At 40.1% G+C, this 288,358-nt stretch overlaps 1 protein-coding gene and 1 long non-coding RNA gene across 15 annotated transcripts; both read right to left on the bottom strand.

Annotated features, from left to right (window-relative positions):
- Window positions 1-48,817: 48,817 nt before the first annotated feature.
- Window positions 48,818-106,193, bottom strand: LOC130157753 (uncharacterized). 7 transcript variants are annotated; one of them, XR_008825018.1, is made up of 8 exons: window positions 105,877-106,193; window positions 79,106-79,301; window positions 76,266-76,363; window positions 72,564-72,630; window positions 66,107-72,414; window positions 62,128-65,219; window positions 57,567-62,088; window positions 48,818-50,454 (listed from the first exon to the last, which is right to left on the bottom strand). It is a non-coding gene; the product is annotated as an uncharacterized LOC130157753 (long non-coding RNA). The 7 variants fall into 7 exon arrangements; XR_008825017.1 differs by having other exon boundaries at window positions 66,432-72,414; XR_008825015.1 differs by having other exon boundaries at window positions 62,128-67,378; window positions 69,226-72,414.
- Window positions 106,194-118,490: 12,297 nt separating this feature from the next.
- LRFN2 (leucine rich repeat and fibronectin type III domain containing 2) lies at window positions 118,491-279,390 on the bottom strand. Of its 8 annotated transcripts, XR_008825002.1 has the most exons (7): window positions 279,220-279,390; window positions 278,062-278,144; window positions 277,339-277,545; window positions 158,457-159,849; window positions 154,441-154,488; window positions 150,381-150,460; window positions 121,217-121,231 (listed from the first exon to the last, which is right to left on the bottom strand). XR_008825002.1 is itself a non-coding variant. In XM_056357653.1 (6 exons), the coding sequence occupies exons 4-6, from the start codon at window positions 159,827-159,829 to the stop codon at window positions 121,227-121,229; spliced, it is 1,458 nt and encodes a 485-aa protein (XP_056213628.1). In that variant the 5' UTR covers window positions 159,830-159,849; window positions 277,339-277,545; window positions 278,062-278,144; window positions 279,220-279,390; the 3' UTR covers window positions 121,118-121,226. The 8 variants fall into 8 exon arrangements, 7 of the variants coding, with proteins under 7 accessions (XP_056213623.1, XP_056213625.1, XP_056213626.1 ...); XM_056357653.1 differs by lacking the exon at window positions 154,441-154,488 and having other exon boundaries at window positions 121,118-121,231; XM_056357654.1 differs by lacking the exon at window positions 150,381-150,460 and having other exon boundaries at window positions 121,123-121,231.
- Window positions 279,391-288,358: the final 8,968 nt, after the last annotated feature.

The following is a 288,358-nucleotide window of genomic DNA, read 5'->3' as shown; positions in this document are numbered from 1 at the left end:
TGATGGTCTCTGATGTCAGTGGCTAAAAGTGCAGGGCTGGCTGTTCATGTGGTGTGCTGGGTTGGGCACCAAAAATATCCATGTTCCCACTGTAGCTCTGGATTTTCTGGGAGATGTTCAGCAGATCACTTGACCTTCTTCTGGTTCACATTTGCCATGTTGGTTGTATTGGCTGATTAACTAGCCAATTCTCATAGTGTTGTTTGAAAATGTAATATATTACTTTACTGTCACTGCCTATTGCTATAGGAATTCACGGAATCATTTTTGTGATAGCTTTTTCTTTGACCCATCACATTTTCATTCCTTTATCTGATTAGAAAATTAAGATAAACAGATGCCTTTTGCTTGTATCTGTACAATAAGCCTGAATTTATAAATCTTATTGCATCAGTAATGATCCTCCTTAGTAATACGGTAGCTGACTAGGCTGAAATGCTGAAAGAAATCACAATGCAAACAGAAATGTGTGTTAATATGCTTATTAGCAGACAATTATTAGAAACATTACTTGCTTGAAATGATGATAGGTCCTTGCCTAGGAATGAAACTGGACACTTCCTTTCAGATGAGAGATTTCAGCTTAGCACTGCTATAAACACTAACTAAAACCAATCTTGGCTAATACAAAAACCAGAATTACAGTTTTGTAATGTTTTATTTTTATGTGATTTTTTCGCCTGTTTGTAAAATGCAGCCACATAGCATCTATGGTAACTAGAGAAGGTTAGAGAGGAGTCTATGTAAAGTTTTGGTTTTTCTACACAGATATTGTAATGCTTTCTTCTAGCATTACAGAACAAACCACTCATCTACATCAAGACCTGTATTCTGAATACAAAAGAAGAATAATTAAGATTATCAATAATCTCTTGTGGAAGTGTAACAATAAAAGTAAACAAGAAAAAAAAAAAAACCCAAACCAAAAGAAACAACAAAACAAAAGAAGCACACACACGCAAACACCAAAGGGGGAATAGTGTTCTTTCCTTGGAGCAACCCCTTTAAGGCAGCTGGGGCAGTCAGACACTAACTTCTGGGCAGTATTTCCAGGCTATCTTACTGTGAAAGGTCTTCCATCTCTCATCAGGCACTAATGGAGAGACAACATTTCTCTTAACCTAGGGTAAGTCTTTTTTTAACAGAAAACATGCCATTGTTATATGATCAGATCTGTCTTGCTGTATAATAAATCACAGGTACTTAGAAATCAAATATTTCCAGGCAAATGCAATATTAAGGAAAGGTAATCTGTGAAGCCCAGTGCTGTGCTGCTGCTGCTGTAATGCAAAGTGTCTGAGAACCGCAGCATGCCTGTTCCTATACAAGATACACACATTCCTAAATGTGCCAGTGGTGTTTGAGGGCTTTGTCTCATACAGAAAAAGTAGTCTTACTGGTTTTGTTTCAGGCCTATAATTCACCAACACCGAAGTTTCCTATCTCTCACAAATCTATAAGCACAATTTTAATGTTATTATATTTTTCTACTTGGAAGTTTATTCCAAGACATTTGCTCTAAATACTTTAGCTTTGTTGGCATTTGGATCTTTCTTCATTCTGACTTTTTTGTTGACTGTGCCCTGCAAGAACATTCCATGCTCCACATTTTTTCAAATTTTGTTTGTAAGGTCATACTCTTATCATTGTCATCAACAATGCTGAACTGCTCTGGAACAGGGCTAGAAAAGTTTGTGGTGAAAGGACATCAGAGTCGGTGTCATGGACTTGCATGTGTATGCAAACTCCTTTGAGGTATAGTAAAGTACTGATGTCTTTAGAGGTAAATGCTACCTTCACTTAAAATAACAAGTTTTTTAACTTAAACCCATGTTGAACCAACTGAAGTCATGGCTTTAGTGTGGGCATTTATACAGGTGTGGTTCTTGCTGCAGCGTATGGTGTGATGTAGAGATGTTCTTACCAGAAAACAAACAAACAAACAAACAAACAAAAAAAAAAAACCCTGAACAATGCAAACTTTTCACAAGTCCAATGCTGTTAATGAAGCATTAATCTGTGTGTACCATAGATACTTCCTATAACTTAGAACTTTAGCAAGTATTTATGAAGGTAACTTTCTGAAATCTATGTGCTTATTTTGATTTATACTAGGCTGGGGCTATGCATCTCTTCTGATATCTGCAAGCAATTTTTGGAGACTGTTTATTGTAACGGATGTATTTCCAAGGGTGTGAAGATCTTAAGAAATATATGTTAGTTTAGTATAGCTCACCTTTGAATATATGAGCAAATAAATGAATATGTCATGTAAGGAGACAGTTAACTATTTTTAAAGAAACGTAGGTATAAAATTTCACAGGAGAAGGTTGTCACCAGAATATAGGTACTTCCCTGATCCTGGTCTTGCTAAAGCTTCTTTAACTGATGTTGTCAAGAAACTGTAGTGGAACTGAAAACCAATAACAGCAAAGTTGTTGGGGGCACTCTCACTGATTATATAGATTTCCCTGAATGACACACTTAACCTCCGCATCCCTTGGTTCTCAGGAGGCTGTTGTGGAATCCTGTCACTCAAGGTAGCTTTGCAATGTAAAAAATCGGCAATCACTGCTGGATATCATAAACTTACCATCAAAAGCAATTTTTCTACTGCAGATTACATGCAAATATTTGATAAGTGTTTGACGGTGCCTGCTGGGTTAATAAATACAGCATACTGTATAGCTGTGATAGCTGTGAATTGTCTTAAGCAAGCGAGGAAAAAAAAAAAAAAGGGTTGTCCCTACCTCCCCATTACTATTTACAACTTGTGCATTTAAGTAAGTCTGGCATGTTTTACATTAATTAGAAAGCATGGGAGATGCAAATGGAGTTGTTATCACATTGTTCCCAGGGGTGCATGCTTTGCTCACAAGTTGAGCAAAAGGTCCAAAGTGTATGGGCTGCAGAAGTCTTGTCTATCGAACAGCAAGATCTGCAGGTGGTTAGAGGGAAGGCAGCCAGAATGCGGAGTTCTGACTTTTAACTCTGCCACTGCTATTTTGTATCATCTTGTAAAAGTACTTTCACCACTCTTAACCTTTTGTGATGGGAAAGTAACGCTACCAAAAAAAAATGTGCTAGTATTTTTCTAAAGCCATGTATTTAATGATCTTTCCCTCAGTTTCCTATCAGTGAAATGATATTTCAGTGATAGAATATTATATATCAGTGAAAGAATATTAAATACAAAACAAATAAAGCATAGCTCAGAGTTTCTGCTAAATGACAAATTCAGCATCTCTGTTAATATGGGCTCTGATATTATCTGAGTTTTCATTAAAATGCCTCAAATTTTACATCCAGATGAGGAGGTGTAATTGGTGTTGTCATTGAATTACAGCAGCACGGTGTCTATCAAACAGTGTAAACTATTTTGCCAAGAAAAATAAATTTACCGTGGGAGAAACTAGGCAGGAATTGTTCTTTACATTAGGGTCCTGCTTTTTCACTGTCTGCACATCATGATGTAGATAGCTTTAATTGCACAACTCCTTGTCCTTCAGAATCCTCTGAGAATTCTGGCAGGAATCCATGTCTCAGTCAATACTGAAATTAAATTAATGGTTATTGTCACCCCTCATTAAAGCTGCAGACTTACTACTGACATCAGAACCACATAGGAAACAAATATTTTTTCATATAATATCTAGGCTTTAATAGTCTTGGTCAGCCATTAAATGAATGGCTAATCTCTGAAGATGTTATATTTTATTCATGCCTCTACATTTTTTTTTTTTTCTTTTTACACCATTCTGGTTGGTGTGGAGTAAGCTAAAATTAAGCACAAGTTCCAATTGCACCTTTTAAGATCCCTTTACGTGTTCAGGACAGAATGAGTCCAAGCATAAATGAAACAGCTTTTTTACCCTTACCTGCATGGGGAATCCAACTGATGCCCATGGAATCAATGGGCAGAGTCTCATCACCTTCAGCAATAGCTCTATCAATGCCTATGCATGCACTGAGAGTGGAAGGGGAAACAAATGCATGCTTCTAGTTTTTTAGAATATGAGGCATTTAGATGCTTTGAACTATGGCTTGGCGTCCTTTGAAATACAGGTTGGGTTTTGTGACTTTAAAAAATTTCACTGTTTTTCATGTCATCAAAGTGTCTTAACTTTTTTTTTTTTTTTTTTTTTTTTTTTTTTTTCCAATTCTTACTCCTGGTACCCAAAAACAGTTCCATTATGCAAGCTGGGACAAGGGGACACTGGGCCACTTTGGAAGTTGAGTTGCAGTCAAAGTTGAGATATAAAACCAAACTTCACAATTCTGATTGCTAGAAAACCACAACTGGATTTTTCTTGCAACAGTAGATGTAGATGGCCATCTTAGTCCAGTTCAAACGCAGACCATTACGTCTGGTCTACCAAATCTTCTCTGTGTGTGTCTGGCAGCCTTTGTTACCTCCTGAGCCCAAAAATGACTGTTTGGGATTTGACTTTGGTTACTGGCAGGAAAGAAATGCTTCATTACAGTGTGAAAGGTGACAGTAGCATATATAGAGATTATAGCTACTCTTGTAATTGACAAGATATGAATCAATTTCTTTACTGACAATTAGTGTGACTGGCAAAGCGTTCTTATGAGAGGTTGAACACTCCCTTGCCCCTATGATAAGGGGCAGAAAAGCTAATGTGTTTTATAGCTGCTGGAGTCTGTCTGCTTTAGCTTTATTCCATACCAATCAGGTAGGCATTTTTTCTCTCCTGTAATTGCAAGTAGTAACAACGAGGACTATAACATGTTCTGGAGTACACAGGCAAGAATGAGTCTGAGCAGACAAAAAACTCACCAGATGAACTTTAATGTTTACAGAAGAAATGAAGGGTAATTTTCATCTGAGATGAAAGTAAGTGTCTGAAAAAAATAAAACACAGTAAAACAGCACTCCTGTCTGCCATGCCTGTGAACTCCTTCCACACTGGGAGGGGGGTGAAGGGAATGTCACCTATTATGTAATTACAAAAACACTTGTGAAACAAAGATGATGATGACATTCCCCTGAAGAGTTATCATCTCCTGCCTTAAATGACTTGTAGAAAGTAAATTCCAGTGAGACACAGTAAGTCCAATTAAGATAAAACATAATTTGTACCTTTTCCTAGATCTGGAGTAGCAATTTTGATGTAGTGCAGGTGATAACTACAAGCCTAGCTGGATGGGGCAAGACTGTGAAAGCAACAAACAACTGTCTCCATGAACCTACAAGCCTTTTATTCATTCACCTAGGGCTTGCCAGCCTAGCTCTTTGGTAGGCTGGCTATGAATGACTGCATCTGTTATGTGTGTTTCTCTTTAGGTATAGTTATTAGCAACAGTCTGACAATCAACTGGGAGTTTTATGTGCCACTCTGAGGGTGTCCTGGGAACATGTATAGGGCACTAGAAGATGAAAACAGAGCAATGGGGAGGGAAACGATAGTGTTGCTTGTAGCATGTTCCTTATTTGCTGTTGTTGACCTTGCACCAATGAGGCAAAGGCTACTCTGATAGCCTGTCTGTTGGTGGCCCTAAGAGAGGTACTTGGAGGTGACCAGGAAATGTTCTGCTGGGGACACAATCTGAAGCCATGCCAGGCTTTTTAAATCTCCTTTCTAGACCAATTGAAAGTGCTATTGCCCTTGATCCCAACCAGTATGGCCTGAATGTCGCAGAAAGACCCTGGCTGGAGTTTCCTAAGCCATCCATTATTACTTTCTTGGGAGTTTATACCAGCATGATGGTTTTGTAGGAATTCTCTGGCCAGTAATGCAAGGATAAGTATTTCCTTTCCTATTCCCCACTCTCTTTTTTGCTCCTTCTTTCATTAATTATCTTCCTCATTTTGCACACACTGAATTCTCCTGGAAGTTCAGAGGGGAGAAGAGTGCAAGGGAGATGGGACAGCTAAGCTCTTCTAAGCTACTCAGGAAACTCTTATTTGACTACAAATACACCTGTACCATGGAGGATCTATACTTATAGCAAGTGTCCTTGCTGGTTAACTGAAGAATTGCCAGGTAATGTCATTTTTGCATCAGTAGATCTGTTTTTACAGCACTGACTGGTATTCCTTTCCTTTCTGACTGCTCACGTTCTCTCCTAAGGCAAATAAAAGTGTGCAGAACATCCCCCATTGCAGCTGAATTAGGGGCAAAGGCAGGGTGAATGATTTTTGATAATTTCTCTGATGTATTTAATTCTGGAAGGAGAAGTTTGTTCAACACCCAAATGAAAAAAAAAATCCTCTGTGCATGTAAAATTGAACGAGCGTGATCATTCTCTTTATCATTTTTATCTTATCCTCTTTTTAAGGTGGCTGACTCTACACCTTCAGGAGTAGCTGTCAAATATGAGGGTGTTATTCATTCTTTCATATTTGTTGGTACCTTAGCCCATCTTCTGATGTTTCATACTGGGTTAGTTAGAGAATAGCATTTGCGGTACAGACAGCTTCTATTTAGCACCTGCTTTTCCCATGAGATATTCCTTTTGCTGATAGACTGATTAGAAATGTTACCTTGTTTGTAGATCTTGGCCCACTTGATGGTGACTATGAACAAGTTTCAGGTGGCAGAAAGCATCTTGGTTGCTCTAGAATGCCAAGACCTTGAGCACAAGGAATGACTAACTCAAGGAAGGTTCTGCTCTCCTCGTTGTGGTATCTTAGAGCCTCAAGTGATCACAGAGTATAAGGTATGAACATGGGAAATAAAATAAGTTTACAAGGTTACAAAGGACAATAAAAACCTTTACATGTAGTTAACTAATAACAGTCTCTCTCTCCCATCCTCATGAATGGAAGATTATATTTTTCATTTTACTCTAGTTCTCTAGGCTTTCTGATTGTCCAGTATGGACCTGATGCTGTGATTCAGCTGTGAGAGACAATGCAAACTCCATTGATTTACTGAGGGTAAGGAACAGAATGTCTACCTGTTTTGAGCCTGACACCTAGCCCACTCAAACATGTGAGTGAATTCTTCATAATGTTTAGGGATGCAGAACATCATTCCAAGATTACGGGAGTTATTTTCCAGACAAGAGGAAGTTAATGAATAAGACAAGGTAAAAATTAAACATCAGAAGTGCTTTAGTAGGCTGTGGGTAATAGCCACATAAGGCATTGATTCAGAATGTCAGAAATAATCTCTAAAGAGCTTTAATGATGCTAAAAGCAAGAGAAATTCCTGCTTATCTTATCAGTAAGATGACAGCTTGCACATAACACTGACCAAACATAACTGAATCAGCTGGAGAACAGATTTCTGAATGATTGTTCCTAGGTGTGTTTTCCTTGGAGGTTTCCCTTCCAGAGATCAACTTCAGCCCTGTTTAGCTTTTAGGGGGATGTGGCTATTGTGTGAAGCGGTAGCACTCCAGTCTGGAGTACAGCTCATCTTCTGTCTTTCTACAGCCACATATTTTAAACACCTTTTATGAGATTTGTCATTCCTTTTCACTGGGTTTTATCAGCAGTCATTAACAAAACAAGTATGTGCTAGTAGCTTCTAATGGGTCCCAGAGGAAGCTTTAAAGGAGGAACTTAAACCTAGAAAAAAAGATAAAATCCAGGGCAATGTTCAGTCATTGCATGTGCTAGGGTTGTTTGACTATTCTGCTTAGTCTGGAAGACATACATGGGAGCCTTTTACTATGTCTCCGTGTATTATGTGTAGATGTGACCTTTATTTTTTAAACATATGTAGATTAATTCTCTTTTTTTTTTTTTTTTTTTTTTTTTTTTTTTTTTTTTTTTTATCTCTGCAAAAATGTTATGTCCTGCTAAGGACACCAGCAAGTTAGATTAATGTGTGGAAGTGAACAAAATAAGAGGAGGGAGCAAAAGCAATTTACTCACCGTGCTGTCCACGTTTTTACTGGAGACATATTTATTAGGACATATGGATACAATCATGTGAGTTAGCATGATACCTGGGCAAGGTACCTAAAGTTCCAGCCACTGTCTGTGTAAAGCTGCAAAAAGCTGGTGCCCAGATGATCTTTCCTAGACCGATACTGGTGCAGGGAGAAGCAGCCTCAGAACTGTGCGGGATCACAGCTCTGCATGTCCCGGCACCCTGTGCCATCCACATACTGAAAGCAGCCACTTTTGCTGTTTTAAGGAAAAGATCCCACTTCCACTCTCTGCCTTCCTCTGTCTATCATTCCTTCTCAGTCTGCTTCCTACCTTGGGCTGTGTTCAACTTTGCTTGCTGCATGTCTTTTGTTTTTCTTGCATTACGACTCCACCCTTCCCTTTCACTGTGCCTCCCTCCTCCCCGGTGCGAGACTCCTTTCTCTGCACAGACCTATTCCTGACAGGCCTGGCTGCCGACGAGCCTGGAAAAGGTTCTTCAGCTGGCTACAAACTATTAGACTCCGCATGTGATGCTACCTGTGATATACTGGAGGCTTTGATAACTGACCTGATACCCTAAACTTTGAAAGGAATAGTAAAGAATGATTACACAAATGTTTTTTTGAATTCTATAATATTGCTTTAGTGAGAGATGGAAATTTTCATGCTTAACGATTGCATGAGTATTGCTGTTTCAATACTGGTAGAGGATGAGGTGGAGAATGATGAATGTTAAAGAGGAAAAAATTGACTCTCACCCACATTCTCCCTTTTTAGGACAAGCACCTTAGGGGAAAAAAAAAAGGTGATTAATTTTCAGTTTACCTTTTCTTTAGCGTAACAAACTTCCATTTGAGGTTTAATTGGATCTGTTCTAGGATGCAACAAAAAGTTAGTGGAAGATAAAAGGGGCATAGCAAGAAAAAATATTCAAAGTGAATAATTTAAGATCACATCCATAATTAATGGCATTTGGAAAGCTTCCTCTAGTGCTCTAATCATATCTCAAAATGTGCTAATTAGAGCAGTTTGGTACAAAACAGAGTATGCAGGTGTTGAACAGCTTCTTCTGTTCTTTTTTAAGAAATGTCTTGGCAACTGGTTCTCCTGGCATTAGTGTTCACATTTAATAAATGTCTCCCCATTTAACATATATTTGACAGCTGAAGAGCATGCATATAAATATTACCTTGTTAAAATAGGTTTGATCAAGAACGCAGAACAAAATCGGATATTTTTAGTACAGAAACTTAAGCTTGTAGTAAACAGTGGGGCGTCCTATAACATCCATTGGGGGTGTAAAGTTGAAAGTGAAAAAGATAAAAAATAATCAGTTATTCTCGCCTGGAAACGGCAATCTACATTCATGTACTTCAAAATAATGTTACCTAAAAGTAGTTCTGATACTTCAGCAAAGCTAATCCTTTGCTTACTGCTTGGACTGTATTTGTTACTATCTTTTGGCTGGGCAGGATTTTGCTGGTCACTTCCTCATTTGTCTTGGAAATCAATGATGGCAACTGATATCACAGTTCCCTCTCTCTAACCCCTCTCCAAAACTAATCAATATGATCCAGAAGAAATGAGCTGTGCCTTCAGGTCTGTTTGTATACATTTGTGCATACATTACTGCTCTGCCATAATGAACCAGCAAATGCTGAGGAGATGCTTAATGCAGAAGTGACTCTGAACCCTCCTGACAGCTCTGCATTCCTGGAACAGGAGCTGGCGGTGTGGGGCCGCAGTGGCCAGCAAGCAGGTAAGGGTACTGTCAAATAAACAAGTAAATCAAACTGAAGACCTCAGATTGTCTTTAAAATGCATGTATCATGACTCTGCAGGATTTGTTTTATATGATCATTCTAATACAATGTTTCACTTTGCTGAGGTTCTACAAAATTTAGCAGAATGAAACATAGTTCTGTAACCATGTATTGTTAATAACTGTTATAATTTCCTTTAAGGTTAGTTAACCTAGCTGAGAGCAGAGCTTCTTTCTATCACATGCTGCACATTCATTTTAAGATACTTTATTGGAGAGTGTACATTCTGAAATATTAATCTTGCACAATCTAACACATGAGCTTAAACCTAAGGTGTGTTTTCAAGAGACTCAGCAGCATCTAGCTCCTTTTTTCCCAGGCAGTCAGCAGACTTACTGCCATCTATGAATTGGCTCTTCTTCTATGCTATGTTCTCCTTTTTCCTACCCATTAGCATTCAACACTTTTCTTTCTCTTTTGCAGTTAGATGAATTATTCCCTGAGAACAATTCATTTGACAGTGAAATTTGCCCTTTTTGCATTTGTTATTTCTCCATGAGCACATCACAATTTGCGTTAATTAGTTTATTATTTGAAATTGTTTGATGAATAGTTTGTTCCAACCCATTTCACATATGTAGCTAATATTAATTTGAGTGTTTCATCCCAGTGATTTACCATTCAAACTGTGTCCTATTGTATTGTGTGGTGATTGTTTCTGCTCCTGCTCTGGATGACATAACTAGAGTCAATCAAAAAGGTTCATGGAAAGTTTTCAAAGAAAAGTTTAGTTCTGTTCTCTTACTATTTTCCACATCCTCCCCCCACCACCCCCCCACCATCCCCCGAGAAAACACTCCATACTTTCAGTTATGTATTGTGCTCTTTCTTTTTCTGTTTCAAAACTGCAAAAACATGACAAAACAGGGATTTTAAAAAGTCTCTTTTTTGTACTCCCTGTTCAAGGAGATGGAGTAAAATAAACTGGGGTTTTATTTTATCCATTAATAAAACATTTTCTCAGTTGGGGACAGTTTTTAATCCAAAGATGCTCTTTGCAATAGATTATTTTTTTTTGACCAGTCCAAGTTATAAATTTTATAAACAGCTTCTGCTTTCCTATGAATTATGATTCACCGGTACAAACAATATCTTGTCATATTAAGTAAAATTCTGATGAAATTAGAATTTTCTTCCAATACCTCCATTTGAGGAAAAAAAAAATGACAGCATCCGAAAAACTGCAAATATGGGCACCAGAAAGAGTAGAATAAGATTTCAAAATTCACAAGCATGATCACAAACCCTTTCTTTCTGCTCAGTGTAGAGTTCTGATCTCTTGATCTAAACTTCTAGTAAACCTTGTTGTATAATGACCTTATTTACTTCTCCCAAAAAAGGTATCATCTCTCTGTACAGATCCAGTCTGAAAAACACCTTAGGATGAACAACAATCTATAGTGTTCCATATATACCTGTGAATATCTACTACCCCAAAAGAAGCAGAAAGCTATAATCAGTCATATATTAGAAATCAGAGTAATAATGAAATCCTTCCCATTCTAATGTTAATAAGGCATGTTGAAAAACAATTTGAGTAGTTTCTCAAAAGAAGGAAAAGAACAGGTAAAGAACTCCCTTAGACATGGATTATTTTTTTAAATAATTTGAAAATATTGGGATGTTTCATATATAATCTTATGCATTATAATTTTAATTACTTAAAGGGTTCAGCAAGTTTGCCTAGGAAATCATAAAGCAACCACTTATAGCAAAATCAGGGAAAGGTAGTGATGGGACACAAACGGGAAAGCAGAAAGGAATGGCAGTATAATTAATGCCATCAGTATGCTTTTATAGAAGATAGATCCTGTTAAGCAAAGAGTGTCATTTTTGAGATCTTTGATGCGTTCAGTGAACATATGCCTGTCACATAATATATCCAAGGCCCTTTTGAGACAGGTGATATACTTGCACAATGTTCGAATGAGAAAGTTACTACTAAACAAAACCAAGAGAGCCCTCAGAAGCAGGCTGGTGTCTGAGTGAGTGTAACTGCAAATGTTCCAGTCACAGCCCCATGGATTGGTTTCTGGACAGATGTTGCCAGTGTTTATTTTTGACCCAGTCTAATCTAGGAGGACTACACCTGTAAATAACATATTTGTAAAATTTCTGATGACACAGAATTAGTTGAATGAATAATAATGATAAATTGCATATGGGGTACAGAGGCTGTTCTGGATCACTTGAAGAAGCGAACAAGCACATAAACACAAATGTTTTTGTGTGGTCACCTTACGAGGTTATATTTTCAGGCATGTAGAAGGTGTGTCAGTTTTAGAAAACTGGGACTTTCCGTTAAATCAGTAACTGAAGAGCACCAGAGTGGTGAAAAAAGTGAACATGGGTGGGCAATGTGATGTAGCTAAGGCTCAATACTACTTATGAAGAATTAGTTGGGAAGTATTGCATATTAACAAGGGACTACCATTTTTACAGTTGTCGTGGCATGAAGAGGGACTTGCATGTTTCTTTTTAGCTATTTCAATTGCTTAAGTGAGAGTTATAACTGTCATGAGTCATGAACCTCTGGCACTAATGATACACTTTTGTTTTGAGTTCTAATAGTCATCCTTCAAAAGAAAAACCCCAACCTGATAAAGAATTGAAAAGGATTCAGAAAAGAATAATAGTAAAACATTTTTTTCCTAGGGAGAAACCAAGAAAATTTAATCTGTTTAGTGCATCAAAGAGAAAATTAAGAGGGTGATAATGGGAAGAGATAGCTTATTGTGGGTGGTATTTCTGTCAGAAAGATGAATCCATGAGATTCAGGAGCTGGAAACTAGACTAAGGTAAATTCAAAGAGAGTAATTAATCAGTGGAACAACTTTCCTCCAGTTATGATGGATTCTCTGTCACTGGCAGCTTTTAAATCAAGTCTTAGTGTCTGTATAAAAGATATCTTAATGATCAAAATAAGACAAAATTCTAAAGAAGAAATCATTTATGTGAGATTTTTGGCTCACTGTGTAAAGGAGGAGAGGAAAAAAGATCTCTAGTCTTAAAATCTATCCATGAAACTTTCTTTTGTAGTTTACATGTTATCAATATTTAAGCATTTCAAATCATTCTGAGATGTGTATACAAAAGACACTGTATGTCTTACCAGAGGGAATTAAATATTAACCTGAAAGCACAGTAAATATAATTATAATCAAATTGGCAAATGAAAGCAAAACAAAGCTATTGACTTCCAGGTATACCAATTCTGTTTCTCATGGCTGGGACAAAAACCATATTTCTGCTGCAAACATATACAGATTAAATATATTGGAGGTTTTCTCAGAAAATGATCGATATGGTCATGTATCTGAAGTGCTTTACCACCAGAGCTCCACATTAAGCAATTGAACAGCAAGTCTTTCTGGAGCATCAACTAGCCAAAGAACCTGAATGATGACAGCCACAATCTAAAGAATTTTGTTGGTATATGCGATATTGTCCGGGAGCTGTGGGCCATGTGGAAGTCTTTTCTTGTTGGTAGTGAGGCAGGCAACGTTGCTTGGCTAAATGCACTCTGTCTTTACGGTGGGTATTTCTGTGCTGAAATGCCACAGCAGGGTATTGTTGTATTGAGAAGAACCTACAGTCACTTCTGATAAAAAGTAATGGCTCAACACTGTGTGCGGCTTTATTGTAAAGCCTTTTGGTTTATGCATTTTTTTCCTGGTTTGGAGTTTAGCATTTTAGCATCCTTCTGAAACTGCACATTGCATTTGTTAGAAAGGCTGGTAGAAAGCAAGAAGTCCAGTGGCCAAGCAATGGTGTACTTCTGGGTGGCTGGAAAATACCCAGGGTCATTCCTCTGGACCTCTGTTTTGTAAATCAGAGGAGAAACCTGTCCACGTTCAGAAAAAGAGAATAGGCAAGACTAGCTGTGCCAGCAGACAGTGGGGCTGCTTGTTTCATTGCCATTTGTCAGACCTGTCAGAACCAGCTGTGACTATGCTTTTTAAGAAATAGAGGAAAAAAAAAAAAAAAGGTAGAGGTGGTGGTGTGTGTTTCCATTTAACAGGGCTTTCTGTAACATTACTGTGCATGTCACTGGTGATGTCTGTAAATAATGCACCCTGAGGGATGGTATGAAATTTAGTTAGGAAATCATCTAATGATTGGCCATTAATCTGTGGCATTGGCTTACCTTTTGGGTGCATAGAAATGGGCTGGAAACAAGCAGCTAAATAAGTGGATCAAAGTGATAGAAGATAACTGCTTCCCATGGAAAAAAAAAAAAAAAAAATTCTGCTTTTACTCGGTTTCTGTCCTGACTATGTGTCTACAGCTGTGATGCTCTTTTTTCTTCATTGCTCCTTTAATTAAAAGAAACCTCCCTGCCTCTCTGGGGCACGTCCCTGAGGAGAGATTGTTTTTGTATGAGAAGCATATCTGCTCTTTTATCATCTTCAAAACCCAGAGTTTGTTTTCACTGTGTTTGTCAATCAGCTTGAAAAAGATTTTTTTGCTCTTAGTGCACCGGAAACAAATACAAAGACAAGACAGAAAGCTCCAGGCAGTTCTACCGTGGGGGAATGTGATGCTGATGTAAAGCTGCAGCAGAAGTATGCCTTAATTAGATGTTAATGAATAGACAGGTGCGTATAAGTGAGCAGCTCTGAGGGTGTGGAAGGAAGCAGAAACATGGGGCAGTAAAAAGACTTTAGTATTGCCTGAGTAAAGGTTCGTTTAAACATTCCTCTGTCTGCTGCTGTTTCTTGTATCCAGACTGGATTTTCCCATCACTGTGTGGCAGCAAATCATTTTGTTTCTTGCCAATACAGGGAGGGGAACTGAACTGCATGCTCTCCTTCCCTCAGCCATGCTTTGAATTGCTTCAGTTCTCCAGCTCCAGGAGAGACTTATCAAACCTGAAGTGGCAGAGATCCGTGCAGCAAAATTTTTAACAAATCTTAGGTGTCAGAATTATGGAGGAAGTTAAGGGGGCAGCTGGAGAAAATAGAAGGTGCTCTGGACTTGGAAGGATCAGGTAAAGAGTACAGGCAGACATGAGGGGCAAAAACAAGATGCAGAGGCAGGCAGAAGAAGGAATTATTTCAGGCACTGACATCACAAATGGCCTTTGACCAAACAGGTAAATTAGTGTGCAGAATGGCTAATCAAAGCCAGCATAAACACCCGAGACTAAAAATACCTGTGAAGTAGGGAGGCATGTATAAAAGAAACCAAATACTGTCAGATCAAAACTCTAGAGACACAAACAGCACAGTAATAATAGTGATGATAGATTTAAACACTCACTATGCTGCTCATTCAGAGGAAAACATATTATTCAGTGCATATAAATCTCCTTGGATGTATTTTTGGTGGTGGTTTAATATCTAAAATCAGGGCATTTTCCTTGTCTGTCCTCAGTGCGGCGTTACAAATCTTATTTATGGATTAAAAGCAGCTCTAGACTCCGCGGTTTTCCCAACAAAAGGTTTTTCTCTCCTGGAGTTCATGCAGCTGATGAAGATCACAGATCTGGTGTATGGTATAGCTCCAAATTCCTGTAGAAACTGTCACTTCCCAAGGCCAAGGCAGTGAGAGCAGTCTGGGAGGAGAGGTTCAGTGGAGGAATGGAGATGTGGCTGAGGACACAAAGCTTTTCTTCATAGAGCACTGGGGGTCAGAGGCTCTGTTTTGGGAGGTTTTGTTTTCATTTTTGTCAGATGTGCAATAGGATGTGTTGTGTGCATCCTTCACAGGCTGCAGCAATGGACCTCACTGGCGATGAAGGGATCCAGAGACTGAAGTCCAGTCTCAGATGGGGATTGCAGGCGGAGGTGGCTGCTGATCCTGTACTTCTAGTGATGCATGCTGGTGAAGGAAGAGTATTCTTTGCTTATTAATTTATTTGGAAATATATTTGGATTAAGTTCTGTGGAAATACATCCTAATGTGGACTCTTAAGTACTTGGACTGATAAGCGGACCAGACTGTCTTTCTATTTGTTCGCCAGTCTTGCTTGCATGCCTATCTATCTATTTATCTGCCTTTTGATCTGTTTATCTACATTTTTAGTCTCCCAGTGGCACAGACAGACAGTCTCTTCTGCTAAACAGGGACTCCCTTTCTTAACATCCTGTCTGTTTGAAGCCAGTACAACTTCAGTATGACAAAGAAGTTTTACTCCTTGTAATAAAATAATCTTTTTTTTTTTTTTTTTTTTTTTTTTTTTTTTTTTTTTTTTTACCTTTACAGTGCATGAAAGTCTCAGTGCCCTTTGTGAAACCCATTACCTGCAACAACAGACTTCCCCCTGCCCCTTCTACTGGATTAGCACCTACCCATAGTACTGGTACCACCTTGCTAATTTTGGAGCACAGGGTACCCCTACATATTCTGAGACCAACTTTTAGACTTTCATGTAGCAGAGGGAGCTCCTGGGCCTTGTGCCTGGAAAGGATAGAGTGGGCAAATACAGTGCAGAATATTTGTGCCTGGTATTGGGCTCAGAGAGGTCAGGAAGGCTGGGGAGAATCAAGAACTGGCTGGTAAAACAGGGCTACACTCTGTTGCCAGACACTGTGGCATTGATGCACACTCGGCTTCCTCAGCACTGCCTGGATCCCCGTGCAAAGCCTTGTTTGTGTCCCGAATCTCACGAACACTGGCTTGCTGCAGGACTGGCTCAGTGTGGGAACTGAAGGGCAGTGTCAGGTGGTGGGAGGGCTAAGGATATGTGGAAGATACTGGTTTGCAGTCATAACATGGAGCTGCACAGGATTTCGAGGCACATTGGTTTTTTACTGAAGTAAAATAGATATAGTAGGTTTATGATCTTGGACATGATAAATATGTCACAGTAAATACATTGCATACAAGAAGAATATAGCTGGTATATGTAGCTAAAGTTTTTCATAACACTCACGTTGTATATCTTACAATGCCTAACATTGTTCATGTAGAACAGCATAAGAATTACTACCGAGTCACAAAGTTGCTACAGCCTGCATTGCTGCGTTACTACCTTCTTCTTTGTAAACGCGACCTTCCTTTTGGAAAAAGTATCTCTTTTGTGCTTGCTACTGAGCATGTTTGCTACTGATTTCTACTTAGTATCAAACCCTGACAGTTCACAGAAGTGATTTGGTAACGGGCAGGCATTCCAACATCTTGGCTACTGCCAAGCGAGCTGAGTCATCCACATTTATTAATCCTGTAGATTCTGTTGTAACATTCATTTTTCAACAATAAGAAAAAAAAAATAATAATGTAATCTCCTGTACAGATGCCTGGCAGGTAATGTGTAGCAAAAAGCCACTGTTTGAAACAAGATTTTCCCGTCTCCTTCCATCCCCAGGTCCTTTATCAAATGTGTAGGCAAGAAACCAAGAGATAAGTATCAAATTAATTGATTGCCATATCATTTCTCCTCCTCCCTTCTCTCCAGAATTTGTAGAGCTGATCCATGCCTAATGCTAAGGAGACACTGTGTTATTTTCCTGTGGTAGAAGCAGGGTGAATACTGTAAAACTAATGCATTTTATCTGTAGGGGAAATAAAATCTGTAATGATTTAAAGAATCTGCCAGAGAAAAAGAACAAGCTGGGATCCTTCTAGGAATCTCATCTTCAGCCAGGAGCATTTGTGTTCTATTTAAAAATGCAAAAGGAGCATTGACATCTAGTGTTTGTTCCAGTATTTTACTAAAGAGATTTAATGGTCCACAATTCAATTTGAAGTGAAAGTATCCCCCAAATGACTCTTTATAAAGTCTTTTTGAGACCAAAGTCAATATCTATGGGCCTTTGGAGATGCAGCAATTGATTACCTGTCCAAGTCAATAAGCATTAAAACCCAAAGAGATTCAGAAGACATTTCACTGTTACAAAACCTCACCCCTGATACCACTTATGTACATTGACTGGTCCATGGTGAAGTTCAGTATATAAATAAAACATCTTGTTCTGAGACCTAATTGAAGTTTTGTAACATCCAGAAAACTGTAAGTTAACACCTTTGGCTGTAGTGCCGGTATGCCTGGATTTGTACCTTTAGTGCATGTCTCAGTGTGTGATGGGCATAAAGCAGATCAGATTTTGGAGTCACCTATTCCTTTGTCTGCTAACACTGTTATCCTTCGTTTCCTGGTTTGTAGAATAACATCACTTTGTCTCCTCAAAGAGGAGCTCTGCCAGCAGTATGTAAGAATCACTTAATCCCTTCTCAAATGAAGTCAATTGAGCAATTGCTCTGTGACTCTGAAAGGCAGGAACTGTTTAAGAGAGCCAACAGTTTGTTACCGAAAAGGAGAAAGAACAGAGTGTCCAACTGTAGCTGCATATGACAAACTGTGAGTGACAGAAGCTGGTGCTCGGTAGGGGAAGGAGTTGATTCAGTCTTTTGGAAAACAGAAACACTTCTCTCAGGAAATTGCTAACTTTATGAATTTAGGATCTATGTTTTACACTTTACCTGAAACACATCTTTTATCAACACTAAGTTAGGGGAGGGGATTGTTGCAATAACTGAAATGGAAGTGGGAATTTTCTTGGAAATCTGATGTTGTCACTTTCGCTTCCTTTTCTGCTGAATCTTATGGCCAAGTCCTAATGATTAAGCAAGATTTCACTGGAGGGGAACTCATTAGGTATTCCAATTATGAAACTCAATTCAAGGTCTACTGTACCTAACCTGAATGTACCTACCATTCCCGAGAGGTCTTTGACTAACTGTCATCTCCTAAAATCCCTCCGGGGATGGAGATTCCACAGTCCTGGATGACAACACTTTTAAGTACCACTGATGTCCAAGCAACATTTCCCTATCATGATCCCTTCTAGAATTTCATACATGCAATGTGTATGAACTGTGTGGCACATGCCAATGAATGTCCTGCCCATAGAATGTCCTGGCCATAAAGTGTGTGAGCTGCACTGTTGCTCAAAGCACGCTTTAAAAGTCCCGTGTTTCAGAGAAGTATCAGGCTTTCTGCACAGTACTGACCCATACTCAACTGCTTCTTGTTTCTGCTTAGCTCTTAGCAATAATAAGAAATTATTATTTAGTAGTTCAATTATTTATTAATATTTAAACATATATCTTTATAAATGAATGTACTATTAAAATATCTCATTATAATAATTATAATGATAAGATAATAATCAAACTGCTCTTGTTTTTTTGAGATCTAGCTGAGTTTTGTTTGTTTCTATAAAAAGAGTAACGTATATGAGGAAATAAATGTTGTGGTGGCTAACTTCAATAGAAGGACATTTTGCATTTTGTTTTAGTGGGGAAAAAAAGAGATAACTTGGTAGTGTACCAGTGTGTGAGTTTGAAAATCTTATCAAGTGTGTAGCTGAGATCCTGCCCATCTTTTTAAAAGGTAACAAGGATAATCTGGGCTACAGGCTAGCTGGCCTCCCTTCAGCCTCCAAAAGGTTGTAGACCACATCTTGATAGAAGCTGTTTCCAGGCACACAAAGTACTAAAAGGTAATTTGAAGAAGCCAACATGGATTTGCCAGGAACAAATTGTGCCTTCCATGATGGAATGACTGATGTTGTGGATGAAGGGAGAGATATTTCTGTTGTTTGTGAGCACATGCCATTTAGCATAGCTTTCTACACACTGTTCCATAGCATCCTAGTAGGATGATAGCAGCTGAATTGAAGTGATATTGACTAGGGGGTAGACAACAAGGCAGGTGATGGGTTACAATTTAGAAATGTATACAAAATGCACATGAAATTATCAAATAAATATGACATACTGTCTTTCTCAGAAGCGGTTGCTAACATCTGTCCTTTCCTTCCTGTCTACCACAGCAGACAAATGTAATTTAAAGACAACTAAAGGCTTTGCTTTATTGGAAGAATCACTTTATTCTTCTTACTCTCTTTCATACTAATAATATATGTTGATTTTATTCTTCAATATGTGATATTCCTATGGTGGTTTTTCACATTTCTTCTGTTCACAGAAATATTTATTGCTTTTCTTTTTAGTTACTTTTTGATAAGGTAATCAAGAAATGTGTCATAATTGGACTTACAATGTGTCCTGAGATATTAAACAGCAGCAGCAATCCAGCTACAGAAATCCCTTTTTTATGAAGATAAAAGCATAGGCAAAGATTTTTTTTTAAATTGCTTTAATTAAATACATGAATTTTAAAAATACTGAAAACAAAGGGTAATGAAAAGAAAATGCAGTGTTTCAGAAATATATTTGGAGTATTTTATTTCTTCTAGGATTATTGTTTCTTATCTTTCCCAGAGAGTTAGTGCATGAATTCTGTTGTATTCCAGAATGGGTTCCACCTGGAGGCTGACAGAGCTGAGCCGCTTTTTCCTGCTGGTTACTCCTGTTTTTTTAAACCAACAAAACCTCAACAGTCCTGGTCCATTTTTACATAAATCCTGATTTGGTGAGTATTTAATTGATTCAGTCGAATAATTTAAAGTCGAATGAACTTTAAACATAGCCATAATCTCACTGATACTTCTGGATTATTCATAGGCCTATAAGAGATATAAATACAATTAAGGACATAGCTAAATCAGATGTGTACTCTGCCACAAATCTGCTCTTTCAGTTATGAAAACTTTGGGAATTCCCATGTGACGGAAATACTTAAAGTTAGTGTAGAGACATAGATCTATGCAGACCTGTTGGAATTTTACTGGTTTGGCAATAGTTTCAGACTTCCACTAGGCAAAGGAAGGAGGCTGACCATCTCTAAAGTCTTTGGTTGTTCATAACTACTTCTTAGAGTCCACAGAAAAGTGTACTTTTTACTTTTTTTACTTCAGTTTTGATAGTTATCTAGCACAAAATAGTGATATTTTTTTTTTGAGGTTAGAAATAATTGCAAAAATATTTTTACTTATTTAGTGTTTTGGTGTGGAACAGAGAGTGCTCATTATCAAATCAGGCCCTCTGCCTTATAATCCGATGACATTTTATCTTCCCTAGACACTGTCAGAATTTGTAATATGTAAGTGTACACCATGGGGAAATAGCAAGTGGCAACAAAAATGAAATGAGATTTACTTTGGGAAATGTTTCAAACCCAGATTCTCCCATCTGAACTGATGTCTCAAACAGTTTGATGAACATCTATTGAGAAACAAAAACTCTTAATTCATTGTCTGACCACCAAGAGAAAGGTGTTTTGTTCTTTCCTGGGGATTTTTGTGGGGTTTTTTGTTTTTTTTTTGTTGGGTTTTTTTTGTCCAGAAGAAGGAATGCTGACTACATATCATGACATTTATGGCTTATCAGTCAAATGTTTGTGTTTGGGAAGGACCTGGAGAGAGCAATATTAAGTGATTTCAAAGGGCAAAAGAAACATACAGATATGAGGTGTGACACAGCATTAAATCTGCCTGGGATTGAGGGTAGCTGATCAGAGAATTTCACACAATGCTCTCTTTTCTGAATCTGAATCAAGAAAGTCAATGAAGCTAAAATCAGTAGATAATTTTTGACCTCTGGAGATGAAAAGGACTCAAGAAATAGTCATATTTTCCAGACAGATATTACCAGCCCTCGACCCAGGAAATAAAAAGATTAACTAAGAGAAATGATAGAGCCAAATGTGCCTGCTAGGTGACAGCTGTGTAACTGAATGCTCCCAGCCAAATCCTTTCTTTGTTTTGGACAAAACGTGAGGTTTTTGACTATTTGGAATTTCTGGAAGCTTGATGCTGAAGAGGCATAGGAGATCTGACAGAAAGGTGGATTTCTGCAATGGTGAAAGGCCGTACAGGTGGCCCTTAGATATCATCTAGTTTTGCAGTCTCACAGACACTGTTGCTCCTACAGAGAGAGGCTGTGTGTATACAGTAGGTCTAGTGGCCTAGGTTGAGTAGACAGCTCATTTAATGTCCTTTCCATGTAAGTTTTTGGGTATGGGAAATCCCAAACTAACATATGATGTGCCAGGCTGAGGCAGACACCAAACTCAGTGCCTTGAAGGAAAATCTGAGATGAGATGGAGTGGAGGAGGGAACAGACTTGGGCATGCAGGACTGACAACCCTGAAGTCCAATGTTCTCTCTTAAACCACTGCACAGGCAGCAGAAATGGCTCTTCCTCCCGCCGTGCTTTTAAAAGCTCTGAATGTGCATACACAGATCAGTCATGAGCTGAAGAGAGGAGCCTGAAGGATAAAGGGGGTGTCGGTGCACTTAGACACTTGTATCTTTGCTATTGCTGCCAGCAGAAATGGAAGAGTTGGAACTGCTCATATGTGATTTTTTTAAAAAACTGCTTTTACCTGTTTTAGAACCTTTGAGAGAAATACATCCAAGCTATTCCTGCGCACCTCATGAAACTTCAGAATTTTTTTTTGGTCTCCTCCAGCCCTCCCAGGAATTATTTGTCCATGTTTTTACTGATCTCAGACACAAAGAGTCTGATTTGACCAGTGATACACAAGGAAATTTGCAATAGAGCAGACAGTAAAACCCAGCATCTATATCCCACACCACCCTGCTTCCCTGTAAACAGCTGTTTCTTAGTGAATGAATTAAGAGGCAGAGTCCTGTTTAGCAGCCATAAAGCTGCCAATTTAAACCAATGAACTACTGGGGCAAATCTCCACCTGCCTTTTTGATCCCAGACACCCCAAACTCTAGGAAATAAAATGAAAAAAAACCTCCACAATTACATCCGCTGATAGTGAGAGATAATTCTCCAAAAAGATGCAGTTCACTCTAAGTCTTGGACAGAAAATTTCTCTGCTTGGCAGAGGACTTGCTCTTCACCATAAACCCTGTTTGCTACTGTCATAAAGGTGTCACACACAAGATCAGGGTGAGAATGAGCTGAATTTCCTCTCCCTGATCTCCTAACATAGTCAATGTGACGAAGGTTAATTAAAACTGCTGTCACTTGACTGAGGTCAATACACAATAGCTTCTCCAGTTAATGCTACAGACAGCTGATAAAGAAAGCATAGGTCGGTCGGAGGGTTAGTAATCCATATTTGCTAGGGGTACACTTTACTTCTGGGAGAAGAAAGTAAAAAAAAAAAAGAAGAAGAAAAGAACAAACAACCACCAAACTAAACCCCAGACCAATAAAAGAGAGCTGCTGTGAAGTGCAAGTCTGTGACAATGATTGGAAAAGCTCTGTGTATCTCCCAGCTGAACTGCAGGGTGACTAGTGGGGAGCTCAGATAAGGTTTGTTTGTGCAGTAGCCCAGTCCTCTGAGCATTGGGATCTTGTTCAAAGAAGCACACAAATATTCCACTCCTTATTAACAGCAAATGTCCAGGAAGGGAAGGTGGCACTTTGTAGCAAAATGCCAGAGCTGGAAAAGAGATGGGGAAATTACAGCTAATGCAAGCGAAATATCAAACTCTGACAGTTGTTTGCCACAGGGAGAGAGCTGCTAATTCAAATCAGTGCAGATCATTTTGCCTCAACACTGACCTGTTGATGTTTAAGAAGAACAAACTCCATTCACTAGAAGATGAAATATCAGATTACATCTTGATATGAAGATTATTGCAGCGTTATCAAGATCAGTTTCTACATTAACACATGCTGCTGGCCAATGTTTGCACAATAGTCAGTCTTCTCTCTCCCCAGCTTAACAGCTTCAAGCCTCTCTCATTCTTAGTCCTCCTCACAATTCCTACTTAGATATATAACACACAATTCTGGGAAGCGTTTTGAAATACAAAATTAAACCTAAGTTATGCAAATCAATGAAAATGAAAGACACTTATAGTTTTGCAAAGCTAGCCATTAAGGCGCTTTTTTTGTGTTGTGGTTTTTGGTTCAGCCCCTCACCCCTCCCCCAGCAATCTTTGAAACTCTGTGCAGAAGTTTCAATTAGTAGGGGTTCAAGGGCTTTCAGGCAAACAAATTGTTAGGAAGGAACACTGAATGGGGTTTCCTTCTTCTTCCTCCTGTCACACCCCACAAGACAGACCTTTTCAGAATTGCAGCAACATGGGTCTCCATCTGCATATTTGTCAGCTCTGAAATGAAACAAGTGGTGGTGGTGAATGGTCCTGTGTCCACTGCTATAGAGCCCCAGGAGAGGAATGGTGCTGTTCTGCTCTCTGCAGGATGTAGCTACCTTTCACTGACCTGAGCGAGAGAATGAGACCCTGGGAGTTTTGTAAAAGTCAGAAGTATTCTTCTATGATGGCAACTTCTGAAAGAAGAAAAAGCTGGATGTCCTCACAAGAATGTCAGAAACAGTTTGCATGTCTCCAAGTGGTGTTAAAGACTAGTTTTTATTGAATTTTCTTTCCTCTATGTATGCTTGTTCTCTTGTGCTCTTTCTCTCTCTGAGGGAATCAATGCAGACTTCTAACAGGTGAACTTTGAAACAGAAATCACAAAATTATTTCCTACGGTACTTCAGAAAGATTTTTTGAAAAAAGGAACATGTACAGAGAAATGACAAGTCACGGTTGTCTAAAGCCTTAGGGGTTTGATGGTTCAGTCTAGTTTGTATATGAAAAATTTTCACAAACGTATGGTTAGAGAACCACATGTTTAAGACTGCAAGAAAGTCTGCACACAGTTGCCCACATGCCAAGTAAATACCTGGTTGCATAATCAGTTTGGGAAAAAAGTCAAGCCATAAATTTATCTTAACAATGTTACTGATTCAGAATGGGACCTGACTTACAGGTCTAGAAGTTTTTTTCTACCCCTGTTCCCACAATCTGTGGTTTATTTGAAAATCTGGCTATATTTATATGATGTCCTTTTCACTGTGAAGTGTGAGTGTTTCATAGTAGCACATCAGACTTTTTCAGTTCCAGTTCATCCTTCTAAATCTCCACTCACACCTGCTGAATTTGCCCTCAGTTGTCGTCTTTCTTCTATTCCTTCACAGTCCAGCTAAATACTTTTTTCATCCTCTGTCAGCTCCTCAGTTTACCATTGTTCTGATGTCAGCGTGCCTCGGTCCCCCACCCTTTACAGCCATGCATAGAGCTTTTCTTTTATGAAATATGTTAATAGTCTTTCTCATCCCCTCTTCTTCCTGAGGCCAGATCTGGGTGTTCATTGTAAATTAGATCTGTTAAAGCTGGGCATTAGTGCTCTGTCAGATCACCAGCTGCTGGCCAGAAAGCAACTTCTCCTGGACTCCTGGGTTTGAAGGCTTTGGGAGGACTATTGTTTATTGCAATATATTATATTCTAATACACATTTTTTTTCCTAGTTCTCTTTTCTGCCTCTGGTCACTGGGTATTTATTTACATGGAAAAGAAATAAGATCCTGGATCCTCTCTGCTGTCTGCCTCACAAAAACATCTCTGTTAAATTCCCTTGACAATCCAAACTGTCCCGTGTGGTCATTGTCAGAAGTACTCAAGCTTGCTTTTAAATCTGCAAAGTGAAAATGTGGAAAGTATTTATTACTTTTTTATTTTTAAGTTACCATCTTTGAGCTGGTATCTAGTTTTAAACCTTGGTGGGTTGACCTTGTCTGGGCATCAGGTGCCCACCAAACAGCTCTGTCACTCCCTTCCTCAGAAGAACAGAGCAGGAAAAAATTAGGTGAAAAAAACCTAGACTTGTGGGCCAAGATGAAGGCAGTTTAAAGAAGCAATAGCAAAAGTCTCATGTGTGGAAGTGAAGGAAAACAAAAGACGTTATTCTCCCCTTTCCATCACAAGTGCTGTTCAGCCATTTCCCAGGAGGCAGGGCTCCAGTACACGTAGAGGTTGCTCTAGAAGACAAGGGTCAAAAGTAGCAAATTCCTCCCCCCTTCCTCATCCTTTCTCCTAGATTTTATTGCTGAGAAGATGTCACGTGGTATGGAATACCCCTTTGGTCACTTCGGGACAGCTGCCCTGGCTATGTCCCCTCCCAAGACCTTGCCCACCGCCAGCCCGGTGGTGCGGAAGGGAGGGTGGGAGAGGCAGCCTTGATGCTGTGCGGGAGCTGCTCAGCAGCAGCCAAACCACCGGTGGGTGATCACCACCTTTCTGCCCACCAGTACACAGCACAGCACCGGGGGGGCTGCTGTGGGGCTCAGCCAGACCTAACACAAAACCTCACCTCTTTTGCATACATAGAAAACTTGTTCTTCCACTGAAAACTCATGTACTTGGTGCACTGTAGAATTCCAGTTGTGTAGGTATTCCAAATTTGATTGGAAAATATCAATTATTTGATCAATCTGCAAAATACCCTACTAACATCCAGGTGACCTGGGTTCAAATTTTGCCTTGGCAACAGATTTCTGTTCGTGGCTTTGCGTGGCTCCCTTACTTTACTCTGTCAACTTCCACCTCTCTGCTAGAAGCAGTATTATTGCCGAAGTTTCACTACTTCGCAGTACTTCCCAGGAAGTGAACTTCCCAGGACATTGTAAATGAAAACAAGTCTTTGAGGTATTTCTGAGAGGAGGGACTATCTAATTAGGCAGATAGATGTAGTTAATAATGATTTGGAGACACAAGCAATGGCATACTGACACTTCTAGCAGTCTCATTGCCTGTTACCTGCTGTAGCGCATAAAAAAAGATTAAAGTCCCACAGTGAGCCACGGAGAGTCTGTGCTTCTTTATCCTGCTCATTTCTGGGAGTCATCCTCCTCATTACTGCTTGATTTAAAAGAAAAATTGACACATATGATGGTTGGTTTAGATAAAGGTATGCTAATCACTGACTGTTTCGAGTTTATAAAGGCTACTGCATTGTTAGAAATTTCATCCCTAGTATGTGGCTTTGGAAGCCAAGATGAATTAATTGCAGGTGGAATACAGATGCGCTAATGAAAGAAAAACACAGATTTAGGGAGTAAGGAACAAATTACGAAGGGTTTGGGGTTTTGATTTTTTTTTTTTTTCCAGTGGAAGATGAGGTCATTGTTAACAGCAAGATGGCTCACAGAGATAGCTGCCTGCAGGAATAGATTGGGGGTTTATCAGGCTGCCAAGCTGTATCATTGAGGATTTTTGAAGTGAGAAGAATGTGTGAGATGCTTGTCCAAATGCTGAGTGAGAAAGCAAGCCCTTGATGAATAAAGCCAGTGTAATTTTTACTGAAATAAATCTAGCTCTGGGTAGAAGCTGGAACTTCAGTTTTTGCCTATGAAAACTGTTCTCCTGTCCTGTTTTTTTGATGAGGCCTAGAGCAAAAGCATCTAAAAATAGTAGAGCAAGTTGAGGGAAAAAAGGAAAACAAACCCTTCCAGTGTGGAACTTCTAACATGTCTTGTTTTTCTCTCTTCTTTAAGACAGGAATGTTTCCTTAAGCTGTATTAGTCTCATTGTCAGCACAAATCAAATGTTACTATTTTTGTGATTAATACTATAAAGATCTATTAAGAAACAAATTAAAATGACAAATCTTTATCAGTCTCACATATAAAAATTACTGCATGCAGATGCTATTGTGTGCGTATATGTACATATAATACTACCATTCTTGAGCAGATTTGCAGTGTTCATTGTGTGGAAAAGCTAACACACAAGTATTATTTACATTTATTAAACTCTCTTCACAGAGATGAGAAAGTTCTCATCTCATCCTTGACAGAGAGAAGCTCTTTACTCAATCAGCTTCACTGGTTTTATGCTGAAATTCCACAGGCCAGTTGGATTCTCAGTAGGCAGCAGCCTGACCTGCTCCATCAGATCCCCAGGGCACTGTCAAACTGACGGCTGTTGCTGAGTTTCTCAAACATACAAAAAGCTGCTCCTGGAGATTATTTGGAATTACGCAGGCTGCACTGTCTAATCCCTGTCTGATGTCAGAAGGAGCTGCTCTTCCAAGGTGCACCCCTTACCTTTACCTTGGGGCCAGGAGCTGTTCTGCTGTAGATGATAGGGATGCTCAGCCGACACTTCTAAATCCCCACTTTAAAAAGGCAACATTACCCAGTAATTGCACCCTGGGTTCTCTTCCCAGTTTCTGATGTCTGTTGTGGCCTTCTCCATTTCACCTCCATACGCCTTTCTGTTTAGCTGCTTTTAAACAGGCATAAAGATAGTGACTGTCTCTGTAAAACACATTGAGTGCTACAGATGAAAAATGTCTTGTGATCTAAGTAGTTATTTTGCAATTGGTTGCTTTTTGTTTCATATTTTGGTCTTGAGTAGGTGAGTATGATTTCTGATTTTCTCTTTTCAGCTTCCTTTTTGTTGCAGAGAGGCTGTCTTACTAATAAATCTTTTCCCATCGTTTAAGAAATGGGAATGAATAAGGGTGTTACTGCACCTGAGACTGAGTACACATTTGGATGTGCACATGTTTGAAAAAAAGCTGTGAATGCTACTGCACCGGCAGACCTGAAGCAGCAAGCTTTTAGCCTGTTCCACAAAATAAATCAACTTCAAGAAAGAGAGATAGATATATTAGGTTAAGATGACAAAGCTTAACGTTCTGCATGTGTGCACCTGTAAATACATCCGCACATGGAACTGCTCAGAAGCCAACTTTATAACTGTACAAGCTGTGCTTACATTGCTCTCAGGAAGAAGGGAAATCTTCATGACCTTCAACACTTTAATCTTAATTTATGCTATGATTACCTGTTTTAGTATTAGTACTGAGGCCTTAATTTTAATGTAATTTAGAATATTTTTCAAAAATGTGGTGGCTTTTGGTCACATTTACATAGTGTTCAAAATATCTACATTGCAGGAAAAAAAGACAAAAATTTGCTGAAAAGACAGGCTGCTAAATCAGTCACTTCAACAACTACAAAATGATAAAATTGAAGTTTCCTCTATAATCTTAATAGCTGTCCTTTGAATTATCTCTGTCCAATGGACTTTAGGCTGTCACATCTTCGGTACTATATATCTTCTACCTCAAGCTTCCAGTCTGAAACTCTTCTTCTGGCTCTTTCTCCCAGGCTTTTTCATCACATGAATGTGAGCTACAGCTGCCTGCTGAACCCTCCATTCCTAGCACCATGCCCTGCCCCTTTCCATGGTACCCAGGTCTCTTCCTTTTGTTTTTTTTTTTGCCAGGCAGTTCTGCCCTCTGTAACATGGCAAAGCTTGTGGGTGCCCTTGGGAGTACTGGGGTTACATGTGGGGAAAGTCCAGCTCACCATCACTTTGTTGTCAGGCTGTAGTGAGTCTCTGTTGATCTATGTCATGCTAGGATTTCCAAAGGAGTGTAATTTATCCAGTGCCAGATGGGTTTTCTTGGGAGTGACAAAAAGTGAAATCTGCATACTTGAATTAATCCAAATCAAGAGGTAGGAATGGAAGTCATTTGGAAGCTCATGAGAAATCTGCAACATATTTTAATCCGTGTTTTGGAAGCATTCTTGGCTGAAATAATTAACCTGTAACCTGCAGTCAACATAGAAAAGTTCAGACCACAGTGAAAGCTAAAAATTACTGTCCAAAACCTGGAAATTTTTTATTGGGAAACTGTTAAATTTTGACATTCTGTCTTCTATCCCACTGCAATTAAGTGTTTCCACTCTAAAGTTCAGATCAAAAGTAAATTCTAAAATATTTCATTTCAGAAATCTTCAGTTGACCTTATTGAAGGCTTCAGTTTGGTATCATCCAACTTGTTCATTTCCACTTTATCGTTGAGACTTTTGTGTATTTCTATGACTCTTGACACTGACCCATCTCACTGAAGGGAAGATGTGTTAGCTTTCTTATGCTCACAGCAGGAGCTGATATCCCGCTAGAAGCCTTATTGTTGCCCTTTGTGTCCCTTATCAAATTAAAAATCTGTGTGGGCTTTGGCTTTCCTGATGTCATCCATCCCTGCATGCTCGGATGGCCTCTATTCCTGGACTCTGCTTCCACCTCCTGTACCTTCACCTTTTATGTTTCAGTTTAGTCAGGAGCTCCTTGCTCATCCATGCAGGTGTTCTGCCACCTTCGCTTCATTTCCTGCTCATCAGAATGGACCGTTCTTGAGCTTGGAGGAGGCGATCCTGAAGATCAACCAGCTCTCCTGAACCTCTTTTCTCTCCAGGACAGTTACCCATGGTATTCCTCCAAGCAGCACCCTGAATAGGCCAAAGCCTGCATTCTTGAGGAAAACCAGCATATAACTGGATTTTTGCTATTAACACTGTTTTTACTTGCAAAGTCTTGTCTGGAATTCATTTTTTTACACTTTATTAAGAAATATATTTCCCTATTTTTAAAAATGATTGTTCATTATATTGGGGAAATAATTTGGTTTTGCATGTCATTATAATTCTAAAGGTAAGTTTGGCAAGCTAAATTTGCAGGTGTTAGATTATATGGTTTATGTGAAAAGAAGCAGTAATTTTCCATCATATATGGGTTCAGAAATATTTCTGTTTATCTAGAAGCCCTTTTCAACTTATAAAATATTTCAGTTAAATTTTATTGTCTGGATCTGTTAGCTACATCTTTTTCTTCATGTAAATATATGTCTTTGGCTTCCAAGAAAGGAAGTCCAATGCAACTATCAGATTCAGATGGGAGGATTCTTTAACAAACACCTGAGCCAGTTGCTTTTTGCTTTTTTTTTTGTTGTTGTTTTGCTTTGTTTTTCTTTTTTGAGCCTTGCTAAACTTGGAAGCATGGGGAACAAGTTCAGTGGGATTTTGGATTAAAAAATTTTATCATCATGCTATGGCTGACATCTTTCCCAGTGTCACTTGTTTTTTGCAGAAAGATTATGCCTGATATGGAATTTCCTGCAGAAGTCAAACAGAAAATCAGGCTGCAATGTAAGTGAGAAAAGGTAAGAAAGTTCAAATAAACAAAGGGAAGTAGAGACAGGCATGAAGCCAGGCAAGAAAGAGCATTGAAATACCACAAAACCTGTGTATTCAGGTGGCCAAGGATAACTAAATAAACTAATAAGAATGTACTATCCATGGGCTATTTTTCTTGCTAAAATTGCTGCAGTTACTTTAATATTCCCCCCTTTAGGTTGCTGAAATGACAATTAAATTTTTGGTTCTGATGCTGAAGATTATGAAGAAAAGAAATATGTCAGAAATGAGGGCAGGAGGGAAGCAAACAGAGCAAGAAAAATACTCATTATGACAGGAAATATTTGAAAAAAAAAGCAGAGTCAGTAATTCTGGAGATATTAAATCTATATATTTGGGGCACTTCTGCTTATACAGTTTTTGTTACATTGTTATTCCCTGCTTTTTCTTAAGTAACATATTTAACATGACAAATAGAATTTAGACATATTTATAAAATGCTCTTCTGTTATGGGGTTTTATTCCTCCTTGAAAAATTGTAGGAGATCTTGGGCCCAGAAGAAGGGGTACTGTTCAGTAGTGGAATTTCCTAAATTGTCCTTATTGGAGAGCCAGGAAACACACTGACATACTGTTATTTCACTGGGCCACCACACAGGATGAATAACTGGGTTTATGATATATGACTGCAGTCTTAGCCATGGATGCTAATGCCTATAGAGCCCTCTGTACAGCAGCCAGAACTTAGCAGCACCGAACCTTTCACAAAGGTGACACAAAGGAAGAAGCTTGGTTTCAGGCTGGGTACTGTTCACTTGGATACAAAGAAATGCCACATTTCAGTCCTCAGCTGCCATCCCATGCCCTAGGCCATTGCTCTTCCCCAGATGTTCACTCTCTCCCTGCTGCAAACTCTCCGAAATGATCAGTCTGTAACTTAAGCTGCAAAAACCTGAGCATTTGTTCCACTTTGTCTGAACAAACAGTGTATTCAGATGTATGGTATTCATCTGTTGATTGTGGAAATCCTCCTGGTGCCTAGATTTCCCCCTTCAGCCCTTATAACTATAAAAGAATAATGTGCCTGGTTTATGTGAGACCTTATCATTAATCAGCTGGGTCTATGGTCATGGATCTAATACTGATGTTCCAAACCAGTGCAATCTTTCACCATCACCTATTTCCTGATAATCTCTGGATGATAATGCATATTTCTTTTTTTGTTTCCAAGAGCTGTGTTGTTTTATTTACTCTTTTCCATTTTGTGATGTATACTTGGCCAAAGTCAGTATCACTAATCAGGAGACGACTGGATGTTTGCCATTTGTTTGTCTGTAGAATTGTCTCTTCCCTGCTTAATATATTCAGCAGCACATTTCTTATATGGCATTATTTGTTCCACAGATACAGCGGTTTATGCAGGTGTCTTGGAATTGTGTTTCGCTTTGATTTATTAACTAAGTGCAAAGGTTCTGTCCTTTTATTGCTGTCTTTATTCATACAAGTCTCGGCATGTTTCAGCAATTCCAGCTACAGCTCATTGAGGTCTGGTTTTTTTTACTCTTATTTGTTTCACTTAATTACTTTCACAATAACTATTTTTAGTTTTTCAACATTCATTTTTACTGAGGTAGTTTACTCTTTATGTGGTTTTATATACCAGTTGGTCTCTCAAGTGCAGTTTCCCAGCTGTGTGCATTTAATTTGTTCTCGAGTAATTACAGGAGACCTTCACAAAAGGAATGAAAATGTAAACATGTGGGTGGCATGTGTGTGGCATCCGAATGATGTGAGTGAGTAGAATATAGCTGTAAGAGTGGTGGGCAATGCAGATGAACATCTGTATATGGATACCCACTTTCAGATCTTACCTGGTGCTATGAACTCTTGGTCCTGTATCATAACAAGAAATTGGACTAAAGGCTCCCTTGAGAGTCACTGTAAGCCTGCTTTTCCTTATTGTTAATAATGTAAGAGAAACACATTGTTCTATTCTTGTCTCAAAAAGATGGTTTCAAAACTTGCTTTTCTAATGGGCATATAAAATGGATTCTGTTGGTTCTTAGATCCATCATTGTTACTTTTGAGTTCCCTAAACTTCCTAATTTTTCCTGTGGCAAAGAGAATAAAAGAACTAAAGAACCAATTAATGATAGTCACAGCTAGCCAAAGCCCAGAATTGTTTTCCCACAGCTCCCTTGAAATGCCGGTAATGACAGTACACTTAGAGATTGTGTAGGTTTTGTTTGTTAATGTCACTAAAGCGCTTCAAGAATCCTGTGCAGGGAATGACAGATACGATATCCGAAGGCAGATAGAAAACATTTGTGCCTTAGCAACATGATTTGGATCTGGTTTCTGAGCTCAGCTTATTCCAGTAAAGTTCAGGGTGTTCATGGCCAGGCATTGATTCAGGTTTGTCTTTCTCATCAAAAGAATTCCAGGGAAATATCACTTACAATGCATGGGCCTCACTTCTGTGAACCCACAGTCACTGCAAACTTTGGTGAATCAGAATAGCGATGAACCCTTAGACAATGCTTTTGCGTGTGTGTGTTTATTTATATAGTATATGTATTTTGTGTATACTTATAAAGAGCAGCAACATATTGCCTTAAGAACATGCAATTCCAGGTAGCCAAGCACACAATTCTTATCAGTTCAACTGCTGGTTTGAACCTGCATCCCACTAAACACTATTCATATATTAATCTTACCTTTTTAGAGGAATATTTCCCATGTATTTATATGTAGCTTCCATGATCTGTTAGATATTTTTCAAATATGAAATCTGTGCCCCCAAGGAATGTCCAGCATAAAGGATGAAACTGTCCCTGAGCAGAGCCTGGTGGCTGCCCCAAGCCCCGAGTCTTTAAGAAGCAGGATGACTCGGGTGCTGTGCTGAGCCAGGCAGAGAGCACTGAACCTGTTGTATGTAAATGGCATCGTTTCAATATCTGCTTATCAGCTTTCTGGTAAAATAGGAAAAAAAGTGTGTTGCTTTTATCACCTGTATGTGTGTGTGAAGTTAGTAACATTTGCAATTGATAAAAATATTTTCCACAGTTTTCTAGTGGTAGGACAAACTGCTAATTATGCCTAGAAGCCTCTTACACAGTGTACAAGGCAAAGAGAAAACTGGAATGATCAGACAAAGAAGCTGCTAGAAAAGGATTTCTGCAGGTGATTAACCTAATGAGCTCCAGGATTTTCATATAGACTGTCAACTTCTGGTGTTAGTACCTAAAGCTCATGAGTCTGATTCTTGCAGTTCTGCTTCTGCCTCTCATATGTGTGGTTTTGTTTTTTTAATGTTACACAGCACTTTTGCATCTTTTTTTTGGACTTGGCTTGCTTCTTCTCCAAATGACAGTAGTATTTACTTACCTTACAGAGTTACTGTGAACCTTAACTAAGCATCCCCTGAGCAGCATGGAGAGGGTTGGACAAAAGCTGCTGTCGAGGTAACAGCAATTTTCTGGGACTGAAGAGTGTCAAGCACTGTGGAGTATTTCATATCCCACCTTTTGCCTGCCACTGTGTCAGACACAGGGATGAGATACTTGCTCTGTAGATTAAGAGGTAGCTAGTAAAACTAGACACATTTTCAGACTCTTTTTTGATAAATAGGAACCTTGCAAAATTCATTTGGAGAGGTTGAAACTACACGTGCGTTTGGCTCTAGCTGGAAGACTCAAACATCATTAAAAAAAATTAAGGAGAAAGAGCCCATTCAAAATATGGCAAACACATTTCCCTTAGCCCTTTTCCCAACTGAACTGTTTTCCCTTGTAAATGGCAACTTATTTTATTAAAAAAAAAAAAGAAAAAAAAGCATGCTTTGACTTTTCAGTCTGAAACATTTTTCATTTTAACATTAACATGGTATCAAGTCAAAACTATCAGGTTTATGTCTGTATGGGCTGTAAATGTGTGTCATACCTTTGTGAATTCAGAGCATGAGAGAGGCTTTACCCTAAGATTTATATATCTTTTCCAGCAGGTGGAAATATAAACAACCTCACAAGGGGCTAACCCATTTGTTAGTGCTCTAGATGAACCCCAGATAATCAGCAGTTGGAAGGAAGCTAAAGCAGTGGTTACATGACCACATTAATCTTCTGCAGCTCCAAAAGCAGCAGGCTCAGCCTCATCCTGGTCCTTACCCCCATCCCTGTTGCCAGTGCTGAGTATCATTACCACCTTTTCTCCTGTGCCTCAGACGGCATTGTGGAGCCCCATGGTGATCAGGGTGAGGAACAGTTCCACTGACCTCTGGTTTTGACTTACAGGTTTGGCTTTCACCTGAATCCATTACTCAGTTTGGTTTTCCATCTGGCTGGATGAAGGGAGGAGGCTGGATTAGGTGGGCAGTAACCACATTCTCCTTTTCAGGAAAAGTCTGGATCAGTGGTGGTCTAAAGGGTTGGTATAACCATCGTATAAAAATACTTCCTGATCAAGTTTTACATCAAAGACACTCAGGGAAAAAGCAGGGAGTTTCATATGAGTGGAAGCCCACAGTGGATTTGGGATATAAAATTAAACATGTGTCTATAAAAGTAATCTTATTCTTTTTTTCCTTTTTGCCTAAATATGACTTGTATAAAGGGTAACTTCAAGGAGATTTATGAAGAGCAAGGTGTCCTCCCCTTTGGGTGTCATAATTCATAAATAACATCCTATCCCCTTGCAATCTCTGTGAGATAAATCAGGATTTGGTGAGATGGGGGGTTCTGCATAGAGGACACATCCCTAGTGCTTAGCATTGACCACAGTTCCTGCTGGCGTATAAACCAACAGTGGAAAAAGTACATGAATGCTGAGGATCTCTAACGAATATGTAACACCCACATTAAAAATAGAATCTTCAAAATATTATTGACTAATGCATATTTATAATAATATACTTGTATGTAGAACTTTATAACGTTATGCACTTTGATGGTTAATTTTTCTTTTAAAAATAAATAAATAAATGGGTTTTCAAGTGGGTTGGAAAATATGAAAATGGCAGATTTTAGCTGAGTATAGTGTTTCAGGTTTAAACCAAAATTAAATACTTCAGAAATAAGCTGTGCCATATCATTCCTTTTAGCTTAATTGCCAAAGTATATGATCTTGAGGAAAACAACCAAAGTGATAAGGACCCTGAGCAATCACCCGAGGGTTTTTTGCCAAGTTATGTTCTATTCAGGGCAGATCAGCAGTCTTTTCACAATCTTGCAAAGTCACATTGATACTGGAGAAAATAATAAAAAAATCCCACTTTGTTTTATGGAAAATTGTAACTGGGAGGATTTAGTGTTATTTAGGATCAGTAGCAAAGCAAGGGAACAAAGTAATTATATGCTTAGTTGAAGACAGATTTAAATTCATATGTCCTTTATCTTGAGCCTTGCAAAGCTTATTTTATTCAAACTTTTTATTTTTTTTGCTTGTTAGTTGCAGGTCTTTTGATCCCACTGTGGCAGAAGAGTTGTTTGTCCTAGAGTGAGAACCAGGTGTAGAAAGAGGAAAGAAAAAATGGAAGCAATATGTGAATGATTCCATAAAATTTAATGGAGATACCAAGATACATCAAAAGAAGACAGAAAATATGGAGAAAGTTAGTCACTGCATACGTTAGATAATGAAAAATCACAAACATCTTTTACCTTCACCCTTCTGAAAAAGATAAATTGGGTTCCAAATGATGAGTATGTTTGCCACTATTTGGTAACCATTTTAGAAGCCAACAAGTAAGAATAACTGTATTATGTATTGGGGGTGTGTGAAAACTGAATGATTTGAAATGTTTCTAGTTTAAAACTAGATTTTCAAAGGACCTCAAGCTTAACTAAGCCTTCAGTTCACACTGCTTTTGATAGTACAATGGCATTTTTGAGGCACACATCAAGTGTCTTTAGTAGCTATGGCCTATGAGGTGCGCTTTTCTTGTGGACTCTGCTCCATGGTAGGGTTTTTTACACAGAACCACTTCCCATAGGGATGCTGGGAGGCATTCTGTCTTAGCGGTGTGATTATGGCTTACACAGCAAATTGTTCTTATTGGGGTTCCTGGTTGCACTGGGAATGAAACAGGCAATGTTTAGCATCATTTGAAGGATGCAGAACATTTTCTTATCTCCATCCATACAGGCAGGTGTCCTGTGTGTGGAGTAAACCAAACTCTCTTTCTGTCTGCTTATCACCCCACCACCACCCCCAGGCTCCCGAGATGGTGTGTTTACCATACCATCCCACAATGTTCCCAAATACCAGGCGGCAGATCTACCTTTCTGTAGCCTGGGTAGCCACAGAATGCTAAAGGCAAAAAATGCAGGAAAGCATACAATATGATGTCTGGATGCCCTCCTCATCCCTTCTTATTGCCTGAGCAACGATGTAAGAGCAAAGCACACTGTAGCACCAGTAACTCAGGTAATTCTTTTCATAAGGCTTGAGCACATGAATAAGATTACATTACTCATGTAATAATACCGAAGTCAGTGAGGCTATCAAGGAAACAGGTTCATTGAGATGCATCAGTTTTGCAAGACTAGCTCCAGAAAGCAAAAATATGGATAGACATGGATATTCTCAACTGGAAGGAACCAGAAACTCTGGAGTAATATGAATTAAAGTAACTTCTGCCCTAGCAATCAGCTAGCCAGGCATCACTACTAACACAGAATAGAGAACTCTCATAAAGAAATAATATCTAAGAGAGAAAGAAACTCTGAAACAAAGCTGCTGCATGGTCTTTGCAAAGAAAGGGTTTCCTGGCAGCTGCTCTCTCTCTGGCTCCATTAGGGAATGTATAATTGATGTAATAAGAATAATCTATTTGTTTGCATCTTAGGTTTAATGAGTGGTGCTGTGTAATAAAGACAAGAAAAGCAAGCCACCAAACCCCAGGCTGCTGCAGGGGATGCCTCCTGCACAGCTGCTGGTGGAGCTGCAGCCTGCCTGGAGCAACAGGGCACTGTGAGAGCAGGATTCTATCAGTGGGCATGTCAGGCTTCACATGGCAATATGGCTCTCTTTTCATCCAATTATAGACAGTACACTCATCAGGGCTATGGATGTTTGAAGACAGAGCTGGTATTTTGGCTGATTCAGGGACCAAATTGTTCTCTACTTACACTTCCATTCCGGTCAGGTCATCTGAGTTATTCTGCACTGGCAGTGATATAAGGGGGATGGGACTCAGAGTCTGTGAGTGATGGTTTTGGAGTATTCCTCCTGTATTAACTTCTGAACACCCTCATGCTTGTGAGCAGCCTTACGCAAGCTTGCTCCAGCAGTACAGGCAACAAGCATAAATCGTCCTCTTTGCCAGTGTAGTACTTTTGTTTGAGGTTCTCAAAGAGCTCTGTAAAGCTTAGTAAGTTTCACAACTTTCAGTATTACCCTTCTTAATGTCTGAGAAAGCTGGGAGTAAAAAAACATAAGACAGCATCCTCAGAGGTATCTTCAGCGGCCCTTGCTTCCCAGCCTGCGATGCATGCAAGGTGGATGTTCTGAGGTGCCGAGTCCTTAATCATCTCAATGGGATTCAAGAGCTCTCAGGCTGCTGCACAAACAGATGAACAAGTTATTTGTAGCCACTTCAAGGTGGTACCCTCAAGTTGCTTGCTCTTGCTTTTGTGGTTGAGGTTTCTTGAAGGGAAAGGTTGAGAGCATGTTGAGTCAACAGAACAAGCTGGAAACGCATAGGTTTAACCTGAGTACTGGTAACACAAGAAGTAATACACATCCCTGCAAGCTTTTTTCTAACCAAACTGCTGGAAAAGCAACAGTGAGACAGAAGCTGTTCTCAAGCCAAAGGCACAGATCCTGCTGGGGGTGGTGTGGGTCACTACGATGTCCTGTTAAATGGAAAATATTTCCAGGGCTGCTGCAATATCTATGCTTGGTTCAGCAGAGCTATTCATTCCTCTGGTCCGGGCTCTGACCTGGCTCCCAATTCCTAGCCCTGCCTTAAAAATTACTTCTGGCCAGATACTTCTGTGAACAGCAATTTGTTTTAGTAATGCAGTTTCATTTCCATACCCCCATGACCGAGTTTTTAATCTCTTTTATGGCAAATTAGCCTCACCCTCTACCCTCCATATACTGGAAAATCCTAATATTCTGGTAGTTTTTATTGATGCACCACATCTGGCCATTGTAATCACGTGCCCTGGTCACCATACCAGTTTTTTTAAAAAACATTTTAAAAAATTCCTGGTATAGTACTTGGTCTATTGTATTTAAGGGTATATTCTCACTGCAGGACTAAACCATCCACAGCTTGTGCTTTTCTGATATTTGGATCTCATTGTGCCAGTGGATAATATGTGATCTGATACTCACAGATCCTGCTAAGTTGTAGAGTCTATGTGCTTTAGTCACTTTATAGACATGGGTTTCATATCAGTCTGGACTTAGTTTGGGTGGGGTTTCTGTCTTTTTTTTAAACTTTTATTGATTTATTTAATTGCTCCTTTGCCTCATCTATAAAAGGTCATAATCTTCCGTTATTATTGTTTAAGATTGAATGTGAAAACATATTTTATCTTCTTCATGGGAGAAATACAATTGCTATACATGACTTTGCTTTCACTAAATGGTTCCAAACTATTGGTATTAGGAAGAGGTTAAGTGGAAGTCAAACTAACTGCTGAAAACCAACTTTGCTTTAGGGCAATATTGTTATAGCTGGAATGAATGGGCATCTTCATACAGTCATGATGCCCACTGAGACTGAGACCATTTGCAAGGAGCTAAATGAAAATTACTTGCTCTGCTGTCAGACTGTGCTGATGTTGCCAGAACCATTTGCCTTCATCTGTCAGCTAACTGGATTTATCAAGTTCAGCTAAAAAGACATGCAGTCATTTTTGCTGTGTTATGTCTGCGCAATATTTTACCTGTCTAAGACTCTGCTGTCTAAGGCAGGGCACTGCAAGTGAATCAACTGAGTATTTTGTAGATATAGAGGAGTCATAGGATTTCATGATTTGATGCTGACTGGGTTCTCTCTCTTTCTCTGCCTATTTGATACATACTGGGTTACTTGCTGGGGTATGTGTCTTATCTCTGGTGGTAGCTACCAGCAATTAGCTTTCCCCTCACTGAGATCACTGACCCTAGAAATGGAGCAGTGCAATTCACTGAGCGGGGGAAAATGATTTTGCTGACAGCCATTTTTGGTTGTGATAACGACAGACCAGGCGGAGATGCCCCATTCCAGTTCCAAGGTAATTTGCTTCGGGCCTTATAGCTTGCTGAGTTTTTCAAATGTCAAAGGAAAGTGAAGAATAAAGCTGTGTTAGTCTCCAAAAGCATGAAGTTATTTGGGTTGTTAGCATTACTAATGCTGTGAGCTGTTAGTGAGGTAGAGACGTGCATTTGTGACTTCTGCAGTGTTTCATCTGATTCAATCTGCATCTCTTACAGCATTCCACTCTTAGGAATTTCTGCGTGACTGTGGAAGATTAAAACACCTCTTCCTTGATAAAAGGTGTTATGAAAACATGTGCTAGTGCAATGCCAAGAGTAAGTGCTTCTCCGTGATCAGAGCTTCTCCATGCAAGGGACTCCTTGCCCAAGGGTATCACAGGTAGAAACAATTTACACAGGCTCAGTAGAAGATGGGAGAGGAACTTGGTGGAGATATTAATTGGTGGTTGCTAAATAAAGAAATCACAAAATGCACAGGAAATCCATAGACAAGTATTAGAGTAGAAAGTATCATCCTTGCTTTTCCTGGTCTCGCTTTTCCTGGGTTTCTGCTAGGGAACAGTGTTGAGGGCAGAATACTGGGTTAAACGTGTTCTGAAGCCAGAATATACTCATGTTCCTTCCAGCTCCCACCATAGCCTGTCCTGCTCAATACCCCAGTCTTGCTCCGTCTGGTCTAGGTTTTAGGATTCTGCAACTTTTCCAGTATAGGAGTTTCCTAAGCCAGCCACTGTATTTAGCATTTCTGGTAACCTGTAATGTTTAATTTCAGCTGTTCCAAGCACCGTACAAGGAGAGCCTTGAATGTTCACTGGGACATGCCATATCAATTTTATATCACGCTTTGTTTAGCAGAGGTACCTTTCTTTTCCTTTCTACTCGTTTCAGTCCTTCTTATCAACATGACACTGTTTGAGGCTTTATCCATCCATGTAGTGTCTGGTTAACAGCCTTTTTTTTTTTTTTTTTCTTTTTTCCCCCTTTGTTTTGGGAATTCTCTAAGAACTTGCTGTTGCTACTTCATAAATTGAACAAAAAACGCCATTATTTTCCCCATAGTTATGACTTCTGAATTGTGTTTCGAATCAGTAGATAACTCATATATATTTTAAAAGCTTTTGAGAAAAAAAAATACAGTGAATCATTCTGTCATCAAAATACATCTGATCAGTTTTGGCATTGTAAATCACTGATCTTTATTCACATTGCAAACATACTGCTAGAGCTGCAATGCTAGAAATTAATATTCTAGACAGAATTTGTACAGGAGTGTAGGATTACAGATGTTACATGTTAAGATTGAAGCACACCAGCAACTTACAAGGAGTTTAAGGCTGGTATATTCAATGGTCTTAAGAACCGGGCACTGAGACAGCCCACAGAAGTGACTGGGCTGTCTTGATGCTATGGGGATACAGAGTCTGACAGTTTTATTTATCTGAACAATCATTTTTACTGAATGTGACTATTTTATATCAAAGCAATTCTCAGCATGGGTAAGAAGGCAGAACGATGTCTCTGTCCTGGCCTGGAATGCGCAGCCATAACATTGGTGAATATTTGGACTGTGCAAGTAATGACACCAATGTCAGTAGCTCTTCAAAATGAATGAGGTTGTACAGATGAGTTCTTAGACTCATCACAGCCTGCCACTATTATGTTCCGCTCACACCCTCTATACTTAAAACATCACCTTTGCATGTAGCCTACTGTGTCCATCAAGGTAGTGAGTTGAAGCAAATACGGCTGAAGCCAAAGGGCTAGAAGAGAGAAATCTGAGAGAAAAAACATTTTAAGACATAGAAGGTTAGTTCTGTATCCTGAAGAGGTCGTGGTAACATTATGAGTCCCACTTAAATGGTTTTAAGTGGGACTTTTCTTGATAAAAGATTTCTTGAAACCTTTTTTAGAGGTTCAAGGTCTAAAATCCCCTTTGCAGCACACTGTTGTGTGTTTTCTGAGAAATCAGTGTTTGGCTGTACAGTGCCTCTCCTGTCACCTCCAGATTGGGCCTTCACACTCATCTCACACACATATTTGTATCTGCCATCTTTGATTTTCACATGTGCAACAATTTTGCTTGCCTACACAGTCCTTTATTTCTAAAGGTTTGTTGCTGAGCCACGTTACTGGGTGCGGAGGCTCCTTAAAAATACCCTGGGTGAAGTGCCTGTTCCTGCACCATGGGGCAGTATAGGGGAAAGGGAAGAGTGCAGCTGAGATGCTGGGGAAGAAGGATTTGTTGTAGCTTAAGTTGGTAACTATAAATGCATATACACCATTTTTATTTCTTATATATATAATTTATACATAAAGCATTGCATTCAGTTTTCCACTTAGAGAGAAAAAAGGGAAAGGAAAAAAAGCTATACATGAGATGGCACAAGAAAGAGGGGAAGAAATAAATTTGAAATAATGAATTACAGATGTGGTTGGGTTTTGTAAAACACTTTGTATTTAGGTTGCTGTTGGAAGACAGAAATCATTGCCCAGAACAATAAATAGCTGGCATCTGCTTTACATTCTAATTAAAATTTCAAACATGCAGCTGGGATACATGTTCTCTGTAACCAACTGGCTGTGGTGTTTCAAGAGCTCTCTGATGAGATGAAAGCTGCAAGGATGTAAAGGATTTCATCTGAGTTATACCACCACCAGCCTGTCCTATCAGCCAGTCGTTGGTATGATCAATTATTTGTGTGGCGGTACCACATTAAGGCCCTAATTTTAATAGGAGCTCTGTAGGTATTACTGACTACACGAGACAGTTCGTTTCCCAGAGTTTACAGCTGAATGTACACTCAGAAAAAAACATGAGAGAGGAAATGAGCACAAGGAGTTAAAATGAGCTGAGACAATGATGTTTTCCACGCTAGTCAGAGAGATATGAATGCAATCCAGAATATTAAATTCAGAGTCCTATGCCTTAGGTACAAGAGAACAGAATACATGTCGGTGCACAGTGCTTGGCTATGATACCGTTAATCTTGTGAAAGTGTTTTCAGAAGCAGTGATGACCTGAAAGACAACAGGGAAACCGCAAGAATGGTCCCTGGTCCCTGAGAAACTTCAGAATTATATCCATCGTGTACATGCATAAACTGTTTTTCTCAGCACTGATTTTTGTTCTTGCCTGGGAAGGTCTAGGTTGAAGCAGAGAGATTTACCTGGCTTATGCAACAATGGAAATAGGCAATAAGGCTCATTCGCCACAAGAAGGGCTAGTATTAAACAGCATGTGTTGAAAATAAACATTTTAAAATCAGTAGGTTAAGATAATTTCTGCAAGAGTAGTAAACAAGCTATGGAGTTTTGTAAACAGCTTATGTTAATATCTAATATCTCTTGAAAAAGAAAAAAAAAAAGACTAAAATGCTGGAGGACTGCCATTTATATGATTTAGATATGTTAAAAGGGAAAAAGGAGATAGATGGGTGAACAGTAGATCACCTAGGCTGATTCAGTGATGGCTAAGTTAATGGAACAATTATTTTGGGACTTTATTAATGAAGCATCATAAAACAAAAACGTAAATAATACCAGGCCACTTAGTTTTGTGGAAAGTAGGCCTTGTCAAACAAATCTTTATTCTTTTAGAAGAATTACAAAATTGCAAGTCAGGTTAGTGAAAATCACTTTATTGATACAATGGATTTGTTTGATTTCTGCAGGGAATTTGATTTAGTGCTACATAGTATCTTGAGAGAAAAAAAAATGGAATGAACAGGGCACACTGTGACCTGAAAAATGGAATGAACAGTGGATTAAAACTCTCACTAGCAGAGCTGAAAACACAATAGTTAATAGAGATTATCACCAAGCAAAAACTTCACTAGTAAAATAATTTATAGGTACAACTCTACTCCTTTTGGTTGATTGTTTTGGTATATTTTCCTGGCAAAATTCATCATCGGCATAGACCCTTCAGAATGACAAAATTCTAAGGATGCTGTTAAATCTCATAATTTTTCTGAATTACTCTGACATGATGCAGAAGGTGAGATTCAATTCATTTAACAGAGAAATTAAAAAATCAGGTGCTATTTCAAGTATCCTAAGGAACTGGATTCAGCTGCTTGGGACTGGTAGATATGGCACAGAACATACAAGAAACCCAAACCTTTTAGAAGAGCGCCTGGGACCACGTGGGATGTGTCCTAGCAATCTGAACAGGATTACACACCCATGTTTAGGCAAGCAAATCCTACCACAACTAATGTCTGTCAGCTGGAGGTTTCTCTCCCCAGCCACGGCTCCTACTTACAGTTTGATACAGGGCTTGCAGTCTAACAGGAGAAGGTCACTAGCACCTAGGGATGCCCAAGGTGGACTCTTGAAATTTTCAGTGCACCCTGTGATTACTGCTTGCTAGTAAGAGAATACTCAGTGTTTGCCAGCCCCTTTGAAATCACTTTTAGCTACAAAGCCTTTACACTTAAAGAAGAGCCCCAAAGAATAGGGCTGGAAAAACTCTTCCCATGTGAACTTCAAGAAGTTTATTCTATGCAGTTTAGCAAAGCAAAGATTGAAGAATTACGTGACTATTTTTTTGAGGTCCTTAGACATGGAAAGCTTTGATAATGTGAAGATTTGCAGGTTTTCAGGCAGAGATATATTGAAATCCAATTTGCTGGAAGTCATAGAAATTCAAGCTCGAAATAAAACACATTTTTGAACACTAAGGTTAATTAAGCATTGGAAGATTTTCCATGGTGGAGGTGACAGATTTGCCACTGCATAGAGTCTTTCAGGAAAAGCTTTGGTTTTGGGCACCTTTTAGTCCAGTCTCTAGGAAAAAAATGCCATGGCCTCTGCACAGAAATTTTCAAACTAGGTGATTATAGTGGTCCTTTCCGACAACAGAGCACATGAATTTATAAACAAAAGGAAGTGGGCCCTAATCTTCCAAGAAAGTCTATTACTGAAAAATTTGTCCCATCTAAGAAATGAGAAATATTTGAAACCACTACAACAAAATCCTTCCTTGGAGGAATGTATGACTATTCTCTCAGCCCACATTTCTTGAGATTGCCTCAGTAGCTGTCAACATGGTATACTGCTCCTCCTTTTGATAAGCATAAACTTGGAAAAAATTAAGGTCATTTGAATAACAATCTTAGGTAATGGAGTAAACACCTTTGCCCCTGTATTCGACTGCATGCTCAAGCACCAGTTTTTACTGACTGTTGATTTCTTCCCTTGTGCATTCTTATCCTTGTCAACATCACTGTTCAGCAAATGCATTTCCCCCTCTTCCACAATTAATCTCCCATAATTATCTTCTTTCCCAGGCATTTCTGCTGTTTCCAGAAATGCAAAAATGTAGCCAAACATTTCAGTGTTCCCTCATTCTTGAATAACAAAGAGGAAATGCGTTTCACCCCAGCTGTGAAGAATATCCGTGCTTTAAGGGCATGGGTCTGAGAGAGACATCAGTTGTAAAGAAGGGAGCCTAGCAGGAAAACCTGGATGGATGCCTCTGAGAAGTAATAGGTATGATTTACTATCAAAAGTGCAGTAGGAGTTAGTGCTAGACATACTAAAAACATGAAAATACTAAAATCGAAAGGATTTCTGTGTTGAACTACAATTCTTGTTTATCATTTTATCTTTATCAGTTGACTTGTTCTTGCTTCTTGGCCAGTAAGAAGACAACAGAGGTTTAAGATACACACCTGTGTCTAGATTTGTATTTCAGATCCAGGTTTGTATTTCAGGTTCTTCCCAGTGGTACAGACATTCAGCTGTGACAGTACAGTTCACTGTGTTGTATCACAAGGATGATTTATGACTGAAAGCTAGATTTAAATTCAGATCTCATGTTATTTCTGCAGAAAATATGAACCACTTCTGATTTTGCATTTTAAATATCTTCCATCTCACCACATGCATTTGATTGAAAACTGGATTTTATGAATATATGTATAGAATTTCTTTAAACGTGTTGAAGTAAATTGACAGTGGAGGGCTGGAGAACCTGCTAAGTAGACAATGGACAGTACAACAGATTGATAAAAAGAGTAATTCTGTGAATTACACTGTTTAGTTTTGATGTAAGAACAGATTGATTCAGTTTAAGGGAAATGGTTCTTCATTGTGATCACAGAAGTGTGTTTCTGGAGTAGCATCAAGGTTTTAGTTGCTTTTAGGTTGAGCTACTGCATCTATGAATGCTTGCTGCACTGTTTTCCTTTTAGGTCCTTCATCGGGATTTGTTAGCTCTGTACTGGCCTGGTGATCCTCATGCTCTAAAAAGAGTGCTTCACTAAAAGAGGCTTCTTTTCCACAACTTTGTATATGATGTTAGCCAGCTGCTCATCACCAGTACTTGTCTTTGCAACTTTGAATCCTGGCTAGCTGTCTTGAAGCAGGGATTTGTACACTGCTTAGCTGTGTGTCCTATGTCTTATTTTCAAACCTTTTTCCCATCAACAGCTCTTAACTAGCCCTGTGGCACCTCACTTAGAAAATGGATATTAGGAAAACTTTTAACATCACTGAGGCTGCCCAGTGGAAACAGAGAGGAGAGATAACCTGAAACTGATTCTCAGGCTGCATAGTATCAGGGTTTACATTACTTAGCGCATGAAATCTTAAATCACAGACCTCAGTCAAACTGCCCAATATTCACAGCTTTGTGGGGCAGTGAATATAGGAGAGGAACATCGGTACACACTTTGATTTCTTATGATGAATGCCTCTTTACAGGAATAAATGGGTGAACCAGGTAGTAGATGTGTATGGTATGTATGGGTAGAAAGCTAAAAGAATGTTAGGAATCAATGGATGACTAGCTAGATGGATGTATACTGCTGCACATACTGAGATAGTGTGCTGACTACAAAACTATTTCAGGAGAAACTGGGAAGTTTCTCATACAGTGATCTGAAGTTCTGCCCTTTGTGTCAGCTTAACAAAAACAAAATAAAAAAAGGAGATATCTCAATTAAAGGCCACAGCAGCTTTAAAGGAAATGTGCTGATTTCAGTAAAAGCAGCTGAAATACTCTCTACCATGTGGAGGAGGGTTTTGGCATGAATCCTGCAGCCTGTGGGAAGAGAGTGCCGTCAAACTTTGCACCTCCACAGAAAGATAAAATAAAGTGTAGTTTAAGCATTTAAAAAACACACTACTCTTCTTATTTTTCACATTTAAAGAGGTGCTGACAGGTATGGAGCATCACAGAGAAAAGTCTTACCAGCACAATCAGTGCTAAGTGGTTGTGCTTTTTATTTACATTTCCTTCATTCTCTTCTTTCTTTTCCTTGCAAAAGACTAAATTGATTACCAAATTTTTTTTCTGATAAGCTCCATCTTTCGCTACAAAATCGAGATAGGAGTTCATGCCTTGATTTTAAAATATTTTTTTGCTGCAACTGTGGAGTCATCACTCTTCTTTGGTAAGACTTTCAATTTTTACTTTAATGAAATATGTCTTGTTATATCAGAGGTGAAGAAAAATCAGTCCTAATTTTAGCCAGGTACGTTGAGCCCAACAGATGAAAAATATGAGCTTTGAACAGACTTGTGAATTCCCCTGAAAACTTTCTAACTTACATATTCTCTGTCACATTCAAATTTTAGAGTACAATTTCAGCCTTCTTCACTGAATTATGTACTTTAAATCATTTGAATTGGTTCATCTTTAATAAGCATCATTATTTCTACTACATGCCTAGGAAACTAAATTCTTTTGAACATAAAAAGGTACCTTTTAGTGTTTTCAGATAATTCAATCCTGGTAAAGGTTTCACAAAATCACAGAGTGGTTGAGGTTGGAAGGCACCTCTGGAGGTCATCTTGTCCAACCCACCTCCTCAAACAGGGCTACCTAAAGCAGGTTGGCCAGGACCATCTCCAAATGGCTTTTGAATATCTCCAGAGATGGAGACATCACCACCTCCCAGGGTAACCTGTGCCAGTGCCTGATCACCCTCACAGTCAAAGTGAGTTTCCTGATGTTCAAAGGGAACCTCCTGAGTTTCAGTTTGTGCCTGTTGCCTGGGCACCACTGAGGCTCTCTCTTCTTTGCACCCTCACTTCAGGTATTTATATACATTGATAAGATCTCCTCAAGAGCCTTCTTGTCTCAGGCTGAGCAGTCCTAGCTCTCTCAGTCTCTCCTCACAGAGGAGATGCTCCAGGCCCTTAATTGTCTTTGTGACTGTTTGCTGGACAGCAGTTTGGACCCCTCCACAACAGACTTGGCTCTTTCTGCTGCACATAGTCTTTCATCATTACCTCAGCAGGCCTTGCCCCCCCATTTCCCACTCTCCCTCTTATGCTATGTTCCACATCACACGTGCTTGATATCATGGTATAAAACCCATGCATTTGGTATGCCATAATGTTTCAGGCACTTTGGATTGATAAATCACAGATGCAAATAGAATTATCCCAAAGGTGTACACACAGAGGACTCATGAATATATGGGGCTCATAGTAGGTGAAAAAATAAGCTGAGGTTTCTCCAAAAGCTGGCCATGCTGTGCAGTAAGGATAAGAGCCAGTCTACAGTACTATGCCTGGCTGCTCAGGATAGCTCCCTGAGACAGGTGCCTTTAGCGATGTAGGCATAGCTTGAATGGAAAAAGTAGTCCTCAGGGATGTTAAATCAGAGCATGACCTTTCAGCAGATGGCAGATTTTTATAGCTGAGCTCTGTGTCACACAGGAGTAGAAAAACTCGGCTATTGCTTGTGCTGAGAACTGCTAAAGCTTCACCATCAGCGAGCCCCTCTGTGGCAGAGTAAGTGAAGGCCAGATTTCCGTACTGTGTCAGCTCTGGGACAAGGTCACAGTTCCATTTCTGTGCCACTGAATTTCCCATGGTGCAGCAACAATATTTGGAGGTCCTACATAAATACAGGCAGTAGAAGGTTGAAAGAAACTTGCAGATGCTGAAGTGGACATTAAAATATAAATAGCAAGAGAGAGCGGTTTGTGTAAGATGAGGCTGAAAAATATATATGATGATTATAGAAACTGATGTAATGAAACATGACAGGGTGGGGCCCCAGGGCTGAAATAAACTAGATTCCACTCTTTAAACTACATTATTCAGGAGCAAAGATATGGAAAATGGGAAAAGTAATGCAGTAATAAAAATGTTTTGGAAAGTGAGACAGGGTGAACTAACAGTCTTTTACCCCACATGAATTTCCTGCCAGGATCTTTGAATATGAGTTTTATCTTGGCCTTGTTTATTTCAAACTTGTTTAAATTTTGAAAGGATTTGTGGTTTCTTTTTTTTTTTTCTTTTTTTTTTTTTCTTTTAACTGAGTAGAATATGTAAATAACCCCAACAAAGAAGAAATTATCATCAGCTGAATCATATATGGAGAACTTGTATTACAATGTGATCTGAGTGCTTGCATTCCCTTCAAGCCCCTTTGCAATCCACCCATGGATAAGTGTGTACCTTCATGCACAATCATGCAGACATGTTTCTGCTTAGATGTTTCAGCAGACACAGCAGCAGTCTGAGAGCAAGGAAAGCAATGCAGAGGTCTGCCCTCGCATGGGACAAGGACATGTGCCCTACTGACCAGGGCTTACCACCAACATCGGCAAGGGTCCAGTCCCTCCACCTCACTGCTCCTTCTGCTTTGCTCTATAAACTTATGCTTTTGTGATCACAGATGTGTTATATTTATGACAGATCTGCTTATAAGCATGGCTGTGTTTATTATACGGCCCAAATTTGCTGCCATGGAAAGGACTTAAAAGCTGGTCTGGCCTACAGCCCGGTAATGAGTTGCATCAATCAGTTTCAATAACACTCTGGAATCAAATACACGGCTCTCAGCATGCAGGGCCAGCATTAGTGTGTTTATACACCCATGAAAGAGGTACAGGCCTTTTTATTTTATTGACTGGGAAACTGAGTCAAAAGACATCAGCAGCCTGATTCTGTTGCCATGGAAGTTATTAGCAAAAATCCCTTTTACAGTCACAGAAATGAAAGGTTGGGTGAGAATTGATACATCTCAGTAGAAATGCCAAATCTGTTGGCTCCCAAGCTTTTACAATTAAGCCTATCTTTTGTTTCATTCCCTGTTAGGCACCAATGGTCTATCATGTTCAGTACTTTCTCTTGCACATCTGTGATGCTTCAGAAGCAAGTGACTCTTTTATCTGTAATGAACTGATAAAGATTTGCAATCCTGTATATTGGAGGAAAGGAGGTAGAAGTGGTCTTCTTTAGTGAACAGGATTTACTCTGGAGGAAGAATTTAGGTTAACTTAGTATAGGCAGGCATTATTTGACACATATTACTGATGATAGAGATATTAAACTTCTAAAATCTGTCTTCTCTAAATTCTAAAAAGATGGTGTATTGGATATATATTCAGTTACTGATATTCAGCACAAAAGGTCAGACAGCACTGTGTGGAAAAAAATGTGCCTTCCTTGGATTAGCAGTACTGTTCTTTAATTTATTGAAATCACACATGAATCAAAAATTATAGGTAAAATTAAAGGAGTGAGAAGTCATCATTCTGCAGTAGCCCTCTTCATCAACAAGTTGCCATCTGAACATAAAAGGACTCTGCTGTGTCAGAGCAGATTAAACCCTTTGCTCTTTTTCCTCTTTTGTTCCAAGTACAGTGCCGGTACTGTGCATCCAGCTGTTTGAACAGAGAGGATTAACCTTCTCCTGGGGCCAGTTACACAGCCCAGCTATCTGCTGTCACTGCAGAGCTGCCAAGGAGCCCAGCCAGGGACACATGTGGCAGGGTCCTGCTGTAATAAGCATCCATGTTTCAGCTGAGGGCTCCTGCTGGTTCCCAAGATGTGGGTTTGGGTAGCACACACCAGCTGTTCTGCTCTCGTGATGATTTCTGGCTGCTGAGGCTCAAGGCTGGTCACTCCGCCCTGGCAGCCCAGATGAGGAAGCCACAGATCCAGGTGTGTTGAGGTCAGGTTGTCTTTCACGGGGCTCTGTGCATCAGCCTCACTATGGGTCAAAAGATGAACATGTGAACGCTGCTACCTGGGGCTCTACCAAAATTCTGAGCATTGCTGAGGCCCTGGATCTTCAGTCTCTGTTCCTAACTATGGGATCTTTCAGGTTGGTGCTCTAATGGGCCTCAAACACCAGTGGTTTGAGCCCCAGCTTATACATGATGATTATCCCCACCACACTTCCTATGTCAGTGGTAGAAACACGGCAATGATAAAGGAAGAGTGATTGCAGTCACTGCTGTAATCTTTGTATGTCTGATCAAAATTCACTTGCTCTTCCTATTTGTACAAGGCACTGAAATATAGTAACACAGAACATCTGAACAAATGTTTACTAGACTAGCCACCGGTAAATGTGCAAGCAAGAAATTTTGAACTGTTCGGGGAGCCAGCCTCACCTGACAAATACATGGACAGGAGGTGGACATTTCTGGAGGTTTACTGCCTGGGGGAACCTCCCAAATCCATAAAGAGTGTTTGGTTGAAAAATCAAGGAGAGGCAGTGAACAACGTTTTCCTTTCTCACTGTCCCTGCAGCGGTGCACCCCAGGACCAGAGGTCATAAGTTGTCACAAAAATCAGTGTAGTTTTCATTCTGTTGGCTGCAGATGGACATTTTTTAGTCAAACATTTATTCTTTGACTTTTCTTTTGAGTGCTGAGGGAGGATGGAGAGTGGGGAGAAGGGCAAGGGAAATAATGCACTGAAAAATGTCTATTTAATTGTGGGAAGAAGTCCTTGAAAATTAAAAGGCAGTATTGAAAGTGGTCGATTTTAGGAAAATGACCTTGTTACTTTGGAAATATTTCCCAGCTACATTTCATATTGTATCAGGATATGGTGAAGCATGACTACAATACAAGTTTGCAAATAATACCTTGAACTGCAGCCACACCTGTAATGGTGAATGCTAACACATTTTGAAGGGGGTGTTAAACTTTAAACCTATTTGTAACCATTAGAGAGCCAACTGAAACATAACAGAAGACTGCTCCCAAATCTGCTTGCAGTGAGCTGCTTCTGTAGCTTCCCCAGAAGACTCTGTCAGGTGGAAGTTTTGGGTCTGACTGAGTTGTTCTTGTTTTCTTAATTATGGCAATGATTGCAAAAATCACTTTAAATAAGAAATCAGGAGTCACCTGCATGCTTATATTTGTGTTTTTCCATGTGCACTTGCTGACCCAGATCTCTATTTTTTCAGTGCTTTTCCCATGCATAGTAATAACAGGATGCTCATGTTCATTTCTGACATGTTTGAAAACTGGAAGATGCTGGTCCATGGTAATCTAAGCATAATGGAGCTGTCAAGCATGGTTTGCAGTCATTTCTCTTAACACTGTAAGAAAGAATGCCCCACTGAGAATACGGGGATTGTACGTATCAGCGCCCATAAAATATGCTGATTATTTTCCCACTGAAGAAGAGAAGTGCTAGTAAAAAAAAAGAGATTCTTTATTAGAATCTGCACCAGAGGATTTTAAAGGGATTCTGTCTCAGTTACCCTGCAATCATAAATTAAGACTATGGATACCATGAAATATTCAATCAATCTGTTGACCAAAGGTTATTGATATGTAGGGCGAGGATTACTGTTATTTCTTTAGAGCTGAAAGCTGTTATATATCTAGTGATGACAGCAGTTACATAAAAAGAAAAGGCAAAGAGGAAAAAAAAAAAAAGAGATGAAGGCAAACCAAAACAGATACGACCAATCTTTCGAAACTGATGGGAATATTGTCTTTCCAATACTTGAATTATGCATTATGAACACTTCATCTGATGCATTTAGCCCACACTCCCATTTTTAATTTCTGAATCATGGCAAAACAGTCTCATATTTCACATTATTCGCAGATAACCTAAAACCACAATATTAAAGTTTTGCTAGAAGCTCCTAAACTTCTGGATCTTTACACCGCTACTAACTCTACTATCAACATATGCATCCAGAATGAAGAAAAGGACTTTTTCTTAATGTGCCAGGCATCCAAGCAGTCAAATTCACTAAGGGTTATCTCACATGCAACTACTGGCTTGTGGAACATGACTGAGGAAGCACTTTCACAAAAAACACTTGCCCATGGTTCTGTTAGACTGGCTGTGAACTGCAACAGTTAGACAGCCACCCGCCTTTCTGGCCTTGCTGCAGCCTATTGCCTCAACTGTTTCATTACCTATATAAAATTTTGATAACAGAAAAATAGTCCCAGCTGTTACAAAAGTGTTCTCCCTGGTTTGAAAATGGAATGTTTTTGTATAAAAACCAGGTACATCCTGCTGCCAGGCTCTGGTTCAGAAGTAAAGAATCATGCCAGTGGCACAGATGGGGCTGGACAAATTCAGAATGTACATGGATGGTTATTTGTAACTTAGTATGGTTTAATGCCAATATCATATGAATAGGTACACGGATCAGAATAGAATTATCACTTCCCACATTTGTGAGGTCTGACACCACATTTTTAAAATCTAGCCTAAAATAATGCTGATTGAATTTTTGATGTGGAGCTCCCAATTACTTGCCTAGAATATGATTGCCACGTTATCATTTCACTTTCTTCTTCTTAAGGTGCTTTGCTCTACATCAGATGAGTACCAAGTACATAACGCTTATCTGAAAACGTGGCATTTGAAAAAGAATGGACTTAATGTTCAACATGACTAGAGTTCTGGGCAGTTTCTGAGTGAACCAATTATCGTGGTAGAATCCTTCTCACAGTATTTGTGCTTCTTCTGGGTTACAGTAGAAACCAGAAGTTCTCAGAGGTGGGGGGGAAATATCCATACATCATTGTGACTGACCATGCTGACAGTGCTGATTGAATCTATCAGGACTTGAGTAGGGAAAGTACCCAGACATAGAAGGCAACAGAATATAATTGTATACCTTGAGTTTTGTTTGGATTTACGTGCTCTGCTGAGCTGTACATTTGCTGTACAAATGGAGTTCCTATCTCTCTTGTCCTTGTGTTGTACTCGGTAGGATTCCAGACAAGGGCCTATCGATTATGTTTTAAAATCACCATGATATTATGAAGAGCAAATAATAAGACAGAGTTATAATCATAATTAAAAACCTATTTTTTTCCTTGAAGTACTTTAGTTTAAATTCAGTTGAGCTACACAGAGCTCAGTTGGGCCTATTATTTCCTATTAGATTTTCTGGCAGAGCTAGGATGTCATACAAACACTTGAAAACTGAAAAGAACACAATTACTACATGCCAGTTCTGTGTTCTAGAGACAATTGGGCCAATCATTCTGAGTCAAGCCTGTAACTAAGCACAGTAAAAGCAAAAGAACTGCAATGAAAACCTAGCAGTTAATTTACTATGTAGAAGTAAAAAGCAGCCAAGCTTATAAGTCTTCCTCAAATTTACTATCAAACAAAAATGACATGTACTGTACTGGAACGAACTGGAAGTACAAGAGCTCTATCAGGTCAACACTGCAAGACTTGCAGAGGACATGTGTGTTGAACAGGTATTTGAGGGTAGACACCAGCAGAAATCCTCTCTGTATACACACATTTTTTGTACATTATGCATGTGTTTGTTTACAATGCATGTATATACATGTACCTATACACATATATACAAGTGTTTATATAGGTGCATATTCTGAGTTCTTTGTCTTCGAGCATTTTATACCTTGCTGACTTACTCCAATGAATTCACAAGCTCTGAGAGCAGAAGCAGGGCAGGAAGAAGCAAATTTATTACAATGCTCTCTGATTTCTGTGCAGTTTCTTGTGGCTGTGAATACAGTCATCAGAACAAAAGTCTGCCTGAATTCATGACACGTGTTGCTGCTGACTGCAGCAAAAACCAACCCTTGAGTGACTGCCAGCAAGACTAAGCATGGGATGAGCTTCCTGCCTGTACCTAAAAGGTTTTCATTATCAAATGTCTTCATTTAATTAAAACAAGGGGGGGAGAGCAAAAGGTCTAACTAATAAAGTAGCTGCATCCCCCTGTGCTTCCAGCAAGCCCAGCTGCTCACACAGACAAGCATAAATTCCAAACCAATTTTTCATTAACAAAATTTTCCATTCCAGCTCCACTGATGTAGAGGTTTCCACTTTCAGGCCCCTTACTGTGTTGCAGAGCTTATTATTAGTTATTATTCATCTGTCCTCAATTCAGTGATCGGATCAGTCTGTTGCTGCTTTAGGAGGCAGAGATTCTAGCCAAGCTTACTGAGAGAAAAATATACAGCAGGCAAACAGAACCATTGCATGAAGTGCTTTTCCTGTGGGCTGCCAACCTCACCCTGACATCCTGCAGATCAGGAATAATTTTCAATCAAAAAAGACAGGCCCATTGCAGATGAAGCCCGAGACATACAGAATGCAAAGTCACACCGTCCTCATCCTTAGCTGAGCTGATCCTGAACACTTTTCAAAGACACAGGTGACTGCAAAGTACAAAGTACCACCCCATCAGAATTTCCACTAACATTCTTCATAATTTTTCCTCTCACAGTGCAAGCAGCTAAGAAGGTGTGAACAGGAATATTTAGTTCTCAGCAAGGCAGAGGGGAACTGTCCCAGCAACCATTACTTGCTGGTATGGAAAGGCTAGACTGCTGGCAACACTGAAAACGAAGAAAGAAAGAGAGACACATGTGTCAGTCTTGCATATATACTGATTCCAGCCAGGTGTGCTTTACAGTGAATAAGAAACCTCACTCCTCAAGCAGGTAATCTCTGCTCAGCTTTTCAGGGCTTGAACAAGCTTAGGTCCATGTGTCTGCTGTTTCTGCTACAAGGAATGCCCTTTGCAGAAATAAAAAGGAGAAGGCTGAGGTGGAAATTGTCACAGAAGTGTGATGCACAACTGCTTTTAGGAGGAAGTTTCCTGAGGTTCTGCCTGGCCTTGGGAACAGGGTCGTGTCTGCTCCCCTTCATCTCTCCTTCCTGGAGAGCTGTTCAAAACACCCCACGTGAAACAGTGTGACTTCCAAGGCAGCCAGCTGGGAAGCTGGGCTGCAGTCTGAAACAGGAGCCAGATGCAGGTGACATGCAGATAGAAGGTCCTATCTTGTGTAGTCTGGCTGATCTGGCAGTGCCCATGCAAAGTGTGGAAGCGCGCCCCTGCCTGAACCGCCTCTAGCTGTACATTTTGTGATCCAGAAGCGCAAAGACCTAACAACAGCAGAACCATACCCTCAGTCTACATCTGGGTAAAACCAGACAGAATAGATAGATGAGTAAAAGTATACTCAGGTCACTAAACATGATTAGATTAATGAGGTGCAAACACAGTTTTATACTTCTGAATGCCTAAAACATGCCTAGTTAAATGTCTGTATGCTAAACACTACGCCTTTTCCAGGTACTTGCTGAGCGCAGAGATTTGGACTAAATATCAAAAGTAAAAATAATCAGGGGTAACCTGCAGGCCTGACAGAGCAAGTAATGGACATAATCAGTCTGCATTTTTTGGCTTCACCAAGAGCCACTCAAACTAGACAAGGACATCCATTTGAGAACATTAATAAGTTTTGACGTGTCAGCCACAGATCGGTGATCACAACCGTGCTGATCCATGTTGGCTCACACATCATCATTAATCTACCCTACTGTTTATTTATTGGATTATAAAATAACTTATAAACTTAAATGACTTGTATTCCCACATCTTGAAAAACTGTCCACTTCTGGTCCTTTCAGCTGGAAAGGGTATTTATCAAAGCCAGGAATTGTTCAAAGAAGGACAGCAGGAATGACTGAAGGGATGGCATGGCTGCACTAACGGAAAACACTGACATTTGAGCCTGGAAATAGTGAGCACAAGCCTCCAGAACAACCCCTCATCATATTTGACAATACATACCCATGTCTCAGTTCTACTGGAAGCCTTAGCACTTGGCTTAGCATCCCTCACTTTAAATGTAAAAAGAAACTTACACTGAAGTTCAAATGTGTGGCCTGAAATGCCTTGTTATGAGGAACTGAGCAGAAAAACCCAGGCAAAAACTCCTGTATGTGGGAGGTAGATATGAAAGTAATTCTCTGCTGTTTTCAGCCAAGGGAGAGCTGGGTACCTGCTACTTTGCAAACCCACAGATTTCTGAGATTATCCTTTGATGAGCAGACGTTTTCTTTAAATAGCATGCTGGAAATTAACAGTTCTCAGAAAACTCTTTTGACAAAGTCCCTGATAAAGTTTCTTTCTTAACCCTTGAGCTGCTGACTTGGAGTGATTAATATAGTGATAGGAAAGGGAGGGCCTGATATAATGATTTCCCCTATGGTTAGTAACCTCACGTGGCAATGTAAGAGTGGGAGATAGTATGCTTGTGATGTGGGAGACAGTGGATAAATTTTGAGCTCAGAGGCATCTTGCTATAGCTATTTTCTCTGTTCCAAGGCAAATTTCAGGATGTTTTAAATTTTTTGCTGTCCTGAATTATGACAAGTGCAACATATGCCTGTGAAAGAAAATTCAGGACAAAATCTTGTTTTTATTCAGTCCTGCTCACAATGAATTCATTTAAATGTTGAAACAAAAAGGAGTATTCAGTTATGTAGTTCACAAAATCTCACATAATTTGACAAGTTTGTTTTCACTACCTGTTTTAAAATCTTAAATTCTTCAGAAAGAACCTTTTCTGGAAAACAAGTATTAATATTTCCCTATGAAAAGGGAAAATTGTTTCATTGAAAATGATGTGCTACAATGGAGAAGAGGCTAAAATTCCAATTTTTGAATGAAAGCATTTCATATTCTTGCAAACCAAAGCACAGTCATCACTTCCACTGTAAGAGGCAAGACCTCTACATGTTAATCAGCGTAATCCCATATCTTTCAATGAAGCAGTGTGAATAATGTTGACAGCAAATCACAGCCCTGGTATTTAAAGCAGAATTTCCTGCCACAAGTAGATCAGACCTTGGCTCTATCAACATATTTTCTGTGTCTCCTTACACTTTTTCCGCATCAGCCATTGCTATACATCTTAGTCCTGAACTGTAATCACCATGGATTTCATCACAACATAGGTGCTGCTGATTCTTCTCAATGTGTTGCATAACAATATTTATCACTTTCTTTAATCAAAATGCAGTTTAGACTTTAAAAAAAATTCCACGGGCACTTACCCTGCCTGATGAAGATCCATACCTCATCTTCCGTAGAGTAGTGTTTTCACAATGTTTTTCATTCACAAATAAATACAACCTAGGCTAAGCTTTGTTCCTTTATTCCTTTTATTTCCTCCTGTTTTATTTGTTTGCTCACTTGCATGACTGTGGGTGAGAGCACCTTTGTTTTTTATCTTTAATTTTTCCTCTGTGATCATCTCATGGACCACTTTCCAATGTCCATGTCTCACAGACTGCCACCACTCCATAACCTCCAAGACAAGAGTCACTGATGTGTAACACTGCAGTGCTGTTATTTTTACCCCTGAGGACTGTATTTTCTGTGTTTTCATCAGGTTTTTCTTCATAAAAGTAAATCATCTAAGTCCAAGGTCTTTTGCCAGTGTTGTTTCACTGAGTTTTGGAGGATTTTACTGGCATAAATGGGAGCAGAACACTGTCTCTAATTGAGAGAGACAGGCAAGTCTATCTGTTCTCATAGAAAGGCAAACTGATGAAAAGCTGCCATCAAATAATGTGTACTGTCCAAAGTCTGGGCTGTGTCAATAATATCTGCTCTTCCAAAGCTGTTTCCTTTATTATTCTCTCCCATGTTCAACCACATACATTGTCAGTAGAAAAATGCTAGAATAGCATTCAGTATAAGAGAAAAATACAAAGGAATACCTTCTTGTAGCACAGTCATAGCATATTGCTAAGAACAGAAGGACCAGACTTCCTAAACGGGCTCTGCAGATGTCTTTGGCAGCTGCATTGCCAGAAGCTCTGAGGACCTGTTGGGTTTGCAGGCTTCAAGACAACCCTGGTGCGTATGTTCCTCAGGGCTTAGGCTGTGGAGGTGGAAGAGAGCAGAGGGGAGGGCAGTCATTTGCTTAGCTACATTTCAGCCCAGGTGCCGAAGGCTGTACTATGCTACCCTGCTCCCTGGATAATCTGTTCCTCAACATAAACATAGAAACTGAGGACTTCTAAAAGCCTTGGGAATTCATCTCTTGTTTTGGTATTTACAAGGACTCTGGCTGAATCCAGAGCCTTGGTTTCTCTGTGTAAGTGACGGATATGGATCTGGCTCCATTCCTCACACTATTGCATCTCAGCTCAGCTCCTGGGCTCTCTTGTGCTAGATTTTATGTTCTTTAATATCTCGTGTTTTGGCAATCACTATCCGTTGATATTTTCCCACCATATTCCCCAACAAGAAGCTTTCTTCAGGTTATTTTCTGTGCCTCTTAAATGTAAGCACTGGGATGGGGAAATTCAGTTTGCAATAGGTGTACGTTGGGGAGGTCTGGGACAGTCACAGCCAGCATCTGAAATAAAAAGAAACTCTGATGGAGAAAACTAGGCAAAAAATGGAAAACAAAAATTCTATGCACACTGTATGTAACACCAGTTGTACTGCAGCTGCAATTATCCTCAAGAGTACATTAAAAAGCTTGGGACATTGAATTACAAATACATAATTCAGGCCATTCTTGTAAGTGGGCCTCACTGTAATATTATGCATATTAATTCTCTCAAGTCTCATCACAGCTCCAGTTTATTGAAAATAGCTTGCTCTCTAGAAGCATAACTAGATGATATTTCTGTAGAAATATTTATTCCAAGATGTATGTCTTTATTATATAGAGACAATCAAACAAAGACAGCATTTACTGAATTCACTAATTAAACTAGTAGAAGCAAAGGCTTTGTCTTTTCCACTGAAATCAGAGTCCTGGGAGCAGGACCTTTACTTGTTACTTATTACTTACCTGTCCAATGTCACAGTTGCTAGCAGCAATGTGTGCATCGCTGCTTCTCTCTTCTTACTCAAAAAGAGTCATTCATTAAACAGAATATATTGAAAATACACCGCAGATAGATGGTGCTGAGGTGTGCCTTTGTCAACAGCTTTTTAAAATGTGCATTGTTAGGGCCTCAAAGACCCGCTATGCTGAACTTTGCTATGGTACCTAAAGAAAAGTGTGAACCGTTGTTTCCATCTCCAGGAAAGAAAGAACATGGGAATGCAAGGTAATGATGTTCTTGAAGGCAGGGACACAGTGATGGTCAATTTGGCCTTCAGCCCAGGCTTCAGCTGCCCCTTTACACCAGTCAGGGCAGAGCCAATAAGAGTCAATCAGTTCCAGCTGTATCCTCCGCTAGACCTCTTGTACATTATCTTTCAAAGTAACATAGAGAAAAATTATCATCTATTGTAATGTACCTTTGTTTGAATGAAGAGGACTGAGGAAAATTAATTTGTCAGGGTACTGAAGATAGAACAGAGAAACTTTAGGCAGTGAGTTTTGTTTCAATTAATAGCACAAACTCAACTCAGTAATATGAGACACCGCCTAAGCTCCTTTCTTCGCCTGCTGAGCTTCTTTGAGCTCCCAAATGAGCCAGGTTTAGAGGAAAAGACACAATCGAAGTATTTTTTTTTATAAAGTATTTTTTTTTATTTATTGCTTTAATATCTCTGCTAAGTATTTCACACTGTAAAAATTTAGAAAACCTTAGAAGATTTTGTTGTGAAGATCTTATTCTTTGGATGACAGACATGACAAACAAATGCAGAGCTGGTTTACTTTCCTGTCATGTGTGTAACCTCCCATTTTTCTCTTAGGCTTTTACCTATCCAACACAATAGACCTCCTTTTGAAGGCTGAATTTTTTATTACAAAGGACTGTACAAACTGAACAATAAATTATCTAAAGCACAGTGCATGCAATTGCAAAGCACCATTGCCAGCTATTTTGCAGTAAGCTAAGAAGGTCAAAGATGTTAAAGATTTATCTCAAGCTCACTTGAAATCTGTATCCTTTGTTTGCAAGAGTTTCAGCTCTTTAGCTCTAATTATGCAGCTCTTTACTTTTAAAATGCTTCATTATTTTCTTCGTATACACCACTTTGTGCTGTATTAAACACAAGGAAGCAGAGTTACACAGCAAAACTACAGTGACTAGTTTTAGTCTTGAGATACTTACATATTCAAGGAGAATAAACTAATTATTTTCATCCTATCTGTAAATCTCTAGCTGTCTACCTGTCTGTCCATTTATCTGCTTGTCCATGTATCTCAGTTTCAGGTTGGACAAAATTTTTAATTAATTTCAAAATGGAATATACCATTTTTTTGGAAAATTACAGAGTAAGAATTTAGGAAAGTTATCTGTGTCTGCATGATTCACTGAAGTCAGTGTGAATTGGCAGATAATTTGGATACATCATAAGCTTCAGTATTTATAAATTAGCATACATATTGCAAGAACACAACTAATCTAAAAAACAAACAAAATGCATGCAGCTCTAATAAGAGGAAAAAAATTAAGTATTCCATTCTTACACTTCCACGGACAGCCCCGCTTGGTAATCTGAAATTCATGCCCCATGTTGCCTGATTAGTCCAGTTTAATATGATATTACAGTGATTTTGACATATCTTTTTCTCAGGTTAGTCACAGAAAACCAATAAAGCAAGTGAGTCCTTTACATGCTAAGAGCATTCCAGCTGCACCAAACAGAGCAGTCTCTTTTCATGAGATACATCTCTGTGCTTCATTAATTTTGTTAACAAACATGCATGTCTGTGGGGGAAAAGAGAGAGACTGAAAGAGAGTCAAGCAAATGGAAAGAGGAAAAAATGTTGCCATAGAATCTTAACACATCAAAGCTTTCAGGAAAAAGTCACATTGCTTTAGACTATCTAGGTTGTGTTGGGTTTTGGTTTTTTTTTCCTTTTCTGGTTCTAAAATTAGACACATTCATTTCAAAGGAGCCATCTGGCCAATCCTAAGGAAAGCGAGAGAGACCAGACCTGACATTCTCTGAAGCTCAGTCAACCTGAGGAAAAAAAAAAGTAATTTATCTTCTTTTTCCTTGTCTTTCTGATTTGAGGAACTAAATAAAGCAAAATGAGACAAGAGAAGCTCCTATTGTGAAGCATAATAGAGAATATCATTGCAGCTTTTCCCTAGATGATTCAAGGAACTTGTCCTACCAGCATCTATCTGCATTTATTTTATAACATAAAGGCAGCCAAGAGGTTAAATGTTTGATATAAGGATGTGATTCAGCAGGCTACCTCCATTCAGAAAAAAATACTGAAGAGCTTAAACTCTGCTGTGCTATTGGTTTCTCTGCTAGGTTTATACTCTTCTGAGCAGGAATCCTGGAGCCCAGTACTGACTTTATTTTTCAGATGTCCTAGCCAAGTACAGGAATGGCTTAACCGTAGCTATCTTAAGGATAAAGGAACAGTGAGGTAATTTATCCTGTGTATTTCTGATGTGGACAGATTTTAGCATATTTTTGTACCAGGGCAATCTTTTTGCCCTCTTAGAGCAAAAAGGCATAATATTTTCATATTCACTCTTCCCTTTCCTGTTAAAGAGTAACTCTGTGGTGAGTGTCCTTAAGTTCAGTGAACAACCTGTGGAATAAAATAACACTCCAATGGAGTCAAAGAAGGCAAACCAAACCCTCTAGAAGGAGGGAACTAAAGGGTGGAACAGAGGATGACAGGCAGCTACTCTACTGCAGAAAGCAATATGTAGGCTGGATATAGGAGACCATTTGTAGATGGGAGACCTGTCCAACTTCCATAGCTCCAGAAAGGGCAAGCAGGGAAGTTTTTTGCTAGGATTTTTTATAGCCAATTGGTCCAGCTTCTTGAGAACAGAGTTTACAGTGCTTGAGGGAAGGGATAAAATCAGAAAGCACAGAAAGTACCCCAATTGCTTTTTGTCCATTCAGTACTGGTGCTCATCAAATGGTAAATTGGTTGGTTTAGCTGGCATTGTGAAGTGTAGAATTACCTTTACTACCTAACCACAAAGGTAGCTATTGGTTAGGGACTTGTCAAGTCCTTACGTAAAACAAACCATATTAATTTCCTTAACTTCAGTAGCATTTCCACAGTTCTTCCCTGCACTGCAAGCTCTGTGTTTGCTTGTTTGTATTTTTCTCCATTTCTCTTTCTTTGGCCTCTCAATTGTTGATATTTTTCATTGAATCCTTCAAAACTTTAAATATTCCCTTTAAATCTCCCTACATATATTTCAAGCAGCTCCCTTCCAGCACAAATTATCTTCATTACCTCTGAATCCAGCCAGGCCCCTGATCCCTGCCCTTTAAAGTATCATTCCTGAACCACCAGTTTTGTTGAAATGCTTCAGTGAGCTGTGTATTATACTGTACAAAACTTATAAAATAAAATGTTCTTGGTTATCCTGTCTCCCTGGTTTAAGACACCAAACACTCTGTTTGCACTCAAGTTCACAGGAGACATCTGCCTCATGCAATGTCTAACCTAAATAAGTTTAACTGTGCTCATCCTAGCTTCTGAACTGCTTGTGCTGGCTCCTCCATTTCTTTCTCCACAGAGCAGCTGGCTGCTGGGCTTAGGTACCATCAAAGACTTTGATTTTTGTGTTGTGTCAATGTACAATATTTCCTGCTTATCCAAGATTAATTTAATCTGCCATCATGCTGCCTAGATCTCCAATGACTTTAAGTACAGCAGGGGAATTCCAGAATCCTCTGAAGGCTATTAGCTGAAATAACCTTCTATCAATTTTCAATAACTTTCTGTTGACTTCTTTTGCTAGCTTAGTAATGCATTAAAAATCACTGGTCCCAATATTGACCTTCAGGGCACTTCTGTATCGACCATCTTTCAAGCTCAGAAACATTCATTTTATGGGTTCTTAGAATTTAACATACTACCTAATTTCCAACATTATCTAGCCTTCTTAGTCTATTGATATTATCTTTATTTTAAATCTATACCAGTATTTCCTGTACAGATGATCATCCTAATTGCTGAAATGTCCTGAGCTAGTTTTATCTATGTGTAGTTTTTAACCAGTTAAAGAAAAAACAGTAAAACTCATGGTAGTGCAAAATTACTATCATTATGAGTAAGATTACTTTTTTTTTTTTTTTTTTTGCTATGTTCAGTGGTTTGAATTGTAAGATCACAAAATATTTTAAGAAGGAAGTAAAATCTTAAACATTCCAATTCACTGATGTGGAAACTAGTACATGTTGTACCTAAAACAGCATAGTTAGTGGCAGAACTCAGGCCTTCCAAATTCTAGTTGTCTCCCCACTGATGTGTGCTGCTTCTCTTGCTGGCATGTCACCAGTTTCCCTGTTACAGAACCTCAGCTGATGTAAGGTATGATTTCTCATGCTTTCATACAATCACTTTGCATTGGGGAGTGCCGAAAGACAGTGCAAAGACATGGTGTGGTGTGCACAAAGAAAAGGTAACTCACTCATGTGTTGGCTTAGAAGGCACTCAGCTACTGTTTATGGTGAGGCTGAGCGGGCGGGAAACACCAGAAATAATAGGAGATGAAAGAAGTGGATATTTTTTTTTTTTTTTTTTTTTTTAATAATCACAATGAAGTAATTTTATGTAGCTATGGGTAAGAGTTTGATTTGGTATAAGTGTGAAAGAAAGTGAAATTAGCTGGATGGTTAGCGTGGATTTGGAAATGAATGAATGACCTCTGGAAGTAAAATTGCAATTCACACAAAATGAACACTTCCATTTTCTTGTTTCAAAAGGTTTCTCATGATAGAATGTTTTGCAGAGAACAATTGTATTCAAGAAAATCCATACGTCTTCGAGAAAAAAAAAAGGTGTGTAGAAAATGGGTGAAAGAGGAGAGAAAAAAAAGAGTTTATAGGAATTAAACACATTTAGCTGTATAAAAAGCAGCACATATAAGATCCTGTTCCAATTTCTAGACCCATCAGATAGCTCACCAGGGCCATTTAGAGTCCCACACACGTACTTTTATCACCACAGCTGGAGGAGAAGTGATTGGTACTAACTAGAGGCCATGTGGCATCCATTTAGGCAGTTCCGATCCCAGGAGAGAAAATGGTTTCTGTTCAGTGATCAGTGTTTTTTCCCAATGATGTACAAACGGATCCTTCATTTGATTCTTAGGTGAAAATTGTATTCCAAACTACTAATTAATTCTGTAAGATGTTTTTGGTTTGTTTAATTGTTCCCACCTCCTCCTGTCAGCTGAGATTGCAGGGTCAGAACTGTGATAGTTTCCCAGGGATGAGGGTGAGGCTCATTATTTTGGGAAGCGGCCAGGATCCATGGTGGCTAATAGAGAGACAGGATCACTCTAATGGTTTTTAAAGCCTAATTATGGAGACAGGTATCACAAGATCTCCTGTTTACCTTGCTTTTTGTATTTTCATGCAAAATGACTCAAACTATTGCATACCTACACAGTTTCTTTGGAGCTCAGTAAGGAAAACATGGAGGTAGGAGGCTGTCTGGGATGTCTAGAACTCACTTGTCCCACTCCCTGAACTGTTTGACCTTGTAAGAATGGTAAGTTTAGCCCATTTCTAAAGCAATGAGATGTTAGGACTCTGGGCTGAGACTGCTTTTTAGAGTAGATTTGCATAGTAATATACGTGATGGTCACAGTGTCTGGTTTTGATGCAGAATCAGAAGTGTGGTTAATTTGACATCGCTTAGGAGACCTGTTCCACCAAGCAGAGAGGATATGCATTAGCGTGAAGCTGTAGGGTGGATCAGTGTTAAAGACATACCTAAAACTCCTGCATGTTGCTGGTCTGACTCTGAACCACTGCACAGCTTCCCATATTTTCATTTTTCTTCCTACCTGAAAGAAAGAGGTAAGGAGAGGAAGACAAGTGAAGACTGTTAAAAGATAATTGCATGAAACCTCATCATTAGTCTCAGATTCCTTTCTAGGCAAAGGCACAGCTCAATTTTAATCCTAACCTTTCCAGCAGCTACTTTCTCCTGTACTTGCAAATCACCTGAGAATTTCTTGCTCTCAATCTAAACAATGTGCATCCACCAAGTGAACTGGTAGTTAGAGAAAGACATTCCAGTGCTGCCCACGTTATTAAAGGAAAATGTCACCACAAACCACCTAACACATTCCTTGAATTACAAAAGCTAAGTGTACACAGCATCTATAATAAATGAACCATTTCCTGTGCAAATTCTAGGAAATCCAAGAGAGATTAGCCTGAATAATGGAGTTAAAATCAAGCTAATTTGTTTGTGAGAGTATTGGCAAATCAAAAATCTCCTCCACGGCTTTGTTAGGGAGAGGGGAGGAGAAAGTCTGTGTGTTAGGCTCAGAGGCAATCAATGTAAATTTGTTTTTACCAATATACTTGGCTCTACTGAACAAAATGAGCTATATTCCCATCTGTGTGGCTGAAACTGGACAAAGTCCAATGCAACCAAAGGTCTACAAAAAAAATGGTTTGGATCTGTGGAAGTATAAGATGAGAAAGAGGAAGGAGGTCTGTGAACAGCTCTGGACCTGAATGGGGGTACACCGAAAATAGAGGGAGGAGCAGGATCCACAGTGCTGCTTTACTTTTGTCTGATGTGTGCCTGACAACATAGGAAATGATGCTCAAAATGTGAGAAAAAACTTGTCCTCATTTTGGATTTTTTAACTCTGTGTAAAATGTTAATGTCTACCCACAGCTCCTTTTCTTTTGTTACCCATTCTATGCCCTTTCTTACCTCTGCCTTCCTTTCAGACATTCTCACAAATGCCTCTTATTCTTTTCAGCCACACTTTACAACATCCGTCTCTTCATGCTTTCTGCACCTACTCCGTGTTTCCCATGACCAGTCCCACTTGTTCCCATCTCTCCCCTCTGCTGTCCTTGCTTCCCTCCCCTTTCCCTTCATCGCAGATTTGAGTGAAAAGCAAAACAGCTGAATTCTTCATTCCTAGGAACTGCCTTGTAGCTTTTCTGTTGACTTCAGTAGTTGTAAGTGGAAGCCATTTGATGAGATGATAGACACAGAATTCAGAAAACCTATGATTTTTCATCCTTCTTACCTACTAAAATGTCCCTTAGTGTATCTTCAGCTTCATACGCAGGTAATAGGGTTTTCCACTTAAAATTTTTAATTGGCTTGGAAAAGTTTAATCTTCAAATTAAAATTCTGAAACAACATACAGCTTTCCTTTTATTTCAACTGAAAATATCTTATTTGCTAAGGTATTCAGTGTTAAAAAGCTGAAAAGCAAGGGTGTAATAAAGAATTAGACAACTGGGAGAAGACTCATCTGACCGTTAGTAGGTGTCTCTGCTGGATCTCCATTTGAGATAGTCTCTGTAGTCTCATACCATAGTCAGCAGAGAGAGAGGGTAATTTTAAGATCATTATTCATCTTAAAGTAGATATTTAAAATAGGTCAGATGAATCACACGTTAAATGTATCTATTTCTCTCCATTGACTATAAAGGAAACCTTGGGTGACTAGTTCTGAGGTTGACGCCTACACTATAGATGTCTCAAGTTAGGTAAAACGAATGCCACCCTAACTGTCATCTTAAACACCCATTGTAACACGTTCCTTTTTTAAAACTGAAATTCCAAAGCAGAACAACATTTTAAGAAAAAATGAAAAATATTTCAGCTTGATACTTCCTATAAAAAGATCAATTTTTGTGTTGGATTTTGTATTTCCCTTGAAAAAGTTTCAGTCTTGATAAAAGTCCTTTTTTTAAAATAAAGAAAGCTTTTTAAATGAAAAATGTGACCTGACTCTCCCTGGCACATAAATAGCGGAGGGAGTGTTCCACCCCACTTGTCCTTGGGTGCTGGTGTTAATACAGCTTCATTGGGGCCAATTTGTGTCAGAAGTGGTAGTAATTTCATGACCAAGCCATTAGGAGCTGGGCTAAGAACTGCCAATCAATTTCACATGGATTCAGTTCTGTTGTCAGGTGGCAATAACTTCTGGTCACTGTTGAACTGGACTGGATTTGCACCAGTGGCCTAGAAGAGAAAAAAGAAATTTATTACCAGTTCTTTAATCCACCCAGTTCAGCAAAATAGCCTTGTATCAAAATGTATCATTTATTTCCTTATACCTGCCTGGCAGGAGTGTAACTATAACAAACCACCTCAAACAGCAGTAGGATGTAGTAATATAGAGCAATTTAAGCATAATGGAGCTCAGAGCTTTCTAGTACTGTGAGACGACAGGTTTTGGAGGGCAAGATGTAAGGTGAGGAACAATTGCTTGTCTTATCCCCAGCCAGCAGTCACTGTCTATAAACATCCCACCTATTCATGTTTGCTAGGTCACGGGGGATTTTCAGAGTGCTTTGAAACCTGCATTAAAACTGTCTTAGACTTTGAAAAGGCCTAAGGTAATTTTCTTCTGCCTGCTGTGACTTTCTTTTTGAAGTCCGGAAACTGCATGACTGATAGATGGACAATTTCTGAATTTCAGCTTACATCCTTCATCTTGGCCAGTAACAAACCTGAGATACGTATCCTGGTGTGGGGAGCAATTGTAGCTCTATGCATCAGTCTACGTGCTCCTTTTACATTTGTCCATTCAACACCTCTGCCATTTGTCTTTCCCAAGTCAGACTGAATGAGTAGAGAGAAATCAATGTCTCTTTGTAACCTCTGAATATTTTTTCCCAGCTGAGTACTTCCCTAAAAAGTGGTTAAGTTGAACAGCAGGGAAGTCAAGATTTGTTGTCACTAAGGTCAATAGCAAATTCTCCATTGGATCAGTCATTCATTTTCTGTCACTTCACTTAGTACCAGCCCAGGTATTTTCTTCATTCATCTCTTTCATATGTTTTTTTCTCAACCTTTTTTCTCTGATTTAAATTTTGCTTGCAGTCTTTTATGATTAAATGGTAGTTCCAAACCCAGCTTAGTTTTGGCAGATTCTGTATTTTTGCTTAGAATGGTCCAATCTCTCCAGTGAGCAACTAATAATAATAAGCTTGAACTCTCTTCCTGCCTAGAGCAGGAAAAATGCACTCAGCTCCGGTAGAACACCTAAATGTGTGAAACACAGCAAAAGGTGCAACACACCAGGATTTTTAGTCCTGGGGAAGCCAATTCAACCTTAAGTTTTGGAGAAGGTACTCATGGATGCCTAACAAGTGTAGTTTAAAACTTCAGAGACTTCTGAGTCACTTCATTTCTGTATATTTCAGTTCCTCCAGAAAAGTTGACACTAACACAGTAGGATTTTCTTTGATGGCTACATTTTGTCTGGATAGTAAAAGAGACTGGCTATTTCTTTGTGGTTTTTGGATGCCCTATTGCAGTTCACTCAGTCAGGTTGTCTGATGCCCTAAGTTCAGACACCTTCTTCAAATCTGAAGGCACATATTTGAGGAGTGAAATACTGGCTTTACTTTTTCTTATTTTGGATGTTTGAGATGCAGCTTAAAATGGCCAGAAGAGTACAGTGTGAAAGGCTTCAGAGGGTAACTTTTGTGAGGAGGCAGATGACCATCCCACTCACCGACACACCCAAGATTAGCAATGTATAGAGGTGTGAACTGCTTTCAGTCCCTTTGAAAAACAGGTTCACCACCCCATGCTGTTGTTTCACATTTGGAAGAGGGCTCACAAAGAACCAAAGTGCATTCTGAGTCCATCTTACAGAAGTATACGGATCAGAGCAGATACCTGTTAATCTTTATGAGAAGTATCTTGTTCTTAGATCCTGAGTGACTGGGGATGGCTATAGGAACACATTTCAGGAAGCTCTGCATACTATCAAGTGTTTTCAACAGCACCTTGTTCCCTGTCATGCAAAACATTCAGGATCCCACCTTCCAAAATTAGCAGGAGTTGCTAGCCCATACCTAGATGCCTTTTGCAGAAAAGCATCAGGTGTCAGTTATTCTTTCCACAGCTCCTGATGTTCACAGGCATTTTAATTTCTCCCTTCCTTGTTTATTTCCTGTTGTTGACATTTTTCAGTCCTTGAGTTCTGGTAGGTGGGATGATCTTCAGGGGTGAAGATGATATTGCAAGAAACCAGCTGGTCTTGCTGACAGCCACATTGGTTTTTGTCCTCCTTTTTCTATGAAAGGTTAGTGGTTCTACGTAGTCCCTTATTTTATTTATTTCCGTAGTTTATTTATTTACTTTTGGCTCTGAGCTGTTCTTGAAATTAGACTCATTGAAACAACATAATGTGCAGACTGTCTGCTGACTGTGTCAGATCAAGCTTTATAATATTTTATGGGTATTGAAAGAGCATACACACTGCCAGTAATAAGTATGCACTGCCCTTGGGCCCAGCTCCTGCTATGTATTACAAATCTCAGAAATGTGGTCATTACTTTGTCTTAGCTGCAAAATTACTTTATTGAATTGCAGTTAAGGTATCCTGTTATGTGCTTTTGTTTGGTTATATTTTTTTTTAAGAGTTTTTCCACATTCCCTTTTCTCCTCCATTTCTGGAAACATATTAATGCCATTTGATCCCTGTAATGCTCCGTAGCTCAATTTTCAACCCAGCTTCACAATCTGTTTCATACCATATGAAAATGAAAAGTAGTGCTTGCCCAACTATGTTTTATCATTTTTGCCAGTATCTGGGTTAATACATCATTCATGAACCAATTTTTTCCATCATGTTTGTAATTTGCAGCTTTTCATAATTTAATGTGAATAAACCATTTGTAGCCCATGGGTGGTTTGCAGTGCATTTGTTGAATCACATATTGTATGATTGACCACACAGTGCATTGTTGTAACATTGTTTTCACTCCATTATTGGCTGTTCCTTTGGGGTTAAACTGAAACTTCCTAGTTCAAAGATGATTAGTCTCCCAATAAGAAATACTAACTCCATTTTTTTACAACTCGTGTCTTGCATTTATGGCAAAAATATCAAGAGCATTTGGGATCTGAATACTGCTATTTCATATGGTTATGACCAGTATCAGCAAATGTGATACAAGGTGAAAAACAAAGCAAAACAAAAAGAACCCTCAACAAACACTTAGGCAACAGTTTATGGGAATGTTTTCAATACTCTTTCTCACACCCAGGTTTTGTCCATGGAGTTGATATGTAAAGATTCTCTTGTCTACATATGTCTGGTGAAACTCTTTTAAATAGAAGATAAGCCCAAACCTGTTCTCATGCACTGAGATGTAAGTGATGGAAAGGTCTGTATGTATACTTTATGAATATCATCTATAAAGAGAGACACTGATGCAAGCCTTCACTTGAAAAGGAATCCTTTCAGAATGGTAAACCCTATTTTGAGAACTTTCTGGCATTGTGTTTTGGGTATGACATCTTATTTCAATAATTATTCTAGGTTATTACTCCGTCCTCTATATGGCTGGTATATATATGGCTTTTTAATGGTATCTTTAAAAAGATGGATTCCCGTAATAAAACTGAGTTGGAATACTGAGGTAGCACTCAGTAATTTTTCCAAATCAACAATTTGTTTCTATATTTGACCTAAAGGAGTTATAGCTTAATTATGATCCAAATAATCCATCTTTCAATAGGCAAACTGCTTTTTATTTTATTATGTGACAAACAAAATAAATAAAGGGAAAAAATTTCCTACTGTTAGAATAGAAAAGGTTGAATTTCAAAACACAGTAGAAAGAGATAGAAGGAATCTTGAGAACACATATCACCCATGCTTTTGCTCTGGTGACATAAACTGTAATTATCTGGGGCAAGTTTGTCCTTCTTGTTCTTAAAAACATCTCATAGTGGAGATTCTATACTAACTTTGGTGATTCCTGAGCTTTACTGTAGAGGAATGAAGCTGGGTTAATTAGCATTGATAATATACTGCTGTGGGCTGGCTTCAGGGGCGGGTGTTTGTCCGATGTAGATAAGGTGCAGCTGTGGCTGGTTCTGGTAAGGGGTTGGGCAGCTAGTGAAGAAGGAGCAGCCAAGGGAGAGAGGAAAAAGCAAGAGAAAGAGTGTGCCCTGGATGAGGTGAGTAGGAGAAGGCAGTAGAGGGACTGGCATGAAGAGTGTGCTGGTAAAAGACCTTGTTTGTAGCTTGATAGTTTGGAGAGTGCTGTGACACTTTACTACTAGAAAGCTTTTTTCAGTGTTTTACCTGAATCTCCTCTATTGCATTTTAAGTCCCTTTACTTCTTGTCTTAATCTCATGGACAAGGGAGAGCGATAATACCCTTTGTATTTGGAGCATCCACCTGCATGTTAGCAGGCTGTTTCCATATTTCCTTTCATTGTTCCCTCATCTAGACAATCTTTCAATCTTTTCTTATAGGTTATTATTTCTAGACCTCCGACAATTCCTGTTGCTTTCTCTATCTCTCTCCAGTGTGCCTGTATCTCTTAAATGGTATCCTATAACTATAATCCATGTTTGTTTTCACAACTTCTTTTTTGAGCTTTTAAAATTGACATGTCTGTTTCTTAATTACTGGAGCACAAGAGAGCTGCTACTAATAATGTATTTTTTATATTACTATAGTGGTAAATATTTATTTTCTATGGCACTGTTGAATTTGTGGATCTTCAGAGTTTTCTGGATTATAAACTTGTTGTCTGAAACAAAATCCAAATAAATCAGAAGAGAGATTTTCACTGAGTTAATGAACAGGACTTTGATTATGGTATAATTTATGTCAAGTTTAGACTAGCATGACACTAGTAACATCATGGAAGCTTTTCAGTGGTGTGAAATGAACCTGAACTACTCTTAATTTTAGGAACATCTCACCTGCTGTCCCACAGCACCCAGCAGTGAAAGATGCTTGTGTCGGGCAGTGTAAGAGGGAGAGCCTATGTATAATTTAGCCACTGAGTGGGCTGGTGGCTAAGCCGCTGAGTGGGTTGGATTAGTGGCAGAAATTTATCTTTTATATGAAGGGAAAAAAAAGGAATCAAGAAAATGTTTTGTATAGGAAATCATACAAGTTCTTTCCATTCTCTGCTGCGTTTGAAATCTGCATCTCTAGCTCTCTGCTGGTGCATCTTGGTTTTTTTTCCTAGCTATCACTTTGACAGTGGCTTTTGAACAGTCCAGGGTCATAGTCCTGAAATGAAAAGAAGAGCTTGTTTTAGGCTCTCTTGCCATTATAATCTGTACATAGTCCTTCTAACAAGGCATAAACATTATCTGTAGATTGTAATGGAAGTCTGCTGTGCTGCTGTACTTTGACCTCTTTTTTTAATTTATACTCACATGACTATGGATTCCAATTTGTTTGCAATTCTGTTCCCCTTCCCCAGTGTTCATGGGCCCTTGCTAGCTATTAAAGCAAGAAGGGAGCATAGAGTCAGTCAGTTAAATGCCTAGTGCTTTAGTTAAATGGTATTTGTATTGTACTCAGTAAAACACATTTCTTGGAGTGAGCTGTACTACAGACTCTTGATGTAGGTCCCACTTGCCCAGGTTACGATACAAAGCTCATGGCCTCTTCAGCTGTGGGGTGGAAAGAGAGGAACTGCCTGGGAGCATTGTTAATAATATGTGTGGAAATCTAGTGAATAAATGGAGTACTGAACACAGTTTATAAGGCATACCACACTGTGTCCTCCTGCTCACCAGCAACAGACTCTCTCGGCCAGCTCTGTTCTTTGCTGCATTGTGTTTCCCAGAGGCTGCTCTCAACCCAGGTTTCCTCTTTTAAATAAATCAAAATGGTATTAATTGTTCATGTTTCAGGTTGCTGAAAGGGGCTTATTCCTAAAGCACATGGTGAGAAAAAATGAAATCATACGTCATGACCTTGTCAGATTAGGCACAGCATCTTCATCAGAAATGCACAGGAGGTATTTCTCCACTCTAACATACGACTGCTTTGGAGGGCAGGTCACTCAAACTTAGGTGTGCTATCCTGGGCTAACTACGATGCTCAATATGATACAGTCAGGCCTACCATCTGTGCCTTTTCTTCAGCTCTGGCAGTATGGTGGTGAAGTGTTATGGCTCCAATTCTGTAAAATTATTACAAATTCTAACATGAAACTGAAAACATTTCTCCAGGAAATAAGGAGTGCTGTTTGGCTTCTCATGAGGCTAATTCACTCTTCTTCTGTTGTGGGTAAGTGGGGATCTAGTGATCCAAGTGGAGGTGTCACAAACCCCTGCAACAGCGGTTACTTAACAAATGCAGTTTTATTTTCCTTTCTGATCCACTAACTACCTGCGGGCAGAGCTGGTAAAAAAAGAGGCCATTTTGAATATGTTCTCATTTGCTGACTTTCAAAGAAGTCTTTACCAGCTTCCCCCAGTGAATGCCAACATGGCTCTGGGTAGAGTGGTTGTTATTATGTGGGACCCTGGAGAATGCTGGAGGTCAGGGACAGAGCCAGGGGTTTACTTTAAACCCCTTTACTTCTTGCCCAGATGATAATCATTGTGCTGGGGTGTCTCTCAGAGGCATAAAATACTACGTGTACAACCTCGTGCACTCACACCCACACATTCTTCCTCCTCCTGTTTTGATACATTTGCCTGGATGATGGATAATCCCTTTCCTGTAACCCCACATTGCCTTTCAGTTGGACATAGTATTGCTTAATTATAACACATAAATAAATAAAATCCCTTTCTACAGCGTTTGTTTAGAAGGGGAGGTTTCTCCGGTCTCCACGGCTCCTTTATCGTATGCAATGGAGTTACAATGTTCATATGTTTACAAAGCTTTCTCATTAGTAATTATTTTACTCTCCTACCAGAGGGACTGCAAATGCCTTTCTCTTCTTAGGCTCATGCTTAATCTGCTCTTTGTTACCCACATTAGAGCTGACCCAAAGCTCCTGTCTTAAAATGACTTGGGCATGACTTACATGTGTATCAGCTTCACAAATCCAGCATGGAGGAACTGTGTACCTTTCATGGTTTTTTTTTTTTTTTTGGTTTTGTTTTGTTTTTTTTATAACCACCTTTATTTAGTGTGAACTACATATTTTGCATAGATATAAGAATTAGACTTATATTTTTACACCTTAGAGTCACTTCATCTCCAAGACTCTGTGAGTCAAAAAGTGATTTCTCCACCTCCATTTGAAGGAAAGAGCAAAACAAGCAGCATGGTTTCCCCTCTAGATGAAACAAAATTGAGTGCTTTGTTAATGCATTGGTACCTAGACAGTCTAATAGTTATGGTGAACTGCGTAGTGAACATCATGTACTTGATGGTTTAACTCAAATTCTCAAAAGTCCTAATCTAATGTCCCATTCTTCTTCTCAGCAGTAAATAGGAAAATTCACACAGAGCTGGACTGTTAACCACTGTACAGCACCTTTACATTTCTTTTCTCAGTAAAAGGCTCTTGAAATGCACATAAACACAATTTAAGACAATTTTATTGTCTATGTATGCTCCCAAAGAGATATTAAGGGGTATTAGTATTCATTAATCGTTACATTCAGACCTACTGACTTGAATGATAGTAGGTCTGAGGTTCCTTCCCAAGGAAATGTATTTTTCCTAGTTTTCCCTACTTTTCTGTAAAGTTTGTGAAAAGGGTTTTCTCCCCAGGAGCCTTAATACTTTTTGCTTCCAACCAGAACAAGTTTGTTGTTATTTTTCAGTTCTGCCTCTTTGTCCTGCTAAAAGACAAGGGTCAGAATACTGCAATAGATAATAGAAGAGGGACCACCCTTTGGGCAAGGAAGACCTATTTCAAATGAAAAAGCCTTTGAGAAATATAATTCTGAAATTAGGAAGCTGACTGTGTTATCTAATAGCTCTTTGCCCTCTTCCCTAGTTTGCATGAAGAGAAAGAGAGCAACCAAGCTTTGGTCTATATTTTCATTGGTTTTTGTGGTGTTTTTTTTTTTTTTTTTTTTTACCTTTAAAGACCATTTATTTGGAATGTGAAACCCAGTTTCATTTGCGTTTTTTTTTTTTCTTCTCCAGATGGATCCATCTAACATACTGACAGCCTGTAATTTTATGCAACCAGTGATAGGTAATAAGCTTTAGGTGTTTCTTGCATGAAATAGGATATTTGTTAGAACTAAATGGTCTTGGCTGCAGGCAACAACCACGTGAAGGACAGGACAGTCATCTTTCAAACAATGTGTTGAATAAAATAAAATAGAGCTTCAACAGGAGTGAAAACAACCACCATAATTTCTCTGATTTGTCACAAATTTAGTGTTCTGTGCACACTCCAGGTGAGCGCTACAGATGTAGCCTTGAGAACAAGTAAAATTTTCTATCCATCAATATATCAGTGTTCATTGGACTTCTGATGGCTTTGGACCACTATTCCACCTTCTCTTGCCTCCAGAGTTTTCCTGGGTAGCACTTCCTTGGATATGCAACAAAGCAGTAGTCATCACAAAATGGAAATGCTAGGAAGCTGAGCTAAAAGGCAGCATTTACGATATCCCAGAAGCTGCAAACAAACTAAAACGTTTGAATTCTGGATTTAACCCATGCTTTACCATGATGATAGTCAGCACATAGTTACCACAAGTGCAAGAAATTCAATTCCTTCGGAACATGATTTATTGCCTATAGTTTACCAAGCCAAGGTGTCAGGGTATCAGAGCAATTTGTTACATGTATTTACTTTTTTTTTCTTTCTTTTTTTTTTTTTTTTTTTCTTTTCATGGTACTTCTACTTGGCTATTGTGTGGGTGGCAGGAACACTTCATTCAATACTTCCCTTTTCAGTATTGTGCCACTGGGCTTTTTTCATCTGTCAACATTTTATCTGTTCCCTTTGCACTCATCTTTCACAAAAGCTGTTCATTTCATCATAGCCCATGCACTGAGATGTTTCTCTTTGATAAAGCTGGGGAGATGTATAAATAATTTCATTAATGCCTTGTCGTTCTTGAGGAGAATCACAACAGAACATCCATAGGCCAAGCTAGAAACAGGAGAGTTGATCCCAAGTTGCCAGGTGACTTTGGAGTATTTACCTTAGAGCCCATCTTTCCTCCAGTGGAGTGAGTAGGTGATGGTATAGTCCTACTCAATGAGAGTAAGAGAAATGCTTGAAGAGATTCTCCCATTCCCCCTGTGATGAACAGATTATAGTGTAAGTCTACATCGGCTTGAATCTTACCAACAACTCAGTGGGTAGCTGTATTTTTATGAATTTCAGTGCTTTGGGATAAGTAGTAGTGTGGACAAATAAGATAGTAACTGCTAGACATGCAAGTTCTCCAGTCCAAACAGCTTTATTGCTAACAACTCATCATTTGCAACAGACATCAAGGGTGCATCATTAGGCAGTGTCATCATTTGACAGTGACACTAATCCTAAAATTTAATTAGTTGTTACAAATCACCATTTCATTCAGATGCCTCTTCAGTGCAATTGCACAAAATGACAACTTTTCTTTAGACCTTGGCAAAATAAGAAGGTGTGGCAAGGTAGTAATTAAAGAAGAAAGTACAAAGGATCATGTTAATGGTAAAAAGCACCATTAGTACTATGATTATTGAAACTTGTAGGTGTTTCAAGGAAAGAGAATAGAGGAAGAGAGAGAGGTAGACTGGAGGAGGCTGAGTTAATTTGTTCCTTGGCTCCAAAGTAGATTTTGGTTCCTGAGATGCAGTACTATTCACTAGCTAACAAAGAAAACCTTGGCTGATAATACTTCCTATGCCATGTGGTAGGTACATATGCTGCTTCTCACTTGGACAGCGTCAGATGCCCACTCTTGTGCTGCTTGCTCTGTAGTAATTTTGGACAGGGGTAAGTGTACACACATGGACAAACACCCATTTGTACATGTGTAGACTATATATCTTTCTGAGAAATTGACAAAATATGAAGCCACAAGGTGTGGGAACTGTATTTGTCTACCAATGTTTTCACTCCTCTGGTGGTGCTTCTGAGAGGTCCTTTGCTGAACTATAGCAAAACATACAGAAGAATATTTTAAGCCATTTAACTGACCTGCTAAATAGGAGCCCAGATGCTTAAAGAAATTGGGGAGGACTATAAAAGTTACCAACTGTACTATTCTGTGATTCTGACCACATTAATTAAAATTGCTTTCATGGCCCTCATCCAAACTCCAATACTCAAATCCCAAATCAGTGACTGATTAGAAGAAAAATTCTATTGCATACTTCTTGCCATGGCTAAGCATAGATGCTCTTTTAAAAAGCAAGTTAGATGGATGTTCATTTGAGATAATAATCAACTAGATGTCTGAATATTTTAAAGGGACATTAGGTTTTGGATGCCCAGCCTGAAAAGTAATAATGGGCACTCATTTTCCATAAGGTTCTGAGCCTGCCTTTTGAAAACCAATCTTCTGAAAGTGCCTCACGTGGATCTTGTAAAGCAAACAAACACAAGTCCCCAGACATTGTTTAAAACTCTGGGCACCCCAAGTTCATAATTAGAAAAACAATGAGTTGTCTTGGAAAATAAATTCAGAGGCTCAAAATTAAAATGAAATCCAATGATAGATATCACAGATGTAGACACCAAGATCCACACCACGGCCTCTCTACTGGAGACTGCCACAGCTAGACTTGCATAAATATATTTGAAAGCCCAGACACAGCCTGTCTTTTGTTGCATGGGTTTATGTGCTGATAAACTTACTGTGTCAGCGGTAGAAGTGGCAGTTCTACCTAATAGGGGCCAATGATTTAAAAAATCCACCAGCTGACAAAGTCTTCAGCTGCTATATTGTACCAGGTTTCTTCCCTCTCACTGAAAGTGTATCTGTGATAAAGCAGGTAAAGCTTACCTCGCAAGCTGTAAATTAAGGTTTTTGGAAAGACTAAGAGAACAAAACAGTAAAGAACTGAAGTAGGGAAGTATCTGCAAAACACTGGCATCTAGGTATTGTACTGCGACATGATAGGATCCTCATCTGCTTGCCATTTGTAATAAAAAAAAATGGACAGTGGAGTGTCAGAGTACCTTGCAGGTACATTTGCCTTTTCTAAAATAAAGCTGAAGCTAGTAAGCAGATTTACTCAGAGCTGCAATGTCTTGGATTACCTAGAACTGGTTTGGCTCCCTCCCTTCTTTCTGCACTAGATAAGTTGTGAAGATAATGATTTACAAATTAAAATATGCTTTCATTAATAGATATTCAACAAATGAGTATGGAGGGCCAGCCACACAGGATGTTATTTTGTCCATGAAGAATGATGCACTTTATAATTAGTTTCATTTACATGTGTTCAGTGGCCACTGCACAAGTAATTTGTTATCCCTATCTCCAGAAATAATCCTCAAATAACTACCTGTATATATGCAACACTGATGAAAATGGAATAACATGATGTCAATGCTGGAGAACATAATAAATTATTCCATCCCCTGGAAAGTCATCAACCTAGATAAGGAAATTGCAAAGGCTGATAGGCCATTGTAATTATTTTCTTCTTTGTAATTAAATGTCTAGGCTAGTCAGACATTCAAGGAACTGAAAGGTTTTATAAGACAGGTTTTTAATTCTTGACAACTAAAGCTATGTCCTAAACCATTCCTGTGCTGTCAGTGGAAAAGAACGTGTTGATGAAACTGGAGGCTGTTGTGCCCCATGCAGAGCTTGGGACACTGGAGAGCTCCCGCTGTTTTCATCATGTTACCATGGGCAGATACAGGAAACTAAATCGAGATTTAAAAAAAAAAATCAACCTTTAAAGAAATGAAACTCACTATTACATTGCACTAAAACTACAGGAAGTTTACCTTTTTCTCACACACACACGCATATATCTGACTTCCCTCTGTTCTACATCTTTCCTCCTCCAGAAAACCCCTCCATAGAAAAGTACTTACCCAGCCCACGGGGCTTTGACTGTGTTTGTCATTTGGACCACAGAAGTCTTGGAGGAATTTTCAAACCCTGCTGAAGCCACTGGAGGTACAGCACTGTGGCACAGGATTAGCCTTCTGAGGATAGGCATTGTTATTTGTTGTATGCTTTACAGTCTGAAACAAAACGACCCACTTCTCAGCTGGTATTTAAACATTACTGGAGTAAAAGGGAACAACAACAACAACAATAAAATGTTTTCATAAACCAGCACCAGTTACTTTTATTCATTTATTTTCTTGCCATGGCAGTGAATCAAACTTCTATTATTTGCATATCCCAAGAAGTCTTTTTCTGAAGCTGGGAAGACTGCCATTATCAATGATTTCCTGGGATTGTTTTTTTGTTTGGACATAAACCTATTGGGTTACGACTCCCTAACAAGAGATTTGTTCTGTTCTTGTAAAGATGGAATCCAGGGAAATCCAGACAGAGAGGAAGATTTCAAATCCCTCAAGATACTTTAAGTAGGATTTGGTGCCGGTTTAAAAATATTGTTGAATTCAGTACACTATCAAAAATTGCCATCAGGGTGTAAATGGAGAAATCTGGTCAAATGGAAAAAAAAAAAAGGATGGCTGAAAGCTCAGGATTCTCCCAGCTTGTATAAGAAATGTCAGAAGGAAGAGGGCATTGGATAAATAATTTTAAATATGACTGAAAATATGCATGAAGACAAAGAGAAGATAGTTCATGGGAATGAGAGTTTGGAATTAGAAACCGAATTTGAGAGGAAAGTAAACTCAAAGAGTTGAATGCTTTCAAGTGAAGGGGAGTAGATCATCTCCAGCCCAGAAGCCTGAAAGAACTGTCAAATGAGAAATCTTCATTCAGGAAGGAAAGATTTTAAATGTGCACTTCAAGTTGGCAATGGTACAAAACTAGAAAGAAGAAAATGCAATGCCTTTATGTAGAAAGAGAAGTGTCCTGGGAAGCAAGAAATCCTGGTATATTAAGAAATGGAAGTATATTAAAAATTTAAAAAGAAAGAAGAGTCGTTGAAGAGACTGTGAAATAAGATATTACAAGGGTTTATTAAATGTAGATACTGCTAGGATAATCTGGTTTCTTTCTGTGATTTTTTTCCCCCCTATACAAAGGAAACACACCTGATCTTATCTAGACAGAATTACACAAGTGATCTCAGTTATGCAGCTGTGTGAGGAATAACTAGTTCTGTGCAGGAAGGTGTAGGTTAGCACAAAACATGAAATTGTTAAGAAGGTGGCTGAAGTCAGGCCAGAAAAAAGGGTCCTACTGTTAGAATAAGGATTGTTGGGCTTTAAAGCAGTGACTGGTGGATTTTCTCAAAAAGTAGTCTTAGAGGCCATCTGATATGTTGTTTTTGTGAATGATCCTGATCCTGGAACAGAAAAAAAGAGGAAACCATGACACAAACACAAGAAATGGCAGCTAGAGAAATCAGCTTTGGAATATTACACATGAAGAATTAGATGTCAAAAGATTCAGGGTATAGGAAAGGGGAAGAATGAGCTACTGTTTAAGTTTAACATCATGCACCAGGGGACAAGCAACCAGAATTTCTGAAGTGCCCTGGGATCTCGCTGCCCAGAGAAGAAAGAGAAGGAATACTATCTGAATGTATCTGTTGGTTCCAAAATGACTGTGAGCCACTGATATGATGCCATCATTAAAAAGTCAGATGTTCTCTTTGGATGTATCAGGAGACATATGGGACTGTTAATAGCAAAGTCATAGGGAGGTGTTGTTTGGAATACTGAGAGTGACTCTCACCACCTGCAAGGAAGATTAATTCATATGAGAGCAAAGAAAAAGGAAGACCGATAAAATGATTAAGAAAACAGATATCCAGTTGTGAAAGAAGAGTAAATGAGTGTAGGCTGTTCAGCCTAGCAAAACACAAGCTAAGGAGTCAGATGATTGCTACCTAGGAATAAAACAGAAGGATAAACATCAGTGAAGGAAGAGAGCTATTTAAACTACAGGACAGTGTTGACAAAAGGAAAAGATAGATATTAATTTCCCACAATTAGATATATGCCAGATGTGGGAAACTTTCCAATCATGTCAGTAATGATGTTCTATAGCACTGACAATTCTGAAAAGTTATAGTCAAGAAAGATTAAATCAACCTGAAACAGGTGCAAAAAAGAGCTACTAGATGAATAACAGAATGATGAATTTATTGCTCAGGAGGCACTAGAAGAAAACATACCTTACACAGCCTAACAAAATAAAGATGGAACAGAATGTTTCTGTTCTTTACAAATATTCCAAGGAAATAAAGATCAGGGAAGAAGAGGAGCCATTTCAAGCTAAAAGAAAACGCTGGTATGAGAATAAATAGATATGAACTGTCTATGAATAAATTTAATCTACAAATTAGAAAAGTGTTCCTAAAGGTCAAAGTAGCAGTCACAACAGCAGGAAAATGAGTGAAATTATTGGTGAAATGTAGTGAAATTTTGGGGTGACACAAAAATTACTCCTGTTTGCTAGTTATAAGAGGTTAGTACTTCTGATAGCATGGAGTCAGTGACCTAGGTGACCTAAATGGACATCTTAGATGAAAAAATTTTCAGTTAAGTTCAGCCACAAAGTTCAATCAGAAGAAAGAGGCATTAATTTGACATACATTGCATTTTCTTGATCTCCACTTGCCATAAGTTCCTATTTTCATTTCTGTCCCATATACAATTAGTAAAGAATCATAAGACTCTCCAGACTCAGCTGGAGAACAGACAGGGTTTTCTACATAGGTCAGGTATGTAGGTCTTACACAAACTGCATAAGTCCATCAGATCTACTAAAAACTACACTGAAGGTCCAAAGCAAATGGTTTTCCTTACTTTTCTGACTCCAGAGAAGGCAATAAATTTTAGGTCACTTTTACTTCTCTCTGTGCATCATCTACTTTGGCTTAAAAAATGGTTAGAGAAGAGGTGGAAGGAGGATAAGTGCGGAATCCAGTTTGTTTTGCCACTGTCTGCTCTTCCAATGTTTTTTGACACAAAATGTTGCAACAGAATTAGCTAACTCTTAGTTTTTGATGCCAACATAATATCCACAGTCTAACTGCAAACCTTCTAATGTTCACAAATAACTATGGATCTCTCTTTTTACATTGTTGCCATATTTGCATGGCAAAAGCTTTTCGTATATCAGTTCTAATCCAGCACAGAGTTCAATGCTGAGATAAGATAAACACATAGGAGCAGGGTGTTTCCATTCATTTCTTGGATCTCTCTGGAAATATTCCTAAAGTTACCTTTTTCTGAGATTTCCAGACCATTGTGAGTCAGCTCAAGCTATAAATACATAAAGACTTTCTTGTGGTGTTTAGACACCTTATCTTTGTGGAAGCCAGCACAAAGCATTAAAAATAACTGTGAAGAGAGAGAAACAAAAGGTTTCAATGTTTTAAAATGCAATATTTTGATGGCATGTTGAGTTTTCAGGTAGACATTCGTGCAGATCTCATTCTTGTTACTGCTTTTCTCTTTACAGGCACAGTGGATATGATGATAAATTTCTCTTTCGGTTGTTTCCAATTACTATACTTTATTTACCTTAAGAATCAAGGGGAAAAGGCTGCTTCATGAAAACGCACAGCTCTGCTCGATGTGTAGAAAGAGACTTGAGGAGACAATCAAATGATGTCAGTGGCAGGATGATTCACTAGGATCCAGAGTTTTTGAAAGGTCAGGCAACAGCCTGATTTATTTCCCTTTTCTTGAGTGATAAAACAGAGTGAATAAACTGAATAGAAAACAACTGCTTTAATTGCTATACAGGGACACAATTGTTCACTGGGGCCATACCTGGGGCATATTTTTTTCTTCTGATTGGTCTTTTCCTGTGCTTTTTCCCTTCTCTGGTTCATTTTTCAGCAACAGTAGGAAATTAAAATCACCCCATTCAAATCACTTGCTTTTTTCCCCTGTGAATTCCCAGAAATTTCTGTTCTTTCTCTTTTCTTTGTTTCAACAGGGCTTTTGATTGCTTTTCTAGTACTTTGTTGTATATGGGGATATAGTCCCAAATATACCTTATAACTTTACCCTAAAAAAACCAAGAACCCAAGCAATCATTTCACCTATTCTCATATTCAGTAATTTTTGGAATGTCAAGTACTGTCCAGGCATGTTTGGTGCAGTTTTCCCTAAGCTATGGGCAGGAATAGAAGGACGGTATCCATCCTACCTTCTACCTAAGCTCTAAATCCCACAGGGGTTTCTTTTGTTTGTGGATTTGGGTTTTTTCCCCCACAAACTTGAATCTGTTTTTTATGCTACTTTTTGTCTTCACATTATTTCAGGGTGTTTCTCTCAAAACATCAGGCAAACTTAGTGTTCTTTGCTCTGAGCAGTCTAAACTGGTTGTCTGGTTATCACTAGAGCACTGGAAGAAGTCAGAATCAAGCTTTACATATCCTTTCAGTCAGGGATACACTGAACATGAGCTGTTTGTATCCAGATTAGGCTTGAGTTGGAGTTGTGGGTAGGTGGCTGGATCATGTCAGGGTTTCAAGTTTAACAGAAATGGTTTGATGTTGATTCATCCAGTCAAATATTTCCTCACAGAAAGAGAATAGTAAATTTTTGTAAAGTGATTTCTACCATCTCCTTCCCCAGACTATTCTGAAAATAGTTTGTCCCATAGCATTTTTATTGTATGTCTGAAGAATAAAAAATGCATCCCCTTCAACTGTTCAGCCTAGTTACCCTGAATAGTGAATGGAAAGGTTGAAGCCACAGCTGTCAAAACTAATTTTGATACTAGGATATTGTGTAAGTAGCAACATGGTAGAACCCTACACCGTTTCTGGTTTTATGACTTTCTCTGGAGAGCCTAGTGAATTTGGTCATGTTCACTACAGTCCACAGCCTTGCAACAGAAATAAAATATATGGGATTTACGATGTAATGTGCTACAAAATTGCTCCTAACCTTTTCTTGCAGGAAATAAATGAGACTGGACTGAAACAAAAATTGCATTCATCATTGGATTAAAATCTTTCACAGCCCAGGTAATCCAAATGACTTTATGAATTACTATCACTGGGACTAAATTTTGGAGGAAGGATAATGAGAAGTTAAAAAAAGTGAGAGTAAAAAAGAGAAAATCAATGGTAAATATAATGCTTACACAACAAATAATTCATGTTATCATTAATTTTATCAATTATTAAATCAACACTTAGAGACGGTTGTGTTTTGAAAAAAAAATTCTGCTCTGTGATTCAAAATCTCCTTTTTTTCAAACTCCTGAGTGACTTTGGTCTGGCACTTATACCTGTTTTGCCTTTGTCTACATTGCTTTACTGAGATATCAAGACTTCAGAGGATGGACTGGCTGTTTTACCAATATGTATTTCTTACATATCACTAGGACACCTAGTTAGAATTTTAGGAAAGGAAAAGATAAAAAAATATACGACGACACAGAGAAAAATATTTAGTGGGATGAGGAACAGGGTTCTGAACCTGTGGAGATCAATCCTGTCCTGCAAGTCTGACAGTATTTCCTGCTCTTCACAGTACTAAAAATTGTACCAAGGGAAAAAATTATGAAAAAAACAGACATTTAGGAAAGATATGGAAGCTGTAATCCCCAAGCATAAACACTGGCCTTGATTCATATGCATTGATATCTTCTCTCTTCTAATGCAACGTAATTATTTTGCAAAGCAGGTACATTTATATTCCTTTCATGCTTACAAACTGTATATATAATATCCTTTACATTACAGACATTTCTTTTTCTTCCCAAAATCTTTCACCTCTCATGAAAAGCTATTTTGCCTCCACACCAAAGAGGCAATTTCATCTATTGGCATATTTATAACTCAAGAACCACAGCCATCAGATACTGAGAACCCTAGCTGATTGGTAGCCAACCTTGGTATGATTTTGGCTATAAGCACATGGTGCCTAGCAAGTCTTAGTTTTTATGTGAAACTTAAGCCATGTCTTCAACCTCTTTGGTACCCAATGATTCACGTCTTTTCATCCAGCGCTACACAGCCTCTCAGCTACTGATTCAAAAGCAAGCAGGAGTTAGGCTAATTCTTTATATTTAGTTAGTGTCTTAAGTCTTCAGCCTTAAGTGAATTAATACTGTCATTGATAATGGGAATGGACTCACTTCAGGAATCACTGCAGGACTGCATCCTAATCAGAAAAAAATAAGACTGAAGCAGATGGTCTAGGTTATAGTGATGCTACTGCCACTAACTTGCTGGGGGAAAGTCACAAAATTTTCTCATGCTTCAGTTTTCTATTTGCAACATACCAGGTTTTCCTCCAAGTGTACTTAGAGATTAACCATTTATGAAAAGATGGCTATCACAGATTGTTTTATTATTTACAGTGTCTTTTATTTTTAATAATCATCCTCAGCTAGGAGAGTCTCTCCAGATGCCATGAAAATAATTAAAGAGCACAATACAATAAAGATAAAAACTTCTTTAATTATTTTTTAATAGGGCTTTGGTTGGATTACAGAATGTCACTGAAGTAATAATAACAGGCAAGAAAAGATTTGTTTCTCTCTTTGATTTTCCAAAGCCAATGATCTGTAACTGCCTCTTAGCTGTTACACAATCGTGTCTCTAGGTATGCATTTAATACTTTAAATATGCCCCTGATTATATGAAAGCTTGATTATTCCAACACCTTTCAGGTTCTGTATGATAATCAAGGCTGTGTTGGAAGGACCTGATCTAATGCCAGCTGATGTCAAAGTAAAGCACAGCACTAAATACTGCAGGCAATATTATAGGTCTTCTAAGTCAGTGTGTCCTGAAGGGAAGCTGTGCAGCTCCAAATTGGACAGTAGTGGGTCTCTCACAGTTTTTCTTTGATGTTTTCCATTACATTGCAAAGAAGAATTTCTTAACTTTTATGGCTGCAGTGAGCTATTCAGAAAATTTAAAGTGGTGTAATCGGCCTCATGACAGAAACAGTATGTTGAAACTTCCCCTTAGCTCATCCCCACTGTTTAACCTCTCAATAATAACCTTGTCTCCTCATGGTTCACCTGTCATATGGTCTGCAGGACAGAATCATAGACCAGTTTGGGTTGGAAGGGACCTTAAAGACCATCTAGTTCCAACCCCCGAGCCATGGGCAGGGACACCTGCACTTGTGGAAGTTAACACAGGTACTTAGACACCAAGGTGACTGATAACCTGAGAGATTCCTTAAAATTTCTCTGCATAGGGAAATATATAAATAGGCAAGTGTTAGAAAACTAGATAAATCAGTAGATAAACAGTGGATGAATAGGTAAATAGGCGAACAGCAGTAAAGATTTATTATGTTATCCTTATTTCCCTGCCAATGTAAAATAGTTTTTTTAGTATTCTTGCTAATGTTTCTGCTCTTCATAGTTTAAAATGCCAAGCAGTAGGACCTGGATGACAATTGTCATCAAGCGCTATGTGTAACATCAGTGGTTACAAAGTTTCTTCTTCTCATTTCCTTCAACCTTCTAGACCAGTTGCTCCAGAAAAGAAATGTCATAATAACCAATGTCCCCTCTTCCTCCTCTTTTCTCCTAGATTTTATTGCTGAGAAGATGTCACGTGGTATGGAATACCCCTTTGGTCACTTCGGGACAGCTGCCCTGGCTATGTCCCCTCCCAAGACCTTGCCCACCGCCAGCCCGGTGGTGCGGAAGGGAGGGTGGGAGAGGCAGCCTTGATGCTGTGCGAGCGCTGCTCTGCAGCAGCCAAACCACCAGTGTGTGATCACCACCTTTCTGCCCACCAGTACACAGCACAGCACTGGGGGGGCTGCTGTGGGGAAAATTAACTCCAGCTCAGCCATAGCCAATACAAATAACTTAGTCCTCTGACCTGAATTAGACATCTGCTTTAGTGCAAGTTGAATGACATCCTAGGAGTGCCCTTTTATAACCATTGAATATAAAGGTAGGGTAGTTAGTGAAATGGTCACGCTGTAGACATATGCAGTCAAATGAGGTAAGTACTATCCTCATATGCTCCAACTTTTGGCAGGACTTCTAGGAAAACTCAAAGTTTTAGTAAACCTGGATGGAAAACAAGGGCCATGGTACCTAACCCAACAATGATAAACACTAAGATGTCTTATTTCTGGAATTATTTGTTTTTCAGATATGATTTTGTAGCTGAGATCCTGTTTCAGGATCCTTTATCCCCCTCCTCCATAATAAACGCCTTAAGTTAGTCATTAATGTTCTAGGTGATTTTGGAAAAGTCATCTATTCCATTCTCTTCCTTTAAAATGGGGATAATACTTTCCTCTCATTGTACTGCCTGAGGTTGAAGTCCATCCATCAGTATGAGGCATCAAACAGTGCAGGGTGAAAGTGGTGTCATTAGCTTTGTTCCACATCTTGTGCTTCAGTACAATCTTAGACACAATTTCTAATCACATCTGCAACAAATTGATTTAAGCTGTAAGCACTTTGAAATACTTTATACTGTAAATGGAAATCTTTCCATAGTTCTGAGCTCTAAAAGCTAGTTGCATCAAAAATTCTATTTGAAGTGGGTATTTTTCCTCAAATAATGCCAATCTGACATTGCTTCTTATTATTTCACATCAAAAGGCTCATCTTTATCTGAGGCCTTTGCTCCAGTTCCTTATTTTCTCCCCTTGTTCCTCTGTCCCTGCATACATTTTAAAGTCTAATTTAAGTTCCCAATACCATACTAAATGTTATCTGTTCCTCTAGATCCTTATTTAACTGTTCTTGTCTTAATTTCATCTCTTGCAATTGTAACTCATTATTCAGGTTATTTCTCACAAGATTGATTTGAGTATTAGGGGATCATTTACTTTTCCATTATAGCAGCCACTTCAGGTTATAAATTCTGACTGTAAGGAGAAAATGTGCCAGAAAACTGTTAAGTTTTGTCAGCATTTGTGTGAAACAGGACTGGGCTTGTACTGCAGAGACTTTCATGACTGATACATTTTCTATCTTTGTATTTTCTGTGGATAATTCAGTCATTGCATCTCCTGCATGTTGAAGTATGGAGGAAAACACTTGATTTTTATTGTCATTTTCCAATGTGAATTGAGGATATGCCTGAAGTGAGAAGATCTTTCAATCTCCTGCCTGTGTTGACAGCTGCTACTTGGGGGAGCAGATGGTTCAGGTGATTGCTAGCTATGGCTTATGTTGCTGTTGTTGGGAACAATTATGGCTTCATTTTCTGTGTGTTGCATCTTTAAACTTCCAAGTGTTTGCTGAGGACTGCTGCCATTTTGTGTTCATTTCAGACAGCGTCTGTTGCAGAAGAATCTTTGCTATCCAGCATGGGGACTTTCGTTCTTCCTTTTTGTTTGGCTCTCCCTTCATCCAGATTAAATTACTGACAGAATGAAGCACGAACTGATTTTTGTGCATGTAACAGGAATGTCTGTGGAGAGTCCCAAGCTGGGTTTCTGGCTTGAAACTAGCTTGGATTCATAGTAGCAAACAATAAAGCTCCTTCCCAGCCTGGAGATGCGGACTCAGAAAATCATGATCGAAGTTGCTTCCCTGCCCACAATATGTCTTACTGGTTATTTTAGGTAACTCTTCAAGCAACATGTTGAATGTTGTTTGTCTGATGCTCAATCTTCCAGGTCAGTCATTCTACTAAGCACTAGCAGAAGGGGTTTGCAGGGGGGTGGTCTGATATTAGCATTGGATTTCAGCAGAGAGTCCCCAGATAAATGAAAGGAGCCAACTTTGACTCTATGTTTATTAACATTGTAGCTGTTACTTGACTAGCCCTTCTCCACTGAACTCAGGATAGCTTCATCAATTTTTGTTACCAAGGTAACACAAGCTTTGGCCTAGCCACTACAGGGGTAATGGACTTGCAGCAGTTTTGCAGCAGCGCTTACCTATCTGAGCTGTGACTAGAAAATTTGTTTTTAAAGTCAGGGCCTCCCTCATTGTAAGAGCCCTTCACAATGTCCAGAGCAGTCCCCTCTATCTGCCAGGCCCCTTGGGGTACTGCCAGCCCTGCTTGCCCTTGCCTTGTCCCCCAGGGCTCCCCCAGCCTTTCCCAGGGCCCAGGACCCCATGCCAACCCCCCGGGACAGCCTGCGCCTGCCCCAGTCACACCCAGCAGGGCCAGGCCGTCTCCCCACAGCCCTGCTCTGCCCAGGCGTGGGCCGCCCCAAGCCAGGCCCACCCCCCAGCCTGGCCTTGGCCTGCCCCATCCCTAGGGAGGTGCCTGATGCCTAGGGCCGGTGTCCCACCGGCTGCCCTGCTCCCTCCTTGCCAGCCCCGGGATCCCCCGCAGCTGCCTCACCCCTGCCCACCCGCACGGCGCCATGGCACTGCCCGCTCCATTGCAAAGCTGCTCACTGCATGTGTCAGCCTCACTCACATCCCCTGACAGTGAGGTTTTAGTGCTGGTTTTATATGAGTGATTGCTGGGGAACAGCTGGCACTCATAAAATGAAACACAGAAGATCTTGTTAATGACTTGTCACCATTTTTCTCCCTTGCTTTATGGGACAGGGGAAAGCAAACAGCTACTGGGGTCTGCACAGAAGGGGCCTGCAGCCGTCCCTGGCTTCCAGACACCAAAATTACATTGATTGACTGCAGTGCCTTAAATTGAAACTGCAAAGAGTGCCTTTACACTGTGGATGCATGTAGAAAGCCACTGGGTAAGAAACATGACATATCTGGAGGGGAATGGCAAAGCAGTAGAAAGAGTTTGCTGACTTGCCTCTCTTGTCAATTATTTACCAGGCCTAACCCTGCTCCAAGCAACTCTCATCTGTGCAGCCCTCGAAATGCCAACGGCAGCACTGCCAATGCTACAAGGCTCGGACTGGTGTTGGCACTGGGGGAAAAATACTTTAAGGTGTCCCCGAAGCAGACAAGGCCTAAACACAGGGGTTTCCGAAGCTGCAGGTCGTCTTGTTTGCTACTAATCTACTGTTTTCTCAGAGGAAGTTCCCATCTATACTAAGCCTCCCCGATGTACTGGAAATGTCAACTGCTTTAAAATACAAACTGAACATGATTCTCAGATTGAAAGTCCTTTATTCCTATGTCATGTAAAAGGAAGAGAAGGAAGTACCCGCAGGCAGCTGTGGATAAAAAGGCTGAGTTGGGGTAGGAGTGCTTCAGGTTTAATAGGCATGTTTTGGTGGCTTTTGAGCAATTTGTGTAAAAACCTAAACATACTCTCATTCCAATCTGAATATTAAGGGATTGTACAATTGCTGGATTGGCATCTCTAGGGAACAGAACTCTATTTTTCCAGCAAGTAGGGAAAAGGAGACTGCAGAGATTGCTTGCTCGGCTCACCAGCAGTAGACTTCAGCGCTGCAACACACACCACTGCCTTGAATCAAAAGTGTAGCTAGTCCCTAATTGGGGAGGGACAGGAGCATTTGGAGCATCTCTTCAAATCAGTTATTCAAGCCAGTAGAGAAAAAAAGGGAGGTGTGTTATGCCATTTCCTCTCTCTGCCATCAAATACTCTCTTTAGAGATTTATCTGTCTTTGATCATTGGAAAATCTTCCTAAATTAGTGATGTAGGGGAGAAAACCTCTGGCCTGAACTTAGAAGTGCAGTTTATGTCCTAATTTGCCCATTCAAAACCTAATGGGAGACAAATGCTTAGAGGCATTAAGTACCTAAATACATTTGTAGATCTGAGCTCTTCTTCCTTTTATTAGTACACTGACTCTTTATAGTTATCTAGTTTAATAAGAAAAACAGGTTTTACATGGAATTTTATAAAACTAATATATTGTTTCAATACTAGATTGGAACAGCACCTGAGGAGCCATACTGTTCTCTTGGGTGTAAAGAGGCATTCAGGCAGCTACTTAAAACCGTATCATGTGCTCAGTTCAGAGCTGTTCCAAGCTATCAGCTGCATCTGCATTTGTATGTACAGCATATGGTATTTAACTTTTACATCTGAATTGTTGCAGTGATGTTATTGAGATGAGTTCCTGAGATTGTTTCCACCCTGTGGCAAATGAGGGATATGCAGGTTTCTGAGCATAACTCCATTCCAGATTCAGAGATGTCTTCTGTTAAACCAGTCTATTACTCAGCAATTATCTTTTACACTCCCATTTGTACTGAGCCATAAGCTAATAAATGCATGAGCCTTTTTTGGTGCAACTAATGCACTGATGATCCAGGAAAATAAAGCACCTTTTAAACTAAGAATGTTCAAGTAAACTGACCCATTAAATCTATGCATGCTAAGCTTTGTCAGAAAGCCAAATGGACCCATTCAATGCCTGGTCAGTTGAGATGGACATTTAAGAAAATACCTAATCTGTTCACCATGAGTGGGATTTAGCTACCCAAATAGGGATGTCTGATACTGTTTTAGATGTCCAGCTGCATCCAAATCAACTGCACAACTGAAGGGCATGGGAGGCAAAATAGGCTCACTTTACCTTCCAGTTGACAGTCTGGAAAGGCGTGGCATCCCATAGGTCTCACATGTCAGCCCCATATGAATACTTCTTATGTAGCTGGGCTTTCAAAACAGTTACTCATGTCTGTTGTCTGAACCTCGAACTTTGGGAAATACCATTGCTGCACAGGAAAGGAAAGAAAATACATTTCTAAGATACCAGCTCTACCAATGCTCCCTAAATTACTCATTTTCTTTCTAGCCCCATGAACAGTGAATAAATGTCAAATCTTTAATGAGGGCAGAGCAGGGAAGGGTCAGTGATGTGCATGATACTTGCCATTTCAGAATAATTGCCTAAAAGTGGAGAGTTACTTTCCAAAAACCTTGTGTCAGGTGCTGAAGGTCAGGAGAAGACTGGAATGTAAATCGTCTCTCAGAGCTTCACAGTTGTTGGCTACAGAGAGAGATTCTTAATCCCTGAGACATCTGATTCTCTCCATCTACCACAGAGACAGCACCATTGTCATGTGTGGGGGAAAGCCAGGCAGCTGGTTCAGCATTAGCTCTACAGCACCTGACTTCTAGGTTTTTAACTGCTTGATTCCAAATTTCATGTTTGTTGAAATATTATTGAGTTATATAGTGAATATACATATACAGTATCTACCTGTAGTGTATATATTGTGGTTTTATATATACAGTGTGTATCTATAAATAATACGCTTACATATTGTGTATATGAAAAGAAAAAGAGAGAGAGAGCTATATAGCAACAATTGCGTATATATTAATGATGATGTAATGGGTTACAGCCTACTTTGATTTGCTTTGTTGATGTATTCAATTTTTAGCATGTGAGACAAAGCAACTGTAATTTTCTTAGATTCCAAAAAGCTTGTAAGTCAGAAAACAAGGCTTTGGAAGTCAAGACACCATCTTAAGTGCATCTGTCTCTAAAACTCAGACCAGATTTCTACCTCCTGCTGAGTGTACCATCCCTGATAGAAGGGCTTCTTTTTAGCATCAAGCTCATTATTTCTTCATAGTGTTTACATGTTCAGAATTGTTCTTTCCACTTTCCATTTCTAGACAGTCCTGAGTGGGAACTTTGACAAGACAGGCTCTTCTCAGATGGTCTTCAAGGTCTTCATCTGATCTCAGAGCTTCATGTTAGCTTGTCTGAGTTGGCTGGAGTGCTTTCCAAAATGGTGCATAATTCTCTGAAGTTCATATATTTTGGTCTGTCTGTAAACTTACATTGCAATCAACACTGCAATATTAGAGTTCTGAGCCACCAACAGCTAACGGTCAGGGCAATAAATTGTCATACTATGACTTTATTATTGATTTTAGTAAAAACATGCGATACTGTGTAAACCAAACAATACTGGTCTACACAGGACACAAAAACGTTATTCTGCTTCTGCATGTAAAGCATTAGTTACATCTTATTGAAATGTCCTATCTGTAGGATTATCCTTGATTTAAAAGTGATGAGATGGAAAACAAACAAGCAATGCAAACGTCCAATAGGAAAATTGTGTTAGTGAAGTGTATGATGGTTTATTAGTGCTATTACGGTCTCTAGCAGAACCTAACCTTTGCTTTTATAACTTTAAAAGACATAGTCCTGTGTTTAAAAACTAAGATGTGCTGGCCACCTCTTATTTGCAGTCCCTCAATTATTTACTTTGCAATAGCCTTGAGAATATCAACACACTTGAAGTCTACAGTGATACAACCAAGGACAACCATTGGTCCCATTTTTTGGAAGTATCCATGGACAGTAGCTTCTAGTTGTGAGTAAGGGGCCCGTGATGTGGATCAAGATAAGTGCAAAGAAGTCTACAAAGCTTCTATCAATCTTTTTGTTTGGAGGAAATATTTCTATCATGGCTTTTCAATGCACGGAATAAAACATTTTCACCAGCTTAGTCCAAAAGGCATTAGAGTGCTAAATCAGGTGGTGAGGCTGGGGTTCCATCTGGTTAACCAGATTTGTTTCTCTAACAGCAAGGCTAGATGTAGGAACCACTAAACTGAAACCTGTGACAGGTTTGACTGTATGTATGTATTTGTATGTCTTAGGGTTGGGTTTTTTTGCTTTGTTTTGTGGTATCGTGGAGGTTTTTTAGCAGACCAGAGTAGATCAGCTCTGATGCTTCCTTTTGTCCTTAAAAACTCTCTGCTTCTTCCTTCCTGTCTTTTTGGAAGATATTGGTAATGTTTGCCTTTCTTAAGTAATTAGACACCACCCTCAGCTGCTATAACTCTTCAAAGATTATAGAGCATGACCTGGCACCACCAGTTCCTTCAGAACCCTGATGATGTTCACTAGTTACAAAACAGAAGAACCCTGTTAAAAGTAACAGTGTCTGTGATTGGATGCTCCAATTTAGAGATATCTCTTGGATGTTGTGTATCTTTACTCCAAGCTTGTGGGGACCTATGATTGGCACTTCAATGTTTTCTCAGAATGTAAAACTCAGTAAATGGATGTTGAAATAAACCAGATATTAATATTTGAATGAAAGAAATTGAAGTGTTGTGTGACTTGCAAACCTCACAGAAGTAATGTCAATGCACTTGAAATGGTGCATTGCCCACAGCAAACCCTGGCCTGGTTTTAAGATATATCGGGATGTGCATTGAAGAGAACTACTAAGGGAACGATTACTTGAGTCCTCAGCCCAGGGCCTGTGACAAGGGTTAATTAAAATTAAGGAGGCAGATTTTACTTATCTGGGAGACAGCTATTCAGTGTGACTATATTAAAATACACTAATGTGACCACAAGTGTTCTCAATGTGCTAAAAATACTAGTCAGTGGTCTAGATCAAAGTGTGGTCAAAAGCAAGAAACTGGCTGGTATTCAGAACATCCCATTTTGTGCATATCATAAGTGAGATAAACCTGATCTTAGAAGAACTGGCCTCAGTTTTGTTCCAGATGTATATCTTTCACACACACCCCACCCACCCCCCTCCCCAGACCTGTTGAGATTTTTCACTTAACTTTCTTAGTTAAATCTGAATATTAACTGGAACAAGTCCAGGCCACCTGTGACACCATGGGAAGTTATTGGGGCTGTGTTCACTTGTCATCTGTATTACTTTGTGTTTCTCAGCACTCCATTTTCCTATCTGTGAAATGAAAGTAATACTTGCATAGCTTCTAAGGTGTTTGATGCTATGCAGGCAAAAAGTGCAGTGCTGTCAAATGTTGTGACTGTACAGTAATTTTTATGCTTGTGGAACAATGACTACATAAAAATTTAGAACCTTGCCATCACTATACAAGATAATAGGTATGAAGCACAATGAATATCAACCACTTGTTTGGCTGCCTGATAGAACCCTTGCTAATTTAGCAGTTCAGATAATCTAATATCTAAATATTCCCCTTTGGGCAGATACCAAGCATGTTTTGTCTATTGCTTTTTTGCAGAAATTAACACTGGACTGTTAAAATAATTGATTTCTAATGAAATCTGATTGAATTTATGTTGATTGTTTTTCTTATTTTTTACAAAGAATGAAGGAGTAAGCACGTGTTCTACTGTCTTCTAGTATTGTTTCTTATGCTCATAGTTTAAACCCTTTGTCAGAAAGATTGACTGGTCAGGAGAATGATGAAAGGAAAGGACTGAAAGATTACCTTGTAATAAATTCTTGAACTAAGAAGGTTTCATTCTTAGCAGTACTCAGTGAATCAATTGCACCTTTTTTCTTTACCTGAAAAATAAGGCTAACCAGTATTTTACTATCTTACAAGTATATTGGGAAAATTAAATAATTATTAGTTTTTCAAAAGCTCTATGATTTTTTTTTAGTTAGAACACTTCAAATTGCAAAGCTCTGTATTCTCATAATCATTATTTATGGTGAAGGGATTCTTAAATTTTAGATATCCTGTTGCTACGTGTCTTTTCTAGTTTTGGTTGTCTCTAAATTTCCTGAACATATAGGGGCAGGTCTGTGCAAGTTGTATGAATACCTATAGTTCTGTTGTGATGTAAATAAAACCCCGGTATTGTGATATAAGACGTGACCACTTCCATGTATTTTGCACTTTTGCATTTCTAGAAGCTTGTTATCTACTGGAGGAGACGACATTTTATGTTCATTTTAGATGTAGCATGTTACATGTTACAGAGGAGAGGCATGTGCTGTGCCTTTGCATAAGGTATTTGTTTTCTTGTCTCCTTTTTTTTTATTATTATTATTGTTGGTTTATCCCGTAAGAGTCATTCAGGGTACGAAAATAAAAATACAGTTCTTTGTTTATGGCAAACACAGCATTAATCTGTATCTTTCTCCTTTGTATTTTCTTTCTGATCTTCCAGTAAGCAGAGCAATTTCCTTGCTAATTCATTGAAGGCTGCTTTTGTGAGTCTGTCTGAACACCCAGTAGAATAGGAAAATTTGCAAACATAAAAATGCAGAAGTGTTTCCTACACTAGCAATTTAGAAAGATAAAGTAGGCATCTCCAGCAGAAAGGTTACATCATGTGTAAGAATGTAACAGAGGCTGAGCAAGGATCCTCTTGCTGCTCAGAGGGGGAATTGAGGGCAAGGTCACACATGCCCTTTTGGCTGGATCCTTCCTCCACATTAAAACCTTTCCTTCTTCCCTTCAATTCTTGTAGTTCTCTGATGAATTATTGGGTGCTAATTTTTATCCTTTTCTAGTCAGTGACTATTTCTATGGCTGGCTTTTGCTGATCTTCATGGTTTTGCCTTACGGGAGTAGGTGAGTCAACAGGAATCTGTTCATCTGGTGTACCTGCGAGTGAGGAGAACGACTGAGCAAGCTGCCATCATGGGGCAGAGACTCATCATACAAGCTGATACTGAGGCCTCAGTACAGCATGACCCAAGTCGTGGTACCTGACCCTGCAACATGCAAATCATCCACCAAGAGGCACGAGTTTGCGCTGCTTTTTCTACCACTTAACACCTATGTACTAACAGCAAAAGGCAGTAACCTTACAGATGAATCAGGATTCTCTATTACCATACTGTAGGTGTAGAGGCAAATTCTGCTTAATTTGGTACCCGTGTCCTCATATACTTGCAGACACTTCTTATTCACCTGCTCTTTTGGTGGTTTCTCTGCAGGTTTATTTTTCCTTTTGCTCCAGGCACTGATGATTGATTCATAAAGCACAGAGCTGTGCTTTGCAAGGTCAGCATCAGCAATGTTATTACTGTGTGCATAGTTTATAACCCAAATAAACTTATTTTAAACATTAAACACAGAAGGATACAAAGTCTGTTAATTGGAAACCCCCATGTCTCTCTCCTTTCTTTTTTTTTTTTTTTTTTTAATGTATTACTAAAATGCAAGCGTTCTTTCTTGTATAAACTGAGAGGCAAATTTTATTTGCATTGTGCCTTCACTAATGGTTTATGACCAGTTAAGCTGAGTCATGACTGATAATGCATGTTTTTTGTAGGAGTTAAGATCTTCTCACGCTCAGAGGCCAGCAGAAGAATTTGGGAAAACATGGTTGAAGATCCAGAACGTTTGTGAAGTAACATGGAAGAAAAGCTGTTCTGGAAATGTGTCAGCTTGGTTCTCAGTAATGGGTTGGTTTTTAACTCTCTGTGAACAGGGTTTAACTGGCACAGTACATGTCATGCAATCTACTCAAACATCAGGGGACTCACCTGTGCCATTGAATTTGGTCTCCCTCACTGGACTAAGTAGAATATCTTATTCTGTAAAGTGTCCAAGAATTTAATTATCCATTCAAGGTCAGAATAATTTGATTCAGTTATGATTTCCTGACCTGTTAACCAATGGCCACTTCTCTCTCCTCTGTCTAAGGGTATTCTAGGGAGAAAATCTGAAATGTTCAGGGGAAGAATAACACACCTTTGCCACTTAGCTTCTAAAGGAAGACAGTAGATCTGGTGATCTTAGTCTGTACTGGGTGAGAAGGAAGATGCTTATTCCGGTGAGCCAAAGGATTGCACTTAGCAGCATAATCCACAAGGCGACCAGACAACCTGCTCAGATTTCTCATGGAAATTAGAAAGTCCTGATAGATCCCTATCTCCATGACATATATAAATAGCCTTTTCTGAATTATGTATTCCATGTTTTGCCTTGGACATGTTGAAAAAGAGAAGTGTGTGTAAGCACAATAAAGAAGGGGAAGGAAACTTGACAAGAAAGTAGGGAATGAAGCAAAGACTGCATTATCAGAATAAAAAGAATAACACAGTAAAACCCAAGATGTGTATATGTGAAGATGCAAATTCGTATCTGAATGTCTAAAGCAGGTGATTAAACAGGAGCATGAAGTGAACAAAGTGCAAGTGAGAAAGTCAAAAGGTTATGCAGAGTAAGTTTTAAAGAGCTGTTTCAATATTTTTATATTATACCAACTCTTTCTGCACAAAATATTGTTTCATTAAATCTGATTTCAGCTCAATGATTTGATTTTTAAGTATGGGAATGAAAATGACAATTTTTTTTTCAGGTTTCATTTTACTTTAAACAAATAGCAAGTGTTGTAAAAATACACGTATTCAATTTTGAGGGAAACAAAATATGACACTTTTTTCAATTTAATTGAAAATACAAACATTTGTTGTTTGGAAACTTTGGAAGCCAGATCGCAGTATTTTGCAAAATTGTAGAACACACTGTGTTTGGTACGATGGGTTGGTTTTTTTCTCCAACTTGAAAGAAAAGTAATTCTGCAATATATATTTCTCCAGCCAAAATACATTTATTTTAAAATGCACAGTGCCTCAGCTACCACAATCACTGCGAGGCTGAGCACTTTCCACTCGCTGCTCTGCAACCTGTCTTTGCTCAAAGCTCACTGTAACTGTTCACCTGGGCTTCTGTGGCTGGGCTTTCCTGTGTTGCCAGGGTAGTATTTTTTCCCTTTCTGTTTCATTCTGTTAGTCTCACAAGGTTTACCTCATGGCTTTGTACCTGCAAACCCACGTACTGATCATATATATGGTTATTATGGAATGCAATTTCCATTGGCATGCAGAATCACCCTTCCTACCCTTTTTCTACAGGGCATCTTATAGCTTTTAGTTTATATTAGGGAAACCCAAAACTTAGAGCATAGCAAAGTAAACCGTGGTTATCTAGATACTCGGACAGGATTATCCAATGAAACACATGCACAAAAGTGTCATCCATGTGCAATGCCTGTGCCCAGCTAAGTGTGCTACAGTCAGTATAAAGAGAATCGTGAATGGGAACATCCCATAGGAACTGTAGCAGATCCTGATGGAAAGTACAAAGTCCTGGGGGACAAGGATGTCAATGGCTAACATCGCTATCATAACCTGCTGTACTGGAGAGACTGCAGAGGGGGGTGTTCATCTGGCAATGACTCCTAGCCGGTCACAGGGACAGCTTTTCCTTTTCCTTTCCTTTACTTTCTTTTTAACTTGTCTTGCCTTGCCTTCCCTTTTCCCTTGCCTTCCCTTTCTTTTCCCTTGCCTTCCCTTCCCTTCCTTTCTCCTTCCCTCTCTCTCTTTTCCCATTGTTTTTAATAACTTTGGTAACTTTGAAGTTGGTGTAACTTCATTTCCAGCCCACTAATAAAGACTGCATTAAGCCTCTCTCAATATCCTTCATGCAACATATTTTGGACAACTGTAGTATTCAGTATAGGTTGACTGTTGGTAAATGTGATTTGTTGTAAGGCCCACTTACTCTGAGCAAGACAAACACACCTCTCCCAAGCTCTTCCTCACTTGAACAAAAAAAGAGTTTTCTTCTTGCAGGGTATCAAAAGAACCCAAAAATTTATCTATGTCCTTATGTGGGTTCTGTCTCATGCATTTCTGTTGTTTTCTCCCTACACAGAGTGAATTTCAACTTGAGAGGATTGGGCAAACCTGCACAGTCACAGTATCGATTGCCAAGATTGCCAGGAAAGATCAAAGCTGAAACAGAAAGCCAAAAACGCAAGATGTTTCTCACACTCCCCTCATCACTGTTTGCTTGCTCACCTATGTACATTTCTACAATACCTTCAGGTTTAAACACCTTTTGCATAAAGTACTCCATCCAGGTCCTCTGACAGTGTTAATATACTCCTTGGCTAATACTGACTAATATATAACTGGTTAAAGGCAATGGAAAGAGTATGGTAGTTGTTGACTAGAGTCATGTTTTGCGTTATGTGCAAATGGATTTCACTTGGTTTATGGTGACCACCTAAAGAGTTTATGTGACCTATTTATGGGAAACTGCATCACCCTAATTCTGTGAAAGACACCCCTACGTACTGCTGGTGGAGTGGAAAGGATTGATCAACATCTTGAAGTGCATCCATCTCTCTGCACAAAGGCTGCAGAGGGAGCCTAAATGACTAATATGTCTGCTAGGCACTTAATTTTTAAATGGCTAAAAGTAGATAAGATGAATCCTGACCTAAGTGCTCTGCTCCTCTTTGTTGTCTGCTTCTTCCAACAGCGCTCCTGCTCTTGCCTTATCTAAAGAGCATGTAGCAGCACCATGTCCTGGCAAAGCACTTGCTTTTGCTTTCCTTGAAATCAGTGGCAGTTTTTGATTGCTTTACATAACTGCAGAATAAAGCCTAATAACCCTTCTTTTTGATAAAAATGCAAGTATTAAATAGCAAAGACAGACTGTTATCCCAGCAGCAGAGCACATTAAAGGACAGCCCTTCGATCTCCCTGTGCTTCTTCGGGCTGCCCAATTCTCTCCCCACCCCAGCTGGTGCAGGAGATCACACAGAGTAATTATGCACATTTGTTTATTTCCACTTCTTAATCTAACCAAAAATTGATCACTCTTAAAAAGTAGTTACCACCCCGGGGATGGAAATGGAGCTGCATTTTCCTCCTGATTGGGTACACCTCATTAGGTTGACAACAGCCTTCGGCTGAACTCCCTGCCAGGGTAATTGGTAGTGACAGTAGTATTGTTTTGCCACATAGCACTCACCATTGGCAGGAGCAGCCAGATCAGAGAAACATGCAGGAGGAGGTGAATCAAAAAGATTACAGAGATGTCACGAGATTAGTAATTAAGTAAGACCTCCAGAAAGGCGCGTCTTAATTTTATTAAGAGCTGTTGAGGACAATTATCTGTTTTAAGTAAGAGATGACTGAGCATATAATTATGAATTGCCAGTTAACAGAATTAGCAGCAGACCACAGAAACTTCCAATACTGGCTGCAAACAGAGCTCAATGGAAGAGACAAACTGATCTTCCTTTTATTTTCCTCCTGCTCCAGCGCCTGGAGCCGCCCCTGCCCCTGCCCTGGCCTGGGGGCTGCAGGGCTGGTGCTCTAACATAAGCTCACCCCTTTCTCTGGCTGCAGGTGGTTGTGCAGGTTTTTTTCCCCTTCTGAAATAGGTTATCCCAGAAGCACTACCAGTGTCACTGCTGGGCTCAGCCTTGGCCACTGGCAGGTCCGTCTTGGAGCCGGCTGGCATCGGCTCCATCGGACGTGAGGGAAGCTTCTAGGAGCTTCTTACAGAAGTCCCCCCTCTAGCACCACCACTACCAAAGCTTTGCCATACAAATCCAATACATGGTGACTTCAGCCAGCCCTGTTAGACCTGTTAAACAGAGTCTATAGTGAAACCAAAGCGTGTTGTATTTAGCTTACAATGACACAGCTACTGTGAAACCACTACTCAAGCTGTCAGAGGTGATACGGCAAGGCTGGATGGACATTGCTCTGATCCAGTCTGATGTCTGCTGTACTGCGTAGGCAATCCCATTTGACCTTACTTGTGCCACTTACATATGAACTTGGTGCCATGTGGGCAATTAAAAGACCACAACAGGCCAAGTGTTCGCTTATTTCCATAAACAGGGGAGATTTTCTCAAAAAAATGTGTTGTTTAATTTACAAGCAGAGGTGTCAGGTGTGATCAGAATCCAGGAATATTTTGATCATATTTTCCGGGATTATTCTAAAAATTTGGCTTTAATGTGGTAACAGATTTTTCTCCAAATTTATAAATTAATAGTTAACAATTATATTGCAGTAATGCGTTGTACCACTACAAGAGCCCTTACAGAAGTAAAACAGAAGACAATGGCTGTCACAAGGATCATAAAATCTGAATATCATAGACGTAAAAGATTTGCCTGCACAACTTTTTACTACTTTAATTATATTAGATACAGAGCTGTTCAAACAATGTGTGGACCAGCCAAAACATATGCTAAATATATTGTTTCTATTATGCTTTGCAGCGTAAACAAACCACATAGCACAGCATGCTGTCTGCCAAAAGCTGTCATGTGGCTAATACAGTCTTGAGGGACATATAAAAATAGAGCTTTTGGAAGTATGGTATTTTTTATGTCAAAGATAATAGGATTGAAACAAATAAGATTGATTAGCCATATATAAGTCTTTATTAATATTCCATAGGAAGTGGATTTCTTGTTTATGAAAATTTAATACTAAAAAAAAACCCCCACCATTCCTTTCCAACTGGAATACTAGTAATAAATATATATTACTTTATTTTTTGTTCTTGAATTTTATTTTGTTTCATTTAATAAAAGGAAAAACCCCACACCTTAAATGGAAAACTATGACTTTTATTTCTGAAAAGGAGCTGAAATGTTCTGTTCTGACAGTTCTGTAACATTTTCCTGAAAAATTGTGTAAATAACTCAGGAGGAATGGCCTACTCACATATATTATTTTTTAATTTTATTAATCAGTAATTTCTGACAAGAAGTGTCAAAAATATCCTCTCAGTTCTAGTCAATACCTTTCAGTTCTAGTCAATATATTGTATATAATCTATGATAATTCCATTATCTTTAATTGCTTGTATTTTTTCTACTGTAAAAGAGCTCAGTATCATGTCTCTCAAAATTTCCTTGAAACTGTGTAAATCATTTAACCTTCCTGACATAACAGTGACATATCTTCTCTGATAAAAGTGTATTTTTGCCCAAAATCTGGAACGAAAAGGCATTTCTACTTCTTTTTTTTTTATGACATTTTCTGAATCTTTAGTCCTTTGGTCTGTTGTGTTTCTGTTGTCTTTTTTTTTATTTTCATTTGTTCCAACCTTGCTCCATTCTCCTGCATGGCACCAGCTTCCCTGTTCCTCCTCCTTTGTTCCCAAACATTAGAAATGCAAGGAGAGCCTTAACTTTAAAATAATTGAACTGTAGGTACAAGTAACATGGAAAAGTGCCCTCTACGTATTATTTGAGGATGCATGTACAGGGCTTGACTTTTGTTGGAATGGTACATTTCAGTCTCTAAACTAAACATGGGGACCAACATGTTTATTAGATAAGCATTGCTTGACTCTTCCCTTATGTTTTACAGTGTGCTTCGTTCACAAGGAAAAGGGGACACCTTTAAGGCAGAGTGAGCAGCTGTTTTGCAAAGGAACAAGCAAAGATTATCTCTACTAAAGGGGCATTATATAGATGTAAAAGACATAAGTAAGTACATCTACTGCCTCACAAATTCGAGTGCTGGGCAGCCATGGTGAATAAAGACAGCTAGTTTCAGGACAGTCTCTCAGAGAGCAATACGTATGTAGAAACCAATCAAAATAGTGATGAACTGGACAAAAAGGACCGGCTCCTGACACTTTAACAACAGGCTTCTCTACAGTTTTTTTTTTGTTGTTGTTGTTGTTGCTGTCATGCCAAGGTAACCACCTAGGGAAGTCAAGAAGGAAACAGAGATTTGTCTCCTTCAGAGATGTGATGGGAATCGTGCTTAAGGACATATTGCCATAGATTTGCCCATTTCCCTTATGTGTCTTCCTCTCTGTAAAGCAACTATGAATCCAGTGCTATTCGTACTGATTGCTTTGCCTGCCTGTGTCTCCCTGACTTCAGAAAATCCTGCATGGAGCTTTTGGTACGTGCCCTGATTTTTTTTTTTCTTTGTGCTGGGGTTATCAAAAGAAAGACTGCCTGCCAAAGTGTCATATCTCATTTAAGGGGTGTTTCTGTTACCTGACTTTAGAAGCTGTTCTTGTTAACTGCCTTTCCCTAGCATGTGAGAAAGGCAGCTCTTTCTTCTAAGCCATATTTCACATGGGATAAACCTATGTCACACAAACAGCAAAAAGGGATTTGCCTATGCTGTGTCTTTAATCCAATCTAATTCAGAGCAGATGGCTCTGAGAGCTGTGCACCGGGGCACCTGCAGTACAAGCCCATCCCTCCCCATGCCAGCACCTGCTCTCCATCAGCAGGGAGGTCCTCAGCTACCCATGCAACCAGGGGGTGGGAGGCTCATCTGCTTTGTCCCCCACTTTGCAAGACTCATAAGCGTCTTTTCATATGCCTGCCTTATCTTATTATTTGTAATCTTCTGGAAGAGGTTAGTTAACCTTAAACCTTTTTCTGTCCCTTAAAAACCTGTGACCTGGAGGATGCGGAGGAGGAATGCTATCCAGTTAGTGGCTTAGGGTGCACTGAGGCTGGAGCACTCAGCAAGGCAAGGACCTGCAGGTGCCACATGTGACACTCAGCTGAGAGGCAAAATCAAATCAATGGTGAGAAGCAATGGGTTAATTTACTGTTTTCCTTTTTCAGAATTAGATTAAGCACAACACGCTTGGAAAATACCCAGTGGTGGGTTTCCCTAGCAGGCCCTGACAAGGAGTGACTGCCCTAGTGGGTCTCCTGAAATCTCTAGTTTCAGTATCCTATAGCTGGCTGTCAACTCTGCCAGATGCTGTAATAGACAAAGTCAACAGGCTGCACATAAACTAAACTTTATTCTGGAGAAAGGATGCGGTTTCCATCTGACCTAGTCTGGTACACAGAGTGGATGACCTTAAGTTTTCAAAAATAATGAGCAAGACTCACTCCAACTTAATCACAAGATATCACGGTGCCAAAATGATAAATTTGGCATCTGAAATATCTTCTGATTTTCAAATTTAGTCAAGAGGTTTTTTGCTTCAGTCAAGGAGGGCTAAAAACTTATTTTTTTAATGGAAGCTGACAATCTGTCAGAAGAATAAGTATAGGACCTTTATGAAACACACCAAATATAGCAGCATCGTGATAAAAATCACTGACACTGGATCCATTTTTTGCCCTGAAACATGCAGAGTGACAGTCCTTAGAAATTTTATGCCAGCAAGAGTAGCTGCAGATCCTATCGTTATTTACCTAAATGAAACATATAATCCTTTTACTGAAACATTTACAGCTAGAAATAAGCCCTAATAACTTAGTGGATTCAGCCCAAGTACTTATTCTGTCCCTATCTGAACAGCTCATAAAATTAAATATGCTAAGAATTTCAAGGTCACTGCCTGTTAGCAGTAATTAAGGTAGTCTCTCTTTTTCATGAAGAACTGATTTCTTTCTTTTTTTTTTTTTTTTAACACATTGTTCTGCTCTTGGTTATGCATGTGGTCGGTCAATGCTAAAAGATTATGGGATGATTGTGTTCAAAGACACCAGATTTGAATATGAAATCAGGATAATTTGTGATTTAGGTCATTAATTGTTCAGAGTAAGGTCATCTATTCCACAAAATTTAAGTGTGCTTATGTCTGTCTTAGAGGGAAAAAAAATATCTCTTGATCCAGTTGAACAGAAATGTTAACAGTGGCCAAAGGCTAGGGAAGGCAAGACAGGTTTTTTTAAGTGTCCTATTTCTATAGCAATGAGGATGTGAAAAATGAGATCAGGAGACAAATACACATGAAGAATGAGATGTCTAAAGTGTTAGACACATTGTGGATCACTTCCTGAATTTGGAGATTTGAAAAGCAAAATCAATAATCTAGATCATTTTGTAAATTTTATTATCTTCACAGTTAGAGGGGCAAAGGCGCAAAGGGGCAAAGGCGCAGGCAAAGGCAAAGATTCAAATTCCTGGAAACTCAGCAAATCCACCTTTCTTTATGCTAGGGAGCCAGCCCCCACCGCTCCACTGTGAGGTAATATTCAAGTTATTGTATTAGACAAACCTACTTTGCTTTGCTTGATTCAGAGATCAAAGCAAGGAGTACAATTCTTTGGTGTTTAATACATAAATCCCTCCCACTTAGAGGCATCCAGTTAGAAGAATATATTGCCCATATATATGTCTAAGTACACATAAATTTAAGAGATTACACTTCCCTCACATGGCAGATGGAATGAAGAGCAGAATATCACATTAAAAGGTATATCTAAGAAAAGGAGAAACAACTTTGAATTAAATATTTGGATTAAATATTCAAATTACAGTGCACCAGGTGGAGATGAATTTAGAGATCCAGCACTGATGCAGTGGATTTATTGCTATTGAGTTTAATTTTTCTCTTCTGCCCCACAGTGTGGAAGTGAAGAAACTAATGGGAAAAATCACATAAACAAAGCCTGACACAGACAGACTTACCTGTACCTCTGTAAAATTCTCTTTAAAGCTGAAAAGAATGTAACATGGGTAGGTGCTTCATGGCTGCATAGCAGGAAAGCTATTAGGGAGCAGCCGTCCTAAAAGGCACTCCTGATTCTCAAGTCACTCCATTCCCATTGAACTCCCCAATCCCTTTTTTCAGCATCTTGGACAGGCAGTGGAGGGAGCTGCAGTGAGGAGCCTGCCAGGAGCCCTGCCAACTGCAGGTGTGTGATGACATGTGGTAACAGGGGTGTGTGAGATGTGAAGGTGAAGACACCTGTGCAAAGTACCACTGCTGCACCCATGAGTCAACAAGCTCGCTTCTCCTGCCCCACCTCTTGTTTTCCTGTCTCAGACTGATCTGACTCACACTGGTCATGCAGCAAAAGTAGGATTCTGATCCCTGAAGGTTTTTATATACTCTGTCACCATGGAACCGAAGAAGGAAAAGATACCTAAAGGGCTGTTGGAGTAGCGTCTGAAGTTCTTGTCTCTTTGCATGCATCTAGTGGGAATGAAGTGTATGTGTAATAAAGAAGTAGTGATGAATACAGTCCCTGATATTAAGGAAGGATCAGTGCAATCAAACAGACAGCTGTTAGTGCAGTGTGTCTGCATTCAGCCTCTCACCTCTCACACTGTCCCCTTCTGTGACCATGGCCATTTTACTTTTCTTTGGTGCAGAAAAATGAAAATTCCATGGAAATACTTTAAAAGACTGGCACTGGAGACTGACAGAATTATTATATATGTGTGTGTGTGTGTGTGTGTGTGTGTAGATACATCCATATGAATGCACACATTAGTTTTATTTATCAGAGTTGGTTTTATTCCAGACATTCCAAGTATATGCATAGTCAAAGAAAGCAAACAAAAACCTGTACATATGTAAAAAACCTGTAAAACCTACATAAAGCATATCCTAAAATGAAAGTAGTGGTTTGAAATCTCCCTTGGAACTAAGAGAATATTTGCACTGTCAGTTTTTGAATCAATACAGACCTCTGTGGTCTGTGAGGTTTCAGTCTTAGAGAATATATAGTCTTATAAACATACCTACCAGAGGTAAGAAACATAATAAATTGAAACAGAAAATTGGTATGTGTATGAAAGAAAAGGGAAGAGAGATCAACGAAGAGGTGATGGCATATTTCATTTCTGCCAGTTCTTACTGTAAGCTTAAGGAAATACCCAAATCATAGAATTATATAATTATAGAATGATTTAATTTGGAAAAGACCTTTGAGATTACCAAGTCATCCAACCATTAATCCAGGACTGCCTAGTCCACCACTAAACCATGTCCCTGAGCACCACATCTATGTGTTTTTTAAACACCTCCAGGGATGGTGATTCCACCACCTCCCAGGGCAGCCTGTTCCAATGCTTCACCACCCTTCCAGTGAAGAATTTTCTTCCTACTATCCCATCTAAACCTCTCCTGGTGCAACTTGAGGCTGTTTCCTCTTGTCCTCTTGCTTGTTACCTGGGAGAAAGGACCGACCTCCCTGCCCACAGCCCCTGCCAGGAGCTGCAGAGAGCGATAAGGTCCCCCCTGAGCCGCCCCCTCTCCAGGCCACCCCCCCCAGGTCCCTCAGCCGCCCCCCGTGAGCCTGGTGCTCCAGCCCCGTCCCCAGCCCCTGCCCGGCTCTGGACACGCTCCAGCCCCTCAGCGTCCCCCCTGCAGTGAGGGGCCCAAACCCAGCCCAGGGTGCGAGGTGCGGCCTCACCAGGGCCGAGCACGGGGACGGTCACTGCCCTGGCCCTGCTGGCCACACAGTCTGTGACACCAGCCCGGAGCTGGTGGCCTTACACTGCTGGCAATCACCTGGAGTCTTCCTGTTGCTACCAGTGATCAGAAGACTGTAAATCCTGTCTTCAGACAACATCGGAACCCTAGAACAGCCAGGCAGGAGTGGAGACAGTGCCATTTAACTTTTGCTTTGGTGCCTGAGATTTATATACTCTGTAGGCCATTGTTTGTTTGATGTGCTGAATGCATATAATATATGAAGACTACTGAAGAAATATATTTTCATAGAAGTTAAAGATCTTATACCACACAGTGGTCTGCAAAAAAACAAGCCTCCTTTTTGCCTGCCTCCTATTCCTGCGACATCAAGATATTTCCACCTGCTCTCCAGGTTTTCTGCCAAGTACCGCATTGCTAGGCATTGGCACACTGCTATCGTGGTGGCAGAGACCCCCAAGAATCCAGGAGAACTGTAAAAAAAATGCAGATTATCTCCCAGAAACCTGGATGACCTCGTTCTGGGACTGGGAAGGGTCCTAACAAAATTTGTGGAGTTTGAATTCACTTAAAAGTCTCCCATTTGAGTTATGTTTGTCTAAGTGTTGTAGATTGTCTGTAGTGATTTTTGAAACACTGGGACTAGATGTCTCATGCAGCTTAAGAAGTCAAAATGCTGTGAATAGGAGACCAGGTCAATATACATGTAGTAGTTTGGTTTTGTCTGCTTACTGGAGCAAATTAGTTTTCCTAGGTCAGCAAATTTGTTCATAGATTCCCTAGTCCAGATTCTTCATTTGGGATAAATTGGCAGAAGTGTCTTTGAGATTATGCCTGTATATACAAACTAAGAAGTGGCCCTGATGCCTCTAGCATTTCTTCGCTATGTTTTAAGAGAACCCTGCCTTTGAGGGAGATGATAATACAGCCAGAAAAAAGTATGAGTAAAGTAAAACTTGAAAACAGACCAATCTGGATGTTTTTATAAAGTCTTGCAGACTTCTCTCCACAATCCATTAAGTCCTAATTGCCACACTAATGTTATTTTATATTGTAAGTGCAGCTCCTGAGTCCTGATATTATGGCACCCAGTGGAATTAAAGCAGGCACTTAGCTTTACCACCTTCTCTGCTGTAACCTTTTGAATCTGTGATTATTATTCTGTCAACGCATGCTTGTTCATTATTACTTAAAGGTGTCATCTCTTCCACCAGGATGACATGCTGCTGTGTAAATTAGGGCCATAACTAACCTGGTTCACTGCTGAAGCAAGCGCCTTTCTTCTGACAAGCCGTGAATTAAGCGCTTCTTTCCTCCCAACGGAAGGAGCCTCTCTCCTTCATTCCTAATAAGGGCAATGCTGAGGTGGATTTAAAAGGTTCTTTTCTATTAAAGGGGTTTGATCTCTGATAATCTTCCATGATCTGGAGACTAGGAGCAAACTGAGCATTAGGCCTGGATTGCAAATCCACTCTTAGCCTTTTTTTTTTAATTATTATTCATTTATTTCAAAACTTATTTAAATACAGTACCTTCCTTTTCCCTTCCATAAGGGACGTTAAGGAAATACCTTTCCAATTAGGATTCAAATTTGATTAATTGTTACTAGCTAATCCCAGTTCTGGTAATTGCATTCCTCTCTGAGGAATTTCACAACCTTTTTAGAAATGGTACAGTGCTGGGTTGCAAACTGCATGCTATAACTCTGTGTTAGCTGCACAGCTGATTTTCTTGCTCTGGCTGCATATGGAGTAGATGGGAGCACATGTATACAGAGTAGTCCAGGAAACATCATCATTTCCATTTAAACTCACCATTAAAGCTCTTAGACTTACATTTTGCAAATAAATCATCTAATGAATTTGATTTGTTTTGTTCTTGTTGTGTTTTCATTCATGAATTGCTTGTGACCTACCCTAATGTTAGCAAATCTTAGTCTCATTTGCACATAATTTTGGAGAAAGACATTTTATTTTAGGATTTGTGATTATATTGCTAATTTCAGCTCTTTCATTCCCTATATAGCTATTTGTGGTAGATCAAATGTTATTACATCTAGTCCCTTGCTGGGTGAAAATAACTTTTTCTATGGTCAAGTAATGAAGAAGACATGATGAACAGCAAATAATGAACGGAGAATACTTGTACTCATACGGGAATACTATATGCTAATACAGGCAGTGGTAGAAGGACCATTCCCCGTGCAGTCATATGAATGAAAAATAATTGACATCAATATTTATGAGTTGAAGATAACATGCGATAAAGAAACCACACTGGTACCAAGCACATTTTGAGTCTGGCTGGGTTTTCACCAACAGAGGTGGTAGAGAGTGCCTCATTCCCTCATCAGCTGCTTTGTACCAGGTAAAAAGCAGCAAACAAAACAGCCAAGGGAGACTCTTAGCAGTTCGGGAGAAGACTGTTCCCCAGCTGTTTTGGGAAGGGCTGCTAAACAAATCCTGCTGAGGATGACAAAAAAGCAGACAAAAATTTCAATCTGTAGAACTGCTATAATTTATACAGATCTCTAGCACTGGCTAGGTTATGCTGGGGGTTACGTGGCAGGTTAAGACCAGAAGAGTGCAGATGCACCTCTGTTCAGCACATTTGGGCTTGAAGTTTTGTGCAGAAAGCATATGTGAATATTTCTGTGAAGAGTTATTTCATATTTAGCTCTAATTGTCCTGCTCCAGTTTGTGCTTGGGATATAAATCCAAAATAAATCCGTTCTTGAAAGACTGGAGATTTACCCTGGTGGACTTTGGAGGATATGTGGTCTGATGTACAGGATTTCATTCTGAGCATTCATATGGCCCATCTATACCCACCACAAGTAGTACAGATAATAGGAACATGCCACACTATACCCTTTATATGTGTGGGGATGAAGTTATATAGAGATATAAAATAAATAGATACATCAATTAGCTCATTAAACAGATAAAGCAGATTCTCAAAAATATCCAGGAGACAATGCGGCATCTGAAGGGTATGAGATCCTCTCCTCACTAAAATGCAACCCAGGTCACTTGTCCTAGAGATTAATTCTGAAGCTCTTTACCAGGTATCATCCATATTAAAGCCAGATACAATTTAAACATAGTGGCATTAACAGTAAAACTAACATACCCGACATAGCAATATCTTGTAACTGTTTGAAAACAGGGTCACCAGTTTGATATTCCAAAGGCCTATATGCTTTTTTTCCTGCTAGAACAATGACAAACCAATGGGTCTGTTCAGTTGCTGTATTTATGGCCAATTAGTTTGTTCTGTAGTTGTTCTGATGGAATCATCCTGAAATGGCCATCTCCAAACTACTAATCAGGAGTAAAAAGGTAACAAGGTCCCCAATATTGTACTGTGTTCATGCCACCTACTGGGAGAACACTGAAGGATGACAGATTTCCTTTTAGGAAATTCAGGTTCTCAGTTTGTGAGTGATGAAGAGGCTCAGTTCATCTGATCATCTTGTTACACTGAATATTTCAAACAACTGTAATTGTAATCATCAGTCGCTGTAGTAAACAGCAAAGTTGCAGCAGGGTAACTGAGAAAGGAGTACGGCCAGAAAGTGCATCAGCCGTATCCAGCCTGCCCATTCCTCTGTGCTGTGCAATTACCTCATAGCACAGATGGGCTGGGGTGTATGGTAGGTAAAAAATAACCTCTTGCCTGAAATCAAATGATAAATCAGTGAAGAAAGGGAATGGAAGAGGAATGAAACTTGGCACTGGAAGGCCAGGCTAGAGGTGTGCAGTCCTCCCCTCTCAAATAAACCCAAGCTGTCATAGGTTGATCTAGATGGCAGAAAAGGGGTTCTCCTTCCGGGCTGAGGTCCTGGAGGGATCTGTAACCTGCATTCCACAAGGAGGGAAAGGTTCCTTAACCTCATTCCAGATCATGCTTGCTGGTCTTTGTGGAGGAAGTTCAACTCCAGTGGCTCTGACCCTCAGCCTCTGGGTGGCCAAGGCTGGCAGCACCACAGTGATTTGGACACCCAGGGGCATGCAGATAACTGTAGCCAGAAATTGCAGCCAAAACTGTATTGGTTTCATCTGTATTCATGACTTCTAACCAATGCTAACCATTAGCCAACACTCAGCATATTATGGGCAGTTACATTTCAATCATTTGAATCTGTAGTCATTTTGGTAGTGTTTGTGTAGCAGCCCGACCACATAGCAAGCTGAGGCTCTCTGGCAGCTGTTAAAAACATTTGTACTAATGGCCCCAGGACTGTCTGCATTTTCATGCACATACTGAGCTTTGCATTGGCCTCACAACCTGATTTTAAAGGTCCACAATTCCACTGGGGTTTCTTCAACAGAAAGCCATCATCTTACGGCTTGTACTAAGCATGAAGACAGTATCTCCTACTGACTTTAAATCTAGGAACATCAGTTTCTTAGGATCAAGTTGGTGCTATACTGAGTATTACCTGCCTCATCTCCAAATGTTACTCCACAACCTGGTACTTTACAACGGTCTCTTGGAAGATGGGATCTTTTTTCTATACAAATTTTGCATTATATGCATATCCAGAAGGGTATTTGAATGGAAGAGGGAATATCTGATCTTTTGTTTCTCAAAACCATGTGAGAAAGGTACTTTTTCAGGTGATGCTGGGGTTTTTTTACATTATGACACAGCTTCATATTTGCTAACATTGTTATTAGTTTTAATGTTGTTGCTGTTGCTGTGCACTTTGATCTGTGTTTAGTGACAGTGAGACACACAGGAGGTACACTCTGCCCTTCCTGCAAATGAGGGATGTTCTCATCATCTCTGTAAATACTCACCTGTCCATTTCCAATCTTCTCAGGCAAACCAGTCTCAGATGACAAGGACTGTCTTTTAAGTCAGGCATGACAGGCTCAGAGGCAGAAACTCCAAAACAGGAGTCATCATTCAGAGCTCGTTCCTGTCCCAGGTTTAGCTCTAAGTTGTGCATTAATTTTCAGGGTGGGAATTTCAGAAGAAATTATTTACTTCCATATGGAGACTAGAATAAGGACTGCCAGCCCACGAGGCTTTGGGACAGACCCCTCTGAAGTTTTCCTGAAGGTACTTTCTCTGAAGTGTTGAACACTACCACAGGATACTAAAATAAGAAAGATTTATTGGACTAGCCAGGTCTGACATGTACCTACATCACCATGCCTCCTCTCCATGTTGTCACTGGTGCAGCAAAACCCTCCTGCGGATCCTGCTTCACCTGCCCCAGCCTCTGTGTGTGACACCAGTTCCACCAGTGACCAGCACACAACTCTACTGCAGCAACACTTGGATCGCGTCAGTCCAACGAGTGACATTTTTCTGTCTACGGTACATCAATTTGTGAGCCTTATTATTTGAAGTTTCACATCTCTGAATCCTGTTCAAAGGAAGGAAAGTTCACACATCCACTCCCTGGATTTCTGTGTAAGACTTATTATTGCAGGGTAAAAAGTAGACATTTCACCATATGCAGCCCTGCCTATGCCTTCTCAGATCCCACATTTCGTACTGGTGTACCAATAACACTGGCAAAGAGAACTTACTTCCCTAAAACAACAGAATTTCTATTTTCCTGGAGAGACACCTGTCCTTTGATTTCACTCATAAATGGTACAGGTGGTAATTAACTGTTCAGTGTTAATATATTGCTACATTGTTCATTGCAGGGAAGAAAATAGGAGTATTAATACTTTTAAAATAAATTAGTCCCACAGAAGGAACTTGGAAAATGTCACAAAAGGCATCCATTCAATTTCTCATTGCATGAAAAACATTATGGGCAAACATAGCTGAGCAACTTTAAACATAAATTGATGTCCACCTCTGTAACTGTACAGGTAACTAATAGAGCATTCTCCTCTCCTATTTCCAAACTAAGATTTATGGATTTTAAAGTCATGATTTACTTTATTCTAGTACAGCCCATTGATTTTTAGTGTTTTTGTTTCCCACCCATTTCTCTAGCCTACGGTCCAGGCTCCTCATATGATTGACTGTAACATGTGATGCTGCCCTCTCCCCAAAGGAACCTCCAACTAAGAAACTGAATCACAGCATTGTCAGCGCATTTAAGAGCACAAACAGGGGCAGCGAATGCAGAACAGTAGCTCCCTGCAGCTGCTTGCCTCCCTGCCAGACATGAGTCCTCAATGACAGGACACTTACCTGCAGCATGTGATGAAGAATCAGGTGAATAAATATCCTGACTTAGGAGTTGAGCCTTTGCTGTGGTCATATGAAATAAATTAATCCTTTCACCTCCAGTTATGTTCGTATGAAGCAATGAGCTCTCCCAGCTGGGATGAGATGCAGATTATCAACTGATCTGCTTCCCAGAAGGAAGAGGTGTGTTCTCTCTTTCTCCCATTAGTATTTAATAAAAAATATAAATGTTCCTTTATTACCAAGCTAGGAGATCTGTGCATTGCAAACCATATAATCAAAGAGCACAGCATGTACATGTGTGCATGTGTCTGCATGCACATGTATGCACAAATACAAATGCCCACATTTGCTGTTATATCTATATCTGGATATATATTTATATCTCTGACATTTGCCATCTGTTGGGAGTGTAATACCGGGAATAAGCATCTGGCACTCTTTTGTATAGTAAGGCCTTTTGACAGCTAATGCTCGGGAATGCTGTACCTTTGGGGATTAAGGAGTAATTAATTAGAACAAGGAAAACATACTGTAGAACATAAAATTCCTATATTGAAAGCAAGCGTTTCAAGGTACTCTTTGATGTAGTTTTCATCTGGCCTACAGCCTAAAATCAAACAATGTAATGTTTTTTGGAGGGATCCCCTTGTTATGTTTAGGGGAATTTAAAGGTGAAACATGTAAAGTGTTAATAACATCATTTGTTAATTCCACATCCAGAATAGTCCAGGTATTGAATTACAAACACTGAATACAGTGGGGAAAGAGTCATTGAGGAAAGGTTTCAGAGAAATAGGCTGCAAAGGGTGGAAGGGGGTGTTGTGGGTTATCCATGGGTTCATGGGTACAAAGCATTGCAAACAGATGTGACATTCAAGGTATTCAAAGACTAAAATGTTTTCTTGGTTTTCAGGTGGAATAATTCATTGGCCTCCATGTTAGAAAGTACTTAAATCATTGCTGCATTTATTGCAGTCACTCAGAGACCTCCAACGGGTCTTTTTGGTCACCTGTCTACGCAACTCTTTGCTGAGTGAAGAGTGAGAATAAAACAAGCAGAGATTTTTGGAATATTATTTTCTTCTGTTTCCAGAGCAGATCAATCCCACAGTGTGGGATATAAATAGGTTTAACAAAGAAAAAGCTGCCACCTATTCAGCCTTGCGTTAAGCAGGGCAGAGGTACATTCATTGCTTTGGTGTTATGCATTGCTTTTTGAGTGAGTTAATCCAAACTGTAACCCAGTCCTGGGTGTAGTTTGGAAACACATAAAAGGTTATCTTCCTCTAAGGATATGGGGAAAGCAAATTTGTTGCAGTTCTCTACAGCTGGGAAATGCAGAAAAGACATTTGAAAACAGAAATAAATTCCAATTCATGAAATCTCTAAAAAGGGGTATAAATCGTAAGCAAATAGTATCGTCTGCTTTGCTATGCATACGTAGACGTACACAGGCACACACACTTTTATTTCCATTTCATACAACTATTTGGTTCCTAGCAAACATCAAGTGAAATCTACATCATCACTAATTTCAGAAATCTCCATTTCATCATCTTGTCTAATAAGCTCCAGAATGATATTTTAGGGATTTGGGCTGGGTTTTTTTAGCAGGACTGCGTGCAGAATTTCACAGTGGACTCATATCCTGTTCTTTCAAGTAAATGGCATGTATTTTTAGGAAATAAGTTTATTCCACTGTTATAAAACATGTCAAAAAATAACTTACAGTGGTTATGTACCCATATGCAGTTGTTTTTAATTATGCCCACAGGCTTCACTTAAATTCTCTAGCACCTTTAATTTTCTAGGCTTCTCTTTCAGAAGGCTTTTGTTTATCTCTGTTGTCCTCCTTAGTATCTGCTCTACCCAACGCTTGCACCTAAAGCACAGTTGGTGCAACCGTGTGTCACACTACTACACGTTCATTTGTGTACCACCACTGTTACTTCAGGCCTGTATAAATTTCTCGGTGTAGGGTTGTGAGACCAAGGGAACAGGCCATTGGAGCTAGCTCAGCCCTTCGGTGATGTATGAAAATATTTATTACATCCAGATAAGTGTCTATCTATATATAATTTCACCAGCCACTGACATGCAGTCGCACTCAGAAGTGGAGCAAGGAAAAATCCCTCCCACACAGCAGTACTACAGAACAATAATCAAATCCAGAGATACTGGTGAGGTGCACACATGAAAATGGAGACAAAACGAAGCAAGGCAGATACTGGTCACACAGGGGAGATGGGGGGGACAGGACCCTGGGGTCACACTTGTGCATTAGCAATTAGGGGATGGATTCAGGATGTAACCCAAAACACAGAGCTGTGTTCAGCAGCTCTTGAAGTAGTACATCAGTAGGAAAAGGGTATCTAGGGAAAATATGTGTGAGCTAATGATTGAGGTGGGTGTCCTGATAACAAAGGACACAGAGCAGGTGGAGTTACTGAATATCATCTTTGCTTTAGCTTGCACTGCCAAGGGAAGCTTTCAGGAATCCCAGACCTTGGCGGAAAGAAAGGAAGTCTGGAGAAAGGAATATTTTCCCTGGGTTGAGGAGGATCGGGTTAAAGATCACTTAAGCCTGGCACCCACAGATCCATGGGCCCCAACAGGGTGCACCCCCAAATCCTGAGGGAGATGGCAGCCAGCCATTCTCCATCATCCTTGAAAAATCCCAGAGAACAGGAGAAAAGCCAATGACACTGTAGCTTTCAAAAAGGGCAAGAAAGAGGACCCAGACAACTACAGGCCAGTCAGACTCACCTCCCTACATCGGTGCTGCAACACAAGTAAAGCTACAACAAGGCTTTACTGTCAGTCAGAGTCTACTGGCTGTGCTGTTTCACCTTCCTCCAGAGGCTGAAGTACACTGCTGCTCCTACATCCAGCCATACCTCTCTCAAACTCCTCAGGGCTATTTAACCACTTAGCGGGAACAAGCTCCAGCTGCACATCGTCCATGTCAATCAACCCACTGCCCCTGAGGCAAGGCCACAGCCGCATATATCAATGCTAATCAACCCACTGCCTGCATTCCTCTACACATGGGGAGGGCTGTGAAGATGATGAGGGGACAGGAGCATCCCCCTTACAAGGAAAGGCTGGGAGAGATGGGCCTGTTTAGCCTCAAGGAGACAAGACTGAGAGGGGATCTTATCAATACATACAAGTATCTTAAGGGTGAATGTCAAGAAGATGGGGCCAGTCTCTTTACAATGGTGCCCAGTGATGGGACAAGGGGCAATGGGCACAAACTGCAGCACGTGAAGCTTCATCTCAATATGAGGCAGAACCTTTTTACCTTGAGGGTGACAGAGCACTGGCACAGGCTGCCCAGAGAGGCTGTGGAGCCTCCTTCTCTGAAGACATTCAAAACCCACCTGGATGTGAGTCTGTTCAACCTGCTGTAGGCAAACCTGCTTTAGCAGAGGTGTTGGACTAGATGATCTCCAGAGGTCCCTTCCAGCCCTAACTGTTCTGTGATTCTGTAGTAAGGGGGAAGCCACAGGATAATTTCAGAGGTCTGCTTGGCCGGCTGTATAAGCAGGGCAGTGTTTGGTGGCACTTGAAGGATGATCACAACCCAGCAGGTACCCAGGCACTAGCACCACCACACTGGGCTGGCTCCATCCCTCTCTCAGGGCTGGCCACTTGCTGGCTCAGTGTGGGGCTCCCTGCCTCACCTATGAGTCACTGAGTCCTTTTCTTCCCAAATGCTGTGAGCTTGTTTCATTTTGCTCAGTATTTGCAAATTTGCTGATGGGGATTGAGCCTCATTCATTAAAGCTAAATGAATTAAAATCATAATTAACAGTAAAATATGCAGCTGTTAGGTTGTGGACTTTATTACCTGGGTTCTTTGGCAACTATCCACTATTTTAAAACAGCATCTGTTGGCTTACTTCCTCTAATCCTGTGTGAGAAAGTGAGAGATATGTTTTCCTTTTTAAAAAAGAAAATACTACAGGATATTGCTTTTGAAAATTCACAGCTGCATATGCTACTAATATTGATGATGAACTCAATAGCCAAATTAAAAACAACCTATATGTCATGTTCAGAGTGAAGCATGAACATAATAAAAAAGTCCAAATGCACCACAGTGTAACATGGAAAAGAAAGCAATATCTCTAAAAGTCTTCAGTACAACAAAAATATAAATGTTATTAAGGGTTAATATGAAGATGCCATCTGGACAGTTGGATGGTGTAGATTCTGGCACTAGAGGTGTCATTCCTCTTGGAAAGCATGAGAAAACCAGTGACTGTGAAAGATGTTGCAAACAAACTTTGACTAGATCTCTTTTGAGTATTTAATGTTGGCAGTGAGCAATAATCTGAGCAGAAACCTACAAAGTCAGGTCCTAAGCCTAAAAAGGCTTCCTCTTATTTCTGCAAATTTTGGATCAGGTTTTAAAACACATTACTGATATAGATCTGTATAAATGTAACCACAGAAAAAGAGGTGAAATGCCTGTTTCAGAAGATCTTTTCTCATGCGTTCCAAAAAGTATGTATTTCTTCATTCCTACCTTATACCTAAAATCCTGAAGTCAGAGATAGTTTGAGGGAAAGAGAAGGCAAACATTTGTATTTTCAAGATGATTTAAAAAATAATTACAGCTCCTTACTTAGGTTTCAAAGCAGACCACAGAACAACAAATAAATGAAAAGCAGGTACTTTTCCCCAAGAATGTTTTTTACTGTACATTTTGTAGCAAAAAAAAAAAAAAAGAAAAAGAAAATAAAGGAAAAAATATTCTGATCACAGGGATGTCATTTTCTAAAACTCCAAGTAGGAAACGTGACAAATACAAGATCAAGTACACAGCCATGTCACAATATATCTCTGCACCTTTAAAAAAAAATATACATAGGTTTTTCATGTGTTATTTTCTCTGTGCCTTGCAACCTTTCTCCACGTCTTTTACAAAATCATAGTAACAGTGTGCAATTTCAGAATGGTTCCCAGCAGCTGATCATTGGGAGCCAACAAATAAACAAACAAAGGAAAGGACAGTTGCAGTAGCCATCAGAATGCTGGAAATCACAATAAAGTTGTTAAGGACAATGAAGTCAGCTTGGTGGCCCATGAGCATTTCCACAACCACAGCAATGCTCCCCAAAAATGAGTCTAAGAATCAGTTTAGAAGCCCTGAAGAGCTCCTGTTCCTAGCAAGTACCTTAGTGAGGGTGAGAGACAGGGGGGCAGGAGTACGCCAGGGACTGGGGAAGGGCTATCTGTAATGCAGGGAACCCACCAGAGATGCCCTGCTCTAGACACCCAAATTTAACTCGGTTTCCATGGCTAGTTGGGAACTTATCCAACCCCTCAAAATACACAAAACCTTACATTTCCTGTGCTGCTGCTGATACAGTTAAGCCATGTCATGGCGACTGCACAGACAGCACTTTTGTCACAATAGGGTGAAAGTCTGTGTTTTCTTTGTCAGTTGAACGTAGTGACAGTGTGACATTTGTCAGAAGCCATTGGTATTCATAATGTGGAGAGTTCACGGGAGCTACCTTTGTTTTCCCTTTCTTTTTCCTTTAATAGGAAACCTTGATTACTACTTTTCCGATCTTTGATAGCAACACCCGTACAGATATCATTAGCTGCTGTAATCTGCCTTTGACAAGGGCAGGCTATGAAGAAGATGGAAGAAAGAGGATGATTTTTTTATTAGCCCCTAGATTTAGTTTTTCCTAGTATATAAAGGGTCGTATTGGAGGTGGGTTATACAGTACATCAGAAATTTGACCTTTGTACATATCCTCCTTTTCATCTGAGGTATTAGATGAGACTGAAAACACAACCAAAAAATGCATGGAAACATACTTTCTGCTGTGGGCACAAAACAACTTAAAAGCAGTAACGAGGCAAAACAGAACAGAAGCCATTAAATCCCAACCAAAAGCCCACTCGATAACAGGTATTGTTTTCCCAGTTGTCACGTTACCACCATGAGATTATGCTGAACAATTTGCTCTAATCTGTCCCTGTGGATGCCCTGCCTGCACTTTTCAGAAAGTCACTTGCAATGACAACCAGATATATCCTAGCACCAATCTTATATCCACAGAAGTGTATTTCCATGGCTAAAAGAAAAGAAAGAGTTGCCCTTTAAAAAAAAAACAACGAACAAACAACAAATCCTATAAAATTATATTTGTGCTGTTAACCCCCTTTTCATACTCCCTGTTTAATCTTGTGTGGTCGTTCACCAAGAGTCTGAGTAAGTTTTGGAAAGCAGTGCTAAATACAACTAGTAAATTCCTTGAAACATTCAGGCATGGTTTAGTTGGGGCCAGACAAGAATGGTGCCATACGTGCCTATTCACATTTCATCACCTTTCTTCCCTTTTAGTATCCCTGTTACTTATTTGTTTACCTATCTTTTTGGCCAGTACAACTGAAAATGTTTCCTCCCCTCTCTTCCTAAATGCGTGGCCCTGCAGCAAACCAACACTTTATATCATAAGGGTAGAAGAGGAGCAGGGAGACACTGATATTTACACTGTGCTTTCCATTACCCACTCTGAGCTCCCAAAAGTCCCTTTTGCCCCTGTTAGGTCATTGTCATCATACTGCAAAAGCATGCCGTTCACCGAGAGGCTCCTCTTTGTCCAAATGTTTGTTATCTTTTTTGGGTAGGTGCAACACTGAGATGTGGCGAAGTCCCCCATGTCAAAAGAATGGCTACGTTTAGTTTTGCCCTCCAGAGGCAACGTGAGGAGGCTGCGAAATTTTGACTCTGGCTGGCCCAGCAATGGCTCTTTGTCCGAGTGGCGGGCCACCGTGGAAGTTCTGGAGTCTGTCATCTCCTCCTTTTTCTGACATTTCAGTTCCAGGGAGGCAAAAGCTCCCATTAGCCGGTCAATGTTGTGTTTTGACCTGGAAGGAGGCCTCCACTTACTGGACAATGTGCCCTGTTCACTTTGGAGGCTATAGTCATCACAGTCACGGCTGTTTGCGGAGCTGGAGGAAGAGGAGATGCTGCTCCGCGCAGACTGACAGTTAAACTCCATAAGTTCATTTCTCACCACCACTTTGGGGTTGACCTGGGGCAAGACTCCATTCTGAACTGGTTGTGCTCCATTTGTCTGTGAGTAGACATTGCTGACGTTAGACATCTTTCCTTGGGAATTGTTGCAGACCTTATAACGGACCATGAGTATTACAATGAATACCAGCAGGGTTGCTACAATGATGCCTCCAATGATGAGAATCATGGTCCCACCCAGGAACTGACTGTGCATCGACTGGCACTGAGGGTAGTCTTCTTTGGTGAAGAACTGGGCACATCCCACAATATTGGTGGCAGTAAGGGTCGTGGCCGTGTCATCCCACATTGCCAGGACACAGAGGTCATAGCCTGTTCCGGAAACAAGGTTGTTTACAACAAAGGCTTTGTTTGTAGCTGGAATCATCCTTCAAACAAAAAAGGAGAAAAAAAAAGAAAAAAATTGGTTATTCTTGACAGTAAGGAAAAAGAGAGGAGAACAGACATAAGAACAGTGTGGTGTTTACTGTTCTGGGTACTGGCAGAGAGAAGTTAGAGCCATAAAATTCAAACAAGCATTCAAGCTTCCCAGCTCCTGCAGGTCCAACATCCCAGCATTCAGGCACACACAAGTTTTGAGGGCCATCTCTCAAGTGTGAAATAAAGGGAATAAGAAAAAGCAGACCAAACTAGTCTGGAGTTTTTTTCTCCTCACTTGCATCTGTCCTAATCTTAAATATATTCAAACCTGAACAAATAACTCAGAATAAAAATATGTGCCTACAAAGAGCAGTTTTTTCTGCGTGTGCAAATGACCCTTGCGCTTGCTGAGTCTGAACCTGGCAGCTGCCACATTGCTTCACGGGTGCCTGAACATTCACTGTCTAACATCAGCAGGCTGCTTACTTTGTGAAGACAAGGGGCTACATTCAGTTCTCTCATTTCCTGAGAATGCAAGGCAGGCAACCACTTCTCTCTCTTTCTCCACTCTCCCACCTACTTTCCCCATCCTCCTACTCCCCACTGTGGAAAATATCTCCCTAGAAATGCAGCTATCATCTTCTTTGCCAGAAATTTCTTCTTGCAACCACCTTTCTCTGTGTGAGTGAGAAAGAAATACTGGCATTGGCAGTATGGGCTGTGGAAGTGTGAGGAGAGGTAGGAAGATGCAGGGATGGAAACAAGAAGGATTCTTTAAAATATGTAACTCTACTCCAGCAGAAATCCACTTTCAAAAACCAATTACCTAGGCCCAAGCTGAGCTCCAGTTTGGTCATTTATGGATATTATTCCTTGCTGCCATAAAACTTAAGCAGTCATTTGAACTCATGCAATAGAGCATCACTAGCATTAAAAATTAGCAAATGAGAATGCACATGGCCTAGCCCCTCTTCAAACTGGTGAAAATTGCAGCACATCGGCGGAATACAGTGGAGAATCCCCGATTCAGTGCCTGGTGGGTAGCCAAGAATAAAACCAAAGAGATACCCCATGCATATTTCTTTTTACTTCCACATAACAGACTTGAGTGAGAGAAAAAAGCTGAAATTAAAACCAGCCCGTTCTGACTTAGAGCTGCAATTCTTTAGCATCAGCAACGAGGAAGCCCTGCAGGCACTAACACCACACAGCAAGCTGGTGTGACTGTAATTGGGACGGTAAGGGCTGGCCAGAGGTAAAAGGCATACTCCTTGTGAGAGTGCCAGGCTCTCTCAGCCTCAAATCACCATCACAGCTAGCATTAACTGCGGCCCTGCAGAGGCCCTTCTGTGCAGTGGGAGGGAACAGGCCTGCACAGAGAAGCAGCAACGTCAAGGCACTGCAAAGATGAGCTTCTGATCATCTTTGCATTTACGCATTCACGCCACTTACACAACCCTTCAGTCTGGCCACAGGTGAGGATGTGGCTCCTTTTTAAAAAGCAAACAAAACCACCAAAAACTCTGTAAGGAAAAGAAATATTCATGAGAGACACCTGGAATATAAACATCACCTGGCACATTTACACAATGCTATATTTGAGATGCTGTGATTCTATTATCATCCTAATGGAGACGTTTTGCACAGACATAGATGAGCTATTCAGAATGAGCTGAGAGGTCATAAAGCAGCCCTCCTGGAAAATTCCAGATACAGTTGCTAAAAGAGTCAAAATGGTTGGTCTTAAGCAATTTCTAATTGTTTTCCTGTCCCTGTGGCTCTGGGAACAACACACCACAGCGGCTGGGGCAATGCCTGCACTCTGTTCAGTTGTTCAAGGAGTTTTATATGCACACACCAAGGATGATATATGGAATAACAGAATACTACTGATCTTCAAATGTAGGATCTTCAAACTCTTGAACACTTTCACCAGTTGTTTCATACCTCCTTCTGTATCACCTAGTGCTATCTATACTCCACTTTCCACCATCACTCACAGCCATGTGCTTAAAAAATTCTGCAGTGCATAAGTCATTCAGAAATTATTTTGCTGTGAAACCTCATTACAAACAAGTAGCACTGTTAGCAGAAAGAATAGTCAGCCCTATAAAGTGGATCTGAACTTGTGTCATAACTCTCAAAAAACAGAGCTATAGCACCATCTGTAAGAGCGGTTCATTTTGCTTTGCACTGATGAAACAGAGACCTCTATATAGTCTCCAAGCGAACAGCAAACAACTGGGTTTACATAGTATATAGCTCTGTACGTATCTTATGTATTTGGAAATACATTCCTTCAGCCCAACACACTATGCCAATTTATACAGAGTGAACACTGATTAACTTCAATCATTTACAACTTGTTTTCTTCAAATATGATTACACTTAAGCTTCCAGGGAAATGCTACTGCCTGGAATATCTCACAGACTGGCAGGTAGTGCTAGTGACATAAAATGTAAAGCCAGTCTATTTTTAAATGTACAGCAGTGAGGCCATAACCACTCCTAAAGCTCTGCCAGGTTAACTGTATTGAAACTTGCCATAAAAGCTCATCTTAGCCTTTAGAAGAAACTGAGTCATTTCTAAACTCAATCAGTCCTGGAAGCTACAGCTGTGATAATATTGGGACTAATAATAGCTTTATAAAAGATCACAGTTGCAATCCCAATTACGGAAAAAGCAATCAACTCTCCATATACATCTAAAATGAAGAATTTTGGATGTTTCCATAAATAAACTTCAAATGTTCTTGTAAAGTATTCAAATTAATGTTATTGTTAAAGAACAGCTGAGCATAGGAATAAGCACCCAATTTCAAGAGTACTAGGAGTTAAGTAATTAATCTCAGACTCAGTTTTCTAGCTTGCAGGGAAGATGATCTTGTTTTCACGAAGTTGCCAAATTGTAAGAGTATTTTGGCATTCCTCCGTGCTTTAGTTCACCCTCCCCAAACACACTGCCAGTCAGCTATGATGGATGACATCTCTTAGCGTTGCCTGCACCTAAAATCGATGAAGACACATTTTCACTCTGGGCTATTGATGACTTTTTGATTGTCCCCAACACGGGTAGCTACAAGATGCCACTTCAATCTTTGCTTTGCTGCCTAACAGGGGCAGTATCTTCATGGCTGCTTTGTATGTCCAGCACCCTCAGTTATGGACCAGCATGCCCTGTCATTGGAGCTCAATAGCTAGGAGTTGCCACAAATCTGAAAGGGGCCATTTAAACTGTGTCTAGTCAGAGATCCTGCAAGGCTTTGTTCAGTCAATTCATTAGCTTAACACAGAAAGTTGGTTTCAGGTAGAAAGAATCTATAGCATGGTTCACTGGAGATCAAACACAGCTTTTGAAAGTTGTTAGCTTTTGAAACTCAGAAGATCCTAGTGCTCACTTGTTAGCCCTCAGATAGCAAACATACAGCAGTATCTTGAGGCAAGAGCCTAATAGTGTCCACCTGCTCTTCAGCCTGCACCTGATCACACAGGGCAGTGTGATCTTGTAGAAATGCTTCTTATCACGGAAAAGGAATAGAGATCTGAGTTTGATACTATAAGGAAAAAAAAGACTAACAGTTGACTAACTACAAGATGAGATCAACTAGCAAAACATTTGCTTATTTTTAAACTGATGATAGGCTATGATAGGTTTTAATGTTTACAGTTAAAGGAGCCTGGGAACAGTGAGGACTGGGAAAGCAAACAAATACTCAAATATGTTAACACTGTAAGTGTAAATGTCATCCCAGCTAGAACAACAAGAAATCTGAAAATCTTCTTATGGAAATTTCACTGTCCAGACACATAAAAAGCAGCAATTTCTGTCTTTCTCCTCTGGTTTATTTTCTTTGGGGTAGAAAGAGCAGGCAAATCTCCTTAACATTAGTCCCAGGATTTTATTACCTGATTCTTAAGCTAGTTTCTGAATCCTATCTGAAGGTCAAATGCCCCAAGGAAAACTATTCATATAAGAACATGGTTCTGACCTCTCTACAAATCTTGCCTCTAAGGAATGAAATGAGCATAGAAGTCTTACAACTGACCTTCTTAATTTAAAAAAAAAACACCTCTTCTCTTGCCCTTTGGCACAACAGCATCACTTATTGGAAGAGGAGGAGACCTATGGCCAGGATTAGGGCATGGCATAAGCATCTGAAATAGAACAGCAATAGACAGATGCTCCTATGAGAGTTTATGTGTGATGAAGGGCTATGAAGCTGAGATGAAAGTTTCCAGGGCTTTTGCAAATAATACATCCCCTTCAATCCATGGAGATTTAGGTCTCATTTTGTGAAAGCACCAAAATAAGACCATGAGACTCTTTTTTTAAAAACAATGGAAGGATAGTGCTAGCACCCTTCTTTGAAGTCAACTTTATTTTCTACCATCTCCACTAAAAAGTCCTTGTGATGTCCTTGTCGACACAACATACGGAAAGCAAGCAATTTTGTAATTAATTATTCACTTCAGTGTGTGGTGATATTAAGAAAATTAGAAAATAAATTACTTAGAAATGCAGGAGAAAAAGGGTTGCTGCAGACTTTACTCATAATCCCAGATGCAAGTGAGCACTGAAGCTTGCAGGGAGTGAACTGTGATGAGAATTTAGGAGATGTGATTTTTATTCTCTATTTTATCAGTTACACTGATATCAGGCTCTACTTTATCAGTAACTCTCAGTTCCTGAGAAATCATTTTGCTGTACTGTAAGTCTCCTCATTTATAAAATGGGGATAATGCCAGCAATCTCTTTTCAAAAGAGGCCTGTAGTGTATGGAAGGAAATTAGTAGATATTATGATTACACTGCAATATACAAATGGGTTCTTTTCTTCTTTGTAGCACTGGGGATTAGGAGGAGTGAACTGCTGGTTAATACTGTGGTTATGCAAAACAGACAAATTAGAAAAAAGACAGATTAGGTTAATTGTCTAGGCAATTCTGTTCCTTTTTTCCACCGAAAGAGGGGTATGATACCATCTAGTTTTAGCCTGAAACTGCTTTAATCACAGAACTTGCAGGGAACTGTCAAGCATTCAATTCCTTTGGGAAGGCACTTGCAACTCCCAAAACTCAGTTTTATACTGACCTGCTAGACTGTGTTGCTTTTCTCATGGACCTTTTTTTTGTACTATTCGGGGCCATATGCCATCTGTATTGCAATATGATTTCTCCTTTTGAAGTAAATGCTAGGAGTTTAAAATGGAAAGTCATGCTAATTTATTAAATGCTTGTATCTCAGGAAAAAGAAAAAAAAAAGAAAAAAAAAGCACCTAATTGCCTGAGTGTGAATTTTCTGTGCCTAAACTGCTCAACCCAAACTCTTCCTGTAAGATTCTTTGTCTACATGCCATGTCCCAGGGCAGACACCTCACAAGAAATGGTCCATGACTCCGCTGCTAAATCTATATATCAAAACCAGCTCTTGGAATATTATCTCCTGAACCATGCTGGAAAAAGCATCAAGGAACTGTACCAAGATGTTAGCAGTATAGGTGATGGGGTTCTGGGTCATGGGAATGTTTCTGGGCTCTCATTAATTTGTCAGCACAGCTGTAGCCTGGACATTATGAAGCAACTGCTCAATGGTTGTGCTGAATTGTCACCATGCACTATAGTTTGTCATGAAGAGGGGAAAAGGAAAACAAAGAGAGGTGCCAGGGTGAAATAGCTAGTGTCCTGTAAAATCATATTCCAGTTAGTTAGCACACTAACTTTCCTGTCTAGTAATGCCTTAGTATGAAACAAACTTCCTCTTTCACAAAGTTGAATTCACAGAAGTGCAAAATATTACTCTGATTGCTCTCAGAACTAGAAACTGATCCAGAAAAGGTTAACACTTGAATTTTCACTTACGAAAATCTCAAGCCAAAAATGCTCATTTATTTCATCAATATTTTTTTTCCCTATTTTAAAATCTTTGGGTTTTTTCCTTTGTTCCAATTTCACAGGTAATTCTAAAACAATGATGAATCCAGCTAATCTTCTTTAAAAGTATTGTAAAAAGGTCTGATAGAGTCCTACTTCTCAGGTGAAGTGTCCACCTTCATCCCCATGGGATTAAAGTAGGATGGTAGAGAAAGGGGAAAGGGAAAGTATCAATGGTGACACATGGAAGGAAGACTTGTTAAAGAGCATGTAAAAAGAGGGGGTAATTGGAGGGTGGAGTTCATTGCCTGGTGGATGTAGTTCAACAGTACACAGACCTTGCTTCTTACCCAACAGAGATAGTAATGAGGTGTTATTTCATTAAGGACAGGTAAGGAAAAAAAAAGGAGGAGAAGGTTGAAGTGAGAGAGAATGCAAGAAGAAAAGAGGATAATGAACATTGGTGGCTCTGACAGTGCTAGGGCATTAGAAAATGATAGAAAGACAAAGCAGCCTTTGGCAGGGCATGATCAGGCATGTGGCTACCATCAAAATGATGGAAGAAGTCCAGGTGGTCACTGAATGGGGACCAAGATCACAAAACCAGCTCAAACATAGGTGAAGGTCTTTCAGCAAAAACAAGACAATTAGAAAGATAATGAAGTGAATCAAGGCAGCAGAAAGTGTTCAGATAGTGGACAGATATTAAGGAGGCTGGAGAAAAAGGCAAAAAAAGATCGGAGGGAGAATAGAAAGATCTAAATTGAAGTGAAAATGTCACACATGATGTATTGCCTGGGAGCAAAAGGATGTAATTGACAAATTTGGACTGCACACTTGGCATTCTTCTCTGCTGCCAACTTTTGTAATTTCCTTGAAAGTTTTATGGTGTATCCTGGTGTCATTTTTTGCTGTGTTTTTATCCCAAAAGCCCCAGTTTCTGCAATCATGGAATGAAAGTAGAATCTAAAATGATATTAAAAATAAAGTAAGCTAACAATGGAGATTAATTTCTGACCCTTCAAACTTCTAAAAAAGCCCTTGACTATATAACTTCAGATCATCCTAAAGCCTCAGGAATCAAAAAACAAATACAAAGTACCAAGTATATTACTGTGCGATATCTCAGTCTTTTGCCACCTGATTCAAGGTTTTTTAATCTAAGAATCTGAGAAAGACTGAGACCTACTGTGACCCTCATCTCAAAAAAATGACAGTTGTATTTCTGGTGTCCTGGGAAAAAAGATAGTTGTTAGTATTATCAACAGGGTGTAATTCCTCTGTCAGTCATGCCAACATAAGGAAATGTCAGATAATACCAGGAGGTAGCCAGACTTGCTCAGTAAACACTAACTCAACCCAGCATGAATAATTTCCTGCATTTTTTATTTTATTAGTTTTTGGGGGGTTTATGACATACAATCATAATTTTGCCTTCAGATGGAACATTTATTATTAAACACAAATCCCTTCCTGCTTTTCTGAATCTTGTCTCCTCATCACTCATGCATCTAGCTGCCCTTCAGAGAATCTGTCTTGTCAAGTGAAACACATAGTACATATAATTTCATTATTATTTCCTAATTTGCTTATGCTTTTTTCTGCTCATTTGGAAAAGTGGGATGGGAGGTGGGGAAGAGAAAACAGAGCCAAAAGCAATTGATATGTCTGTCACAAGATAGTGAGTGAGGGAGATACTGATAATGAATATATCCCCTGTGCTACAGGAGAAAGGAAAAAAATAACCCAGACATTAAACTACTAGCTCAGAGAATATAAATTCCTCGTGATATCTGATAGGCTGCTGAACGATGTCCCCTGGGGATGCACTGAAGTCATTCAGCAGGTGACAGAACAAAGCATAGGCTTCTGGGGGATGTTATTGCACAAGGCTGAGGAAAGGGAACCATGGTACCAGGTATTCTGCTCCCCTCCATTACCCATTGCTCTAAGAAAAAAACGCTCCTCTCTCTATTATTGCCAGCCAGATTCTTGCAAACAATAGGGAACTACAGGCAGGCAGAGCTGGTGAGGCACTTCTAGATGAATGACGACCACCAGAAACATCCCGTAATGCCCTGAATCAATGAAGGTGGTCAGTTCAGGTGTCCAGGTGCAAGCTACTGCTCCGAGATAACCTCATTTTGGTTAATGTTGGTATGACAACACAAAATTAGACTCTGATTCCCTGATCTATGCTACAATTTCTTTCACAGGGAAATGACAGCAGCAGGCATTTAGTGCCCTGATTGTTAAGTTTTATCTTTAAAAGGAGTGCAGACCAACTCTAGGAACTTTTGACAGCACGAAAGATAAATGCAGTGACACCCAAGCAATTCAGCTACAGACTGAACACCTTTCACCTCAATATGCCTGAGACAGTAACTGCCTTAGAAAAAAATCCTTACTCTAATTCAAATCCAACTAAAATATATTTAAACTCATTAGCAGAGTAATTGAAAGCCCACACAATATTTCTGTTAGTAAATGTGAAGCTGAAGTATTTATGGAAACAATGAATAGCCACACTAATAACTTCACCCTGTATCATGCTAATGTAGAGTTAGAAAGCTATCACAATTCACAGCAATGTTTCAAAAAGCCAGACAGTAAATTTGAGTTTAAACAAAAAATACCTGAAGTCACTAAATTATACTACTTGTAGTTGCAACCACATGTTACAATTACTCCATTTCTAAAGATGGGAAGAGATAAAAGTTATCCATGAAAGGTGTGTTCAAGTTATGAAGTGTGGGACCTGGGACACTCTTTTCCCAGGTTTTTATGGACAAATGGCCCATACATTTGGCTGAAGTGCCATGCTTATTCTCCCTGACTCAAGTAATTTCGAACTCTTATAGGCAGAGGTGCACAGTTACACCAGAAAAGGTCATCCTGCCATACCAACAGAGGTTCCCAGAAGAGAAGCAACATTAGAAGTAATAAGCACATTTAGAAGCTCAGAGGAAATTAATTTGCAAGAGGGGTTCTGCTATTTTACTGGCAGAACACAGCTGTGAGATTCAGCTATGTGCTGTCCTTTCTTGAGAGTTACAAGTGGGGCTTTCCATTTATTTCCAGGCAGTGAAATCTGTGCAAATTATAATGATAGGATCAAAGAGAGCTGACTGGGATCCAATAGTGCTTAACAGCTGGCCATCCCGTTTTTCTGTAAGAGCACATGTGAGCTGAGGTCAAGAGGAGGATCTTCAGTGACTTACTAGCAGTTTTTCATGCTTACTACTCAGAGCACTTATGCTAGATTGCAACTCACACATCCTGAAGAAACTCTGTGTTCTATTACACAGGCTAATTTTATCTCCAGAAGGTTGTGCTGGAATGACAAAAACTCCAGGCACTGCTTGAAGTTATGGTCACCCGTGTTTTGTAATTGAGTGGCCAAAGCAGGCTCCAGCATGTTGTTTCAGACTCTTCTGTCACAAATGGATGGGAGAAGTGTGGTGCCAGCTAACAGCTGACAGGGCTATTCTAACTATTCCAACCAAAAGAAAGAATCTTATTGAGTGAATAGCAGGTCTTACATCCACAGAAACTGTGCATCCACTGATAAATCAGTCTGTGTAAAAAATGTTTCAACATCAGTTTAAGACACAATTTATGCTGTATTAAAAAGTTTAATCACCTATCATGTAATTGTTCCCCTGCCTCAGTGACTGAACTTGTTATGGATAGTTTCAAGAGATTGCGAAATGTTATCTACCAGGCTCTCAAGCATCTTTCTCACGAAAGGTGAGAAGGTGAAAAAATGAGTTTAATTCCCATTGGAGGGGAAGGGAGAACTGCATTTGCCAATTCACCAAAAATGAGCTAAAGAAGTATCAGCTCACCAGAGATACAGCTAGAGTATATCTATATTCAGAAAAAAGCATAAGCACAATTTAGAAACATGAAAAGGTGTTTATTTGGAGAGATTTTTACCATCACAAGCAGGTTGAAAGGCAAGCAGGAAAACTGTAAGATTGAGGACCCAACCCTCCAGCCTCTCACCAAACAATGGAAATACCTTTTTTACTATCTAAAATGCATGTAGAATCGCTTGCTTCTTGTAAATTAAGAAAACTTAATGAAAAACACTAAGGGAAAGTTTGAATAATACACTTTTAGTATCAACCATCAAGCTTTTAGATTCTGAGTTAGAAGATGGAGAAAATCTTTTGCAACAAAATTCTCTGTGAAATGTGCACAACAATGCACAAGTTAAAAAGAACCAGGATGATTCAGGGTGAGTTTTGCAATAACATTGTGGAAAAAAATGTTTTTTTCAATTGCAGAATGAGAACATGGGCTACAAAAATCACTAATGGTCAAAAGCATTATCTCCTAGGGGGAAAAGGAAAAACAGGAAAAAGAAAAAGCAGCAGATAGGTAATAAAGGAATTTCCTAAAGCAGAGCTTTGACATTTTGCCACTTCCTGTGCATTGCACACAAAGCAAAGGAATAGGAAGGCTAGAAGGACTAGATAGGCTAGAAAGACATGGAGATGTTGAAAGTCAAGAGTGCTTTACGAAAGGCCAGAACACAGTTACATCCTTTCAGTTTGTGATACCAAAATTAAATAAAAGCATTTCTCAGCAACCAGACATACATGTTTGTTTCAAAGCTGAGCCTGGACCAAAACCACACTGTGTGAAGTATGACAAATACATTACTGAAAAGGAAGGTAAAATCCATGCACTAAGAAAACAAGTTTAAATTCATATTGACCCCAGGAGGAAGAAAAGGAGAAGTCTATGATAGATTCCAATTGTAGTATGATATTATTGCCTGGAAGGAGCTTAGGCAAGTGCTACAGCTTTCTAGAACATGAACAAAGTGTAATAAAAAAGCAGTCTACTAGTTCCTTACATGTTGCAAATGAGACCCAGAAAACTGAAAGAAGCTGATATGACTCATCTGATAGACTAATGGCATGACCCAAAAACTGAACATAAGCAGTCCAGAACCCCAGGCTGTGCATCCCTGCAGTGAACACATCGCAAAGAGGAAAGCATGAGCAGTGTGTGTTGATTTTCTTCTGCTAGGTACTAACCATATGCTTTGCAAATACCTTTTTGGCCCTCCTCATGTTACTTTTCATGCATGGAAAGTACACAGCAGGTTTGTAAGTACTTGGAAAGGAGTTAAACCCTACTTTTAAACAAGGTTATGTATTAAATGAGATTACAAATGTAAGACTGCTCGAATTTGGTGTATTATTTTATTTCAGAGACCCACAACTGATCTGTTTAGTTTTGATGGTGTATTAAGAAGAGACTAGAATTTCTCCTCGTATTTCAATTCTCCAGTTGATTAAAGTTTTACTTGGCTCCTGAGATTTACCCATTTACAGCTTAAGTTACACAGTTTTGCTGAATATAGTTTTAGGATCAAATAGACTTACACAATGAGCAGCTGATCAGCAGATACTAAGCTTTCACATGAAGACAGATTGGCCAGGTTTGTTACTTCTTTACCATGATTAATTATTAGTCATCATACCTGAAGGTTTTTGCAGTCGTGGATATTTCATTGTCCACCAGTAAACAGAAGCTTCTACATGTTATAGGCATCCCAACGAGGTCATTGCAGATAACAGAAAACAACTTGTGAAAGATTTCATTGAAAAATTCTATAAGTACTGTGGAATCACATGTGTAAGAGCACCCTGAACTGCTGAAAATTAAATGAAAGTATGGATTGTTCTTTATCTTTGCTTGAAAAACTTTCAAAGCAGTGGGTAATGAAGGGAGAGGCTAACAGATTGCTCTGCTCTGCAGAGTTTTAAGTGTAAAGCCTGTATAACTCTCTCTTCTTCACCCTGGAAAATCTTTTCTGAGCTTTTCTGCTGTAACTCCAGATAGCATAAGTAAGCAGGACATGCAAAAATGACCCTGAGAGTTAAAAAGGAGAACATGGAATAAAATGCAAATCAAATACACAATGATACTAAACCCACAATTTTTGCTTGCTTGCACAATACAAAATCATTTGTCACCTTTACTATCAGACAAAGGAATGCTGTCCTCAGCCTGTCAAAATGAGGAGCAGCAGAAATTTGCCAAAAGTTCATTGATATTTAGGAGCAAAAAAATATGAGCTGAACATTGATTCATAACATCAAGCAGCATCAAAACCTCAGTGTGACCCCTCTGAACAGACTAAGGAGTAAAAAGCCAGACTATCATTTCTAGAAAGGAGGGTAAAATAAATACTCTAAAACCAAAAATCATTACATAGAAATATAAGATTTCAGGCTTCTTGGAGAGCACAGCCAGCACTGCATTCTAGGGTATGTTAGTTCTAGTTAGAATGTTTTCCCATACCTATATTTACCATGTCAGTTATCAATAAGAACATTTGACTCAACATCTCTAATAGCCAATGTAATCCTTCAGAAGAAACTTAAGCATATCCTTCCTTAACCACTGTATGGCCTGGGAAAGTTCCTTACACCTGCAGTCAAGAAAGAGCAAAATCTGTTGAACTCAGTAAAGCGTGGTCCCTTCTTTTCTAAATAAATGATCACTCCAGAAGTGCTGGAGTGCAGCTCACAGTGTATGAGTAAGGGAATAAAGTAGACAAGCATTTTACACCCTCATGAAGTCCCGTAAAGCTGTGTTCCACTAGCAGAACTGCTGATTTCAGCTTCTCTGCAGTGGGCTGGGCTGGAAGGAGTCCTAAACTTGCCTCTGCACCACTTGATACGCAGCTGCTGGGCTCCAAGTTCCCTTCTTTAAACCACGATTGAGTCCCCTTTCTAGGTCATGCAAAGACAATGCTGTCCACATGACGTGGAATTTGGGTAGGCACAACCATCAGTCTGTGCCAGGACTTCAGCAAGGTACAGTGTCCATCCTTCTGCTTGAGGAGAGAATGAGGGCTAGACGAGCATCTTGAGTAATGAGGTGACCTTTCCTATTGCTGGGGAAGTCAGTCAGCTTTGGAGAGAAGGGATTTATATATTTCTTTTAAGTTGAATTTCCTTACTTACTTCTCTGCCTCACCAAAATGACAGAAGGAGGGAGAGTCACCAGCAGAAGAAATGAAGCTGCAAACCTGCTGAACAGTAACTGACAAAACAGGAGGGGAGGGTGTGGCCCGTACCCAGGTGTCCGTAAGAGGAATCCCCACATCTCCACCAAAAGATGTAGCAAAAGAAGCAAACTGGGAATGGTCTAACAAGAGCTGTCTTTTGTCCCTGAAGTCTGCTTGGGAGATGCTTTTGTTTCCACAGTTCCTGGAGACACTGCAAGCAGAACACACCCTTGTTTCTCTCCTTATGCTTTTCCCAACAGACTGTAAAGGTAAGAAAAATCCTGTGTCCAAGCCCCTTAAGGGCTTTTTATCCACTTTAAGATTCAGGATTGCTTTCAGAAGAGACATTTAGGGTGTTGTCCTTTCCTGGCCACGTGCACATTGTCTTTGCAGGTGTGCATTTGTACTATCCCACCACGTTCAGTGCAAATCTTTTTCCTAGACCTGACTGGGGGAATACTAGCTCCCCTGTGACAGTGCCACAGATTGTTACTTGGTAGTTGGGAAGTGCTGCATTTAGGGATGAAGTGGAGATAGTTGTGGCACTGCAGAAAACTTCTACGAGCTGCTGCCTTTTACATAACTTGGAGAAGTTACTATCTAATGTTCCTCGTAGGCAGATTAAAATTAACTTAGCCAACAGAAACTACAGACAGAGCCAAATGATTCCCCATAACACATGTTTTTCTCTCTTCCATATTAGCCTGACTATAAGCCACAAGTTAAAGATTAATCCGGACCTAAATTCATGTGACTAGGCATCTAATGAAGGTATAACTGACTCACGGTGATTAAATTTCAATGAAATATTGAAGAATGTTTAATTGGTTTAAACACCTAAGTGGTAGAAAAAAGTTTATCCTGCCATGACTAAACTTCATAACTATGTTTCAGAAAATTAGCTGGATTTTAATGACCATGCTGGCAACTTTTTTCAGTGCTATAGAAAAGGTGAATGGACCGATCTGTTTTTGTAACCACCTGTTCTATTTCTCACTCCATAGTGTAAATACGTGGTGGTCTGCCACAGGTTTCACCTAGGTCTTTTTTTCCTCAGGTGCACTCGGCGTTTGTATGCAGATACTGGCCTCTTTATTCTCAAGTGTCCCAGAAATTTCCTAGACATATTTCTGAATCCACTGCTATGTGGATTTCTTTTTTTTATTTTTTTTTTTTACCTTGGTATGAAATGAATCACTCCACCCTCCCTCCAGCATGAAGACAAATGTGATTGCTTCTCCTGAACATATGGTACAGCCTAAAAAAAGGGTTATCTTGTAGGAGTGTATCTGTATGGATCACTTATCACACAGTCCCCAACAGAGGATTTAGAGATGGCATCGCTTTTTCTTTCTCAAACTGCTCATGTTCAGGGTTTTTCTGTCCACTGCTTTCCAACATGTTCCTGATTCCTCAAGAGAGGAAAGCCCACTCCCATTACAACTGGCCTTTTGCATATTGCTCAGCAAACTTGGGTTTGCTCTGCTGACGGGGACTGGTTGTATAAGATGCAAAAGCAAACGCACCGAAGTTATCCTCCTGAAGTTATCCTCCTTTCTGTGTTCGTCATTTTTGTGTGACATTATGCCACAGTTTTTTTGTCTCTGAAGAGAGCAACCTGTAATCACATGAAAACACAGATTTTCAAAATTACCAATTTCTGTGCTGCTCTCAGTTTGAGAAAGTTGTTGGCATAATATTTTATCCCAAAGCAATCTTTTCAGACTACAAGGTGTATCCCCCTCAAGAACCTATAGACATCTTCAGGGAGACCCATGTGATGAAAGCAAAGGGTCATTATTTCACAGGAACTCACTACTATTTTAGACAAATACTTTGAGGACTTCAGAATGCTTTAACCAATATGCAAAAGTATCTAACTAGAATAGTCTCTAATGGAAATGCTTTATAAAACTCAAGAGACAGCTACCTTGAGTTGAAGAAACACTTGGCTCTATTCTTGGTTATAAGACAGTCCTATACAGGTGGAGTTGCCTCTGTACATGCCTTTCATGTTTCTGTGCATTGGCTAAAAAAGATTTAAGGCTTGCTAGAGCAAATGGCTACTGCAGCTGCCTGCACAAAAGTTTACTAAGGCATGACAAAAGTGTACCTAGCTAGGAAACCTGACTGAAATGCAAACCCCTTACCTAAGCAGAAATTGTAAGTTTGATGATGGCTGGTGTCAGTAATACGTACTTTTAAGGATGGGAGGAAGAAAATTTTAGCACGGACGCAGGATGACTCAGATAAAGGTGAATAGTATACAGGGCAGTACGGCCATGAAAGATGATTGCAAAAATCCAAATACATCAGCTGTTTTCATCTTGGTTTAAATTAGAGTAGATTCATGAGGATGAGCACAGTGGTTGTAGGGAGCCTTTTGGTACCAAGATTGCTCACCCAGCCACAAGCACACTATGCCTTAACATTTCCCTCAGTGAGTATCAACACTTGTTTTACACTCCACTTGTGCTCACTAACCCTGGCCAGCCCTGCACTACTGCACTGAGTCTGTGATTATTTCTTAAGAGAAACCTGATACTGCAATGTCTCAGCCGCAGCCCTGCTGGCATTTCGGTACTTGAGACCTCGACACAGGCATATCAATAACACCAGCAGAGGCAGCAAAGGAGAAGACACTGATGAATGACTCTGGTAACCACTAACCATCCCAGACCACAATACACCCAAAAAGACAGATCTAGGCCAAAGCTCTTCCACAATAACAGCACACAGAAGGGAGGCTGAAAAGCAGAGATGTGTCTGCAGTGCTCAAAATATCCATGGATACAATAGTCCAATGGATTGCTAACAAAGAGCATCCCTACAGTCAAGCAAGAAGGAAGTAAACATTTTCATATTTTTCCCTCTCAGTTGCAGCCCAGTACAAAGTATCATGATATGTTTTTTTCAGTTTATTCACAAGTACAAGTGTTTCTTGCAAGCTGGATCTTGCTGAGATAAAATCCATTGAAAAAGTTCCAGAGGAAAAAGATAGGAGACACTTAACAGATCATAGCTTAATAGCTTACCAAGGGAAGAAGCAATGGTAGAGAGAGACTCTGATCCTGCCATGTGCTTTCTGCACCTGTGGACATTGCTTAAGGTTTAGTAGGATCATTCCTACCAGAGTTCCAGAGGAGGAGTTTCTGAAATGATCAGTACCTGTTGTTTCCATCCACCTCACTTTCAGGACTGTAAGGGGAGGGCTGGTACCTGGAGACAAGCACTGACTGAAAGCTTGACAGCCTTCCACCATGTCAGTTAAACAGATTTTTCTTAGTTCTCAAAGAAGATGAGGACACATAATACCTATTTTTGATACAGCCTAAGGAGATCCACAGCATACGGCTGCTGTGACATGACTGCCAGTTAAAGTAATGAGTATTCACACTCACAAAACTTAATGCAATTGAAATCTTAATGCATTCAATTGTAGCAGTATTGTACACAGAAATGTTCAGTTTTATTGAACCTGCTGACTTTATCAGAAGGCCCTGACTGACAGTTTGACTGCTTGTACATTCTTGCCTTTGTAGGGGGCTGGTTCCCAAATGTTAAGAATGGTACGGGTAGTCGTGATCATCTAGTCTGACCTTCTGGACAGCAGAGTCCTGCATAGGCTGAGTTTATCCAGGGATTCTTCCACTGAGCACCAGCACAGCTGTTTACAGAACATATGGTCTTAAGGATTTCTCAGGGGATGAGGAGTTGGTGACTTCACCTCCTCCCACTGGTTCATAACGCAAGGTTTAAAATGATACAGCCCGTTTCCAGTTTGCATGTATAGGTCTTCACTTCAGCCTCAGAAATATAATGAGTGGTTTACACATCTGCATATAAAGACAAACAAATAAGCAAACAGCAGACTTTGAGGCAGGATGGAGACAAAGTAAGCCTATTTAAAGCTGTTGTGAATTATTAAAGTTGTGGTTTGGATTTGGTGGGGGTTTTTTGTTGGGTTTGGTTTTTTTTTTTTTTTGAGAGTTAAAGAACGATATGAGCTTCTATACTTGGGGGAGGAGGTGGGAATGTAAACTTGGGGTTGCAGAGATCTGGAATATAAAAAATACTGTCATGGTGATGGATGTTCTCCTATTGGCCAAGATGCCTGGCTACATAGTCAATAGCTCCTCATAAAATTGTTGAGGGGTAGGCTTGAGAAAGCTCAGGTGGCCACACATGATCTGCCCAAGGCCACGATAAACAGGAAGACAAGTATCCAGAGTTTATTTATGGGAAAAGGCTTAGGACAACTGGTTGAAATTGAAGGGGATGCAAAGACACCATGGAAAAAGGAAGACTATAACATTTCAAGTGTAAAAGGAAAAAGAAGGTAGTCCCAGGTATTTAAAGCCAGCTCTAGAGTGTCCAGAGATAGGTTATTTGGTTTGTTTCCAGCTGCTTCCACTTGAAACGTGCCTGTGACTGTGAGGTACTTCTGTGTGTTATTATTACTATTAAAAGAGACATAAGAAAAAAACCCCAAACATTTAGTAGCTTTTTCTGAAGGTCACAGGACCACACAAACACAGAAGAATGTAAAAACAGTGCCTTTTCAGCTTAGCGTGTTAGCTACAGTTTCTACAGTACTACTCAGTTCTAAGGTGCCTCTACTATCACTTTGATCATCAGAAAGTCTGTGAGGGAAGCCAGTATCATTCAGCTGAAGGGTTTTGTGCAGCAGATCTTTAATGCTTTCATGACAAGCCATTTTCAAAACTTTTGTTGTTTAGATGAAATAAAGGTGACCTTTATCCTTTACTTTGCTCCATTCAAGGTCAACAGCAGTTCTGTGATCTACTGACAATGGCATATGATGCCCATGGAGGATATCCCATTGCTGCCAATGATTAATAGTTGCATTTCACTCTCCTCAGGGCCATAACTCACTCAAAACTTTGGCATTTGAGAATGATGGAACATCCCTGGAACAGATAAATTCATAAATCCTTTCAAACCAACAAAAAAAATTGCCAGCTCTCTAGGAGTTTCTTTACCGGTCAGGCTATAGTTTTCAGATTAATACGTGCATGTAACATGACAGGGGGAAAACCAGATCACTGATAGGAGAAATAGGAGAAGTAATTTAAGGCTGGTTATTGTAACTTTCTATACTCTGTTCACTGGCGTTCACTTTGCAGGAAGGAAATGTCAAGAGAGGCAGACATCGCTTATTGTCCACAGTATCTGCATCTGTGGCAGTCATTTCACTTGCAGTTGTTGAAGCACACGTCTTATCCCAGAAGCAGCCGCATAATAACATCACGAACCAGCCTTCAAAAGGACTGCCTGTGGGAGTAGTGGATCAGTCACATCATTTGGAGATATATCTGCTGATTTTAGCCACCAGAAGTTTTTTTATTTCTGATAGCTCTGTAGAACAAACTCATGTGTCAAAGAGAGCTGGACTAGTTTAGGCTAGTGCCTTGTCTCATAGGCTCAGCCACTAAAAGCTCTGTCTTCCTGGCTGGCCAGAGCTCAAAATCTGCTACTACGGAGAGATGGTCTTGCCCCCATCCTGGCAACATGGGGGAGCACCCTGCTGCCTGGGGCTGTTGTGAGTCCAGCTCATGGGTCTGTCTGAGGCGTGAGCCCCAGGGAAAGGGAGAGCGGCTGTCACCCTGCTCTGACTGTGCACTGGAGCTGTGAGAGGAGGAAGGGCAACCCTCCCTGATCTGCCTCTGCAGTCACTGTCTAAACTAGATGCTGGAGCTAGGTGGTACGGAAACCTCTCCCAGGGAGGCAGGCAGGCTGTTTGTGTAGGTTGTCAACTACATTCAACTTTTTCATAAACAAAACAGAAGGCATGTGAGATTGCCAAAATGCTAACTGTAAGAATTTGCAGCTACACACCGTAAAGTTCTGCTTTAAAGTTCAAGAGCTTTGCTGGACTCATAACAGAAAAGTGTCCCATAGTTCTCAGAAGCTATGGTTTATTTAAAAGAAAAATTAAAATACAAAAAAAAAAAAAGGAAAAGAAAATGAAATAGTTTTATTTGCATCTTTTCTTTTTAACAGGTGTTCACAGGTTCAAGAAAAGAATAAAATAGCCTTTTCAGCTATCCATTTTCAAAAGCAGAATTTAGGAAGCTCTGTTTTACTGCTTGTTTTTCAGTGAAAACCTTTTAAATTTTAATGGAATAGAATTTTTTTTCCTACATACTTCTCTTACACGTTATATAATTTCACTTTCATTTTAGGGGAAAAAGATCTACAATTTTATGAGTTGTTCTACCTATAGATATTTAGAATAAGCAATGGCCTAATTAAGAAAAGCTTCAGTATTTCTTTGAATAGTCAGCCTCTGCAAAGTTTTAGTGCCTATCCAAATCTGACTGAACAGCAGTGAAATTTCCATGGCTTCTGAGGGTGCAAAATAGGACTGGAACCCACAGAAAAGGCTGTTCTGCTTCCATTCCTGGCCCGTTCTAGAGCAAAAGAAAGCACCTCATGTTACCCCTGCGCTGGCATAGAGAAAATACCGAATTTTTAGAGAACAGTGGGTGTCAATCCATCCTTGGAAGCAATATTGTATTTCTTATCTCTGAGTCCTCATGGCCGGCTTCTTTCACCTGTGATTATCTCAAGTGTAGTTGCCATTATGTATATGATAGATACCTGTATCAGGAACATCCTATGCTGACTGACAAAACTGTGGCCTAAGTATATATACACCCACCTGTGCTCAGTAAAATAGTGGTTAGCATAAAAGGTATCTCAAAATAGTAGGGAGAGAAGAGAGAGCACAAGCATAAACAGCCAGTCACATCATAAAACACACTCCCAAATCTAGCAGAAAGCTTTAAACAAAAAAAATTCTCTGCACAGAAAAATCAAAAGTCGTAGCTCTCGTAATTACACTACTTAGCAAAAAGTCTCACAAAATGTCCAGCTTGACAAATCTGAATAGAAAATAAGAAATCTCAGTCTGGTGACTGGTTAAATCACAAGAGGAGAAAGAGGTTCGAGTCCTGAAAAGTGCTCTGTTCTGACTTAGCAGCCCTTGATTTGTAGAAAAATCCATAGGGGAACAAAATGAAAAGAAATTTGGATTGCATTAAGCAAAATTACATGTAATTCATATTTGGGAATGGAAAAGGAGAGGAAAGATAAAGGATTTTTTTCACTCAAATTGATCCCTCTGCCTTCATCTACTTTTTTATGACTTCATGTCACTCTTTCCATATTATATCTTCCTTCTTCATTCCTCTGTCTTTAGCTAAACATTGTGCAGCTCTCTTGCCTTTTTGAACTGTCATTAAAACAACATGTAAGGGATCACTGCAGATAAACAACAGTGTGTGTCACCTGGTAAGTTGTGCTGTTACTACAAGGAAAAAGACAAAACATTATGCACTCAAAATTGAGCAAAACATTGGAAAATGTAAGAGGAGCTTATTGTTTCACCTAAGTAAGTGCAGACCTTAGCGGGGAGGGTGCAGCTGGAACAGACAAGTGTGATATCTATTGCTAGTGTCCAAGAACAACTGAAAAACATGATAACTCCCTGGAAATGAAGGAGGTTTTTGGTTTTTCGGCTCCTGCAGCTGCGGCTGCATAAGGCAGAGCTGTTCGGTTTCTATCTGGCAGGGGGATTAATTACTCACACCAAATCATCCCCTCCCTGAGGGAGCTCGTGTAAAGTGCACAAGTACTTTGCTTTAGTTGGATGTGTCTTGGACCACATGTTCAAAGCTCTTACAGGCAGGAACACTAGATGCATCTAGCAAAACCTTGGTATTCTGATGGCAAAGGTGGTCAGATACCTCAAATGGAACACTTTTTTAGTGTCAAAGCAGGGGGTTCTGCTAGATCCAGTTTTTTCTTGTCTCTTGTCAGGAAAATTAAAATGAAAGCTATACCTGTGGGAAGCTACAATGCTCTTCCTCTCCTTGGCACCTGCGAGGGTACTCTGCTTCCAGCCCTTGCTTTGCTCCTCTACCACGTCCTCTACTCCTTTCCCACTCCCCCACAGACAGCTGCCCCTTCTCCTTGTACACCCAGACCACCCCTTTGCCACTTCAGGGGCAGAAAGCAGGGACAACACGGAGGGAAGGAAGACTACTGTGGTGAGGAGAGAGAGAGCAAAGTGGATGTGATTAATTTAGGGAGCTCTGCTTCCAGGAGTAGAATAACTCCCCAGGGCACATGATGTATGATGGGGATGGGTCTCTCACTCCCAAAGCTGTAACATCCACAAAAAGATTGATAGCAATATTTCCACATTTCCAAATGAGATACTCTTATTAAAGTTTTCTTTCCATAAGCAAACAAAGCAATGGTTACGGAGAATTTTCAGCCTGATTCTTGACAGAAACAGATGTTGCAATATTGGAAATTCCCATGGGACAGATATTCCAGGGTTGTTCCATTTTAAACAGGGCTACAAAATAAAACCGAGTTGATATATGCTTTGCTTCTTCATAGCCATTTCAGAGGCAGGTGGTTGGAGGGTGTGCTAGACAGATGTTGCACGTTGCTGCAACGACTGTGAGACCAACTAGGGTGGATCTTTTTTTGTTTTTAATTACTTTTTAAATCTTCACCTTGTTCAATGTAAGGAGCAACTGGTTACTTTGTGGTTCTCTCCCATTATATGGCAGATTAAGATTTGCTCTGGGTAAACTGAGGCACTAGCTTCAAATTTTCCACAAGATAACAACTCTTGTTTGGGAACTAGTAAATGTGACCTGATTTGAAAAGCAGCCTGCAGCTCTTTTGAGTATATGCCACCTTGTCATCAACAAGTTTAATCAGGGTTAATATAAAGAAATGAAAATGGCAGAAGCCAGGAAATTACTTGCAGACCATGTCCTCGGGGACTTTCTCTAAACTGGAAGAACAACTCTGCTTCTATGTTTTTTCCTAGACTCCCTTTGCTACCCTGAAAACATGAAAAGCTTCTGGACTGAAATCATGTAAAAAGCGGTAGAAAACAGGTTTTAACCTGGTGCAGACATACACAGTTTCACTAACTGATGGACATAAAGCTCAGTGAGCACGTTAATCCAATATTAACTGGGGAAGACCAGCAAACTGTCAGTAGGTGGGTCCCCATGACTACAAAAGCTAGAAACTTCTCAGTCCCTTGCAGCTGTAAGGTTACAGCTTGGCCACCTTCAGCTAAAGTGCAGTCCTCACTAAGTTCATACTGCATGTAGGTTCCCAAAGGTTTTATCAAAGGCCTGGCCCTGTCACTGTGACTAGCCACAGCCAAGGGGTGCCAAGAAAGAAGAAAGAGAAAAATCGTCTGCAGCGCAATCCCACATACGCACAATGAAAACAGTGAGGCAGCAAAAAGCCTTCCTAAGGCTTTGTTCAACACTGCCTTTGATAGTTGAACAACATCTGGTGACTCTAGGTGTACAGCTGTGAAATAACAAGGAATGGAGAAGTGTGATCAGCCATCACCACTACAAGGATGTATGGATTTGGAGAGGAAGTTGTAGGACTTTGCTGGAGTTAGGAACCACCTGAAAAATTACAATTTCACATTGGAGCAATATAGACCCTACCACTATGTGTGCTAATCAGGCCAAGGAGCAGCTCTCTTTGCTATTCTTCGTTGTCTTTGGGGTTTACAAGAAAGACCAGACAGCTTTGATTCCATTCACCTGTAACTTCTAGGTCAGCAACTCAGTGAGCACCTAAACCTTTGCCTGCAGTACAGCCAGCAACAGGAGCAAGATTTATATACTGATAAACTAAGCCTGCTAAGGAAAAAGAGGGGGTTTTTTTGTTTGTTTGGAAATGTAAAGGCCAAAATCAAAAAGCCTTATACTTGCTAGATAAAATGTGTACTTTAAAGGTGTTAATATCAAGGTTAATTTTTTTTTCTGAAGTAAAGATATATAATTATTATTATTATTTTCTACTCTAAAACCAAGATATCAATTAAATTTTGCAGGAATTTTCATGTCAGTGTGCTGCTCCCAGAGATATGCCACCTCTGACCTCCAAAATGCTATTCTTCTCACTCCATTTGGATAACCCTCATATACATAAATCCCAGTGAAACCAGTTATGAACGCCTGTGCTACCACACAATGAAATACAACAGAAATTCTAGAAGAAAACTCAGATGGAAGGTGCTTAAGAACAACTAAATAAAAGGATTTACTCTGAAAAATACTCCAGCTCTGGCATGATTATCTAATTAAGCCACAGCCAATATAATTATCTACCACGAGAGACTAGATGGGGAAAACAAAGAGAAAAGGTGAAACAAACAACAATATTGTGTTTTAGTGGGGAAAAACCCAAACTGCTAAAACCTTGTATGCTTCCATTATGCAGAGTTTGTATAGCACAAGGTCTCGCCACCTCTTCATCACACTCCAGCTTGGTGTTGTACGAAGGTGCAGTACTGAGCCCTGGAATGTGACTGCTGCAGCCCCTCAAACTTTTGTTAACACTCTACACAGGTGTGAATCCTGCTCCCAATGTTTATTTCACCTTTCCCCTTGAAAACAGTCCTTCACCTCATAAAAGGTGTTAGTGTTCCCAGACAAAGAGAACAGAATTTAAACTATCAGCCATACATATAGCCTTGTGTCCTCAATGTGGCTCATCTCCCTAAGCAAATCATAAAAGAGCCAAGCATCTATCAGAAGTAATTCTGCATTGTTTTTCTAGCAGAGGGATTGCAGCATCACTAGTGCCACTGAGGGTGCAGGCTGTTTGCTTGACATTATGCAGAGAAGATGGGGCTGTCACTGCCCTCTGCTCAGCCAACAGCCTGTGACAGCAGCCACCCTGGGTGCTACAAGGCCTGGATGGGAGAAGCCAGGTTCTGAAGGTGAGTCCTTCCAGGCATCACCTGAAGGTAGCTGTTCCTCCTCCTGCCTGCCCAGGAAGCAAGGGACTGTCATGTCATAAACTGAAAGAGCAACCAGAGGAGGCTGCAGGGATCAAGAGGTGGAAGGGAGAAGCAGGGGTGCTCTAGGCTTTATTGCCTGCTCAGTTTACATGAAGACCTGGCTGGCTCCCTTTTAGGGATGAAAAAGAAGAGGCACAGGGAGACAGGACAGTTTCAAGCCAATTGTCTTCATTTATCCTCCCCTCTCCCATTGCCACACCTCAGCAGCGCTGTCACATTCCTCCCCATAGCACTTCCAGTCCATGAACCTCTGCAGGCAGCAGAGAGAAAAGTGGGTACCAGGCTAGCGACCCATCTTTGCCCCAGAGTAACCAAGCTGAAATTCTGCCTCTACGTACTCGCATTAGCAAGATTCAGGTTCACTTGAATGCTGCCATCCCAGCTTGGCAGTATAACATGTGGGGATGCTCAGCCGTCACTACTGTGTGTCTTTCTCATTCTGAAGAAGAGGCGCAGGCGTCCCCCACCCTCCCAGCACTGGCAGAAGGACTGATTCATCAAGCCTGACTCTCTGAGGCAATCTGCCAGACGACAAAGCTGCTGGTGGGGTGCCTTGATGCTGTCAGCTGCCCATATGTCTATTGGGCAGCTACTGCCTGTGCAGTCCCTACTCTGAGAAAAATTCAGAGCACGTTTTGGAATATCTACATCAGAACCAATTCCACAGTTCAATCCGATTAAATAAACAAGTAGATAATTTTTAAAAAGTTCTGGGTTGAGCAAACAGCTCTTTTATTTGTTTTCTTGTCAAAATGAAGTAAATTATGAGGTAGTAAATATATTGCATAATTTAAACATAGGCAAATTCAAAGTGATGCGAGGGGAAGGGGAGGGAGCACAGATGGGCAAATTCAGCACAAATTCACACCTAGTGCTGGCTGTCTCAAACTGTTCATCTCTGCAAATAAACTAATCTGTAAACCTGGAGCAGCTGAACAGAAGGGGGTTATGGTATAGCTCACCTTGCTGTCTACAGGGATTTTTCAGCCACCCTAAAGCATGGCTCTAGCCTCTAGTGGATGAGCTCTTTCCCATCCGAGGATGCCAGGCTAAGTGTCTCTCTCTCTCGTCCAGCACCAGCGCATCCCTCTCTGTTGCTCTGGCACACTGGTGATTTTGCTTGCACACTACAGTGCCCTGCACCAAAGGCTGAATCCAATTCCTGTTTCCTTTCCAGGCAGCAACACTTTGTGGGATTCTTGTCTAATGCTCTGGGACCTAATAAATCCTTCTGTGACTGAGACATCAGTGCTGTGGCAACAGAGCAGATCAGCCTGCTGGCTGGGCTGCCTTTGCTATGAAAATCAGAACATTTCATTTTAAACATAGAAATATCTTAGTGGCATAGTTTCAAGGTTTCTTTAGATTGCAGTACTAGCTTGTTATCCCCAGCTAGGACTGGATTTCATTTGTGCTTGGCCCTATTACAGTTTATTATGGATTACAGGGTACATGTCTGTACTGCCTTCATATTAGATATGTTTGGGGAAAAAGTATAATATGACAATGAAGTAACCCATATCATGTTCTCAAAGACATCTATTACCTCACATTTTCTTTCTTTTCCATTGAAAATCTGAGCTACATTTCCTCTGTGCCCTTTTAAGAACAAAGAAAGGATAATTTACTTCCTTGTAGTACAAGCTTTCATTGAAAACCTACAAGTACAACACTCAAAAAATTACATAGAGCATGAACCTGATTTCTGCCTCAAGTTTTAAGTTCCTCAGCTTGTCTGAAATCCTCCTCTTTCATCCTTCCCTGACCAGAGCATTAACACAGACTACTCACAATCAACGCCTCAATTAAAGCCTCAAAAAGGGTTTAAATAAGAAAAAAATGTTGCATTCACCTTGTACCGGATCACTTGAAAAGAATGATTTTTGCTCATTCTGAGTACATATATTTTGCTCAGAAAATCTGCCTATTATAGGCAAATCCAAAAATAACCAGGCTTAGTTAATGAAGTTAACTTCAAGTTAATGAAGACTTTATCATATGGTTTATTTAGTCCAATGTATTCTTCTTTTCTATTTTTCTAGTACTGTGTCTCTTTCAGTTCTATGTTTTTCAAATTATGAGTGTTAAATCATTTCTCTGAGGAAACAAGCTGTATCACTACTATCCTATGTTGGGGTTAACCAGTGCAATCATTGTACAAAAAAGTACAGTTTTTCTAAAAACATCCTAAGCATACAAGCAGAAAGCCTGGTATGAAAGAGAGAGGGTATAATAGGACATTCAGGACAAGAAATTAGATAGGTGAGTCTACAGCTATGGCAGTGAAATAAGGCACTAAGTTTTGGCTGTGTTTGTAACTTTTGAATTATTCTGCCCTGCCATCCTCTTTGTCCTGCCTTATGTATTTGATAGATAAAATAGTCCTACAGAAAAAAAAAAATTAAAAATTGAATATAATTTCTTGCACAACCCCCAAAACAATACCCGCAGCCAGAACTCAGCTGGTCAGCACTGGAGGGGCGAGGAGTATCGGGAACCTGCTGCAGTAGGAGCGGGTATTCTCCTCCAAGTCCCTCCGACCAAAGTTCTAAACCAAAGACAGCTTTGAAATGGGTGAAAAATCTTCCTGTGACTTCAGAGGGGAGAAGTATGGGGTAGGGTGTCAAAAGGCTGGGGAGGCAGGAGCTGTCAAGGCACCCTGTTTCACCTACCCACAGCCTGGAGCCTGCGCGTGAGAAAGTGGGAGCTAAGTTAAGCAGGATGATCTCAAACCGGCAAGGCAGATTTTAGGAACTCAGTATGTTTTAGGAATACAATATGCTTTTAAGCTTTCTTTTTTTTTTATTTATAGCTCTCTTGCAAAATACCTGTGGATAAAAATAAATCATCCTCTCTTTCAAGCACATAGTTTTCAGCCACTGCTTTTACTACAGGGTCACCACCCTTGAAGGAGATTTCTTAGTAGTATGGAGACTACCTGGATTGCTGGTGTCCCACTTAAAATAAAGAGTGAAGTGAGGGGAGGGAGGAAGTTCTCAGATACAGATTTAGAAAGGCTAGGTGTAGCTGTCATGCTCTGTGGTCACTGATAATTTTTTGATGCCTCCTAAAACGGACCCAGATGTCAGCAGGTATAACCCAAAATGTGAAAGGGATTAGAATGGATCTCTGTCAGCACATAGAACTCTACAAATCATGACTGGAGAGACAAGGAGTATTGGGGACCTGTTGCAGGTGCCAGCTGAAGAAGTGAAAACTCGGACATCAAGTGGAGCACCTTGGATACTTAAATGTGCATTACATATACAAACAAGCCTCATTGTTTTCACTGTTCCTTTAAGGAGACGACACACCTCTGCGGTACAGGGACATGCTTACAGGACAGCTCTGGTCTGAGTTTGGTACTGCTGAAGATGCCTTTACCAGGTCAAAAAGATTTATAACCTGTATTTAACAACAACATCAAGAATGATATATTTTATCCCCAAATCATGACATTATGAGGGGAAATTATCAGATTTGAAATGTGAGGAAGGCTTTATCACATTGGAAGCTAAATCAGCACTACTCCCAACAGTGATTCTGTAGGCATGTTATTTCTTCCACTTGCTTACCAAATTACATTGAGCAAACTATTTAACCTCCTTCTTCCTCCATCTGCCTCTTTAGGAAATCATGGCAATCCCTAAAATGCAAGATTGTCAGGCTGAACCAAAGCCCATCAGTCAATGGTGCTACTTTCTGAACGTTTTAAGCCAAGGCTTCTGCTAAGCATTTGATCAGGTAACATCTGTAACTATCAGTGCTTTTATTACTTTCCATGACTATGAATGACACGGGAGGTTGTCACTGTTAAGCAATCAGCAAGTGGAAACAGGGATTTTTTTTGCACAGAGCAGCACATGAACTGCTATAAATCTGCCCTAGATTTGAAACAGGAAAGACAGTGATAACTGTGCAGCTGTGTGCTGGCTTCTTAATATTCAGGAATGGTATGAATCTAAATATGTTAAAACTTTTCATTTAGAGATCAAATTGTTGACTCACCTGAAGCTCAATCAAAATCTTATTTCAATAGTTAGTTTTGGCATCAGATGTGTAGCTCATTATAGCAATGACTGGTGGGGACAACTGGCATTTGGGTTCAGAGCAGCTAAGAGAGAGGATGTGGCAGATGTTATGGGCAAGCATTGGCTCATCCTGAATTCCCCTCAAGTAAAAATGCTGAGCCTTTGATGAGCTAAATAAATAATTAGCAGCAGAGATAAAAACAGGAGTACTGCTGTCTTATGCTGAAAACCAGTTCTGATTTCCTTTCCACCCTGTGCAACACCCCTGGCTGTGGTGGGGTTGCTTCCAACAGCACAAGAAGGGCTGAGATGGGAATCAGGATCTTTGCTTTTCTATTTGGCTCCTGAGGCTGAGCTCAAGGGTATAGCTGTAGCATACAACATCACCACATACCTCAGTAAATGTTATTTTACTGTTTATAAACTTTGAAGGGAAATGGGAATTCCTTCAAGCTGGGGAAAGGTGCTGTCCTGCCCTGCCTTGCTTGCCCTTCTCTGCTCTTCTGGGGCACTGCAGTGTGGGCAGCAGTAAGGCAAGCGCCCTTGCACATGCCCTCACGTATGTCTCACATACGTAAAGGGACATATCTCCTGTAGGGATAAGTGGTCCTTTAGTATTTTGCCTTTCTGTGGAGTTATCGAGCAAGAAAATATTGGTCTGGTTAGCATTTGAATGGTCTGCCTCTGCTGAATGTGAACTGGATTGCCTCTGACCAACAGACTTGTCATCAGTTTCTATACAGTCATCAGGTGCGTGATAGTTTCTCACAGCAATCTAGGATTACTTTAGTGACAGTACTAAGATGTACATCTACTTTTCTTTCATTTTTTCTTATTTTCATATTTTTATTATATTTAGAATATATAATATTGTATTAAATATAGATTCATATTATATATTTTATTATGGTATTTTATATTTCTATTTTTCACTTAATTTTCTGGCAATACATGTAATTTCTCTCATTTTCACCTCATTTTCTTTCTTATCCTTCAAAGATTTCTCGTATTGCAAGGAGAGGGAAGAAAAAAACAAACACAAGCAAGCAAACAAACAAAAATCATTTCTAAAAAGAACCCAACTTTGTTCCTGTACTTGTCCCAGCAGGAGAGAAAAAAATGAAAAGAAAAGGCTAGATGAAATTAATTTCAGTAGATGCAAATAAAACCCCACAGCTCCAGAATACATGCTTCTGTGAAGCACCTTCTTCATTATGTCTGATGCTTTTCAGCAAGCCTGCACTTGCTGAGGGTCCTCTAGAACAGTCAATGCGCACAGCTGCTGCAAACCACTCTCAAATGACCTGAAGTACCAAATGTCCATGTCAAACTTACCCCTGCTCTGCTTCCATAATTTTGCTTCCCTTTGGGACTGTGGCTTCGTCTTTTTATTTTTATACAGTTCCTGTCTCAACCTGTCAAATGCAAATTATTAATACATGATGATTAATGTCTTCATGTGATGTCCTTCTTCCCAATGGTTGTTTTATTCAGTGTTTAAATATATAAATGCTTTGACCAAATCAAGGTTTGTATCCTGGATACAATGCAACTCAAACAGCTCAGCTCATGCATTGAGGCCGAGGAGGGAATTTTATGCCAACCGTGAGACATGGGCGAAGGTCAGTACCTAGCGAGGTTGGAGACAGGTGGAACTGAAAAAGGGGCAGATGTGTGTCAGGCATTTACCTGCAAGTCTTCATTTGTATGAACCCACTGTCCACATCATGAATAAGGACAGATGTTTGGGCCTTTCAGAATAAACTAATCCTCTGTCTTTTCTAAAATAACCAGAGCTGTGAATTTCTAACTTTCCTCAGAGAGCAAATAATGTGATCATGCTTTACAACAGCATTAGGCTGTTGAGACTATTTGCCCTAACTGCAACAGGGAAGAGCTTCATCTGTTTTCACTCTAGCTGGTAGACCTCCACACAACAGGCTCTCATTGCAAGGACCATTAGCGGTCTAGACAGTGGCACCCTCTCAGATACATGACCTGGTGTTCAACGTGGCACTGATGTTTGAGAGAACATCCTTACACAACTTAGATATTTCTGAAGTTTGCAGCATCTTAGTCATAAAGCATTTTCTTATTGGCATGCAATGGACTAGAGGAGTGCATGGGTATATTTATCCCACTATGCTGTGGGAAATTCAAACTCAGTTAATTACTTCCTACCTACGTTAAAGTACCCATAAGTGCAAATGCTGAAGTTATTTTTTGCTCATAAAATAGAGTTGCACTACCACCTGACTGCCAAACTGTAGCTAATATTTAACTGAGAAGTGACAGGATAGCAGTGGTTGGTGGAGTCATCTCTGTTCAGCCAGTCTGTAAAGCACTTGCGGTAAAAGGAGCTGTGTAAATGTAAATCATTATTATATTGTTTAAGTAATCAAATCCATGGCACCATTGTTTAAATAGACTGGAGATGTGGAGCCATTTATTCATATTTTAATGCTCAGACTGCCTGCTGCATAAAATATATATGGAAAAAATAAGCTTTCAGAAATATATAAAATACTTTTTTTTTTCCCCATTGCTGAATTTATAGGCTAGGGAGACTATAGTGCTACAGTAATTCTTAATTTGTACAGTTGTTTTTATCACTCTTAGTACGAAATACCACAACATAAAACAGACCTAAATCTCTCATAAATCTAATGGCAGTGTTGCAATTCAGATGCACATTTTTAAGTGGCTGCATCATTGCTTTAAGTCAAAACACAGCCAGCAGGCTCAGTATGACCTGGGAAGTTCTACAGAATACTTGCGGTTTTATTCATCTTTTGAAATACTTGTGAATTTATTTATTATACTAGTGCCTGATGGCCAAAACTGAGATCTGGTCCCACATCATGCAGGGTGCCCTATACATAAAAAAGACACAGCCTCTGTCCCCAGATGCTTTACGTGAATGCATGCATTGCAGTTATGTAATGCTCCATCTTAATCCTTCATGACCATCCCTGTTGCTGGAGACCACACAATGATTTCACAGCAACAGTCTCCCAGTTCACCTATGTGGGCTCCTGGTTCCACAATATTTTCTAATGTGTTTATCCCTATGAGGCAAGGCAGTGTTACCACCCTAGGTTACAGATGGGAGACTGAGGCCTAAAGACACTACTTTCCACATTTTTATATTTCAGTTCAATTCCTTACTCAAAATGAATTAAGTAAGCCAGTGCCTAAGTTGCACTGATCTTAAGTCTGATGCTTTTAAACATCTAAAGCACTTTGTCTAGACTGAGAAAAATGTACTCTTAACATTCCCAGGAGCAGGTAGGATTTCTATGATAGGTTCCCTAGTGTTTGCTCCTTTAACCCCGAGTCTGACAGGCATTGCTGTGCAAACCTCTCGTCTTCTTCCATCCCTTTCTTTGCCGGACATCGGTTACTCTTCCTGCATGTTTTTGCTTCAAATACGTGACTTTTAGTTCTGCATTTTGTAACAAGCTTCTGGTTTTGTCTAAAAGTGATGGGTATAACACACGCTTACTGCCATTGATGTGTGTTTAAGGGCGGTTTATATCACAGAAAAGAATGAAAGAATGGAAAAGTTGCTGCATTAAAACCCACATATGTGTCTAAGCATACTCAAATTGGCTCTGGCCTTTGCAAATTGTATTGTGCTTTACTAGAGGGACAGTTGCAAATATCTTTTTTTCAGTGGTTAACTCACAGTGTCAAAGGAATTGCCTACCACCAAATGGCATTCGGGATTACAGAATCACAGAATAGTTGAAGTTATAAGAAACCTCCAGAGGTCATCTTGCCCAAGTCCCCTGCACAAGCAGGGCCACCTAGACCCAGTTGCCCAGGATCCTGTCCAGAAGGCTTTTGAGTATCTCTAAGAATGGAGACTCTACCACCTCTCTGGGCCATCTGTGCCAGTGCTCAGTCACCATCACAGTAAAAAAGTATTGCCTAATGCTCAGATGGAACCTCCTGTGCACTTTCAAATGGTGCTTCTTGTCCTGGCACTGGGCACCACTGAAAAAAAGCCTGATGCTGTCTTCTTGCAGCCTCCCTTCTGATACTTGTACATATTGATAAGTTCCGACCTGAGTTTTCCCTTCTCCAGGCTGAACAGTCACAGATCTCAGCCTTTTCTCTTATGTGAGATGCTCCAGTTCCTTAACCATCTTAGTTAGTGGCTCTTTGCTGGGCTTTCTCCATTATGTCTGTGTCTCTCTTGTACTAAGGAGCCAGAACTGCACACAATACTTCAGGTGTGGACTCACCAGTGCTGAGTAGAGGGGACCTTCCTCGACCTTCTGGCAACATTCCTCCTAAGCGCAGCCCAGGATACCTTTAATCTTCTCTGTGACAAGGGCACCTTGCTGGCTCACATTTGATCTCACCCCCAGGTCCTTTTCTGCAAAGCTACTTTCTAACCAGCTAGCCCCAGCATATCTCACTGGGGCAGGACTTAGGATTTCCTTTTGTTGAACATCGTGGGGTTCCTCTCAGCCCATTTCTCCACCATGCTGAGGTCCCTCTGGATGACAGCATGACACTGGTCTATCAGCCACTCCTCACAGTTTTGTGTCATCAGCAAAATTGCTGGGAGTACACTATGCCATCCTATGGGTCATTGATGAAGATACTAAATAGGATCAGATGTTAAATAGGTTGTGAATCAGTATTGACTCTCATATTTCTAGCTATTTCCAACTAGACTTCAGGCCACTGATCACAACCCTCCTGGCTGAACCATTTGGCAAGTTTTAAATCCACCTCACTGCTCATCCAGCCCATATTTCATCAGCTTCTCTACAAGGACCTTATGAGACAGTGTCAAAAGTCTTAATGAAGATAAGGTAGTCATCTAATGCTCTCACCTTGTCTACCAACCTAGTTATATAATCATAAAAGGTTATCAGGTTTTTCAAGCATGACTTTGTGAACCCATGCCGATGACTCCCAATCACCTTCTTGTCCAACATGTTCCTAGAAATGCTTCCCAGGATCAGTTGCTCTGTTGTTTTTGCATGGATTGTGGTGAGGCTGAACAGCCTGTAGTTCTCAGGGTCTTCCTTCTTGCCTGGTTTAAGATACAAGTAATATTTGCTTTCCTCCAGTCCTCAGGTATCTTTTCCAAGTCCTATGATTGTTCAGAGTTAATAGCCTTGCACTGATTCCTCAACACTCATGGGTGCATCCCATCAGTGCCCACATATATCTAGTTTGCTGATCAGAGCAACATGAACCATAGATATGTGTGTCAGTCAAAGGACCTTATTATGTGACAGCAGTTTAAAAAAAAATTACTTGCAGTTCTCTGAGAAATTGTAAATTTCACTTTAAAAGGGCCTGCTCTTAAAACCTGTGTATATGACCAGAAGACATAGATACATAGGAATTTGTTATCTTCTGTCTGTGGTACCTGCTGGCCATGATGTGGCTTCACAACATTTCCAACAATTTCCATTTTCTTCATCCAAGGTAGCATGGGTTCAAACAGCACAAAGATGAATTGGGCAATTAAGGAGAGTGAAAAGGAAGGAACAGTTAGAATGAGTAAGCAACATAAATCAGAAAAGAGGAAAAAATACTAAACAAGAAAAAAAAAAAAACCAAACAAGAAAAGCAAGTAAAAAATCCACCCAAACAAAAACCACCAAAAAGCAAAATAAGGTTTCCTCTCACTCTGCTTAGAAAGAGAGGAATCCTGGTCCTGTTCCAGGTGAAACAATACCATTATCTTGACAGCAGGACTAGTAAAACCAGTGCAAGGACAGGTCAGAGAGAGAGAAAGAGCTCATTGGGAGCACACATAGATCAGTACAACAACGGTGTTCACCCATATGTGACACACCGCTCCAGCACAGGGCCCTGTTGTAGGATCTTTTTCAGTATGAGCACAGGCCAACGCACAGGAAGGAAGTTCTGAGATACCACTAAAAGTTAAGTGTGTGATCCATTAAAGAGGGAAAGTTCCCTTCTACCAATGATGTGGAAAAGGCAGCATAGCATGTCACCTCTGAGCAGCCTCAAGTTACTGTTCTGGTGCCAATGTTAGCGGCAGCTGTTGTCTTTGCAAGTTGACATTGACCAACCTGCCTCTTCTGAGACGTTTGCACAAGCTGTGACCCCTTTCCCTCCAGTTCCTCCTTCTTACTCTGGGAAGCCATGTAGAACAGAGCGCTGATACGGGATCACGCTTATTCGTTTGGTATCAGAAACATACATCCTGAATCTACTGAAAGAGATAAAAACCTGCTGCTAGCTCCAGCAATGGCCCTGAGACATCAAATACAAGGGACGTTCAGATGGGGGAAGCAGACGAGCAGTGCTCCTCCTGCTAATCCCCATTGTGATGGCCCTGATGTAGGCAGAGACAAACCTCAAATTCTGACATCATTTCAGCTCCAAGAAATCAGGAGGCCCAACAGACAACACTTGCCACTATGTCTCACACCTTTGAGTTTTCATGGGGCCATTGCACCCTGATATGGTCCCCTTTGCACCCCCTGTGGCTCCTGCAAATGGAAGACCACAGCTGACATGGAAGCAGGAATGGGACTGGTGTCCTGGGTAATGATCAGGAGAGATGTTAATATCAATGAGGAGGGAAGAACTTGTGTTTTCACTCTTTCACTATGAATACAATGTTCATGAAAAATTCTTAGCAGGGAATGCAGCAAACGTTTGTCTTTTGTGCATGTTTCTTGCTGGTGAAGCAGGACTCCTTCAAACTGAGCACAGCCAGTGTGCCTCAGTCCTGGCATACCAGTGTATCTTAACATATATTAAGTGCCCATCATTTTAGCAGCCAAGCAGTATCACATCCCATTTAGCACATACATAGCATTTTATAGAGCAGAGCGTTGTAGAAATCCTTTTCCCTTAGGTTTTTCTACACGCTCATTGCAGTGATATGCATCTGACCAATTAAAGCAAAACAGCTTTAGTTAATTAACTCTAAGGGACCGAGTGGTTCCCTGACTGAAAGTCGTAAGAGCCAGTTTTGATATTATGATTGTCACTGATTAACTCTCAGATGCTGGACAATTCACTTCATCTTTCTATGCTTCATTTTTCCCCAGTGCAAAATGTAGAGAAATAAAATTTGTTTTCTTTGGTGAAGTGCTTTTGAGAGCTGTGAATAAAAAAAGCTATGCATCATCAATGAATCCTCAAAAAGGCCCGATGGGAGATTTATGGAAATAGCACTGTCCTCACTGTGCTTCTGGAAAACTATTCCACAACCAACGAAAGTAACAGAGGGCCAAAACCTCAGTGAAAGGAGGCAGTGAAGACAGGATAAGAATTTAGGGTTGCCTGATACCTTGACAGACACTTGTTGCTTCAGACCAGGCTGGCAAGACAGCATCTTTCTCTCATTTCTGCCCATGGTACCCAATTCTCACCCCTCCAGCTACTAGGTTGCATGTCTTCACTTCTGCATTGTTTGTTTTATTTATCCTGGCCATCCTCATCATCACCAAATGGACACATCCAACCACTTCCAACACATGACAACTGCTTCAAGCTTCTCTTTCTGGTGCAGGGATATTCTGGTTCACAGGGCCAAATTCACTGTACAGTGTCATATGACTACATGCATCCTTCAGAGTATTTTTTCAGACTTCCAGTGGGCTCAAGGTCTTAAATACTTCTGAGTTTTTGCCAAAAGCTGTGACTCAGTAAAAACTGAGTCATGTTTCATTCTATTCCTAACACTCCATCATTACTTAGTTTTATCTTATCCTTTCATTCTACCTAACTCCACATAGTTGCAAGTCCCAAAGCTAACACACCAGTTCCACCATACATTAGCCAGAGCACGGCAAACAATTTCCACCTGCTAAATGATTTGACTGTTGCAACATATTTTTATAATTGAGGAATGGAAGAGAACAGAACCAAATTTCCTCAGATTATTTCAGTATTTGAATAAATAAGCTTTTAAAAATATGTTCTTTGGATTTGCTACTCAATATTTCTACTTTTGGCAAAGAGTGAGTAAGTTTGGAGGAGCTAAATAAATCACTTTAATATTTCTGTTCTACAACTGATTGAGATAAAATTATTGCTGTCACAAAATTTTGTCCATGTCAGTTCAGTTCTGAAAAAAATCTAACATTTCATTGTAGGAGAAGGGTGAGTGAAAAGCATCACCTGAACATTTACTACCTTGCTTTTTAACTTTCTCAGGGTAAAGAAAGCTACATTAAGGTGAAGGAGAAAATAGCATGGTCTGTTCTGGGATCTGGAGACTGAGTACAACTATTTGTGTAGTGCCTCGGCTCTCGCTGCAGGCAGTAGGAGAAGGACAGAGCAGTCTGCAGGCCAGCAGATAAATACCCCAACCCTACTGAGGAAATCAATGGCTTTGAGTACCTTTTGGCAAGAGTTTGTATTCCAAGTAGAGTCAAAACCTAAATCCCATTATTTCTCTATCAGATCTAGTTTTTCTTCACTGACTTCAGGGTGCTTGTAAAGCTACAGGACTTTATGTGTTTGGTTTTACTTGGCCACAAGATTCTGACTTCTGCTGGTAGCTCAAATACAGCCAAAGAGGTGTCAGCTCAATGCATCTGATATTGCTGCCTTTGCAATAAAAAGGCCAGAAAGGGTGGTTTCATCACTAGCCTGAGCACACCATGCCAATCATTCTTCCAAGACAGAAGGAAGAAGCAGTAACACCATTTTCCTGTACCCATTTTTAATCCCTAAAATTTATTGCTTCTTCACTGCAAGAGCGACTCTTGCTTTAAACCATTAAAAGTTGGAGGAGCTGTAGAACTGGAGGAGCATAATGAACATTCAGTGCTTGCTTTTAAAATTATCTCTACCTCTTCTTGCATTTAATATGGTATAAAACATAAATGCTCCAAAGTTGTCAGCCATTACAGTTGTGTAAAACAGATGTTAGTGAAATAAGAAATGAGCTTTCATACAGGTGAAAAATCTCTTGCTAACAACCCTGGATCTTGAATCGCAGAATAATTAGAGCCTGTGTTATGGGTAGACAGCACAAGCTTCCTCCCACGTTGCTTCCTCTCTCAGTGGTATGTTTCAATCCCACCTACAGGAGGTGGAAAGGGAAACTTCTGACTTCTAGCCTGTCAAGTTTTTCTTTCTTTGTTAAGCCTAGTAAGGAGGCTACCAACTGCAGTACTAGTTTTTCTAAATTGGAAAATTTACTGAAGACAGCTGTTGTTAAGAGAATGGATACTACAGAGATTTGTAATGTATGACTTAGACAGAAAACAATGAACCGATCAACAGATAAACTGACAGACACAATGCAGATTTATCAGACACTGCTAATGCTACTTGGTGCCAGTTCTACCTCCGTTCAAAGTCAAATTAGTGACCTAAGAGTAAAAGACCTCATATCCTGCTTTCCATATCTCTGCCATCATCAGAGGACCAAACAGCAATTGCATTTACCTGTAGATCAGGACTTCATCATCCGAGCAATTATACTGCAGCTGATACATTTTTACCCGAGGGGCTGACTTGCTCACTGTCCACTTGACCAAAGCTGAGGTAGTGGTCACGTCTGACACCAGGACAGCCCTTTCTGGTGGTCCTTTTGTTTCCCCACGATTAGACTTGCTGGAGCTGGTGATGTCCGAGAGCCTGGATTTTGGTGGGGCTGCTCGGCCTGTGCCATTGCTGAGGTGGGGGAGCTGAACAATTGAGAGCTCAATTGTTGCAGTGGACTCTCCGGCAGCATTGGCTGCTATGCATGTGAAAGTCCCGTAATCCTTGGAGGTGGTGATGAGGATATCTAAGGTGCCATTGTCATAGACAGCTGTCCTCGAAGAGTTTCCGATGAGACGGTCATCAGGGGCCACCCAGTGAATAATGGGGGTGGGATCCCCGATGGCTTTGCATTTCAGTGTGGCAGTTTGCCCTTCTAAAACCAGCAACTTGTGAGTATGTTGTGTAATAAGAGGAGGCTCGCAAACAAATTCTTCCTCCCTTACATACCAGAAGTACCTTCCCTTTAGACCTGGAGGAGAAGCACAAGTTTCCATATCGTCATCTCTGTCAAGTCGCCTCAACCACAGTAGTTCACAGTTGCAATGCAGCGGGTTGCCCCCAAAGCTGAGAGACAAAGGAGGAGAAAACGGGGTAACAGCTAATGGAATTACTTGAGATCTGGCAAATATAGGGTCGGGGGGAAGCTTCTGAAGTCTGTTGGATGTTAGATCTAGCCTAGCCAATTTCTGAAGATCTGCAAACGTCCCTTCTGTAATATAATCTATCAGGTTATGATCTAAACTCAGCTGGTGCAAGTTTATCATTTTCCTTATAGATTCCCAGGGAATGCTTCGGAGGTTATTGTAGGAAAGGTCTAAGTCTTCCAATGTCAGCAAAAAGTCCTCAAAGGCTTCATCAGAGATGCTGCTTAGCTGGTTGTTGTTTAAAATCAAATGCTGAAGGTTAATTAAGCCTCTCAAGATATCCTCTCCAATGTCAGGCAGCCTGTTGCTGTCCAGATGTAAAGACCGAAGGCTCTCCAAGTCAGTGAAAGAGTAGGGCTGGATGTAACTGATGGTGTTTCTGGACAAAGTAAGATCAACAAGTCCAGACATATTGGCAAAATCCTGTCGGCTGATGTTAATAATGAAGTTGCCCCCAAGTCGGAGTTCAACTGTCCTTCGATCTATGTCTAGTGGTACAAACAGGAGACCCTTGGAGGGACACAAAGTCCCCAGTGACTCAGACAGGTTCTGACAGACACAGTATTTGGGACAAGCGTTGACCATGACAGCCGTTCCAAACACCAAGATGCTGCAGAGCAATTTTTCCATGGTAAATCATGCAACAGTACCTGCAAGAAACAAAAAGAGTTACAAGGAACATCAGCAGTTATGATATAACACTTTTCCTCTTATGTTTTACCTAACATCTACCTCCAGAGAGACTTCACAGTGCCTCCACTCAGGAGTGACACCTAAAGTGATCAGCACTCTGGGATGGGAAGGTTATGTGTTAGAGCAACATGTTTCTGCACATAATGCATTTCTTTCTAACAAAAAAAAAAAAAAAAAAAGTGGTTTTCATTCGAAATCTGAATAGGATACGAATCGTTCATGCTTGTGCCTGGTAATAGTCTTGTGACTACCTATTTTCTAGCTACGCTTTTAAAATTTTTATTGGGTAGCTGGTAGAGGACAACGCCTGCTGTCAGACTGCATGGCTTACTTGAAACCCTGAAAGATTTCATTTGGAATAGTGCCTGCTTCTTTGAGGGTAGAAGCTGTCATACAGTAATTACATACTGCTGCATAATAATGTGGAATTAGTCTTAGGGTTGAAAGAGCTGATTTTATGGATAAAAATAACTGCATATTTACCCTTCAGTAATGTGGTTAGTAATGTCCATGTAATTATCTGGCCAGTCCTGGGGCAAGTCAGTTCACTTGCCCACCCATAATAAAATTCATGATAAGCAGCACGGGAAGCAGAAATCATTTGCATAATTGTCACCTGGATTCACCTTGCAGTCAGCCAACCTATGGGAAGGATGGCATCATCTAGCTCCAAAGAGAAGGGATGCAGGGAAAACCTGTGCCACCTTAGGCTCCTGGTAAGCTTTCTGATGACCTCATGCTCTCACACTTCAAACCTTTATGTGGCAGCAACAGCGAAGCTCGCACCTGCACCCACAGCCATCCCTTGCATCCTGCCCATTTCTCTTCGCACCATTATAACCCCTTTTTATAAATCTTTTCCAGCTTAAGTTGCAAGTCTTTAAAGAATTTCCAGGCTGACTCAGAGGGCCAGTTGTGGCTGGGGGAAGTTGCAGTCCTGCTTCAGATTTGGGTATATCTTCTTACATAGGTTTGCTGACATTTTTCCTACATGTGCAGGACATAGGTAAACTTGTTTTCTTTCTATCTCTCCCTTGCCCAGATCCTACTACTAAGGAGGGCTGACAAATGGGCAGATCATTCATTTCTAAGCCTCGTTCTTCCTCTGAAGGAAGGGACAGGTTGACAAAGAGCTGTATTTTTCTGAGAGTTTTTTTGCCAAGACAGTGCATTCTAGTCTTCAAGCTCGTCACTTGTCACGGTAGCTACAGGCGTAATTCAGGCTATAACTTCCAACATGGCCATTTTGCCTCTATTTAACCTATATCACCCCACTATATAACCTTGCATCCCTGTCCTCAGTCCTTGGTATATGCCATACCCCTTCTCAGTCATGCAGGTGCTCATACATTTGGTATTATTTTTTTTTTTTTGGCATTTGTGTTTCAAGAGCAGTTATGGCACAATAAGAGATGAGACAAATCAATTGCCCCTCCAGTGCCTAAACAGTGGATGGCAGTCAGTCACCTGTGCCTAAGCTGCTTCTCTTACTGCTGTACATGATGGGATAATACAGTGTCTCACAATGACTCCAATAATCAGCCCTACAAGGCTACTCAAACTTTAGCAAACATGTGACACCAGAAACACATTTCACAGAACAGTCACATCGCAGTTACTTACACTTCATCATACAACTGAAATTACCATTATGTGGATATTTTATAATAAAGAAATTCTAGAAGTTAGTTCTTAATCCCCCAGTAACACACAACAAACACAAAAGAAAATCTATTACGTTGGTACTTTTTTGCTTTAACTCTTTAAAGGGGTCTTGCTCCACTTCCCTGTGAAAGGAATGAAAACTGGGGCCCTATATTTTGGTCTCTGTCCAACGGTGGCCAATTCCTCTCCTGGGTAAGGTGATTTGGTTTCTCATCTATAGAATATGTGAAATGACTCAGAAAGAAGGATCTGTAGAAATGCAAGATGTTATGAATGCTGAACTATGTATAGTGTGTTCTTTGCGGCAAGGTTTTCTGTATGGTGTGATGTTAGTAATTATATACTGTTATTATATTTCATAGCAGAGGAAAGGACTGAAGCATCTGTGTTTGCTGAACTCTGCAAACAAGATGGAAGTGAGATACTTTTAGAAAGGATGGCTTGAGAAGAGTAATCTTACCTTCAATAGTAAATAAAAGGCTACTGAACAAAATGTTTGGAGATTAGCAAGTACGTTATTGATGCAAATCCATGGCATACTTAGCAAAGAGCTATAAATATCCCTTACATTATTATCAATTGGTAGTTTACTAACAGGCAATTGGCTTTTTGAATCTTAATTATAATTGTGTTCTGCAGCTTTAATTTAGTGTATTACCCTACCAGCTGAAATGATAAACAAAAAGCAGTTTAAAAGGGGGAGAAATAGATACAGTTAATTAGTAATAAGCCCTTTCATAGCTTCTCCCTCATCTACATTCCCACCCTCTGAATATCTATTCAAAAATGTGAATGCACACTTACGAGAGCAGTGTCTCCTTTAAGTGTCCCAATTCTCTAACCACATTTTTTCCGGATGCTGTTAAATATCACAGTGCTTTGGGGAGATGGTTGACTCTAAGCATCAGAGTGAAAAGCATTTGTAAAAAAAAATGGGGGGAGGAACAGAAGTTAATTACAGAAAATAGGGACTGCAACACCGAGAGGAGGCTGTGAAGCAGGAGGTCTAAATGGCAAAGTAAACCCTGATGGGGAAACCATCTGTGGATGGCTTGAAAGCGCATCATCTGCCTGTATGTGCTTGCATGAGTGCGTGAAAAAGGCACAGAGAGTGCAGTGTGTGCTTTTACCAGCAGGAGGACAAAACAGTGACAACCGTACTAGGATGGAAATATCATGGCTGCCGTCAGTCCAGTTGTTGAATGCATTCAAAACTATTCATGCAAATATTGGTTGTCTGCAGAGTAAATTTCTAGCCTTTGTGATCTTTTGCCACCATCAGTATTTCAGGCTTCTGAGCCTTGGGCTTCTCGACAATGTAATCCTGAAGTGACCCGTTCAAGACACAGCAAATAGGGTACAAATGCAAAGGTCTACCTATAGGGCACTGGTGAGAACAGAAGTGGACAGGGCTTCTTAAGCAGTGGATGTCCATAGGGCAGCTGGTTTTCCTTTTTCTCTCAAGACAGAAAAAGTATCTGGGCCACAGATGAGGTAAGAATTCTTGAGTCTGCACAATTATGGATAGTATCTTCTAAAATCCAGACTCTCGCACAAAGCTGTGGTAATTGCTAGTTGCCAAGTGGATCAATGCACAATAAAACTTGTTTTTATTTCAATTCCGGTAACTTTCATGTAAGACAGAAAGAAAATTAAATGTCAAGTTTAGGGTCTGTTTTTGCTGACCAGTTTGCTTACCTTGTTCCCAAAATCTCTTCTGACCTGCAATACCAAGCATTTTATGGGTTGCTAATAGTAGCCCTGTGATAAGCTCACCATTCTGATTTACATTTTAAAGGTATCTATCAGCCAGATAAAGCAGATTTCTCACAGCAAGTCAGTAAATCTGGCCGAGTTCCTGTCTCAGCCCAAGATGAAAAACAGCCCCTTTAGTCCTGTTATAACATGGATTGGTATGAATTAATATGTGTAGGAGTCATAAACCTTGGTGTTTTGTATTCAAATTTTCCTCATAAAGATACAACTTCTGAGATTTGGCATCTCATTTCAGCAATGTCTCTGAGGCATTTTTTAATTCTATATTCATTGAGCGTTGCATATAAATTCCAATAACCTTTGTGTATCACAGCACCAAGTAAAAGCTAACTGCCAGACAAATAAGCTATAGCTGCAGCATACAAGCTGGGAAAAAAAGAAAGACAAAAAAAAAAAGAGGAAAGGTGGATGGATAGCAGCTCTGACTATTGTCTCCAAGTGCCCTGAGACCCAGCTTCCAGGGACTGTATGGGTGAGTTAATATACTTTTCTTTGCCTTTGTAGGTGCTGCAGAGGAATTGGATTTTCTTTTCTGGAGATGCCCTTTTCCTTAACCTTCTCTTATGTCTGTTTTCAGTGAACCTCTGTGATAGGAAATCTAGCCCCCAGCTGCAGATCTTGAAGGACTGCGGTAATGAGTGAAGTTTCATGCATATTATCTGAAGGGGTTTAATCTACAATGTGTAAAATGGGATGGGACTATGTCAGGACAAAAATTAGTCCTTAATCCCTTGCATTTCCAAAAACTGTGTGGAAAAGGTAGGTCTCGTGTTATCCCTGGTCCATGGCCGGTGGTTTATGCCTGACTCACCAAGCAATGACAATGGCCGTAAGGAAAGCAAATATCTCTGCATCTGAATCTGTCCTCAGTACTACATACGTAGGAACACGGGTTGGGTGTTAAGCCACTGCTAGCTTGGTGAGCATCTGTGGGGCTGTTCGGGAGTTTAAAGTCAGTTATGTACCTATGTGCTTACAGGCTCAAAGCCAGGTTAACTAACATTACTTCTGTTTAGCTTTTGTCTTTCATGCTTGCCTAAGCTTCTGCACTCATCGGGGGTACAGCTGCTTGTGATCCGGTGTGCATATGTACAGAGCAACTTAGATTTTGACTAGGCTTTTCTAGAAGCTGGTTTTATTGAGAAGAATTAATAGCTCTAACATGAAGTGCTTGCTTTCTGCAACCACCTTATATTTTATAAACCACAGAGGGGGAACATTTACAAGCACACATTTCTCCAGCTATGTGTGGCTGTTGTTAGTAAGGTCCACCCGTATTAATGTGACTGATACTGCTTCCACAGTAACAGAAAAAAAGAACGAACTCTGGGTGAAGTGTAACAAATTCATTGCCCTTTGTACAACTTTTTCTTCAATACTGCAGCCATAGCAAGGTTGCAACCAAAAATATTTTACTACCCCTGTACCGTCATGAGGGTCACTTATGCCATTTGCTTTGTTTGAGTGCTCTGCTCTTGTTTTCACCTTTCCAAGCAGCTGAGGTTCTGTCCTACCTGCTCTGTGCTCCCCAGCCCTGGAAGCAGTCCTAGGCTGGAGGTATTCAGGAAGAGCTAAGCTAAAGAGGTGTATGCCTCTAAATGAAACTGACTCACAGGATGGTCTTAAATGTAAGAAAAGTTATGGTTGCAGTATTTAAAGAATTGGTTGTAACAGGATTCAGAACAGAGGTAAAGATAATCCATAAAAGGCAATTTTCAAGAGGGCTCACTCTGTGAAGGCTGATTTAATCCATCCAACGGATCCCCCAGGAAATAACCCGGTATCTTCCTAGGCAGGGCAGTCTCACACAGGAAGATATTGTTCTCTTTCAGTCTTTCATTGCCAAAACTTGTGTTTATTTGTGTGCACGTGGGGAAGTTTTTCTTTATTTTTCATAATGTTCTCCCTGATCTTTCCCTGACACTAGTCATATAATTTATTTTTTTAAGTACCAACTTTACCTAGTTCCTTTACCATTCCCAAGACTGAAGCAATGTATTTATCAAAAACCCAAATTATCAATGTAGCTAGTCAGGTGCAGAGCTAAGTCAGCTTTATTTTACTTATAACCTGAACATCCTTGTATGACCAGGCTATGAGCATGGTGGAACACACAACTTTATACATCACAAACATCTATTCACTATGGGATTTTGGTAAGGGAAACTCTGACCTCACAGCAGCTTTTTTGCTGAGGTATAGGGCTATAACACTGATAGTGTCTGGCCTAATGCCCCACAGCTTTAATGCAGACAAATGTTTTCATCCTTTCATGTCTCCTAGTTTACTAAGGCATCTCATTTCCTCCATTAAAAGCAGTACTTTCCATACACTCTAAAGGAACAAATCGATACATTAATGTTCCAGCACAGTTAACCCCTGCAAGTAGTCACTTCTTCACATTTCAGGTTACTTAGGCCAAAAAAAGAACCTTGGACACTTCTATGAAGGTTTAACATCCATAATACTTGAAAGACAAAAGTAACCCCAAATCTTACCAGACAAATTTCAGAAACAGCTGAAACTTTCAGCACCTTGCTTCTGTTTGACATAGTTAAACTACTAGCAAGTGCTGCTTATGTGAGGTCTTGGAATCCACGGTACAAATCCCCTTCCTAGAGTCACTTTCTTGCAGTATATAGTCATCACCTGGAAAGGGCATTGCGAGCACTAATGTAAAAATCTATGTGCTCACATATGCGTGTGTAGATGAGGAATTTCACTTTTCACGGTTGTTTTGATCCAGGAAAGTCATAATATATTTGTAATTTCTCTGCCAAAGATACGGCCCCCTGGCTGCTGGACAGTATGTGTGTCTAACAGCCTTAGTGACCCTAAAGCACTTACATCCTGGGATGTGCTTATACCTTAGTTCCTAGGAAATGCAGCAAGAGGAAACCAGGTATAAGTCTATTAGATCCCACCTCGCTTTTACTAGCACTTTGCTGAAATGGAGACATCATTATAAGCCATGTGGTTTTAAGAAATGTGCAAAATTAGTCGAGCTTTAGAGATTAATTTTGTGAGAAAATAAAACTTAGTGAACACATTCTGTGTACTTCTGAGCATCTGCCTGTCTGGCACTTCCCCACGATACATTTGGGACATTTTCATCACTTCAGATAAAATTTGAAGTGCAAAAGCCTCAGAAATATTTACTACTGACACATTTCAAGAATATAGAGTAAGTGTCATGAAAGCAGAGGAGAGAGCCTTCATTACCTTTATCAGATTTCTACAAAGGAAATAATGCATTGTGAGTCCACCTCTTATTTGGTATCAAAGAATCCACGTGGAAGAGAGATGTCATTAATATCCTGGCTACTGAAAAGGCTTTAACCTGAGTTCAGCCCTTTTAGGCAAGAGGCAGTCCACTCTGCTGTTAAGGTGCTCTGAGCTGTGCAGGTTCTCCAGTGTCTGCTAAGCAGTAAGCTCGCGCTGCAGTCCTAGTATAATTCAGGAGCACATCAGTCAGGGACACATCTCCTTTGGAAGCCAGAATTTCTACTAGTTTCACAAGAAAAGGGCATTCCAGACAGCACAGGGATGTAGATGCTGATGAGGATGCAGACCTGGGAAACTCTTCAGGGAACCTGGATGCCCTATTCCAGTTCACTTCAGTGGGCCTTGAAGGTCCATGTTCCTGAGATGTTTTTTAAAGAACCTGTGCTAGATAGTAACATCATTCTGTGAAAATAACTACACTGCTGTTAGAATGGGGGCTACTGTTTCTGCAAACGCACTGTGCAAATCTGAGTATCATTTAGTGATCTAGTCAAAAAACAAGAGTTTCCACCCAACGGGCCACTGCTCCATTATAACTAATCTCTACACCCTGACTGATCTGGCATCATGCCGCTTGAAGCTTGAACTGAAAAGCCTTCATGCAGACAGAGAACAGGGCAAAAGAAACATGCACTTAAAATTCCACTTAGCAATTGGCCTGAATTTCTGGTGCTGGAGAAGATGGAAATTTTTACTCTAGAACGATGTTTACCTTCAATGCCAAGGTCAGTTTCATTTGTATCTATCCTGAAAATCATGGTTCAATTTTTAATTCCAGAATGCTGATCGTAGTAACTAAATTAATTCAGTCCTGTAGCACGAATCCAATAGGCATGTTTGATTTACTCATTCATTAAAGATCATGCTACTTTGGGCAAATACCTACACAGAGCACATAATTTCAAAAAGAAAACTTTACATCTCAGAAACACTGGAAATATTTTGAAAGCTTCATTTAATACCTCTCCTAAAGTGGTCTTGTGATACCTGAACAATCTCACAAACAGGTTTTGTCAACACAGACTGATACATATCAGTGGGTAAAACTTCTGGCCAGCTAGGAAAAATTATCTAGTTGTAGGCAGAACTTGTGAGTGTCACATTATAACCTTAATAATCACAGCCAGATTTTGTTAACTAGTGTGATTTTACCTGTGAAAAATAGATCCAGTTCCATTATTCTACCTTCACTGATCGGAAAGCACAGGCTTTAACCATTTAATTTGTTGGGACAAAGAAACTGCTAAGCTACTTGCATGTTTTTTGAATATGCACAAAATTTAAACATGCAGACAGTTACTTGTAAGCATACAAAAACAAACTGAAGGGAAATAGGCCATTTAGAAAACCCAACTGTAGATGTTTGGTAAACAGACAAATTTAGGTAACACCACTTGATACGTGCATCTATATTTACTTCAGCTGCATGCAATGTCACTTCTCTTCAGGAGCAAGACACTGCCCCCGAATTGCCTGAGCCGACCGACGAGAAGCTGCGGGTGGAGGGTGAGAGAAACCCCAATGTGGCTGAGCAGTTACCTGGTGGCTCCTGGCCAGGGGAAGAAATAATCCATTTCCCTAGGCATGGGGGGGTGTTGCATCAACAACAGGTCTGTGTGGCCTGTTTCCTAGAGCTTTCCAGTGCAGCCACATCTGTGGAGAATGGCAATTTCCTAATGAGAGTGACACAGGAAATGCAGAAAGGCATTTTCAACATCACTCATTAGAAATGCCTTGGGTTGGTTTGTTTTTTTCCCCTAGAACATTTGCAGGTCCATTTTTTTGTGTGTGTGTTTTTGTTTTGTTCATTTAATGCCCCCCAACATTTATTTTTGGTCCCTGTTTTAATGCTGTGTTCCAGTCTCCACCAGATTTCATCTACGAACTCCTGAGTCAGCTAAGCTGAACCCCTTTGCTGTTTTTACCCATCCAGTTCATTTATTTATCTGGTTCTTTACAGCAGTTCTGCATTTTGCTTTATCAGCAGAATAGAGAAGTTACCAGTTATTCTGTCTCTTGCTTATTTTGAACACATAAGGAAGCTGCAAAGGTACTAAGGAGCAGCTGTCTCACCGATATTGCCTATGGTATGAAACATAAATGTCCATCAACAGACCCTGTTGCTTTCTGCAAATACAACTGGAGGCCTGTTCTCATCATCTGAATCCAAATTCCCCTTGGTTCTGAGCCATAACAGCAAATCCTCGGGTAGCTTTTTATCCCTAGCTTACTTTAATTCTTATAAAAGCCTTTATGTATTCTTATTTCCTTCCACATCAAACGAAAAGGGGGATAACTAAAATTAGGATTCTCTTCTTTATCTGAGCTTATAACCATTTTATTTTTTTTTTTATTGATCCTGCATTTAGCCCTAGAGAAAAACCCTGTCCAATATTCTTTGGGAAGTATTCTTTTCACAATACAGACTGCAGTTTTCCCTTCATGTACAACCTACATGCAAAGAGGCACTGGTAGGAAAAACAAGGCATACATACCAAAAAATCTTCTTCTGATGTTTCTCATAAAATAAATTGGGCACAGAAAGTCACATGCAAAGATTTGGAGATGCTTTGAAACATGTGCAAGGCAAATTGAAGTCTGCACTAAAACAAACAAACAAACAAAAAATAAATTTGTGCTGAATGTCCCAGAATAGGATTCCTACGTATGTTAGCATGGACATTTGGTAGCAGAGGTCCCCCGTTATGAGGAATATAACCCCGATGTTTTGCATTGTGGTTGGCTCATGGTTTGGTAAGAAATTAGGAGTCGTCTGAGAAGGAAACATGAGACCCCTGCTAGGCTGCTGCATGACACAACAATTCATCAGCCTAGTCAACATTTTGCTATATTTTCTTGCTTTTCAGTGAGTTTGGACAGAGCTAGATTTGTCAGTTAAGTTTCCCTTTCCAGTCATTCTCACTTTCCATTTCCCATGCAGGAGAATAATTCATATTTCTCTGGAGGGCTTTAACACTCCCATTATTTCTACTGTGTGAACAGGGGATTCTCAAAGTTGTAGACTGTGTCACACCTGGTTATACAGCTACATATTACCAAACTGCTGTGTCACTGAACAGGAAAGAGAGGCATGGCCTTTTGATAGTAAACACCTTTTCCTTCATATGAGGTTCTTGCACTCTACGGAAGAGACTACTGCTACCTCGTTTTTACAAGTAAGAAAGAAGAGGCACAATCTGCCTCAAATATCTTGCCCAAGATCATTCACCAAGTCCCTCCTGGAAACCCCAGCTCTCCCAGCTCTCATACCTTCTCTTTTGCATGGTGATGTTTCCACATGTAGGGCACGTCATACAATTTGCTGATACAAGTCTAGTGTCATGGATAGTGTTTGTGTAATTATATTGAAAGGAGAGGCTGCGGTGCCTGCATCTCTGGGGAAGAAATCTGGCCTTTAACACTAACTGCTGGGTGACTTTACCACTGTTCTGATACGTAGCCTTGGATGAGTTTCACTTAACTTTTCTTTCTCCTCTGTAAGATAAATATACCTACTGACTTCTACTTACTGTTTGTAAGGTACCTGAGGACCGTCTCTGTGTGTAAAGACAGTTTATGGGGAAGTTTGCTGTCATGGCACAGGAAAGGGGGATCATAAAGAGGCAGCTTTGTAGCCTTTTCCCTGGCCCAGTCATGGGTTCATTATCATCCCCAGGCTGGCAGTCAACAGCAGTCAGATGCCTGTGTATGGCTGACGTGACTCCAGTCCCCAGTGCCCTGTCAGCTGCCCCGAGTACCTGCAGCACAGAAGCCTCTGAAAGAAGCCTTGCCATTTTCCTGATATCTCACATTCTTCTCCTTCAATGACTTAACCGCAGCTCAGAGTCTCAGCTTTCATCAGTAATGAGTTCATGTACAGTGGAGTACATTTCTAACTCTCCTGGCTGTGGAGAAAACTCGACTAGTGCACAGGGAAACAGCACCACAAAAGCAAATGGAAGGCAAACAAAAAGCACCCCCAGCCTATTACATCATAAATAACAGTAGTACAGGTGTATCATTTCAGTCGTGCTGATGAGGCTGAAGGTTTTGAATATGAAGCCATACAAGGCACTGCTATTTTCTGCCAAACTCTGACTGGTCTGCAGAGACTTGTCCCAGGAAAGACAGAAAGTCTTCCAGGTAAAGCTAGAGGGAGGTGAGTAGAAGGCAAGATGAGGATAGCTGCTTTTCTGCTACACTTGCTATGTTTATTTATAAGGAAACAAAAGCCTTCAGTCCCCAGGGCATCTCCACATAGCACCTTTCACTGGCACTAAGTCAGCAAAAAAGAATAACCCTCTTAAAATTAAAATTAAGGGAAAATATGCTATAAAATAAAACATATAAACCCCAAATATTTCAAATATATATTCTGCTTCACTTTGCAGTTTCTGCTCACCAAGTACTCACAGAATGACAGTCTTATCAGATAAGAGTGGCCAGCTGCTATATGCTGCATTTAAATTTATATTGCAAACAACAGGCTCCATTACCCATGGATTTTCTTGTTGCATTCCTAATATTGTCTTTCTGCATGCTTTATTGTTCCTCATTTCCTTACACGCTCTTCGCTTTCTAGTGTGTGCCAACACATCCTGGTATTTGTTTCAAGCATTTTGGCTTCTTTACTTACATGCCTTTGACTAAATTTCCTTTTTTATACCTCTAAACACTTTCTGCTTATCAAACACCATCTCTAAAGCTGCTGCCTCATACACTCTTTGCTGTTGCTTTCTCCCTTTCTGTTGACCCCCCCTTCTCCTTCATCCCCTAATCATTTGATCATTGCAGTTCTTTGATGTGCGAGTCTTCCAGTTCAAGCCCAATTTAATTATGTTTTTCAGAAGACTGACCTCAATGGTCCCAATTTGTTCAAGACATTTCCTTCATTGATCCAGGGCCAGATCCCTGTACTGCCTGTTCTAAACTAGATTCCTGATATTAGAAGCAGCCATGTTTTAGCTCTCAAGGTCAGTTTGCATATATCAGCAGTTAATTGCACAGATTTATTTGCAGTGGATACAATAGACTCTTCCCTGCCCTTAGGTCTAGGTGCATTAACACAAAATCAAGGGGAAACAATTAGAGGTATTCTCATACTACAGCAGATGTACATGCTTCGCTGTTCATAAGCATCCTCAAAGAATAGATTGCATTTTTCAGTCAATTGCAACACATCCCAAAGGTCTGTACATTTAATTTCTGCTGGGCTGTTATGAAAACAACATCCAACACTACTGGACTTTCCCTTCTTAAATTTTCCTCCTGTTATCCACTGTTAAGGAAATAATCAGAAAGATGTTTCAGGCTTTGAGGTGGAAAGTCAAATGTATGGTTTCAAGAAAGAATAGTCCTCTAGAACATTTACAAAGCAAAACACACTTTCTTGATGGCATTCAGAGTGGGTAGAAGCTAGCTCTGTTTTAAAATACTGGTGAGATATATATAAAGAGCTCCCCTATATAAGCAAACAAACAGTTGCATTCCTCAGTAGAGAAGTACAAGATTCCTATCTGCAGTGGAAAAAGTTACAGGAAACTGAAATACAATTTTGTATCCTGGGGGGGGGGGAAACTGCAATATTCCAGGCAAGAAAAGGGGAAAAAATGTCCATGGCGATTGCTGCTATTCATTGCTTATGTAGGGTCCGTGGTTAGTGGAGATTCAGAAGGACTAAGAGCTCAGTGGCAGCTGCACAGTGATGGCACTGTGCCAATGAGCTATGTGTATGCAATGAGCATGAGGTGTGGCAAAGATCTCTCTGAATTAGACTGAGCTAATTAAATACCGCTCTGTGCTTGACAAGATCTACAGATGCCTCAATCCACTTTGTCCAGTTCTACCCAAGGATGATATCAAACCTAAGTAGACCAGCACGAACACATTATCCTTGCTGCCAAAAGCTAACAGCCTGAATGAGGTCAGCACAACCATTATGCTTGACCCTGACTGAAGTGTGTCAAGAAATCAAGCCTCAGGATAAAAGCGGATCTGCTTCAGGACCCCAAAGCAGAAGGCTAAAACTGGGATGTGATATCTGCTAGTGTGAAAGAAGAGGTGCGGGCCTTCTGGACTTTAAAGTGAGAGGTGCTGAAATCCAGAGAGATATTGACAGTTCCTCCTTCCTCACCCTGACCATCACAAGATGTTACTTTTCATGCTGATGGAAGATTTTTTTGCTTATGTTGAGTTTGTAATTTTAAATACAGGAGAAAAGTACCCTCACCTCCCTTATGCTATTTGTATATTTCTAACTACATGGTGTGAGAAATCACAGAAATTCCAGGATATGGATGTTCATATAAAAGAAGAGATTAACACAATCAGATAATCATGATTCAGAAATAAATAAAAAAATAACTCTTGGATTATCTGTCCTACTATCTCACAGTTCCCACTGATTTTCCCACATATGTTTAAATGACCAAGAAGCACATCTCTTACCTCAACCAAGTGACTCACAACGTAACACCTTTCAGTCTCAGAAATATTTTATAACACCCAGGCCAACCTGGTTTCCTGATTAAACTTATCTGCCCAGCACACACCCGACTCATTCTCGCACTTCGGAGTTCACTCACAGCAAGGTCTGCAAACACACGCACATCCTTGTAACAACTACTCAAAATGGGAAGAGAGAGTGTCCATCCTGTGGGGATTGGTTCCTGCTTGATATTTTCCCACTCCTGCTGCCTCCTGCTTGTTGGCTCATGAGGGATGCTTTGTCTGACTGAATTCTGGAGACTGATCTGTCCTCTCCTTTTTCTGGACTAAGTTCCAGCCTCTGTTCTCAAAACCTGTGGGAGATTTGCACAAGTGAAATGTGAGTAAGAATTTCAAGACGTTGACCTCTGAGTTGCAGACTTCTTGAAAAAGGCACCAAAAAATGGCAAACAACCTGTCCAAGGTACATCATCCTGTCAGCTGGGAGCTGCGTCACAAGAACATCTCAGTTCTCCAGTACAGAAGGACTCAGCGGTGCCTGCTGACAATAATAATTGGGATGATGAATACGTCATCTGTGGTAGGCCCTCTGCAGGGTGTCATTGCCAGGACATCAGTGAGTGTTTGACGCTTATTTGCTCAAAGAATCATCACAAATCTCTGAGTTGGCAGGAGAGCCCTCCTGTGCAGTGAAACCTCCTGCAAAAGTATTTCTTGATTTCATTCAGACAATCTTGTTTACTTTCTCTCTTTTCAATAGCTTGATTTTTCTTGGATATCTGACATGCACTGGAGTATACTCCTGCTCCCTTTCCTTTTCACCAGTAGCGAGGATGGATGCACTGTGGGTGTGCTGGATGCCAAGGAGTCTCTCATTACCTTGGTAACAGCAGTTACTAAAGTGGAGCAAATAAAAGTGAAACAATGCAGACTGAGCTAAGGGTTACGGCACTTGATCTCCTTTGCTGATAATTTAGTCTGTAACCTCTGTTTCCCTACTGTCCCCTCTGTGCTTTTTTTTTCTCCAACAACTGAAGAGGAAAATTATGTTGCCCAGTATACAGTACTGAGACTCAAAAAATAATGTTCAATGTAAGGCATTACTAACACTTTGGTGGGAACTAGGAAAAAAGCGCAATAGAGGGTGTTAAATACATGCTGGAGTTCACATGATTAATTCCATGCAAGCCACAGTTTTGCTGATGATCACCACAAGCACAGTGAACAGAAGCAGGCAGCAGACACAGCAGTTAGTGCACAGAGTGAGACCAGAAACTCCACTGGGGGCTTTGCAATGGTGGTGACATGTGGCAGGGCACAGTCCCCAGAACCCACTTGAGCAACTAACCGTAGTACACCAGAGACCTCACCTCAGGCCAGGCTCCAAAGGGAGGATGCAGCTGTGCACACCTGGGACTACAGAGGTGTGCATGGGACCTCATGGTGGGACTGGGACTAAATGGGCTCTTTGCCCACAGGTGTATGCTGCTGAAGGGTCTGTGTCACCAAGTAAGAGAAATTATGAGAAAGAGATCAACTGGATCTTCTCCAAGACTCTGCAGGTACAACAGCCTGAATCCCCAGCTGTGTTGACTGAAAGCCAGCCATCTGGAAAACAGTTTTGCAGACAAGGACCTGTAAGTCCCGGTGGATACCAAGTTGAACATGAGTCTGAAATGTTCCTTCTTGGCAAAGAACACCAACAACCTTCTTGGCTGCATTAGGCCATGTGATACCAGCAAGTTGAGGGAGATGTTCCTTCCCCTCTACTCAGCACTGGTGAGACACTTGTGGAGTGCTGGGTCCTGCCCTGGGCTCCCGAGAGCAAAAGACACATGGAAATTCTGGAGTGAGTTCAGAGAAAGGCCACAGAGATGATTAAGGGACTGGAGCATCTTTATTATGAGGAAAGGCTGAGAGAGCTGCAAATGTTCAGCCTGGAGAAGGCTCAGGGGTGATCTTATCAATGTGTACAAATACCTGATGAGATGGGATAAAGAAGATGGAGCCAGAGTCTTATCAGTGGTATCCAATGACAGGACAAGAAGAAATAGGCACAAACTGAAATCAGTAAATTTCATTTAAAAATAAGAAAAAACTTTTTTACCAGGAGCATCGTTGAACACCAGAATGGGTTTGCCAGAGAAGTTAGGGAGTCTCCATCCTAGGATATGTTCAAAACCTGACTAAATGATTTCCAGAGGTGCCTTCCAAACTCAGGTATTCTGTGGTGTAAACTGGTTGCATATTTTTATGCTACTTATAAAGGGCATTCCTGATATCAGTGCGGAGCCAGAACAGCTTCTGCCTTTGTGCTGTCTGCAACATTACCTCTCTCACACACAACTTTGAACATAACAGGAGATGAGTAACTAAACCAGTGAATGCTACAATAATGAAGTCTATTCATAAGGAAATTAATTTCTAGTGAAGATGATTCTGTAAAACTGGCTTTTATTACAGCAAATACCTCTCTCTCCAGAACACAAGCTAACAATTTCCCCCACCCACCACACTTTGTAGTCCTGGCTCAAGTACCAGGCAGAGCTGAGAGTCAGCTTTCATGGATCAATATTCCAGACACAAAGGGGGGTCAGATTGCACTGGCTGATAAACTATGGTAAAGCCATTGCTACAAATCAATCCTTTGTTAAAATGACGAAGGATGATTGCAACAAAATGATGGTTGGGGAGGCAACGGTCCTAAATGCCTTTCAATGTTATTGCCCAGTTTGGAAATCACGTTAAATTACACGAACTTTTTTTTTAAAAAATATTAAAATTCTCTTTTTTTTTTCAGTTTAGGTAAATTGTGGCAGAAAATGAAGTCATCATCTCACTTTTTCCTAAGCCTATCATAGGAGTGGGAGTGCAATGGGAGGGTGGCAGGGAGGGGAAGAAAGGAGGTTTGTGCTCATCACTCCAAGGAGGGAAAGTGAGAACAGTGATAAAATAGGCTGTTTATAGGCAGAGATAAACGAAGGGCAAGCAGTTCCAGTCTCCCTGGCTTGTCCTGACTTCCCATCTTTCCTGGTTGATGGTTCAGTGCAGGTGCTTCATTGCAGTAATGTGCCTTGCCACATGTGAATTTTCTCTGTCTAGAGGTGAAGACTAAAGATCATTTGGAATAATTCATATTAATGTCTTCCATCTTTCCAGAGAAAGTGCTGAATATAAAATGCCAATGAATACAATATAAGGAATTTCAACATATAAAGAAAACTTGCATCTTGAGAGATATAGATGCATGTCTGGCATGATGCAAAGAGCCACAGAATACAGGGATGACATGTTCAGAAAACAGACTAAACCTAACCAGATACATGGAAATACTTCCCTCAGGTATCATATCTTCCATTTGACCACAGCTCATGCTGAAGAACATGGTCAGACACTGCAATGAAAAACTATAGAGGAGAGCCACAGGGGAAACCTGCTGAAAAGTGCACTCTAAATCAGCAATGGACTTGTAGGAATACCTGTGAATTGCTTTACTACTCTCCAGCACATGAGGCCCTGAGAAAAAAACAAGTTTTGTTGCTACCTCTGGAACTGGGTACATCATTGCTGCAGTGACATACAAGCCCTAAATATTCACAGAATGTTTCATCTCAGGTACAGAAAGCTCGTATCTCTGTGTCAAAGCCATCTTACAGCCAAAATAATTCCTCTGTCAAACTGTTCATAACCTGACAACCACAGCTATTTTGTTGATGCATGAAGGAAACCTAACTTCTCTTAATAAAGTGTCTATTGCTTAGGAGCCTTTGGTTTCTAGGAATTTACCATCCTTTAAATCCAGTAAGTGTCAGTTACTTCTTTACCAATACGATTCAGGAAGCGTCTGGAAACTGCTTCCCATATGATGCAATATACTGAAACACTACAAGCATCTCAGGGTTCAGATACACTCACACAATGCAGCTGCTTATCGAAATGCAAGCAAATGATTAATCAAAGCACAAAAACCTGGGGAAAGATGCAAAATGTCCCATCTCATTTCAGGTGCCTAATTCACTGTTTTCTAGCATTTCCAGACCACTATGCTTATACTGGTTCCTTGTAAGAAGCTGTCAATTCTTGAAGAGATTGCTGGCATGGAGAGAATATTCTTTAATGACAGGGCTGACTTTACCAAGCTGCCTTCCACTCTCTTTGTACAGAAATGAGCTGAATGAGAAGTTTAACAGAGCAAACATAGAGAAAACGCAAAGAACTGGAGACCCCTTGACTCTGGTTGTACCTCAATCACAGGTGTGCTGTAACTAGAATCAGTTAAAGTCTTCAGCATTTAACCCCTTATCATTCTACATTTAAAATAATCAGTAAAAAAATAACACGTACCGGTTATAACAGTTTAACAAAGTTTGGTCATCAGAATTAAGGTCAGATGAGATTTCCCATCTTAGTCTCCCAATCATACATGAAGTTGAAAACAGTTTTTTATTTCTGTAGTGTAAAAGGAAGGTAAAAGTTAACTATGTGGCTTTAAGAGGTTGGTTTGAAGTGGTCACATATTAATAGAACATAGAAGAATTATATGAGACTTGTAATTTTGCCTGTGGGGTTTTTCACCCTCTCATAATAGTAATTGTTTAAAATTATACTACTTCAAGAACTGATTTATTTCAGGAGATTCCTGGTATTAGGAATCCAGGAGTGATGAGATATGTATTTGGTCCTTCATAGCCACTAAAATACCCAATTTTTTGAGGTTTTCATGGAAATTTCCATGGCTGGAAATTGGAAGAAAGGCAGGAGACTGGGGATTGCTGCCAGTGGCACAGCTGGACACTTGGAGCTTCACCTTGCCATCACATCGCGCACTGGCTGCTGAAAACTGCAGTCAGAGCATATTTCGCTAAGAAGACAGCACATCATTGGTACATAGTCTTTAAATTACAGAGTATAATTTCGCAGATGGATCCAGGGACGTTTTAACAGAACTATTATTATTTTTTTTAAGTAGGACAGATTGGAATAAAAAACCAAAACAAAAATGAAATATATATAGCAATGACTAACTGTCTACAAATAGTTGAAACATCTGACTGTTAAAGATGAAAAAGAATTGTTTAACACATTGCAGAGGTATATAAATCATCAGAATTTAGTGTGTATAAAACAGCTGAAGATGAATAGGAAAGATGATCTTGTCACACAGAGGGAATTAAATTAACTGCTTTGTCACAGACAACTGCTATTTGTCCTTTGGAAAGTCTCTTAATATTCTTCTCTGTGAATTCTCTCCTTACAATGAAAGCAATGACTTTCACTTACTGTTTTTTAGTCCTGTCACCATATTTGAAAGCAGTTTGGGCTGATTTTTTTTTTCTGTGCATTCACATAATATATGGAAATTATATACCCAATTGCTTTGGGGGCCTCTCAGCACTGCCCTAATTAAATAATTATACTAGTACAAAAAATGTTAAATGTCATATTCTACCTATTCAAATTATATTATGTACTTAGTTCTATAATGTATATAATAAATTACTGTTTTCAAAGGATAATTTAATCTGAATATTAGCAGCCTCATTAAAGGCAAAGGCTACAATTTCAAAGAAACTTAGTGGTTTAGGAACTGCAGACATGTTTCCAAAAACAACTAAGGCACCTACAGGCTCTGGGTATCATTGAGAACCATTGGGAATCTCACTTTTGGGGAACTAAGTAATTTATGACATTTTTATTTAGGTATGAAACACAGTTAAGGACTTCTGAAATTTTGATCCCAGAATTCTTGACTGTGAAATAGCCTCCCAGGAAAGCAATGGGGGTTGCATTGCTAAAAAAACATATTTAAATGGTCTGGACACAGCACTGAAAATTTATCACAAGGAAAATCCTGGACCAATGAACAGAGACCCTATGCTATATGAAGGATAAGACACTATAAATCTAACAGATCTTCTTCTGAAGATCTTTCTCTTCAGTAAGTCTTTTGTAAAGCAATATTTTTTTCCTAATGGCAAAACTAACTGAAGAACCTTTTTTCAGTACAGCCTTACACTCACTCTGTTAATTCACTGGAGGATAAAGCTCCTTTATTAATATACTTTACACTCTCTCACACATATCAAATAATATGTCAAAAGGTAAGAAAGGAAAGCAAAGAACTTGGGTGACATTTGTTGACATTTCCAACACAGAGGAAACAAACAAGGTATGCCATTGCTGAATGTTAAAAAGACCGTGGAGAGTGAGTTTCCCCTCATCAATACGGCCCTCGGGGCACTTTTAACACAGTCTGATATCGTGTTCCGTAGCAGGAGGCATTCCTGCCACACTAGGAGACAGGGATGGCTCCTTTCAGCTCTTTGAAGACCTCAGTAAAAAGGTCACCAGATCTTTTTCTTTAATTTACATTTTTAAAAGATCAAGGTCACTTTTAAAAGAGAATAATCCTAACATTATAGAATCAAGATGCTCAGCCTGCATCTTAACAAAACATCAGCTCCAAACAGAAAGCAAAATCAAAATACAAACATTTTCATTTTTTTATTTAAAATTTAAAAAGAGATCGAAGGTTCTTTATTTTTCTTCTTTCGTTTTCTGAAATCATGTTAAGATCCCTTTAGAGGCTGCAACCGAGAAACATCAAAAACCTTAATGTGGCCTGGGGGTGGCTCACTACAAAGCCATGTGCTAATAATACCTTACATTTATAGCTCTTTTCATCCAGAAGAACTGGATCCCCAGGCAGTGTAGATGCTGTGTGTGCCAGTATAATATCTTTGAGTCCTGTCACTGACATGTGGTTGTTCCTGTGGGGACCCAACACCCAGCCCCCCAGATGCCCTGTATCTTTGGAGCTGGGAGAGCACCCTGTGTTACAGAAACTGTATGGAGAACTGCAGTAGAGGAAAAAGCAAAGAGATGAGCTGGAACTTGCTAGAAGATGGAAGCTGTGAGCCCTACCCTTACAGAAGGTGTCTTGGGCTCACCTACAGCCACACTGCTGCAAGAGGCACCCAGGAACCTTTTGGAGACTGGCTCTGCCCTGATGCTTTGGGGGCTCCAGCCTGACAGCACCCCTCCTGACATGGCACCCCTCTCCCTGCAAGGCTTCCCGTGTGAGGAGGAACAAGCCTCTGACCAGATCTGATCAACAATCTCAAAACAATAGCACAAGCCACATAATTCATGTGGAAAATCAAAATTGCTTTTTTTTTGTAACAAATATGAACCTCGTGTTTCCATTATCTTAGCTTTACAGAGCACCAGCTCATCGGGCAGGAAAAGCTGATACGATGAAATCTAATAATAAAACACCAGGATTACACTGAATTCATTTTTACCACCTGCTAACTTTTGAATTTGTATTAACTTAATGTTTGGCATTTTACAGGTAAATGTCTTTCACTGTACACATTTTAAAAATGGTGAAGGAAAATGTGATGTACTAATGTATCTCAGGTAAAAGATAAACACATTTTCTCTATATGTAGGAAGCTGCCCTTATATCTATGTCCAAATACTGAACTGCTCTGCAGTGATGCACATCAGCACGACCAAATAAAAAGTCAACAGAGCAGTGCTGATTTACATCTGATGTGTCTATTTCTAGAGCTTTACTACAACAGTAATAAAATAATGATTAATAATGATCACAGCTCGTATTATTTAGTGGCAGTAATCATGGAATATCTCAAAGCATTTGTAAGCTATTTGCACAGGGAATTGCAACCACAGTTATGTACAGACATACAAGAATCACATCTGTTATTTAAACATTCCATTGTATATCTTATAGGCCTAAGATCAAACACTGATTTAATCCTGTCAGCTTTACCACCTACACTTTCATGCTATGATTTTTCAAGTGTTTATCTATCATAACAATCCCTATATTTAAGATCATAGAAGCAATGCCCTTTTTCAGCCTTTATGAAAATAATATTACCATCACTGGTACTGCTTTTATTAAAACTTTTCCTCATTTATCACTGTACTATGGCTCATGCAAATGTTTGAATTGCTCATTTTTAGGTTTAACAAACACTATCTACAACCCATAGCTTTATATTTTGGATATTAAAAAAAAAGAGAGAATTTAAACTGCTGAAAAAAAATTGTCAAGCATACTTTCCTGTCATCTTCCCAAGTAAGCTGGAATGCTGGCACTCATTCTATAGCTCTAGTGTCATTTACATTTTTAATAAAGTAGCTTATTTACTGAAGTATACTCTTCCCCTTGCAGTTCTATGTCTAGTTGTACAAATCCTGTGTGTGCCAGATTTCACAGGTGAACATTCCTTTTCTGTGTATGTTCATAACCTGAAACTTCTAGTCCATTTGCCTCAACAGGTATAGATCCCTGCCCCCTAACTACGCACTGCAGAATTCAGTCCAAAATTCAGCCTTATGCAAAGTCCAAGGAAACTTTCAACTAATGAAGGCAACCAACTCGCAGCTAGGTGGTGTGGAGAAAATAGGGCATGACTGTCACTCACCATTAATGCTATTTACCAGCGTCTCTATCGCTGCACAGCAGAATACCTCACAAAGCCTCCCTCTTAGGTGGAGCCAGCTAAGTCTGTAACTCTCTGTGAGCACTGGATGACAAAATGCACCCAAAAGACAAGCCGTTGCCAGGTTTGGTTCCTGCAGTTACTTTGATCAATTCTATTTGATATGGGCTTTCACGTCCATAAGCCACCTAGCATGAAAGCACATAATCTCAGATATGACTTTATAGCTTTTTAAAGAAAGGAGGACATGGTAAATACAGAGAGGTGTGAGCTGTAACTGACTCCTTTTGAACCTGCACTCACTGCGAGAGCTTTGCTGGCTTATTTCAGGGTTTGGCAGCGGTCTCTGACATGGACAGTGCCACGTTTCTAGTGGTCATGGTGGGGACAAGGGGACAGGAAAACACCCTGTCCTCTCCCCAGACAAACTGGACATTGTCACCACACTTATCAGTACGTTAGGACCAACATTGCTCCCTGTTATTGCTGTCTGGCAGCAGGGCAGACACCAGTCCCACGGCAGTGTCTCACAGTAGCTGCCATCTCTCCGCAGCTCTAATCTCCAGCACACCAGATATCTGTCTAAAATGCATCGCCTCCCCAGGTTCTCACTTTTGTAAATTGTCTCTTCATTCCTCCCCTAATAGACCTGCAGCTACATTTTCATTTGTCCTTATACGTCACCAGTATTGATTCTGACTGACTGATGTATTTTAACTTCTCAAAAATTAATATTTGTGGTTTGGTTTCATATTAATGAACAACAGGCCATTAATGATGCTGTTGTTATTCTTATTATTTATTAATTTATTCATTCATTTATTAATTAATTTATTTATTTTATGAGTTTTCACCTTATGCAAAGATTGGTCAGCTCTGTTCCTGCAGTTTTAAATAGCAAGTAACTGTCTGAGGGGAAGAACCATGACACTTTTAATGAAAATAATCATTTGTTTATCAGTTTTCAGTAGTTGGGTGAAAGGTTTTCCATTACATTTTATTCCGAATCCAACTTCTGGTGTGGTTTTGTTTAAATCTCTGGTTTCTCTTTCTCTTTTTTCTCCCCACCCATCCTATTTTCAAGTGCCAATAATGGGGAGTGTTGCTAATGCAGATGGAAGACTGGAATTCATGTTCAGAACAAAAATATTCTCTCATCTTTCCCCCAGCTCATTCACTCAAATCAACTGCATATCTAGAAACTAAACAATTTGGTTTATTATTATCACCAGGTGAAACTCCACTTGGCTTTAATTTATGCAACTCCATCTAACTCCTGGGACATTTTTGAGGAAGTCAGGTTGAGCATATGGTACATCTAAGGTCACTCTCAGGTGTCAGTGGAATGAGATGGGCTTTTCATCATACTTCAAAACTGAATTATCATCTGGAGGTGTTTATCTTCATCCTCTGACAACAGACATAGGCTCAAATGACTACTATGCTTCCAGAAGTTAGACAGGGTGAATCCAGACCTGACTGTTTTGTCCAAGTACAGGGAAGTAAAAGGCGAACAGGCATCTCCCCAGGATATACATGTTTTGTTTTATTCTTGCAACAGCAACACTAATGTTGGCTTTCTAACTGCCTCACCTTCCATCCTAAAAAGCTGCATGTCCATATGCCAGTTCTAAGTGCAGAAGTTGAAATGAATTTTAATTTGATGGGTTTATACCATTGCCTGCAGCTTTACTAGGAGTGGCTTTCTGCTTCAGGGATCTTAGTGAGCAGAGAAAGCAGCTGCAGGACAGTGTTCTAGTACAAAAACAGCTTTGCAGAACTTCCTTCTGTAGCTCCCTGAATATAATTGACTGACCTTGAGAAAAGAAGCGGGAGGTGTGTATATTTGACTTAAGTACTAAGAGGTAGGAACTGGCCAGTAACTCCTTCAAGAGTCCACTGAAAAGCAACAGAAATTCAACATCAGAAGAGCTCTGACCTTTACATTTAAGTCTCCTGAAGTTGCTAGGGAAAAGAACTGTGGGTTCTCTATAATGTTAGCCCACAGTACTGTCCACTTCAGATGCAAAGGGATCCTCTATCCCCTACTGGAGATAAAACAAGTAGAAAAAGGCCAAATCCTTCACAAATGACTCTACTCTTCCCAAGAGGATGAGCAAATGTCAGCCAGCTGCCCTGAAGTACAATCTTTATCCATTAAAATAAATGTTAGTACATTATCACTTAAGTGTAGTATGGGATGAGGTACGGAATTTGTTCCAGCAGTGAGGTTTATAATCTTTGGGCTAGATTCATTCAAGTAGCTCTGGAGGTCTCAAATTATCTATTCCACTGATCTGCAGGAATTAATATACCTTTGAAGGGATTTAGTTCCAGGGACATTACCTGCAAGAAGCAAATCAGGTTTTCTGTAGTAAATATTTTGCTAGTGAAAGCCTGACAATCTGAACAGTACTTCATAAAAACTTTGTGAATTGTTGATTAAATACATTTCCTGGTCATTTTTGGGTATTATTCACTTCTAGTCACACTGCACAGTTTTGAGATTGCATGTACAGGAGTAGAGGCTGCAGGTAAATTCTGGGACTCCTTGGATTAAATATATTTATTCATAGTTACTCACACAACGAGAATCTAGGAGAGCTGTAATGATAACACTCAACAAAGAGTGAAACAGATTTCATTTTCTTCTTCTTTCCCCTCCTGACACTACATTTCACAAGATGGTTATGCTCCTCTCCCAACAGCATTGTCAAAACACTGTTACGTGCAGCACAATGACATAATGACATATGCAAGGTTAATTTCCACTGTAACCTTAAGCCAAACCTTTTTAAAACCCACACAGAATTTGAGGGAACCAGAATCAGTGCTTTACGTTAGCCAAAAAGCCCTCAAAAAACAGACAACCCCCGCTATTCTTTACTTTGCCACTGCCTGATAACAAACAGCAGATTGTCTCCTGTACAAGCATTGTCACCCAGAGGTCAATTCAATCATTAAGACCCAGTAGACAGGAGCTCAACATGTTGCTCAGTGAGTTTAAGATGTCTAGGACCTCCTTAGGGACACTCCTAAAAATTAAGCCAGGTAATAAACAGAACCATCATTTGCTACCTAAATTCAGTGTAGTGCTGTCAATACTTTCTTGAAATGATGGCTGAACAAGTGGATTTATTTCAGAGTGGACGACAGCCAGTGCTCTTTCTATCAGACCTTTATATTAGAACTTGGCATTAGACCCTGCTTTAAAGTACTTAAAGAAAAAGCAAAGAGGAAAATATATATGTTCATTTTTCCACCCTTCTTCACTTTGTTTCCCACTATAATGGAGAAGCTGTGCTTGCAGCAATCAGGTGTAAAGAGAGGGCTATTCTTCAAGCTGTAAATTGGTATGTTATTTTACTCTGAAAGTAAACTAAGTCCAGCTGTTGTTTCTAAGCATGAGGGAAAAGAGCAAGCGCTGCAATGTTTACATGGTAAAATTTCCCCTATGAGTTTGGTGCATTGGCATGTGATGAGCCAGTTGCCTGCTAGTAAACCAAAACAATCAATCAAAAATCTGGTTAAAACAAGTCTGTTGTGTTACAGCTTTTACTAGTTGTCTCGGCCAATATCGTACTGCTTGAAGTTGCAGTGCTTATACCTGGGACCGAAGTACCCTCTGCCTTTCTGCAAAATACTATACCTAATGTGCAACATTGCTGGTACTGTAATGCTGGCTCCTTTCCTGCAGCCTCCTCTCCTGCCACCCCAAAGCCATGTCAGTGCTGTAACCCAGTATCTGGGGCTTTTGCATTTAATCAGAGCTCTGTGTGTTGCATTTGGAATGTGACCTCCTGCCTTGGATTCCCTTTGCATACTTTCCATTGTACAGCATCAAAATGTAAAATAATTTGGAGGCTGATGAAATGTACTATAAGTATTAGGAAGTGAAGGAAATTCTTGCTACCCTGCCCACACACCTCTATTTCATGTTATTGTCTATAAGCCAAGATAAGACTTAGAATCATAGAATCATAAAATGGTTTAGGTTGAAGGGGACCATTAAAGGTCATCTGGTCCAAGCCCCCTGTGGTGAGCAGGGACATCTTCAACTAGATCAGGCTGGTCAGAGTCCCATCCAGTCTGGCATTCCATGGTAAATGCACCTCTCTGGGTAACCTGTTCTGATTTGTACTTTCTAGAGTCAGCCCGTAGGCACCTTACAAGTGATCCTACTAAGTAAAACAGCATAAAAGACTTAATGTATTTTTTAAATCCATCAATGCAAAAAGGAATATGACAGCCGCCTACATGGACTCGAAGAGTAAAGGTAAGAGAACTTGTAATAAGAGGTCCAAGTGAAGAGAGTAAGATGAACAAGAAATTTCATTAAAATTCTAAAATGAAATTATAAATTATGGAAGTCTTCTTAGGAAAAGGGAAGAGGTCTGTCATACGTAACAAGGAAAAATAGGTTTTCACTGACTAGTCAGAAATGGTCCTGCTCTAACAAGGGATGGAGAAGATGATTTACCAGTGACAAATTTTTCAGCTTCTGCTTCTGTAGTTCCACTGCCCAGGTACTGGATTACATTTTGAACATGAGGAATCCCACAAAGCATGTGCTGTGTTCATACTCACACACAGCCAAGTGGATTATGGATTAAAACCTTTCTTAAGTAAGATTTCTGATGTGATTTTTTAAAGATATTTCTATTATTAAAACTAAGATGATGAGAGAAACAGATGAGTTTTGATCTTTAATACTAAAAGGCTTTTTCAGAAGTGCATAAACTTTGATTCTTTATTTTTCTGCTTTCATTTTATGCTCAGCCTTCCTTTGCTTTTTAGCTCATAATTCCCCCCAATGCTTTCAGGACTTTTTATTTTATGAAATGTCCATTCTTGAAATCCCTGGGAATCCTTTAAACTTTGATGTCTCTGAATACCTAAACACTCACTCTCAGCAGGCTGTAGAAGATCCTAAGCTTCCCAACTCGAACAGGAAGGACCAATGTAAAACAAGGGAACATTAGCTGCGTGGTTCTGATGCACCAAAACAACCCTTTAAATTTTAATACAGACATTGAAACATGCACTTTGTATAAAGTTAAAACTTTTTCAAAGTAAAAAATTCACCAAACTAAGAAAAGACAAGAACAAGATTATTTTTCGTGGCAGGTGAAAAAAAACACCTGAGAAAGGAACGTATTGCAGTAAGTTAAGTGAACCCTATCAATCAACTTATTCAGCATAGGTTTTCTAAGTAAATTTTTCCTGTTCCCCAGCTAAGATGTGAGATTTACCCCCTGTGAAGCAGAAGTCGCCTTCTGTTACTTGAGCAGGAATAGCTCAGACAAAGCAAATCTTTGGTACCACCTACATCAACTTAGGCCAAGAAAGGTGAATATTGCTTCTGTGTATCATTATTACAAATGCTAATTATTATATTGCATGCTGGGGGTAGGAATGATGTCATAGAACCATAGAATAGTTTGAGTTGGAAGGGATCATTAAAGACTATCTAGTCCAAGCCCCCTGCATTGAGCAGGGACATCTTCAACTAGATCAGTTTGCTCAGAGCCTCGTCCAACCTAGCCTTCAATATTTCCAGGGATGTGGTGCCTACCACCTCTGGGCAACATATTCCAGTGTTTCACCACCCTCATTGTGAAAAATTTCTTATTAAATCTAGTTGAAATCTACTGTCTTATATTTTATAACCATTACCCCTTGTCCTAGCAAAACAAACCCTGCTAAAAATTCTGTCTCATCTTTCTTACAGGACCCCTTTAAGCACTGGAAGGCTGCAGTAAGGTCTCCCTGGAGCCTTCTCCAGGCTGAACAACCCCAGCTCTCTCAGCTTTTTTTCATAGGAGAGGTGGCCCATCCCTCTGATCATTTTCGTGGCCCTCCTCTGGACGCACTCCAAGAGGTCCATGTCTTTCCTGTGCTGAGGGCTCCAGAATGTCACCTAATTTTAATTGCCTAAAAGTAAAGCCTCTGGTTTAGAGCTGATTATCTAAGCTATTTTTACAGGCAAAGAGCAAACAAGCATCTCCAATAGATAATTCAGCTCATGTTAGAGTAAAAAAGAGAATGGATGAGGCTTTGTGGGAAGAAACTGCAACAATCAGCTTACAGCAGATGTTTAACATGTTGATATCTAGCTACAGTAAGGCTGGCTGGACTGAATAGTTTTTCTGTGAGATGCTGCCTTCATTCACATTAGTATCACTTCCAAGTCAAAAGCAGCCAATAAAGTAACAAATACCAAAGTTCTAGGTTAAGAAAAACATAAAATTAAATAGAAAATATATATTTAGTCTGGAAAGGCAGAATGGAAGTTATTTTGAACATATCTTTCACCTTTCCATATGAACAACATGATAAAAAAATCAGTCTAGTAAAGATATACATATGTATGGCTTTTATTACTTACTCATTTCACTTGAAAAAGAGGACATTTCTGGCCTTGATGGCTACTCCCCTATCCCCTGGGTGTCTCACATATATACGGGGAAATAAAAGAAATAACTGAAAGCAAGGAATCTGCTCAGAGCACTTGGAAACTAGCAGCCCTTACCAGCAATTCCAGAAAGGTCAAGACTTTCAGAAATGAGCTTTTTATTTGCTAATACTACTGGTTTAGTAGAGTCTGTTCATCGTACTTAGTGGGGTGAAGGCATGTGATGTGATGTGATCATTTACAACTGAAAGAGGAAATCATTCTGGTGGACCTGAGAGTGAGCCATCAGGATGCTTTGGCTATGGATCTTTCAGGAGGCAGCAATCACAGCTGAGTAATGATGCTGTCAAATGGATATTTGGCAGCTTACAGGCCATAAATTGAAGGATTCTCATTGTCATTCATAGAGCTCCAGACAAATTTCTCATACCAATGAAGAATTGTCCATCCGCACTAGTGGGCTTTGGAGAGGCCTGATTCCAACTTATGCACTCAATGCACACAGAAAAATCACCAATAAAATTGACTACCCTGAAGGCAGTCTCAATAGCAAATAAAGAAACTAAAAAAGACTGTAAGTAAGCGGTCTCATCTCCCTGGAAGTTTTCAGGGAGAGCGAGAATATATTGTTGCTGTTCATACAGTACCTGCCCTTTGCTAAACAAAAGGACTCCAGACTCAAGGGCTGCCAATCTGCCACAGTTCAGCAGTACTAAAATTGTCTTCAAGAAGTTAACGTGCTGATGATTTCTAGCTTCATAGCTCAATTACATTTCTTTAATGTTGTATCATAAATGGTGAAGATCTGACCTGCACAACTGTTACTCCTCCCCTGAGACACACCAGCATCACTTGGCTGCCCATTCATGCTGTTGTCTGTTTCCTGTCCAGAGCCATAAACTTCAGTATGACATAAAATGCCAATATCACCAGCCATGAAGCTGTGAGAGGCAGTTTGCTCAGCATGCCATGTGGGAAGAGCTTCTTTACTGTTCTTCAAGACAGCCCACAGGAACCACCTACTTGCTGTTACTGACCTTGAGTTTGATCTATATGGATATTGTCAATCTTGTTAATGTGTTTCTAATAGGAGGTGGAGAAGTTGCTTTCTCAAACTCTTCCAAGAGAGCTCTTGATTCACTCTGAGCGTGGGGACTGAGCCTCATGACTACAGCACAGTGCAAAAAAACTGGCCCAAAGCCTCTGGGAGGTGTTTTGACAAAATGTCTCATTAACAGAACATGCTGATTCGTCACAGCTGAAATCCCTGGTGGAAACACTGGGAAAAGGTTGCCAGTCAGATTTCTGAGGTTCTGGGAATTACTGGTCAGTTGTAAGAAAAGAAAAGGAGAAACCCAGACTGATCTTCTGGGAGAAGATTCCATCCGACAGTTGTCCTGATCTCCTGTACCACTGGGCTTAGGCATTCAGAAAACTCATTTCAAAACACTAGAAGCTGTTTCAGAATTAAATTCTAGTTGGTATTCTTCCATTCTCGCCTGCCTTTCCCCCTGACCTTAGGGAAATAATTTAATTCCACCTGCATCAGTTTTCCCTAAAAATAAAAAAGTGATGACTGTTTGTCAGAACCACCTTTAAGTGACAACATAATTTTTAGCTGATCAGTGTTTTCCAAGAGAATTGAAACCTGTAAAGAAAGATGCCAACCCCTGATAAGCACACCAAGAGAGACAGAAGAAAAATGTCAGAGTCATAGTAGCTTTCCCTCAGTGGAAAGTTCCTGGTGTTACACAACCAAATATTTTCCTGTCAGCATTTATCGCTATTTGAATCATTTGCATTGTGTTTTCACAGCTAAGCTCTTTAAAAATAAGCTAAACATCTCCTGTGAACAGTGTTTTCATGGAATTTCAAAGTGCCTAAGAGCATAGTCTGGCACACTGGTTCCAGATACACACCGTTGCAGTGTGCAAAGATAGTGAAAGATAATAAAGAAATAGGGGGGGTAATAGCCATACTTTGTGCTGAATGGCAAAAATATTTTTTCAAATTTGAGTGTTACAACTGAAAGTTTCTCTGGGGGGGCGGGGGGGGGGGGGTGGCTGGCGGTGGGGAGCTGTTTCTTTGTGCTATGGTCACTAGGAACATAAGAACAGCTACACTGGTTCACACCTGATGTCCATATAGTTCATCTTCTCTGCAGGGCTGTTCACCAGCAGATGCTTAAGATAGCCATATATATTTCTCTCACATTTCTCCCATTTTGTTGTATCTTTTTTATTGGATATTCCTCCCAGTAAAGATGAAAACCTATGCTTTTCCAAAATACTCATAAACAGGCCTTTTGCCAAACCACCAAACCAGCAGGATTTACCAAAACAACATACATGCAAAAGTGTGTTTCAGAATGAGTGAATATGAACGACTCCGTGCAAGACACTAACCTATCACCTTCATTGTCAGTGTAAGAATTTTTGAGTACAATTCTTATGCTTTATTACCTTACATGAAAATTCCTATTATTAGTGAGAAATGTTCAACAGCCTTTGGCAGCATTGATTTTTAATTACTATGAATAGTGTTACAGCTCCAATGAGTTGGATTAGCAAAATCCCATTCCATAAAAAGTGGAACTTCAGGTGGAAGCCCTTTCTGAAGCTATGAATATTCTCCATGTTTCCTCTTCCTCCTGTCTTGTGCTTTGGATGTGGCGTTCCCACAGCATTGCTTGGTTCCCCAGGCTGCTAATCAAAACTAAGAGTAGATCTTGATACTGGTAACACTTGTAAGGCCACTTCAGCAAAGAGGAATCAGACTGGTTTTACTTAGCTGCCAGCAGATGCACAGTACAGCAGCATGGCTATATGCTGCCTGTTCCAAAGAACTAACACAAAGTGAGTATCTCCTTGCTTTCAAGCATCCCTGGGCATCATTTCTATAAGTAGATGGCAAAGATGCGAAGGACTCCTCTGCCATGTTCTCTGCCCTTTCTTTTACCCCCCAATACTGGTGTGAGGTAGCTATGTGACAGTGTGCACATATCTTACCCAACAATTGATAGATTACATGTTCAGCCTCCAGAGGAGACAAAATAACACAACACCACTTAGCAAGAATCCCTGGCATCATTCTTCCAAAGGCATTTAGATCAGAGCCAGGTTCAGAATGTGAAGATGCTGTAAGTTTTGCAACACTGCTGAAAGGCAAAAGAATACAAAGAGTTTCCCCATCCTTATTTAACCTGTCTGTAGCGCTCCTTAATGTGTTAGGAGTTTGGTGTGTGCTTTGGGATAGTCACAGAGCACATTCCCTTGCAGTGGAACTGTTTTCACTTCAGGTTTTCTGTCAAACAATAATGTTCCCTTACCCAGGTTCTGAGAGACAGTTTTGCCCTATTGATTGCATGCATTTACATGAGCAACAAGCAACCTGCCAACACACTTGGCAAGCTTTTTTTTTTCTTTTTACTCTTTAATTATTCTAGATTATTATTTTTTAAATAGTTTACAAAAGAGTTTTGGGGAAAACAAAACAAGTAAAATATCAAGGCAAAGTGCTTCACATCAGGAGAGACAGAAGCAATTAGTCTGAAGTCTGTGAAAAACAATTATGTTGAATTTATCACACAAACTGCAAGATGTTCTTTATTACTGCCCAGTAAGTACACACACTGAAAATTTTGACCCTATTCACTCTTTCCACATTGCCATAGCTAAAAAAAAAAATAATAAAATCAGATGATCAGAGCAATAGAGACTATCCAAACCAGACATGATTAGCATATGGTTGAGATTTAATAAACTTTTAGGCATCTTGAATTAAGATGCAGCACTTCCAGACATGTGGAAATGGGCTGCATTTTCTTTTAGAAAGACATAAGAGGAAAAGCTAATATTCTGCTTTTCTACAGCAGTTCTCTGAGTGCACTTCATGTGGGTAAGTCCTCACACATTCCCAAGTTTTCAGTGGTTTTGGGTTTCATTGTGGAAAATACAACACAGCAGAGGACACCACCACGCCACAAAATACGTCATGCTTTAATATGAGGTCATCATAACTCTCATGAGATTTGTGTCTCTTCTTTTCTTTGCTATTCGTCTTCCCAGTGTGTTCACTGGTTGCTCTGAACCATCCTTTCCCCTCCCAGCCCTAGTTTGCCTTCGGTAACTAGACTGAAAACTCTGCAGCATTGGCTCTCTTTCTGCATGTGAACCAGAACACAGGCAACAGACCTTCAGTTGCAATCATGAGCTCTCAGTACTGCTGATAAATAGTACAGATTCAATTCCACAGACCAGACATTTATTCTAATCTCAGCTACCCACCTGTGCAGATGCAAAACTACTCAAAAGAAACCCCCTGGTGTCAGCCTGATAAAGTACAACAAATACTCTGTCCAGCAATTACTTTGGAGAGGGTTAGTTGCCTTGCAGATGCTTCTGGGCCTGACTGTTTTCTTTCTTACACTAGTGATTTTTTCCTTGTGAAAGAAAATCCTTCTAACATTATTTTCTCTTTCTTTTTTTTTTTTTTTCCTAGCAAGCTTGTTTTGAAGCATCTCAGTACCAAATCCTTGTAAGCAAACTGAATACCCAGTATAATCCAAGGTTTATGCAAAGGCAGGCAATGACAGTAGTAGCTAAACCTCACTCCATCAAAGGAAATCTATCAAGGGCACCCTCTTCTTGTGTTATTACTAAAAATTACAACGCATAGCCAAGAAAACAAGCCATGCTACAGGAGGCTGACTTACAGCACTCTGAGGGTGGAACACTTTTCTGGCTTATCCTGCTTCTGGCTTTAAACATCTGGTACCAACAGAAAGAAATTTCGTCTTTTCTCCCTGTTAATTGTGAAGTATCTGACTGATTGCTTATGACTGACATGAGTCTGACAGCAGGAAATGGTGACACAGGGGGAGTTCGATGGGTTAAGAAGAATGAGACAAGAAAATCAATGATGTGATTCTTTATTTAAATGCGTGTGCATACTGATTGAGGAATGTCAGCCTTAAAGTTGTCAGAAGGGCTTGATATAGGAATTGCTAAGCACCGCTATTACTGTCAGCCTTTGCATCACCATAGCTGTTCTGAGCCCTAGACACAAACCAGCTTCTCACTGGATGAATGGAGCACAGGGAAGCAGCCCAATGAGCCTGTTCCTCAGCTGCCTGAAATCACCTTTTCACCACGGTAATGCAGCTGCACAGTATTCTCAGGATGACCCACATGCAGCAGAGATGTTCTTTGGGAAGCCCTGTGTCAGCTATGCTGTCTCTTAACCTCCACAACCAGGCACTACACAGGAGATGCTCTGAGACAAGCTGATGATGAGAACACACACGTCTGGGGTGATCCCGTGGGTTTGTGTTTCTGGTATCCTAAGGACAGTTAGCTTCTCTCGGAGCTGGAGGTCATAGAATCATAGAATTGTTTAGGTTGTAAAAGACTGTAAAATCCTCAAGTCTAACTGTAAACCTAACTGCCAGGTCCACCACTAAACCATTTCCCCAGACACGATGCCTACACGTCTTTTACATACTTCCAGTGATGGCATGCACAATGTGCTCCCCCCTGGTCCTTACGCTGCTGGTGATGGCATCAGAGGGATAAACCAGGGGCCACAGCAGGCTTTTTAAACAGGACTCCAACAGACAAGGCCCCAAGTGAAAGGTTTGTTTGAGACAGATGTCCTATGGCTGAGGTTTATTGGGAATTAGTTCTGTTTCAAGATGAAAAGCAAAGCCATGAATAGAAGCTGATGAAAGTAACTGCTCCGACTTTGAAACACCTATCATTGAACTGAAAAGAGGAAAGTGAGATTGATTGAGAACCCAAAGTGCAGCAGAGCAGTCCACTTCCAGACCCAGCAGACAGAAGGGCAAAAGTAAACAAGTAGCCTGAAAGGTTGCCATTATTCTGGCAAAGTGAATTAGATGTTAAAATGTCAATTCATTTTTCATAGTCCAAAATATTATTTATAGCATAGATAAAAATTTCTAATTTCCAATAAACAGTCCTGAAATGAATATTTTGTACTGAATCCTGCCTAAATTGCTCAAGCATATCATCGTATCGAAGTCATTAGAACTGTACAAATGAGTAATGGCAGCAAGAGCCGGCCTTTTATTGGCATGAGTTTGAAATGGCTGCCTTACTCAAGCACGCCTATAAAACACTCTTGCCACACTATCATGTATCCCATTTACTCCCCATTTAAAAGAGAGGGGAAAAGGTTATTTTAAAAATACTTTAGAGTAATAAAATCTTTATTGCTGCAATTTTTTGTATCTCTTATGCCTGTGAAGCCAGTTGATTTAGGTATGTCCACAGTTCTGGGAGTAATAGAAAGTCAGTACTTATGCATTTTGTATACCTCTAAATATTGCTTGAGCTGGAGTGCCTACAAATCATAGGGGGTGGGGTGGGTGGGGGATGCAGTTTTAAGGTCATATAGCTCACAGCTTCGCAGGAATAAGAAAACCATGCTGGGTATACCACAGCCTCACACTCCCTCTTTCCAATGGGACACAGCAGGTGTTTCAGGCTCTGATGACTTGCAAGGCAACAAATCTAAACAGTCTGGGATTGAATTGAAGCCTGTTACTGTAAATGAAAGATAGAGAAGGAAATTCTGCCAAGAGTAAGAAAGAACATAAACACACACACATACAAGGTTTGGGATCTTTTGAAACCTACATTAGGTCCACAGATACTTTCTAAGCATTATTATATTTTTATATATTGTTAAATATACAGTATATTACTGTATGTTTAGAACAGCATCTTCTTGCATTACATTCAAAACATGCACTATTGTCCAGTTTATCTGTTTACTGTACAATAAGCCAAATAAATATCTCTGCCATACCAGGTGAAAACTTGCTTTTTATTCATTACAGCAATACTGTGCATCATTGGGAAAGAAGTACTGTATTCCTTCTAGCACTCCTATCTTCCACCACTGCTGGCACACAAATGAAAAAAAAAATAATAAAAAAAAATCAGTCTGCTCAGCTAGCTGAGCCACTATTGTTATGAGAAGTGAGCAAAATCCTGTTCTGCTTTGTTCATCAACAAACCTGTCAGCTAAATGGTGATTCTGGTACCTCCTCTGGTAGCAGCACAAGAGAAACAGAGGAATCCTGGTACAATTTTCTAGGTCTGAGGTTGCAATGCTGGCAGTTAAAAAATCATTGCGTGATTATAAATGGAACAAATTTGCTCAGGAAGTCAGAGAGAGAAAAAATATAGAACCTCTAACTGCCTTTTTGACAATTGCTTTCCTTCTGTAACTGTGCTTTAAAAGAGAAGCCAAGATCATTTGGAATAAGATATCTGCTTTCTCAGCCGACACCAGTCTGCTGAATAGCAGAATGACAAATATCTCTGTGGTTATTTAATTATTTAGGACATAATATGCTATTTTATTTGACAATCTGTTTGCTCTGTGGATAAACTGTAATGCTGAGTAATTTTTCCTTATGAAGCAACAAGATTATCTGCTCATTAAATAGCTTCATTGGCCCAGTAGCAACATCACACCACAAATAGAAATGATGCTATGAAAAGAATGGAGCAGAGATGCCTGGAACTTACAGAAAATACAATAGAGACAACTCAGTCACTGCAGTGAGAGGAAGGAAAGCTTTGGGGATTGCAGCAGCTGCTGTGTATAGGCAGAGGAAGTCGGGCTGCCAGGGAGTTATTGAGGTGAAGACCAGCTTTCCCCTTTTGCCTGGTCAGGTAAGTAGGCTTACAGTCCCCTGGGTGATGCTGGCGGAATTATGCTAGTGTTCCACAGGACCAAGATCAACAAGTTTTCCTATAATTTTGGGGGGCTGTTGTACCAATTGGTGGATTGATCCATAACCCCAAATGGATACGGAAGTTTCATTTTCCATAGCTTGTTTCCATCTGATGTGCATCTTCAGATGGTAGTGCTCTGGAGTTTGTGGAGTAAGTTATATAAGTGAGGACAGCAGGCATTTCATGATGCTCTGAATTTGCAGGGCCTGCATTATGCATGGTGATAATAATAAGCTCTAAGCTATCAAACAGTGCTTTCCATTTTAATATGGCCAAATGGTTTCCCAGAGCTCTGTCATCATCATCATCATTTTACAGATGAAAAAGCATAGAGAAGTATTTTGCTTGGGGCTGTATTAGAAACCAGTAACACATCTGAAACTTATACCTAGCTTTCCAACCTCCTAGTCTAATGCTCTACTACTTTACCCTAGAGGTATGAACATGGATAAAAAGCTTTGTCATAACACAAGCAGCATAGTTTACATCACCTATATAAAGAAGCAAAAATGATAAGAGATTATTTTAATAACTGACTGTTCTGGGCAGTCAAAGATTTTCTCTGAACAGTCCTATGGCAAATGGAAAACTGAATACCTTTGGAACTAATGGATATACAAGACTTAGACCTTGCATACTGGCTCAGATGAGAATTCCAGATGAAAAAGCCATTTTGTTTTCTGTTTTGACAGTGGCCAAAATGAAGTGTTTAGGGAAGAGCTGAGCAAGCATATGTCAACATGTCTCTAGAACATTCTCAGAAGCCCCAAAAATTTGCAGATGGAGGACTTTCTGAGATAAAAGATGCGGTTGGTATTTAATAGTCCAATGGCAAGGAGTGCCACAGTTTACCTCAAAGCTGAGGCTGGACCTCCATTAGTTTATTCTGAACACAAAACAAACAAGTGGCAGTTGATGCATCATAATACATATGAAGAAATATGAATAATTTCCCATTTACCCTCTCTGTGAAACTCATTACCTAAGCTTCTGTCACCCAAGGTTAAATGCAAAGAACAGACACCAAAAGTAAGTTTGGTTCATTCTCGCTGCTCCTACTGTTGGGAGAGGTCCACAGACAGTTCTGTGACAGGAAAATATCACATGCCTTGTACCCATATGCCTTGCTCGGGAATGTTACTGCTTGGATTGACTGTCATAAACTGTGGTTTTAAAGCAAATAAATCTTTGATATCTACAGTAGGACAAGAATAATTGTGTATCTGCCCATTTGACTTTTTCTCTTCTCTGGCTCCTCCAGCATAGCTTCCTTCTGGTGTTACTGTCAGTGTAAACAGCAGTTCATTAGAAATGTGTGATCCCATCAATTCATTGGACACAGACTGACTTGGTACCACTGACTTTCAACGAAACAAAATCTGAAGTGGTGATCTACAAATACAGTGTTCTGTGACTTGTTGACAAGACCCAAGAGAACTCTTAAAAAAATGCATGATCTCTCTACCCCAGTAGAAACATACACGAACCATTTGTTATTTTAATCAGATTTTTTTAGTTCTTTAAATTTTCTTAAGGTGAAGGTGGGCAACTTGGTTTCAAGAAGTGGCTTTTGAAAAAGGGTGTCTGTTGGCCCCACAGGGTCTTTTGAGCCCTTCTGTTATGCTAATGTCACAACTGTTACACAATAACACCATCCAGAAACAGCCAAGCTGAGGTTCAAGAGCAAAGGTAACACAATATTTTGCACAGGCTGATGCACCTGGGCTTATGAGAGTATATGGCCAAACAAAACACCGTGCTAGCCCAGCAGGACTGTTCCCAGCCTGTGGTCAGAGCTGGTCTGACCATCTCTGTAGGGCATTTCTCAGTAGTGACAAGACCATTCTGAGGCCTTTGAAATATCAGTTTATGTACCACTGCCTAACTAAGCTCTCATCTAGATTAAAAGTAAAACTTGTTTTTCTGGAGCATATGGAGGTTTTCAAGGCATCAGTTTGCCTGTCTGTATTGAAGTGCCAAAATAATGCTATGTGGCTTGCTTTAGTATGGAAAGGATTTCTAAGAATAGAATCCCACCGGTTATAATTAGCAATATAATGCCTAATGATCACTAGTCAAAAGAGGTCTTGAGCTACCTGAGTAATCCCCTGTAGCTGGGCCATAACACTCTACTGAAGCGCTGAAGAGAAACTTGGCTTGAATGTAATCATTTGATTAGCATTCATCCAAGCAAAACATCCTCTTTTGTAGAGAGCAAGCATATTTCTACCTTTTTCTAGCTTTTGACGAGAGGCAGGTGTGTTAAGCATAGGAAATGTATACAGTACAGGGTGTTTTTTGACCAAGCACATGGAAATATACATTCTGCCTTGAAAACAGTGACACTTCCTAGTACACTGGTAAGGTATCACTGAGCTGTCATATTAGCTATGCTCTCGGACTGGAGAGAGACAACGTGTACGCAAAAACTCAGAAAAATAGAAGGAGATGAAAAAAGCTCAAAAATTAATTACAGGTACATTATCTAAAATTAATCACTGGATTACTGTGCTGTGATGTTGCATTTTGTCAGTGATAAGCAAGCAACTGGCAAACTTAAATTGTGTCATTTCTTCAGGAAAACATAGACCAACATAGCAGCTATCAAAATGTTGATTTTGCTCCTGTGCCTTCTCTACTGAAACCCTGGGAACCTCTTGGAGTGCATTGCACCTACTCAGGCCTGCCTAAATTAGTCGGTAGCAGCTACTATCTGTAACTACTGATACACATAAACCCCTAGAAGATGATGTTAATTTCAGAAAAAGTTCCATCAACACACACATATACAGGGCATTGAACAGTGAAGTAACGTATGCCAAGAGCAGCTGTTTTCTGCTCCAAATCACATTGACAGCTTCCCTTTGATGGGGCTTGCTGCAGTTGTGTTGACCCCTGTACACTTTCCTGGGTTGTATCAAACAAAATGCATCTCATTTTCTGCTTCTTTCCAACAGCTCTCTTTCCTGCCCAGTCTTACAGTACTTTGGTCTTTCTAGTACCTACTTTTAGCCATTCTTTGATTCCATACAGCATAATATTACTATTCCCATCTTCCAGCTGATTATCACTTTTCACTCATGACATATTAATGAATCTTTTCTCTCTGTTGGGAGTATTTGGAGAAGGTAAAAGTATAGCTGGAGGTTGCACGAAAGTTTCCGCCTTCTGTCACCTATCCCAGGCTCTAACAACTTTTAGATTTATTCTTGACATCCCTTGGGCACTTCAAATAAATCTCTGAATCCACAAGGCAAGGCTAAAAATGCACCTAGCAACTCAACATGCAATGAACTACCTCTACTACAGACAGTAGCTACTTCTATGTGTGTAATTCCTTTTGTTTCTTCTGTACCTTCCTATCTGATGAATTAAGAGGGAATTTCTTATTCTTAATCTTCTTGCTCAGCTGATATTCCTGAGGGAGTACAGCCCCTGAAGCTGCCCTGCTGGGAACAGATATGCTGTGCTGTCACCAGATTACAGGACAGGAGGTTTCTTGTTTGGCAGTGCTAAGTCCCTTCCGGCTACAAAAGGAGGTGACAGCAAGAACTAGGAAAAGCAGGAAGATTAATGGTTTGTGTAACACAGTAGAAATAAGAAATTATCATACTCTGCAGAAAAGAGATTTCCAGAGGAAATGGCTCAAGAAAGGCAGATGTCGGAGCCAGTAACATCGGTAACTAGTCATTTAGCCATTGATGCAACTGCATGATAAACTTCATGCAGTCCTGTGATAATAGTTATCTTCTGACTCGAATGTCACACAAAGCAGGAGGATCATGATCAATATCTGCCAGGTACAGGGTCCTTGTTACCAAGCAACGTGACTTCTTTTGCAGAGCCAGACTTCTAATTTGATTCATTTCTATTTGTTTTCTACAATTTCTACATTAGCGATGGAAAGGAAAAGGTACAATAAATATCAATGAAGCATCTGTTAACTCTCTGATGTTCATTAACATTCAGATCAATGGTAACTGACACAAAATGAAAAATTAATATATAATTCACCCATAAAATTAACTCTTTCACAGATAAAACCTTTCAGAGGAAAATTTGTTGACTGGGCTAAGAATCAGTTCACTAGCTCTTCTGGACTATGTAGATGCTTTCCAGAGTTTTGATGTGCAAAGAGCATCCTGCCCTTTGCTCACGGACATATACATGTAACATGGAGACAGGAGCATTAGAAAGGGAGGTGTGACAGCAAAGGTAATGAAGAAGCTACTATATTTAGTAAAAAAATCACTACATTAAACCCTTTGCTAATGGGAAAACAACTTTATCAATGGAATTTGCCATGATGCAGTCTACTTACAGAAGAGCTACTAATTAAGTGGACAACTGCATTATGCATTACTTATCTTTCCTGGTAACTTTCTGTGAATCAGAAAGATTGTGGGTGGTTGCCTGATTTTGAAGAGTTAAATACTGTTCTGGACACCTGTGTCCAAGCTATTCCTGTGCCAATTAGTTCTTGGGTGCTGTTCAGCAAGTTTCCTAACAAAGGTTTTCAGGAGTGTTCACAAGTGGTTTTAACATTTTCTGATCATTCAACATGGCATTTGATGATTCAGTTTCTAGAAGTGCTGACATCTTCTGTCTACAACTGAAAACAATGGAACTGTGTCCTGAGACAACAAATTTATATAAATTAATAAAGTGACAAACTGAAAGCAAAACGTCCCAGAACTTAAGAGATGCCTGTAACAATTTTGATTGCCACTGCCAAAACTCAGGTCTTAAAGGGAAAAAAGAATAATGGAGGATGGCAATGTGGATTGGATTTGGGACAAATAGTCATGCCACCTAGGGGTACCTGGAGTGTCCAGTTCAGTCCTTTTTCACCTCCTACTCCTCTCTTTGGCAAAATCTAGAGATGTATCACATAAGATGGAAGACAGAGCTACAGAAAGCAGAGAAAACAGATAAATCCACCTTTACTGTGCTACATAGATAGCTAATGAAGATATAGCCACAAAACTTAAGAGATCATGGAACGTACTTGGAACAGCTTTTCAGCTCTCATCACAGATCTGATGTCCAGAGTGTGAAGACATACTCCTTGATAGCCATGAACCAAAAAAGAATAACAAGAGAAACATCCTGCTTTGCTCAACCACAGACTGAAAGTCACCTGCCAGGAAGAACAATTTCCCTCGTGTGGCCTTGTGGTGTCAAGAGGTCATAAAATAGAAACAGCATTCTTTACTGAAGTTCACTATTGTCTATAGAAATCTTTCTACAGCTGCCTCTGATCCAGGTGTTAGCAGTCATGATCACTGTGGAAGGTTTGTTATCCAGCGAGCATTATATGCAGTTGCTGCAGTGTGTCTTCCTTAACAATTGATACATAAGGGATTTTTCATATGGCCATCCCTTCTTTCAGGTGGTTTGGATTAATGTGTCTCCTCTGATAGCTGTGTCTTCCTCCCAGTTGACATTTCCACCTCCCCAGACACCAAGAAACATCTATAAATTCAATGATATGCAGCTATTTTTATAAATCAGCAAACCAATTGATCTTCTAAGTGGCCTTCTTGGATTATTTTTCTTTTCTGATCTTATGCATCTCCCAGTGGCTATTCTTTTGTTCTTGTGAGCCAGCTGGTGGTCCTCAGCACTCTGTGAAGTAGAAATGTGCCCACCTATGCATATATAGGTATATACAGCACAGATTAATCATTTTGGGCCTTGTTTCCAGCAAACAGAGTTTGTGCTGATTTGCTGCACACAGTTGATTCCTGCCAAGTCCTGGAACCACTTAAAAGAAGGAATACCATGTCTCAAGAAGGGAAAAATCTCATGATCAAAAAGGGACAATCATGTGTCCTCAATTCCTTTTAAAACCAGCCGCTCACGGAATATGTTGCCTCTATAGACATAGATAAGTTTTGGTTTTCTGCAGAAGACGTTGTCTGAAGATTTTAAGGGATGGAAATGGATCAGTCTTTTTTTCTATAGGTATAAATACCATCACTAAGGTTTGAAATGCTCATAGCCCATTAAAATTTTACTGCTAATTTCAAAAGGCCCAGCGGTTTTCCCCTCATTCCTGACTTTGAAAGAAGGTGTTTGAAAATTTGACAAAACACACCTGAGAATGTGAAATTACTTGCTAAAAATGGCCAAACACAGTATATAACTTTGCACAAGTATTTAGAGGAAATATCGCACCTATGTCTTTTACACTTGCTTTCAGCAAACCTTCTTGAAGATGAACTCTCAGCATAATATTTTTTCCTTTGAGTTTAGTACTTCTTATCAACTCAGCACCTCCTTCATTCATTCTTGTTTCTGATGATATCTTTGATTAAATCCCTAGGTTAATTTTTAGGAATGACACAGCAACCTGGCAGCCATAATCCTTTTAGAAGTTCAATATGTTTATGAGGGTTGAAGGATGTTAAATGTGGTGGTTTAAATGCTAAGCTGAGTAATCAGTTCATTAGGAATTTGCTCAATATGTTTGCCATCTGCAATTGAAGCATGCAAAACCGGACTCAGATAATTCAGCAGACAGTTTAATGTACGAACAAGATAAACTCCTCAAACATTGATTGACAAACCCTGGGATTTTGTTAGCAGAGATAAGTGCATATTCACATCCACATCCATGGATAACTTAACCACTTCCAGGGTAGAGGCACTGTAATACAACTACATTTAGCAGCTGGGGCAGGTGTGTGCAATGTCACCTCCATGATCCTGACCCAGACCAGCCTCAGCCAGCAAAGCCAGGCTTCAGGGGATTTGAGAGGGAATTGGCAGACCTCCACCACAGCCATAGACATTTTTCTGTTGGTTGCTAGGAGGATCACACCACACCTGTGTGGTGACCTGCAGACACTGAAATAGTCAACCTATGGCTCTATAGCGGTCTGTCTTTCTGTCTGGAGGAACTATATCCCCCATTGCAGCAAAAACCTGTTGCCTTCTTGAAGCTATCTCAGCCTTTTGAAACCAAACTTCATTTTATGGTGTTCCATTCTTCCCTTCCACTCTAGCCTGATGAATACCCAGCCTGAAGCCTGAATATTGTTAGCTGGTGTGGAGTTCCCCTGCCTTCACACACACACACACATAATTCCTCTCTTTGACCCTTATCTTACTCTCCACAGCAAACCTTATCTCTGCGAATGTTACCAACCAGCCTCAACTGTCAATAATTCAACAAAGCCTAGAAAAAAATCACCCACATTTCACCCAGGTCCCCATGCTAATATTTTTCTCTGACTGAGTTTATACCTTCAGACGTTTCTAGCTCCGAAGATGCATGGAATATAGCCATTCAGGGGGAGTTCAAATCTCTGGTTACCTGTCTGATCTGATCGTCTCCAGAGGCACCGTACAGCCTGAGTATGATAAATGCCCTTGCCTAGACAGCAGAAGAAATTTGCTTAGATCCATTACAATGTGAAGAAAATGGCCAGAAGAGGCTGAATCACCCCAGACTCCATAGTTCCCTGAGCATCTACCCCATTCTTTCAGTAAAAGAAGGTGTCTCTGTCACAGTAGTGAGTTAAAGTCTTCCTGTATGTGCCTGAGACACCTGTGAAGGTAAACCTGAAGCAAGACCTTCTCCTCCAGCCCTCCATTAGCATTCACTCAGTTCCTTGCTACTGTCCTATTAAACACAGGGTTCGTTTAGACTTAGAAGCAATTTATGAAGACCCAAGTATTTCACTGATCAAAAATCTCTGGAGGCTCTGCTTCTGCAACAAAAAATTATGTAAGGAGAGAAAGGAGGGCAGAGCAGAAACAGAAAAGCAAAACCTCACATCATGGCTCAGCATGATAAACAAGCATGTGAAGGAAGGGTGTGCTATAGGGAGAGGAAGGAAAGAAGTGATTATCTGGCAGAGAATGATCTTCCTCCTCAAAATGCCTCTGGGAAGGAGGGAGCAAGAAAACATGAGAATCCCGCCAGCACACACAATGACCCTTCAAAGCACCATGGGGAACCCACTGATGAAGAGCTTTTCTCTAAAGCCTCCTGCCAACTCGATATTTGCCAAATCCCATTTGCCTCTAATCACTCACAGACAGTTGCTTGGCCTGAATCTGCTCCCTTTTTTTCTGGTGCAAAACTGGAGTTAGGCTACAGAAGCTCACTCAGTGCTAGTGTATGTGACAGCGGGTCTTTGCCTGTCTTTATGGTCCACAGAGAAAGGAGAAAAGGAAAATGTTGGCCAACCTGCCCTTTGCGACTGGCTTGGACAAGTCCTGGAGAAGCAGGTGGGTAGCAAGGTGGGCTTGTGGACCTGTGTGGTATTATAAGGGTTATTCTTATAGAAAGAAAGAGTACACAGCTGGGATATTCCCAGTAGGTGCTCTGGGAGGAAATGGTTAATCAGAGACACAATTACTTTCCTGACAGCTCAGGAAAGAGAAACTGCTTTCTGAAGGTCATATTGACATTCATCTCATTACAATTTCTAGCAGTACTCTGCCTCAGAAACGGGGTTACCTTTTCTTACTCATCCAGTGACTTTTGCAGGATACTACACACAAGCTCTGGCTGCCTTTTGGAGGCAAGCCCAGTTTTCTGAAAGATCCTTCATGGCACACCAAAATCAAAGAGAAAAGGGAGTTCTTATTAGGTGCTAGTCACCCAGACAAAGCACCAAGGCAAATCTAACTTGGATCTTAGTAATATATGCCGTTCTTTATAAGACCAGCAGTTTATCATGTCCACGTTCCTTCAACCCTTAAATTATGGCAATACATAAGGACCAGAAATTGCTTTCTGACCCTCCTCTGCATACCTTCAGCAACAGAAGCAATCAGCTGACATCCTGAAGCACAGCATCTGATTGCATTTCACATGCATAATGGTGGCTGTTATTATTGGTAAGAACAACAGTTGTCACAGTTCAACAAATGTGTCTTAATCATTTTCTGCTTATTTAACACACGATATACAAGTACTAATGCAATCAAATGCACTCTAAACACTGACTGCACAAATACTGCCTGCAGTCTCTTTACTCAGTAAGGACTCTTACTAAAGGTCTGGACAGAAAAGCACTATGCAGAAGCTGGGTAATTTGAGGGGATTGGTCCCATGTTTAGATTTTTCATATGTAATAATGATCCTTAATAATTATGGTTTTAGACCCTAGTTTAAGAAAAGTGAAACAAATTTTTTCCTATGTCTGATTTCTTTTGCTACTGGCCCATCAGGGTTACTTGCATGGATTTCTCTCTTGTTTTTCTGAATTTAGATTCTTGTATGTAAAAGCAAGTGAAGCTTGTCTGCATCAATAAGCTTATCTACCCTGGAGAAAAAAAAAGAAAAGAAGAAAAAAAAAAAAGAAGAAAAAAAAGGAAAAAGGAAAGAAAGGGGAGAAAGGAAAGAGAAAAGAAAAAAGAGAAGAGAGAAAAAAAAGCTCTGTGTGTCAATACAGAGCTGCTATGATTTTGCCTCTCAAGCTCATAAATTAATTATGCCAGTGCTTTCTTTAGCACCAAGGAGAACAGCTACAGACTGGTGTCCATTTGTACTGTCGAATCCCCTCATCCTTCCAACAGGGTGGTTTCATCCAGGCTGCCTGTTGAGAGAAGCTTGTGACCGCTGCTAGCTCCTGAGTGACTGGGAGAGCGCATGAGGCAAATCCCCTCCAGGAACCATTCTAGCAATGTAACAGCGTGAGCAACTAGATGCAGGTGCCCAGGCACTTTTAAAAAATACTGACCTATGATAAGCTCAACATTGCTGTACCAAATTTGCTTAAGCTATAGGGTTTTGGATTAGTGATTGCTAGCAAAGTGAAAATAAAGGTTGCTTTTAATATATGTATATAGCCATACACACACATCCAGTTCCCAGCTGGAATTAGATTACTTCCCAGGGAATTGTTCTTCTACAGACTTTGAAGTACCACTACAAGCTACACTTTCTTTTATCAGTGAACAAGTCATCACCTCTTTCCTTAATGTGGTGGAGGGAGAAGAACTCACTCAGATGGGGAGACAAACAGTTCCCAAAGTGCCCCTGGAAACTAATTTCTAACTTGGAAGCATCGGGGGGGGGGGGGGGGGGCGCTTAACAGTCCTTGCTACAATGTTTTTCACACTTACAAGTTACAAGATAAACCTTGAATTGAATATATCATTCATGCCAAAAGCAAATAACACCTTGGCTTTTTGGTACAGTACAGGGCAATTCTCACAGTCCAGATAAAATGTACTGAAGCATTCCTATTGCCTGGTTCTCCTGACAGTCCTTGGACCAAGAGTCTTGTTTTTCTCCGTTACTCATTCTGACTCTTCTCTGCATGAAAACAGGCCACTAATTAAATAATGAGGGATTTTTCTGTGAATTCTTCAGTGATTTGGACTGAGAAAATGCCATCAATCCATAAATCAGGGGGTACTTCAAGTGGTTTGTAACCAAGGATTTAGACTGAAAAAAAAACCACCAGAGTGTCTCCACTGCTAACTTGAGTATAATATATAACATTTGAATCTATGAGACTATATGAGGTTAGGCTGGCTGGTTCCCTGCCAGCAACAAGCAAGGCTTGTTCAGCCCCTCCAGATCAGTTTTGAGACAATAACTGTCTTGCCATGAGAAGCTGAGCCACACATCTCCCCAGCCCAAGCAGGTGCTGGGAGAGTCCAGAGACAGTCTTCCTCTGTGCTTTTGACAAGTTGTTTTGTTTAATGACTATAATGACAATCTCCAAGATTTTTGATTATTTTTCCATGACAGAAAATGAACAATTTAATTTCCTTGCTGCTGGGATCAAACAGCCAAACAGCCTGTGGCATTATGATATAAATACATCTGAATAAATTAAAGGAGGATAAGGGAGACATTCAATACAAAGAATGTCCTCTTCTCAGAGGCACTCAGCACCAGAACAACCTTTCCATGTAAGAGTATGAAAGTTAGAAGAATAACATTACACTCATGCCCTCTTAGCTTCCAATAATACTTGTACAATCTCTGCTGGGGGTCTCATGGCTTTATATAAAGGTAGGTTATTGACAGACAGCAGATACGATAAAATCAAAGGCATCTTAAGCTGGGGGATGTGAAGGTCCAAGAAGCAGATTATGCGCAAATAGATTTTTTTTCAGCATCTTGTGGGAGTCAGGATATGTGTGACTGGCTTTATTTCCTTAAGAGGAAATAAAGGCTTGGCTTTCACAAGGTTGGGAATTATGAATCTAGAGGTTTCTACAGCAGAAAATTCAGTACAGAAAACAGCAATATCCACACAAATCCCGAGCTATCCCTCAATGTTTAACCATGCATAGCAACAACACATACCATTATGGCAGCCAATAAAGAATACAGTACCCAGATGACAATGCACGGCATATTTTAGAATTTATATGTTGAATGTAGTAACAGTACGGCATGGACCAAGGCCAGGATGATAAGTCTCCCAAAAGAGGAGTTACTGTGCAGCTGATAATCGCAAGGATGAATGGCTTTGTGCGTGGGGCATCAGATCTGGTTAGTGTCCTGATCACAGCCATGCTGGATCAAAAAAATTAGCACCTGCAAAGAGGAAAGTAGCATCTTCTGAGTTGCCAGCACCTGAGTCTCCTGTTTAATAACTTCTCTTAGACCCGTTTTGGTTACAAAATTTCCAAAGGTACAACAGTCAAGTAAAGAAGAAGTATTTAAGTGACAGATTATCTGAATGAATCTGACACTTTTAACTGAACAGATGTCTGGTTTGGGAAAGCAACGGTTTACCTTGCATTGCCTTCAGCCAGCAGAAGGAAAAAAAAAGCAGATTCAAGTACAAAAGTGTGGAAAGGGAAAATCAGTGGAAGTCACAGTAATGGTGTGTAACAGTTTCAACAAAGTACTGGAGAAAAGAGTTGAAAAAAACCCTTGTTCAAACGCTGTAAGGAATAGTGGTCCTGCATTCGCACACAGGAGTGGGCAGAGTGAGGGGCCAGAGCCATTTCCTCTGCAAAATCCATCATTAAGATATGTGCTCTATTCTGGCTGGCGCCTCACTATTTATTTTAGGTTGCTGATGCCAACCAAGCATGTTGGACTGTATGCAGTGCTTCAGGCTAAGAATCCCTCTGAGTGATGATCCTGATTTTTCCAGTGACTGAGTCTATGACAAACCATCTGCACATCACAGGCCTCACTTTCCCCACCTGTGAAAAATTAACAAACTCTTTCATTTGTCAAATTGACACTGTTAAAATTAGTCAGCAAGAGTCAGAGCACAAAACCTTACTCCCTGGATGAATAGTTTTTCACCTAGCTAATCTGTCCAATTTCTCTGGAATTGGGCATTTAATTATTCTTTAAGACTGTAATATTTACACAGCATTTCGCAAGAAGTTTTAATAACACCACCTTATAAGACTCAAAGTTGATTAATTTTTTCCTAAGAAGCATGAATTTTATGAGCCAGAAGAAACAGTTAACAATGGTGCTAGAGGAGATTCTGTATCTGACCTTGTGGGCTGCATTTACAAGTGCATGTGAAGATGGAAATCCGAGTTCTGTCATCTGATGTTTTGACTGACATGGTTTGAAGATAGAGGTCAAGTCTGCAATGACAACCTGGTATGCTATAAGTGACTTTACAACCCAAAATGGCAAAGAAGCCAAAATGTTAAAAGTATTTATGGAGTCAAAATTAAAGAAGTCCATAATAATTAGAAATATGGAAACAAAAAACGATGACCTTTTCTATTTAAGCAAACTTGATCATCTGGAAATGTTGATATTTTGATATCTTTAAAGGTTAATCTGAAATACCTTTTTCCACATTACCTCAAAATTGATTTTTCCATCATTTAGAAAAAGAGACAAAACACTGTCTTTTGGGATAAAATCTACAGTTCTTTATTTGCTTGGCTGCAAATGGATACTGTACATAGCTGAGGTAGCAATTCAGTTAGGGATCCCCCAAAAAAAATTTTATTACTTTAATTGCTCTTATTATGGCTCAATCTAAAAATCTCCTGGAAGATCAAGATACCGGAGTGTTAGGTTCCATCCAAACATCTAATACACTCCTCTAAGGAAGGTTTTTAATTAAATAGGCAAAATATTGGGAAGCAAAAAGAAATATTATCTCCCCATTTTGAATGTGAAGAGCACGTGACACCAAGAGGAAGCAACATGCGAATGGCTAAGTAAGTCGTCAGTGGCAGAACCAGAGATTGTTCTGACTCACTAAAAGCATACTGGGTGCAAAAGCATCCTTGTCATCTAGAGAGTTATGTTATAAATAAGTTATTCAGTGTGATGAAAAAGAAAAAATGGAGGCTGTGTCTGAGCTATTCCAGATCCAGGATTAGTTTCTTACAGTAATGAGGTAGCTAGGTAATTCCACAGGATTTCATCAAGGTAATCAAGTCCAGACACTCAGTGTCTTATAGCCTTTAGACACTGACGGACCCAAAGTTGCTGCTATTATCAATGCACATAGTTAAAAAGCAACAAAGTAATCTGAAAAGTACCTTCTGCTTGGAGCTGCCACAATTCTTTCCTAAAGCATGTCCTGGCCAGAAGTGCATTTCGGACAGCAGGGGTATTAAAATCCTATTTGGTAAGAAGTTGCCAACGATGCTGGTGTGTATATGCCCTTGGAGTGCCCAGGCTGTCAGCTGCAGCAGCTGCTGCTTCATTCATTATACATGAGGAGTCACAGGCAGCGTGAAGCGCTGAAATTAATCCTGACAGTCATGAATAAAATGTAAATATATCTTGAGAAGGAAACATTTGCAAGGGAATTGGGGGGGGGAAAAATGGAAAAAGGAGGCAAGAAAAAGGAAAACTCATCAATTGTAGGAATGTAGGAGAAGAATGAAACAGTACAGTCTGCAGAGTGAACAACCGGGTCTTCTTGCCTCATTTCATGCCACTGGGAAGCAGGCTCCAGGAGTGCTAGCACACACCACTGAGTGCTGCAGCTGCCTAGGAATATAGATACAGCAGCTGAAAAAGCCCCCCAAAACGCAACAAATTTTCCCCACGTGTGTGCCTGGAGAGTTTTAAACATAATGAATTGTGGGACTAACCTTGAAAGCCACAGAATAAGGCTTTCTCTGCACATGGGTTTGGCAGAAGCTTTTCCCTAAGCTAGTATCTACTTTCCTTTTAGCCGTGTCTTCCCCTTGACTCAGTACCTGGTTAAAAAGTGCTGGCAGTTTGGGTTGGAGCTCTAAGACAAACTATCCCCAGTCTGTTTCTGGTTACTACCTCTTTCAACAGACAGTGATCATTTAAGTGCTACTAGGCTCTTTGCCCAGTAACAGACCAATTAAATCACCTGTTGTAAAACCACCTAATCCAGCTGGGAGGCTGTTACCTTCCTGAGCAGCTCAGACCAGATTGCAAGCACTCATCTGACTCCATTCCACTGCCTGGTAGCCAGAGAGTCACTTAACTCTCCCTGCCTCAGATTACCCAGTCCCACAATCCATCAAATTATATTCATCTGATTCACTGGGGGATGAGGAAGAATGATGTGATTCTGAATTGTTGATAAAAAGTTGTTCTCTAGATACAGAGACTGACTATAACACTGAATTTTCACAGCCTTTTTCATCCCCTGTGGTTTGAAAACTGCAGGTCAAATACTGCTCTCAGCTACGCCCAGGCAATTCCAACCAATTTCAGTTGCAGGCAGGACAGAAATCTGCATATGCAGGGCTCAAGCTAACATCACCGCAATTTCTGTATGTATGTACGTGGAGGGCATGGGGGTGGCACACAGCAGCCACTCTCTGACAGCAATAGTATCTACCCAGCGGGGTGCAGGAGGAAGGAATGAAGAATTGTTTTCCCAGTGGAAACTACAGGGAGAATTTTAAACAGGCAGAATGTAATTACCTGAAATGGAATCGTATATTATACCCATCACACCATTCCACATAAAAATTTAAAGCACGATTTGAAACTGAGGAAGCTGAGGTGAATTTCTGAGTTTCATTTATTTGGTTCCTCCTCTTTAGCATGGTACTTCTGCAGATTCACCTGCATGGAGAAGCAGTGCCACCTTCTCCACGCCCTGATCTGGAGGAGGAAGCTGGGAGATATGTTGTGCCTGTTTCCAGGAGGACCTCAGCTACAGATCTTCCATCATATTTTTTGTACTGCTTTCACTCAACACAGCCACATTATCTATACCTTACTGGAAGCATATATGTTACTAAGCCACAGTTCGTAGCTCCCTCTATTACATGGCACCTGGATGCCTCAAAATCCTTAAGGCTCTTATCCTCCCAATTAATCCCTCTTGAGACACAGCTGATGATTTTAAAGGCAAAAACCAAGGCTCAGAAAAACTGAGAGTAGGATTCATCTCACTTAACTTTAAAAGTCTGAAATGTAGGTGCCTGCACTGATCTAGGAAAATAGACTTTTCCTTAAGAGTCGTTAGACAAAAGAGGTGCTTATAGGGCTGACCTCTCCTAAGTGTCTGGTTTAGGAGGGAATTAATCGTTCCCTGGAACTGCCTGCTTTTCTTCTTTGGCTATAAAGAAAGATTAGATGATTGCCCTGTTACTTAGACCCATGCAGTTTAAACAGAAATCCATAGTGGAATAGGGAACTAAAACCACATCTAATTCAGACACAGACTTCTTAGCTAGCGAGCCATGACTCTATTCCTGAAACAATTATTAAAAAATCTTCAAAAATATAGTCCTGCTAGGAAAATCGCCTTCAGTCCTTCACAGATGTTGTGTCCCATGAGTGAATGCGTAATTCTGTGCCAGCTCCCACCACATTTTCAAAGAAACCACAGGCCCTGCAGTGCATTGATGAGGCAGAGGAGCATTGCCTCCAACGCTTCAGTAGAAAAAGTTTGCATATTAAAAACATAAGCCTGAATCACAGAGAATTTCCATCTGACTAAACAGGGCAATAGGACTAGACTGATGAGTGCCTGTGGACTTGTGTGTCACTCTACTAGTGCTTATCATCATATGAAAGACAGGACAGAAATTTATTTTACTTATAATGCATATGTAATTACTAAATAAACAGACACAACAACAATAACCAAAACCTCGGTGTTAGTTGACTGCTGCACCAGTGACTAAAGAAGGAAAATTGCATACACACACACAACTTCAGCACGGAGAAGTAAAAGCTTAGGGGGACCCAGCCTTCCAATACTTTGAAGGAAGCAATTGAGAAGGGAGCGCCAGGCTCTTTACTGAGGAGCAGGATTGGACAACAAAAAAGGATGGTTATAGATTGAACCAGGAGAGATTCAGGCTGTATACAAGAGAAAGTTTTTTTACAATGAGGACAGTTATTGAAGTAGTCTCCATTCTTGGAATTTTTCAAGACCTTACTGGATAAAGCTCTGACCAAGCTGGTCTGATCTCACAGCTGACCCTGTTTTAAGCAAGATGTTGGTCTATAGACCTCCTGAGTTCCCTTCCAAACTATGTTATTCTATGATTGTATGATAAAGACATTGATTATGGACTGCTTCCCATCCCTTAACAAAGCAGTCAGAGAGTAGACTAATGTGGTCCTTATTGAAGCTTCATGTGAATAAACAGAGATCTACCAGAGCAGCCAGTAACCAGCCCTTGCCAGTCCTCTGTGTGATGTGTGCAGCAAAGACAGTGGAGAGCAGAAGTTTAACATTATGTTTTGTAGTCTCTAGCTCCTTAAAGCAGCCTGAAAGTTTGAGCAGCCAGAGTAATGAAAACTAGCTTGAGAAATCTTTGCAGCACATGAGAGACCAAAGAGGTGTCTGGTGTGATTAGAAAGGTAATGGCTGTGACTTTTGTCCCCGGTGCCTCAAGCTGTAGACAGCACAGTTTGTATCAGAGGGATCTGGCCTTAACTTCCCACAGAGAAAGCCAGCAGTGGGGATATCTGTGTTCTCCAAGACAGCTTAATCACTTTTACAAAGTGCTTTCAGGAAAAGAAGTTACTTTCACTGTATGGAACAATGCCCTACCTTGTAGTATATCCTATAAAATGAAATAAAATAAAATCAGTAGTGAATTCCTTGAACAGCCAGAATTTAAACCATTTTGGATTTACATAGATACTGCATGCTCCAGGAATCACCCAAGGTTTCCTTTGGGTGTTTCTAAATCACAGTGGTTCCTGAAGGGAAGGAAATAATCTATTTTTCTTTTGTGTGTCACTTTGCTTTCACGGGAAATTACAGGAACCACTTGGCTGAAAAAGTGAAACAAGCTATGTCAGCATTTGATATGGAGCTGGATTACCCAAACATGGTGTCCCTAAACCTGAGTCCCTGGGGTCTTTCACTCTTGCCAAGTCCAAATAAGCACAGACATACTTCTCTTGTACCTGCAAAACAGCTGCTAAAAGCACTGCATCTATAGCGCTTTAGAGATGGCTTTGCATTCCTACTCCTTCCTGGTCTGTAAAGGCTTTTTAAATTGCAGCTTAAATCACTTGGTTGGCCAGCAGGACATCTGCAGGAAATACAGAAGGCACATTTGCAGCTCATGGATTTTTTTTTACCTGGTTTAATTGGAAAAAAGATCTACATTGTACTCTTTCTCAAATTGTTCCTCTCAGCTTGCAGGAAGAGGAAAACTCCTCTAGCAGAGAAAACCCTGCAAAACTGAAGGACAAGTCACAAAGCCATTGAAATGGAAAATTAGAAAGCAGTATAAATAGGTTCTTTGGAGGAAAATAGGTCTTCCCTGCTGTAGTGAGCATGAATAAACAATAAAAAATCATGTCAATAAGGAAAACGCTTGCTAGAGAAGGTCTTTCCTCTTCTATTGCAAAGCTTTCATTGGGAGGCAGTGGTGCACAAGCAGAGTATTAACCTTGCTAGGCTCTTTGGCTGCGTTAATCTCCTACACAATTCATCATCACCTTTTTTTTTCCCCTTAAAATAATGGATATGGTATCTTGTCTAGTGATGAATATTTGATCCTGACAAATGCAGGAGTAGGGAAGGTGATTTTACTTTTTCAAGACCACATAAAGAGACCTGGAAGAGCAGGAGCTCTGTCTTGTCGTCTTCTGTTAAAGATGCAAGGTGTCAACCAAGCTTGAAAACATGTCAGCTCTTCTAACCATGTTTCTTAGAAGCACCTTAAATCCTTAAATTATTCAAATTCAGGTAAGTGACCTGCCCATCTTAGAAGAGATTTGGAAGTTCATACTCCATAAATGCACAGCTGAACAAGGTCAGCACAGAAAAAAAGTTTAGCCTCCAGCACATTGCTTCAGATTCCCAAATAGTACAAACTACCAGAATTACTGTGAAGTTATGTTGGTTACACCTTAAATTACTGCAACCTTCAGCTTTTGGGAAGAAAAATTAAATCTAAAAAATATTTTTTCTTCCTTTTTGTTTGGTCATTAATAATGAATATTTTTTTCAGAGAAAAATTGGATGGAAAAGTAATCATTGTCCAAAAAAGATTGTATTTTCAATCTGCTTTTTCTGACAAAAAAGAAAGAAAATGGAAACATTTTATAAGACTGTGGATACTTTCAATACAATTTCCACCCAATGAAAAACTTGGGTTTTCTTCCAGTGATTATAGCCACTTAATTTTAATCTGGAATAAAAGAATATTGTGAACCCATATCTCCAAAATAAAAGAAAAAATAGGACAAAAATTTCACGTAAAACCAAGCTGAGTCATCAAGGATGTGACAACTGTCTCTTGTGAGGAGATACTGAGAGAAAAGAATGAAGAAAAAAGATTCAAGAAAGCCTACGAATCATGATGAGATGAGCCAGTAATATGTCGTATTATATTAATTTTTCTTTTCTTAATTATTATTATATATATTTTTAGGATCTCTTTAACGCAGCCAAATACACAGCAGTATGCTCAGGAATGCAGGCCATACATACACAGAGAAAAGCAAAAACAAACAAACAAAAACCCCAACAAAACCCATATCCTGGAATGAGCAATTCAGATTCAAGCTCTGAGCGCATGGTGGTAAAGACTAATGGGTAGCGCAGCTCAATCCCCTGTTATTAAAGGAAAATGATGGAATAAAGAAATTAAAAAATCAGATGTGTTTCTCCTTGTTCAGGCTCATTTCATTTCACATTTCTGGACACGTAGACATTCTAGACCTGTTTAGCTGCATATGGCATTATGTCATTAATTCAAGGTTTCAGCTACATCAGTGAGTTTCATTCTTCAAAATTCCCTTGTTTCTAGCAAAGTCTAATGCTCTACTCAGGATTGATTCTATTTTACTTTCTAAAGGAAGTATAAATACTTTTGTCACTCTTTCCCATCAACTTCTACCTCCTCAGTAAAACACTGAGAGAATTAGGTATATTGCTCTTGCCAAGTTTTAGATTTACAGGAAACAATTGTTGCTGGTGATTAATGAAAGATTGACATTTTCTTTTTATGCCACCTGCAAACTATGCTGGGGTAGACTCCTGCTTGCTTTATCTATCCATAAAGCTTTATCACCTTCTTTTTTTTAAAATGAAAGTAATCTGGGGTTCATGTATCTGACAGCTCACTTTAGCAACGATAGATACGGTTTATTCAATCTGAAACGTCATCAGCTGAGGGTGAAAAATGTTAATTGACTACAAATGCTGGGTGGGAAACACTTTCAGGTTCTTTAGAAGCCTTGTGTGGATGAACAACAACCACAGGTTAGCTCCCATAAAACAGGGTTCCTCACCATCATCATTGCTGTCATTGTCTGAATTTCTTCAATAGGAAGATTAAGTACATGGAATAGAAGATATTTCTATGGATAAAAATGAAAAATACAGCTTGTGAGACAGAAGACGAGGTCAAGCTTAAGGCTGTAATGAAAAGAGGCAATTTTCTCTGCTCATTACATCTCTTTTCATGAAAGGAGCTTTATTCTCCATTCCCATTTCTGTATTTAGTTTTTCTCTGCACTTAGAATGATTTTTAGTACTGAAAAATGTGCAAAACTTAATAATACACAGCATTTTCCGGATCAGTGCAGTGGCCTTTGACACTGATTTTTTTCAGGACTGAAATAGTTTGACTAGTCCCCTAGCTATCAACAGCCCTCCCCACCTGCAAAGGCTGATGGGATGTCAGATCTCCACCCATCTCTTTCCACCCTGTCCTTAGAAAGAAAACTTTCCTCTGAGAACTTACTGTGCTACTATCATGCCTCATCTGTCTTCTAACCTTTCAAGAGATTAGCTCAGTAGTCAGCAAAAATGAAGTACAATGCAATTAAATACGGTTGTAACCGCACTACAGCTGGAAGAGATATCGTTGTTCTCATGCAATCATATGAGCTGGGGTTAATTGAGCCAGACTGATTTATAGTTGCAGGAAGAACAGGAGAAAGGTGTCCAATTTTCCTTTCCACCTCATCAGCACTGTCTGGAGTAGCTGGGATACTTGCCCAACTGGAAAAAGAAGGACATGAGCTTTTATGCAACTGTAGGTCTGACAAAGCTGATGGACACCTGGAAATCCTGGACTAAAAGTGACTGCATACTCAGGTGGATCAGCAAAGTCAGCATAAAAGATGTACAGCCATCACTATACTCTACCAGAAGTCCCACACTTGGATCGTTTCAACGGTGTAGTAGCCTCATCCTGACACATTTTGGAGACCTGAGGTACTAATGAATTGTATATTGGCATCAGCCACAAAGTGTGAGCCTCTCGCCTACGTTAGCAAGCCTAGGATGCAGGCTCAGATCACCATGGATGTAAGAACACAACTTCTGTGTAAACTTTGGAATTTCAGCACCTTTTCTCCCACTCTGGTTGGGATCAAATGTGATAGCTTGTACACACTTAAGCACTACTAACTTCGGTAACATACCCTCATTCCTACAAACAACAGCTTGGACCATAAATGACATGGCAAAGAACTTGACAACAACAGCAAATTAATGTAGTTTTTTGCTTTGCACAAGATGGTAGCAATTCAAAGGCAAAAGAATTACCTCAGTGGTAACATTTCATTCCTTAGATTCTCTAGTTAAGGGGAGATAACTGTTTGTTAAATCTGTTTGTTTATTTATTAATTGAGCAACTTATGCTAGCCTGAAATTGCTTCAGATAAGTACAACTTAACAGATACATTATTTTCTTTGATGTGATCAGAATTTTGCTGTATATAATTATCAGAGTCACTTTTCTGGTGCTGAAGTTCAATATTCTTCTCTCCCTTCCACTGCAAACCAAGCAGATATCACAACAGCCTCAGCTACACCTGAGACAGATCTAGGGCAGCATCGTTTCTGCATGAAAACATACTCATTACTAAAAATTAGAAGAGAAGGGACTGAGATGCTGGGTTGGGAGTGTTTTGTCTAATTAAAGTGGGCTAGTTTCCCTCAGTCTCCATACAACTGTTCCCTTAGAGAGGTCAAGCAGATAAAACTGCAGTCCTTTTGCCTTTGGAAGGGTTTGGACAGGGGAAAGCTGTGCAGCGTTATGGATGCTTCTCTCTCATTGCTCCAAGGCTTCAGAGTGGGAGTGTTAAGGGAGATACAGATCTTACAGTCCTCCCCCTGCACATAATTTGGTCGGAGCGGAGCAGTGAGGGAAGGGAGTGGGGGGATGCTGGTAAAACACGGTCAGATCCTTGACCCAAACCTGGGCTGTACTTAGCAAGGCATAGCTCTCGTGGGCAGCTCCGCTCTCTTGTACAAGGCAGGTTACTGGCCTGAGGAGGTGCTGAGGGCTATAACTCCTTTCTACTAGTGCATGCAACCCGGTTGGGTCACCCACCCCAGGGGCCAGTTATGTGTTTTTGGCCATTGAAACACAGACTGTGCCCAACCACACTGCTGGAGGGGCAGTAGGGGATCGGTCCCTCAAGACAGGAAGCCATTGGGCTCTGCTGACCAGGTTCACGTCATTCACATGGGAAGCATAAAAAGCAGAGTTCAAAAGTGCCTTAAGAATTTGGCTTCTTACATGATATGGCATTTTCATTACTACAGATGCTTTGAGAACCTCCCCTCAGGGCTTAGGATTTCTCCTGCCCGAAGTCCAGCAGCAGCTGACATGAAGGCATCCATAGCGCTGATCCTGTGATATACCTAAATACTAGGGAAAATGGAGATAAGGCAGAAAGAAATCCTGACCCATGTTGTTTCTACCTAATTGCAAGTCTTACAGAACATTTACACGTTGTTGCTTTCTCAGGAGGTGAATCCATGCGCATTTATTCAGACGAAACAGAGGTTTCTGTCTGCTTTGGGTATTAATCCTTAATTTAACACTAAGGAGTTCTCTATGCAGTGAGAACACAGATAAGATGCTGCCTCCAGTTACACTGCTGTCACTTCACAAATGTACATCTCTGTAACCTAGTTCAGGATGTAGCCCATAGTCTGAATTCAAAGACAGACACACAGAGGTGTACATGTACAAATTAGTAAGTGATCCAGGCGTTCCTTGGGGAATTTAATCTAAGTCTTATGCATCGTATAACTGAGATGGGAAGCAGATGCCTAATAATAGACCTGTATTCTAATACCATCTGCTCAGACTGAATCCCCATAGCAAACTGTGCCGGCCCGCATGTCATGCATTTCTGCAGTTTCAGCCTTTCAGAGGCTCCTTCTCCAGGTTGAAAGAATAAATCCCTGTCATGTTCACCCAAAGCAAAGCATTAGGCCATCAGCCATCTGTTGTTTGTTTGTGAGGTTATCTTATCTCTGCTGAGACTCAGCATCCTGGCACATGGTGTAACTCAACCACATACCACTTCTCTCTCTTCTCATAGCAAGACATTAAAGATGTTATGTTAAATTAAATCTGCACCAATACCTAAAAGAAGGTGAATCTCAAATGTGCTTTTACAATATAGAGTGAAGAAGACGTTTTATTTCACTCAGACTAGAACAAATGATCATTTTAAAAATACCCTTACTAAGGTTTAATGCCTGTGAAAGGAACTATCCCCTCAGTTTTCAAAACAACAGACAGGCTTTTTCCTTTCCTGCACACACAGTACTGCAAACTGTTTAGAAGTGTTTTCCTCTCTCCTGCTAATGAGTCTTTATTTCTGACAGAGGGCTTGATCACAGCACGTAGCCCTTGCCTGTTTTGGAGAGGGTAAGCAGCTATACGGATTAAGGAGTTACCAAGTTCTGTAAGTATTCATCATGTATGCTGGAGAGTAAATGCTATAGAGAGCTGGTTCCGAACACCACATTGTATCTGACACCCACAATGGGCCACAACACCATCCTCTCTCTAATGACAGAGAAGTCAATGAATCCACCTTTGGAAAAGATGGCGAACCCTAGGTATTCAAGCTGTCCTTCTGTTAGCTGGACAAGGTAGGATGCTCCTTGGTTTCTACAGAGCCATTTAATGGCAAGCGTTTCAATAGCCCTAGGTTAGTTTGCTAATCAACAACTAGGAAGCAACTGGGATTAACAAGATTCAGGTTTCTACTGATATTTCTTACATGATAGCTTCAGGGGTTCAGAATGTTTATACTAGGAGGGATTTTTTTTCTAGTTTTTTTCCCACTGATCAAAACAAGCAAGTCCCTTGTTTCTTTCTACTTCACATGCACTTAAATAAGCAGTACCACTCTAGCCACACTTCATAAAGCACTAGAAAATTTTCAGTGACAGAAGCTCAAGGTGGATCCTAAGGCTTTCCCCTCATTGCTCCTGAACATTTCTTTGCTGACACTGTTTGTGGAAGGGACTCATCTGTGCTTTACAGACCATGGCACCAGTCAGACCATAGAGTTCAGTGTAATAGAGCTGATTTATAACACTGCCAGATTTACATCATGTCCATTTTCTCAGTCTTTACTCCTTCTTTGCTCTCCATGGTAACAAGTTCAAAGTGTGGGGATATGGAGGGTGGAAGTATCAGAGCAGCTGCACTGGATTGACAGAGCATGGATAGTGCTGTAGCCACAGGGTAAGGAGCTAATGTGAGCAACTCCTACTTTGAGCACTTAAGCAAAATCATCAGTACCAAAACCAGTTTTCCCATGCCAAATAGCTTCTACTGCTACAAAATGCTAACCATTCACTAGTAAAATACTCCTGCTCTGAACAACTCTCAGTGCCAGGTCTGACTCATCAGGCTTAGGCCTGATCTCCACTGAGCTTGCATATCTGCATTTAGCTTTTCCATGCCAACATTTTGAGGGATGAATCTCTTGTGTCCACTGCAACCTCCCCCCAGACCCTTTGGATAAGGACTGCAAAACACCATTTTCAAACACTTTTGACTCCATAGTCATTCATCATGTGTCTGACTTTGACTAGGTTAAAGTTTTTCTTGGTCATCAGCTAATTCACAGATATCTGTGTTGCTCATGGGTGTTGCTCCTACCTTGGTTGAGCCTGTTTTGCAGTGCTACCCTGACAAACTTTCCTCACACACTCTCATGTTAGCAGAAGAATGGGGCTGTCCTAGTGAGGTGACAGGCTGTATGATCAGTCTCGGCTGTTATGAAGAGCGAAGGCAGAGCAGGGGGACAAGAAAGAAGCTCACATCCATTCTTTACCTGAAAACACTGTATGAGGTTTGAAGCTAGCAGCTCCCTTAGTTTGCAGAAGTAGAGACATTGGTGGCTGAATTAAACTCTGTGGTTAACCCATGAATCACAAGACGGCAGTCATCGTAAACCCTGGGGCTTGGTGCTGGCTGCTCAGCAGCTCGCAGGGCCTGTCTGTTACACAGCTATCACATCTGGTTCACTGCAGTTTGGATCATAAGATGCTGAAAGAGTATTTGGCCCTATCATCACTCCTCAATAGCTATCTAGAAAGTAAACAGTGCATCACAAATGTTAAGCCCCAGAAAAAGTACTACTTTGGTGCTCTTAACTACAAGTAGAAAACCCTCAGAGGCACAGCTAATTTTCCTAAAAAGCCTCAAGACAGCCTCAGCCATTTGCCCCTGCCTTTTGCTGCCCTGTATTCTAATAGCGCTGGATGATGAAGACTGAAGGGGTTTGTATCTTTTGCAGCAGGGGACAAGAGAAGCTGGGAGCAGTTCTGACACCCTGCCAGGAGCAGCTGTGTGGTGTGCTCCTTGCTTGGGAGCACCGAGTTCACACCGTGTGTTATGATGCCAGTGTCATAATATTATGACACTGCAAATTGCTCTGCTCTCCTCACACGTGTTTTCATTACAGAGATGCTTTCACCTTTGCTGCCTGGTAAAAATGGATGGGAATCTCTCAGATTGCTGGGAAAAGGAAGGAATAGGAAGGAAAGAGTGCTTCCCCGAGACTGGAGAAAGACGAGAACAAGTAACTACAGCAAACACTGACATAAAATCAAATGGCCGTTCTGTAGAAGACTGCTGAGCACTGGTACATTGATGGTATAGGGAAAGTTGATTTCAGGAGGTAACTCACAGTGAACTGAAAAAAATATACCATAAGTCAAGATTATTTTAATTTTGTGTTCAAGTGGCCAAAGATTCTTGGCTTGTTGTTAGATTTCATCTGAGAAAGGTTAATAACAAATCCATTAATGAAAGCAACTGGGGAGAACTGGTAAGTCAAGCAGCAATAAATAAAAGGATTTTTTACGACCTAACATTATCGTTTTGTATCCAAGAAAGACAAGAACAGAGCAGAAGCAAAACCTGTGAGAACAGGAAATCATCTCTAAACTGAATGCTTCTCATTCCCGTTCCTTGGACTGTGTGAAGCACAAAGCTTTTCTAATTCACAAAAATCACAGTAATTTGCTTTTGTAACTACACTGTTTTTCTTTAAGAAAACTGACCTCTTAAGGATTATGATACTGGATTCAAGTAACACAACAGGAATGCAACCATTTTCTTTGCAAATTTGGCTGAGTACATTACGGCTGAAATTATGCCACTTCCTGATTATTTTCTTTTAAAAAGTAAACCATGTATATTATAAGTACAAAGAAGATAATTTTGCTGCAAACTGAATAGACATAATATCCTAATTCTGAGTGGGTTTTAGACCTCTCAACCATATTGCCTCCTTAGTTATCCATAGGCATACCACACTTACAGCCCTTTGCTAGTTTTTCAGGAGTGTAAGGGTACGTACCAATAATTATAGTAGTACTTGCTTAAATTAAAGTCCAAAGCTTTGATGTTAAAATGCTGGTTAACATGCTTGAAATTTTCATCATAATTAAATTATACTGATGTGCAATGCTAGTTGGTTTTGTAGACTTAAATTTGCTGTGAATTTCAGAAACATGTTAGCAATAATTTATATTAAATTATCAGTCTAGACCAACCTCTCAGCAGTCGGTGGAGCAATGTGAGATTTGCAGCATGTTAACTGAGGTTCTAAGATGGATTATCATTTGAGTTAAAAATTAAGGAAACTTTCCATTACTGCTCTGACCCTACTTGGAAAAGATGAGATAGACCATCAGGTAAGGAAATATTCTATGATGTAAGTGGGAACTTAAAAAAAAACCAACAAAAAACAGTGTCAAACTTCAGTCAAGATGCATGGTCATCTTGTGTAAAAGACTCTCATTTACTTTTAAAACATTCAAAAAGCTGTCAATCATCTGTACTACAGATATTTGTAACAGCATTTGTGAAGGCAGTTGAAACACCCTGCCATTCATAGAGGAAAACACTGCTGACCATAAACTGTCATCTGAGTTAATAATAACGCTAATAAATCTGAGCAGCTTCTTTCATTCTCAAGCCCTTTGATCTTATCAAATGCATAAACCTTGTAAACTGTCTCAGTCTCCTAAGGATAAATGAATGAAAACTCATATTCTGCTGTAAATTGTACCACAGACGCAGCCCCAGGTCTTCAGCAGCAAAGCCAAAAGGCTGGAGCTAGGTGAACTACCCTGCCATCGTTCAGCTAAACCAATCTCCGGTAATTGCTATGGCAGACAGTTACTAAGAACAGATCATCTTGACACAGATTACTGTTAAATGTAAGTTTTATCTAAACGGATGTCAAGAGTATTTACAAGGCACCTGATCTCTAGGTGGGCACATCATCCTTTGGAGGGAAGTCTGAGCACATGTGCAGAAAGCGAACGCCAGTTCTTTTAGAGAAATTGCCTGCCTTGGATAGCTGTGAAGCAGGACTGAAGAAGACAAGGAAGCTTCCTCAGTGCAGGTACAGTCGTATAAGCCAAAAAGCAGAACTGTATGTTTTGGAGGCTTGATTTCCTTTCTTGCAAGGAATTAGATTTTTTTCTGAAATTCAACACACTGTCTGAAATTATATCTTCCTTGGGCTCCCTGTCATTTAGAGATGTATATAGATAAACAGAATGCATTTCCAATATGTTTATGCTGCTTAGTAAGTCAAGGAAAATATTTTTTCTGGACCAAAAAATCTAACCGTTATGTTGTTATGTAATAATCTTGCCAATAGTCTAACCATTCCTACAGCATAATTTCCACTGGGAATAGAGTAAAGCAGAAAGCAGCAAACAAACACAAAAACCCAGGGTCATGATTCATTCAAAGATACTGCAAGTCAGCTCTGTTATTTGCAGCAACTTATTCATTGCTCACACAGTTTTTTCACTCCTAATGAAACTTTCCTCAATGTTAACAGAAGCTAAGTACCTGTTAAAGAGGAAATTAGGTGACCATTTGCACAAAAACCCCATTACAAATACCTGAAACGACTTTAGACAAAAGAGAAGCTAGAAGTTTTTCATTGACATTTCTTCAAGGAACATTTCTGGGAAGCCAGCATCTTAAAAGAATGCCAGGATTTTATGATGAACTTGACAATGATGAAGTTCAGGCTGTAAATAAGGACACAGCAAGAGGCACTGACTCTGCTGTGTTAAAACATAAAGTTCTGCAGTCCTTATGCCACCCACTTCATAGGGCTAAATGTCACCTAAATTAACTTGAAAAAAAGCCTAAATTTACAGCAAATATGGCTCGGAATGTGTATATTAATAAAAAGGTTGATTATGATATTATTTGGAGGAAACCTTCCATATTTTAATAACAAATTATGAATGACCTCTAATAATCCAGTTTTGCACCTCTCTCTGCACAGTTCTGTGTTCTAGTATTAGAAGTACAGTCATACTGCTCTGCCGCAGTCTTATACAGCAGAGCAGGATGCTGTGCTCTGTATAAGCTATTTATATTAAGAGCCAATAAAGCTCCCCTTTGATTCCATACTCTGGGATCCTGACTGGGGTGCAGCCAAACCCTAGGAAAAGGATTTTGTACTTTGTTTATCTCAGCCTACTGTAATGCAAAGAGAGCAAATGGCACATACCCTCACAGCTGGAGACCAGTCCAGACCCCTGACTTCCCAAATAAGGCTGTGGAAGTAATGCATTAAACCCAAGGAGGCCTTACTGTGCAATACCATGTTCTGCAACAAGCAGATAGCAATTGTGCCTCTGTCATAGTGGGCATTCAGAACTTTTGTGAAATCAAAGGTTGACTAACATGAAAGATACTACCTCAAAGCTGGGGAATGCAATTTTTGAGAACATAATAATCTTTCTACTTTGTGAGAAAATGACATAAATTTGAGAAGAAGTGTACACACTCATCCTGGATTTCATCCATAAAACACAACCCACTTCACAACTTTTACAAGTCAATGGAAAAACTCCCATTGGCTTCAGCAGGCTTTAGAAAAGACTAATCAAAATATTTGACTTAACAAAATACCGCTGGGACATTTGCATTTTCTGATAAGGAAACTTATAATGTCAAGTTAGTGGTCAGAGTGAAAATAGCATCCTCATCAACTTCCCTCTGCTAGTTTGGTACCACATGTCTTAATACTCAGATAGATGCCTTCGCTGATTTATTAGTATCAGAAAGCCCATTAAGTATAAACACAATATACATACTTACTTATCCACAATCATGTTCAGAAATACCTCTTTATGTGTGACAACATCACTACCAAGACAAAAATTACATGTGATTCGCTTTTAAAATCCATACCTGTCTGTTTAACAGCAAGGTATCAGCCTTTCAGAGCTCAGAACAGGAAGAGTTTACTCACTCAAGAGAACACAATAAAGGGATGAAGAACAGAGGAAGAAATTAACTGGATTCACTAATAAGGAAAAAGTGATGCTTGGCATAGTGAAAGGCATGGTAGAATCCCATCTAGTAGTCGTTGCATATGTGTTTGTTGTGTTCTCCACTAAAGAATAAGAATATAACAGTTAAGGGGGCTTTGGAAAGGGGCTGTTCTTCATGATGCAAAATATTAGGAACAGAGAAAAGCCTCCCCACAGATTCCTTCTCTATGTAGTTCCTCCCCTCACCCCATCTTGCCTTCCTCAGCCTTCCTTTTAATAAAGCTCTGAGCATGTTTCCCAGCCTGTTTCTGTCAATCACTGTTGTCAGAACAGCAGCTGCACGGAAGTGTCCACAGAATTATTTTATGCTGAAAAAAACACTAATTTAATGTATCTGAAATCTGCAGGAACATAATTGGCAAGGAAATGTCGCGTTGCCTGCCTGCCTGTTATCCACCTCCTAGGGCAAGTTGTTTGGTGGGACACTGCAGAGCTTGCTGCCTGACTGCTGGGACAGAGAACTGGCAGACCCAGAAGTCTCCCCCTCTGCTGAAATGAAAGTCAGTTGGGTTTGATATTTTTGCCTCTGGGGGGGCATCGCATTTGACTTGCTAGTATGTCTATCGTCTAGTTTCTCTTCTGGTTAAGGATTTTATTGCAGAATGAAGTCATGGTGTGACTAGGGATAAACTGAGGCAAAAGAGCACGTTACAATGATGGGATCTGCCAACTGAATGCACTAGGTGAGCTAATGGTATCGCAGGAGGTAAGTTTTCTCTGAACAATACACTTGGTTAAGGAAGTTCTCCCTCTGACTACACACCTGTGGTCCACCTTACTGGGACACCGACTGTGAAACTGGGGTGTCCCAGAGAAGCAGTAGTAGAGGAGACGGAAACAGGCTGAGGTGTGCCCAGTTTTAGGAGCACGCTGTCCAGAGGGTTTAACTGCAATGGGAGAGACAGGGCCTCCAATGAGGAGCAGAGCCAGTGAAGAGGAAGAGCTAGTGACTGTGTATAGCTTTAGTTTCAGGTAAAATGAAGCATAACCTTTCCTGAATTATTTCTGGATGTAAATTCCCTCCAGCAATACTTATCCTGCTGCTGCCCCTGGAACAACTCCTTATTTGTCTTTGATTTTTTAAGATGTAAATCACAAACAATTAATTGATAAACATCTCAAACCTGGTATCTTCAGCCCTGCTATCAGAGCATTCAAAAATCATGCAACAGAAAATCTAAACTGCCCCCCTCAGATCTCCCCTCACCTCTTAGCGACTCATTATTGGGTCTGTGTGTAGGGACAGAGGTTGCCTCCCTCAGTGTTATGGCATTAGAAAAATGTAAGTGTCCTGGAATGTTTTGAGTCTTCCACCCCAGACAGTTTCAAATCTTTCAAACAATAAAGATGAGGTTGAACGTAAGCCCAAAGGTCTATTTCTTGCTGACACACTGAAACAGATCAACTCAACAATACAATACGTGGCTTGAGAAACTATGCTCCAGGCTGAAATTTGGCATGGAAAGGTCCAAGCCCAGGAGAAAAAATACATTATCTATTCTTTGAAAAACAACAAGGATTGGTATTTCCTATTCTGAATAAATAGGAAACAAGTTAATCTGATTTTAATAAGTCTGAACTGCTTTGCAGGAGAGCAGGGTATTTTTAAGTTTGATATTCATAAAGATCATGAATGGATTTGGTTAAAAATATAGTTGTATGAAAAAGCATTATAAAGTGTAAATGAATTCTGAGGGAAGGTCTCCACAAAAATGACATTTAATTTCATTGTCTAGAGACTGGATGAGTCTCTCCAGTCAGCACCAATTCACAAAAGCAAAACCTGAGAACAATTCTCATTATATTTGGTTTCAGAGATTAAGTGGGATTTATGGACTGCCTAGACCTTGCTGCTGGACTCTCTGCAGAATTCCACTGTACAAAGGAAATAGGGGAAAATAAGACAGAGAGCATAAAATATGCTGGAACAGGTTCCTAGAGAGGCCGTTGATGCCCCAAACCTGTCAGTGTTTAAGAGGCATTTGGACCATGCCCCTAACAACTTACTTGAACTTGTGGTCAGCCCTGAATTGGTCAGGCAGTTGGATCAGGTGCCTGTTGTAGGTCTCTTCCAACTGAAGTAGTTTAGTCTAGTCTAGTCTAGTCTAGTCTATCTTTCCGATTATCAGAAGATAGCAACACATCAACCACAGGTTTTTTTTCCCCCCACTCCTTATTTCTCAAATGAGCAATGAAAAAAGATAAAATAATTCTGAACACTCAGTTGGGAAAGAAAAGATATGATTTAACCTCACAAAATGACACCACATGTGTAACTACTAACCATAAGAGTGCTGATCACTGGCATTAGAATTCATGTTGCTGTTTTTCTAAATAGGCATTTACAGGCATTGTGCTAGCAGCTGAAGGGCGATCATTAGCAGCTCCTGCGACATGATTCACAGTCTTTTAAGTTTCCCCTTTTTGCACTTTTTTTTTTTCTTTTTTTCCCAGCCTGCTGATAAACACGTGAATGTTGGAGCCAGCAGACTGAAATTTGTACAAAGAGAATGCAGGTCTTGGTCCACCTTCCCTGCAGCCTGGCACAAAGGCTTGTACACAGCGCTGGGGCTCTATCACCATTCTTACTGATGTCATGTTATACAGCCCAAAAGAAAAAAGTAAACAACCTCAGATCATTCACAATTTCTCAGGTACCGCTTCATATCAACCCATGTGAGTTTTACCCACCATCAGCAAATGCTGAATAAACAATCTAACAACATGAATATCTGGAGAATCGAAATCTAGTCACTTAAGTCTAAAAAGTAAACAAGTATAAGCCTTTCTACTGCTTACTCTTCCTTCCTGCCTTTTGGCAGAATGCAGCACAAATTCACCAAAACCAACCAACCAAAAAAACCCTAAAAACAATCCCCAAAATACCCAAAACCGTGCCATTATATATTCTCATTCCCATCTCCTCTGCCTCTCTGTTTCTACAACCATACTCACAGTTCATCAGAAGTCCGTAGCATGACTCACTTCATTACAGTGGTGCCAGTTAAACCCACTTAAGCACTTCTGGAAATGAGTACATATTTCTGGTATATTTGCATTAGGGTGTCATTTTCCTACTGGCAAAGTAGGTGTTCCTTATTTCAAAGAAGTGAAGAAGATGGGGGCGGGGAGTGGGGAGCAGCTTGATTTACACAGACAGGACTGAGGGTAAGGAGTAATCCTTTCATCCCCAGATCCCCTTCGAAGGTGTATCCAGAGAGTAAGGGCCACCTTGCCAGTGCAGCAAAAGGCTGTTTCTGCTTCCTCACTGATCAGTTCCCAGGGGTGTGAAACTTTTCTCCCTGCTGTCTGTTGCTTCAGCAATCTCGACTGTAAGAGCATCACAGGACAATACTGAGAAACACTTGAGATCAGGAGACAGCTGCTGCTCAGATGGACATCTTCCCCTCTGTTGGCTTTCCTGATGAATTCTCCTCAAAATGCTCAAATTCATCAGTTTCCAGGTGTTTCTGGATTTAACCAAAAACCAAATAATAAATTGGGCTCCACCAATATGCCGTCTGTTTCTCCTAACTGCTTGGTGCCATTGCTCTGAGTATCAAGGACACCTTTGACACTGTTGACAGCTGAAATAAATCTGGCTATCACAATTTTACCTGAAAGGCCTCCCTCCTTGGACTTAGCAATTCACATGTTTATAACATTGGAGTAGTGTTTTGACATCGCCATTTACCATGGCTAAAAACTAAGAAAGATGATGGGCAGAGATAAAAAAATACTCTTTTACTGAAATATCCAAGTTATAGATTAATTTCAGGGTCTACTTTTTGGGATCCTTTAGGAAGGTCAAGCCAGAAACACTTCAGACTGTGAGGCAACCAGATAACATGATACCATCACATTATAGCACCAGACTGTTTGACACAGATAAAAACGTTTCACAAGCCAATACCGATAACAACATTGTTTACTTGGTCAGGGAGATTCTTATTACTAATGTTTTGGGACCTGCCAAGACTTCCTTCTGAGTCATTGTTCAGAAACATTCATGACCCTAAAAGTGGATAAGTTTCTAGGAAAATTTAGCAAGGGTCAGCTGCAATGGTGCAACTGCTAAGGTACAATTAGTACCTCATTTAAAGGTTATTACTCTGAACTATTATTTACACAGTAGCGTCCAAAAGAATTACTTAATGGGACAAAACAAAGGAGTGTGTAAACTGCAGTCATGGCTACGTAGAAGGATGTGGGGAAGCAGGAGTCTCCTGGTGATGGACCAGATGGTGGAACACCTTCTTAGTGTAAGATTTGTCAAGTGAGGCATGTGGGCATAGACTGAGCAAAATTTGGGAAATGCAGTATAAAGAGCTGCATTGGCTCTTGGCTGGCACAAGACATCCCTAGATTTCAAGGTGGGGCTGAATAAGATAAAATCATTCATTTTCATGTTTTTTCATCAAGCTTTTCTTCATGGCATTGGACACAAATCTTTCATCTTTATTGGTCCTTTCATTTCATAAAGAACTTCTGCGTAGGTTGTGTTTATCTATGAAAATGGCAGTTATTACAGTTTCTGCAGTTATATGAGGAATTCAGAAAATTTCTGGCAAAGTCTAGGACTATTACATTTCCAAGTAAGTTAAGGTGTAAGGGTTAGGGTTTTTTTCCTCTCAAAGATTTACCAGCTCTCCTAACATACCAGGAAAATGTGTCACAGCTTCAAATAATTAGAGCAGGTCCAAAAAGTTGGCACCTCCTGGCCCTTCTGATCCAGTTTCCAGTATAGTTCTCTAGGTGACAAGACCTGTCAATTTGTATTCTTCAGTTAAGGGATAGGAGGAGATCCTTAGAAGCATCTGACTTTTCTGATACTTAACTAAATTGAAACCTCAAAACTCTCTGAGATTCATGAGCTGCTCATCTTAATCAATTACTCCTCCACTAAGCTGTTAACCACATGAAACAGCCTGTGACCCAGAATGACAAAGCCCACAGACACACCACAATGCTTCTATGATTTGAACAATTCCTCTTTTGTAGTTTGGCTACCGAGATCTTTTTTCCATTGCCATATATAGGAGTGGAAACTTGCTGAAATGCCTTTTGAGGAGTTGGAGTCAGGATTCTTGGTTTCTGTCCCTGGATCAAGGGCCACATGACCTACAATAAATCACAGGCATCACCTTTCCCCCAGATTTTTGGCTAGGTTCAGATGCTGACTTTGGCTCATACTAGAGTGTTTAAGTTCTCAAAGATGCTGAGGTTTTTCAGATCTTACTGAAATCAGTGACAGCTTGGGATACTTGTAACTCAAAAACATAGATCCTCTCTATCTAACTTGGACTACCCAAAAATAAAGTTACTGAAATTACTTCAATGTTTCAAATATATGTATACACATACGCCTTTAAGGGATCACAGCCTCATTTGCTTCGTGAGCAAAAATCAGCAAAGTCTTCCTTCCTGTCCTCACAACATGGTGTGGCTGTGCTGATTCATATGCCAGAATCAGTGCACATATGGCAGACACTAGAGGCCATGCAAGACTTTATCACTGGTGTGCTTGCCTTCCCGAGAGCCAAGGGTCCATGCGCAGCCCTGCTTCTGCTGGCACCATGCACTCTGCTCTCTGGATCCAGTAAGAAGCTGCTGAAAGCCTCTCTGCAATGTGAGAAAACTGGTTTTATACTAACACTGGATTAGTCTGAGATGAACTGCTGAGCACAGCGCAGCAGAGGATAAAGCTTTTACGTCCGCAACTGTAGATTAGGCCTGGAAGGATAGTGCAAACCAGGATAAGGAAAGGGATGTGCAACAGAAAAGGTGTGCCTAAAGCCCTCTGCCTCGTGCAGGCAACTCTGCCTCCCCCGCAGCCAAATGCCAGGGTAGGTGACACTGCAGATGCTGCCCAGGTGAGAGAACTGACTGGATGAAAATGTATCTTGTGTGCAGGTACAGCAGTAAAACTAGCAGCAATAAGACATTTTAAAAAATCACAACTTGTAACTCAGGAAGAAAAGATCTAGTGGATGATCGCATCTAAACTTTATTGGTGGTGTAACTTTATACACGGTACGTACAGAAAGGTGCCATTGCTACATTGGCTGGTGTGACGGAATCCTTTCCCCACTCCTGAACATGAATGCAAATATGGATTTTTAGGCTGAATGGCTGCTTAAAGATTGAATTACATCTGTTGCTGGGTCACTTTTGCCATTCTCTTGAATCTTAGAGACTCAGCTTGTTTACCTGTGAGTAATGCAATCATTCCAAGCCCACACTGCCAAATCCTTACTATCCTATCTGTAGTTTAGAGAAGGCCCTGATCCACAAAGTCAACACAGAGATTTATAAGATTATGGCAATCTAGTCCGATCTTCTTTATAAATTGAGTTCCTATAAGTTCTTCTCTACGTAGAGAAAGAATCTCTACTGACTTCATGACTCTGTAGGTCTGATTTTATGTATTTCAGCTCAATGATCCTTCACGTACTACACTGTTTATGCAGGTATGTCTGAAGACCCAAGCACATGAAAGCACAGAGACCTGCTGTGAAGCTGTATAGTGTTGGGATGTGAAGGACCCTTGAAGAAAGGATGGAACCAGGGAGAAAGTGAATTAGAAATGACAAGGCAACACATCTGTGTTTTTATGGCACTCTAATAGCTACCTTAAGGTGAGACCCCATTACTCTGATAAGAGTTAGGGCTCTGCAATCACGTAGCATTCTACCTCCTGATGGCATTCCTCTTCTCTCAGAGCTATAACATCAGGCTGCAGTCATAAACCATTTCCCATGCTTACTTTCCCTTTTCCTTGGCTTGTTTAAAATCTTTGATTCTTTCCCCTCCTCCCCTTTCTCTTCAGTTCCTCTAACATACCTTCATAAATACAAAGAAACAAACAAACAACTGTCTGTGGGCACTGTGTGAATGTTTTCATTTTTGGCTCCCATCTGTTATGCACAGCTAGAACAGAATCAGTTGCCACATTTGCTCACAAGTGTGTGGAAAACTGATGCGTGCCTTCCAGAATATGCAGAGGTTGGAGTGAATATCATAACAGAAGGCCAGGGGATTTTAATAGCAACTGGTAGCTTAGGGCATATTCATGACTAGTATCTAAACGTACATGATGAGTGATGAGATATTAAAACTTGGTCTCTCAAAACAGCATGAGGCCTCCCAAACCAAAGGCATCCAGATTCCTGATCAGGTCCAAGATTCTTATTCTACCAGCCAATCTAAATTTGGTCACAAATGACATGCCCCAGAAATTTTCATAGGGTATGGTGTTTGGGTTTCTTGGTTTTGTTGTGGTTTTTTTTGTTGTTTTTGTTTTTGTTTTTGTTTTTTTGTTTGGTTGTTTTTTTTGGGGGGGGAGGGGGGAAGAGGATAAAGGGATTTGTTGGGGAATTTTTTAATTAATTTTGGTGGGGTTTTTTTTGTTTTTGTTATTCTGGGCTTTGTTTGTTTGGTATGTTGTTTTTTTTAAAAAAAAAAAACCACAACTATAGATGCCCTGCAAGCACCATGAGGTTGGGTTTGTATACATTGGTCTCATTCCTAGATCCACTTAAACCAAAGAGCAGGAAGAACTGGTGTCTGCTTTTTCTTTTTCAGAGGCTGTTATCTCTCAACAGCATCCTTGACTGGTTTGCTTTCTTGCACATCCAGATGTTTCTCTCTCATCTTCTCTTAAGGGATATATTAGGTAAGTATTTTAAACTGTTTACCCTTTGAGAAGCTGACCTAAGTATCAGCAACCCCTAGCTGGATCCTTCTGTCATTACAAAGAGTTGTGAAAGTTTGGAGCTGCAGTTTTTTCCAGGTATAATATCAACTCTTACGTCTAATCCCATCAACCCACCACAACCAAACTCAGGAATGAATACTACTTGCAGTCCCTGTTCTCTGATAACAAAGAGCCACCACTGCCTAAATACATTCAGGGTGGATTTCATTCTTGTTTCCAGCTGGAGGTCTTAGCTGCAGCAAGAGGCATGATACTAGCTTTGTTGGGAGTACTTTTTGACCCGATCTAACATATTATATTTTTTGGAAAATACCTCTGCTTCATCTTATAGTTTTTCCATTTCTCATTCCTGTTTTTATCCTAATGATAGTATTCCAAAGAATATCCTGCTTAGAGTTTAATGCCATATATGCAGCCAGCAGTCCTGTATCATTCAACTTAACAATCTGTTTTGAAGAATAAGGCCCAATTCTGAAATATTAATCTGGATACAAATCTTTATTTGTGCCTGATTTTTTACTGAACTTTTATTTCCTTTTTGTGTAACTTTATATTACAGTAGCTTCATAATTGGTACTAGTTATAATTGCTTAAAAACTTTGTGTTCCTCAGTTTTTTGATGAATTTGCAGAAAATCCACCATTCACACCAATTGTAAAAGCTGTATTAGTGTTGTCACAGGCAAATAAAAACAGAGCCTCTCAGAGAAGAATCATGTCCCAAGCTTATGTAGCAGTCTACCCGAAACACAGCTGCATTGTATAAACAGCAATCCATTCACACCCCTGGGAAAATCGGATCACAAATAAAACTGTCACAACAGACCAAAATCTACATCTGAATGACATACATCCCAGCAAAACAAACAATAACAATCATCATTATTATTAATAGGTGTTGCCTGGCAAATTCTTTGTAAACTGGGTCAATCGTTTCCCTGTTAGCCCACTCCTTCTGCAAATCGTCCTGATGAAATCCCCTCGACAATCCTCATGCGCATAAGAGGTTGATGGAAGATACTGAGTTATGAGCCTCTGCATGCTGAACCAGCTGCCTGGAAAATGTATCTTGGGGACAGTAACAATTTGAAATGCACTGCAAGACCCTTTATCATAAATTGACTGCATGTAAGATCATTCCACACATCATATAAGGACATAAAAGTGAAGTACAGGAATGGGCAACAGAATGGCCAATAGTTGAACCAAAGAGGGAACAGCAAATCCTCTAGTCTGACTGCAGGGATCAGTGGTGAGAAAATGGCAAGTTAGCTCCTTGTGGACCAAATGCTTTTCTGATCAAAGGTAATGAAGGTGAATGTTTTCACTTTGGTATAGTAGACTTTTTTACCCACTTACTGTAAAAGCAGGACAGACCCATATATTAAATTTGAACCAAGTACAAACCATGAACAGAGAGACAGCAAAAGCCATAGCAAAGCACCATGTTTGGCATAAAGCATGGTTAGTGGCCAGGGTTTGGCCTGGGTCAGGAAGCAGGAGAAATCAAGGAAATTCCAGTTTGAAGATTAAGATGGAAACAGGGTAAAAAAGTAAGAAGCATGGGAATCCCTGTAAAAGAGAGGGAAAAGAAATGTAAAGGGCTGGAGCAAGGTCAGTGCATGATCTCAGAAGCACAAAGCTGTGCAGGGATTTGGAGATAAGGACCAGCAATAAAGTTGACCCAGACAGGGGGAACACCATGAACTGGCACAAGGTGGACATAAATATGAATATGCTATGAAAACAGGGCAAGGGTGAAGCACTCAGAGGAGCGAATCAAAACTAGAATGCAGTATGATCCACGTCACAGGCTGTGTAGCAAAAGACATCACGTAGGATTCCCCTCCATACTCCTCAGATTCGGAGGCCAGCCCTGCTACTGGACTAACTGGGGGCACAGCGTCCCAGAAGACTGACAGTGGTCAAACTATTCATGAACACTTGATTGCCAAGGCAAAGCAGTATGAAAATGAAGGCAATCAAATCCTGACTTTCCAAACTATTGAGCCTGGTAATACCATGGTGACACTCCATCATGCAAATAAAAAAACAAGGTTTGGATAATCAGCGTTCAGCCCATCTGTAATTTGATGAGATTGTGACTAGGAATGTCTCCACTTCAAAAGGCGTGGGTACTCTGTTCATGCAAACATGCAAAACTCAGATCTTCTCCCAAACTCTTGGAATACAAAATGCAAATAAGAATCCTACAAAACCAGTAAAGGCTTCTTAGTGTTTTTAAATCTTTCCTGCTTCTGTCTAGGCTGTGAAAGTTACAGATGATTTGTTTTCTCCTAATACTGCATCAGAATCCAGACATGCAACGAAAGGGACATAGTCTTTTAAAAAAATATGAATAAAATCACATCAAATAAACACGTCAGTAAAATGCCTAAGTCCAGATTTAAATTCTCTGGAAGGTGGGTGCTTCAGTCTGGGTCTTTGAACATTACCTTCTAACATTTAAAATATTACTGTAAACATATCTTAAGGCAGAAGAGAGGGGGCTCTGCACACTGATTCCCAAACACTAACAACAACATTGTAAAAGAGTCTAAAAACACTGTAGTGTAGCATGACATCTGAACTTACTTGTGGCCAGAGAAATACAGCCCTCTCTCTGCTACCTCTTCTGTCAGCACCTTGCAGTGCAATTGCTTTTGTCATTGAACCATGTAAAACCTCAGAATCAAGGGAAGTACAAATCTGATGGGCCAAACAGTCATCTGGATTTATACTTTGTAGCTGTGTGTTAATTTGCAGTAATGTTTAACATGCTTTGCTTTTAAAACAAATGCTCCAGCAGCCTCTTGTAATGAATTCCTGAAGGTGAGTCTTTACAAGTTCATCTTGGCTATCGTGGTGGAAAAGTACTGTAAAGAAAATGCATAGATATTCAGCTGTAAGAAGGGAATGGTCTCAGTCACTGCTCATCACGTAAATCCTAAATGGTGATTTTCATTTTTTAATCCCACCTTTCTTGACAAAAAGAGGAAATAATGTTCATCAGTGCCTTTTATCACATAATCTTACTTCTTTTAAAGAAAGGGAAATAAGGTTTTCAACCAAGGAAGAAGTGTGTTTGGTTTGTTTGCTTTTTTCTTTCTTTCGAAGTGTCCTTTTCTTGTGAAAATTTTTGCTGAGAACAAGAACCCAATAGTTTGTAAAAAAAGTTATGAATGGCAAATATCTTTTCTCTCTTACTTTTCACATGTAAGTACCTCCACAGATTTTCAGGCAGTGCTCCCTTACAAGTTGCATTCACCACCTGGCTCCTTTGCCCTTTGACAAGGACATCAGAGATAAGCTATAACATGTCTGCAAGATGAAGGACTGGTAGTTGGAAGGTGAGTCTCACAGAGGGTGTTAGGAGCACAGAGCAGGCTGGCAAAGTGAACAATTTAAGCATCTCCACAGAGACAGAGAGGAGGAATTCTGAATTTATATGTTTGAGTTTCAGACACAGCTTTTAGCTGGAATTTTGTGTGTTTACTTTCCGAGATTGAAAGGATTTTATATTTTCCAAGAAAAGAAAACTCCAACTTTTTTTTTTTTTTTTCTGACAAGATCTCACAATTACCTTTTGCTTGCTCAGGGAAAACTGTAACACAGGCAAATGTAATGCTGTGCCTACTGGCACATCCTGATTCACTGTCAGGGTAGAAAGGGTGTTCGTGAGCCTGACTGCCAGTGAAGTGCTGCAATAAAAGCCCTAGTGCAGATATAGTCTGAGTAATATACAGTGATTTATGGGGGTGTAACTTATTTCTCCTGCTGAACTGGAATAAGATATACTGACATAAGCACTTTTACATTGGTAATAGCTTTATTCATGCTACAGTTGTTTGCCAGTTTAATATCAGCACAGTTAAAAGGCAAAAATTCCTAGTATTTACAAGACCTAATCCACATATGTAAGGTAACCATTTTTTCAATAGAAACGTACGTGTGTGTGTGTGTGTAATTTATTTTGCTGAAAACCAACAGTGATTTATACAGATACAGTCCACTCACTTTTCCTCCATTTCCCCCACTGGCCTCATGCCTAAACAATAAGTTCAAGTAAGATTGCACCAAATTTTTACTGACAATACCGAAGTTAAATCTAACATTACAAAATCCACCTAGAATTTGGGTGTATTTTCAAAGGAAGCAAATGATAATAATTAATGCCTGTTGTTGAAATGTGCTTGAAATCCCATTTGATTTGTTCTTTTGTTTCTTAACAACTGTCACTCTAAAACTGACAGTTTGGCACTGATTTATACACACATGTAAAATTAATTTTGCAGGTAGTATCATGACAATAGAGTTGTACAGTACCACAAGACACTGGTCACCTCTACACAAGAAGAGACAAGTTGGATCATTTTCAAAGCAGAGACATAGTTTCTGTTAACAACACTCCTTTACCAAGATACAATTCCCCGTGTGCCAAGGTATTCATGTGAATCTTTTTTGTGATACCTAATACATCACAACTTGTTATTGCATTTAAGAATGAGGGGTTTCCAGGGTGTTTTGAGGACCCATGAAACTATGCTTCCATCAAGGGCAGGAGGACATGTCACAGGACAACTTGGACTTGTGCAGCATATGGGCCTGAACAGAGTGAAAACCTGTGGGTTAGCAAGACTCAAGAAGACTGCAAAGTACAATGACTGCTTTGGGTCATAACCCATCTTTGTACATTGCCCTAATTTATTCTTACCGTGATGTAAACAGATCACAAAACTTCAGTAAATTCTCACTTTGATTTAGGCTGAAGGTGTTCTACAGCTTCTGACCTGTAAGATGTCACAATTGAGAAAACCACCTAGGCTTGGTTGGGGGGCAGGGTTGGGGTATTTTTACCTTCTTCAATAAATTCAATAAACTGTCTACAAGTCTAATGAGATGGAAATGTTCCCTTTTCAGTATAAAGTGTATAATAGATTTTTCCATGCTTTATCTTTAACTCTGTAGGTACTGATAGGCACAAAGATAGATAAGTTCTGGGCAAGCTGAATTATTTCAGAGTCATTGAAAGGATCCCAAAGCAGAACAAACATAGGTTCTCCTGAGCAGTCCACGGCTCTGCAACACAGGATTGTTTACCACAATGATTTGTTCTCATGTTTACCAAGCTTTTTATAAGACAAAGTCTTTCTCTCATTTGTATCAGGATGACACAGAACCATTAGGATTGATATCATGAAATACAGAGGAAGAACTGATTTACAGTGGAACTGCAGAGCAGCTGGCAAAGTCTGAGCACTGAATGACAGCCACTGTGTGGAGGTACAGCACCATTAGCAGCATCATACTTTAGAGACAACAGTAATTCAAAATGCACAGTGTCTGCTCTTGTGGAACCTAATGGTCCCATGGCACTACTGTATAACCATGGTGCCTTGGCCAACATCCCCCTTGCCAATAAAACAGCTTTTATACATCCCCAGCTGCATATGAACCACCATAGAGTACACCAGAGCACTTGCTTTTGCCTGCACAGTCCCTGCAGGATTCTGCTTTCTCCTACCCTGCTTCAAAGCAAAAGCAGTCTCAGGGAAGCTGATAGAAATACATTAGAGGAAATCCTGATGTAAGCTGCAACAAGGTGAGCCCTTATCCTGTCTTCCCCTGGGGCAGAACCTGCAGATTTGAAAAGGGCTTTGGGGAATCCTTTCTGCAAGAAGAACGTGGTGAAAAAACCTAATCTATTTCTACTCCATTGAATTCTTTGCTTTCAAATGACAAGGACATTCTTCATGGAACACATATTCCTTTATAGCAACTTAAATATGGTAAAAATATTTTAAGACTTAAGAAAACCCTAACAGTTTAGGCTCAAAACCTCAGGTGCTGCTTGAAGGATAAACCAGCTTTTGTGGTGCTTGTTCCTGTAGATGAATAACTAGTGCTACAAGTTTCAGGCCTCTCCTTTCACCAGCATTTGTTGCCTTGAAGTAAGATTTTCAGCTAGATTTTCAATCCAGGATTCTACACAGTGCCATATTCACTTGGCACATTTACTGCAGCACTAGAAATATGACCAGGTTGGTTAAGAGCAGCACAAACCAATTGCTTGATTTACCTGGCTTAACTGCCTTTGGACATTTGGCAGGACAAGTGCAAATACGGTGGACAGCAAGGGGAAAAACAAAGCATCTGTTTAAATCAAGGAAGAGCCTTCCAGCTGAATGCTGCAGTAAAACCAAATAATTTATATTTCTAATGGCTCCCAGAGTGCTTCTCTCCTTTTGGTGGGTTGTATTTACTGGCCTCTGTTATGTACTTTAGATTCAAAAACATTCCACAAAGGCTTGTATTAGCTGATAAACATCCTTGAAGGAAGCCAAATATCTTTCAGAGTAATTTAAAATATATATGATCAGGGTTATTCACTGCTAACCCAGGGCTGTGAGCTTTGTTTGGGGTTATTTTACTGCATTCTCTGCAGCAATCAGCTTTTTGTGTGGCTTGGACAGAGATTTTCCTCCATGTAATTTTCTTTAGGGAATATCAAGCATCTAGTTCATATCACCACTCACATTTTAAGAGAAGTCCACCACACTGCAGATGTGAGCCACCTGAACTGGAAAAATACTTGGGTACTGTTGTCAAAAGCCAAGTTTTTTCAGACTGGTTGTCGCATCACAGAGGTGTAAATCCTGAATGATGCTCAGAAAATCCGTTCCAGATGGAGTTATAAACAAACAAAACTCCTAAATTTGAGGCTTACCAACAGTCTTCACCCTCCTCCCCAGTAAGCATTCCTTCATTGTTATTGCAGGCAGTCTACCCATCAAGCGATCTATAATAAATATCACCACTATCATTCCTATTTCTATCACAGTAATCAAGGTCCCACTCTGGTATATGTTGTGTAAAGGATGACAGCAGCAGTGCCCCTATTTTCAGGCAAATGTCAATCTACTCTCACAGCTAAATCCCCCTAGGAGTTACACTGCTAGCTCAGCAGCCCGCTCATCAAGCCTGTGCACCGAAGTTTGTTGCAGGCAGAGCGCCCGGAGAAATCCAGCATCAAGCCTGCCTGATTATGCAACCCTAGGCAGGCAGGACACAAGGTGATCTAAGCCAGCTCCAGCCCAACCCAAGAGAATTTTTTTATTGTTATTTTTTAAGAAATCCTAAGAAACACATTAATGAGCTGTAATAGGGATGGAAAACCCTATGGAACCTGACCTTTGGTATACTTGATGCTGAGTACACTCATTCTCTCTTTGCAGTATTGGTGCATTCAAAGCGCTTGTCGCCCGTGTCTGAGCAGAAGAGACTGGAGGAGGATTTTGCATATGTGCAAGAAAGCATTTGTTAAATCCACAGTACTTGCCCTCTTACTGTCAAAGAAATTCTCAGATGATTCAATCTGGACATTTGAAAGAAGGATGTGCACTTTTTTTTTTAAAGCTAAGTAGTTTTCTCAGTTGTATGAATGCACCTGTGGTGGGACAATCCATGTGATAAAAGGTTTAATCACAGAGGCCAGGCACTCACGGTTGGATTTCAATTAAAGTGTGTGTTATTTATACCTTTTAATTCCTCGCCTCCAGCCATATGCACTGACTACTTGATCACTGATGTAATAAAAGAAGGTGCACATGAAAAGGGTTATGGATGAGAACAAGATAGTTACTAACTATGGGATTATTCATTGCCTAGTGTGTCACAATAGTCTCCATTAACTCAAGGTCACCCTCTCTCCTCATCCAGCCCATTCTCCTTCATTTCTGTAACTGACAACTTATTAACACCTCATTTGCAAACACTGACAACCATATGGTGTTAAGACTCCACTCTGCCTGAGAAACATGTGTCTTGTGGCTGTTATTATTTGAAGCTGGGACCTGGGGCTTGCAGCCAGCAGTGAGGCCCTGATTGGTGATGGTGGGAATGAATGTGCCTCCTCCATTTCCCCCCTCCAGGCACTGGATGAGCCACCCATGGCAAAGATTTTTGATCTAAGAGGCATCAGGCAAGGAGAAATCAGAGTTCCTCGAAATGCTGGAGAAGCAAAAAATAGTGTTCAGTTTTCACCTGATTTTAGGTTACCACAACCTGGATCCCTGAGCTTGTTCTGCTCCTGATCATCACCAATATCAGTGTTTCCTGGCCTCAAAGAGGATTTGAGTGGTTGCAGGATAAAGAAACATTGATCCTTAGAGGCCAGAAAAGAATTATACTGTGGGTCTATATTCTCTGCTCCACTCAGATCCTGATGTCCTCACTTAGGCACAGAACTGTCATCACATTTGGTTTTGGAGAAATTAAGTTCATCTCTGCGCAAAGTGGTGATGCAATGCTGAGGCTACAATTTTAATGAAAGGACCCCTGAATTTTTACCCAGCCAATGACCTCCACAAGCTATGATGGAATTTTATTTCAGGAAGTCTAAATGAAGATCTTTGTAATTCAGGTATCTGGCTGTCAGCTCAAAAATACAAAAGAAAAAAATGTTATAAACTGAGCCAACAGAAAGACAGAAAATTCAGAACTGATATGCCAAGATGCTTTATCATTGACTTTCTTGGTTTTGAGCTGTAGGGAAAGGGATCAAATCTCTAAGCTTACACTCACAACTGTAAAGTTTAAAAACTATATATATATATTTTTAATGACAAATATAATTCTAGCATAGTCTATTGTCTTCTGGGGCTGGGAGAAGAGTATCAATATACATTTTTAACAATGACAGACGGTCCAGAAATAGTTCAGTCTTTGAAAGAAAGCATGTCAGCAAGCAACACTAAAAACTAAGATACAGATTATGGCAGGGCTCAGCCCACCTGTTTTTAGATGTGGCTTTCAGCTGCAGGAAGCATTTATAAGGAATACAATATGTACATACAAAGCAGGTGTGTTAAAAGGATTAAACAGCATCAAGGTGACAATAATAAGATGATAATCACAGTTTTGGAAGTAGCAGCTAAGACACTGTTCTCAAGCTCATCTTTTCCTGATGTAACACAACATGAAAAGTAGTGGATATGCTCAAGTCAAAAGGCAGTCTGGAAACACATAGCATCTTAAACAGATTCCCTAGTAAACTAAACTATTTTTCTGCTAAACCCATGTCTACATAACAAGAAATTTTTCCACTTACCTCAGCTCAGAACTCCAGGGAACATTTAGGCTTACATGTGCGAGACAAAGTACAAGGTAAAGTGTCTTTAAGGCTTTCTGCACTGAACTGCAGGTAAGCATGTACCTTGGTAAAACTTGTGGTCAAACTGATTTTGGAAAAAGGTACAAAAGCAAACACTTTTCTTCACCCCAAGCAAAAGGAAAATTTGTACACCTTTATCCTGAAAGCTGGGTATTTTTCATAACAAAAGCCCCTCAAAGCTACCATGGTTTGAAACCCAAAAGGAAAATCTCTGTGGAAACTGAGTATTGTCCCTTATCTTGAATTTTACAAGGAAAAACACTAATATAGCTTCACAGGGTATTTGGGTTTCAAATGAGACCAATGTCTCATTTACATTGAGGTTTCTACTGGAAACCAGTATATTGTAAAAAGTCTTTAGGATTGGTCTCTTAGTTTCAATATTTTATATTGTGTTTGAAATCCCTTTCCCCAGGAGTTGCAATACAAGTTCTATACCAAGAAAATAATATATTCTGAAACTGTTGGACAAGGATGCCATGTCACGACCCCCGAAGGTTTATCATTGTCTTTTGTCTGTTCTGCAAAGCATGATTGAGTATTCTTGAGGAATCACGGGTTTGAATCATCTCTCTCTGATGGCCCCTGACTAGCTATTTTACTATTGGTGAAATTGCTTTCATTCACACCTCAGAGAGTGAAATGATCCTTGACCTTGAAGTGGGTTTGTGCATCCCAGAAAGTAAGATAGTGACCCACAGCATAAATAAAACGGGATTTGCAGTTCAAGTCCATCCCCACATGGAAGCAGAAGGATTTATATTCCTCTCTTACAATTTTCTGAACTGACTCGCTCTGAAGTTTCAGATTCTGATTCTCCTTTGCTTAACATCATCAGTGCAAATTAATGCAAAAGGGCTGTTGCCAAATCAACATGATAGCATTTAAATTCTGCTTTGCAGATTGATAAATGATGGCAAGTAAAATAGTGAAGAAATAAAGCCTGATTTTCTGCAGAGAAATGGGCAAGTGTCTATTGACTTCTAACCTGAGCATGCATGTATATGCATAAATGCAATTACTATTTTTTCTTGTGATTCTGATATGCCAGGATATTTCATTGGTTCAGGCATGTTTTCTTTTCCCAGTCCACCACAAAAAAAAAAGCAGTGAGAAACCCTTACAAACTTCTGGAGACTTCCGATAATGACAATTTAAAGAATTCATGTTTGCCTGTATTTTAATGAGATTAGTGATACCTCACAGATAATTTTCTACTTCTTAACAGTGATTGCAATATAAATCTATTTTTAAAAAAAGTCAATTTAAGCTTAGAAAATTCAGCTTTTGTTTGTCTAATAATTGAATATTCTATTCTTGACACCCATCTTCAAAATCATAAAATTAGCAATGATGTTCCTTGCCCTTTAATATAATACATATTTATTTTGGCACAAATCCTCACTGAGGTGTCTTTAGTCAATACAATAGGAGGGGACCACAAGAAGCATGCAGTCTTTTTTTTTCCATTTTCTGTGCATACTTTGTCCCCAAGGAATGAAAGTAAGAATCCAAGATTCAACCTGAAGGATATCACTAAAATTCAAGGAGTAATAGGGCCATCTTCATGTGAGGAAGGAGCCTGGGACTTTGAATCATATGGCAGCAAGAACCATCAGCAGGGAAGTCCCTTGCTGTATTTGCTATCCAAGGCAACATGTCACAACTGTCATGACAGAAGCAGTTCTACCAGGAGTCCCTTCAGTTGCTAGTTCTTGGGAAGACAATACAGATAATATTCATGGTGTAACTACAATGGGACTCCAACAAAGTTTTGTTCACTATGTGAACAAGTAGGTGCAGTGCTTTCCCCTTATTTTTCATGATCCTAGTCCTACCTGCAGTTTCAGCCCCCAGTACGCTTGTTTTCCACAGACCACCCACCTTCTCCTCAGATTATTGCCATGGTCCTAGATGGAAAATTCTACACAGGAATTGTAGCATTTATAACCCATAGGAGAAGATCATATTTTGGCTCTTGACAAAGGATCTTCCCTTTATTTAAGATCAACACAGTCCTTTGGGTCTCATGATTCATCCTATATTAGGACATTAACATCTACTACTGTGAAAATGTAAGTTCAAGATACTTCTACCTAGGTTCTAGACTTCTGTCTGAGATGAGTCATGAACGTTCATTCCTAATACCCCTGACTGTGTTCTGATTGAGGTTTCTGTTGACCACAGGCTTTGAAAACTCAAGTCAACAGATGCTTCTCCAAATTAAAACTACAAGCCTTTGGAGATTCTTCAAACTGATTTTCTAACAGCATATTTTAGCAAACTAGTTACCAGAACAAAAACCCCATATCTGTTTCCAGAACTAAACCAGAACAGACATTTCAAGGAGCTTCAGGATCCTTAGATTAACTTTTACAACGACATTGACAATCACAAACAAGTGTTTTGAGAAGAACAAGCAGTAGAGCCGTATTCTTGGCTGGCATATGCTTCAGTCTACACACCTGACAACCACAGTGATAAATAAAGGCAAGAAAGTGACAAAGGTTTTGGCAAAAGACTGTTCCTTGTTTTCTTTTTGCTTGTCTTCAGGAATCTGATTGCAAAAAGACTGGAATAAACACTTCCCCATCAGGAAAATGGGAAAGGATAGTATAGTTCAAGGGAACTCACAGCTGCCTATGGTGCTACTATATTGTTGCAGGTATAGAATACAAAGTTATTTTCATTATGAGAAGAAAATCTAGAGTCATATCATGCTGTTTGAAAAGCATTTTGTCAGTTTACCTTTTAGTTTATAGGGGTGGCCAACGTCATTCATTATTATGAATGCAGTGCACAAGGTTCATGCTGATTTTTTCCACACTTTAAGTGGCAGCAGCATGTCATTGTTGATGGACCTCATCTTTGATAAATGTAGAATGAAACATCTCAGTGAGAGACAGAGAAAAAAGCCATTTCAAGCTTTTGCAGGCTCAGCTGGTCTACTACTTCTTTATTTCAGAGAACACATCCCTTATCAGGATACCCACCATGACCAGTACACCTGTGGGTAGGGCATCTAGAACAGTGTTTTGCATCTTCTTGGCCATACATGTCAGCAATTTCCCCAAACTGGCTATTTCTATTTAAGACAGATCAGGCAAATACAGTGACATGCTGACATGCTAACCTGCTAAAAGAGCTTTGCCTAAGAGCAGTGATGGTCTAAATGGATTTCCCTCTCTGCCTCTGGTTTTCAGGAGCACACGGGTACAAGAAATTTTGACTTCTCTGTATCAGACTCCTAGGGTTTCACTCTGAGGCAGCTTCCAAGAAGAATACATTACATGCAGAAGTGTTTCCCAAGGATAGTAGGTCTCCTCTTCTCACCCAGTAAAAGCCAGCTGATCATTGCATTTCACCTCCCTATCATGCCTATTTCAAATATATTTATGGGCTATGCTTTTGCCAGAGGGAAGGATGACCTAAACCCATTCTTTCTTAAATTCCATTTTCCTGTCATGGCATCATGTTAAACTTAACCCTTTTTTCAACAGATTCTCTTTTTCTCATAATAAAGTTCCTGAATTTTATATACTTAAAGCTGATGAGAGAACTAGCTAAGGTGAGGAAAAAATAACATTTCTTCACCCTGTTGTTCTTGCATGTACAGGCACCCCCACCAAAAACAAACAAACAAACCCCCCCAAAACAACAAAACGCCCATATTTCTCTTTATTCAAAAATGAGCTCATTACCAACCATGCCAGCCTCACTAAGGAAACACTTGTGGTAAGGGGATGCCACATGCACCATATGGTACACGTCTTGTTGCAGCAGTTTCCAAGCGTACAGTACAGATTGTACAATCGTCTTTATAAAGCTTAGCCAGAAAAGCGCATTTCTTTTTATTTAACAGCAAATGCAATTGCCGCCTAGAAGAAACTGCTTCCTTGGCTTTGGAAACTAAAAACATTCCTGAAATCATTATGAGGTGAGATGAAAACAGGATTAAAGGAAAATAAGTGGCACATACTGCCAGGAGCAATTTCCAATAAAATTTGTACCAAGTGCCCTGGGAGGGCAGAGATGGCTGAGGACAGAAATCATGTTCTCACTTTTTAAAGTATGCCTTACACGTTGATTTAGAGACTTCTTTGACCAGAATCTGGATAAAGCTAGTCAGATCTATAAAGGTAGGACAGTCAGCTAGGTCTGAATGTCAGAAGGAAAAGTCTGTGTATTTATGGATCTTTTGAAAAGCAGCTATTAGAGCACAGCCTTGTGCAAATACAGACTTTGCTGCTCACTGGCCAGCACTCAATTAATCAGCTGAGGAGGGGAGAGAAATACAATCGTCCCTAAATATTTTGTTAGGTTATTTGTGCATTGCACAATTAGAGCAGTGTGTTTGGCACCTCTCCTGAACACCTGGAGTCATCCATTGTCAACAGAGGCCAAGAGCATATGCTTCTTTATGTAGGGGGTTTGAGGAACGTGATAGTAGATCAGCCATCAAAAAAATTTGGAGGTTACGTTGGCCAAGACTTTCTTTCTAGATACTGAATTTCCCCACCCACCAACACCTCCTATTTCCACTGATAGCAGCTTTAATTATCCCAAAACAGGCAAAATTATGCCTTACCCCAGAAAGTAAAGCTAAAAAAAAAAAAAAAAAAAGTCAATCTCTCTTACGAATTGTTTAAACCACCAGGTCTTTATCAAATACTCTAACATTCATGCTAACAGACTCCTGCTAGTAATGTACTTCATATTCTCATGATATATGCAGTGGCTTAGAGCTGAATGCTCAAACTGAGAGGCAAACAGGTGCCCTCTCACCCTTTCCACTCCCTGAAGCAGCCTAGGATTTGCTTTTACTGTGTTTCTTCTGCTGATTTATATTTCGCCACTTCAAAGAACAAACCATAATCTGTAGTGGAGGGCTGGATCTTAGATCACAGACATAAAAGATAGAAGAGACCATCTTTCTGACAAGTGAGAATAGAGTGCCCTAATAAGAGATTAGTCAGATATTAAGCCTCTCTCACTTGATGTCAGCCAAAATACCCTGGGTTAACACTTTACAGGAAAGCAAGAATTTCATAGTTGTTAAGAAGTCACCACATGCACTGTTTTCACATAAAATTGGGAATGATTAGAATTTTCTGAGTTCAAGTCTCAGGTATATTATTTTTCTCTCATTTTTAGTATATTCCTGCTCTGACCTTCCTCCCTCCACAAACCAATTACTTTTTGTTTCTAAAGATATTTACATAATGTTTTTAACCAGATCATAGACATCTGAGCAAACAGCAAGTAGGAAGGTTATTAAATGATAAAGCTCCAATTTCTGTAACTTTCAATTACTGAAACAAGATTATGCGAATGCCACAGGGAAAACACAATACAACGTTTGCAAAATACTGTGTAGAACATTTGAGCATCTCTGGGAAACACATCAAGTTTCTCTGGATATTCCAGAGCCCTGACAGCTGCTTTTACCTTAGAAACTTTGGTGGACACTGAGGCTCCTTCAGAGGACACTTTGCCAGGAAACAGTAGTCAGATCTCATGGGATACTTCGGGTTTAGACTAAGGGGTACTGACAAAGTTTAAAATTAGATACAGTGAAAAGAAGAGATGGAGAATCAGTTAGGGAAGAAGATTTAGTTTCAAGAATTTGTGACCTGATGGAAAGCACAAAAGCTGGTTACCAAAACAGGGAAGTTCAAAGTGTTACTGCAGTGTAGGTGAGATGCACACTACAAATACTAAGAGGAAGAGTAGAAGGCAGCAGTTGGGATTGTGACTCAGAACTGGGGTACATTAGGCTTGTATTCAGGCATAATTATCATTAAGAGACCAAAAGAGGCACCTGTATTCAGACATAACTGTCATCAACAGACCAAAGGAGACACTAGAAAGATGTCAGTGAAAGAGGACAGGGGCTACTATCAGACCTTTTTGCACACCCAATACACTCACCCATTCATGTTGGGCATCTCAGTGCTTTTTCCAGCACGGAAATGGAAATATTGTGGAAAGCCCTTTGATGGGAGAAACAAAATCAAAGAAAATCCTCTTCAATCTACACTAATGTAGATTGCACACCAGCCCCCCCACTGATAGTAATGACAATTTATGATGTGGGAACCTCTGAAACACTCCCTCCCAGTAGGAAACTCTGGAGGCACTTCTTGAAGGGGATCTGAAATGCTGAGTGGACCTTGGTGAAAGCTCCTTCTCTCTTTTCCTATTGGTACAAGCCAACTGCTGAACCTGTCAGAAGGGTGCTTTCATATGACAAGACAAATAAAAGGTTTTTTGATGATAGCTTCCCCAAAAGCTTTCATACACAATTTAATTCTTGAAACTTCCCCAGCTTCTGGTCCTCAGGCTACCATCACCATCATCCCAGATGAGAGCTGCAGCTCCCACTCCAGAGGACTCTGGAGACTTTTAGTGCCTCAGAACCACATGTTGGCTATGCCAACCCCCAGCACACACTGCCCCATGCACACCTTGGCAGACTGTAAAGGAATTTATCTCGAGTGATAAGAGCTGCTGTGAATGAAGCTAATTTGCACCAAAAATCTATTAAGAACAGGTTAAAAAAAAAACAAAACCAAAAACAACTACACTAAAATAAAATTAATTCTGCTCACTAACACAGACACCTTTGCCTCTGAAAGAAAATAGTTTCAGGAGCAATAGCCTGGAAGCAAAGAAAGCTGCTCTAGTAAGGACAGATAAATAGCACAGTAAGTGTTCAGATTAAACTCCAAGTGGCCACAGGAACATCGCCGTTTCATATTTTTATTCACTACAGATTAAAAAATAATATTAAAAAATAGGGAATTACACATTAATGCAGCTAGCTATCTATCATTAACTTAAAAGCCTGCTAAAAAGGCTTTTGTGCTCACACTTCAATGTAATCTCTCTTCAGAGGAGTGGCACCTGTCACATCACTGGGCAGGATGACTGAACAAACAGAACTCCTCGGTTTAAAAAAATACAGATAAGGCACAACCTCAATCTGTCCTATGGTACTGAGTCATCTTTCCCATAACAAGGACTTCAGTGACTCCCCGCCCCCCCCCCCCCCCCCCCCCCCCCGGGTCCCACAAAGCAAAGGCATGACATTAGCATGAGGGAGGGAAGGAAAAAAAAGAAAAAAAAAAAAAACGAAAAAAAAAAAAAACCACAAAGAAAAAAGGCATCTTTCCTGGTTATGTCAAGGTGGTGAACACAGAAGGCTTCTTGTTCTTTTCCAGCTTCTTTTGATATTTTGTAGGGCATAAAGGAATAAATGTCCTTTCTTCAGTTTGTGTTCATTGCACGTCTGGATTGACACTCTCTGTGAAGCCCACAGGATGATGACGGTATAGGCTCCCTGGAGCACCAAGAAATGACACTGCCAAATGGCCCATTCCTGGACCTGGATAAAACGTCACTTCAATGGTAAGAATTGCCAGGGAGCTTAGGCACTCAATAATGTGTCACAGCACTGCTCTGTACAACAGCTGTGTGTCATAAAAAGGAACAGGACTGAACATCCAAAAAGTTCCTTTCAGTCCCAGTTCCCTATGCAAGCAAATGATGTTCACACACAGAACACTGTATGATTATTGGCATCTCTGGACTGAACTTGCTGCCTCTGTGGCCAATCCTTGGCACTATGCTGCTCTGCATTTCCAGGTTTCTTTTGTGACAACCTCTTGTTCCCTAATGTTTCAGAGGCTCTGTCATATCTCGTTATCCCATGCCCATGTTCCTAAATGTTTCCCTTACCATTCTTTGTCATTCATCTCTTTCCCTCCCATCATTTTCTCTACCCTGGAAGAAATCATTTGACATGTAAAGGTGAAGAGGGACAAAAGCCAAGATCACAGAATCACAGAGTGGATGAGGTTGAAAGGAACCTCTGAAAGTCATCTTGTCCAAACCCCTCCTGCTTAAACAGGGCCGTCTTGAGCTGGTCGCCCAAGACCATGTCCAGATAGCTTTTAAAAATCTCCAAGGATGGAGACACCACAGATTCTCTGGACAACCTGTTCCTGTGCTTGGTTACCATCACAGTAAATAAGTGTTTCCAGATGTTCAGATGGAACCTTTTCTGTTCCAGTTTGTGCCTGTTACCTCTTGTCCTGTCCCTGGGCATCACTGAAGAAAGCCTAGAATTGTTGTAGAGGAAGCCAGAAGCAGGTATCGTTGGCTTGCTGTTTAATTGATAAACAATTAGGAGCATGATTGATGTTGAGATCACACTAAACAGAAGTATGGGATTTTGTTCTCTGCCCCTTTCTGTTTTCATATGTTCTCAAAGTCAGAATGGTTCTAGCATTGATGCCTGGTACAGCACTTAGCAGCATGGGAGTATTCATTAATTTTCATGTTTAATGCAAGGAAAAACTGCACAACAGTAAATAGGACCCTTCTAACTAAAGTTATGGTATTCTTTGTGGGCTACTGCCTTGAACTCAGGAGTGAAATCTGAGCTAGCAAATTTATTGCTCCAGTCCACTTACAACCCCACAGGAAAACTAACTCTAATAATGTTTGTGATCACCAGTACATTGGATAAAGCAACTGTACATACATCTGTCTATGTACATACACAACAGCAGTAACTGAAAGTGAAGCATTCTATCACGCTTTTGGGGCTTGATTGTCTCTAATTTACTGAGGTTTTCTTGCCAGCAGTGGAAAAAGTAATAATATCCCACCAACACTGATCAAAAGATTAATAAATAAAAGTTGAGCACCAGAATACGTATCAAAGGAATACCCTAAAGAGACAATAAATTTGTTGGACATGGCAGGGTTAACTTCAGAGGCTGCCGAAGGAAGGCCATTTGATCTCTGACATTTGAGCTGAATGGAGAAATGCCAGTCTGCCAGGTGAGGTGAAAGACTGCATGATGTGGACATCTGCTCGTTTGGGACTTAACACAGGCCAGTCCTTTAGCAAATGCCAATGATCACGAAGTATACATCTTATTTCAGATATGCTAACGGCATTTGAAAGTGTAAAACTGTTTGCCCAGACACATCCACAGGGAGATATTTTGAAGGAATTCCCCACAAAAACACTGTGGCAATGCTACCAGTCAGAGGTATGCAGGATGCAACGTTAACATACATCTCAATGAGCAGGAAAAGTACCCGCTGAAACCCAGCGCCAGCACCAGGGCTCAGCCTGGCTGTGTGTGGCAGGCAGCCAGGCTGGCCTGAGAGCCAGTTAGCTCAGCAGCTGCAGCCGTGCATTGCCCACATGCCAACGCGATGAGCTGCTGAGGATCAACACCACTTCCTCTGGCAGCAGAGGACTGACAATATGATCACGCATGTCAATGACAGCTCTCTGCTGAGTGCCACAGCGTTAAATGCTGAAAGCTGGCCAAACTTTTCCCAAGTTTTCCGTGAGACTGGCCCTTCATCTGATCGGTTTAGTGCTGCTTGGACAATGTGAAACTGTTGCTCTGCTCCAGGCTGGAGGAGCTCCCACACTGCTCCATAACCCATCTGCGCAGCGCTCTGGGTCCTGCCTGCTGTCATCACTCCCTTCACGCTGCTCAGGCAAGTTGTAGTCACCTATGCCTATTTCTGCAGTCACATTTAACACAACATTAAGTCCTCCTTCATTCTCTTTGGATGGAAAAGCTCCACTCTGTGTGCAATTGGCAATGTTCATGAAGTATGTGCAAAAACCATGTCTTCCCCATATGTTGTAGAGCTTTTTCTGTGCTGCCCATTCAGAGAGGGTACAGAAAGAAGAAAGGTGAAGTAGAGCAAGGTGAAGGCACCATTAGTCCCTGGATGTTGTGGGAACATAGAAATATGGATGCTTTCACAGGGGCTTGGTGCTTCATGAGGAAAAAAGAGCACTCAGTCTTCTGTGTGTGGATGTGGGAAAGCAAATTATTTGCTCCAGTGCACCCATAACTCTCAGAAACTGCATAGCTATGTAAGTAGGGTAGATGAATCCAGATGTACAGTGATGGATGAGGGCACCTCAAGGTTTTTGAGGGAATGCAGGGAGAATTTCACTTCCCCAAGGATGAAAAGTTAAGCCTCTAACAGGAATACATAACTCCAGCCATGGAAAGAAACAAGATAAAGATAGGGGACAGAAACATAGGAAAGATCTAGAGGATCAGATGTACTGTTTGCCAGGGAGAAGGATCATGGCTGTGCTTCTGCAGCAGCAACTACTGCTTCTTTTCCATAAGCCCTCTCTCAAGCTCAGCTTTCTGAGCTCCTAAACACGGGCAAAACAGCACAGAGAATCACAAGCTGCTTTGTTGCCCTCCAGTTGTCTGCTTTGCTGGCAAGCGCCTGCTTTGCCTGTGCCTAAAGCCAGCCTGGCTGACACAGCAAAACCCACAGCACAAAATATAGCAGGTGGGCATAAACAGGTGCTACAGTTCTAAGCAAAGGGACTATGTCCAGAAACCTGGGACTGATCTCAGTTCTTTACAAAAAAAAAACCAACCACCAAATGCTAGCGTCTCATTAAGCAGGTGGCACTGACAAGTAGGAAGGACCCATTAATGACAGGAGGCTGGCGCTCAGCCGCTGTAAGGGCTCACACTGCTCGTCTGTAAGGAGGACACTAGGAGCTCCTCTCTTGCTAAGATGCTGACTGTAGAAACCAGTGAGTTCACAGGGCCCAGAAAGCAATGCCATTTGTCAAGCCATTAAAAAAATATGTTAACTCCAGCTGTAACGTTATTGTTTGTAAGCGTATTCCTACCGACAGGTAGTCCACATTGAAATGTACCAACATATTCGTTGCTTCGTTGTGCTCAGCCAGAAATGACATGGTGCAGGTAATCAAGGCGAAACAGGACCACTAAACACAAGCATATCTATCTGTCAAATAACAATAAAAGCCCTAGTCACTGGAAGTTTGTGCAGCTTTTGCTTTAGTTAATAGCAAAATGGTTTTCCAAGCCAAGAGCAGAGCAAGATATGTTTGTGGGGTTTTTTTAGTATTTTGTTTGTTGTTTTTTTTACTACTTCTCCCCCCCCCCCGCCCGCTCTCCCTCTAGAGAGGCTCCAGGCAGCCAAAACAGTTTACCTGCAATATGACACCTTAATTTCCCCAAACCAACTACATCTCCAGCTAATTAGGGAAAGTTGTGTGCTTTGTAGCACTTGGGGGAAAAAAAAAACACATTTCTAACCCACTTCCTCATCCATTTCAGTCTGCTCACCAGGCAGGAGAGGTGAGCCAAGAATTTCATAATGTCTATTATTTGGCTAAACAAACCCAGATAAGCCTGGAAAATGTTTTCTATATTAACAAACGGGACCCAAGAAGGTTTCAAAATGAATCCTTACTGTTCATGATGAGCAAGTTTATGCCACAAAAATTCTTGTTTGTTCCAAGTAGTACTGCACTGCAGCAGAAAGCCACATTGATACGGCTATGACTCCCAGTTAAACATTTTTCTGATGTAAGGACTCCAGATATTATCTACAGTGCTCTTCTGCAAGAGAACTTTAAACTTCAGAGTTGTCAAATCCAGAACTTCTGATAGCATTAGTTTCATTTTTAGTTATGGAAAGATGAAAAGATTGACTCTTGCTATAGGGGTGTGGAAACAACAATCAAACCTCTACAGTGTGATTACATAGCTACAGCTGAGTAGATAATAGGCTCCTGGGTTTGATATTTTAATTTCCCTTCTGTAAGTTATTTTCTCCCCCAAAGTATTTCTGGTCTGGAATTAGATTTTTCAAGCTGAAAGAGTTTTTAGGGTAGAATGATTAAAAAAAAAAAAAAAAAACAAAAACCGAGGAGGTAGCCCTGAATACTTCATTCAATCTCATATGAAATTTCTTTTATTCATAATTTCTGGGTTCATTTAAATCTCTTTGCAAACATGTCATTTTTTTAAAGTGACAGGTGCCATTTCAAACAAGATACTGAAACGTTCTCTAATGTCTCACATGGGACAGCTTTTAGCTACCTATGTCATTCCAGGTGAGCTAGATTTCCTCTCAATAGCCAGACGTGATGAGGGACTGGCTGGAAACGCTTTTTGTTTCTTTTGGGAGAGGCTAGTCATAAAACAGAGCAGCAGATCTCTACACTTACTCTGCTCAAAACCAGAAAGAGAACAAAACCAGAGCCCTTTGGTTACCCACTAGAGTTCAGACTATCATATACTCAAAGCAGGAGACCTAGTCTCTGCTTTTCCTGACTTGGACATGGTACTAGAAAAAAAAAAAACTCTGGCATCTTAGATGCTCATATCATTTACTCCCACCAGCCTGCACATCTGCCCATTTTTAATGGTACACTTGCAGCAGAAGCAACCAAGGAGAAACTTCAGAGAAGCCAGGAGATTATCACCTCTAGCCAGAAGGTGGGAAACAGGATCCCATGTTCCTGGGCTACACCAAGAGGAGTGATGTTTTGAGTGTGGGCTGTCACATCCCAACTGAACACCCAAGTCTGGTTATCCCACCTTTCTTCGTGGAAGCAACAGGAAGATGTCTGAAACCACAGACTTGCTCTGCAGGGTAAAACAGTTTCTAGCCCATTAATAGAACTGCTGCCTTTTGCCGTGGCCCTTAACTCTGAGGGCCTCCTTAAAAGTTAATATGATTTCTTCTTTCTGACAAAAGGCAATCTTTGACCAGCAGCGAAATCACACTGTAGAGATTATCTAGCAGAATTTTTTTTTTTTTTCCCTGGACTCTGACTCACTTCTGTAATCAGTGTTCACCACCTCAGGGAAACCCATACATCAGCAACACCTCAGAAAACACTTATCACCTCCTTGTGTTCTGAACGGGAGATGAGGGGACAATGTATGCTTTAGCTCAAATTATCTGCTCTAGTGAGATTCAGGAATTGCTGCCAGCAAGTAGGACACCTGCTGGGACTCCACAAAAGAAAATACCTATTCAACCATTGTTGAGCCGTAATTGAAGGTTTAGGTTTACTAGAATGAGGTTTAAGAGGAGTCAGGACATTTTATCCATCCTCTGAGCCTGTACTCCTTGTGTTCCTTTGTAAACAAAACCAATCTGTTGCATGACTTACCAATGTATGGTTAGCAAACTAAGGAAGAATTAATTAGCTTCTTCAAAACAGAAACTGGTAGAACAATTTATATTCTAGATCTCCAGTGTTTAAACCTCCCAGAACAGTGCTCTGTGCATGTTAAGCAAAGGTTTGCTGTACTTACAGTAACACCTTTCCAATACTGCCACTGTTGGGAGAGTGTAATGCATTGAGCAGGACTGTTCTGTACTAGAGAGTGTTTTGTTATTTTAAATGGTCGTGACTGTGAAATATATCTCTCTCTTCACATTTAGTTTTAGAAAAAAAATACTGATTAAAGATTTTCGATATAGACAACATTCTAACTTAAACCACCTTCACTACATTCCATTTCTTGTAAAAAGCCCCCAACAAACAAACAAAAAAAACCACACACAAAAAAACCCACTGAAGTGCAGAACTCTCCCTTGTTGTTTTGCCACCATTCCCTAATACAAATAAAGGTCTTTACTTATAGGTATTGTAAAAGGCTGATGTATAGCACTTGTAATAAGAATAACTTTTTTGCTGGTCCTCATCACAAAATATGAATCCAGGTGAGAAAAGCAGATGCACAATTAAACTGTCTTTGTGAGAATCATTTTTGGCTACAAATAATGAAACTTCAAACACTGTATGAAATCTTTTGTGGTACATCATACAGAACTCGAATCTCATCTCAGCCACAAGAACAGAACAGTCAATGTCTCTTCTGTCTTGTGCTTGTCATGTAGTCACTTATAATGGATTTACTCTTCATTTACCTTGGTATAGGCAGGGACAGTATAAGACAGTGTAAAAGAGGACATGTTACAGAAAACAAAGACAGCTGCTGAAATGAAATGCAGCAAGGAAAGCTCAGCTGCCAACAAACTGAAGACCAGAAAAATAGCAAGGCACCCATTGCAAGGCAGGTCAGAAGCTAAAGGCAGCAGCATATCCCATTGGTGACCACACCTCCTCAAGCCTCTCCTTCCCTGCAAGTCAGTGGTGACAATGGCCATCTGTGTTCATGTTCGTGTTCCTGCTAAGGAGCAGAGTATGTGAGAAAGCCTAGCTGTTCCTACCTCACTTCCCTCCTGTGGTGGTGGAGACAGACACCTCTTGCAGTGTAAAAGCTCTTACTTTGCTGACCTTGTGCTTTGGGAGAGCGCCTGCTTCTCTGACTCTGTGGCAGGTAACAAAGATTGTGTATTCACCTACAACATTGTTTGAATCTGCATACTTTCCCCAGATTCAACGGTCCCACAAGGAATAAGCTTTTCTTTTCATTGTGATCTAACTTCTAACTGCAGGTTTCCTGTTTAACAGAAAACCAGGACTATCAAAGGTACTCATAATCTCAGGAAAAATGTTACTCTTGGTTCCTTACATTATAGTTTGCAACAATGCTGCAGATGCTTAGCCAGATCTGCTAGTCCATGTATGGGTCTCGGCTGACTTTCAAAGTCCTAGTGACTTTCTGTGCCAAGACTGTAAACAAACGGCACTTGCCTATTCTTCAGGCATTGCAGTATCATAACACAGCACTGAAAACACTAGACTCAGGTCACCTTGTCCCTTTTGGGAAGGGGAAAAACATAGTCAAAATACTGAGAAAGTTTCACATTCCTAACTTCTCATTCCACATAGAAACAAAACAAACAAAACCCCCAACAGTTCTGATATCTTTTATGTTCTGAGATCACCATGTATTGCTAGAGCAGAAACTCTTGTTACCCACATTCTGGTCCATATACAAACATTTCACAGAAGTGATGAGAAATTACTTTCTCACATTTCCAATAGGAACAGAAACAGATTTTGAACGCTCAAAACATCTTTCTAGTCAAGGATTCAATGCTCCAGCTGGGCTAAGGAAAACATCCATTTCACTTGACTGGCTTACAAAGAGCCTTTACCCCTTCCCCCAAATAATATGGATGCAGGTAGATTTCCTACTCTCTTTCATCTTGCTAACTTTGTTGAACTGAGATTCACTTCTAATGGCAGTAAATATTGAGAGATACAGAGGAAGAAAACCAGGTATGGTGCGGTTATTGCTACAACAAAATAAGTTGACTAAAATACCACCAGAGTAGAGGGCTTCTTTCAGAAACAATAAATCAGGACACATAAGTGAAAGCGATTACATTTGCAGTACAGCTTAGAAGATTGCCTAGCACCATAATTTGGGAATTTTTACTGCTAGTTTGGTTTACTGCTTGGCTATAAATCCTATTTAAACAATCCTAGAAGGATTGCTGCGAACCTCAGAAGCACAAGGAGTTCCAGAACAAGCCACCTTTGAGAGCAGGAAGGCTGCAAGCTTCAGCACCAGCCACCCCTGGAAGCCTAATCCACAAGGGACCTTTCAGAAGGGTTCTTTATGTGTTAACCTGTTAGTCTCCTGGAGGTTTATTAGGAAGCTGTGAGGTCAACAAGTGACTAAATATCAATTAATTACTAAGGCTGTATTTATTGTATTTCTGGAGCTCTATAGAAGGTAAGTCCTGGCATGTATCATTATTGAAATTCATTTGAGGTCTAAGTTAAAATTCAGACCAAGAAAGTTTAATGCATAAAATGATAAATCAATCAATCTCAGTTGGATAACATGCAACAGATGCTTTACACTGATCCTCTGCAATGGGTGGCATCCTCAGCATACCTTCTAAGAAAATAAGAAATAGAAGAGGTGGGGGAAAAAAACCACATAGATTTATATTGGCTTGTGATAAGTAGAGGAAAAATGTATTTCACTTAGAGTAACAGAACCAGAAAGCACTGATATGCTGGGATCTGGTTTCTTTTATCCTAAGTTCATCTGTTACAAATAAAAATCTGTTCATAAATGGAGAAAAAAACACAAGCAAACAGACAAAATACCGCTTTCTGTTCATTGTCTCTATGAATAATAGTGATACAAACAATACAAAGGCTTATAAAAAAGCTAAGCAAAGGATTTCCTAAATTAGCATCTAGAGAGTTCAAGGAACATAATCAAATAAAGAAGGGTATCATCTTACCACAGATGGATACAATATGAAATACATGATGTCTTAGAGAGCGAATCAGTTAGTCACTGCTCCATTTCTGTGTCTGCGGTACTAAAACAGTCCCAGGGACAAATTGTCTCATAATGAAAAAAAGCCAGCAATTTTAAAGGGAAATGGCTATAGCAGAGTGTATGTACAGCTACACAGCATTCAAGCTGTAGGTAAAGATTTCAGAAGCAATTAACATGGAGTTGTTTTTCCAAGGTTAAATCCATAGGCAAAAATAAGGCAAGGATGCAAAGTCTATATAGAGATGAAGAGGTTTTGCACACTGAATGACCACTATGTTTTCCATCCACAATGACAACCATGTCCAGCAGTGGCTTTGATCTCAGCTTTCAGGCCTGCAATATAGACATTCACATATTAGCTAGTCATCTGGTGACCTTTGTAGATGAATCAAAAACCCAGGCTTTTCTGGGCCATGATTCATCAGGCTTACTATAGATATCTACCTTAGCAAGTGCTTCATCTACTATACCTGAGCAGAACTGCACCATGAAAGTGTATTTCTCCTCACCAACCCTAAAGGATTGCCTGTAGAACACCTCCATACAGGCATCTAAATTCCAAATGCCTGCTGTAGGTTTAGGAAAATGGCACAATTAGTACATCTGTTGGCAGGCTAAGACGTAAGTCCTTTGGTACCACATGTGCCTGATCCACATACAGCACAGGAGCAAAGAGCTGGGACCTGTGCTGAGGCACAGGTTTGGTACTCAGATGAAGTTTATTCCTAAACATTTACCTGTAGACAAATGGTAAAGATAGCAAGCAGAACCAAATGTCCATATCAGATAGCACTGATTTAAGCAAAAATTATTTTCATTTATTTCAAGGACAGCAGAATTTGGCCAATTAGGAGAATATCTGAAAATCCCACAACCATGGTGCTTTCCAAAGTAAGAAAAGGTTAACAAGAACCAGCTATTGCAGACCTGAGGCATTTACACAGAAGCTGAACGTTCAAAGTTGCTCTGTACCCATAAGTACTACTGTAGGATCATTAAAAAGACCTCAAAATCAAAACCCTCAACCAAACCAAAAAACAACCAATAAAACTCCTGAAGCACTTGGAACCCCATATGCATTCAGTATGCTGAGCACATTTGAAAAATATGACCTTAAATTATCATCTCTGACAGGCTCAAAATGTGTTTTTTGAAGGAAATGTGCTTGCTGTCATGTTAGTGAGAAAAGGAACTGGGGTTGGAGGGTGGCAGTGGGGGTGGGGTGGGGAAGTGTTATCACAGTCATTTGAAACTGGGTATCTAGTTTGCCAAAATACGCCTGAATATTCTTCCCAGTTATTCACTACATTATCTCAGGCTGTTGCCAAAACTTGTGCCAGATACAGGCACCAAAGCGTGATTCTTGTCTTGAAAGAACCACTGTATTAAAGGGAGAATAGATTTTCTTTCTTTTTTTTTTTTTTTTTTTTTTTTAATATTGTTAAAATACATGTGATTCATCATCCCTCGTCCAGGGCTATGAAAAACCTTAGAGCTTGATTAAAAATTGGCGGGGGCGGTGGGGGGGAAAGGTGGGAAGAAGGAAAAAAAGAGGTTTTATTTGGAAACCTGGCTTCTCTACAACCAAATTCTTCATGAGGAATCAGGAACTTATAAGAAGATAAGTGATGAGTGTTAAAACAACTAAGCATTTTAATAACTTTTAGGAGCTTTTACAGGGTTTGAACTTCTATAAAATCAAAGATCTGTTATTGATACTAATTCTAAAAGAGAAATGATGTATAAGTTAGAAGAAGCATGCCTAAATTTCTGTGTATTTATTTTACATCTGAATTTTGTATTTGAGAAAATCTGTTCAAGTAGTTCTTTTAAACTGGGAAAAGCCCAAATTAAATAAACCTCTGTCTAAAATTTTCTCCTACCTTCCTTACACTAATCCTTTTGCACAGGCAAGTATTTTAAATTCTTTTTCTACCTGTTATCTTGCTGTCTTTTATTCCATCTTTCTTGGCTTGATCAGCAGAGTTAGACAAATCTGTTTCTCTCTCCAGAAGAAGCCATTTCGTTTCGTGGTTTTCCTGTACTAACAGGTACACCGATGCCCAAATTTCTGGCTCTCAGAATGCTTACCCAGTGATAAACACAAGTACATTTGAAACACTATGGAGAAGAAAAGCCAAACCAAACCGAAAAAGGAAACAAAAAAGAAACCCAACCCCTGCTGCTGTTACATTGGGTAACCTGTTTTTAGCAACAAAAAACCCCCCCAAATACAAAACAACAAACAAGAAGCCCCATAAATTCCTGCATAGCATTGTTTTAAGAAACTATCTTAGTCTAATTTGAAATGCACAAAGTGAAAATTATATCAAATGGCCCTTGGTAGAGCTGCACGGGGAACATGGGCAGTAAGGACTCAGGGTTACTAACTATGCATTTGCTGCAAGATTCAAAAAGGAGTTTTAGTTTTACTTTGCCAGCTCCTAGAGTTATGTGGTTAGGGAAGACTTTTTTCTTTTTTAAGACATGGTCAACAATAGTTCAGAAACTGGAAAAGGAAGCCTAAAAATAGACAGCCTTACAAACGGTAGATTATGCCACCATAAGCCTATCTTCTTTGATGTTCAGTGATGACTTCTGAATGCTTATTGTCAGCAAGACTTAGTATTTCCTACTGTTTCTTCACAACCACCTTACAGCCCCCCTGGCTCTACTAAGCAGAGGTGGATTTATCTGAAACCTTTCCCCATGTGAGACTGTAAGGAGGAGCAGAGAAGCCAGACATTTCCCAGTCCTCCCACAAATAAAGAGGAAGCAGGGTACGTTTGCCACAGAGCTGTACCGATGTTCCCCCTTGGCCCCAGCACCAGCCAGGGGCTGCAGGCGATGCAGCCCTGCAGGGAGGCACTCCAGAGACCACCGGAATTTGTCAGCATTCCAAAATTCCAGGAAAAGTTGCAGTCTTTTTTTTTTTTTAATCTACTAAGAAGCAAGCATCTGTTCCACATACATGTTTATAAAGAAAATGCATATCTATCTATCTATCTATCTATATCTTTGCTCAGAAGTATCAGCAGAAAGGTTGATGGCTCTTCTTTCACTCTCCTGGTTGTGCATAATGGACAGATATGGCAAGAAACAGCCAAAAAAGAAGAATTCAGATGAATTAAACTGCCTGGACTCAGGTGTTACAAAACGAGGCTGTTAATGTCATCCCTCTGAAGGAAGCTGTCATTGCAAGGGAGGCCCTTCTTGGCCACAGGTAGCATTATCTTGACAAATGGAGTGGGATGATTATGTTTAAAAGAGAAAGGGAGGGCAGATACTTCTAAAATTATGGCAGTAATTCTAAAGCTGAATGGCAGCTTAAGCCTTTGTCTTCCCTTGCAGCACATAATTAAGGCAATATCGTTTCCTCATTACCAGAGGATACTGCTGTAAGCTTTGAAAATGGCCTCTAAAGAGCCACTGACACCGCTTGAAGAGTTTTGCAAAAACATTGTTTAGGGACAAATTTAATTATTCATCACATATTTTCTGACTTAAATGAAAAGACCTTTGCATTGTAAGCCACAGGCAGCAGAAGGCAAGAGGGACCTGAATGAGAGCACATAAAGCAAGAGCTTTGACAGCACCATGGAAAAGGGGGGCGGGTCATTTTGTAACGCAGTTGGGCAGCGCCCGGGACTGTGTCCCTAACAGACCCAAGATGCACTATCATACACCACTACCCAGCTCTTAGCTTTGGGCCTCACTTGATGATACAGATGGATATTTCCAGCATCCTTCATCCCATTTATTTGCTTTTGGTAAGCTCTTGCAATTTGCAAAAATCTTTGCCTGTCTCCAGTGACAGTGACAAAACTAGTACAAAATTGGAGAAAAAAACCAACCCTTAGTGGTCTGAAGAAAACTACACAGGTCTTCTATTGATACCAGAAGCACATGTAAGGGTTTTATATGCCTCTACCTGTATCAGCCCAGAACAATCTTTTTTGCCTTATATGAATATGTTTACAACAACTTGCAATTGCCTATTGAAGAGAGAGCCTCCCCCCTTCCTCTTCTAGGTGTCTCCTGTTTCCTATGCTGTCCATCTGGAACACCTCCTCCTGGCCAGGTGCAGTCATAAAATGATGCTTCTCAGCCCACTTAATTGTCCTCAAGTGACAGATGGGATTTGACTATAGCTGGTAAGCCATAAGCACATGAAGCAGATGAGCAGTTAATTAGCAATGCTCATGTTTCTGTGCAAATATCTATAGAAACTAGACATAAAAAGATAGTCTTATCAAGCCAGTTAGTCCATCCTGTCTCTACTAACACAGTTTTTCCTCATATGGTACATTTTAAAGATTTGGTGTGGGGGTTGCTCTCCACCAGCACCAGCCCCCTGCCCCAAGCTACATTTAAAACCCCAGGTGACAAAGTTTCTATCAGCTCCCTTAGGAGACAATTCCACAGCCTAGTGAATTTTGCCGTCAGGAAATCTTTTCTTTATGTTCAGCCTAAAGCTAGCTCTTGAAAAAATTGAGCAGGCAAAATACAAGAGGAAAAAATCATATTTGATAACTTCACAGAACAATTTCTAAGAACTATTAAAAATTTGCTCTAAAACTGAGACTTCATGTTTCCTAGGATACATTAGCACTTCTGTAAGTGGTTGTATTAGAAAAAAAATCAGTGCAATTTTCTCTCGGCGGCAAATTTTGCTTTATCCTACTGCATTACTCAAATCTAAAGATTCTGGACATTAACAAAAAAAGGTAGAAATTAATGTGGTGATCCCAGGAAGAAAGGCAATGCAGTCAGTCTTTCTTATATTCCAGGTCAAAACACAATGTAAATGTCTATGCAAGCAGACAGTCTCCCAACTTAAATTCATTTATTTAGCCAGTATTAACACACAGAAGATGGTGGAGAACTTTCACTACAGAATCCCCTCTCAGGAGCCAGTTGTTTCATAAAATAACTCAGGATTCTATATGTAAATACATATATAACTCCTTACATTTTCAGAGTAGCTCTACAACACCTGAAGAAAGTTGCTAAAGACTCAACCTAAGGAATATTACTCCATAAAATTCCTGGAAATAATTTTACTTCTACCACATTTATTAGGTTTCTTTTCTATACATATGCCAGTCTTCTGACTTTCTTATGTGCCGAATCTTGAAAAATCTGTTTACAACTCACAACAGAAGAAATTTAACAAATCAAGACCCTTTAGCCTCAAGAAAGAAGTGAACTCCAGGTCTTGACAACAGTCATCTCTTTGCGAGTCCTTTAGTTTCCCTTAAAATTTTTTTCTCTTGGTTTAGAGCCTTCCCTCTATTCTTTTCTGTCTGTAAAGTCTCTCAATAGAAGGATCCTCCATCAGCAACAGTAAAAACTTCTCTGGAGATGCAAAGCAGGTGTCAGTGAATTATTTGGCCCATATAAAACTCAGGTCAGTCAAACTAGATGCATACCAGAAATCCCAAATTTAAGCAGCACAGGTTCTAGAAAAGATATCTGCTCATTGGTCAGATGTCTACTTGAAAAAATTTCCCCTATCTGCCATACCATTTGACTTGTTACAGGGATCAAGCCCTACATGCAGGTGCTCAGACTCCTGCACTATCAGGAACCACAGCCTTCCAAGAAAACTCTTTTCTATAGATCCAAAAGTTATCATTATTAGACTTTCAGATCAACAGTTTCTCAAGAGAGATATCAGAACGCTCTTTCTCCTCTTTTCAGCTTAAAGAGACCTGTAATAAAACTTGACCTTTTCTTCCCAAGAAATAGGTGAAGGCATACCTGCTCCATCTGCAAACTGAGCTCCCACCAATGCTGCCAACCACTGCAACTGCCAAGAAGCCCGAAGTGTAGATAGAACAATTTTCACCTAACAAGGAGTGAAACACTATAAAAGCTATCTGAATTACTCAAGTAAGCCAGAGACCATGATTATATTGGCATAATTTCTGAATCAGGGGTGCTAATAACTTAGTAAATTCTGCAGTGAAGCTATGTCTTAATACCCTGGTAGAAGATCACTGTTTCTGCCCACACTTGTAAGCACTGAGTAATTAGTGCCTCTTTGCACCCTGCTGTGCAGTACAGCTGTGGGCTCAGCCAAACGCTGTGTCAGGCTGTGCCATGAGGACTGTAGGAATCTGAATATTCCGAGTCAAACCAGCCTGAACAAATCTGAATTGTGCCATGCCTATGGTATATCCAGCCCAGTATCTTCTCTTTGCTAGTAGTCAATAAGGGAAACCAGTCAAAAAACTTAAAACCAATGCAAATCTACAGTGATAATTTCCCAGAAAACTCTCTGTCAGCCTCTTAGTCGCTTGTGGTCTAGCTAGCATTGTTAACTGAAGATAATGCCTTTGCACTTTAAAAAAAAAACAAACCAAACTATGCCTGCCTTTGTTTAATTCTCCAATTGGTCTATAAATTAATGCAAACAGTTAGCAATCTCTGCATCCTGCAGGAAAGGGTTTCACAGCTTTTCACAAGCCCAAATGAAGAAATGCTTTATTTTGTTTGTTCTGGACCCGTCGCTTGCCACTTAAATCTGTTGTCCTTTAAGATTTGTATCAGAAAAGAAACAAAATTATATTTCATAGTCTTAGATAGATTTATCATATCAAGCCAGAGTAAATCCCTTCCAAGATGAGAAGCAAAAAGACTGTTCAATCATTCTTCGTGCAAAAACTGCTCCATACATACATCCAGGTTGCCCTTCTCTGCATTTTTTCCAGTTCCTCTTACAGGACCAGAACTGTGTAACTTCATTGATAAGAGCACTGAAGTCACTTAACAGCTCAAGCTGGACCTAAATAGACTGTTGTAGACAAACAGGAAATTGTACTGGCTGATGCCCTTTAGTGTTGCTTACTGCTAAAGGCAACAACTGATTTACTGTCACTGGATAATCATCTGGACTACCTGCAAAGCAGTACTGCTTTGTACTGACCAGAAAAGCTCACACAGCACTTTTGAGGGATGTCCAGTAGTTTCACAGGGACTAGACCCCTAAATTTTTATTTTCTGAGCTAGGGAGCACAGGAGGATATACTAGCAAATAATATGTTTGTGTTATCAGACAAAATCTCTTGGTTCTGCCATTCTAGTTCATTATACAGAAAAGTAAATAAAATCATGAATGAATCATCACCTGAAAAATCTCAAGAATTCACAAATTACAAGTTTATTGATGACCCAGTGAGTAAACCATCTATATTTAATAACTTCTACTGTTCTTACTTCCCTTATGGATTACATGTGCTAATCACAGTGATTGTCTTTGAAGATTTATTGTTGCTTTTCATCTCTGTTGTAGTCACATATCAGAAGCTTTTGCTGCAAGAAAAACAAGTTAACAAGCTGCTGCTGACTGCGTGATGAGTGGAGTTAGTGGCACCTTAAAAGTAAGTTCTGCACAGGCAGTGCATCTTCACGTAACTGAATGTCATGGGAGATAAAGCATGTCTGAGTAATTAAAGGAATTACCAGTGCAACTAACAGACATGCAGGACCATCACCCTATTTTGGCTAACTGAGGTTTGGACAGCTGAGACGGGATCGCAGTCTATAGAATGAGGGACTAGCTGCAATTCAGCCAAATGACACCAAACGTGAAATGGTGGTTGACAACTGCTGTATAGAATCGTCTTGGGTTTGATGGCATTTTTTTGTTTTTTTGTTAGTGAAGACTTAAAGGCAGTCCTGTAGAAGTGGTAAGGAAAAACTGTGATCAAGGGACTTACGAAATATTTTTTCTGTGTTTACACGAGTAGTGGCAAATCTTGTAAAGGATGAATTCTATGTGTTTTTCCCATATGAACCATTTATGAGTAGTCTGCATTTTTCTCAGTGAATAGTTAAGCCAGTGATTTTGGGTAAGCTGAGATTTCTGATTTTGCTAGATTCACCATTTTCACTACCAGAGGCTGAGGTTATGTTTATCTGCACACAAAGGACAAAGACATGAGAAGTCCTTGGGCTCTTCATCTAAAAACTAAGGGAGCAAGTCAGCCATGAGCTGAGATAAATTACATCGTCCAGAACTTCAGCTGAAATAAAAACCCCCAACAATTAAGAAGCCAAATAAATCTTATGTGTCGCATAATAAATACACAAATGTTGTATAAGTTATATGTATATAAGGTTATAGTCCATCACTGCAGTAAAATTATGTATCAGTAGAATTTCTCCTAGTATGAATTTAATCAGTAATTCAGTACAATTCACAATAAAAGTAGAAAATATGTGAAGAAGGTTGGGTTTGCCTGGACATATAGTTGGAAGATTTTTAGTGTCCCAAGCAAGACAGGAAGCTAAGAATAGTTATTTCTGCAATTCCAGATGCCAGTATATCTGTATCCCTCCAAAATGACTGTTAAATAAATCCAGCAAAAATAAACAGGAATATAATGATGTGATGACTATTTTCTTCAACTCCGTTAAAGCATGTAAACAATTGTACAAAACGGTTCTGTGGCTTCTACTTTAGCTAATGCTTGCTATTTGAGTACTGTTTTCATAACAGTCTTGCTGAAATGAAAAGCCTAAATGAAGCTCTCCAGTGGGCTTACTCGTGTAAGCATAGCTGACTCTGTTGCTGCTGCTGCACAACTCTGGGGTTTGATTTGGTTCCCGTACCACCAGTTTAGCACTACCTCACCATTGCCTAAGCTTCATCACAATGACTAGTTCAGTGGGTGACCTGATCAGACCTCTGCTGTAGACACCGCGGGTTATCACAGACTAGTTTATGCCAAAATCCATGCCCCATTTTCCTCACTTATAGAATAGTAACAGTAATACAATTTACATGGAAAGCACCAAGGATCAATTTATTCACATTTGCTCAGAGTTCTGAGTGGAAGATGCACTAAAAGTACACGGAGTTGTTAGGGCAGTGTCAGCATACAGTCCCCAAAAGATCTGCACCCTAGCAAGATACTGACTTAAATCATTAGGAACTCTTTATTGCCCTTTCCTGTGACTGAAAGACATGAATCAGCTGTTAGGGATAATCCCTAACACATTTAAAAGTGGAGTAGCTGCCAGTTTCATTTTTAAGCGTAAGAGAGCACAACGATGTATCAGACAACAGCATGTCCAGTACAACAAGCATTGAACTGCTGCATATGGCTGCTCTGCCATGGGAAACTTCCTCATGCTTTTTTCAGCTGCTTCTTTTACTTTTCAGCTCTCACAGAAGCATTGGTGGTAAAGCCCTTTTCAATTCCTTGATGTGTGTGTCCCTCCTCGCTCCCCATTGCTTCTGTACAGATCAAATTCAGAGGTTAATTCTCTCCAGAGATGAGGAACTCTGATGGCCTGCTTTGCCACTGCCTAAGCCTCCCACTCCAATACTGTGTGTTCATTGCCATCTTACCTCCATATTACCTGTCCTGTGAAACTTAATTCAGCATTTTTACAGCCTGTTTCATTTGGAGAAGTCATTGAACTATCTGTTCCCTTTATGCATAACCATCTACAAAGAACAGACTTACTGGGACAAGAAAACAAACCAAAAAAAGAGACAGGAGGAAAGAAAAATTCTACAGCAAGAAGTGGCACCATCTCTGCATGGCTGTCAGCAATCCTAAAAATGGTAAGAAAGCCTGATTTTCTCAGAAATTGAGATACAAGTTTGTCTTATTTAGAATAGACTAATTATAATTTGGAGAGTGTCTATTTCCTAGAAAACGCAAAAGCTTTTTTTTCTGTAAAAATAGGATGAAATGCCACTTTAAAGTTTTTCACATGATAAAAAGTTCAATTTTGTTTTAAAACAAAACCCACAAACATTCCAGCTGAAAATATATTAAAAAAAAAAATCAAAGGAAGATGTTGCTGAATAACCTCTCACCCCTCCCTCCCCCAACATACCCAGTAAAGTCATTTGAACAGGATCTGTTCTCTAGCAAAAATAGTTGATTGGAAATTTTTCACCAGCACTTATTAAGTTGTGTCTCTCCTTTTTCCGATACAGAATTACTGCCCTGAGTGTATCCTCCATCTTCACTAGTCTATAAATACTTCATAAACCTCAGTATACTTAGGCTTAAGACAGGTCCCTGACATACGTTGGTATTGTCTCCTAGTGCAAAAGCAGAAGGGAAAAGCAAAGTTTATGCCTGTGGCCAAGAATGGATCTAACCACATGCACACACACATGCAGCATGTGCTTATGTTTAATGATCTGGAAAAAGGACTGAAAGGAAAGGATCTGAAAAGGCATAGAAAGGAATTAAAAATATTTTTTGAGCTGACTTGTAAAGTTTTATTCAAACAGGAGGAAGATACTGAAGAACTTAAAGAAGTGGGGAGACATTTAACCTTTCCAAAAATATTTATTGATTCTGAAGTGGAAACATAATTGTGAATTATCAGAGCATTTAATTTCAAATTACCGTTTCCATTTCAGAAGTGACCTAACATATAATATATGAAAGGGGAGAACATTTCCAAAATTGAGCGAATTGTAATCATGAAAGTTATCCTCCTTTTATCTTTACAATCAGGTATGTGGTTTTGGCAAGTTTTACTAAATCCTTCATAGACTTTTTTTTGTAGGCCTACTTTGACTTTAAGACCAAAGGCTTAGTTACAAGGTTTTCTTCCTCCCTGAGTTTTTTTCTGGTTTTCTCCTACAATAAATGAGTGTATATTTATACATATATACGTCACAGGGGCTGGTACTGCCATTCCTTTCCCTTGTGAGATGCCAGGATTTACTGGTTATCAGTATTAAAATGCATTTACTGCTATACAGTCTACACTTTATTTTTATTAATTTTTAATGGTGGTTAGAAGTATTGATTTTAAAAAAATATTTGTTATGATTTAATCCTTATTTTATTTTTTATTTAATCCCAATTGATTAATATGTATTTGGCAAACAAATGCCTCATATTCTATCCACGTGAGCATCGTCAGCTATTAACATTCATGATCTGCTTAGTCACTGTTCATGTTGTGTTCAGATTGTTGGTCATCCTAACCTCGTGTGATGCAAGTGCTGCTGCTTCTCTGAATCACTAAAACATGTCATTTGAATATCACACCAGTCAAAAAAATCTCAGAAAAATTAATGGGAATGCAAGTGACCAATATCTCTTAATCACCCAAAGCTTAGCATCTATTAACAGAATTATAAAGAAACATCTCTCTCCTAAGTATCAATTTCCTCCAAATGCCTACTGGTAAGCTCATATGTCCTTTTTTTTATTTGAGATCAATATGATTTTAATACCTCATGCCCTATAAGCATTCAGCAATACCTGTTACTCTATTACAAGATAATAAAAAAAGAACCATATGTTGGCAAGGTAAATGTTTTTTTCTTATTCCTGGAAGGCTACAGAAATAAATAAATAAATAAATAAATAAAAATTAAAAAGAACCCAACAATGAAAGGACAGCAAGATGTGTTTTAACATAAACTTACAGCTTCAGGAGATTGTTTTGAAACAAAGTGGAAATTATTCTGAGAATGACAATCTGAGATCCCATATCAATACTTTCCAAACATATCTCAGGTAATGTCTTGTTTAAATGTCAGAAAGGTTCTGAAAATTCAGTCAGGAATGTAAGGAAGGGATACAAAGGTCCAAAACTGCATTCTTCTATTCTTAAATGTTTTTATTTAAAGTAGCTACTTTAGCCACCTATGACTAAAGACTGTAAACATTCTGTAATCAACCTGGGTCACAAACATAGCATGGCTTCCCATCTTCAAATACTGTCAATCAAGAAATGGGCTTCTGAAAACAGACCTGATTTGCTGGGGTCTAAGATTTACTGCACAAATGGGATCTCAAGCTGCAATTTGCGTTTTACCTAAGCCAGCAAGAGAAGACTTATTTAGGAAGAACAGCTGGTTGCAGAGTTAATTTTTGTTCTTTATGTACTTGTCAATATAAAGAAAAAAGAGAGAATGATTGTGAGAGTATGTGAGTGCAACTACATCACACATTAAGCTTGGGATGCTTTTTGTTTAGGTTTTCCTAAAAGATGTTTGATTTCCATAATAGAAGGACTTTTATAGAAAACTGCACTTTTAATATATGCATTAAGCTCATCACAGTTCCATGAGAAAACAACACAAGCTATCAAAAAATAAAAGTTGAAAACGATTCCTTAAAACAAAAATGATTAGACTAACATAAAATAAGTAAAAAAGCTCTGTAAATCATAAAAAGAGATAGCACAGCCTAACAAAGAACTCATTCTCTGGTCTTTCTACAGTGTCTGGTGAGGTGGTGGTGTAAAGGGCTGTATATCTGATGGCCTGTGTGCAAAGTCTACCTCAAGTAAGTCTCACCTTTTGTTAGGTCACTACATGATCCATCTGTGATTTAAAGCTAACTACAGCAACATGGGAGTAGCTGGATGTGTCAAATGAGAGGACGAGATCAATGAGTCATGCTGGAAAGAACTCCAGCAGCTGTTCCTTAGTCTGAGTGCATTATTTATTTTCAAATCTAAATCCTATAGTTGAGATAGGGTGTAGCATAACTTTGAATTTTCCATTCTGTGGCAGGACGCTGATGTAGGGTAGAAGTCACCAGTGCACAGAAATTCACCATGTCCTATCTCAGCCTCCTTGCAGGAGGATGGATTTCTTCCTTTTCTTGGCACAATCTCAAATACAGGGAAATTTCCTGAGCCACAAACCCACAGGGTCATCGCAGACCTTTGTTATGCTGTTCACAGAATTAGGCAGTGAAAAATTTGTCAAAGAGGAAAACAAAACACTAAGGTGGGCATGAAATGCAGCCATTTGACATCCAGCACAGAAGAGACAGGTCAATCAATTCAAATCCGTGCCAAATCAAATAAATCAAATCAGTGCTCATCAATTGCACTCTCTGGAAAAAAGTCTCTTATGGAGATGGGCCTGTCATGTTTTAGAGGGTGTCTCACATTAATTTGAAAGCTTGTTGCTAGGTTCTACTAAGAATTGAGGGGAGGGCTTATAATTATTAACAAGTGACTCATCTGCTCACTGATGATAAAAACCTCTTTGTGTCCAGTGCTAAGGAAAAATAAGTAAATAGCATCCTCGTTCCACTCACCTATTCAGGGAGGTGAAAGAAAGATGGAGAAAACAGAAACAAATGCACAAAGGGCTTGAATAAATTTTTACATATTCACCAAAAGGATAAAAAGGGGTAGATGTGACAGATAAAGCACCTCACAGTCTCTCAACAAGGGATCAGCTGCATACACTGTGACTAAAGACCCATATCATGAGACCTTCTTGAGCTTAGCCTGGCACTCCAGCTCAGTAGCAAGAAGTGGCATACAAATACATAACAAGACAGAGATATCTTCTTAGCTGTACCACTGCTGATTCTTCCTTCTCTCTTGCCCCTCATTCTATGAAAATTTCTCCAGTCTTTCTGTAAATGTGACCCTTTTTGCCATCAATGCATTTGCTCTCATAAATATCCACTGGGCCGCTCTACACCTTCTCTAATCTGACCCTCAGCCAGTAAGGCCATTTCTCTCCCATTCACGTGAAATTGCCATCACCCACCCCTGCATCTGAAAGAAAATGTCATTTATTGAAGCACCTGAAACTTCTCCCACCAGCTGGAGGACCATCAAGTCCAGTCAGAGTAGGGTGCTGGAAGACCATGGACAGGGGAAAGCTCAACCCTCTGTGAGACTCCTGGCCACACCATACAGTTGTGGAGCCTCTCAATAACCTTCCCCATCACCTCAAGAAGGTATCACTGTCAAACACACATCTGGAAAGCTAAGAACAGAAGATGTAATTGCTGAAAAGGAAAGGTCACACTGTCCTTACAAAGCGGGTGTCAGTTGATGGATTCATGGCTTGGTGCGCACTTGGTCATGTGAAACAGGATTAGAAAATACTTACATACCTCACATTGGTATTTGTTGAGCAAATCGAGATTTCTCAGGGATAACTACAAAATATTTTGATTGTAGGCAGCCTGCAAAAAACTCCTTGATCCTCTCCTCCACGAGAGTTTCTGGGACCTAACACATTTTTCTACTGAACATTTCCAGGGGAGATAAGTTATCTGACCTCACTACAGGGAGGAAGTGCAGTCAATATTTTGGAAAGCAAGGAATCAATGTTGTACCCTTATTTAAAAACCAATATACAGTTAGTATCTGCCAGCAGCAGTGATAACATTCACTTACACTGGAGATAACTCATAGAAAATGTCAACTAGCCATCAGTTCAGGAAACCAACAAAATGGTCTCAGTCCAGATAATTTATGTTCTATCAATACAGTTTGGCCTTTTCCTTTTTTAGTTTAGTACTCCCGGTTTACATACAAACGATGCAGAGCTTTCCGAGTATCACATGTATTTACCTAGTCACAGGAATATTCACAAAAGGAAGGAGATCAAATGACTACTGATGAAATGATTGGGAAGGTTTTGATTTTTATCTCTGAGGAGGTAGACATTTGTTGTTGGCTGCTTTGAAATCAGACAGGGACTGCTGAGCGAGCCATGACAGGCATTTTTTTTCCTCTCGACTTTTCCTTTTGCCATTTGACTGCTCATTGTTTTCATTCCATACTGAAAGGGCAGAAACATTTTTTTTAAGGCTGTTAACAGAGGGATCTCATATAAATTCTGGTACAGTCAGTTTTTCCTTTCTAGCACACACACAGGTGCTGCCCTTTCACTGGTATCACAACCACCCATCCTGCCACTGCAACAGAGGATGCGGCATGTTTAAGACGTCCTCTTTTCCTTTTCCGTTCTTAATTTTTATCTTTAGGCTGTAACAAAAGAAGGATTACTCATTCTGACTGACACATATACTGAAGCTTTTCTGAGGAGCTTAGACATGACAAGAGAACGGCTAAGGACCTGGTGCCATTTTGAGCTCCCTTGCTCCTCAGCCCCCCAAAGCAAATTGCAACTGTAAAGGCAGGAGAGGAAAAATTCCTTACTTTCTCACCAGAACATATATTTCCTCCAATATCACACGTCTGATCCCCCTAATCCATGTGGCTTGATCATACTGAGGTCTTCCAAAGTCTGTCCCTCTCCTAAGTTAAGTCAAACACTATATTCTTAACTGGACAGTTGCAGCAATTTGTCTCAGTCCTCCACATAAAGACTTAGGCACAGCCCTGACCTACCTTCTCTGGCTTCAGGCAAAGAGTCACACTGATAATTTTCTGCACCAGTGCCACACACGTGTTTTCCAGAGATTTTCAGTGCTACATTAGCTCTGTTAAAATAGACAAGGTGCTTTCAGCCTTCATGTACTTTCTGTTGATTTTATCCTTAATCCAGCTTTCTGTTCTGCTCAGAACCTACATTGGTATGCACTGAAATGCACCTGCTCTACCTCTCACCTTTCGACCAACCAGGGTCCAGAACCCTGGATTTACTGCTATTCCAGGGCCCTCTCCTTATCTCACCTCTTTCCATAACACTATGGTGATAGCAGATCTGTGGGAGGATTAAAGACCAGTTCCTTCCTGAGGAGTGATTAGCAGCAGCCTCCTAAATGCTCCATTGTACTGCTTGTACTATGGCTGCAGCCATTCTCTCATGTCTACTCTTAGCTGGCATACCCTCCCATCACGTAAGTTTTCCATAGCTGGAAGAATGATTTAAAGAGCAGGCACTCAGAGGTCTTGATAGACTCTCACAGCACTTGTTGACAAGATGCTCCTGGAATAATTCCTTTTGTCCAAGTAAATTGACTTCCACATTGGGCTTGACAGAAAAGTTTTCTGGTCCCATGAACTGAAATGAAAGTGCTTACAATTTCCTTGGGCCAAACTGAGATAAAAAGTATGCAAGCCTTCTAATGAGGTAGAAATGTTTTGTTCCAGTTCGACTGACAGATTTGCTTGTCATTTAACAAAGTGGAATTTGAGCATGGCCCCTTTTGCGATCAAGTTTCATACGAATTATTTTCAGTTTTCATACAAAATGCATGAACTGGAAAGTAATAATAAAATTTATCTTCCAGAAAGAAGTAAGATGGGGTGTTCTGGCAATTTTCTCCCTACAGTTTTTTCAGTCAGGAAAATTCATAAAACTGACCATTTTCCAATCATGTTTCATTCTGATAAATTTATTTTCCTGAGAAAGAACATCTATCACTGAAAAAATCACACTCAGCTCTGCCTTCTATGTGGGTCAGTAGGGATTCTGCATAGGAGCAGACCCTGACAGCACATCTCTTCCTTTTGTCTCATGTTTTCAAATCTGCATTTCTTTTACTGAAAAGATGTTTTCTGACTTTTGCTGCTGCTGCTCATTTTGTATGTTCAAGTTGGCCTCCTGGATTTGTCACAAATGTTTTCCGATGAAGATGAGGATGTCATCGGAGACCCAGATCACAGGCAGGACAGAGCAAATGCGAAGAAGAAAGAAAGATTGGAAACACTGTCATGCAAATATTCTGAAGTATAGGAACAACAACTGCTTCTAGGGAAGCAGAAATACTTCTAAATGACATGCTCTTTTTCCAGTTTTCCATGCGGCATCACTGTGGGCCTTTTAATGACGTGTTTACATCTGTTAATTTCATGCCAAGTTTTGGCAGTTGCCCACACAGAATGTAATTATAGTTCCTAGAAGCAGAAGTACCACGTACAAGTTTCCCACCCTGCTGTGTGTCCTGGGTGGAGGTGGGCTGGGCAAAGGGTGACAGCTGGCCCTTCACTGAAGTGATGCATCACATTGGGTGATTTGTGGGTTTTGTTATTATTTCAGTGCACTCATATGAAACCTTGTCTTTTGTCACAAGTTTCAGTTGATGACTGAAAGCTCTTCAGCACCCTGTGAGCATGTGCGGCCTCTGGCCACTGATAGAGTAAATCTCAGAATCTTGGTGAGATCCTTGGTCATAATAATTGAAGCCTACATGGTTAAGGCAAAGAGGAAACACAAGAGATACAGTGATGGCACATTTGGTGTTGGGCAATGGATTCCACAGTCATCAGGACTGGCTTGAAGGAACCAGGGATGTCTTCCTTCTGCCTTTTGTAAGCAGTGTTACTGCTTTTCAGTCCACACCCAGAGGGCACTTACTCTCTCCACAAAACTAAACACATGACAGCACACTACAACAAATCCAAAGTAAGTAAGGCTGAGCACTCAGGTCAGAAAGAATACTGAGTACTTTCATACTTTGTCTCCCACAGATCATCTTTGCAGGTCAAGGCTGAAATACATTAGCACTGCAAAAAGGGGTTTGGGGGTTGACAGGCACTGCCATCACCCTCTGTGCAGGTGGATAACAAACGCACTCTTGAGGGTTACCAGTCTGCAACTCTTTGCCAGGGAGTTAGATTCACTTGAAGTCACCTGAAGTATTCCTGCCTACTACCAGTTAAACATTGATAAATTTGAATCAGCTTTCCATTTTGTTTTTGGGGTTTTTTTCGTGGATTTTTTTTTTCCCCACAAGGACAAAAAATTAACAAAAATAGGGGTATAAGATGGGTCTAAGGTCATTATATTGCAAGGTTCAGTCAGTGGCTAGAGTTCTCTGCAAAGAGAGGGAGCAGGAGAACTTTGACAGCGACTGCCAGGTTGCTGTCAGCTCCGGTCCACCCTGAGCAGCAGGCAGAGCAGAAGCCGTGGGGCAAGGCTACATGTGCCATTTATACTTCCCATTAGGGAAAATGATCAGTTATGTTCCAAATATAAATTTAAACAAGAAGCACTAATGTTGTGAAGAGCAGCGTGGGGCAGAGAGGGCAGCAGCATATGACAGCTCTGAGGCTGGGTGACATTTCTCACCCTACACGGTGCATCCGGGGCTGCCAGATTGCCTGCCTGCCAGTGCACTGCACAGCCAGATACCAGCGGACACTGGGCCCAGAGTCACCTTAAAAAAACAAAGCTGTGCTGGGGAGAGTGGGACAGACACCGCCTCTGATCAGAGAGGTGATACAGATCTTTGCTGGGGTTCATAGGTTAAAATGGCTTGGTTGAGCATAATGAGTTTTTTCTTCCTGTCCCCTAGCATTGTTTATTATTTTTTATTCACCCCCTCTTTCCCTGAGAATTAGTGGCACTTTCAGGGAAGGTCTGAAGCTCTGCTTTGCGCTGCTGCTACAAGGCAGCTATAAGCAGAGTGCACACAAAAAGCACTCTGTTGTGCTCAAGTGGTGATCCGTAGGCAATGCAAACTAACCACCAACCCAGGGCAAGCTGTAAACAAGGAAACTGTAACCGGCCTGAAACACGGCAAGATTAAAAGTAATTATCTGTCTCTCTTCCTTCTCACCACAAGCTCAAATTTGCCTTAGTACAGCCTCCATACACAGCAAGGTCCAACAGAAAATCGGTACCCTGCATGGCAATGTTTCCTCTTTCCCGAGCAACGGAAAATAACAGTGACAATCGTATGGCATCTGCTGGACTTATCCATGGTGAACATTGTACAATAAAGTTAAGAGGTGTCAATTTAATTAACTGTGACTTTATAGACTGAAGTGATGCTTAGTGTTTGCCTGTCTCTTCTCATCAGGAGAGTTATTCTGCCCTATTAATCCCAAAGATGGGGTAGATAAAATAAACACTACTCTTCTTAATATCTCCATGGTAGTGCCCCAAAAAGACTAGAACAGCCCCGGCAAAAAATGGTTCTTCCTTTAAAAACTGCTATTTGTCTCCTTTGGATAGGAAGGAGTTACTCAGTTTGAAAACTCTTCCTTAAATATATTACCACAACTGACCACTTTACATTTCCAGTTTACTAATCCATCATACTGGGACTTGTTGACTTCATCACAGATTTCCTCTTTAGTTTCTTGTTACATTTAGTCATGCACTTGCTTTGTGATGCAAAAGTGTGCATATGTCCATGCAAGTCAGGGAGAGACTCAGTTTCCATTTTGCTACATCTTGTCCTGTGCTGCCATTTAGATGCTTCCCCCCACCCAAATTCTCAGTACACTTAGTCTTGCTGAGAGCGTATATGTCTGATGACGTCAGACAGACATGACATAGCATATACCTGCTTGTGTACCCCACCCCCAACATGCCCACCTTGCCAATTCTGGATGTCCATTATCAGTGGCATCACCTTACCAAGAACACCAACCTCTGTGGCAGTAGACACTGAAGTGGGTGCCCACTGCTCCTCCACAATCCTCACTCCCTTCCCTTCTCTAGCTGTTCCTATGCCTTCTGTTTCTTCACATGACATTTGCCAAGGTCCTCACTCTTTCAGTGCATGGTTTTATATACAACAGAGTTGATCTGTCCAGCAAAGTTCTTTCTCAGCTTTGCAGGATTTACTAATACATCCTAAAAGCTGGAATCACTTACACAGCTTTACTCTATTGCCCGGTTTTTCCTGTATTACAAACCAAATTATTATACTTTCTTTCAAACCTCTTTCCATCACTGTTTCAAAACTGCTGTGAAGAAAAACCCTATTGACGCTTAAAAAATAAATATTCTTTTTGAACTGCCTTTTCATGCCGAGAGAAGCAGAAACTAAACCAAGATTAATTTCTCTACATGAACAATCTTATGTAGGCTAACAAGAAAATGAAGATAAAGTTATACATTTCTCTAATGCTTTTAAAATGCACAACAACAGATATTTTTTGGCCAAAAACTAGGTAACTGTATGAGTGGTTTGTGTACATATTTATATCTAGTTTATATTATAGCTGTATAGTTTATATATAAACATAAAAAAAACAACCCCAAAACCTTGGCACTTACCTTTGAGAAGTAACATTTATCCCAGGTTCGGTAAAAAAGTCTCAGACAGGCACTTAGACCTTCTTTCTATGCCATGCATCCTTTTTTCAAAAGAAGATATAATCAGAAAAATCCTGGTTGATGTCTAGCAAACCAAAATGCAGACTAGATTGTTTGTCAGATGCAGCCTGATTCAGTGAAGTCCGAGTGTGTGAATCCCTGAGACTCCTTTTTCAGTAATATCCAAAGCATAAAAAAGGGAAAGGAAAAAAAAAAAAAAAAAAAGACAGACAGACAGAACAAAAAAAGAGTGAATAACTTGTTCTTTTCTTGTTTGGTTTAAAAAGACAGTCGTGGAGGACTAAGCAGCCTGCCGGCTTCTCAAGCATTCGGATCCTAGTGCATCCCAAGGTAGCACATGCATTTTGGTACTGCAAGTCTTCAAGTTCATACTAGCAAGCCCAGCTTCTGTGTATGTGCGTGTTCGTTGGGGAGGGGGGTTGAGCTGTTTTGTGGGGGGAAGAGAGACAGGGAGATACACACACACACTCATGCAGAGATGGAAAAAGGAAAACCAGCAAACTGGAGTGATCTCACAAAGTGCTCTAGATGGCAGAGCCTGCACAGCTTGTAAGACAAGCAATGTGCACACACACAGACACACACACAAAGAAAAAAAAAAGAGAGAAAGGGGGAAAAAAACCCTGAGAGAACTAGCAGGCAGCTTCAGGAATTTCTTCTTACCTCTTCTGACGATGCAACATACAGCAAGTGCTTCGTGCTGCATAGGAATCCGTGCAGGCACGACTCAGTCAGACCCCTCACTTCTGAAATAAACAAATAAGTAGTATAGGAAAGGGAAGAAAAACAGAAACCAGAGGAAATAAGGCTATGAAAAGAAGCTATTAAACAAGTAAGAGTGTTACAAAGAAGGCTTGAGTGGGTGGGAGGTGAATAGTTGATATGGGGAGAGGCATCCAAACTCCTGGCCGTAATACAGATTGGCTCTGTAATTATGTGGCAAAGCACTGCCTTCTAAGCCATTGCGTAATAATAGAAACCTAAGCTGTGTAGACACAGCCTGACATGCTAAATCCTTAGGAGCTACACTCAACATTTGTCATTGGAAAGCGTGTCTGTTCTCTGGGGGTGGGGGAAGCTGAGGGAAAATGGGAGAGAATTTTTACTGCAAAATGCACAAGCTGCAGCTGCAAAGAGCTCTCAGGTGGTGCCAATGCCTGAAATGTTAAAGTGAAACTCATATATATATAAATATATATGTATATGGAGAGATAGATAAATACAGTATGTGGTGTTTAAGGACATGGTTTAGTGGTGGACTTAGCAGTGCTGAGTTAATGGTTGGACTTGATCTTAAAGGTCTTTTCCAACCTAACTATTTCTATAATTCTATGATTCTAATAATATTGTCAGCTCCATTCACGCTGTTCAATACTAGAAGAATTTTTCCCTTGCTGTATTTTAGTAACTCAAATGACAAAGGGAAGGGCATATACAAAAGTGTTCAGTGTTAAATATTATTATTTATAATGCTGATGTCAAGTAGTGCTCCCTTTGTACTGATCAGTACTAGAATGTCTAAATAAACCTGAATTAGGATAAAAGAACTTGGGAGGAGCGATCAGCCTTTTCCATTTACTGGCAGCTTCCTCTCTCCAGCCCTCCAGACACAGACATTTTCTTCTGCCTCCCTTGGTTGAAGAGGCTCCTAGACAGAGCCAGGGAAAAGATAAGCACTAGCTAAGTAAGAGTAGGTAAAACCCCAGCTCATTCAAGTTACCACAGACAAGCATCGATACACCAACAGACAGAACAATTTATAATGCACATAGAAGCAATAACAAACCAAGAAAGCAATATAATTTTGCAGTGGAAATTTACCTGGAAACTGTGGCCCTGGCTCACACCTATGGTCCATCTAGTCCAGTAACTTCCCTCTGGAAAGTGATCAGTACCTCCACCTCTGAGGAATATGAATGAGTTTGTGCAGCCAGGGCTAGACAGCCAGGGCTAACCTGTTCATGGGCAAAGCTTCTCCTTAATCGCTGTTCTTTAAAGATTAGTTAATGCACTGAAGCATGAGCTGGGGAACAGTCTGCTTCTGCACATCCAGATTAAATATGTAGTGTCTGATTCTAAGGCCCTTTGTAGTTGGCGTAAAGTACACCTCTTTTTAGGCACCCTAGATCTAAAGAGTAAAATCTTCTGACACTTTGTAAACATCCTGGTGTGAAAAAAGGGCATGAGTTCAGAAAGAGCTGTAGTATTTCAGTCTGGAGAGACAGAAGTATATTTTTATAGACTCACCTAGCCTAGTCACTCTGCGTTTACTTCTTACCCTTGGTGGAAACACCAGATATATTTCAAGAAGCCATCCAGTGCAAGTAGGAGAGAACCAGGTCACTCAGCTAGTACGTAGGTATCAAATTTGGCTGCTAAAAGTTCAAACCAGACTGAACTGAAGACATTGAAGATAGTTTTGAGAATGGCTGCATAGAGCAACACATACTTTTTCTGGAGGGGATGATTAAAATGTTTCTGCTGCAAATTTTAGATCCCTTACTGTTACCAGTCTCACTCCTTTGGTGTATGCCTGCTGTGTTCCCAGGTGACTCTCTATACGCCTAAGGAGAAGACTGCAGATGTTGAACATAAGGGAGTTACACCACGGTAAAACAGAGGAGCAAGGACTGTGGACAGAAAAGTTGGTTGTTTTGCAGCATATCCAGATTTCCTTGGCTTTGTGTGGAACAGTGCTGAAGGACTCTTCCTGGGAGAAAGGCCAAGAGTTATAATGGTCGATAACCTTACTGGGCAGTGAAATAAATGGCCTGGTCAGAGAAAGACTTAAGAAGCTGGTAACTGCTGAGTTGGTCATTAGGAGTCTTAAAAATTTGCTTCATTTACTAGAAGACTAAAACATGAATTTAGGAAGCTAACTTTAAACATCGCTCCTGGGAATCCTAGGCCAAGCGTGTTGGCTAGAAAATCAGATCGAAGCTCTAATCATGTCAGTGCCTTATAAAATAAACGTCAGTGCATCATAGACAGAGTAGACATCTCTTAATGACATCAGGAATTAATAATAGACTCTGGGACTAGTGTTTCGGACTGATTTAAAAAAAGTATTGCTTGCAATGACAGAAATCAATAGACTCCACCAACAAACTTGAAAAATCTTCCAAAAATCTTTCACCAGCTACAGTTGTGATAGTGACAATTCCCAAGGAAAAATCAAAGATGATACAACCCTGGAAAAAAGTCACCCAAAAAGTGGTGGGTTCCCACTCTGCGAGGCTAGTGTGCTTTCTAACTTTCCTTGATGCCCTTTAGACTTACATCAGAGTTCTCTGGTGTTCACCCCATAGCTTCTCTCCACTAACCGTCCCTGATGTATATTGTTTCTCTCCCAAGGACCTTCTCAGTGAATCAACCTCTTTCTTGGTCATTCTAGCAGGAAGAGGGCTATGACTTCCCTTCCTCTCTTTCGCTCAGGCCTCCCCTCTCTCCAATCCTACCTTAATACACAGTCAGGCAACATGGTTGCTTTACCTACGTCTGCTCTCATTTCCACCTCCAGGGAAATCCCATCAGCACCCAAAGAGCCACAGAAGAAAGCGTGCTCTGCCTAGGTACTGATCACCTTGCAGGCCCACAACGCTCACCCTTGGAAAGACCTGTCAAGGTTCAATGTCCCATTCCTAGATCTAAAAAACACATGAGACACCATGACTACACATGACTGATTCCGTACTCACTGAACCTTTAAAACTGCTGCATTGCTGAGCAGCTGAATCTTTCAGTGATGCAGCAGTTCCTGTGTCCCAAGAGAATGCGTTCTGTATGAAAAGATGTCATAAAGCTCTTACAGCCACATTCATACAAGTTCCCTTGTACAGTGGCAGCCACCTAAAAGACCTCATCACACAGAGATTTGGTAATGGGGATGCTCTCCTTTGGCATACAGTGCCAGGTACAGTACCCAAACTCAAGAAAAGTTTGAACTGGGATAGCAGAGTAAGACAAAAAGAAAACTGAGATGCTTTTGCAACCTCCAGGACAACTTTACCTGCCACAAACATCATTCTCCTTTCCGAGTCTAGCAGACAACATACTGAAGCCTTTAGCCATCTGATTGACATTACAATTTAGTATGTACATATAGACATCAGTAATTCCCATTTCCTGCTTACCCCCTTCCAAACTGAAATAGTCGGCACTGGTCCACATGACTGTTTAATCAATGGCTGCCAATCAATTACACTGATTGAAGGACAGTTTAAAAAACATTTGGTCTGTGGCCCTACTGATGAAAACAGTTATCAGTAGCTGAACCCACCAGCTCTAAAACATTGGAGATTTAGGGAAAAATTATGTATTTTTTGGGTGCTGTTCAGCTCAGCTCTTTAAAAATCATTGAATGGCTGTTTACACATATATATGCCAGTACAAAATAACCTTCTCACATCCTCCACTCACACATCCCTGTGCTTTTAAAAGCAGCTTCAGCCAAGAGACAAACTATGTTTTCTTTCTGTTTCCTGCATCTTATCATGAGGAAATTCTAGTTTCAAATTTCTAGACCCAGAGATCCAACAGGAAGCAGGCATTGTTTCACGGTGCAGTGGAAGAAAAAGGATTCTCGAGGCTATTGATGAGGCAAAGGCAGCACAGAAGCTTCCTTTTGCAGTGAACTGTCATAAGAAGCATAGACCAACATCATGTAAAAAATATTATCATCTTCAAAATACTTAAACAACTCCACAACAATCTTTTATTGTCCATCTTGTATCTGAATGCAGAAGGATTTTCAAATACCAGGAAACAGTTGTTTCAGGACATAGAATCAATTACAAATAATCTACTCCATTCTAAGCATTCATCTCAGCTGGAATAACTAGAGGACTTATGCTAACCTTAAGAGGATCCACTGTAACTTTGTAGGTGGTCTGAAAGAAGGTCACTATAGTGTTTTTGTCTCAGGGTTATTATTCTTTCCAGGTTCTCCTTTTACAAGCAGGGAAATCCTTGTATTTCTGTTTTGCATAATCACATGTCCAGCTCAGTGACTGAAATTTAATGCCCTTTGATTGATAGGTTAAGACCAGAAGGGATTATTATGGCCTTCTCATTTGACCTTCTGCATAACCTCAGTTATAGAATTCCTCCCTGTGGCTCCTGCATCTATCTTCATACTATTGGCTGATACAGAAAATACATTTAATAAAGACAGTCACTTGATTTAAAGATTTCAAGTGATGGAGTGTTCATTCCCTGCTCTCTTTATAAGACTGTCCAATCTTTAATTGCTGTCATTGGAAAAAAAAAAAAAAAAAAAAAAAAAAAGAGTCTGCACCTCATTTTGTTAGTCAGAAGATTCTGGTATGTTATGAAAAGCCCAAAGTGATAATTATGAATTATAACTGGGTATCTCCTGATCAGAAAACTCAAAATGAGGAATAGCAGAAGTTTCTCCCAGATAAGTGGATTTGTTCCACTGGGGGCTAAAGAGTGCTGTTTGAGAACAGTGCAATCTATTTACTCAACAAACAAACAAACAAACTTCTTGTTTAATGGCCATCTGTTTCAGCACAGCGTTCATCAGAATAAAGGGACTGCTTTGGCAACACTTTCCCAATGTTTTTAATTTAATGGAAAAATACAAATTAGCTTCCACAGTACACCTGGAGGCAGCAGTACTCTGCTGCCTGCCCATCAGGAAGCAGGACCTCCTCCTGATGAGTTTGCAACCTCTGGCATTGATTCTTTCTGTGCACAGAACACTCCTAGCCACCACCCTAAATCAGGGGGGCTGCAGGTGCAATAAAGGCATGGCACAAGAGAAGTGTGGTTTTCAGTCTTCATTTTATATTTTGAGCCTTGCCACAATAGAATAAGGGGAACTGATGTTTTTCACTACTGAAAGAGGATATATGGACTTATCATGCAGCAGGGCATCCCTGTTTGGAAAGGATGCTATCAGGCTGCCATCCTCTGTTGCAATTCCACAGGCAACAGGAGAAATGTAAAGGAGGTCAGGTTCTCCACTGCCCTGGCCAGGGCTTACTGCAGCAACTCCCCTACCAATCCCACAGTTGCACCAGCTGAATCATTTGTCTGGATGCACTGTTACATGATACAGATCTTGGTTTGCTTTCTAGTTGTTACTTAAAATACTGTTTAGAGGGAGAGAAAATTGTTTTGGGATTTTTAACCTCTAAGGAGAGAGGAATCATGAGAGACTGGGGACAGGTAACCCTTAGACAGGATTTGTCAGCCAGGGTTAATGTTGTGAAACTAGCCTTATGCTAATCATATGAGAAGACAGGTACTCTAGTATATAAAGAACAAGACCCCATATCTAGGACAAGGTCGGCTGCTTAAGCTGTTTATGAAACATCCTGAGGCTTTCAAGTTTGTATGTCTCAGCCATGGAAAAAAATGGTTACAATTTCATATCCAAATGAATAAAAGTGCATGGGGAAGGTGAGAATCTTTTGGCGAGACCCTTGTTTTGTATCAAAACTACAGCCATCACCATAAATAAGATCAGTATTTGCTAAGAGTTGCCACATTATAGTGTAAAGGTGGCAAATGAATGAATCCATCAATAATCTCGATAACCCACATTGTAAATTGTGGAAAGAAAGGACCATTCAGCCCAGTCATGAAGTCACTTAGTTTCTATGGTCACAATTATCTGCAAGATATTAGACTTGCCAAGGACAGGGGCAGGTACTTAACAGGAAGAATCCCAGACCTCTGGAAGGAGCTAAGATTGTATCACAGGGCCTGCACTACAGAGAGCTAAAGAAACAATACAAGGTGATATTTTTCTTAGTGAAACTTAAGCATGGTGCAAAAAGTGGGTTTTGTCTTCCTGAAACAAATTTTATGTGACTTCAACAAACTATTTTGGGTAGAAAAGAAGAAAACCAAAATTAAACGATGTAGAAAACCCAAAAATGAAGCAGCATGAACTTGGTATCTGATTTGGAACCTGAGGGACGTGTGAGAGTTTGATGCAGAAAGGAATGGGAAACAGAGAGGGGTGTGAAAGCCTCAGAGGCAATGCCGCCCCTTAGAAGGCAGTATATGACCTCTGCCTGCTATCCTGGGCCTCAGCTCGGGGTGAAGATGGGCTCCTTCCTACTCCCTCTTCCTGAGCCTCATGCCAATAAAGTGTATGCATATAGGAAGGAAGACTCAACAGTTCCTGGCTTTCACCTGAGACCTTGGAAACCTCTGTAGGGTGTGCAAGCATGAGGTTCCTGCTCCCATTTATAACCCAGGTGGGCACACCCAAAGAAAGGAGAAGGAGGGAATTTTGAGGTGCTGCACAGAGTAGCAGCATCAGTATAACAAGGTATCTGGATCCCTCTCTCAGCCTCTGTTCCTATTTGGTTCCATCAGAGGAAAAAAATGAAGGAGAAAATGAGTCCATATCTTGTTCTTACTTATTTAATCCATATCTTCTTATGTATTTACTTCTTAACGTTAAGAGAAATCAAAGACAAAATAGCAGCTGTCCTAAAAACATCAGTGAATGCAAGACAAAAGTCAAAGTACCTAAATTTAAGCTGTGATCAGAAAGGGGGACAACAAGAAGTATTTGGCTGTGAGGAACAACAGGGGAGAGAGTAATTTATAAAGTTTGGGTTATCTCAAGCATAGTATGAAGATAGGTTAGTGTTTTAAGAATGACTTGAATACAGAATACTTTGAGATGGATTTTACTGTCCTTTGTGCTCCCAGATTCCAAAGGGAAGTGAGATTTCTGTTTCTTCAGTGGGACCTAGGGTGTCCAGTGCATCTCAGCATGTCTTAGCTCTGCTGTTATTCTGCTCAGAGACACTGGAGAAGGCACAGGATGTAAGCATTAAGCATACATGGAGGAAAATTTCTCACGTACTAAAACTTGAGCATCTCTTGCGAGGCATGTGTGATCCAGCTCAATATTGCAGCACCCAACGTAAAAACTTTGGGAATTCAATTTTTACAGTGTTTGCTCTGTAGAGGTAGAACAATCTTTGCATGAGCTGCTGCTTCTCTTCCCCAGCCTCCTCAATCTCATGTTCACAGAGACTACACATGGAAGACAGTCTGTACTTCCTAGAGCATCAGAGTGAGAAAGGCTGATTGCATTTCTGTATTTCCTTATAAAATGTTAAATATTCATAGCTATGTCAAATTAAATTAGAATCTTGTGCTGCTATTCTTTTCAGCTCATCAGGTCCTCCTCAGATGATACCTGTCCTGTTACTATGTGATCTACCTCCAGAGACTTCACCTTCATCTAACATTGTTCAATGCAAGCTCAGTTTCAGATCAGAATAAAGGAAAAATACAGTTTTCAGAAGGACTTGCTTACTGATCAACTGCTGTGTCTTTATCACAGTTGTATTATAGGAGAGATGGAAAACGCCTTTGTGGCTACAGGCATAAGAAAGACATACAATAAGGCTTGGAAACGGGTGCACTACAGAGCAAATAAATACTCCCTGGAAGTTAAAAAGAAAATATTCTGAAAGAGCTACAGAAATCTCTAAGAAACCAGGCACATAAATGTATGAACTAGAATAAGAAATTCTTGCTTTCTTTTTGAGAGCTGTCCCTTTTTTTGTATATAGGATTGAACATGAGACCACCAAAGCAGAAGCCTGAAATATTTCCACATTTCTTTTGTACCTGGAAATCATTGTCTCTGTAATTGGGCATAAAATGGAATATTTAGAACATATTGACAATTACTGTACAGCTGGGTGAAAAACTGCTGAGAGAATAATTGTCTTCACAAGAATTAGGCAGCTGAAAATATTAAAGGTAGAGGATACTGGGAGAGCATGTATAGCTGGGTATTATAGAATGAAATTTAGTCAAGTGAAAAAGCCTTGATAAATGCAAGAAAAGGTGAAATTATACAGTGTGTACCTACATACACAGAGATGCACACAAAGTACGTGGTAGCTGGAAAGCTGCCTCAGAGACTTTGTGGTCCTTCAAAGTTTACAAAATGCCACAGGTGACCAACTACATTCAAAACAGAGCCTTCCACATCTACAGGGCTTATAAACTAGATGGGATGTTGGACAGATGAATTCACACGTGCTGATGAGGAGAACTAGGCCCTTTGATGATTATTTTGTTCTGAGCAGACTCCCTGGCAGCAGAGCTGCAGAGCTGTGGGACGGCTGATGACCCAAGACCCCACAAGGAGGCCTACTCCAGCCCTCCCTGGACTGCCCATTAAATTAACATGTGCTGTATCAGGCCTCTGGTTAAGAGCACTTCACACAGAGCATATCTTTAGACTACATCTCTATCACTAGACTTCGTACTGCTTTGACTGAAATGTAAGTTGCTTTTCGTGCCTAGGAGCTGGCTACAGAAGCACTTACACCTGCTGCAACAGATGCCACCAAACCAATACCATCCTGCTTACAAAGGGAGGAAGACGAGGACTGAATGGACCCCAAAGCATCCCTGTCTAGATCTCACATCTGCTCCCATGCTACAGCAGTGTAGGAGGAGATGGTGTTGCAGGAAGACGAGGGTACAAAAGCTCCATTCTGTTTACTCCTTCCATGCTGCCAAACTGCTTTGCAATCTACCGTTAAGGGTATAACTCCTGGTTTGCAGTAGAGGAAAAGGGGGAAATAGAGGTACCATCCCGGTTCCTGGATAAAGATGGGGAATCTGTCTGTCATGGCAGAATGAACGTTATAAACAAAAATAAAAGAGTAGAGCCAAACCAACCAAATGTGGAAAGATAACAGGGATGAAAGGGTGAAACAAGAAAGTGGAGCATGAATGGGAACATCACAAAGGATTTTGAGACTTACATGTGTATAAAAACAGAGAAGTTGAGTGAAAAAATGAGAGTCTAGAGCAAAGGAAAAATAAAGGTAAGAAAAGAAGATGTGGGAATTCAGAAAGGGAATTAGTGAGGGAGCCAAAAGGGACCGAAGGCATTTATGGTCGTCTTCTCTGTTTCCATTCTGGGCAGCAATGTAAATATGGGCTGATGGTTTTAGTATCACCAGGTAAGACAAACCATTTTGTGGGTCATCAGTGAAGTGTACAAATATTTTTGAATGCTTTCCCACCATCTTCTACTAGTGTATTCATACGAGGGCCTTGAATCTGAGGTGAGTGCTTCGAAACAAATAAACATAACAAGAACACCCTGCTTCACAGCAGCTAACTAGAGGTAATCTCTGCAACTGTAAAAGCTGTGATACCAAAATGTTAATTTCTTTTGTGTCAAAGGTTTCAAAGCGAACAGTCTCTTTAGTTAGAAGATTAGATTTTATAGAATCCAAAACAATTTTCCCTACAAAAATAATAAAAGTGAAAGCCTTCCCTTGGTAATAAAACCATAATGTTTCCTGAATGTCTGATGAGAATGCATTGGGGAAAGCCTGATGTGCAATCAAACACCAAATTATTTCTGTTTTTACGTGATATGTGTAAATGCTCTTCTCTTATGTATTCAGGCAGAAGAGAGGGGCATTTTTATAGATATATATGTGTGTGTGTGTGTGTGCATACATGTGTGTTTCAGTTTTGGCAGTGCATTCCTTTTGATCAAACATGCCATTGCTTAGAGAGAAAGCACAGCAGAACAGAAATAGAGGCAGACATTACAGAGTGGAGAGGCAGCACTCAGTGCTGGGATCCAGGGTGCAGCCCCCCACTCCTCACCCCAGCAATTGCATGGGGGCTTAGTGGTGGCTTCAGGACCAGTTCCCATCACTGGCTGCACAACAGTATGACACACGGACAGACCCTGAAAAGCAGCTGTGTCACTCTCAAGTAGCCTCTCTGGTTGGGAACAAGGTCTGCTCATTTACACAAGGACCACAGCTCAGCCACAGATGGCATCCAAAAAGAATCAGCCAAAGAACAAACAGTGAGAGCTACACCATGACTTGGCACAAAATATAGTCACAGAACATGAAACTCTCTCTCCATTTTACATGATTAACTAAGACTTCCACTCAATTCTTGGACTATCTGG

The sequence above is a fragment of the Falco biarmicus genome, chromosome 12 (genome assembly GCF_023638135.1).
Source record: "Falco biarmicus isolate bFalBia1 chromosome 12, bFalBia1.pri, whole genome shotgun sequence".
Classification (NCBI taxonomy): domain Eukaryota; kingdom Metazoa; phylum Chordata; class Aves; order Falconiformes; family Falconidae; genus Falco; species Falco biarmicus.
This window is presented reverse-complemented; position numbering and strand designations above follow the sequence as displayed.

Excerpts from the sequence above, each read along its gene's own strand:
- LRFN2 (XM_056357648.1), bottom strand. The coding sequence starts at position 159,829 with ATGGAAAAATTGCTCTGCAGCATCTTGGTGTTTGGAACGGCTGTCATG. Across the intron at positions 121,232-158,456 it reads GATGAAGTCCTGATCTACAG|GATGATTCCAGCTACAAACA; the intron begins GTAAATGCAATT and ends TTTTGTTTGAAG.